This window comes from Pectinophora gossypiella, chromosome 17 (assembly GCF_024362695.1).
Source record: "Pectinophora gossypiella chromosome 17, ilPecGoss1.1, whole genome shotgun sequence".
In the NCBI taxonomy this organism is placed as follows: Eukaryota; Metazoa; Arthropoda; class Insecta; order Lepidoptera; family Gelechiidae; genus Pectinophora; species Pectinophora gossypiella.
The window spans coordinates 4,293,588-4,581,945 of NC_065420.1; the positions used below are offsets into that span (position 1 = coordinate 4,293,588).

Genomic DNA, 288,358 nt, shown 5'->3' on the forward strand with positions numbered 1-288,358 from the left:
TAATGGTCGTAGTTTTGCTTGTTTTATGCTGACGATTTATGGTAAATGTCCATTTATTGGCAACACAGCTGTTTAAGATGTCCAAATGCCCTAGGTATACAACTTAAGGCATAATAGGCAGCTGGATACATCCTGTTTTGTATTATATCTGTACTTTATAAGGCTGCTTTTTGTACGCTGGTTTAGTTTGTATTACATGTTCCTTTTGTGCGATAAAGAATTGTGTATTGTATTGAAAAGTCATGAGCAATATCATGTACCCACTTTAGAACCCTGTCGCATTATCATATTTGACATTTAATGAGCCTTAAGGTTTAATTTGTCAAATAAGTTAATGTGACATGGTTTCAAAGTGCATACATATTAGTACTCGTGACCATACAAAGATACGGTTTGATAAAGTGTCGGACTCGTATTAACAGTATTGTTTCAATAACTGGACATTACCCTACATTTTAGATATTAAGGTAAACTATTGATAACTTTTTTGAGCCTATGTTCACGACGATTTGTCAACACTGCGATTTGCGGTTGTACCAGAGTTCTGTCGCTCAGAACCATCCTTTCTTAGAGCGAAATAATGCGACCGCACGCGGAAACGACGAGGCGGTCGGAGTGCGGTCGCACTCCCGCTCTTTACCTCGCTCTAGCAAATGACGGTTCTGAATGACAGAAAAGGATAGAACCCTTAACGGAGACACTTTGAGAAACAGCTATGTAAAACTGTTCTGTTTAGACCGGTGAGTAAGTAATGCGTCAGTAGTCCGTGTAGTACTGCTGCCGACTTGACTACCATCAAGTAATCGATGGTATTGCAATAATCGATTATAAATCCATATAATTGTAGAATTTCCAATATCGATAGTATCGAATTAATCGATATTTAAATTATTTAGGGGGTTTGAAAAATAATCGATTATTAATCGATACACAGTCGATTATCGGGCGACACTACCATATAGTGAGTAGACAGAACGAAGGTTCAGCTTAGTGCTTATTTTAAGTAGGTATTAGCTGATCCGGCTGTAATCAGCCGTGTCGCATCAGATCATGTCAGAATCCCAGGCAAAAAAAGCACTAAGTATTTCTTGAATTAACTTTTGGTATATTCCTATAAAACCGTTTTCGGAAACGCCCTCGATTAAAGTATCATCGCGTATCGCAGCGTTGCTAAACTTGTGTATGGCCACTAAGTATTGACGTGTATTCATTGCGTTATAGTGTTTTAGTAACCGCGGTAGGTAAGTAATACGACGATAGATTTTAGTTTTAATAGGCTAGTTTCCAACTAGTCAAATCAGTTACTTTTTATTAAACGTCAAAACACGAAGTTACAATGGAATTTGTATGAAAAAGCACACTGTGACGGCAAAGAGAAACGTGATGAAATGTCGCACATATTATCACGTTTTTCTTGATTAAAATTCAAAAATAAATTAAAAAGAAAAAAGAAAACGTTTTTTGACAGTTTTAGATCTGTCTTTATTTAGTAATCAGCATTTCATAATTTATCTTTGACCCAGGAAACTACCAAATTCTAGTCATTATTATTGTTTTATAGATATTATAGATGTTCGTCTTGTCCTTCAGTTGTGATGGATTCGGTTGGTAACAGTAGCATAATCTTGATAACTAATAACCTTCTTGTTTGAAGTCGGTTAAAAACAAGTAAAAAGAACCATTTGTTTAATGTAGCAGTTTTTTTATGGTAATGTTTTATGCCAGTGTTTTATACATTTACTAGCCATGTGTCTTTCTTCTATAGGCTGCAACGCGCCATCTGGCGAGGCATTAGCTCCATACAATACCTAGTCTATTTCACCAACTCTAGTTTGTCAAACGAATTCTCTTTTGAATTACCTACGAACTAACAGTTGGCAGCGATTTTTGCCTCGAAGAGTGAGTTTTATAAACAGCCTACATTCACTACAGCTAGGCACAAGCCACATCGATAGGAAGAGAACATACTTCATTACGCTGCTCCACTAAAGGGTGTGTTTTGGTCACTGGTTCATATGTCCTTGCTTGTCTTACTAGCCGAAACATCACAACGTTATTGTACGTAGAATAGCGTTATTTGGAACCAATCCTCGTTATTTCTTAGTAATCAGTTGATATTTCCTCCCCAACTATATAAATTGTATACTCTATAAAAGTGTTTTCGCGAGTGGCGTACGATTATATTGCCACTTTTAAGCCTATGTCACATCGACGGCACGGATGCGAAGCGAATATTTGCTAACAAATATACGCGTTAGTGTGGTTTAAAAATACCGTATTGCTGCGCCTAAAGATATTTGGCAATGGGGAATGGATAAAAAATTAAAAGTACTTGAATGTTATTCTATGAGTAGGAATAACCCTGTCCATGAAAATAAAATGTTTCAGATTTTTCAGTTGCGTCAAATTGTTATAAAAAATAAAAACGTTTTTTTCCCGCCATTAGGTCTATACTACTTCTGTATGAAAGATTTCCATAGGCTGTCACTTAAAAAAAGGCCAACTGACAGTGACATATTATAAACATAACCATTTATAGGCCTAATGGCGGGAAAAAAACATTTTAATTGTTTATAAAGATTTGATGCAACCGAAAAATTGGAATCTTTTTTATGTTCATGAAAAAGGTTATTCCTACTCATAGAAAAATATTCAAGTACTTTTAATTTTTCATCTATTCCCCATTTGTCTGGTTAAGGCAGCGATTTGAGTGGCCTAAATGATTGACACAACCCAAATAAAAAATATTAAATGCATCCTTTTCTTTTTTCTAAATGATGCTAACATCGCATTGATTCTGTTCCGTGCGGTCGGTCTGAATAGGGCCTAAATATCCATGTCGATAATATAACTGGTCCCACCGCATGAAGACTACTGTCTTTATATACAATAATATATGTTTCGTCCTTTACAAAAGGCAATATATCAAGATACATATTACAGATGTGCCACTATTTTTATATAAGTAATGAGGGAATTTCCAATCGGCGTTCCCCAAAAACACGATAGATGGCGTTGTTATAATTTTTCTTTTTAAATTTCTAATTTCATGGATAACTGACATATGCATCTTTTATCTTTGTTCTTGGGTATAAATGATGACCCTTTTTATTACACCAAGGTACAGTCATGAGCAATATAATGTACCCACTTTAGGACTCTGTCGCACTAACATATTTGACATTTAGTGAGACTTACAGTTCAATTTGTCAAAAAAGTTAATGTGACATGGTACCAAAGTGTATACTTATTAATGCTCGTGACCGTACAATTACAACTTCCACCCATTATTATTCTGATCAAAATAAAGAGAAGCAATATATTGCTTCTCTTTATTTTAGCAACATCATTCTATACATAATAATGTGATCCAAATATCAAGCAACAATTAGTTTTATATATGCTTCTGCTATCATATTATATTTTTGAATAATTATGTACGCCAGCAATGAGAAAATAGGTAATTATCACGTTAAAAGTGAACAACGCCATCTATCGTGTGTTTGGGGAACGTGGATTGGAATGTCCCTCATTCATGTTTAATTATCAACTTGATGTGTACTTTGTAATACAAATGTGGTTGAAGTGGAATAATTGCGCGTTTTACAACAACTTACCTACCGACTTGATTGTGCCGTATAATATGTTAGTATACTATGACGTGTGATTTATCTATTCTCCAAAAGACCACAATTAGGCAACTATCTTCTATATTAATATAAACTTTATTCATCAGCAATAAAGTCCAACGCACACTAATATAGTCCAACCCTTAGCCAGAGTGTATTCAATAACGAACGCTTAAAACGTATTTAAATTTTAAACGTTTAATTCATGTATTCCATAGATTAGAGAGTTGTAAGAAATTATATTACCTTAGTAGGTGATTTGAACAATAATAAACAATATGTAATGTGTTTTTATGTACAAAATGTTATGTATGTTGAATAATTATTGTTGTAATTTTTCTTTTCGGTCAAGATGTTTATAAAATGTATCTATTTTGTTACGTATAATAATTTATAACACCAAATAGTACCTTTGCAGATTTGTAATATATAATTTTATGCAGTGTAAGCAGTGTGTAGAAGATTTTGTTGAATAAATGTCATGTTTCGAATGCGGTTGTTTTACTTATTTGGTAGCAATAATCCTGTTTTAAGTTTACGCGGTTATTATCATAATTAAAGCACATAATAACGGGTTCTTACCGCGTTTAAATGGGGATATGAGACTATGACCGATATTTCGACAATGTTGCAAGAACCCGTTATTATGTGCTTTAATTAGCAATAATCCTGGTTTGATTGGGAGTGCCAGTACAAGATACCTGGGGCGCATACACGACTTATGCACATAAAAAAATACCGTGGTCCTACGGTTCGCCGACTTGCCTCGCAAACGGGGAGCACCGGATCTAACCCCGGTACTGGACTTGCCCCAATGAGTTATAGATTTGTCTTAAGTGCAGTTTTAACTAACACAGATGGCTCGATCATTATAGTTACCGATACGGCTCACCATCAATCACATTGGTCTAATATAAAGTTCGATGAGGTGTGGGTATTTAGTTCATCTTGGGATGGATGTACGAGCATTAATATGTATACACTTTGGTACCATGTCACATTAACTTTTTTGACAAATTGAACTGTAAGTCTCACTAAATGTCAAATATGTTAGTGCGACAGAGTCCTAAAGTGGGTATATTATATTGCTCATGACTGTACCTCTATTCCAATTGACATATAGTCGTGAGCTTATGTTATGTTATATAAAGTCATCTTTTGCATGTTCCATCTCTCCCTGCAGTTATCAATATTATTCCTGACCCAATTTTCCACTTAAAAAAAGGAATACTAGGAATACATTACATACATACATTTTTAGTATCAAAACCTTGGCCGAATTCTGTAATAACAAACAAAGAGATTCGCAATTTAATTCCCTTTGCTTTATCAACTACGAATAAATATTATTATTTAAATAATAATAATATTCTCGTAATAATATTCGTAAATAATAATATTAATAATATTTATTCGTAGTTTATCAATATAACGAATTTAATATGCTACGATAGCGTTACGAACTGTAACAGGTTGCTACGCCGTAACGACTACGTAAAGGTCACGGGTCAAATCCGAATGAAAATGGGATATTTCGAATATTCATCTCTGGGGTCTTGTTAGTGGTGAGCGGATTTACAATACTGTGCATACATACTTACCTACATGTTACATATGGGTCAGATATCACGTCGATATTTATTTTATTGCAGATACGATTTGTATTAGGTATTTGTTTTTCTTCTGCCTATGATGTTACATTTACTCAGCATATCCGCGCTATGCCGTCTTTACGTAATACCATGTCTTCTGGCTTTGACGTGGTGGTGAAAGGATACACCAAAACATCATGCGTCTTCGCAGATCACTTTAAAAAACCAGTAGTAGCTCCAACTATATACAACAAACTACCGAAAGAGACAAGAATGTTGCAATACGAGAAATTAAAAAAAAATTAAAGCTATTATTATTGGATAAATGTATATGATGCAAGAGAATTCACGAATACCTAATTATTACTGAAGTTTGCTATGTAAGTATCTAATTTAATCTCAAATTACTATTTTTTTCTACAATTTTCATATGTGCTTTTACATTTTATTATGAACATTGAAATATTTGTATACCTATTTGTAGGTGGAACGTAGAGAACTAACTATAACCTAAACCTGTAACACCGATTTTATGTACCTATGTTCAATGCAAATAAAGAATCTGAATCTAGAAAAAGTCACCAGTTTCGTTCGCAGTCATCGACTTAGATAACATCTAACCAGTCCAGTGGTCGGGTCAGCGTGTCAACAGAACCGGCAGTAACAATCTCGTTCACAGACCATAAACTTGCATTTAACGACGTCTCTCGAACGCAACTATACTCTCCCATTGTACCGTGGGTTGTAACCATTTGCGACGATCAATGCCGTCTATCGTGAGGGCCGGGCCACACGAGGCTAGGGCCCCCACTTTTCGGGGGACTCGAAAACCTGTAAAAAATCGGTCCTGTCAAAATCTTCAGGTTAGGTAAGCGGACCCTGTGAAATACGGGTCAATGCTAGGGAGATGATGATGAATAGAGTCTTAGCCACTTGTTATAAACGTGAATAATTGTATATTTACTTCAGATTGAAGCATTGAAGACTCAGTAAGTATAAATGTTAAGACGACAGGCCTGAGGGTGCCCACGTGGGTAGAAGGGTGCCTTTCCACCAGAGATGTGCTATGCAGCTATGCTGCGAAGATGTATAACCTGCGCTACGAAACTATGTGACCCTTTCCACCAATACTAAGCTATGTAGCTGTGCGAGGAAGATGCGCTGCGGAGTTGCGCCTCCGCAAAATAGCTGTGCTACGAGTTATGCGGGCATACTGTAGGTACTCTGCTCGGAACATAGCTAAAGTACGCATCTATAGCACGCATCCACAGCACGCATCCATAGCACACATCTATAGCATCCTTCCATATAAAAAAAACATATATTAGTTGAATCCGTTTCCACCGGCGCTATGCTATGTGCACCAATGAATATGATTGGTGGATATCAAACGCATCCGTAGCATCATAGCATAGCACATCTCTGGTGGTTAGGCACCCATAGCCTCCGCTCAGGGCGTTGTCCGAGTGACTGCACCAATAGGCTGACAGCGATAAGCGCTGAAGTAGGAAAACGTCGACCACGCCAGCGGTGGTAATATAATGGAAATACCGTCGCTTTAAAATGAAGACCACGTAAGCGCCTTTTTGGAAAATCACATTCTGATGTGATTTTATTCAATAAAACCTCGATTTATTTGAATTAATTTCAATCCGAGTAAAAAGTGAGACCACAATTTTTTACCTGGATTGAAACCAGCTTGTCTATTGAGAAGTTTTGTTAACAATGATCATATCCGAATGTGATATTTCAAAAAAACCCTTACACTGGTTTTCATAAGGTGTGTATTATAAAATGCGGCATTACCAGGGTCCCATATTCTTGTGGCAAGTGCCCCAAAATGGCCTGAGACGGTCAAGGCTACGAGAAGCGACAAGTAACGACGCTTTGACGATGGTATATCGCGTGAAAGAGCGATTAAAATAAAATGGCGCAAGGCAATCTTGGTGTCGGAGAACGGTGTATTTTATTACCATTGCAAAAGTAACGAAATTGCGTCAATATGGCTCGTGTGTACTTAACGAATGTTCCAAGTGTGTTCACGGATGAGATACAGTCATGAGCAATATAATGTACCCACTTTAAGACTCTGTCGCACTAACATATTTGACATTTAGTGAGACTTACAGTTCAATTTGTCAAAAAAGTTAATGTGACATGGTACCAAAGTGTATACTTTTTTTTATTAATGCTCCTGACCGTACATAATAAAAAAAAAAAAAAAAAAAATAAAAAGAGTTTATTTCGGACATGTTCCATAGTGGTTAGTAACAAGCAATAAACAAGACAGAACCACAACTACTCCAACTAGTCAAATCAGTTTACTAAACGTCAAAGCACAAATTTACTATGGAATGTGTATGAAAAAGCACACTGTGACGTCATAGAAAAACGTGATAAAATGTCGGACTTATTACGTTTTTTTTTAAATTCATAAATAAGTTAAATAGAAAAAAGAAAATGATTTTCGTTAGTTCTACACGTGTCTTTGTTTAGTAATCAGAATTTCATAATTTATCTTGAACCTAGTTTACGACTCAATTACACGGGTTATCAATCCATAGCACATTAGAAAGGCCACAGTCCCTACTGAACATGTTTTATATTCGCTCCCAACCTCAAAAGACACGAAATATTTAGAGATGGGGATGACCAGTAGGGCTAACATACGCAACGAGATAAAATTTTGTCACGGTCATTTTATCGATTCTGATGAAATAATCATGTCATTTTGTCGATTGGTGCTAATATGTAAAAATCATGTGGCACGCATGTTTGGGAAAACATAAACTTATCGATGTCGACAACATTTATTGATTTGATCGATAATTTTATCACGTTGCGCATGTCACCCCTGCAGGGGTGGCAAAAAAGCCTTTTTAATTTGCATTATTGGCATTTGACATTTGTTGAAATTGCGCACTTAATTTAATAAGCGCAAATGTTAATATGCAATATTGCTTTTTAGATGAATTGTTTCAATTAGGCCTCTTTAATCCCCTTCTGTTACAGATTACAAATATGCTGTTGCCACGCGACTGTCGCGCTGCGTGATAAATTCATGCAAAATGAGCCGCGCGGCTTTTATGCGTGTCGTGTCGTAGAAATCATCTAAGGGATTGGTCCTGTTCAACTTTTTTTTTGACGTGACTTATTGTGGATTTGCCGCAGATGGCATTAACTATTGGCCGGACAGAGTCCTGTTCAACGTACCTAATAGACTAAACTAAATATAGACAAAATTGGTTCGTAACTGCTTATTATGCTTACTTTCCCTAAGAGGTAGTAGGTACCCATTCGTCGCCAGCTGTTTTAGTCCCATCGTCAGCGGATCCAGGATCCAGGGTATGGGGGGGGGGGAATGTCATGGGGTCATGACTCCCCTTCCCCCGGGCGACAGGTTGGGTCATGGGTGGCTACTGCAATTTTAACTAATTCTCTACGAAGATAGTTTGGGTGCGACCTGGTAACCCCCCCTAACGGCAAAGAAAGAGGGTAGACAGATATGTCTGCCCGTAGAATATTATGGATCTACCTACTCCACTCCAATCTCATCAGTCATCCCGTGATCATGGCACTTGCAACAGTGTCGAAATATCGGGAGTCTCATATCCCCATTTAAACGCGGTAAGAACCCGTTATTATGTGTTTTAATTATGATAATGGTGCTAATTCCTGTAAATACCATCTAATTTTATTTTAAGTTATATCTGTCATTTTCTTATCCGCCGAAAAGGAAAGGGACGGGTAATCGACAAGCATAAAATTAATGGAACACACGTCAATTTTAAGCACAAATCAAAACCAACCGTCTAAAAATTTTACATCCGTCAATAACCCGTCACAGTTAAGTAGACAGCACGTCAAACGGATTGCATACCAGCGAGGTACCTTTTGATTCGCCCGGGTTATTCATTCATTTACTCATTCTTCCTAAAATTAAGAGCTGTGAATCATCCGTCCCTTTCCTTTTCGACGGATATGAAAATGACGGATATAACTTAAAATAAAATTAGGCGGTGTCTGCAGGAATCGGGGCCAAATAACCGCGTAAACTTAAAACAATGTATAAAAGCTAGATTCGCTCCTAATTCTATTTCCACGTTGTATACCAGCGTTGTGAAGTAAATTCAATCTCTCAAGCTGTATGTCCAAACCCATTCATCTGCGGCCGCCCTGGAATGTAAGTAACGGCCTAACATCATTACGGGTTCTCGGGAGGGTCGTAAAATGAACGGATTTCAGCTCTACGCGCCTTGACGATATAATGAACGCTGTTATTGCCTGACGAGTAAAATAATCTACTTCTGGTAATAAACAACTGGTTTTAGATAGAACCACAACGGACACTTCATACAAAACACCTCGTTTTACACAGACACTAGACATGGACATTATCGTACACGCGCATCTGTGTGTGTGACGTCTGACGCCATACGATTCAAGTCTGAATTATGTTCGAGAGGGGCGAGGGGGGGGGATATTATCTTTTTCGTAGAATATTCATTTGTTTATAACTTTCGGGTGTTTGTGTGCATTGCGCAAATGTCAAATTGCAATTTTGCGTTTTTAAATGACTTGCTTCGATGTGACATTTTTAGCCCTGAAAGGCCTCTAATGTTCGATTTTGTTTTCTTAGAATTATAAAAATATATGTAAAAAGATGACCAGCAGTGGGCGTCGTACGGCTGATGATGATGATGTAAAAAGATATGTACATCTTTTTTTTACCGAAACATCTTTCTTTTGATTCATAAATAAGTAGGGTTTTTTTAGAGATAATATGTTACAGAACCATGAGAACAGAATAGAACGCGCAAGTTATTTTGTTACCTGACCGATCTATCGATGGTGGTAAGGATTAGTCGACGTCGACCAATAGTTTCGACATTAAAGCTACCAGACGATCAACGTCAACCGATGGAATCGATCGATTGGTAAGTCGAAAAATCCCTCGATCAATTAAAGCTACGATCGACGTTGATCGATGCCGCCGATCACCCTAAAGTTGACGTTACCCTAACTAAGTTAGTAAGAAGTTAGAAGTGATTCCTAGTTAGCGAAGTAAAGTCCTAACTCCGAGCAGATCAGATTGAGGATTAAGCTAGGTTTACTGTCAATTTAAACGACGACGTACTTGCTTGGGTTAGTTGGTTTGTTACTGGTGACGCTTTGTGAGTTGATGTGGAGTATAAACGGTAGAAGCGGTATGCACATACTTATGTAGTGGAGTCAATAAAGGCGGATCTTCCTAACTTTTTTTGCCAGGGACAGGTCCAGTCAAGTTAGAAGTGAAACCCTTCACTCCTAAATCCCTTGATTCCACTAATAATCCTTATCGCGACCTGAATAGGTAAGCTCACGATTACATCAAATACCAATTAATTTCGAATTTTTCATAAAATAAATTTAAAGCTCATGTGAAGCTAACTTTATGTAAAAAAGCATATTATAATAATTACCTAAATAACAGAAATATCAGGTATTAAATGTGTCCCTCTAGTTATTAAATAATTTGTAATGTATATCTACATTGATTTAAAAATGTGTTGCTGTTGCAGTTTCTTGTCATTTCTTGTCCTCAGCCACAACACCTGGCGAAATGACGTAGATTACATTGTATAAACAATTCTGATTTCATTCCAGTTGGGATAGTCAGAAGTACATCCATCGCAAAATGAACTAAGTGCGTACACCTCACCGAGCTTTCATATATGTATATGCTTTTCTTGTTTCCTCCACATTCATCAATTGCGTCATATTATAACCACGCCAGTTCAGAGTAGATCGTATAAACCTTTACTAAGGACATCCCCAATTTGAATAATATTCGTTCTTTTAGGTTTATTACTTTTACTATTCAGAAAAAATTCAAAGAAATATTCTTATTTTCTTGTTTTATACTTTTTAGACATAGAGCAACACGGATCTCCGCGAAACGTTTTCAGAGCGTGATTTTTATCATTTTTGCTAGCTCTTTTTTGCACGTGTAGCTCGACAAACGATTTCGTGTCCAATTTGTAGAAACTGTAGAAAGGAGGGAAGCATGCAATTTGCATTCACAGTTGCACGTTTTGGCTGGTAATGAACCATCTTGTTAGCTTTGTAGATCCGGACAAAAAGTAAATGCCTACTGGGCAAATCAAGCTACAATACGTCAAGTCAAGTACGAATGGTTTTGTGAAGTGATTACAATAAGGCTAACGAACGTACTCCTTCATCATGTTCATTGGTGATTGTTCTACTTGTCGTTATGTGCATTAAACAGTTTTAAGTTTTGAATTTTGATGTCATCATCATCAATTTAAGAGCCACGCTCTTGTCGGTGTAGCATTTTCCATTCCAGTCTGTCAAAGGCCAATTCGTTGACTTCCCTATAAGACACGACGTTAACCTTTTCTTTAATATGTTTCATGTTAGCTCTTCTTGGTCTTCCCCTTCCTCTCTTTCCTTCTAGCTTTCCTTCTATGATGTTTTTAATCAATTAGGTGTCCAATCATCTTGTCTCTTCTATCCTCAATAATTCTCAGTATTTGTCTCTTTTCCCTTACTATTACTAGCACTTCCTCATTTGTAACCCTTTATGTCCAATTGTAAAACTTATTCTTTCCATCCTCCTCCAACACCACATTTCAAAGGCCTCGAGCTACTAGGATCTTTGTTGTATTGTGCCAATTTTTATCTAAATAGGTCCAGTAGTTTAGGCGAGGTTTTGACGAGGTAGCAGAATGAACAGATTTACTTCCGCACTTATAATATTATTGCTGTGGGTGGACTATAGCAAGAACAATAACGGCCTCCGTGGTCCAGTGGTTGAGCGTTGTGCTCACGATCTCGAGTGGGTAGTTTTTGTGATATGTCCCCACCGGGATTCGAACCCGGGATCTCCGGATCGCGAGATCAACACTCAACCACTGGACCACGGAGGCGTGGTAATGGGACTTAAATATAGGCGTGGCTGATGCTATATTATGTCATGCGTATTTCTTCTATAGGTAATCTAGAACAAGTTACGGAATTCCATTTGCCAAGAACGAGTAATAACACCCGCTTTTCTTTAAAGTCGGTTACAAACAATTTGCTACAAACCATCAACGACCAAACTTGTTGTGAGTAGTGTTGGGTTCTTACCCGGAAAATTCCCGCGTTTTGGGAATTTTCCCAATTTTGAGGGAAAAAACCCGAAAAATTCCCATTTCAAGGGAAAATATTTTTTATCGCATATATTTGTATTAAAAGTAAGGATTTCCAACAACGACCATTTAAATATAATGTATGCCTACTTATGCCCAATTTATGTTCTGTCGTAGTGTCGTATGAACTCTTAAAACTTAAATTCGTAATATCTTTTGAATGGAATGTTCGATTTTAATAATTCCGTGCAAAGATACCTACATATTATAGGATATACTAAGTAAGATGATCCGTGCTTCGGAAGGCACGTTAAGCCGTTGGTCCCGGTTACTACTTACTGATGTAAGTAAGTAGTCGTTACATGAGCCATGTCAGGGGACTTTGGCGGCTCAATAGTAACCCTGACACCAGGGTTGATGAGGTGGGTAATTCACCTCACAAACCACACGATAGAAGAAGAAGAAGAATAGGATATACTGGGTGTTAGTGACATGGTAACGAAAACTTTGAGGGATGATTCAGACCATGATTCAGAGTTGATATCAAGTGTAATTTTCCGTCGCAAAAGCATGGAACTAAAAAAAATAAAAAAAATACAAAATATTACATGAATTTTCCGACAGGAAATTCCACTTGATATCAACTCAGAATCATAGCCTGAACCATCCTCCTCTGTATTCGTTATGTTGTCACTAATACCCATACCTAATTGTATGGCTACTTGTATGTACTTGTACGGGGTGTAAGTGACATCGTAACGAATACTGAGAGGCATGATTAAGCTTAGTTAATATGAATTGGAATTTTCCATCGCAAAAGTATATAATTGAAAATAATTACAAAACAAACTAAAAAGGGTGAATAGTCCATTTTCTGGGTAAGCTCGTTCCAACGTCGATCTCTTCTTTTTGTGGAAGAACGAAGTCAAGAGCAAACCCATCTTAATTAAAAGAAAAGACATGAATTTTGCGACGAAAAATTCCACTTGAAATTAACTCAGAATCATGGTCTGAATCATCTCCGTCAGTATTCGTTACAATGTCACTAACATTCTGTATAGGATGTTTTTGGCACGAGAGAATGTCATCATCGAGGAGCAACATGGTTTTGTGCCAAGGAGGTCAACAGTTACCAACTTATTCTGTTGCTTGGACACATGGACAAGAAATTGGGAGGCACGAATACCTACAGATATTATTTACTTGGACTATGAAAAAGCTTTTGATCGAGTTCCTGTCACACGATTGATTGCTAAATTAGAGCTCTTTGGAATCAAGAGGCAATCTCTTGAAGTGGATTGAAGACTTCCTTGTCAAAGCGCACCTTCTCTGTGCGCATCAGAGAATCATACTCTGTTCCCAGAAAATTCTCAGCTGTGTGCCGCAGGGATCGGTGTTAGGACCAATTTTATTGAGTATCCACCTTACAGATCTTAAACATGTTATCATGTCTGATATATCACTCTTTGCAGATGACACGAAAATAATGGGGAATCCACTCACATATGTATAAACTGTCTATATACGTCCCATTAACGAGCTTAACGCTCTAACCACTAGACTACGCAGGCTGTTGTGTTGGGAATCCACTTATTAGCCATAATATAATCCAAGTTGATCTGAATAGAGTAATTGCTTGGACCCGAGATTAGCTAATCACATTGAACGTGGACAAATTAAATGCACTGTGATGCGTGTTGACAGTAACAACCCCTCGTTGAGATTGACTCAAAACCTCTAGAGTGTGTTAAAAAACAAAAGGACCTTGGCATAACGATAACACATAATCTAAAGTGAGACGAACAATTATTGGAATCACTAAGAAGACTAACTCCCTCCTATACATAATTAGAAAGCTTTTTACTATATAGATAAGGAATTGTTTCTTAGGCTTTACAAAACTTACGTGAGACCGCTGTTAGAACATGGGTTTCAAATATGGAGACCTTACTATCGGAAGGACATTGCACTACTAGAGAGAGTCCAAAGAAGAGCAACAAAGATAGTGACAGTCCTGGCCGGCCGGAGTGGACCCCAGCGGGAGCTGCAGGACTGTCACCTCTGGCTTGCCTTCATTGGCCGGCCAGAGTGTGGAGTTAGCTATACGCTCGCAGGGTGGCAGTGAAAGATGCTTAAGTCGCAGAAAGCGGTGTACACCTCTTGCCACCCTGAGCTGCTCACAACCATGTTGCTGCCTTGCCGTCCAGTCGCGTCGGCTAGAAAGGTGGCCCATCCAGTGAGTGGCGAGTCACCTCCTGCCCAATGTATCTCTGTTAATAACATTGGTCGAGCAGGCCCCATAGTCCCCCATAGCCCCAGTATCCCGGTTCACTAACCCGCAACCCAATAGCCCAGTTCCTTTTGTTCCCATAATCTGCAATAGTCTGCAATAGTCAACACGAACCGGGGATTGTCTTCTCACTCCCATAGTGCATACAGGGATAGTCGCCGGTTGGTGTCACAACACATTTAGACTAAATTATCTTAAGGGGCCCCACACACGCGTTTCAAAAGTCCGGGACTCCATAGGCCCCAGACATGGAAACGACATACAAATAATAATAAGATTATAAATAATTAAATTAAAAAATATTTTCCCATAATTCGGGAATTTTTCGGGTGTTTATTTTATTTTCCCATATTTTCCCGATATTTTTTCTTTCCCACCCAATTTTTTCTTTCCCTGCCCATCACTAGTTGTGAGATACATTGACAATAAACCTCTAATCCGTTCTCCGAAGTACCTATTTACTCAAACTGTCATCACTTGCAACTTGCAATCTTATCTTGCAACTTGCAACTAAGCAAGTTATTCTCCAACTTGTCTCAGCAAGTTGGAAGGTCGTGACTTGCGAAGGCACTGCACTAACCTTTTGACTAGCACGTCTAGTATAACCCGTATAATTTAACTAGGCACCTCGTGTCAAGTGGTATGCTTGTTAACTAACTGTAAACCCTACTGGGGTGTTCAGAGCCACAAATTTAAGAACAAGCAGCTGCATTATGGCACTCCCCGGATACTTCATACAAAAAACCTCGTTTTACACAGACACTACACATTGACGTTATCGGACATGCGCATCTGTGTTTGACATGTGACGCCCGTACGATTGAAGTCTAAAGTAAGACCGAGGGGGTGAGGTAAACCTAGCTCAGTCACTGGTGGGGAACGAATAGTTGCCGTTCTGTACGGAGCCATCATCTCCCTAGCATTGTCCCGTTTTTCACAGGGTCCGCTCACCTAACCTGTAGATTTGACAGGTCCGGTTTTTTACAGAAGCGACTGCCTGTCTGACCTTCCACTCGCGAAGGGAATCCAGCCCATTACAGATGTACAGATAAGGTTGTTTAAAGCAACATAACATACAAATAAATCACACACACACACATATTATACATATTAATAAATCTTTTCTTTCTTTATTTATTATATAACATAACATTTATAAGGTCACGACTATTATGTGCTCTTTGTATTATGAGTATACAAACAGACAAACAAAGAATTATCGGTTAAGGAAATTCCAATATAAATACTTCGTTCTGTTGTAATTATTGTCTAGAAATAGGTCATTTCCACTAGAAACGGAAAAATAACTAAGTAAAGGAAATTACTAAAACAGAAACAAGAGCGCTGCGATCGGAAATGTAATCGTCTACACTGACAGTTCGTGCTAGAAGCGATCGGAGTCCGCTTCTCGGAATAAGTATTGCATTGAGGTAAAATTAATAGTCTTTAATGTGCTGGGTGGACACCCAGCACATTTCATTGGATAATGAAAGAGCTTAATTTGCAAATTTGAAATATGTACATGTTACTAGCTTTTATTGGCGGGTTTCGTTGATTTGATAACATGATAGTTTTTCCCTATCATCTTCGGACGCCAAACCCAAGTGTGGCTGCTCCTGTGGCTCCCTCCTAACGGGTGTGTGTTTTGTTTAGGTAATCATAATAACGCCTCATAATGAAAAACCACATAGACGCATTTTTAAAAAATCACATACCTAACTGAATTGAAATGAAATACAGGGTGTGAGTGACGTCGTAACGAAAACTTTGAGGGATGATTCAGACTTTGATTCTGAGTTGATATCAAGTGGAAGTTTCCGTCGCAAAAGTATGGAACTGAAAATATTAAAAAAACAACACTTACATTTCACAATAAATATCAAAATCACTGAAAAGAGTATTATAATTGGAAGACTTTTAAACTTCTTGCTTCTATGCTGTTCTGGGAGCATATAAAAAACATAGAACACGTTCAGCTGCTTCTCTTCCCGGGCATGTCGTAAAAACCGACAGAGGGATTGTGTCCTCTAACATGATGGACTAATGTTATGGGCGATAGGCTGATCCCTTATCACCATAAGGTTCATCATATCCATCTTTGGACTTCGTATCAACAGTGGCTGCAAGTTGTCTTTGATTACTTGTGGCTCTGCCCACCCCATTAGGGATTACGGGCGTGAGTTTATGTATGTATGTATGTACTTTTAAACTTTCCCTAGGCACTCGTGTCTTTAATATTGCGTAAGTAAGAAGGCTTAAGTTGAATTTCTTTTCAATATTAATGTCAGTCAAAGCAGATACCATTTTCCTAAGAAATCTGAGATCATTTAATCTTATAAGTACTTGATCTTACACAAACTTTGCTATTCCACATAATTTTAATCTTTTATTATAAGTACTTAATCACTTGAAATGAGTTCTAAATTGGTAAAGGGATTAATCCGTGCGCAAGGACTTTTCCTGTATTTATTGTAGTAAATAACATAACATAAACAGCCTATATACGTTGTTTTAAGTTTACGCGGTTATTATCATAATTAAAACACATAATAACGGGTTCTTACCGCGTTTAAATGGAGTCTCATAAATACCGGAAATATCGGGAGTCTCATATCCCCATTTAAACGCGGTAAGAACCCGTTATTATGTGTTTTAATTAGCCTATATACGTCCCACTGCTGGGCACAGACCTTCCCTCAATCAATCGGAGGGGGTATGGAGTCTACTCCACCACACTGCTCCACTGCGGGTTTGTTGAGGCATTTTTTACGGCTAATAGCCGGGCCCAACGGCATAACGTGCCCTCCGAATCACAGAATCCTCTTACTACTTTGGACGATCAAGTGATTTAAGCCTGAAATATTCTTACCAAACAAAGGACAGTCTCACAAACCGATTTCTACATTGTTCCCATCGGGAATGGAACCCGGATCTCCAGATCGTGAGCCTAACGCTCTAACCACTAGGCCACAGAGACTGTTGCTAAATGATTGATTATAATTAAGTGCTTATTATTAACAGAGTCATTTTGCGACGAGGTTATTTAACCCATTAACTCCCACGACAGTCTCTTTAGTTAAGTAAACAAGGAATCAACTCCACTAGGTTTTAAGCAGTCCGGGAGCATTAATTTGATGTTTCACCGAGAGTTGTTAGAGGGAGAGGGGGTAGGGAGGGACCTGTTGCGTAGCCGTGACCACTGTGTACCTCCCCGTCGGTGTTGCCAGGGCGGGTAGCGAAGGCTAAATCTGTAGGGGTTTGAGCGTTTATCCTATTTTTATTAAGAGTATTAGATTAGCACTTATGTGGTCTATTCCCTTGTGTTGTTATTGTTCATTTATTGTGTTGTTGTTTGTTGTTTTATTTCGAACTTTTTGACTCTGTTTCGACTTCTGTTTTATAGCGGCTGTAATTTTTTGAGAATTTGATTCCTTCAACAACCCGCAATGTGCTCGAGGGGAGACCTATGCCGACTGTCAGACGAATAAAGCCTATTTATGTTTTTAATATTACATAAGCTTACATCTTATCCATACATCCACCGTGTATATCTCAAGATGAACTAAGTACCCACGCCTCACCGAGCTTTCTGTTAGACCAACGTGATAGGTGAGATTATCACAAATATAAGCCACACTCTTGTCGGTGTAGCATTCTCCATGCTACTTTTTTTAAGGGAAAAATAGGGCAGTGGTTTCTCTCTTGCCTTCCGCCCAAATAGGTGAGATAGATAGATAAAATATTTTATTGACCACTATGGACACAAGATACAAAAAATAAGGACAACAGATACAGAAAGGCACAACAGGCGGCCTTATTGGTTATGCAGCAATTTCTTCCAGGCAACCCTGTATGACCGTTTATGTCTAAACTTTAGCGTTTATAAAATCTGATGAGCTTTTATTTCATGACCCTAGCCACCCGATCTCCCGGCGGTCAGTCGCATCCCGAGCTTTCAGCGGAGCGGTCGCTAGTTCGAAAGCTCGCTCCGGCGGATTCCGCGAATGTTGATGTTCTGAACTTTGTGTGTGTTGAAACGGGTGAAACATTATATTTATTTGGTTCTTGTGTTTATTTATCTCACGGTATTTTAATATCTGTAGTGTATTTTTACTCAATGCTGAGCGATTACTCAAACGTCAATACGTTTGACTAAAATATTTATTTTTAAAAATGCTGTTCATAAATTAAAACGTCAGGGTTAATAATTTATATTTAATGTGAATAAAAATCTAAATAGTGACAAGTATTCGTTGACCTTTGAAAACGAAGTGTAAAAAACCCATTGGGTATAAGCAAAACTTTTCTGAAAACATCATTACAGTTTGTTATACAACTTTAGTATGCGACGATGGCAAGAATTCTTAGAAAATTTTTCGCTTTTGCCACAACTTATCTATTTATTTCGCTGACTATAGAAGTAGAATACTTATAGCAGACATATTAGTCCAAGTTATAATAAATAGTTAAAGATAAATACTTACACTAAATTACTTGCATCATAATCTCTTGAAGATTCTAACAGAGTACCTAACTCTATGGTACACAGAAGACATTTTTGACTTAATTTATTGTAGATGTGTTTCAGGTGGTCATTTATTTGTTCGGTAACTACTTAGTCGTCATATGTAACAAAATAAAATATACAATTATGGAACAAAGTAACACAACGGTGGCTTATTGCCCGTTCAACTTTTGTGAAGATATTTGTTTTTTGACCTGACTTATTGTAGATTGCATTAACTACTTGGCCAGACAAATGGGGAGCGCCCGGACAGCACCCGGTGTGAAGAGAAAGCTGACATGTTTTAATATTAATAATAAGTTTATCTTTTCGAGAGTTCATTCCCTTGTGTCCCAAAGTGAATTTAGAGAAAATACATTCAGTTTTTAGGTATTATTTCGGCTGAACTCAGATATTAAACACTGTAAATTGAACTTATTTTCTTGGGAGCATAAAATCTGTGCATACCTTGACTTGGATTTATTTTAGATGTAAAAAAATCTCGTACTTTATTCTATTTTCTGTTGAATTTCGAAAGTCAGCATCGCTTTGAAGTTTGAAGTAAGCATTTTAGTTTTATTAGCGTGAAATTAATATGCCTAATTGCTTTATTTAATACTTAGATAGGCATTTTTATTACAAATTGCATTTGAAGGTCATTTTAACAACTTTTCAAAGTAAAAAATACTATATACCTACCTGTACCTAGACTTCAAACTCAAACCACTTCAATTCAAGCCACTTCAAACTCAAACCACTTCAAGTTACTTACTTCAATTCAAGCCACTTCCACTTCAAAAGATGCGTCCGACCAAAGTGGCTTGTCTCTTCCTTTTCATCCCGGTAATGGTGGCTCTGCATAAGATCCACACAGTGTATAAAGTGGGGGTCCTGATGGCTTCAAGACTGGACTCGCCGTTTGACTTGGAGCGTTGTGGACCTGCCGTGGACCTGGCCTTGGACAAGGTCAACAACATGTTCCTTGCCCACCACGGCGTCGAGCTACAGAAGGTTCAGGGCAGGTGCGTATGACTTTATTAATTTTACTGGTTGTAAGTACGTATGGTGTTTGAGTATTTTCGTAGACTATCAAGATAGATGCGTATTCCCGGTCGTCAATAAGGGACTTTCTAGTCTACGTTCCTCAAAAACATATAGATGGCGCTGTATATATTTCTTCGTTTAACCTTATAATTCCATAGATAACAGACATATTATGCATCTTTTATCTTTGTTATTGGGTATAAATAATGACCCTTATTACCCCCAGGATTACATCTTCCACTCATTATTATTCTGATCAAAATAAACAGAATAGATAGCAACATAATTCTATACATAATGTAATCCAAATAACAAGCAACAATTATTTTTATATATGCTTCTGCAATTACAATGTATGTTGGAGTAATGGTGTACCCGAGTAATGATAAAATAGGTAATTATCACGTTAAAGTCGTACAACGTAATCTATGTATATCGTTTTTGGTGAACGTAGCCTGGTAAGTCCCTCGTTGAGGAAAATAACTTTGTTTCTTCCTTTCTTCGTACCCTGTCCTATTGTGCGTGTAGGCTTGTGTCCAGCAATGGGACACATTATATGAAAGAAAGAAAGAAAGAAAATATGTATTTATTCGACATACTTATTGTTTTCTCTTTTTAATAAACAAAATAATACATTTGTGAATGTATGCCAAAACGTTTTCACCTCAGCATAATGCTATGACGCTGATTTTCAGTTGGAACCGGTAAGGTAATCAGGTAACACATTAAATAAAAAATGGACACGAAGTCTAAGCACATTTTGAATTTTCTAATTAAGCGGTTTCTTTTTTATTATTATATGCCTAACCTGTTTATGATAGGTATGCTATAGATATTAGTAAGTATGTAGGTAGAGTGCGACCTTATTATAACTGAATTAATTCCGCAATGTCTAGCAATAGGGTACTTTCCAACTAGTCAAATCAGTCACTTTTTACTAAACATCAAAACACGAAATTACTATGGAGTTTGTATGAAAAAGCAACCTGTCAAGTTATATAAAAACGTAACAAAATGTCGAACTTATTATTACATTTTCTTTATTAAAATTCACAAATAAATTAAATAGAAAAAGAAAACGTTTTTTGCACCTTTTGATCTGTCTTTATTTAGTAATCAGAATTTTATATAATTTATCTTTGACCTCGGAAACTACAAAATTCCGTATGTAATCAGTCTTCGTAGAATACGCCGATTATAACGTCGTTATATTTTGAAGTGTTTGCAAATAATAATATCTATAACAACACGTTACGTAGAACGGAATTGTTTGAAAATATATTTTCAACGTCTGCAGATAAAATCAATGACAGAAACTTTTCCAATTTAAAAATGGAATTGAACTCGATTCTGTTGTGACATGCGATCCCATTTGCGTCCGTGTTGCCTATCCAACAGGGAGATAAGTTGAATAGGGTAGTTTTCAACTAGTCAAATCAGTTACTTTTTACTAAACGTCAAAATTTAAATTACTATGGAGTTTGTATGAAAAAGCACAGATAAAATGTCGGATTTATTAAATTACGCTTTTCCTGATTAAAATTCATAAAAAAGTTAAATAGAAAAAATAAAATGTTTTCCGTTAATTTTACACATACATACATATACATAACTCACGCCGGTAATCCCTAATGGGGTGGGCAGAGCTACAAATAATCAAAGACAACTCCGTTAGTTTTAGTTTTAGATCTGTCTTTATCTAGAACCGACCCAATTATTGTGCAATGTCTATTCTATGTGAAATTATTGTAATTTCCGGTGAAGCTAGGTAAATCAGCGTACTGGTTGTAAGTACAATACAATACAAATATACTTTATTTCACCGAAATAACAGGAGATATTTACAAAAGACTCTTAATTAGGTACATGCAAATGGCAGTCTTATCGCTTAAAGCGATTTCTTCTAAACAACCATAAGGCGAGGAAATATGTAAAAAATAAAAGATTGCGGGTATAAACTATAAGTACGGTCATGAGTACTAATATGTATACACTTTGAAACCATGTCACATTAACTTTTTTGACAAATAGAACCGTAAGTCTCATTAAATGTCAAATATAATAGTGCGACAGGGTTCTAAAGGGGGTACATGATATTGCTCATGACTGTACAGCTTACCAATAAATACATGCACAATAATAAATAAATACATGACATACATACAAAAATAAATAATATAGCTATATAAATAGTACACACAAAATACCTAATAATAAAAAACTACATGCTCTGTTTTTTTTTTTATATTGGTACATACGTACTTGCTGGGGAGCGTAAATTACAGATTAGTTATTTACTAACATTACAGATTATTATTCCAAATCTAACCATTAACTATTTACAAGTAGAGTGTTCAGTTTTCTATCATCATCACTAATTTAAGAGCCACGCTCTTATCGGTGCAGCATCCTTCTTGCTACTTTTCAGGGAAAAATAGATCAGTGGTTTCCCTCTTGCCTTCTGCCCCGCAGTACTCTGTCTGACTCGAGTGGGATGGCGCCCAGAGAAGTCTATTTCAAAGCCGTACTAGGACTCCTGTCCTCCGCCTCTGAATAGTACTGACCGTTACTGCTGCCCTCCGTCAGGTTCCAGGTCCCTGTGACTCTCCTCTTCTGTCCTGCATTGCCGTACCGATGGCTCCCATCTCCGCCTCTGCAACCGTTGGGGTCTTCATCCGTATCCGTGGACAAGGGTTGAACATAATACCTCGTAGGTCTGGGTCCCTATCCAAACTCAGCCACCATCTTACAGTTCATCAATCAGTTTTCAATACTTACTAAATAAAAGTGTGTTTGTTTTAACCTGTGTACAGTCATAAGCAATATAATGTACCCACTTTAGGACTCTGTCGCACTAATATATTTGACATTTAGTGAGACTTACAGTTCAATTTGTCAAAAAAGTTAATGAGACATGGTACCAAAGTGTATACATATTAATGCTCGTGACCGTACACCATTCGCCAGAGCTAAGCGGTATGGCGGTACAGATTTGTTTCTTAGAAAAACTTAAACACAATTCTCTCATAAGAACTTCACCCATTTTAGCGCTGCAGGCTTCGCGTATTATGTCAGCACTAAACTCCTTTCAAACCTTTTGTCGGGGCCTCGCTTAAATAGAGCAAAACCACACAAAAGCCTCTACCGGCTCTATTTAAGCTCAAAGACAACTTCGTGGAACATTTTCTAAATGCCTATATAACTTAGTACCTAGTCTTTCTGGGAAGTGTACCAACGTTATGGTTAGTTTTGTAAACCAGAAAAATATTCACGGCTTTAATGCCGTATCTTTTGATATGATTTATTTATTTATGATTTTTGATTTAATTTTATGATTTTTTGATTTATTTAATTGAAATGGATGTAATGCACTTATTGTATAGTAACTGGTGATCAGAACATCGCTCACCACATGAGTTTATAAAGTGTGTTACTTTGCATTATATTTATTCTGTTCATTTCAACATTTTATGTAAAAGATCTCTTAGCTATAAGTTAACTGTGTTTTAATACATAATATTTTTATGCGATCTCCACTCCCACAAGCCGAGGATTTGGTTTTGTAGGGTATTTATTGGAACGATGCTTTTTGTGTCCTTCTGAAAAAATAAATACATTTTACTTAATTAGAAACATAAGATTATTCCCTAATCTGTGATATAAGCTTCGTCGCACTTTGGGCGCGCTTTTGTAAAAATTTTCCTCGTACGAGTACGCAGGAATAACACCAACATTCCAAGTACAATGAGAGCACGTACACAGCGTTCAGCAGATATTTCCACCCAAATACTTAGTTAAAAAATAGAAACAAGTTAGTGCGACTTGTTCGTCATGTACGAATCAAATCAAATCAAATCATTTATACGCATAGGATTCATGGTTTTGTAAACAGTTGGTAGGTTTTATGTTCTAGGTATCCGCTAGATATAAGCATGCGAAAATTTAGGAGGTAAGAGAAGTGTGTCAGGATCGAAGCAAATGGAATTATATAGTCTCTGCTTACCCCGGTGGGAAATAGGCGTGAGTTTATGTATCTATGTATGTAAGTAGGTAGGTACTTAATTAACTAATATGAATTTACTTACTAACTTAACTAACCTAATATAAATCTATTTAAAAAAAACAAACTTACAATAATTAACAAAAATGAATAAATAGTCTCAAAACTCTCTAAATATTATTAATATTCGACTTCTTAGCATGTAGATAAGTACATAAAAATACAATGTAAATTCGTACGAAAGCGGGTATAAAGTGCGACGAAATAATCAAAAGCTGTAACAGGCGAGTGAAGTCATCAAAACTTGTTACAGTAACACTTGTTACTCTGACTGAGTTTACAGGAAGTTCTCATAACTTACAAACATCAGGTTGTCAGCAGTCTTTAGCAGACAACTTTATATAATAAGTCAGTGACTTGCGTCAGAGAACGATGTAAAATTGCCGGCGCGTAGAGAAGTCTCTGAAGTCTCCAGTTTGATGTTTTAATGATGAGACTTATCTTCGCGACGTAAGATATGTAACTTATTTCACATCTCGGAAGATAAAGAGGAAAAAGTTATTAAGTAAAATAAATTGGGTAGTAAGATACGAAATTCTGTTTACAAAACACGAAAAACGTTTTTTTTAATGTAACTTATTTATGAATTTTATGAAAAACGTAATAATAAGTGCAATATTTTGTCACGTATATGACGTCACAATGTGCCTTTTCATACTTTCATAGTAATTTCGTGTTTTGACGTTTAGTAAAAATTAACCGATTTGATTAGTTGGAAAATAGCCTTGTCGACCTGTGTTGGACAGGAAGTAAATACAAATTTTAGACCGCATTGCTTGTCTACCCGGGCATGCCGTAAAACCGTAGACATATTTCCATATAATGGACCATCATCTAGCATTATCCCGTTTCTCACAGGGCTTGCCTAATCTGAAGATTTGACTGGTAAGAATTTTTACAGAAGCGACTGCCTATCTGACCTTCCAACCCGCGAAGGGAAAACCAGCCCAATACACGTTAGGTTTTCTCGGGAATGTGGGTTTCCTCACGATGTTTTCCTTCACCACACACGTGATAATCTATGTCTCCATCGGGAATCGAACCCGGATCTTCTTATTAGACCACGCTGTTCTGAATAACTTAATGATGATATATATAACATAATTTTATGTTTATATGTTAGAAATATTCTTCTTTCTTTCTCTAGCTACCCGTCCTGCTCGGGCGCGATCGCTCCTGGGTTGGCAGCGGACATGCACTTCAAGGATGACGTCATCGCGTTCATCGGGCCGGCGTGCGCCTTCGCCTTGGAGCCAGTAGCCCGCCTCGCGGCCTACTGGAACACGCCTATCATTACTGGCATGGGGGATCAGGTAATAAGGTTTAAGATACTTTATTTCTCAAAAGAATACATTTGATTCGCTTACTGAGAAACAATCAATTTCATAATATAGTAGTTAAACAACATTGGAACTGGACTAAGGTAGGTAGGTACTTAAATAACATTCCGAGACTTACTAAACTAATTAGTAGGTATCTGTGTTCTATATGCGTTGACACTTTAATTGTTCCATCCACCAGCAACACAAGATTCACACTACGATTAAAACCATTAATAATGTTTAAGAATGTGGGCTTTTAATGCCTTTTTAAAGATATTTGGAGTTTTAGTATTTTTAATTGGGTAATTTCCTAGGTCACATATGAATTATGAAATTTTGATAACTAAATAAAGACAAATCTAAAGGTGACAAAACCAAGACCAAAGTAGGTCATATATGAATTAATTTTCTGATTCAATCCTTACTTAAATTACTAATTTAGTTTGTAAGTCACTGTACTAACAAAATATTTCTTTTTTATTTATTTTTTTAAAACGTTTTCTTTTTTCTATTTAACTTAAGTATTTATGAATTTTAATAAAGAAGTGCGAATTTTTGTCACGTTTATCTATGACGTCACAGTGTGCTTTTTCATATAAATTCTGTAGTAATTTCGTGTTTTGACGTTTAGTAAAAAGTAACTGGTTTGACTAGTTGGAAACTACCCTATTTGATCATCTTCTCCCAACCTCATCAACCCTGGTCACTAATGAGCCGCCAACGTACTTACACCAGTGAGTAGTAACCGGGAGCAAAGGCTAAACGTGCCTTCTGAAACACGGATCATCTTACTTTCGGACAATCGGGTCATCAGCCTGTAATGTTCTAATCAAGCCAGAGCTCACAAAGTGATTTTTGTGATATGTCCCCATGGGGATTCAAACCCGGGACCTCCGAAGTTTCATTTTAATAAAAAAAATAATAATAAGGAAGCTGTGGTAGCCCAGTTGAAAGAACGCTTGACTCTTACGGTAAGGTCGCAGGTTTGAAATCCCCTTTTTTATTCGAATTCATGATTGGATCAAAAAAACCGTAACAGCGTTACGGTTTGGCTACGAACTTGCTACACGCGTAGTTTAGAACTTCGGATTTACCCAAAATTATAAATGTAGGTAATTAATGGTCGAAGATTATGAAAACGTAGTCATGCGGAATATCTTGTACACACTTTAGAACCCTGTCGCATTAACATATTTCACATTTACATATACATTTTCGGTCAATATAGTGAATGCAATATGGTACTAAAGTCAGGGTAAAATGTATACATATTGATGCGTAATATGATATACTTAGCTACATTAAAAAATATGATGACATTACTCAAACCCCATACACATCATACAAAATATCACGACTATTTCCCATAGTGGTAGGCAGACTTCATCAAAATCTTCCTACGTGCTCGTCGGTTTTGACCCATCTACCTGGCCTTTATTGTCTTTTTTTCTTATATCTCTTTCTATTGGCCTTTTTTAAATTACTAATTATTAAAAAAATAAAAGCAATGTCTTTATTTTTAGTTATTGACGAAGCCTATGGTGGATGCCTAGTCTTTTTGTATTTTTTGTTATTATAAATTAAAGAATTTACCATTTATGGTGTAAAAAATAAATAAAAAGTTATTATGGCAAAGAGTATCTTAATTTTACTAAAAAGTTTTTACATACTCACATAAACTCACGCTTATTTCCTACCGGGGTTAGCAGAGACTATATAATTCCATTTGCTTCGATTCTGACATGCTTCTCTTGCTTCCTCCACATAATCTAAAAAGTTTTATACTGACGGAAGTTAAATGCTAAAGCAAAGATGAGTCGATAATTGCTTTATAACTTTAACCTTTTAACTGCTGAAATGGAAATCCTTGTGGACATTAAAACTTTGCTTTAAAAGGGCTATTGGATGGCACTTTCGATAGGTAGGTAAATGAAATTTGCATAAAGGGCTAACCACATCAAACCCCGCGGCTTTGCTCGTAATGACGAGGGCTTTGTTCGTATAACTATTGGAGTGATGCTCTGTCGCGGGGCCACCAACTCCAATTCTGTTAAAGACGATATAGATTAATGTACGTACCATGTACATAGTGTACGTGAAAAGAATTTATGTGTACGTGCTATAATTAGAAAGAAAACGACAAATTAAAGTGGCTTCGCTGGAGAGCATACTCCCCAGCGGAGCCACTCAGTTTGCATACTTCGAGATGTTTTCTTCCTGTAAATTGAAGTATAGATCGATGTACGTACTACGTACATAGTGTACGTGAAAAGATTTTATGTGTACGTGCTGCCCCGCGACAGAGCATCACACAACTATTGCCAATCAAATAAACACTTTCCTGGTATGCAATTGGGTGGTTTCCTAGGTCAAAGATAAATTATGACATTCTGATTACTAAATAAAGATAGACAAAAAACGTTTTCTTTTTTATATTGAACTTATTTATGAATTTTAATAAAGAAAAATGTAATAATAAGTGCGACAATTTATCACGTTTTTCTTACAGGTTGCTTTTTCATATAAATTCCATAGTGATTTCGTGTTTTGACGTTTCATAAAAAGTGATTTGACTAGTTGGAAACTAATTAAAACACATAATAACGGGTTCTTACCGCGTTTAAATGGGGATATGAGACTCCCGATATAACCCGAACCCGTAAGAACCCGTTATTATGTGTTTTAATTATGATAATAACCGCGTAAACGTAAAACAATGTATAGTTGGAAACTACACTATTCTTTTGACACGAGATATAGAATAAACTCACATGACTGTATATTGAGTTCAAAGCAATGAGGGATTTTCAAGGCGACGATCCAAAAAAAAAAAACAGATGGCGCTGTACAGATGTGCCTCCGTTTAACCCTCTAACTTATTTATTTATTTATTTCACATATACATAGTCATTACAGATAAACCAAATCGACAATGTATGCAAACTATTTACTAAAAAACTTTAGACTGATATTAGTGAATTCCGCCAACGAACATGTATATAAATCTGTGTCCGGGTTTTCTTGAGCTATTTCGTTAATCGCGCGAGTAGCCCGGGCAAAGGTGTAACTTCATATGCATCTTTTATCTTTGTTTTTGGGTATAAATGTTGACCCTTGTTATTACACCCAGGCACAACACATCTTCCACCCATTATTATTCTGATCAAAATAAAGAGAAACAATATAAGTAAGTAGCTACATAATTCTATACGTTTCTGATCCACATATCAAGTACTTAACAATTATTTTTGTATATATGCCTCTGCCATTAGAATATATTTTTGAATAATTTTGTACCACAAGCGATGAGAAAATAGGTAATTATCACGTTAAATCTGAACAGTCTGAAACGCCCTCATTAGGGTGTTGTGACTTAAATTTTAAGCAATTTTTTTGGGCAAACCACACAGTAGAACTTTGGCTGTTTTCGGGTTTATGTAATAATGTATACATGTGGTTACTTTTTGACAGTTACATGCCTATGCTATATTTCTAGCAAGTATCTCTCTCTTCAATCGTGTGGGTTGTGAGGTGGATTACCAACCTCATCAACCCTGGTGTCAGGGTTATTATTGAGCCGCCAAAAGCCCCTGACATGGCTCATATACAAGTGAAGTCGTTACTTGCAAGTATCTATTATATCGGAAAATAATGGAACATAGTACTTTTTGGGGCAATCCACACCAAAGCCATGAAAGTCATCTCGGCTTTTCACAGCGCGGAAGACCGTCAGTTTCATAATTTGCTTACACCTAAATAGCCTTTATGTAAACAGAACCTTCAATACTAAAATGGAAAGTGTTTATTTAATGATTAATTTTGATAGGTTAGCGGAATTTTCCCCTAACTTGTTTTATGTCAGTATTTATGACGGTAAATTATGGAAATTCAAATCTGGCCCGTGTTGTAACCTAAAATTGTCATTAAAATTTAATTAATGCAACGGTTGGAAGTATTTTGTGGAAGTTTTAAAGAGATAACGGAATTCCACTTACTACGATCCTGACCCACCACCTTCCTCCGCTCCGCTCTCATTAAAGACTTCATGCGTGGGCGCCGGTTTAGAGTACCACTAGTACTTCTGACCCCCTGTCAGGGCTTATAAAGGCCACATCGAAGCAATTCAACTAAATAAACAATATTGCTATTTGACAATTACACGGCGCCATACGTTTTGAAATGAATTGCTTCTATGTGGTTTTTTTAACCCCCTGGGCTTTCTTTAAAACATCCTAGTTTCCATGGAACGTTTGGTTTGTAAATTATTTAAATCTTTTAAAGGAACAAACCGATGTTGGTTAACTTATTAAGTACTAGCTGGGGATACTAAATAAGCTGTTGTTTGATTGCTTAAGTTATATTACATTATATTTCAATGAAGGGAATTAAAATGATCATCATCATCAATTTAAGAGCCACGCCCTTGTCGGTGCAGCATTTTCCATTCCAGTCTATCAAAGGCCAATTCCTTGACTTCCCTATAAGACACGACGTTAACCTTTTCTTTAATCTGTTCCATGTAAGCTCTTCTTGGTTTTCCCCTTCCTCTCTTTCCTTCTATGAACGCATTAAATGAAAATGATAACATTTTAATATTGTCCTAAGCTTTAACAGGCTCTGTGGTCCCAGGTTAGAATCCCGATGGGGACATAATCACAAAAATCCACATTATTCCAGTCTGATCACCCGATTGTCTGAAAATAAGATGATTCGTTCTTCGGAGGGCACGTTAGGCAGTCGATCCCGACTACTATTTACTCAAGTAAATAGTCGTTATGTGAGCTATGCCCCTTAACATGGGTCAGGGGTCTCTGGCGGCTCAATAGTAACCCTGACACGTTGACGAGGTTGGTCATTGATCTTATAACCCACACGAAATAAGAAACTCTAGCTAGATGTGTAAAGAATATGTTGAACCGCACATTCGGTTCGTTAATCCTTAGTAAATTCTGACGAGACGAGAGGGGAGCGGTACAAAGTAATTCAGTGACCTGCAAAGTAATCGATTTTACTTCGCGTTATTCCTTTATATATAAAAGAATAAAATAAGTAATGAACCCATACATCTCTCTCAGTCAACCGTAGTAAACCGTAGTAGACCAAAAACACCTACAAAAACAAATGTTATAATTATGACAACTAATGGTTCAAAATTCCACCACTGTTTACAAATAATTCGCTGGGCTCAGTGACTGAACTTTTGCTCTTTGATTGACTAATATTATTATAAGGTGGTACTCCCCGAAGAGCCCGCAGGCTCTAGCCTGATTACCGTTGCTTTATAATTTACGTTACGTATGTACGTTACTGTATACTACTTTACTACATACTCTCTTCTTCACTCTAAATATGTAACATTATGTACGTAAACTCACGCTTATTTCCCAAAAGATTAAGCTGAGACTATGGAATTTATAAGGTGGTACTCCCCGAAGAGCCCGCAGGCTCTAGCCTGATTACCGTTGCTTTATAATTTACGTTACGTATGTACGTTACTGTATACTACTTTACTACATACTCTCTTCTTCACTCTAAATATGTATACATATGTACATAAACTCTCGCTTATTTCCCAAGAGATTAAGCTGAGACTATGGAATTCCTTTTGCTTCGATCCTAACATACTTCTCTTGCTTCCTCTACAGTCATCAATCGTTTCATCCACACACGTTGGCTCTGAGTAGATAGTACTAAACCTGTGAATATGGTAGATAGCGCTTAATTCAAATTACTTATTTGTTTTTACTTTGGACTCTTTTAGGACACCCAACATAAGTGTAGTTGTACGGTCACGAGCATTAATGTGTATACATACACATTAATGCACATTAACCACGTGGTACCATGTCACATTAACTTTTTTGACAAATTGAACTGTAAGTCTCACTAAATGTCAAATATGTTAGTGCGACAGAGTCCTTAAGTGGGTACATTATATTGCTCATGACTGTACACAGCACTGACTAGGCTACGCTGAGACTACGCTCTCCTGTCTCCTATTTGCTGTGCCCTACAGGGTCCATAATGATTCATATTTTGTAATGGTGCTGATTCCAGTACACACCATCTAATTTTATTTTAAGTTATATCTGTCATTTTCTTATCCGCCGAAAAGGAAAGGGACGGGAATTTATGGAACACACGTCCATTTTAGGCAGCAATTTTAAAAACCCTCCCAATTTTTTATATTGGCCAATTACTCGACAGATTTAAGTTGACAGCACACGTCAAATGGATTGCATATGACCGAGATGCCTGGTTTATTCGCCCGGGCTATTCATTCATTTTAAAATGAACAGTTGTTAATCATCCGTCCCTTTCCTTTTCGGCGGAAAAGAAAATGACAGGTATAATTTAAAATAAAATTAGGAGGTGTCTGTAGGAAAAGGGGCGAATGTCACCTGTATGTACATTGTGGAATGACAATAAAGTTTGAGTTTTGACTATAATATCTATATTCCAATTGGATTTGTCCGAGAGCACAAGATGAACTAAGTACCTGACCACGTCTCGCCGAGCTTTTTGTTAGACCAACGTGACAGGTGGTGAGCCGTATCGCGTCTATAAATGTCGAGACAACTATGTTAGTGAAAACTGCACTTAAGATGAAGTAATAACTCATTGGTGCAGGTCCGGTACCGCGGTTCGAACCGGTTCTCCCCGTTTGAGAAGCAAACCACGGACACTCACTGTAAAGCACATAATAACGGGTTCTTACCGCGTTTAAATGGGGATATGAGACTCCCGATATTTCGACACTGTTGCAAGTGCCATGATCACGGGATGACTGATGAGATTGGAGTGGAGTAGGTAGATCCATAATTTTCTACGGGCAGACATATCTGTCTACCCTCTTTCTCTGCCGCTTGTTTATGTTTTTGATACCGGAATGTTCGGAACCATCTGAACTCGCACGAAACTCACTACGACAAACCGCACTCACTGTGTCCTCACGTTTTTTCACCACATTAGGCCGTTTCAAGCTTTTTACAACACCTACTACTGGATTCCACATACTCGACAACTTGAACCCGTCTTCCCTGTTGAAATTTTTATGTTTTCTGATTTCAATAGCCTCTTTTACGAGTCTGGGGATGTAATGACGTTCTGTCGATAATATTTGTGGATTGTTAAACTCGATCCAGTGGTTAGGGCCCGACTCCAGTACGTGCTCAGCTATAGCAGATTTCTGAACGTTGTTTTTCTTCATGGCACTAATATGTTCTTTAATCCGGCAAGAAATAGACCGTTTTGTTTGTCCGATGTACGAACTACCACAACTACAGTCTATTTTGTATACGCCGGGGCTCTCAAACGGAAAACAGTCTTTCGGGGAACGTAGACTCTGTGCAATTTTCTTTGAAGGAGTAAATATAGTTTTTATTAAATATTTACTTAAAATATTTCCTATCTTATGGTAAGAACCCGTTATTATGTGCTTTAATTATGATAATAACCGCGTAAACTTAAAACAATGTACTCACTGTAAAGCTTTTAATCTCCTATTTTTAAAAGTAAACTTGGAACTTTTAAAGCTCCCTTGGACGTTGTTAAGCTTGTTGTACATGCAATTTTCTTTTAAATCTGACTTGTTACAAATTAGGTAATTAGCCACAAGTTGGAAGAGGTTTTATAAACCTTAATTAACTTGTTAAACATTTATAAAGATTACAACTTCTCTCTAGAAGACGGTCGTAAACACTTCTTGAATAATTTTCCACCGTTGTGTTTATTAATTTACCTTCTTAGGTATTATGTTAGTGAACTTTCGTTTTGTAAAAAAATTAGAAAGCAGACCAAAATTATTCTGCATCCTACGCGCTGCCAGATTTTTCAGTTTTTTAGAATTATAATCTTTAACACAGAACAGATAAGGTCGAATTTGTTTTATTAATTTAAAAAATAAAAATCTAGTGTCATTACGCGGCGAATTCTTCTGATGACGTCATCAGAATTTTTCCAGCGAAGAGTTGGTTTGTATACAGGGTGTTAGTGACATTGTAACGAAAACTCTGAGGAATGATTCAGAGTTGATATCAAGTGGAATTTTCCGTCCAAAAGTATGGAACTGAAAATAATTTTAATAAACACTAACATTTTCATGAATTTTGCGACGGAAGTTTCCATTTGATATCAACTCAGAATCATGGTCTGAATCATCCCCTTCAGTAGTCGTTACGAAGTCACTAACACACTGTATACTGATACACCTCTGCTCTCGGGGATACAGGCATGATGCTATGTTGTGTTATATATATATATATATGTGTGTCATGTTATGTTATGTTGAGAACAACTTGTGTCAATTTTATTTTAATGTATTTGTCGCCTCTTCTAAATAGTACTTGATACTTGAAGGTTGGCGCATGTGCCCAGTAATGGGACGTCATTATGTTTAGCTTATCTTTTTGTGTTTAAATTGTCTGCTATTAAGACGTTTGATTGCACCAACCAAGAGCCTCGAGGCGTTCAAAATATAATTGAGCACTGTGAACAAGAGATGCCATTAAATGTAAACGGTCTGCAATTTTTTTTTCGCTCGAGTGGATTTACTAGGCGGCATAATGGGAGCAGCTGGAACGTTCGGATATTTGTTTCAGAGATGTTTTATTATTTAAGTAACGTCTTTATTCGCTTGTTACTTTGTAGTTTTTTACGCATAACGATCTCCGTGGTCCAGAGGTTGAGCGTTGGGCTCACGATCCGGAGGTGCTTGGTTCGATTCCCGGTGGGGACATATTACAAAAATTACTCTGTGGTCCCTAGTTTGGTTCGGACATTATAGGCACTTGATTGTCCGAAAGTAAGATGATCCGTCGGAAGGCACGTTAAGCCGTTGGTCCCGGTTACTACATACTGATGTAAGTATGTAGTCGTTACAGGAGTTATGTCAGGGGCCTTTGGCGGCTCAATAGTAACCATGACACCAGGGTTGATGAGGTTGGTACTCCACCTAACAACCCACACGAAAGAAGAAGAAGAAGATGCATAGGCAAGCGTTTGACCACGATCTCACTTGATGGTAATAGTGATGATGTGGTCGAGGCTGGGATATACTAAGTTGGTATTAATAAACTAATCTCAGCTTTTAAACTGCCCTCAAGATCAATGTGACAGTTCTTATATAAAAACAGATACTTGAGCATGATCTTGAGGGCAGCTTGAAGTTGAGACTAGTTTATTAATACCCCCCTTCGTCTATCGTGTGGGTTGTGAGATGGATTACCAACCCCATCAACCCTGGTGTCAGGGTTACCAATGAGCCGCCAAAGGCCCCAGACATGACTCATGTAACGACTCTACTAACTTGCATCAGTAGGTAAGTAGTAACCAGGACCAACGGCTTAACGTGCCTCCCCAAGCACAAATCATCTTACTTTCGGACAATCTGGTGATCAGCCTGTAATATCTTAACCAAACTTAGGACCCCAAAGTATTTTTTGTAATATGTCCCCACCTGGAATCGAACCCGGGACCTCCGGATCTTGAGCCGAACGCTCAGAACATTGGACCACGGAGGCCGTTTAATACCATCCTTAGAAAGCTGAAAAATAATGCTTGTTATGTTTTTATTTGCTTAAAATAATGTGTATTTAAAAAATAATACTAGGAAAGCGAAAGTGGGCAGTGATTTTAAAAATGTACAATATATTACACACGAAACGGTTATATAATGTGTAAAATAGGTTACATTACAACGTAGGTACCTAAAAATTTTTAGAACAGCACTCTACATAGGCGGTTCTAGATGTTTTTAGGTGCTTCACACGCCTGTGAATAAGCGCGAAACAGGTCGCCCGCTGCACGTCACTTAACCGTAGCTTTATGTGTCAGTTATAATAAACAAAGAGCTTTGAGAGGCTTATTTCTAAGCCCAGCCAAACTATATTGCAGTACAGAAGTGACATTAAATAAACTATAGGTATCTATCTATACCTTCACTGCTTAACTTTAAAAGAAATCAATGTTGGCGTTTCACTTTCATTTCAGCTTCGTTTCACGCGTGTTTCACGCACTTTCAACAAATTCTGTCAAAGTGACCCCGTGATATGGAATTATTAAATTCAAATTCAAATTCGTTTATTGCAAAAAAATGTGGTACATATATGGTAGTAAAAGTAATAAAAATTATAGTTTCACACTTTCGCTTACAGTAGCATGCAAAATATGTTAACAATCGTGCTTCAGTTTTTTTCGTCGTAATTTTTAGTGTTCCGTAGCCAAATGGCAAAAACGGAACCCTTATGGATTCGTCATGTCTGTCTGTCCGTCCGTCTGTATGTCACAGCTACTTTTTTTTCAGCGTACAGACACGGTTCATTCTATTTTAGGACTTGTCAGACGTGGCTGAGAGATGTTTTCCGATTAAGTATCTACGGCTCAACTCACCCCATTACGGATTACATTCGTGTGTATAATATATGCACATAGTACTGTCTGTAGCCTCCTGTCGCTCGCTAGCTCATACATATTCAAACGTTATATTAAATCTAATGCGAGTTGCATAACGGCGCGGATTATACGCGCGCCGACATAAAACGCTGTGTAATACTGGAACACTAGTTTGTATTTTAATTAATTGTCCGTATTATCCGCACGTTTACACGCACGTCATTTGATTACTTATTTTATGAACTGAACTTATATGGAGCGTGGTACAATTAATACCGCGTTGTATGCGGGTTGGTTGTGAGTTCCAAAATATTGTGCGTCGCTGGTATTGAATATAAGTAAAAACACATGCTTGAATATTTAGAATGGACTGTATTTAATTAAAATTTACAAAAAGGTGGAAAATGCAACACCCATCGCCATGATGGTTAAAGGGGAGAAGAAAGAATAGAATGCGGTGTTGCCATATTATAAAATAAATTTTGGTGTGTACTACACAAATATACTTACTTTTTTATTAATTAAGATGGGTTTGCTTTTGACTTCGTTCTTCCACGAGGAGAAGAAGAGATCGACGTTGGAACGAGCTTACCTAGAAAATGCCTATTCACCCGTGATTTAAAGGACCCCAGGTTATAAAATTCAGGAAATACCGACGCCGGCAGCCCATTCCATTCCTTGGCTGTGCGCATTATGAAGGATGAAGCGAAGCGCTTGGTGCGGATTAGTGGTATGTCAACCAAGTAAGGATGGTAACTCGCCGTACGTCTGGATGTCCTCAAATGGAATGGACTTGGTGGAATGAGCTGACATGTGCAGTTATGAGCAATATAATGTACCCACCATAGGACTCTGTCGCACTAACATATTTGTCATTTAGTGAGTCTTACAGTTCAATTTGTCAAAAAAATTAATGTGACATGGTACCAAAGTGTATACATATTAATGCTCGTGACCGTGCACACTCCCCGAGTGTACACTCATACTTACTTACAAACGTTTGTACAATGGCCTCCGTGGTCCAGTGGTTGAGCGTTAGGCTCACGATCCGGAGCTCCCGGGTTCGAATCCCTGTAGGGAAATATCACAAAAATAACTTTGTGATTCCTAGTTTGGTTAGGACGCTACAGGCTGATCACCTGATTGTCCGAAAGTAAGATGATCCGTGCTTCGGAAGGCACGTTACTAAGCCGTTGGTCCCGGTTACTACTTGCTGATGTAAGTAAGTAGTCGTTTGGCGGCTTAATAATAACACTGTATTCGGTACGGTGTCCCTAACATCCTGTATATGTGATAAGCAATGACGCGGGACGCGACGAGCCTTGAAACTTCAATTAATTAAAAAAAAAAAAATGGCGGCCAAAGATCGCCGCGGTTTAATGACGACTGTTAGAGAAAATTGTATAGTTTGGTCTCTGAGGGAAAGGTCTAGATAATACGGCCTTACTGCGATTAAGTTCAAGGCGACTGCTAAGTAATTACTCGCTTGAGATACTCAGTGGAGGAATTCCAATTGAAAAGATGCTTTAGGTTTTATAAAGTCATCATCAGCCCATTAACGTCCCACTGCTGGGGCACAGGCCTTCCTTATGGATGGATAGGTAAATCGGGCCTTAAACCACCACGCGGGCCCAGTGCGGGTTGGTGGTTATTAACGACTGCTAATGCAGCCGGGGCCAACGGCTTAACGTGCCTTTCGAAGCACGGAGGAGCTCGAGATGAAAACTTTTTTTTGTGGTCACCCATCCTATGACCGGCCTTTGCGAAAATTGCTTAACTTCAACAATCGCAGACCGAGCGCGTTTACCGCTGCGCCACCGAGCTCCTCAAATAAAGTATTTAGTACTTATATCTCTCCCACATCTTTTCTTAGGTACCTAGCTACACATATGGCCTTAGAATTATATAGAACGGCAACTCTCCGCTCCCCACAAGCGGCTGAGCTAGGTTTACCTCCCCCCTCTGCCCCCTCGGTCTTACTTTAGTCTTCAATCGTATGGCGTCAGACGTCACATACACAGATGCGCGTGTAACGTCAAAGTGTCCAGAGTGTACATTGTTTTAGGTTTACGCGGTTATTATCATAACCATCATTCCGATATCAAATACATAAACAAGGGTAGACAGATATGTCTGCCTGTAGAAAATTATTTATCTACCTACTTCACTCCAATCTCATCAGTCATCCTGTGATCATGGCACTTGAAACAGTGTCGAAATATTGGGAGTCTCATATCCCTGATATATCATGACGCCCATCCCATCAGAATCAATGCCATATTCTTACGGCCTCTGTGGTCCAGTGGTTTGGCTCACGATCCGGTGGTCCTCAGTTCGAATCCCTGTGGGGATATATCGTAATAATGACTTTGTAAGTCACGGTTTCCTTAGGACATTGCAGGTGCTTACCCGATTCTACGAAAGTAAGGTGGTTGGCTTCGAAAGACACTTTAACCCATTGGTCCCCATTCCTACTTGCTGATATAAGTACGTAGTCGTTACATGAGGTATGTCAGGGGCCTTTGGCGGCTTAATAATGACTCTGACATTACCGGTTCAACCTGTAGGTTGCTGAGGTTGGTAATCCACCTCACAACCCACACGAGCGAAGGAGAAGAATACCATATTGTGTATCTCTTCTCTGAACCCTAAAATATGCGTATTGGCTTTGTCCTTGGGTGCTTTGTTTCATTATTTGCAAAGATCCTAAATAAGGTTTTTATAGGCTTTGATACAAGCGCAGCGAAGGGTCCATCGACTTAAATTGGTAGCTATTTGGAAGAAAATGCCTCGTATTTTCTTTGATCAAATTTTCCAAATATCACGCTCCATAGATGAAAAATTCGTGTATTTTTTTTGTCATTGTGTATTCATAATGATATTAGAAAAAAAGAAAAGTTGAAAAAATAACGTTAAAAGTAGAATGAAGAATGCTACACCGACAAGAGCGTGGCTCTTACGTATAAATTAGTTATTTCAAAAATTATTGGTCGCCAACCTTTTTTTTTTGTGGGCTTTCAAGCTATTCGCCGTAAAGAGACTCGCCGTAGCGGGAATCGCCGTTCACGCCATTTTTATTTATTCAAGTTAACAACAGCTCATTTACAATATTATGTTATAAGCTAGTGAAGCTAACTACAGTTAACCACGTATTAATTAAAGTAGGGGCAGACGAGTGTACGTAAGTATATCAGTGATACGCGTGTGCTTGTGTGTGTGCGTGTGTGTGTATGTGTGTGTATGTGTGTGTGTATGTGTGTGTGTGTGTGTGTGTTATGTGTTAGCCCTGCGAATTAGTAATTCTTGGGATCGGAGGCTGCTATGAAAGGAGCTTCCATAGCAGCCTCCACCAACTATACACGGGTGTGTGTGTGTGAGTATGTGTGTGTGTTTGTGAGTATGTCTATGTCAAAAGAAAGAATTCACATTTTTTCGGAGTTAGAGTTGACTCTAATTCTTTTAATCTATATTTTTCATACTGAAAAGCGTAGTATTTATAGAGTTTGCAGTGTTATTACAAAACGAAGACGAAGGTCAACGGACTTGGTCCCGGTTACTACTTACTGATGTAAGTAGTCGTTACATGGGCCATGTCAGGGCCCTTTGGCGGCTCAATAGTAACTTTGACATCAGGTTTGATGAGGTTGGTAATTGACCTCACAAACCCACACGAGAGAAGAAAAGTCTTCGCGCTTTGTAATAACACCTCCCTACCTTAGACCTAGATGGATACATTGACCAAATTGAAGACAGCATAACTTTTTCACTGAACACCCTGGCACTTTCACGTTAAGGCCGTGTTTCCACTGACGCGGAGATGGGCGGAGAAGAGCGGAGATGTGCGGATTTGACCAATGATAGCGTTCAAGAGAGTGAAACACGAAGCCGCTCTGTCACTCTCTCCCTCAGGGTGATTGGTCGATTCCTGCACATCTCCGCTCCTCTCCGTCCAGCTCCGCTTAAACGAAACGCAGACGGAAACGCAGCCTAAGACACACCTTTCTAGATCAGCAGTATGACAGGTTAGAACCTGTTATCCACGATGACATAAACTTCACATTTGCTGATCGTTGCTATCTGGAGAATTTGCTGAGAAAAGTTATCTTTTTATAAAATAAAGGTCTGCCATCTGTTGGCTCTTAGATTATAATATGATTTATAATTATAATAGAATTTCGCCGAGAAATAGACAAGACGAATATTTATAACAGAGGAGATATGGGTGGATATAACTTTATTTATACGTGAAAACAACGCATTATACTTTATTGTTCAGGACACAATGACACAATAGGTGGCATCAGGACAAGAATAAAAGGATACATCTAGACTTTAAAGCGAGTAGTACCACTTAGATAGATGTATTAGGTACAGTCATGAGCAATATCATCTACCCACTTTAGAACTCACTTGAGGTCCCCGATACCGACCCCGCCGGCGTGGTCGATGACTTCCCTCAATCAGCGCTTATCGCTATCGACCCACTAGGGTCGATTTATTCTTTCAAATATTTTTCCTCTCAGACGACGCCCTGAGCCGAGGTTCGCGCCCAACTGGGCACCCTCAGGCCTGTTGTCTTAAATGTTGTACCGGGTGAGAGCCTTCGGCGCTCCTCATTTGTCCGGCCAAGTAGTTAATGCCATCTGAGCAAATCTACAATAAGTCACGTCAAAAAAAAATCTTTAGAACCCTATCGCACTATGATATTTGACATTTAATGAGACTTACGGTTGAATTTCTCAAAAAAGTTAATTTGACATGGTTTCAAAGTGTATACATATTAGTACTCGTGACCGTACAACATTATTAGATTATTCTATGCTGAATAAATAAAACATAAGAAGAAGAAGATTCAGCTGCTTGTCTTCCCAAGCATGTCGTAAAATTCGACAAAGGTATTATTATGTCCTTTCCAATATGATGAATAAATTGTTAAGGGCGATAGACTGAACCCTTGTCACCGTAAGGTTGATTCTGTCTTTTTCTACATCCTTTTTGTTGTATTATAGAGTCGAAGATAAATATAAATTTAAATTTCTGATAAAATATAAATTTCTGATTACTAAATAAAGACAAATCTGAAACTGGCATTTTTTTTTCTTTTTTCTATTTAAGTAACTTATTTATGAAATAGAAATACTCTTTATTTGCTTTTGAAAAGGAATATATAATTATATATTTAAATTTTAATTTAAACATTTTATTACTCGTATTATTAATTTAATTATTATTATGTTTGTCATTTCCATATCTCGGGGCTATGGAGTCTCGGACTTTTGGAAGGCGTGCGTGGGGCCGAAGCCAACACGTAGAGGCCCCTTATTATTATTATTTTTATATAATAAGTATATGAATTTTAGTTAAGAAAAATGTAAAAATAAATAATAAGTGAGACATTTGTCATGTTTTTCTATGACCTCACAGGTTGCTTTTTCGTACAAATTCCATAGTGATTGCGTGTTTTGACGTTTAGTAAAAAGTAAATGATTTGACTAGTTGGAAACGAGCCTATTACAGTGCGTTGACTCCAGTTTACCGTACGAGCGTCCAAATACGTTCCAATCTACGGCTTCTGGCAAATTGGAGACGAGACGACGTAGCTATTCATCGGCAAATCCCATCGTTACCTTCGTATTGAGTAGGAGTAACAATTTTATAGCTTGTATTATTGAATTGACCATCAATTACCGTTTTCGGGTGCAAGAGACGTTTGTTGCTTTATTTTTGACGTGACTTATTATACATTTACCGCAAATGGCATCAACTACTTGGCCGGACAAATGGGGAGCGCTGGGGGCTCTCACTCGGTACAAAATTTATGACAACAGGCCAGAGGGTGCCCAGTTGGGCGGGAACCTCGGGTCAGGGCGTCGTCTGAGAGAATAATATTTGAAGGAATTAATCGACCCTTGTGGGTCGAGACACAGATCATAATTATAATACTAACGTAGATTAGTCTTAAACAAGAGAAGTGTGTCAGGATTGAAGCAAATGGAATTCCATAGTCTCTGCTTACCCCGGTGGGAAATAGGCGTGAGTTTATGTATGTAAGTCTTATTGTAACAGCTGTTCCCTCGTTTTGGCGCAACAAAGTACACTTTAATTAGTATTCTCCATAGTGTCCTGAAGGATTGACAGGTCCGGTTATTACAGAAGCGACTGCCTGTCTGACCTTCCAACCTGTCGAGGGAAAACCAGCCCAATACAGGTTAGGTCACATACATCCGAAACGCATTTCTCAGGTAAGTACGTGGGTTTCTCCACGATGTTTTCCTTCACCGCTGAGCGCGTGATATTAATTTACGATGCAAACATGAATCCGAAAACAAATTCAAATATCATTGGTTTAGGCCCGTACTCTACACAACTACTACACTACTCTACATATATACACGTTATACTTGTAGTATTAGTGTAGTTTTTTACACAAATAATAAAAGAAAGTACGTAAGTCAAAGCAGTTTCACATTTTGCTAGTCTTTTAGTTTCCAAAGATATAAAAGGTTAGTAATTTCTTTGATGGATCACATGTCGAACTCGTATATTGGTTTTTATACAAGTTCTTTTTCATCTTGTACGTTTGTTATAGTTAGGGCACATATTGGAAATACAATAACATATTACTTAGATTGTTAAGAAACGAAAAGAAAAACGTACGGTCACGAGAATTAATACACTTTTCGTCGAGTCACATTAACTTATTAGATTTAAGTATATTTTCGGAGCTATGTGACCTAACCTGTATTGGGCTGGTTTTCCCGTCGCGGGTTGGAAGGTCAGACAGGCATTCTCTTCTGTAAAAAACCGGACATGGTAAATCTTCAGATTAGGTAAGCGGACCCTGTGAAAAACGGGATAATGCTAGGGAGATGAAAGTAAGGTGGTTATCACACGGCGCAGTCGCGGTCGCGGTTTGTGGTGAAGCGGTCGGCAAATTAGTATTGACCGGTGCGCTCGCCATTTGTCCGGTCAAGTGATTAATACCATCTGAGACAAACCAGACAATAAAATTCAGGGGCACCGGTCCGATCCCAGGTACCAGACTTGCACCAATGAGATATTACAGTACAAAAACGCTTTATTGCACATATGAACACAACACTAAAAACAATTACAAATGTGACAAGTGAAGTACAATCGGCGGCCTTATTGCTAAATAGCAATTTCTTCCAGGCAACTAATTTATCACTAACTCAGTGGACTCGACGGCGATACGGCTCACCACCTAACACGTTGGTCTAACAGAAAGCTCGTTAAGGTGTAGGTACTAGTTCATCTTGCGATGGATGTACAGTCATGAGCAATATAATGTATCCACTTTAGGACTCTGTCGCACTAACATATTTGACATTTAGTGAGACTTACAGTTCAATTTGTCAAAAAAGTTAATGTGACATGGTACCAATGTCTAATATATATTAATGCTCGTGACCTTACCTCTGACTATCCCATTGGGATATTCATGATAGTCGTGTGCTTATGTGATGTTATGTAGTTAAAGTAAATAGAATAGAATAATTTTATTTGCTTGGATACATGGTTGCTACAAGATGGTCACAATAATTTTGTGTTTAAGTATCTCATGATCCACCAAGTGTATGGCATTCAAAAACTTACAAGAAATGAGATAATCATAAATTATTACAATGAAAGTCATAGTTAACTAAATAATTGGCCCCGATTCCTGCAGACACCGCCTAATTTTATTTTAAGTTATATCCGTCATTTTCATATCCGTCGAAAAGGAAAGGGACGGATGATTCACAGCTCTTAATTTTAGGAAGAATGAGTAAATGAATGAATAACCCGGGCGAATCAAAAGGTACCTCGCTGGTATGCAATCCGTTTGACGTGCTGTCTACTTAACTGTGACGGGTTATTGACGGATGTAAAATTTTTAGACGGTTGGTTTAGATTTGTGCTTAAAATTGACGTGTGTTCCATTAATTTTATGCTTGTCGATTAACCGTCCCTTTCCTTTTCGGCGGATAAGAAAATGACAGATATAACTTAAAATAAAATTATATGGTATTTACAGGAATTAGCACCATTGTCAAAGAAATGAATACACAATATTATATAATTTAAATTGATAACATTCAATGTCAATATTAAGGAATGTCAACGTGGTTATATAAATATCTCAATTATTTATTATATTAACATTTAAAGTCAAAATAATCTTTAAGGCTATAAAAATTCATTTCTACTACCCACTTAAGTACGCAGCGTTACGCTAAAACACTTTGCCGGAAGCTCTCTAATGTCACTGGGAATATGGTTATAAACCGTAATGCTCATAATGTGATTTTTTTTTCTGACTAAGTTTACTTTTGCTTAAGTAGTGGTTTCAGCAACACATGTTAGCAATAGTCGATTATATCTGCGTTCCTATATTCCTCAGACAATCAAAAGCAATCAAATCACATGTCCAGCGAGTGGGCCTATAATAAAGCACCTAGCAACACACAATCAGGCAAAACACTCACCTTTATGTCCACAACACTACCCTATCACTCCATCGGAGGACACATTCCGAGCGGTCGAACGGAACGCAACTCAAGGGTACACGCAAACAATCAGTTGAAGGCATGAACTTGGCATTGAGTGAATTGAAAGGTAATGAGCCGATGTCGGAGTATTTGAAAGCACGTGTCGACTGGTTATTCCATTTGTGTAGGGACGTGGTAGGTCCCTACTGTACAGTGGCGTAGCTAGGATGGGTGACACTCGATGGGCATTTAGGGGTGTCACCCCAAGAATTAATACACTTTACTATACATACACCTCGTGGGTGAAGACAGCAATGGGACGTATATAGGGTATTTATGTATGTTATGTTATGTACCATATTTATACATTGACTCGCGCTTGTAATCCCTAATGGGGTAGGCAGAGTCACAAGTATACAAAATAGAACTTGCAGATTTTCGTCTTTGACTACATTTGTATTTTTCTGACTCGTAGTATCTCGGTGGGCATACAGAGTTATGGGCACTTTTGGGTCGTTAGTTTGGTTAAAATGGCTTCAAGTCTCAGTGATTAACCGTGGGAAAAGGTTATAATGTTTATATGTGGGAGTGAGCGGGAATGTAAACGTTGAAGTCTTCATAATCCACTATGTTATTTTAAAATGATTTTACATAGCACAGAATACAAACACCTAATAACACTTAATAATGAACACCTTAATATTCGAATAAGTATTCGATATTTTTTCTATTTTTATCTTTGTGATTTTCCCTAAGCACGGATTAGTGCTATAAATACAAAAATCATTTTAAAAATAATGATTATTATTTTTCATGGGAGTCACTCCCAAACGGTTGGCATCTATCGCTCCTAGCTACACCCCTGGTACTATGTGTAGGTATCCTTAGCTCATAGCAACTCGTGTGTACTGATTTGATAACACATGCAAATGTACAACGAAGGGAATTGGGGTTTTGTACGTACTCGTAACACTTTTTCTTTATTCTCAACGTAACATTATTGAACATCAATGTTCTTAACTGTCAATCACTGAAGCTTTCTATTTTCAAAGCTGAAAGTGCTTAGCATACCTATGTTTGGAAGTAGAAATGTTTTTCTTTTTTGATGTGACTTATTGTAGATTTGGCGCAGATGGCATTAACTACGTCGTCTGAGAGGAAGAATATTGAAAGGATTAATCGACCCTAGGGGGTCGATAGCGATAAGCGCTGAATGAGGGAAATCGTCGACCACGCCGGCGGGGTCGGTATCGGGGTTCTGAAGTGTTTGGTGTCTCGAGCTGATTGGCCGCCTCTATGGCTAGAGGAAGTAGAGATGTATAGGTAGAGTAGGGGACAGAAAATGTGTTTTACTACACCTTTAGAGAATGGCAGCGCCTTCTTTTCCTAGTTTTCCGTATGTTACTTTAGACTAGATATTCTTCTGTCGTGTGGGTTGCCATATGACATGGGTCTTGTAACGAGTACACGCTCATTGAAGTATATAGGTTGTTAGTGACATCGTAACGAATAGAATAGAATTTAATAAAAAAAAAAAACATAAAGAAAACATGAATTGCGACGGAAAATTCCACTTGATTTTAACTCAGAATCACGAGCTGAAATTCCCCTCAATATTCGTTACGATGTCACTAACACCCTGTATAGTAATCCGAATCAACAGCATAGCGTGTCGGGAGCACGGGTCATCCTACCTTCGGACAATCGGATGATCAGCCTGCAATGATTCCTCGGCAGTAAAGGTTTTGAGAATCTGCAGTAGTGTAAGCCGTTTAAGTAGATGATACGTTCGAATAAATAATAAAAAACATATATTACTTACTTATGTCAAAATTGGTTAGCCATTGAATAAAAATATTTTTCTGTTTGAATGTCTATAACCAACCTCTTAAAGCCGAGATTTCCAGTTAAACCAAGTGGGTTGGATTTTAAAAAGACATTTATTATTCACTTGAGACTTTAAACAAACTGGCAGCACGGTGTCCTACCTATTGAGATAGAGCTTTATGTTACCAATTCCAAGTATCCGACCTTGATACTGAAGCCAGTAAATGCAGCCTGAATGGATGCCAAATGAAGCTAATTATCAAGTGGGACAACAGTCGAACACACTAAAGTTATAGTCATACTGTAGCTAGCTTTGTATTAAACTTGTGGCAGCTAGAAACGACACGTGTTTAGCACACACAAACATAAGCTTATACATTTTGTTACTTGTCGTAAAACTACTGTTTTTTTATAACACTTCAGAAATTACACATAGATTGTTTTACAAACATCGCTAAACCTAAACAGGTTTGTCTCGATGCCTTCTTCTTCGGCATACGCAACGCTTTCTCATTATTGAACTTTTATATATTTAGAACTGTTATGATACGATGTGACTGATAAACTGTTCGTACACCTCTCCGGGTTTTAGAAAGCGTGTCGTTTGTGAAAATACATTAGCAATGATACAAAACTACGCATTGCACAAAGATGAACATTTTTTATTATTAAAGTATATATAAAAAGTGAGCGAAAGAGCAAAATAACTAAATAAAAAGCGTTTACGCGAGGCAAACTTAATTAAAAAATTAAGTAAGTATTTATGTTTAATTGGCTCGTGTACTAGGTTCAAGATAAATTATGAAATTCTGATTACTAAATAAAGACAGATCTAAAACTAACGAAAAACATTTTCGTATTTCTATTAAACATTTTTATAAATTTTAATCAAGAGAAAAACGTAATAATAAGTCTCAAGTCAGTGTGCTTTTCATGCAAATTCCATAGTGATTTCATGTTTTGAAAACGTTATACCGGGTGGGTGAGAGCCTTCAGAGCTCCCCATTTGTCTGGCCAAGTAGTTAATACCATCTGCGGCAAATCTACAATAAGTCAAATGTTTTGACGTTTAGTAAAAAGTAACTGATTTCACTAGTTTAAACTAGCCTATTGGAATAACATAGCCTCTGCTTACCCCGGTGGGTCATAGGCCTTGAGTTTATGTGTATGTGTGTGTGTGTGAGATATGTGTATCTATACTATTTTCTCCTCTTTAGTAATGTAACACAGCGGTGTGAACTGTCATTTATTTCACCAGAAAATATTGTAGCGCTTACTTTTTTGAATAGCAGTTGATTGCGTTCAATAAGTGCTGAAATTGAGCTTAAAAAACCCGATCACATGAAACTTTTTTTATCTTTATCAAGTGACTATAACTAAATAGATACACTTCTCTTCTGTCGTGTGGGTTGTGAGCTGGATTATCGACCTCATCAAACCTGGTGTCAGGGTTACTATTGAGCCGCCAAAGGCCCCTGACATGACTCATGTAACGACTACGTACTTACATCAGTAAATAGTAACCGGGACCAACGGCTTAACGTGCCTTCCGAAGCACGGATCGTTTTTCGGACAATCAGGTGATCAGCCTGTAATGTTCTAACCAAACTAGTTTGGTATTCTGAAATTCAAATTCAAACACACACAATTTTTTTCCTTAAGACAAAGATAGGGAAACGGATTCATAGGAAAAAAGAAGGATTGGAATTTAGAGAAAGGATCAGAAAGGTGAAATCAAATGTAAGTACTTACTTTATTCCACCAAAAAAAAAAGAAAACAGTTACAAAATATACTTAACTAGGTAAGTACATGACAACATTCAATAATTCTCCTTGGTTAGGTGTGACGCACGAAACATATTAGAATGTGTAATTAGTAATATGAAACCGCTGTTAGGTATATTGAAGTCATAGCAACAATGTTCCCGGAAAATTGATTGAAGTGTCGAATTGAAATGTCGAAGGCTGATCGGAATGCATTTGAAGGCGGGTGTTTATTCGCGCGTCCCCGGGTTTGATGAATTCTCCTTTTTATGATTGCCTGGTACTCGCCGATGGGTGCTGAATTGTTTTTCATGAGATACACGTGCCGATTTGGATACAATACACGACCAAATATTGTGTTGTTTGCACAGGCCGTCCCTGAATAATCCACAAGCAGTTTAAAACAGACGTTCATTACGCTGTTTAATTACAAATCTTCTATCAAATATCAAATCTTAAATCTTTTATCATCGTTTCCTGTAAAATTGTTTTTTACAGATAATAATATAGGTTTCTGATTCCTTACCGCGAAGAACTGTTATAATTACAGTAACACTGCTTATATCTGATTTACGGTTTACCGCAAGCAGTTTTTTTAAAACATACGTTCGCTATGCTGTTTAATTACGAATTTATATACTGTCTTTGATTATCTATGTTTTCTGTAAAATTGTACTTTACAGATAATAATATAGGTATCTGATTCCTTACCGTGAAGAACTCTAACACTGCTTGTATCTAATTATATTTTTTATTTTATACTTCTTCTATCGTGTGGGTTCTGAGGTGGGTTTGCCAACCCCATCAACCCTGGTGTCAAGGTTATTATTGAGCCGCCAAAGGCCCCCTGACATGACTCATTTTTATTTTTTTAATTTATTATTATCTTTTGATTGCTGCCGTAATTATTCTGTTTTGTTTCTGTTGTTTTAATTAGGTTTATTGTATTGGTTTCTGTTTGTATTCTAAATCGGTGAGAATAACTCTTTGATCAGTGGAAGAAGCGAAAGATTGCTACTTAGCAATAAGGCCGCCTATTGTTCTGTTTCTCTTGTTTCTGTTTGTCTTTTGTTTTGTATTTTGTATTTCCTGTGTGTGCAATAAAGTATTCGTTACGTTATGTCATCTAACTAATGTTAGTCAATGGAGATACTTTTTACGAAAAGTGAAAACGAAAATATCGGGTCGATACGTGATTAAGTAATAAGTTAAAAGCAATAATTTACCTTAAAAATACAGTTTGCTTTGTACAAATCGAATCTTGAAAAGTTACTAAGTACTTAAGTATTTACATTTTCATTCAACGAAATGAAAGTAAAGCGCAGGCTTTTTAAAGAATTTATGCGTAAAAATATGTCCTTACGAAAAGTGAATTTCATTACACCGACTATAAATATCTTCTAAACATTTTTATTGCCGACATTATTCATGTTAAAGCAAACTTAAGGCTCCCAATTGTATTATTTGGAATGGCCTTTATTATGCCTCGTTAAGATTGAAGATTTTCGTGTGAAGCTCTGTCGCGGGGCCACCACCACTTCCAATTGAGTTGAAAACGATATAGTTAAATGTACGTACTACGTCATCATCATCAGCCCATTACCGTCCCCACTGCTGGGGCACGGGCCTTCCCTATGGATGGGTAGGGAGATCGGGCCTTAAACCATCACGCGGGCCCAGTGTGGATTGATGGTTATTAACGACTGCTAATGCAGCCGTGACCAACGGCTTAACGTGCCTTCCGAAGCACGGAGGAGCTCGAGATGAAAACTTTTTTTTGTGGTCACCCATCCTATGACCGGCCTTTGCGAAAGTTGCTTAACTTCAACAATCGCAGACCGAGCGCCATTACCGCTGCGCCACCGAGCTCCTATCTCAAAAGTACCTACTCAGAATAAATGTTGGCTATTAGGGTCGGTTCCGTTACAGGCTTGCTACAAAATATTGTATTATGTTAATTCGATGCGTTATGTGCATTTAGAGCACATATTTCGATATATATTTTTAAGCTCAGTTTACAAAGGCTAGCTCAGCATAACATGTGGCCTCTTTATTCAAACGTGACCTGGCGGAAATACGCTAAGGCAACGCCCGGGAAGGACATAACTCGCAGCAGTCCCGGAACCTCATTAGGAAAACAGGGCAAGCAGGTACTTCTGAGATATGGCGGTAAGTAAGATAACGAATATACCATTTTATATAAGACTAAATGCACATATAAGATAGAGTCGTTGGTCTAACAGAAAGCTCAGTGAAGCGTGGGCAGTTAATAATAATAATAAAACTAAGTCCGAACACACATATAAACACATATATAATTTATACAATTTAATAACAATAATTATTTACATGGCTGCCGCAGTCCACCGAAAAAAGGCCAGGGTTCAGCGATTATTTATCCAGAGTGCAACACTGACTTTTAACTCTCACCCACTTAATTCATCTTGTGATGGATCTACCTCTGACTACCTGTTAAGAATTGACTATGTAGAAAGATATACTTACCTGTACGCACCTGTATCAGCTACCGTAGGGCACCCCGCGCGCCCCTCGCGTCGCCGAAGTCACTTTACCATTCACTCACTCTCACCTACTCTCTCACTCACTCACTCTCTCTCTCTAACTCACTCTCTCACTCACTCTCTCACTCACTCGACCACGCCCACGCCGTCCATGCACAATTTTTATCATGTCAATTACCAGTGTGAAGGATAAAAAAGGTAATGATTACAGCAGCATTATAAAGAAAACATCGTTTTATTGAAGTTACTGAGCACTACCCCAATTGGGGTACAGTCGTCATGTTATTCATACACAAACTACGGTACGGTACGGTCTATAGCCGCACATTGCACTTTCAGCACTTTTGCCTCGTTTTTATTTTATTTATTCATTTATATCAGACAACACAATAGTCCATAGATGGTTAGTTAAGAGTGTGAGTAACAATTCAACTTATAGCTATGTTAGTATTTATTAGTAGCTGAAACAAATTGCGTTATTATGAATATTTATTTAACATTATTTATTATTTCCTATCCCCACCTGTATCCAGCGATGCTGGATGGGACAATCAAACCGAGCCGCTATCATTTTCAAAATGCCGTTGCAGCTGTTTCGTAAACGCTGCAGCAGAGAAGCTGCTTTTTTGCGAATAATCGCATGAAAACCATCCTTGTGGGCTTCGGCAAACATACCTGATGCGCTACAGCGGGGCGGAAGCCGCAACAGCATTCTGAAAGCGTTATTATATTGGATTCGCAAGACGTTGTAGGCGCGTTTGGTATATGCAACCCAGAGGCCCGCTGAGTAAAAAGACTGACAATAAGCTTTAAAAAGTGTTATTTTAACTTCACGTGTACATCGGGTGAACCTCCGGGCGAGCATGTTACCCCGAACCGCCAACGCCCTGCGCTCCCTCTCAATATCGACATCGTCCTTTAGGTCACTCGTCACGACGTGTCCAAGGTACTTAAATTTATTTACCAGTTTTAACTCCATTGTTTTGTAATAATTAGGTCATTACACGCCAGTCCGCGTTTAGCAAGCACTCCGCGTGTACTCTTACCACTCTATCATATAGCATTAATTACGTATCAATTATATTACTGTGTACTTACGAATAAACGGAACTATTTTAATATCAGTGAGTTATCATTCATGTCTACAATCAGCAAGAAGTAAAGGGTGTACGTGGCTAGTGGCCCATACAACAAGTAATCAAAGATAACTTTTCAGGCACTGTAAATAAGAAGTCCTAAGATGGATAATGATGGTAAGGGATCAGCCTATCCCTATCGCCCATAAAAAATCCATCATTAATAAAAAATACACTGTCCCTTTGTCGGATTTTACGACATGCCCGAGAAGACAAACAGCTGAACGTGCCCTGTTTTAAACGTGTTTTATTTGTATTATTTAGATAAACAAAACAAAATAAATTAAATATTACCTTATCTTACCTACTACCCATTCGACACGACTTCGTCTGGGTACGATTTTTGCTTTAAAGCTTCCTTAACCTAGTAAAATCCAGTTTTCCAGATAGAAAAACAATGGAGACTAGATGTTCCTTCAAGAATAGATCCAGTGCTTCTCGAGATTAGATCGAAAATATATAGGTCTGATTTCCTTTTACCACACTAATATTATAAAAAGTAAAGTTTATCTATGGCTCGCCTGCGGAAACCTAGTAACAGGGTGTTAGTGACATCGTAACGAAAACTTTTGATGTGTGATTTATACCATGATTTTACGGTAACAAAAGTGTGGAACTGAAAATAATTAAAAAAACACAAAAAAAACATGAATTTTCGACAGAAATCCCACTTATTATCAACTCGGAATCATGGTCTGAATCATCCCCCTCAGTACTCGTTACAGTGTCACTAACACCCACATAGTACTTACCTGTAAGTACTTGTATCGAGTGTAAGTGACATCGTAACGAATACTGAGGGAGGTGATACAGTTATTAAGTACATAATTGAAAATAATTTAGAAAGAAAGAAAGCAACGTTTATTATAAAGGGACACCACAGTAACAAATACAAAAAAATAACAAATAAAGAAACACAAAAAGAATCTTGTACTTCGCGACGGAAAATTTCATTTGATATTAACTCAGAATCGTGGTCTGAATCATCCCCCTCAGTATACGGTACAATATCTCTAACACCCTTCAATATCAAACAAACATGTCTTCATATGGCAACCATTCGTTTGCACCGCTGCAGGCTATTGCTATCATGTCCACCAACAATTTATTTCTCATGTTTTATTTAGCGGCTTCAAATCAAAGGATATTTTGTTACTAAGGTAACTCGAAAGTTTCTCGAAAAGATAAAGTTATATACTTTATACGTTTAAATATAATTAAAAAAGGAAAGAAACTGTAATGGATGAACAGAACTGAATGCCATTATACGAATTATAGAAATATACGAGCATTCAAAATAAAATAAAATGTTACATTTATAAAAATGTTTACTTACATTACATTTTACAGGGGATTTTAATTCTTAATGTTAATGTTCCAAATACTTTTTTTTAAACGCGTGTTTTTTTGAAGATAAATTTGGAAGTTTATCGACTTTTTGATCAGAAATATGATATAAATAATTATAAAAGCAATTATATTATGATAACCCTGACACTGGGGTTGTTGAGGTCGATAATCCACCTCACAACCCACACGATAGAAGAAGAATGAGAAATGATAGTACCATGTTTCGATACAGAATCACTGGCCTATAACTCTCAATATTCCCCGACGCGTCGGTTTGGATGCGCAATAATAACACGGTATCCATTGATGTGTACTTTATCGCCTCCTAAATAAATCCAGTTGAACTTATCAGTTACAAGACAATACCTAAATTGTTGCTGAAATAATAGATGGTTCAGGTTGTTAAAGGTCATTCAACTATTGCCTTTGGTTTTGGTTTCATACAAGACCATTACCCGGCCCCAGGGGGGGACAGAGTTATCTCTGCCCTACACTAAGGCAATTCTGCGCGTCCTTGCCGCGGGGTTAGGCGCCTCTTACTTCAGTAGGGACCCAGACCTACGGATACCTAGGGTACCGATCTTGTACACAGTTAGCTGCTTTATTCAGTTGAAGGGACTAGTCGCCTAGACTTGTGATGTTACATAGTTATAGCATTTTGTATAAGAGGTAATGTTAGGGGCTTCAGTAGACCGGAGTGAGGTGGTGGCTGAGTTCGGACAGGGACCTAGACTTACGGAGTATAACGTAGAACTCTTGCCCGGGGATACGGGAGAAGACCTCAATGGTTGCAGAGGCGGATGTGGGAGCCATCGGTACGGTAATGCATGACGGAACGGACTGTAACCTGAAATCTGACAGAGGGCAGCAGTAATTGTCAGTACCTATTTAGAGACGGAGGACACAGTGCGGCTTTGGAGTACTGCGATGCGGAAGGCAAGAGGGATGCCATATTTTTCCCTAAAAAAGTAGTATGGAGAATGCTACACCGACAAGAGCGTGGCTCTTAAATTAGTGATAAGGCTGTTCGATCATTTGGTTACAAAAATATAATTTTATTAGAAGCTAGAGTGAATAAGCATTTGCTAGGTAAGCATGATCTATCCTAGACCACACCGTCACTTACCATCAGGGGCATGTTTAATAAAACTTACAATTGTAAATTACAATGACAATTTGATGTACATTGCGGAGTTTGTGATCACAAATATTTTGCAGTTTCATATTAGCTACGTAATGAACACCAAATTGTCGTTGTAATTTACAATTGTAAGTTTTATTAAACAGGCACCAGGTGAGATTGTCAAACGCGAGCCTATATTATTAAAAAATACATATTATTATTAAGTATTCATATTTTTCATACTAATTTAAAATATTAATAATTCTTTGATAGCTCTGTTTGAAGAACGCGTGACTTGTTCGCGCGGTTCACGGGTCGATTCCCGGTTCGGGCTCCAAACCACGTAATTCGACTTTTATGTTTTATTTTATTTTTACAGTTTTACATTCAGCCATTACAGTAAAATCCAATTCGACTGAAACAAAATATTTCTTGCAATAAATTATTTCTGATTTCAAACATAATTATATTACATAAAATTGAATAAGTAAATTTAAATTACTTTAACAAGAACAATAGCGAAAAGCCACATGTGAGATAATTTATATTACGTGGTTTGCAGGATTTGTGCCCTGTTAATAGCTAAAGGCTCACCCGCTATTATCAGGAGGCTTAAACCTAGCTGGTGAAGGGTAGATGTAAAACAATCAAAATTATTATTGTTATTATTCTTCTAAGTATTATATGAGAATAATAAAGTATTTTATCGCTGTATATTTTTAGTCTGTATTTTACTACTTTGATATTTTAACCTAATCGAGTGTATTAACTCGTAACGAATATAAAATGAGGAGCTCGCTGTAAAAGTTACTTAGGTACAAGCCTTTAAAGATCCTTTTCCAATATACCTTTGTTTTAATTTGATTTAAAATTCCACGTCCGACTGACTACTTTTGTAGTCATGTGCTACGGGGCGTAGCCAGACCGTTACGGTGCTACGCTATTTATTACGACATCTTTCTCAATAAAATACTGTACAGCAATAGTACTCGTACATTATGATATAAGTGTGAGCTATCTGGGATATTATAGTGCGCGCGCAGTACGAAAGTCACGCCCGTAATCCCTTACAGGGTGAGCAGAGCCACAAGTAATCAAAGACAACTTGCAGCCATTCTTGATTCGAAGCCCTAAGATAGATACGATGAACTTTATGGTGAGAAGAGAACAGCCTATCGAAGATTAATGTAGACTGAAGTCAAGTCGTTACTTATAACATCCCGCGAAAGGAAAACCAGCCCAATACATGTCAGGTCACACACCTCCGAAAATGCATTTCTTAACTATGTTTTCGTTCACCGCTGAGCACGTGATAATTATTTATGATCCAAACATGAAATCGAAAACTAATTCGACAATAATTGGTTTAGGCCTGTGCTGGAGTCGAACATGCGACCTCAAATGAAAGGCAAGCTTTCTATTAACTGGGCTACCTCGGCTCACAGTTGGTATTTGTTCTATAAACGATATTAGTCGGTCTAGTTGTTTATTATCGAATATATACCATTTTTTTTCTTATTTCATTTATCCTATTTTCAAATAGGAAATTCAATCGAAAGGGATTTGTTTACCTACCTTATCTTATTTCTGTCAGGATGAATGTTATGAATATATGTAGGAAAGTGAGAAGAATGGAACGTAAGATTGATAAGAAAGTGAGAGAGAATACTATGGAAGGATAATGACTGGGGATTTGGATGTTTATAGTATGAATTTTGTATGTTTCTTTTTTACCACTGGTTGGCTGGAAGAAATTGCTGCTTAGCAATAAGGCCGCCAGATTGTACTGTATCTTTCGTGTAAAACTTCTTTTGTATGTTGTGTGCAATAAAGTACATTTGTATTGTATTGAATTTAGAATGGTTACTGAATGGGACGGAAGAAAATTTTTTTTAAATATAAGAGGTTGTCTATGATTATTGGGGTCGGAGGGTAGAGGTATATGCCTTAAAAATGAAAATAACTAGAAATGCTAAGAAATTAGAATCATTTACTTAAAGTAATTATCATACAACTTATTGAAGGTCAATGTAACATTTTTGAATCTACGTCATTTCGAATGGTGTTTTGGCTATGTAAGCTTTATGTAAGTAGTATTTTTACCTGTAAAGACCCTTTAAATTCCTAGACCTAGATTTCTACTAAATAAGCGGAGATTTTAACGCCATTGTGCGAAGCAAAAACTCGTTAAAACTGCTTTTCTATGTAAAACGAGATACCTTTAGCAAAACGTCCTTTTTTCCCTAGATTTACGGGGTTTCTCGCGATTTTTCTTTGATTTATGACTTTTTTAACGTGCCGTAATTCAAAAGGGAAACACGGATGTTGTTCTAGAGTTTTTGAAATCGGAAGAATGAAGTTATAGTAAAAAAAATGTGCAGTGGTACAAATAAAAACTTGTCTATTTATTAAAACTCGAGGTCGTTTGCAGCATTTTTGTGATTTTTTTTCGTGACTTGTTGTTGCCATTAACTGTCTGGCCAGACAAAGCGGTGAGGGCTCTCACTCAGTTTCATTTGTGGTGTAGGTAGAAATTTCAACATTATAAGTTTATTTAAATACTGGCGCGGTAAGCTTGGGGCAAGCTTCTTAGTCCTCCCATCTGACCACTGATTTGGTAAAACGTTCCGTGCAAATTTATATTATTATTGTATATTATAATTATGTTACAAGAGTCGGGTTTTTGTCCGATTTCTAATCTTATAACTATTATAGCACCCGTGTTGAGAAAGATCTCAAAAAAATACATATTTCCTTCTTTCTATTTCTGGGGGTTTAAATGGGGCCACATCGAAGCGATTCAACTAAAAAAGCAATATTGCTATTTGACATTTTGTTTGCATTGCACACGTACTTTTATATGCGTAAATGTCAAATTGCAATATTGTTTTTTCAGATGAATTGTTGATGAATTGTTGCTTCTATGTGGACCCATTTAAACCCCCAGAAATAGAAAGAAGGAAATATATTTTTTTTGAGATCTTTCTCAACACGGGTGCTATAATAGTTATAAGATTAGAAATCTGACAAAAAACCCGACTCTTGTAACATAATTATAGTATACAATAACAATATAAATATGCGTGGAACGTTTTACCAAATCAGTGGTCAGATGGGGGGACTAAGAAGCTTGCCCCAAGCTTACTGCGTCAGTATTTAAATAAACTAATAATGTTGAAATTTCTACCTACACCGCAAATGAAACTGAGTGAGAGCCCTCAACGCTTCGTGGCCTTTTTTAGTCCCCGTGGTCTGATTTAATAAATTGTTACATTTTTAAATTCTACTTATTCAAATGATTTTTCTGTTTGTCACAGCCACCGTCGCAAGGGGAACTGGAGACTCCAGCGAGTGTTGTCAGTCGAATCCATAAGCTGAACAACTTGCCTGAAGGAACTAAGGTACGGTTTACTTACTCGTACATTAAAGCTAAATAGGTAGAGAAAGGATAAAGGGCTTAGACCAAGAGGACGGCCAAAAACAAGATGGGCGGATGTGGTCAAAAAGGACCTGTGTATGTGCAATGTCTCCGAGAACGACACGTCCGATAGAGCGAAGTGGAAGAGAAGTACGAAGAAGGCAGACCCCACCATCAGATGGGAATAATAAATGCCAAGGAGAGAGAGAGAGAGGTAGATAAAGGTAGAGAAGGGTGTATGTCAGATACTCCTTACAACAACGGCCTCCGTGTTCCAGTGGTTGGGCGTTGGACTCACGATCCGGAGGCCCCGGTTCGAATTCCGGTGGGGACATATCACAAAAAATCACTTTGTGATCCCTAGTTAAATAAATAAAACCAATAAATTCTTTATTGTGCAAGACTTGTACAAGTTTAAATTAGTTAACACTTAGGAAACATCAGTGGGTAAAGATTGTACACGATTGTTAAACTCAACAAACTAAGCACCCTGTATCTTGGAAAGTCAGTGTTCGACCACACAAGTTGAGTTATATACGAGTAAACTAACGAGTGCTAGCATGAGTAATGAGAGCATGGTTAGGACATTACAGGCTGATCACCTGATTGTCCGAAAGTAAGACGATCCGTGTTTCGGAAGCCGTTAAGCCGTTGGTCCCGGGTACTAGTTACTGATGTAAGTAGTCGTTACATGATCCATGTCAGGGGCCTTTGGCGGCTCAATAGTAACCCTGAAACCGGGGTTGATGAGGTTGGTATTCCACCTCACAACCTACACAATAAGAAGTTTCCATACAACATGTCATTCTTACCGTGTGCTGTCTAACGTGTCAGTGCGAGCGAGATGTAGTTCACACGCTTTCCCCCTTACTCCTTAGCGGCTTACGGCCATTTAAGACTAAAGTAAGACTCAGAAGGGGTGAGGTCGACGCGGCGCCCGACACAAATTGGTGCGGAGTCGAGAGTTACTATTCTACACAGGGTTTTAGTGACATCGTAACGAATACTGAGGGGGATCGTTAAGTCGTTGGTACCGGTTACTACTTACTGCTGTAAGTAAGTAGCCGTTCAATGAGCTATGTCAGGGGTCTTTGGCGGCTCAATAGTAACCCTGACACCAGGGTTGATGAGGTTGGTACTCCACCTCACGACCCACACGAGAGAAGAGACTGAGGGGGATGATTCAGACTATTATTCTAGAGTTAATATCAAGTGGAATTTTACGTCGGAAGATTCATATTTTTTTTTGTGTTTTTTTAAATTACTTTGGCGACGGAAAATTCCACTTCATATCAAACCAAAAACATGGTCTGAATCATCCGTCAAAGTTTTCTTTACGATGTCACTGACACCCTGTATGAAGTGTTATTCTTTGTTCGATGCCTGAGTCACATACCTACTATGTTCTGTCCTGTGTATTATAATCTGTTAAATAAATTAAATAAGACACTAAGCTATACAGACAGAGTGACGTTTACTATGGTAATCTCACTTGCGTAGGGAGCATAACAATGAGGTAGCAGCTTTACTAGACCAGTGGGGATTACAGGAGTTGGTTTATGTATGCATGTATGTATGAATCTATGCATCTACGTCGTTGGGTTGGCAGCACTGCAACCTCAGTTACCTAATACGCTTCAAAGTTTCTACGTGTAATATCATTACAGGTTGTAAAATGAGTTTCCAAGGAACTTTTGAGACGTGATCTGTTGTTTAAGTTTGTATTACAGTCTGCAAGCTTGTTCTTGTCACAGCCTGAGGTTTATGAGCGGTGAGGTGGAGTAGAGCGCGATTGACTAAGATAATAATGTATTGTAAGATGTTAAAGTTAACATCTGCATATGTATTTTAAGATGTTATCAGCTGAAGCCGAGCCGAGTGGAGGAAGACTTACTCAACTCTTAGAAGAGTTGTTAAAGCTGTGCATTCTGGTATTTTAAGTTGACGTTTACGTGCTCGTCTTGAGGACTTTATTCACAAGAGTAGAGTACGAGTATATCATACTGCCAACAAAATTAAAGATATCATACGTTGTTTTAAGTTTACGCGGTTATTATCATAATTAAAACACATAATAACGGGTTCTTACCGCGTTTAAAGTAGGAACAAGCAACCAACAACAAACAAACAATAACCGGCAAAGAAAGAGGGTAGACCGATATGTCTGCCCGTAGAAAATTATGGATCTACCTACTCCACTCCAATCTAATCAGTTATCCCGTGATCATGGCACTTGCAACAGTGTCGAAATATCGGGAGTCTCATATTCCTACTTTAAACGCGGTATTATAAAACCTTCAAACCCGTTATTATGTGTTTTAATTAAAGATATCATGTCTGGAGAAAACTCGAATTAAGGTTGAGCCTTCGTATTTTAAGAATACCGATTGCGAGCTGAGTTCGAGGAAGTCCTTGAAGCATCAACTGAGGAGATTGGGAGTTGAGGAAGGTTGGAGTTAACATCTTAGAAAACGTGTGTAAATCTCAAGCTTACACAGCCCGCCAATCAGTCATACGCAAACATATCTGTATTCATTAGTAAACACAGTTACAATTTGAATCGTCATTTTTTTACATAAATATGTTTTTTGTCGAACGTCTCATTCGTCTAAAACTGCTGCAAGAAATACCTCGGAACAGGGCCCTAGACAAAAACAAGGCTTTTTGTATGAAGTTGTAGGGTGAATTTTTGTAGATGCCATCGAAATAACGTATTATCACGTGCTCAGCGGTGAAGGAAAACATCGTGAGGAAACCTACATTCCCGAGAAATGCATTTTCGGAGGTATGTGACCTAACCTGTATTGGGCTGGTTTTCCCTTCGCGGGTTGGAAGGTGAGACAGGCAGTCGCTGCTGTAAAAAACCGGAAAACGGGATAATGCTAGGGAGATTATGATGAAGATTTATAAATTTATGTATTTTTTAAAGATCTTTGTAAGTATGTAGATTGTTGATGGATTTCTGGACCCGATTAAAATGAAAGTGTTTGTTCCAGCCGCAGACGCTCTTCAACGACAAGGGCAAGTACCCGACCCTGACTCGGATGTCGTACTGCCAGTGTCGCCTGCCCAGGGTGTTCTCCAGCGTGTTCGAGCGGTTCGGCTGGGCCCACGTCGCATTGTTGCTCGACAAGTCTGACTTGTTCTCTCTTACTGTTGGTAAGTTACTTGCGAACTTTTATTAGGTAACTTGATATCGACCCCGCCAACTTGTTCAAGAGGTTCGGCTTAGAACACAGCCGCTCTTGTCTGTAGCAAGACAAGTTTGCCCTGTTCTCTCTTATTGTTGGTAAGTCATTTCGGTTCTTGTTCTATCCAATCCGGAACTGATCCCACGTTCCAGACGTTCGTCTGGGCATACGGTCGCTCTGCTACTAGATAAGTCTTAGCTGTTCCGTCTTACTGTTGGTAAGTCATTCGTGTTATTGTTCTACACCGCTACCGATACTGGCAGCGTGTTCGCAAATGACTTATCAACTTACCTGTTGGTAAGTAATTTGTGTTCTGACTGACTTGTAATCGCATCATCTATTAAACAGAACTTCTAATTCAGTACCATTAGTGTTTATATTTCAATATAGATAAAGTTTTACAAATACCTTCAATGCGTGGTACGAGTTAGATCGGCGGCAAATGCCACCTCGTCTATATGGACAGTCGGACGCTGCGTGTGCATGACGTCAACGTACATCATCTGAATTCATACACAAACAGATGCACATACAACTTTCCCACGTAATCCTTGTATTAGATATGGACAATTTTATGTACAACCAGGAATCTCCCTTCGTATTGAAGCGTGGTTTTAAATACTTACCTAGTGGTACTTAGAATACCAAGCACGCTATCTTTCTCCACCGCGGAGCTATTATACCATAACATAAGCTCACGATTATACCAATTATCAAATAGATTAATAACTCATTGGTCTTCTTCTTATCGTGTGGGTTGTGAGGTGGAATACTAGCCTCATCAACCCTGGTGTCAGGGTTACTATTGAGCCGCCAAAGGCCCCTGACATGGCTCATGTAACGACTACTTACTTACATCAGTAAGTAGTAACCGGGACCGGCTTAACGCGCCTTCCGAAGCACGGATCATCTTACTTTCGGTCAACTCATTGGTGCAAGTCCGGTACCGGAGAAACCAGCCAGTGAACCAGTAGACCACAGTGACTTAATAATCATAATAGTAACTCTTATATACAAATCCTTCTTATTTTCACATCACCTCTTATACGAATCACAACTCTATAGTCAACCACGGAATGGAAGACAGAAGGAAGTGCCAAGTGAGCGCAAAACGCCCGCCATACAAGTATGAGCAAATATTTCTTATTTCAACTTTGCACTCCACTCGTCCGCAAACTTTACGATATACGTAGCTCCGCTATGGTATATTAAAAGGTCGTTTTGTGTATTATAAAACTGTTAAAATACATTATTAAGCAGCTAACTTACGTCTACCATATGTGTACAAGATAACCAAAGCAACCTCAGGTGTTTCATCAAGTTGATGGACAATATACATAACTCTAAGGACATACTTACGTGATAAACCAGAACTTATGAGCCAGTTTATTAACCCCAATATATCCACATCAAGAGGGAAAGCTGTCACGAGTTTAGGCTGGGAACAGACAGTGTAAATTCCGCTTTTTTAAGATGGCGTAAGTGTATCCACACCATTCGGTGATCTTTTTTTTGTCATAGATAAACTAAACTAAACGAGCTCTACACCTTTTTGCCACCACTTGAAGGTCTAGAGAACCTACAAACAATAAAAAATATTATAAACGCTTCCTATTTTCTTCAAGTTTACTCTGGGTCTGAAGCTATTCAAAATTTCCTATTTCAAATAAAAAAGTTTTAATATTATAAACCCTTCCTATTTTCCTCAGGTTTACTCAGGGTTCAGACCCCGAGTTATTGACAACTTCCTATTTAAATGTTATTTTACTACTTATTACTAGAAACAACCTTAAACATATAAAAAAAATTGTGAAGGACTATTTACGTGTATTTGTAACATAAATTACAGAAACTTAGTTAAATACTTTTGTATGGGAATGTATATTTAATCAATAATTTAAACGAAATAAATTACTATTTTACCTCTTGTCGCACAAATAAAATGAAGCCTAAAAATAATTATAAAAAAGAAAAAGACTAAATTATTCACGTTTTACACTGAATCCGCTATACGTACGCCATCTAGGTAACGGATAGGAACTAGACTAGGGTCCCTGCACCCTTAAGGCGATTCTCACACGTACCGCGCGCCGATGCGGTTAACGGTAAAGCAGTCGGCAAGGTCGCATTGACTTGTATGAAATACGCTGATGCCTAGTTAGTTAGTGGGCTCTGTTTTCCGCATTTAGATTCTAAGATGGCCCATTATGCGTGCTATTGTTAACTACGTAAGCCAACCTAACTCCTTCCAGAAGCTCGGAAGCCTCCTGGGGTTTTCACAGGCTTCGCGGAGCGACCCCATTCCTTTGAGGATTTTTACCCGTTAACACTCCCTTGCATTCTCTACAAAGTGGGCTGTCCGTTATCCCTAAATTAAATAGATATTTGTTAAGTGGGCAGTGACCCGTAATGCTGCCCACTACTATTCGGAGGTCGTTGCGGTTTAAGCGAAGCCCGCTGATGCCTAACAGACCAACACCCTGTGTTTCTGGGTGCACCGCGTCGTGTAAGAATCTAAGGGAATAGTTAAAAAACCTTACAAAAGACTTATTCCTTTTTAACACGAACATCGTAGGACTAGAACAGCCTGCTTGCAGCTCGCATGAATAGTCTGTTTTCAAAACATTATTATAAACTTGGAGACTTCAAGGCTAGAGTGAGTAGGCAATTTGGTATTTGCTATCAACACAAATAATTAGATTACATTATGGTCGAACGCAAACTTATAGTAAGACTTATAATAATATATTATCGGTGAGGTGTGAGTAGGAGCTCGGTGGCGCAGCGGTAAACGCGCTCGGTCTGCGATTGTTGAAGTTAAGCAACTTTCGCAAAGGCCGGTCATAGGATGGGTGACCACAAAAAAAAAGTTTTCATCTCGAGCTCCTCCGTGTTTCGGAAGGCACGTTAAGCCGTTAGTCCCGGCTGCATTAGCAGTCGTTAATAACCACCAATCCGCACTGGGCCCGCGTGGTGGTTTAAGGCCCGATCTCCCTATCCATCCATAGGGAAGGCCCGTGCCCCAACAGTGGGGACGTTAATGGGTTGGTGATGATGAGGTGTGAGTACTTAGTAGGACTTACATTGACCAAATTGGAGATGTCCTTAGAAAAGGTAAGGTAGGTGCAAATAAAGAATATATTGAATATTGAAGGTTTAATGCGATCTACTCTGAACCGGCGTGCGTGTATGAAGCGATCGATGAATGTGAAGGAAGCAAGATAAGTGTGTCAGGATCGAAGCAAATTCTACAGACTCTGCTTATCCTGGTGGGAAATGGGCGTGAGTTTATGTATGTACCTATCAATCCTCAATTGGGATATAACCTTGAGCTTATATTCGTCGATAGCTTGCCTTCAATAAAGAAATGAAAGGGGCAAGGAGTATACTACGCCAGGCTCCTTTATCACAGTTTGATGGAAGAACAATGAGAAAAACAATATGGAACATACCATCTCACATTGATTGATATGCCTGGGGACGTCACAAAAATGAAAGGAATTCAAGTAAATGAAAATACAAGGAATTCACATAGGCTAACGAAATTTCATGTGGCTCACATAATTATTATGTCAATCGCATATGCTTATTAGGTAAACCTTGTCCGGGTACTACTTACTGATGTAAGTAAGTAGTTGTTACATGAGTCGTGTGTTACATGGGGTGTTTTGCGGCTAAATAATAACTCTGATATCAGGGTCGATGAGGTTGGTACTCCACCTCGCAACCCATATGATAGAAAAAGAAGTGTTGACGAAAGCAGAAATATTTTGGATGGGGTCACGTGATATGCATGGAAAAAAAAAATCTTTCTAGATAAAACAATAAAGCCGCGTGTTGTGCCTTTCTGTATCTGTTGTCCCTATTTCTGTATCTGGTGATCAATAAAGTATTTTATTTATCTATCTATAAACACGGCACAACACGCACGGCACGGCGGTGTTAGTACGGCTTTGAAATAAACTATTCCGGGCGCCATCCCACTCGCGTCAGACAGAGTACTGCGGGGCGGCAAGAAGGAAACCACTGCCGTATTGTTCCCTAAAAAAGTAGCATGGAGAATACTACACCCACAAGAGCGTGGCTCTTAAATTGGTGGTGACCTATAAACACAAAAAATTTAGATAAGTATACTATAAAAATATATGCGTCGAATTGTGAACCTCCTCATTTTTTCAAGTTATTTAAAATTGTCTGTTCCATACTCTATTTGAAATTTTAAAATTTATTTTTATAAGTTGTTAATGCATTAATCCTACAGCTATGCGTCTCCGTAAAGCCACAGTTGGACCACAGTTGGACCGCGTGTCGCGGGGTCAAAGAGAAAGAAATAAAGTAAAATTTATTGCGACATTTTCTTTAACAAAGTTTTCATTATTGTGACTTCATAAAGTTGGTTTGAGGCGACAACCGTGAGAGCAAGCTGAGAATGAAAAATAAAAGCTTGTAATTTTATATTATATATATTTTTTTTTAGCTTGTATTTTTTTAGAAGTAGTACTACGTGTTTTGCCGACAAATAACATTTTATATAATATTGTTTAGAGTCAGTACTATGGTCATGCACTGGGGGACAGCTTTCAGCGCTCTCCATTTGTCCGGCCAAGTAGTTAAAGCCATCTGCGGCAAATCTACAATAAGTCACGTCAAAAAAAAAATATGGTCATAAAGTTAATTCGACCAACTCCCAGCTGAACAGTTGATAAGAACGAGCTTCTGATTTATTGTTTGTTACTGACATATTACGAACTATTTCTGACTGTTCTGTCAATATTATGATATACCTCTACTAGCGGCCGCCCGCGACTTCGTCCGCGCGGATTTCAGTTTATGCGGTAAGAATTTCCGATTTTTTAAATGATTAAATTGAGGGTATAGACTTTAAATTTATTAATTGCAAAAAATCGTATATATACCACTAAACAGCTCTAATCATAGGTGTAACATATGTGTAACGGTTTTGTCAGAACACGCCGGCAATTCTGGCAGATGGTAGATTTTTTCCTACTTACTTGACACTTATCGTCATATTTTTGACAATTCACACAATTACTTTATAAATTGTAGCCTATGTGTTAGTCTCATGTACTTATAAGCTACATTATTGAAAAGTTTCATTAAAATCCATTCAGTAGTTTCATCCAAACATTCATACTCACAAACTTTCACATTTATAATATTAGTAAGAGTTAAGCTTTACGTGAGAGTTCGTTTTACGTGAGAGTTCTTACCACAGATCGAATTATACGTAGGTGGGTAAATACGTACATTAGGGTTATTGTTAGGGTGAAAGACAGAAGGCAATCTGCTGCTATTTTGATATGAAATAAAAAAAATACAAATCGTATGGTGGTATTTAATTAACGACCTCCGTGGTCCAGTGGTTTGAGCGCTGAGCTCACGACCCGGAGATCCCGGATTCAAATCCCGGTGGGGATATATCACTAAAATCACTTTGTGATCCCGAGTTTGGACATTACAGGCTGATCACATGATTACGAAAGTAAGAAGGCACGTTAAGCCTCTGGTCCCGGTTACTATTTACCGATGTTACTAAATAGTCGTTACATAAGCCATGTCAGGGGCCTTTGGCGGCTCAGTTATAATCCTAAATTCAAATTCAGATTCAAAAATATCTTTATTCAGTAGGTAACATAGTTACACTTTGAATCGTCAATTTTTACATAACGAAAGTCTCATCCGCCTAAAACTACTGCAGCTTCTCACAACCTATATAGCCGGGGAAAAGAAACTGCAAGAAAAACCTCGGCACAGGGCCCTAGACGTTCTTTTAAAAAAAAAAACAAAATATTGGTATACAATTGAGTAATTTAGCTGCCTAATATCAGTTCTCAGACAGTTAATCCCATTCATTCATATCTTTTAAATAATCACTAATTTTATAATAACCTTTTTTGTAAAGAATAATCCTAACACCAGCACGATAGAACCACGATAGAAGAAGATTAGGTGGTTTACAAAGGCCACATTGAATCAATCGTTACTTACCATCAGGGGCCTGTTTAATAAAACTTACAATTGTAAATTACAATGGCAATTTGATGTACATTGCGGAGTGTGTGATCACGAATATTTTGCAGTTTCATATTAGCTACGCAATGAACATCAAATTGTCGTTGTAATTTACAATTGTAAGTTTTATTAAACAGGCCCCAGGTGAGATGGTGGTCAAACGCGAGCTATTACCGTAACTGGATTAATAAATGTAATATAATAGTTGCTAGAACAGCCTTCGTGATCTAGTAGTTAGAGCGTTAGGCTCACGATCTGGAGGTCCGGGTTCTATTCCCGATGGGGACATTTTCGAAATCACTTTGTGAGATTGTCCTTTGTTTGGTAAGGACCTTTCAGGCTTGAATCACCTGTTTGTCCGAAAAAGTAAGACGATTCCGCGCTTCGGAGGGCACGTTAAGCCGTTGGTCCCGGCTATTAGCCGTAAAAACACCTCCACCAACCCGCATTGGAGCAGCGTGGTGGAGTATGCTCCATACTCCCTCCGGTTGATTGAGGGGAGGCCTGTGCCCAGCAGTGGGACGTATATAGGCTGTTTATGTATGTAGGTATGTATGTATGTATTGAACGTTGCAATACTGGCAGACTAATTCAGTTAGTATTTGTTGGCTGTCGATGTGTCGTCCGACGAATGATGGAGTGTCTGATATTGGCAAATTCCGCAGCAGGCTCTTCATGAGCAACACATCACTGTTTTGTGTTTGTTTTCACTTTTATTTCACCACTCGGTTTTGGTTATTTGTGAGGTTTTTATTTGGGATAGTTTTATTACTTATGTACTTACTTACCTATAAGGTCAGTAGTATCAGTAGCCCTGGCGTTTATTCCGTTTCCACTCAATTAGAGGCGGTAGGTACCGCGAATTATTATATTCAAAGCGACTCTCCGAACGGTGATTCCCGCTATTATAACACTCGCTCGCCGTAAAGATACTCGCCGTAGCGGGAGTCGCAGTTTAGCTCAGTCGGTGTGTCATTCTACGTACAGGCAGGGCTCACTGTATATTTACTCGTGACCCACCAGTGGGCCATACATGGGTCACCGGTGGGTCGCGAGCCATAGTTTGGAAAACCCTAGTATCATGTTGGCTTTCCTTGAATAAATAAATTTACTAATTTTTTTTATTTAATAGGTCAATTAAATAAGAAATTGTTACACCAGTTCCTTGTCTTTCGCAGGTAAGAGCTTAGAATGGGGCCTACGCAGAGCTGGTATGCTGAAGGCGGTGAGAGAACTGGACGGTAATGAGCGAGAGTCCCGGCAGAACAGGGAAGCCTTGCTGTTGGATGTCAGCATGTATGCTCGAGGTATGACATATTATTTTATGAGGAAAAGAAAATTGTTTTACTTGTGGGACAGCGCGAAGAATACTAGATAGGTACTATGTATAGATCGGTAACTCTCAGTCCCGCTTCAATTCGTATCGGGCGTTGACCTCACCTCCTTTGGGTCCATCTTAATCACTTTGGGATCCCTAGTTTGGTTAGGACATTGCAGGCTGATTACCTGTATGTCCGAAAGTAAGATGATCTCTGCTTCGGAAGGCACGTTAAGCCGTTGGTCCCGGTTACTACTCACTAATGTAAGTAAGTAGACGTTACATAACCATGTTAGGGGCCTTTGGCGGCTCAGTAATAACCCTGACACCAGGGTTGATGAGGTTGATAATCCACCTCACAACCCACACGATAAGAAGTTTCGATCAGGAATATCTCGTTAATAAATCTGCTAAACATTTTGGGATCACGTCGACGGGAAATATACGGGGCTAAATAAATACCACAGTGATGTTTGGTATAATCCGGATATTTGGTTTAATCCGGGATAAACCACAACTCTACAAGCACTTCCGCTCCGTCTCCACTTAGTTACCTAGTGTATTTAACTTTTAGGCCCTGCGCAGACGACAGACTATCCGTGACGCACTTTTTAGTCTGTGAAAATATAACCTATGCAATTATATGCAGTAACGCGCCGGACTTTTTGCGCGTCGTGTGCGTTACTGCATATAATTGCATAGGTTATATTTTCACAGACTAAAAAGTGCGTCACGGATAGTCTGTCGTCTGCGCAGGGCCTTAAACTGTTATGTAAGTGCATTGTACTCATGTCTGCGTGCGCCGCTAGCCACACACATACCTTGTTATAATAAACCAGTGGTGCTAATTCCTGCAGATGCAGTCTAATTTTATTTTAAGTTATACCTTTCATTTTCTTATCCGCTCAAAAAGAAAGGGACGGGTAGAAAGAAATGATATTTGTATACAAATATACTTTATTGCACTAAAATAAAAATAAATAATTACAAAAAGAAAATGGATGACATGGATTCTGGTAGGGCTCTAGCTAGAACATCACCGATTGAGAAATTGGTCGGTGTACTGCGGAACGGAAGGCGATTGGGGCAACCACCGTTCTACACGCCCTAGACAAGAGCGCAGGTCTTAAATAAAGAGAGAGAATTACAAAAAGATTCTTATCTAAGTACATGGCAAATGGCGGCCTTATCGCTTAAAGCGATTGTATTTGTATTGTAAAGACATAATTATATTTTTCTTTCGCATTTTGATATAATAATAGGTAGGTATCTAAGTCGGTATTGTAGGAGTACGTAGTTATATATTGGAATGGTTCCAACAGTGACCTTTCAAACGGACCTGGTTACCTCGATTGGTTCAAAGCGACTCAGTGAGCCAGTTACGAAGGCACACAATTGTACACTGCCTTTACAATTCATTTCCTTTGTACGTATATGTTGACTTGGACACACTGGTCCCTCGTAGTTTTAATAAAAGATAAATAATGGAACGTCATCCTTTGCTTGAATTTTAACCGGGCCATTACCAAAGGACGGTCTCACAAAGTATTTTTGACATTCATTTAGCGGGTCGTGATATTGTCTATGTTAAAAAAAGGTAAAAGTACTTTTTTAACCTTTTCACGGACAGAGACCATGGGTCATTGATGGTTCACAATAGGTAGTATGAGAGTATGACAACTTGGAATCGGAACGTCATTAGACGTTCTGTCCTTGAAAGTGTTAATAAGGTAACACGACATAAGATAACGTAATCTAATGACTATATCCCAACTCACACCTCACCGAGCTTTCTGTTGAACCAACGTATATATATTATAACTAGATGTCGCGTGGTTCGCTCGCAGCAAGCTGCTCGCGTGTCTTGTTTTCCCGCCATTTTTTTACCGCGATAGAATTTGACCAAGACTTAAATAGGTCTCGTGAAATCAAAAAAGTTCTAGGTGCTATAGTTTTGCCAGGCCGTAGGGTGTCTCCCTGATGCGGAGCAATTTTCCAAGATGACGTTCCGATCACACCCCTATACATCATTTTACCTCTGAGACATTTTCTGGAAAAACAAAAATTTATATGGCGGCCATCTTGTTTTTCGGCCATTTTGTTTTTTTTCACCGGCGATAAAATTTGACCAAGATTTAAATAGCTTTCGTGAAAACAAAAAAGTTTCAGGTGCGATAATTTCGCCAGGCCGTAGGGTGTCTCCCTGATGCGGAGCAGCTTTCGAAGATCGAAAAGTATTTCCATACTCAACATGATGTTTCGATCACTCTCCTCATACATCATTTTTACCCCCGAGGCATTTTCGGGAAAAACGAAAATTTTGTATGGCGGCCATCTTGTTTTTCCGCCATTTTGTTTTTTTTTCAGCGGGGATTGGATTTGACCAAGATTTGAATAGGTTTCGTGAAAAAAATATTGCTCTAGGTTGTATAGTTTTTCCAGGCCGTAGGGTGTCTCCCTGATGCGGAGCAGTTTTTCAAGATCGAGCAGTATTGAAATACTCAACATGACGATCCGATCACATCCCTATACATCATTTTTACCCTCGAGGCATTTTCGGGAAAAACGAAAATTTTGTATGGCGGCCATCTTGTTTTTCCGCCATTTTGTTTTTTTTTCACCGGGGATTGGATTTGACCAAGATTTAAATAGGTCTTGTGGAAAAAGAATCGTTCCAGGTGTGATAGTTTCGCCAGGCCGTAGGGTGTCTCCCTGATGCGGAGCAGTTTTTGAAGATCGAGAAGTATTTCCATACTCAACAAGACGTTCCGATCACACCCCCATACATAATTTTTAGCCCCGAGACATTTTCTGGAAAAACAAAATTTTGTATGGCGGCCATCTTGTTTTTCCGCCATTTTGATTTTTTTTCACCGGCGATAAAATTGGACCAAGTTTTAAAAACGTTGTGCGGAAAAAAAATTGATCCAGATGTGATAGTTTGGCCAGGCCGTAGGGTGTCTCCCTGATGAGGAGCAGTTTCTGAAGATCAAGAAGCATTTACATACTCAACATGACCTTCCGATTACGCCCCTATACATTGTTTTTGCCCCCGAGACATTTTCTGGAAAAACAAAATTTTGTATGGCGGCCATCTTGTTTTTCCGCCATTTTGATTTTTTTTCACCCACAATAGAATTTGACCAAGATTTAAATAGGTTTTGCGAAAAAAAATTTGATCCAGCTATAATAGTTGCGCCAGACCGTAGGGTGTCTCCCTGATGCGGAGCAGTTTTCCAAGATCTGGAAGTTTTCCCATACTCACCGGAAGGTCCCGATCACACCCCCCATACATCATTTTCACCCCCCGACACTCCTTCTGGGAGAACAACCCTGTCAGTGAGTCAGTGAGTCAGTCAGTCAGTCAGTCAGTCAGTCAGTGGGTTTGTAGCTTTATATAATATAATATACTAGATGTCGCGTGGTTCGCTCGCAGCAAGCTGCTCGCGTGTCTTGTTTTCCCGCCATTTTTTTACCGCGATAGAATTTGACCAAGATTTAAATAGGTTCTGTGAAAAAATAATCGTTCCAGGTGCGATAGTTTTGCCAGGCCGTAGGGTGTCTCCCTGATGCGGAGCAGATTTGAAGAAAGAGAAGTGTCTCCATACTCAACAAGACACTCCGATTACACTCCCATACACAATTTTTACCCCTGAGACATTTTCCGGAAAAACTAAATTTTGTATGGCGGCCATCTTGTTTTTCCGCCATTTTGTTTTTTTTTCACCCACGATGGAATTTGACCAAGATTTAAATAGGTTTTGCGAAAAAAAAATTGATCCAGGTCTAATAGTTGCGCCAGACTGTAGGGTGTCTCCCTGATGCGGAGCAGTTTTCCAAGATCTGGAAGTTTTCCCATACTCACCGGGAGACCCAGATCACTTTTCTCATACATTATTTTTACCCCCCGACGCTCCTTCTGGGAGAACAACCCTGTCAGTGAGTCAGTGAGTCAGTCAGTCAGTACATGGGTTTGTAGCTATATATAATATAATAACTAGATGTCGCGTGGTTCGCTCGCAGCAAGCTGCTCGCGTGTCTTGTTTTCCCGCCATTTTTTTTACCGAGATAGAATTTGACCCAGACTTAAATAGGTCTCGTGAAATCAAAAAAGTTCTAGGTGCGATAGTTTCGCCAGACCGTAGGGTGTCTCCCTGATGCGGAGCAGATTTCAAAGATCGAGAAGTACTTCCATACTCAACATGACATTCCGATTACAACCCCATACACAATTTTTAACCCCGAGGCATTTTCAGGAAAAACGAAAATTTTGTATGGCGGCCATCTTGTTTTTCCGCCATTTTGTTTTTTTTTTCACCGACAATAGAATTTGATCAAGATTTGAATAGGTTTCGTAAAAACAAAAAAGTTCCAGATGCGATAGTTTCGCCAGGCCGTAGGGTGCCGCCCTGATGCGGAGCAGTTTTCAAAGATCGAGACGTATTTCCATACTCAACATGATGTTTCGATCACATTCCTCATACATCATATTTACCCCCAAGGCATTTTCGGGAAAAACGAAAATTTTGTATGGCGGCCATCTTGTTTTTCCGCCATTTTGGTTTTTTTTCAGCGGGGATTGAATTTGACCAAGATTTAAATATGTTTTGCGAAAGAAAAATTGCTCCAGGTTTTATAGTTTTGCCAGGCCGTAGGGTGTCTCCCTGATGCGGAGCAGATTTGAAGAAAGAGAAATGTCTCCATACTCAACAAGACGTTCTGATTACATACTTATACATAATTTTTACCACCGAGACATTTTCTGAAAAAACAAAATTTTGTATGGCGGCCATCTTGTTTTTCCGCCATTTTGATTTTTTTTCACCCACGATAGAATTTGACCAAGATTTAAATAGGTTTTGCGAAAAAATAATTGATCTAGGTATAATAGTTGCGCCAGACTGAAGGGTGTCTCCCTGATGCGGAGCAGTTTTCCAAGATCTGGAAGTTTTCCCATACTCACCGGAAGATTTGGATCACATCCCCCATACATCATTTTGACCCCCCGACGCTCCTTCTGGGAGAACAACCCTGTCAGTGAGTCAGTCAGTCAGTCAGTCAGTACATGGGTTTGTAGCTATATATAATATAATATATACGTATATATACGAATATACGTCCCACTGCTGGGCACAGGCCTCCCCACAATCAACCGGAGGGGATATATTGGTCCAACAGAAAGCTCGGTGAGGTGTGAGTACTTAGTTCATCTTGTGATGGAAGTACCTGTAACTACCTTGGGGTAGTCCCAATTGGTTGGGACCGGGTTACCTATATATATATAGGTAACCCGTATCGCCATTTAATACGGTACAAAAAGAATTACTTTATTCTTTTTTTCCCGACGCGGCGACGTTGCGGCTGCGTTGCGTTTGTTTTCGAAATGTCAAATTCAAATTCATTGTCCTCTTTGGGATTCGAATCCGGAACCTCTAGATCGACAGTCGATCATTTTATCCGATTCAATGAGAGATAATGAGAGACAAGATGTCGTTCCGTTAACTTGAAAATAATTAATATTATCATTTGTATCGTGTTCATTGAGCTGTTCAGCCTCTTTTACAAACGAATAAACAGTTATTTTAGGTATTCATAAAAAGGGATTGTTATCTTTGCTTATACACCCGTATCTTAATTGGGATCGGAAAAAAAACCATGGCCGTTATAAATTTTATTCTTGTCTGTTTATATGGGGAAGCAAAATACTGTGGAGGCTGATATGATATCCGCTCACGAAAATGCCGGTGGATTGGTTTTTGACGAGCTCAGACTTTGGTATGCGCAAGAGAGCAGGCTCCGTTGGTTTTGGCACGTAAAAAGAAAACCTCCAGATTATGTGGGAATGTTACAGCCAATCTAAACATACCAGGGCTTAGACCAAGAGGACGACAAAAAACAAGATGGGCGGATGTGATCAAAAAGGACCTGTGCATGTGCAATGTCTCCAAGAACGACACGTCTGATAGAGCGAAGTGGAAGAGAAGTACTTACGAAGAAGGCATAGATCCCACCATCAGATGGGAATAATAAATGCCAAGGAGAGAGAGACTTTGGTATGCGCGTGGAAAACGCAAAAGGGGGCTTCCAGCGAGACCTAGCGTCTTTAGTTTGACCGGGAATTAAAATCTCTCGTCATGTCATGAGAGCAAGCTACAGACGCTGTAAAAGATCGTGAGGAGTGGAAATTTATTATTCGAGCCTTACAACCCAACAGGGGAAAAGTGAAAGGAAAGAAACAGTGGAAGTGAAGTCTAGTGCAGTTAAGTGAAGTGTTTCGTGTAGTGTTCAAGTGACGCGTAAAGTGCGAAATAAGTGAAGTGACGGTGACGTAAATTCGTTTTCTCTTGGACTTAGTGAGTTTCCTTCTAATCCCGAAACCCTAACATTTGGTGTCAGAAGTAGGATTGGGATTAAACGACGACGAGGGAATGGATAGGGAGGGTTGACTTTAACATTGTTAAGTTACACCTTTGTGGCACATTGAGCATTGCTTTAACATTTAGGCAATTTTCACAGGACACCGCGCACTGACAGGGTTAGCGGTGAAGTGGTTCTAAAGTAGCGTGTTCGTGAGTAGCACACCTCACTCATCGTATCCCTAGCATTATCCCGTTTTTCACACGGTCCGTTTACCTAATCTGATGATTTTAAAGGTCCTGTTTTTTACTGAAGCGACTGCCTGCTGGTCTTCCCGCAAAGGGACAACCAGCCCAATACAGGTTAGGCCACATACCTCCGAAATGCATTTCTCGAGAATGTAGGTTTCCTTACGATGTTTTCGTTCACCGCTGAGCACGTGATAATAATTTATGATCCAAACATGAATTCGACAATCATTGGTTTAGGCCTGTGCTGAGTTCGAACCTGCGACCTTAAATTGAGAGGCAAGCACACCTCGGACACTCTATACAAAAATTCTCTCGTGTGCCGTCTGTAGTGAGATAAGTTATACCTACTATGTATAAGGTACAAACTGTAATCTTTTATAATAAGAAATATATGATCAGTCTAAAACTAGCATTCACTGGTTTCACTCATCTCCTCGATCAGTCCGATAGTACATGGCGACCCTGCCTTTGGAGATACGCCTCGCGCGAATCCCGAATATGAAACCGGCGGCGGCGTGTTCCCTATTTGGTGTGGATGTTTTATAGATTAAATCATCTAGACTTCAATTGATTTAAACAATGTATCGAATGCAATTCAAAGATTACGACAGGTTAATTTAAAATTAAATCCTTTAAAATGTGATTTTCTAAAAAAACAAATATTATATTTAGGTCACATCATATCTGAGGAAGGTATATTACCCGATCCCGAAAAAATTTAAATAGTAAAAAATTACCCATGTCCAAAAAATACAGATGAAGTAAAAAGATTTGTAGCTTTTACCAATTATTACAGAAAATTCATTCCAAAATTAGCAGAAATCGCACATCCATTAAATACACTCTGTAGGAAAAATGTAAATTATAATTGGAACGAAAGTTGCCAAAATTCATTTGAAAGGCTTAAAGCGTGCATAGTACAACCCCCAATATTAGATTACCCTGATTTTTCTGAAATCAATAAATTCATACTTCAAACTGACGCATCTAATTATGCTATCGGCGCAATATTGACAAATAATAATAATAAACCCGTAGCATTCGCTAGTAGGACATTAAATAAAACTGAATGTAATTATCCAGTAATAGAGAAGGAACTATTAGCTATTGTATGGGCGGTTAAACATTTTCATGTATATTTGTATGGGAGAAGTTTTACAATTAAAACCGATCATAAACCTTTGGTTTATCTGTTTAACATGAGAGACCCTTCTAGCCGTCTTATGAAATTTAGACTTGCGTTAGAAGAATATAATTTTGAAGTCGAGTACGTGCAAGGATCGAACAATGCAGCTGCAGATGCCTTGTCTCGAATCCGCATGACATCAGATGAATTAAAGGAAATGCACGAGAGTGTAGTATGTGTGACAACGCGAGCACAAGCTACAAAATTAAACATGAAAGATTATTCGTCGGATGATATGGTGCAAACTGACTTGAGGCCTGATCAACCAAAAGTCGTAAGTACACATATCAAATCACCGGAATCAATTGAATTAACATTCATTGAACAAAAACGATATAAGTTGTTACAAAAACAAGGTTTCATTAGTAAAGAAACTAAATCATTATGTTATGTACCAAAGAACAAAATAATGTACATAAAATATTTCGACTCTGAATCGCAAGTGACGCGATGCGAATTTATGACAGAGCTGAACAAAATATGTAAAAGCGAAAACATAAACGAAATATATATAATAAAAAATAATGAGAATAAACTCTTTATAAATAAATTGACAAATGAGATAAAAAACTTAAAGAATGAATTCAAACCAAGAGTCAATATTTTGAATAATATTGAAAGAGTAGAAAATAAAGATGACAGACGTGTCATATTGAATGACTTCCATCTCTTACCTAGTAGTGGCCATGCTGGTATGAGAAGGATGTCAAATAACATTAAAAAATATTATTATTGGCCAGGGTTAGACGATGATGTGGAAAAATTCGTTCAACGATGTGAAAAATGCCAAAAGCAAAAATATTCAAAACCTATAAAGGAACCTATGGTTATTACTACGACGGCCAATACAGCATTCGAAAAAATATATTTAGACCTTGTAGGACCTTTAGATACTGACGAAAACAATTATTCATACATACTCACAATACAGTGTGAACTAACAAAGTACATTGAAGCCTATCTTTTAATATCTAAAAAGGCAGAAGAAGTAGCAAAAACATTAGTTAATAACTTTATTCTCAGATATGGCGTGCCATCGGAGATAGCTACTGACAGGGGAAAGGAGTTTACATCAACAATTTTCCAAGAGGTATGTAAATTACTAAAAATTAAACAACTTAACTCAGCTGCATACCATCACCAGTCCATAGGCGCACTAGAGGTAACCCATAAACATTTAAAGTCATTCCTTCGAATCCAAACAGATAACCATTCCGAAACTTGGAGCACTTGGCTACCCTTTTGGTGTTTTGCCTATAATACGACCGTTCATTCTGAAATGAAATTTACTCCTTTCGAGTTAGTTTTTGGGAAATCTGTAATTAAAGCTAAACTTAATTTTATAGACAGGTACATTTAGACTAATTTAGATTAGTATGTAGTAGAAAAAAAAATAAAAACCTATGTAACCGCATTATATTATAATATTGTTAAAAAAAAATCTATTATTATTATTATTATTTTTTTAAAAAAGGATGGAAGATGTAGTGAGATAAGTTATACCTACTATGTATAAGGTACAAACTGTAATCTTTTATAATAAGAAATATATGATCAGTCTAAAACTAGCATTCACTGGTTTCACTCATCTCCTCGATCAGTCCGATAGTACACGTCTATCGCGTTAGTGCGAGCGAGACGCAATCCGCGCGCTCTCTCCTTACTCTTTAACGGCGCCCGATACTAATTAGTCCGAGCCGGTAGTATTATAACATATGCGAGGAATAAGTAATACACCTCAGTTAACACGTTCACTGTTAATGATCCACTGTGTATGAACCACACATGAACCAATAAATTTGAAACTCATACGTGCATGTCCCATATATGAGGCACATTTTTTACTGCCATAGTGTCTATGTACAAAAAATCCAATGTGTTTATCGAAAAATAACATTGCACGTGTGGGGTTGATATTTAATTTTCAGTTACACAATGAACGTGTTAATAATAAATAATTCTTATTCTATGTAGAGCGGAGTGGTTGGTGGATCCTGTGTAGAGTGTGTGGGTGCTCTGCCTACCCCTTTGGGGATACAGGCGTGAAGATGAGTATTATTAACTTGTTTTCACCGTGTTCAGTGTACCAAATGAAGGGAGAGACAGTTATCTTAATTACTGAGAAACTAATGTAATTAAGTACTACTTTTAGGAAGCTCTTTTTCGGTACTGGAATAGAATAGTGTCCTTGTAGGAAAACCACGTAAGCGTTCTTTTTGAAAAATCACATTCCGATGTATTTTTTTAACAAAACCACGCAATGGACACCCAAATTTCAATCCAGGTTAAAATATGTGGTCTCAATTGTACTCAGATTGAAATTAATTTAATGGAATCGAGGTTTTGTTGAAGATAAAAACATCAGAATGTGAGTTTTTAAAACGTCGGTTCGTGGTTTTCACCATAAGGCGCCGCTATATGGTTGCTGTGGAAACCAAGGCTGAATGTCTTGAACATGAATAAAACTTAGCGAGCCACCCCACGGTACGATGAAATTCGTAGGACAAAACAAATGACAATTTCAGGCCAAGATTCCGTTTACCTAACTTGAAGATTTGACAGATCCAGTTTTAAAACTATTTACATTTTATATTTACAATTTACTATAGGCGACATCCTTCAGACGACTCAAACTCAATTTCATAGCAGTACTTGATAAGAAATTGAATAAAACGGACACGAACGTGATACGAGTCTGTAAAGGTGTAGCGAAATTACATTTTAGACAAGGGTTTTATACAATCAACATATCTGAAGGAGGTAGCTCACAGCTAGAAAGTCAATATCACATTGATCTGGGATATTAGGGTAAATTTGCCATTATACTCGCTCCTTGTTCGAGACGGTTAACAGTGTAGTCTACGTCTTATGCTCCAGCATCGTCACTATTTTCAAAGCTCTTGTCTAAAGATTAAAAAAGATTCGTTTTCTGCTTCCTGAACGTACCTGTTAGCTAATGTCATTATATTTAAAGCAAGTTTCATGGACAACTCCATCACCTGTAGAGACATTAGAGCGGGATATTTTTAAAGGGAGGGAGTCCCGTCTCGAACAAGGAGCTTCGTATAATTGTGATAGAACTTCAATTACAGGTAACTTCGTTTAATCTCTTAAGTATGTGGTGGACCACGTATGTTATATGTATGTATGTGCAAAGCGTTTGATAAGAATGCGACGTGACGCCCCGCCGCGCCGCCTTCAAATGGAATAGGAAGTAGCAAACAGTACGACCATTTCCAAAAGAACGCCGTATCGCGCTGATTGGAGTCAGTTAATAGGCTACTTCACAACCTAGTCAAATGAGATACTTTTTACGAAACGTCAAAACGAAAGTTTTCTTCGGAATTTGTATCGAGATACTGTCGTGTGACGTCATCAACAAAAGCGGTCAAACGTCGTACTCATTTTTAATTAATTCATAAATAAAATTCGAAAATAAGTCGAAAAGTAAAATGAGATTGATTTTTTGATCATCTTAGACTGGCTTCTATTTGTAGATTAGCATTTTATAATTTATTTTTGAGGTTAAATACTCTATTGGCCCAATTTGTCCATTTGGTGCACTCCTTCTAACTGTTACATTCTAAACTACTATGTCAAGTTCGTAGTTCGTTTTAAAACGTTAAACCTTTTATAAACGATGTCCGATGTGGTCTGTCCATCGGTAAAAGTATACTAGGGTGTTTAAACTCTCGGAGAGCGGGGGTGGAGGTTCGGGTACGTTGTCTTTAAGTAAAGGTATTGAAGCAATGTATTTTTCGCTCACAACATCACCTTTTTATATTATTTATTAATATTATGTAATGAACAGGGAAAAATAATCGTGCATCCATTTTGGATGCTAAGAAGGAAGCCACATCGTCTATACTAATACTTTTTATGTATTTATAACAATAAAGATCATAGATTTTTATACCTTATTTTTATATACCTAGTGCTTTTGTTGACAGTGGTGATCCTGAGTGTTCGTGTGCCGCTGGTGCGGGAGTTCCTTCTGGCCGCTCACTCGCTCGGCATGACACGCGGCGACTGGGCCTTTCTCGACGTCGAGATATTCCAGGTAACATACTTTTATCTCTGTATCCTGATTTGCACTAAGGATATAATCCGAGCGAGAAAAATGGTTTCGGAGAAACACTTACGCGCGGGGCTTACAAAATAGGCTAGGCGACGACGACTCTAAGACGATTCTAAGTCATAATAAAAAAATAAGTGATAATAAATTGAATAAAACAGGAATGTGATACGTGCAAAATAGGCTAGAAGGTCCAACTAGTCAAATACTTTCGTCAAAACACGATATGGAATTAGTATGAAAAAGCACATTGTGACGTCATAGATAAACGTGATAAAATGTCAGACTTATTATTACGTTTTATTAATAAAGAAATTAAAAAATAAGTAATAAGAAAATGTTTATCGTCAGTTTTAGATCTGACTTTATTTAGTACTTAATCAGTTTTTCATTCACCTGTTTGAAATCTCAACTAGAACCACCTTAGCTAACCAATACGAAGCATTGTATTTTTGTTGGTATTCCAAACTCAAATAGATCTCGTGTGTTTATGACATTAAGTATACAAAGGTTGTATCGTAAAGCGACGATTGCCCGACCGTGTTTTCTTTCCGGATATGTCGGAAATCACCATTTTCAATCACTATTACTCTTCCATCCGGTTTCCAAACCTGATAAGACACCTAACAACACAGCTAGCTAAGTTTTAGCACACCCCGGACACTTCATACAAACAACCTCGTTTTACACTGACACTACACATTGACATTATCGTATACGCGCTTCTGTGTGTGTGACGTCTGACACCATACGATTCAATTCTAAACTATGTTCGAGGGGGAATGAGGTAAACCTAGCTCAGCTGCTGGTGGGGAGCGGAGACTTGCCGTTCTGTACGTAGTATTGTTACTTACTCTATGGTTTTAGATAAGTTGTAAGTGGATTGGTTTGTGTACTTGTTTTAAGATGATACTTAAGTACATTATTGGTTGCCGTTCGAAGAAGAAGACGACGCTCTTCTTATCGTAAATAAGACGAGATCTAAGGCTACTTATATAATATTTTTGTATATGAGGAAAAATGTAAAAGTATATATTTTTTATTATTTTTTCATACCTTTTTTCTGAGGTCCATTTATAGAGGACGTCCCCCACCGCCATATCATTATTCCCACTAACATCGTTTTTGTTTCTTTTATGTACTTAATTTTGTAATATTTTTGATGTTCTTTTATTATTGCTTTGGTTATATCTGGTAACATGGACCCTTCTAATAAAAAAAATACAATTATAGTAAGTAATTTAAAATTTATGAATACTTACTCCTTAAACTACTCTCCCTAACTAAAATACATAATTAGTGCATAATTAGTGCTCATGTTTAAGCAAATAAATTATCTTTATCTTTATCTTTAGTAAAAGATGCTCATTAGTACCCCAATACACACGCACACACACACCAACCCTAAAAAATTATAATATAAGTAATAACCGCCGCCGCCGCCGCACCGCTCTTCCAAAGTGGGTACTTTGTAAGAGCGGTTCCATCTGTCTGACACAATCCCTATAAGCTTACTAGAAGGCATCAGCCTCTAGCTGATTGTATTATGTTTGTTTACTTTATTTTTACTAAGTATTATACTTCACTAACTATACTTATTACTAATTATACTGCTCTAATTGCTTGTATTGTTACTGTGTGTGTCTAATTACAACATGTTCGTTGTTTTATTATTGAAACATACAATGTCCCTTTAGCATAATATGGAAACCCTCTTTTGTTTCGAACAAACACTTTTCATAAAACGGAAATGGGATATACGTGAACAACATGGGGTGATTTGTGTACGAAATAAAGTTCAAAATAGAAGTTTATTTACATTAAAATTAATAAACATAATCGGATGTTTACAGGAAATAAAACTAAATTCGAAACACGAGGACACTGTTTTTTAACGGAATTTTAGTAAGTAGTAGGTATTGGGCGTCGTACGACTGATGATGATGATGAGTAGGTATTTAATTGTTGGTAAGAGTAGCAAATGATTATTGCGTGCTCAGTGGTGAAGGAAAACATCGTGAGGAAACATTTCTGAGAAATGCATTTTCGGAGGTATGTGACCTAATCTGTATTGGGCTGATTTTTCCTTCGCGGGTTGGAAAGTCAGACAGGCGGACGCTGAAATGTCGGACCTGTCAAATCTTCAGGTAAGGTAAGCGGACCCTGTGAAAAACGGGATAATGCTAGGGGGATGATGATGTTAAGTAGGTACTTAAGTACTGTAAGTAAAATAATAATTCACTGGTGCTGATTCCCGTACACACTATCTAAGTTTATTTTAAGTTATACCTGTCATTTTCTTATTCGCCGAAAAGGAAAGGAACGAGTAATCGATAGGCATAAGATTTATGGAACACACGTATTTAAAAATTTTATATTAGGCAATAACCCGACAGAATTACGTTGACAGCACGCGTCAAACAGGTTGTATATCAGCGAGATGCCTACATATTTTATTCGCCCATTTTAAAATTAATAGTTGTCAATCATCCGACCCTTTCGTTTTCGGCGAATAAGAAAATAAAGGGTATATATAAACTTAAAATAAAATTAGGAGGCGTCTGCAAGAATCGGGGCCATTGTGAATGTATTTTTGTAGATACGCCATTAGCGACAATCATTTATCTGTAGGTTCATATTTAATACAATAATGTCGAAAATTCAATTCAAATCAAAAATATTACACGATAACGAATATTTCTATGAGATGCACATTATATAAATCACATTAAGTACAATATAGACAAGATAAAGTTTAACAATTTTGATAGAAATCAGTCGTCCGCCAAAGTAGATACAATTGCAATATAATTATCTACTCAGTTGTTAAAAAAATCATCATAATCTCAGTCGCTCTCAATTAGTGCTTTTTTAAAATCATTTTCGAATGAATGGTGCCGTGGTTAGTATTGCGGGATAATGCTACATGTACGGTCACGAGTACTAATATGTATTATACATTTTGATACCATGTCACATTAACTTTTTTGATTAATTAAAACGTAAGTCTGATTAAATGTCAAATATGATAGTGCGACAGGGTTCTAAACTGGGTATATCTCTTTCTTCTTCTATCGTGTGGGTTGTGAAGTGAATTACCAACCTCATCAACCCTGGTGTCAAGGTTATAATTGAGCCGCCAAAGGCCCCTGACATGGCTCATGTAACGATTACTTACTTACATCAGTAAGTAGTAACCGGGACCAACGGCTTAACGTGCCTTCCGAAGCACGGATCATCTTACTTTTTGGACAACCAGGTGATCAGCCTGTAATATCTTAACCAAACTAGGGATCACAAAGTGATTTTTGTGATTTGTCTCCACCGGGATTCGCACCCGGGACCTCAGGATCGTGAGCCCAACGCTCAACCACTGGACTCTTTCTTACTTATGAACATTTTGTAAATAAGAATGAAACCCTTGACAATGTATGTGTGTAATCCGTCATAACCTTTTATATAAGTAGAATTCTAAGTATCCATATAAAGGGTTGTAGACAGCAAAATTACCCCCGAATTGCCCTCTGAGCGCAATATATCACAAGACTCATATGATCTTCACTCTTTCCATTAATCATTCACGTTTTAATATTAGCTACAAGGCAACGAACTCAGTATATTTTATTTATTAACTGTGAAATGTTAGTTTTACTTGTTTATACCAGCTGTTACCTGCGACTTTCGTTTGCGCAAAATCCTGTTAGTAAAACTATAAAAGTTTCATACAAACTTTGCCACCCGTTTTTACCTCCTTAGTAGTTGAATTTCGCAAAATCCCGTCTTAGTGAGCACCGACGTCCTAAAAGGAGCCCCATGCAAAATTTGAGACCTTTACCACTCTTCTTCTTCTATGTTGGTGGTGTTTATTTAGCTCCGTATAATGCCCGCAGATGTGATTCCGAAATGTTTAGTAGGTTTATTAACAAGATATTACTGATCGAAACTTCTTCTTATCGTGTGGATTGTGAGGTGGATTACCAACCCCATCAACCCTGGTGTCAGGGATACTATTGAGCCGCCAAAAGCCCCTGAAATGGCCACCACTTGTAGTTTCTGAGATTTCGTGATGAATGACTCAGTCAATCAGTGACATTTCTCTTTTATATAAATATAAAAGAAAAATAAAAAGCGAAAGAGAAATATAAAGCTTTATTTATTATACACTGAGTTTAAATATTGTCTGAAAATGTATTCGCTACTTGGTGCAGAATTTATAATTAATAACATTAATGAATTCAGGGTTGTGCTTGATTCCTAGTTATACGTAATTATAATATTATCTGGTTACCGTAATTAAAATTTAATACGCCAGTTGCGGTCAGAAACTTACGTAAGTTGGTAATTAATCGACATTTTAATCAATAAAGGTTATATTACGCCATTGTAGACAATGATTTTATACACGCCTATGTGTGAGTGAGCTACGAAGATTTGCGCCAAATGTATATCTACATAACATAACATAAATTAGACTATATACGTCCCACTGCACCTGTAATGTAGGCGTCCCCTCAATCAACCGGAGGGGGTAATGTATATCTATTTAAGTATGTATAATGTTAAAGAAGGAAACAATATTAAGAAATACGTCAATATTCTTCTATTGTAGGGGTTGTGCGTTGGATGACCAACCTCAGCAATCCTGGGGTCAGCGTTATTACTGAGCCGCTAAAGGTCAACGCTTAGCCTTTATAATTTTCATATTTAGACACCATACTACTTATCAGTTGTACCAGGTTTACACTGTCAAACTGCTTAAACAAAATAACTATTAAACTTGCTGCTACTTAAACGTCATAAGTACTTTATAATTTAATGTATCGATTAATAATACAATAAGGGACTTCCCAGGCAACATTCCTCAAGAAAAAAATATAGATGTTCTTTTACAGATTTTCCTTCGATTAACCTTCTAATTTCATGGATAACAGACTTATACATTTTTTATCAAATCAAATCAAATCAAATCAAATATACTTTATTGCACACAACATACAAAACAGATTCACACAGATGAAGATAGATACAGTACAATCTGGCGGCCTTATTGCTAAGCAGCAATTTCTTCCAGGCAACCAGAATCTTATCTTTGTTTTTGATGACCCTTTTTATTACACCCGGCCAATTACATCTTCCACCAATTATTATGCTGATCAAAATAAACAGAAGTCATTCTATACATAATTTGATCCAAATATCAAGCAGCGATTATTTTTATATTTTATTTATTTATATATATTATTTATTTATTTAACGATTATTTTATTTTCACTTCTACTGTTATACTAATACTTATATCTAAAATAAATGATTTCTATTATATTCTATTATATATGTTTCTGCCATTACATTGTGTTCTGGCATAATTATATACCCATGTAATGAGAAAGTAGGTAATAGGCTAGTTTCCAACTAGTCAAATCAGTTACTTTTTACTAAACGTCAAAACACGAAATTACTATGGAATTTGTATGAAAAAGCACTCTGTGACGTCATAGAAAAACGTGACAAAATGTCGGACTTATTATTACGTTTTTCTTGATTAAAATTCATAAATAAGTTTTTTCTACTCCTCTACTTTAATCTGGCATTTAAATAACCAAAAAGTCTAATATTAGTACATACATAATTAAACTTTTTTGAAAAAGTGTACGCTCTATGGCCTATAAAAGCATTGTTTACAAAGTGTAACTGTACTATAATGTCGCCAAAAAAGCATTGTTGTTGTTTTTTTTTTGACCTGGAAACTGGCACCTTTACTTTGTTTGGTGCCATAGATATACTATAAAAAAAAGTATACATTTGCCGCCATTTTCCCGCGCGTTGGAAAATAATTTTTATAAATAAAATTTTTCTTTGTATAATTTTTGTTTCATTTAAAATTACGTCGTCGTAGAAAAAGTATTGTATGCAACGTTGTATAACTAGGTCAAAAAATGCTCGTGGCGTCTCTTATTGCGATGTTCGCCAAGGCTCACATCGCAACTCACGCCACTCGCATTTTTTGACCCTTCTTATACAACTGTTGCATAATAGTATTTTTTCTACTCCTCTACTTTAATCTGGCATTTAAATAACCAAAAAGTCTAATATAAGTACATACATAATTAAACTCTTTGAAAAAGTGTACGCTCTATGGCCTATAAAAGCATTGTTTACAAAGTGTAACTGTACTATAATGTCGCCAAAAAAGCATTGTTGTTGTTTTTTTTTTGACCTGGAAACTGGCACCTTTACTTTGTTTGGTGCCATAGATATACTATAAAAAAAAAGTATACATTTGCCGCCATTTTCCCGCGCGTTGGAAAATAAATTGGACAAAATACCGATCTACATATCAACACTGGAGTAAAACCTACCAATGTACCCAATATTACCATATCACACAATACCATTCAAAATTTACATCTTCTTAAAATACTATTATGTATTATTACTCTTTTCATAAAATACTATTTTCTACTCCTCTACTTTAATCTGGCATTTAAATAACCAAAAAGTCTAATATAAGTACATACATAATTAAACTCTTTGAAAAAGTGTACGCTCTATGGCCTGGCTTTTTAGCGGGAAACGGGAACGGGACAGTTGCTTTCTTCATTGAATAATCTAAATAATTAATACGAAGTGGTGTTTTGTGGTTAATGATCGCATTAAGTTAGTCGGAAGACATTCGCGAGTGTTATTACATTGGAGTATTCAATAAACAAAGTGTATCTGCCTATTTTCGCTTCGTGCTAGGAAGCCGCTTCATAGCTCAAAAGTTTATGCGGACTTTTGAGTTAATTCGTTTGGGGTTCGGAGTAGGAGTCTACTCCGAGGGTGGGGGCTTAGGTTTCATCATCATCATTCATCACCTTTCATCATCAAGAAAAAAAAAATACGTAAGACATGGCTGTATGGGCATAGTTCCCTTTGCCTTACCCTTCGGGGAAAACCAAACAAAAAAAAAAAGCTCTATGGCCTATAAAAGCATTGTTTACAAAGTGTAACTGTACTATAATGTCGCCAAAAAAGCATTGTTGTTGTTTTTTTTTTTGACCTGGAAACTGGCACCTTTACTTTGTTTGGTGCCATAGATATACTATAAAAAAAGTATACATTTGCCGCCATTTTCCCGCGCGTTGGAAAATAATTTTTATAAATAAAATTTTTCTTTGTATAATTTTTGTTTCATTTAAAATTACGTCGTCGTAGAAAAAGTATTGTATGCAACGTTGTATAACTAGGTCAAAAAATGCTCGTGGCGTCTCTTATTGCGATGTTCGCCAAGGCTCACATCGCAACTCACGCCACTCGCATTTTTTGACCCTTCTTATACAACTGTTGCATAAAATACTATAATAGAAAAAAGAAAATGTTTTTCGTTAGTTTTAGATGTGTCTTTATTTAGTAATCAGAATTTCATAATTTATCTTGAACCTAGTACACGACCCTACCATCTATATTGTTTTTGGTGAACATAGCCTGGGAAGTTCCTCATTAATTTGCATGATATTCTTAAGGCTTAAGAGCCCATAGCCGTACCGCGTGCGGGGACTAAACGGTATCATAATTCGGCGCGGGGAGGGGAGTGTCCATTTTGTGCGTAATACTATAATTTCTGTGCTCTTTGACTACCAAACACTAATTATACTTTGTTTTAGTCAAATCAAAGTCTCTAAAGAGATAACGGGAATAGAATTTCAATGTGTAAGCGATAAGAAATAGATTGGAATCCCGAAGTTTGTGCAAGTTAAATCAATATGCGAATAGTTTAGCCACTTCTACTTGTTTAGCCAATTCTACTTGTATACTTCGACCGCAAATTCCTTAAAGTTTGTTACACTAGAGGTATTATTGTATAATTGAACTTCAAGTGGACTTTGTGTAAAACGAAGTTGAAAATTATTTGAATCATTATACAACACAAATTTATTTTAGACTTGTTAATTTTGATGCAATAGAAGTGTGTCAGTATCGAAGCAAATGGAATTCCATAGTCTCTGCTTACCCCGGTGGGAAATAGGCATAAGTTATTATGCCTATGTATATATGTTATTATATTATTTTACTGTGGAGTTCTTTACAACATCTACAGGTATATATTTAGTAACAAGAAAAAAATCAAACGTTCTAAGTTAATTTTTCTTTTTTCACTTTTATCCCGATTCAACTTATCATACTACTATGAATTCGATGTGGATGACCCTGTCTTTATACCTTATTTTTGTTTTGGTTTTCCTCGATGGGTAAAGCAAAGGGAACTATACCCATACAGCCATGTCTTACGTATTTTTTTTCCTGATTATTAATGAAATCATGAAAGGTGATGACCCTCCTCCTGTCGTGTGGGTTATGAGGTCGATTACCAACCCCATCAACCCTGGCGTCAGGGTTATTATTGAGCCGCCATAGGCCCCAAAGGTGATGACGATCTATGATGAAACCTTAGCCCCCACTCTCGGAGCAGACTCCTACTCCGAATCCCAAACGAATTAACTCAAAAGATCGCATAAACTTTTGAGTTATGAAGCGGTTTGTTGGCACGAAGCGAAAATAGATAGACACACTTGGTTTATTTAATATTCCGATATACTTAATAACACTGTCGCGAATGTTTTCCGACTAACTTAATGCGATCATTAACCACAAAACATCACTTCGTATTAATTATTTAGATTATTTAATGATGAAAGCAACTGTCCCGTTCCTGTTCCCGCCAAAAAGTCTTATATTTGTTGTTAATTGGATTCATATTTTTTTTATTTACTTATAATTATTTGTATTTATATTTGTTTAGTAGTATTTATATATTTTTTTAATTACAATTATTTATATTTTTTGGCAGGGTGGCTACTGGGGCGAGACCGGATGGGCAGCGGGCGACTCTCTGGACACGGCTGCGCGTGCTGCGTACGAGGCGCTACTGCGGGTGTCCCTCAAGCTGCCCACCGGAGACAAGTTCGACGACTTCGCTGATGCCGTCAAGATGCGAGCTAAACAACATTATAACTACAGCTTTTCTGACGGGGAAGAGGTAAGTGTGTAGGTGTGGATGGTCATTGACCTATAACCTATAGTTGATTATATTCTTCTTCTATCATGTGGGTTTATAACCAACCTCATCAACCCTGGTGTCAGGGTTATTATTGAGTCTCCAAAGACCCCTGACATGAGTCAAGTAACGACTACTTACATCAGTAACGAGTAACCGGAACCAACGGCTTAACGTGCCTCCCGAAGCACGGATCATCTTAACATAACATCATCAGTGACCAACCTGTAATGTCCTAACCAAACTAGAAACCACCAAAATATAAATGTGAAATGTGAAGTTGTTTATTTGACAATCTTATTTAAAACCATTGATACTCTGATCCTTGAAAATGCCTACAAGCGGGGTTTAAAAATAACCTTGTTATTTTCTTTTTTCAATTTGAAGCGAAAACGGATTTCTTTTATTTTTTCCTTATTTTATACTGATATCATATTTATGAGGCGGAGCTGAGGGAAACCAGGAAACTCTTTGCCTATTGATGAGAAATACGAAATTACTTACTTTCTATTCAATGAAATGACAATTATCCATCAGTAAGGCGTATGTATATATATATATATATATATATATATATATATATATATATATATATATATATATATATATATATATATATATATATATATATATACGCCTTACTGATGGGCTCAGACTTCCCTTCATTCAGGTGTAAATATATAAAATTCGAAAATAATTCGAAAAGTAAAATGAAATTGATTTTTGTTCACGTTAGATTGGCTTTTATTTATAGATTAGCAGACTATAATTTTCTTTTTGACGCAGTTAATCACCAGGAAGTTTATGATTATTTTTCTTGTAAAAGCTTTGTAAAAACATAAAAAAGAAACTACCAATTTCATACGGTCTACGTATATAACTTTAATACAAACAAACATCCAAGACAGGCAAGGGTAAAACCGGTAAAACGTGGTCAAATGATATACTTTTTACGAAACGTCAATATAATCAATTTATATGGAATTGACGTCAAAAATACACGCGGTCTAACGTCTTTTTCTCTGTTAATATATAATTCTTAATTTAAATTCGTAAATTAGTCATAATAAATGGGATTGAGTTTTGACTATGTTAGACTGGCTCCTATTTCTATTTGGGCATTTTACTTATAATTTGTCTTTGCCCTAATTCAGTTATAATGGCAACCGGCGATTACCCTTTATGTACTATGAGAGTACACCCAAAGACAATTCCCGGTTCGTGTAGGACTATTGGAGATTATGGGACCACTTGTTATATTAATAAGTAAGTAAATAAATTGTCATTTCTCCTCAAAGCGTGGGAAAATACGGGGATACAAATTAGATCCAACACAGCCCCGACGCAAGAGCCTTGCCTTCTAGCTACGCTATATTGTCGAGGACGGGACCTGTGTTACCTGATACTTGCAGCATCTGAGCTTACACGAGTTGCAAGTTATAATAATGTTTCTCGTCTATCGTCTAGTGCTTTACTAAGACAGTTGGTTCGATCATTATAAACGGTGACTCGGCTCCTCAATCACATTGATCTAACAAAAAGCTCGGTGAGATGTGGGCACTTAGTTCATCCTGCGATTGACGTACTGGGGTACTTACATAATTATTCAAAAATGTAAGTAATGTAATGGCAGATGCATATATAAAACTAATTGTTGATTGATATTTGGATCACATTATGTATATAATTATGTTGCTACCTATATTCTCTTTATTTGATCAGAATAATAATGTGTGGAAGTTGTTATTGTACTTTGGTGAAAAATAAAGATGAAAGATGCATAAAAATAATATAATAATAATAATAAAGTTTATTTAGGATATGTCTGTTATCTATGAAATTAGAAGTTTAAACGAAGAAAAAACTGAACATAAGATAGATAAGATAAGATTCTTTATTTGCCATAAATACAGTGTGACAGATGTTACAAAAAATATAGTTTAAAGTGCATTTAAATTACATTACATGCATACATAAACAGCCTATATATGTCCCACTGCTGGGCACAGGCCTCTCCTCAATCAACCGGAGGAGGTATGGAGCATACTCCACCACGCTGCTCCAATGCGGGTTGGTGGAGGTGTTTTTACGGCTAATAGTCGGGACCGACGGCTTAACGTGCCCTCCGAAGCACGGAATCATCTTATTTTTTCGGACAATCAGGTGATTCAAGCCTGAAAAGTCCTTGCCAAACAAAGGACAGTCTCACAAAGTGATTTCGACAATGTCCCCATCGGGAATCGAACCCGGACCTCCAGATCGTGAGCCTAACGCTCTAACCACTAGACAGTGGCTGTTAGACCACAGAGGCTGTTTTTAAATTACATAAATCATGCAAAATTTATACAATCATGCAATATTTAACAACGCCATCTATCGTGTTTTTGGGGAACGCCGTTTGGAAAGTCGCTCATTATACCATTAGTATTATATAATTCAGTTCATGCCAGAGATTACCTGAAGCTCACTCGGGAGGTACTTCCTCACACGTGTTACAAGATGGGTATAATATAATATTTACGTGAATGTATTACACTGAGTATTGTACGGGGAATAAAGGTGTTGTTTCCGAATTCACGCTCGTAGCGACGTGCCTACATGTCGTGTTATGACGAGACAATAAGGAAAACATATTTTTACTCTACCATACCTATACTGGGTGTTAATGACATCGTAACGAATACTGAGGGGGGTGATCCAGCTCAGAATTCCAAGTTAATATCAGGTGGAATTTTCCATCGCAAAAGTATAGAATTGAAAATACACTTAAAGACACAGAACAATTTTTGTTTTCATATCACTTTTTGTTTTTCTTTACACTTTATTTTATTTTTAACTATTTATATAATTGTTTTGTAACTCTCGGAAGCAGCGTGGTCACTCCCAACACGAGCATATAAAATTGCTTACTGGGAGGTCCACAATTTCGATATTGTAAAATACTGGAGAAAAATAAAATTAGCTTTATTTTATTTTAATTTAGAAGTTACGTATGTTTTTTGATTATTTGACAAATTGTATTCTTTTATAATTATTATTGCAAGGAATTATTATTGTACTATACACACTGTATCTTTAAATGATTACAATTTGAAATAAAGTATCGAAAATAATTAAAAAACAAAACTATAACTAAATGAATGTTGAATGACGGAAATTCCACTCGATATTAACTTAGAATCGTGGTCTGAATCATCCCCCTCAGCATAAGGTACAATGTCACTAACACCCTGTATACCTTTTAGGTAGCCCCGTTGAAAGTATGCCTGACTCTTATTGAGAAGTTGCAGGATCGAATCCCAGCACTGGCCCAAACAATTTTTTTTTAGAATCATATATGTTTATCACGTGCTCAGCGGTGAAAGAAAACATTGTAAGGAAACCCACGTTCTCGAGATATTCTTCTCTGAGGTATGACTTCTGTAACAAACTGGACCTGTCATGAAGATTTGATAGGTCCGGGTTAGGTAATCGGACCCCGTGAGAAACGTGATAACGCTAGGAAGATGATGATCTCTCTTTATTCAAGAGCTGCGCTCTTGTCGGTGGAGTAATCGCCATTAGGTACTCCATAGACAGGACGTGTAGAACGGTGGTTGCCCCAATCGCCTTCCGTTCCGCAGCACACCGACCAATTTCTCAATCGGTGATGTTCTAGCTAGGGCCCTACCAGAATCCATTTCCTCGGCCTCCAACCAGTATTGGTACCGCTGCTGCCCGGCATCAGGGGTTCGCTTTTGAAGTAGCGGCGCCTACTTGCTACGTCACAAGATCGTCATAGAACCATATATCTATATATTTTTTACAAAACCTCAAATCGTGGGGTAATGAGTTAGTTGTGTATGACTTAAAAATATCAAACGAACTAAACTCTTTGTTACATGTAGTTCGATACTGGCAACCTTACCCAAATAACACAGATGCGATATTATATATTGAGATACGCAAAAAGAAAGGAGTTTTTTCTAATTCTGTAACTCTCTTCTTACTTTTCTTTTTCTTTTTATATATTGGCTATAATTATTATTTAACACGCACTTTACAACCGCCTTCGAACTTGTTATGGTTTGATGGAATAAATAACACACAAGAAACTGTACAAATACCACACAATACAATATATAATAGAAATATAACACAAAACAATACTTACACGGTTTCCCTCTAGAGTATTATGTTGTTCCGTACAAAAATAAAACAAGTTAAAAATTTGGCTTTTCCTGCGAAAATGTATTCCTGCCAATAGGGGACTGTTGGGGATCGACGCCTTTTCATATTTATTAATCCCGACAGGAAGAAGACGGATTGCTATTTTTATTTAATAGGCGCTAAGTTGACATTGTTCCTCCCCCGCAACCCCTTTCACTTGTACTTTCACATTGCACTGAATTAGACGTTGATTTCATACTCCGATTTTACATTTTATTACCAATACTACCTGAAGGCGTAATTCCTCAAGAACAGGGACCAATAGGGGAGTTGGCATCATCTCAGGCCTTTACATCTTTATCAGATGATTCAAACAGCGTTTCTGTGGCAGTTTTTAAAATGGCTGTAAAGTCCAATGCGAGAGCGACAGTAGCGGCCGCACGACTGGCATTGGAGTTGGCATACATACATAATAATCATGCGTGTTTTCCCGTAGCGGTAGGCAGAGACAGGTATAAAAAAAATATAAGTGTTTCGGTATAGTTACAAATGAGATATATAAATTCATAGCCAAACGGGAAAACAGAATCGAAATTCGTTGAAATTAAATAGTTACAGCCATCAGAAATCAGGGAGTAAGAAACAGATGGCAAAAGGAACTAGTGACATCCTGCGTTCCTAGTGCCATACAACTTCATACAACCTACATACAAATGGTGTTTTGCAAGGAAGGACATTTTTTGTCATGATTTACTATATTCATGTGTACAATAATGTGAGCTTTTGTGTGTGTGTGTGTGTGTGTGTGTGTGTGTGTGTGTGTGTGTGTGTGTGTGTGTGTGTGTTTTGTATGTGTGTGTATGTGTTAGAAGTGTATCAAGATCGAAGCAAATCGAATTCTACAGTCTCTGCTTACCCCGGTGGAAAATAGACGTGAGTTTATATATGTATGTGTATGTGTACAATAAAGAGTTTAACAGGTACGCAGCCCTTCGCGTGCGAGTCCGACTCGCACTTGGCTTTTTTTGATGTGACTTATTTGCCGCATAAGCTTATAAACTTAGCTGGCCAGGAGTGTATGTATTGTGCTATACCGCTCTGCCTACCCCTTCGGGGATACATGCGTGATACTATATTATATTATAGTATGTCGTATAGGCTATCAACTACTTGTCCGGAACATGTTCGTATGGCTGAAAATGTCACAATTCGTGTTGAGGCGTGATCTATGCAAGCAAGCTACTTGTGCTTCTGCTTACCCTATTAAAGATTACAGGAGTGAGTTTAGGTACCTTTACGTATGAGGTTAGACTTACTTCCAACATTAAATGCTTAGTTCTACTATCGTCATTCCAGTGCATACATTTCGTGCTCTATAATTCATTACCAAAGGTTAAGTATACATTAGTTCAAACATAATGTAGCGTTTGCTACGCTGCTACGATTGTGCTACGCTGCACGAGTTATTGCTACGACTACGTCACTGTTCAAAATTCACATTGTGCGCAAATTCAGTTCATATAATTTACCGACATTTCATACATTTACATACGAATTGAAGTCGATATTTCACCAGAACGCACTGGATTTCTATGTACGAGTAATATTTATTCGGCAGTCTTATACGTATATGTAGCAATAGAAGTTAGTATAGTAACTTCATTGGACCCGAAGTTCTAAGAAAATTCAATTCAGATAAAAAGTCGACTTCAAGCTCACGTATATAAAATAAGATAGATTGGGAGCTTAACCTTACAACCAGGTGAATTTTTGATCATATTTCGTACACATTTTTTTTACATAATTTTGGAGGCTCATTTTTACAAAATATTTTCTAAAGTGTAACAGTTTAATTGGATCCCGACGACCCGATTACTCTAACCATAGAGGCGGCCAATCAGCTCGCGACACCAAACACTTCAGAACCCGGATACCGACCCCGCCGGCGTGGTCGACGATTTCCCTCATTCAGCGCTTATTGCTATCGACCCACTAGGGTAGATTAATCCTTTCAAATATTCTTCCGCTCAGACGACGCCTGAGCCGAGGTTCGCGCCCAACTGGGCACCCTCAGGCCTGTTGTCTTAAACGTTGTACCGGGTGAGAGCCTTCAGCGCTCCCCATTTGTCCGGCCAAGTAGTTAATGTCATCTGCGGCAAATCTACAATAAGTCACGTCAAAAAAAAAAAACATTTTTTTTTGGATGTGTAAAGCTTTGTCTTCACTAGGCGATATTTGTCGCGTGACATGTGTCCCTGTGGACATCGCGCGATGTCTGATGACGTCGCCCTACATCCAATGGTAGAGAAAAGTTAGTGACATGACGTGTTTTCGGAGACATCGGGCGATGACGCCCCACATCACACGACATCGTATCTCAAGAGTTTGCCATATTGTTGAAATAACGTAAGGAAGTATCATCAGGCGAACGTCCTCCGCGGCCTAGTGGTTGAGCGTTGGGCTCACGTTAAACCGTTGGTCCCGGTTACTACTTACTGATTGTAAGTAAGTATTCGTTACATGAGCCATATCAGGGGCCTTTGACGGCTCAATAGTAACCCTGACACCAGGGTTGATGAGGTTGGTACTCCACCTCACAATCCACACGATAGAAGATTCAGGCGAAATTTGGCGACATGGTCCGACATCGCCCGATGTCTCCGGGGACTCATATCGTTTGACAATGTTGAATGTCCTCAATTTTCTTTAAAGTGTTAGCGTCAGCAGACCTTTTATATTGATGCTGATACTTGGGAAATGTTCGTCGTTTAGATTTACGTATAAGGTGCAGGTCAAGGCAGAAATATGAGAACGGGTTATTTTATATCAGACTTTAAAGAGGGTTTTACTGAGTCTCTGTGGCCCTGTGGTACACTGGCTTGCTTCTCAAACAGAGAGTGCCGGTTCGAAGCCCGGTAACGGACTTGCACTAATGAGTTATTTTTTACACTAATCCAGTTAGCTCGACCATTATAGACGGCGATACGGCTCACCACCACGTTGGTCTAACAGAAAGCTTTGTGAGGTGTAGGTACTTGGTCCGTCTTACGTTGGATGTACCTCTGATGACGCTTATGCTGAGCGAGGTGGTTTTATTCCGGACGCCACCGCAGATGGTCGGGCTGTCAGTGCGCTGCATTAAAGGGCTTATGACACCTGCCAGTCCGACAGTTTAGATGCGTCAAGGTCACGATGGTTGCCATGGTTACTCCCCACCAACTCCCGTTTCCTGATCAGATCGTGTAGTCTAATAGCAAATCAGCTTGTCGTAACCATAGAAACCACGATCTCGAGCGAGTTGACCTTGACGCATCTAGCCTGTCGGACAGGTAGGTGTAATAAACCCTTTATGAATACTGTTATTTTTATTATTTTTTGTTTTCTTTTTCTAATATATTTATTGGTTTTTTTTACATTATTGTCCGTGTGTCTTTCCGTCCTGTGTGAAATATAATGTACCTAGCTGTCTGTCTGCGTCTGTGTGGTCCGAAAATAATAAATGTTTCTTTCCTTATTTCTTTCTTTCTAAGTGTCTGAGATTTCGTGATGAACGAGTAAGTCAGTCAATGACCTCGCTTTTAATAATAGATACACAGTGAGAAATTATAAACATTTGGTCACAGGTAAATTTCTTCATCGGAGCGTTCTACGACGGTGTGTACTTGCTGGGCATGGCTCTGAACGAGACTCTGACTGAGGGTGGAGACATCAGGGATGGGAGGAGGATTACCAGCAGAATGTGGGGCCGCGACTTTCATGGTAAGTGTAACAAACGTAACAAATACTTTATTGCACACATAGAAAATAAAAAAAATAAATTAAAAATTAAAAAAAGCCGACAAAAAGTACTCAATTATTAGGACAAAAGGTTAAAAATGCTAAACCCTATAAAAAGCAAAAAATAACTTATCCCACATATGCATGCAAGCAAACTGAGCTTGTAACATTCCTATCACACTTAACAAACGACCTTGAAGACCTGAACCGATTTCCACCAAACATAGCTAAGAACACTCACGACTGATATACAGGGTGGCCCAGAAGTTCAGGTTCAAAATGAAAAATTAGATAGAGGGGCTCATTAGCTACCAGAAACACCCCCATGTATGTTCAGCAATTATTTACGGTTTAGGAGATATGACCCATTTTGTACCTTTTTCTAGATTTTCTACCTTACTTCAGAAATAATCATTTTGTCGCTATCCCTTTCTTAATAATTATTTTATTTTACTTCAGAACTATGCCTAAGGATGTGTACCGCTCAATCAAAGATAAATCAAAGTCAAATCAAGTATAAAAAAAAAGTTATCGGAAGCCAAAGTGAGAATTCGACCAAAATTGTTACAGTGGTTAATACTTCGCCGAAGAATAATAAACACATGAGATTGTCATGGACCATGAAAGTATTTCTAAAAACTGCTCCATTTAATAGGCTTTTAGAAACATCAAAAAAAAGTACCCTTAATAAGGGCATAAAACTTGTTCCCAAACACTGTTGGTGATTCATACTATTGGATACTAAAATAAAATCTGTCTTTGAGCACTTTTAACAACGTTAGAAAGTAGCAGCTAAATTGTATGAGAATGTCAAATTTTCCTTCAAATCTGTCTGTCTTGCAATCTTTGAGGGCTAATTACTTAGTTTTTTGCCCGTATTAAGGGTCCTTATTTTGAATGTTTCTAAAAGCTTATTAAATGGAGCAGTTTTTAGAAATACTTTCAGTGTCCATGACAATCTCATGTGTTTATTATTCTTCGGCGAAGTTTTAACAACTGTAACAATTTTGGTCGAATTCTCACTTTGACTTCCGATATATTTTTTTTATCTTTGATTTCACTTTGGATTATCTTTGATTGAGCGATACACAGACTTAGGCATAGTTATGAAGTAAAATAAAATAATTATTAAGAAAGGGATAGCGACAAAATGATTATTTATGAAGTAAGGTAGAAAATCTAGAAAAAGGTACAAAATGGGTCATATCTCCTAAACCGTAAATAATTGCTGAACATACATGGGGGTGTTTCTGGTAGCTAATGAGCCCCTCTATCTAATTTTTCATTTTGAACCTGAACTTCTGGGCCACCCTGTATATACCTTTCAAACAAAAAAAAACGCATTAAAATCGGATCATCCGTTTGGGAGCTGCGATGCCACAGACAGACACATACACATTTACACAGACTTGTCAAATTCCGTCGTTTTTGCGTCGGGGGTTAAAAATTAAAAACAAAGAGAAATAGGAGAGCACAACAGACGGCCTTATTGGTAAGTAGCAATCTCTTCAAGGGAACCTTCGTGTGCATTGAAGTGGATTGTTAGGTGGACTGACTGGCATTGCGATTCTGTGTTTGTTTGTTTTCAGTCAAGGTTATTTATTTATATCATTAAAGTATTACATTGTTAGGTAAATCACTGATTTGATTCTTCTTTTGATTTTTAGTTTCTAATTTGATTTTGTTATTTGGTACAGTTTGCCACAGTCTGTGGTTCCTAAACATTACAATCTGTTTGGAGTATGTACTATGTCCCTCTGTATACAATTTCGAGGATACAGGCGTAATGCCCCCTTGATTTGTCCACTCCTCTCGACTTTGCGCGATCTCCGGAAAATCCTTCCGATAAGCATCGAGGTCGTCACACCATCTTGTACGCGGTCTGCCTTGATTTCTATGCCTGCCTTGAGGTGTCCAGTGGGTAACGACTCGTGCCCATCGCTCCAGATGCATCCAACAGACGTTTTCGGCCAGTCCCGCTTCAGAGACTGCATAAGCAATAAAATAAACGTAAGTATATATTGTTAACGATTACATAAATAAATATAAATAAATAATAAGTCGTTTTTTCGTACAAGGGTGAATTTCAACAAGTCTCATTTTTTTATCATTTCGGTGAGATTTTTTATTTTAATACTTTTCTTCACATTTAGGATTTGACGACAAATAAAACTTTAACCCATCTTGAATTATGTGCGTGAGTGGGCATCAAATACGATCGAAACTTACTGAGATATTTAAAATTGAATTTTTATGAGTCCACTGAAATGATAAGTACCCACTGAAATGATATAAATGTACACCGAAATGATATAAATGTACACTGAAATGATAATGAGTCCACTGAAATGAAATTAACCCACCGAAATGATACAGTCAAGAAAAATTGTGCTGCTTAGCTAGGGTTCCGTACAAAGTGAAGTTCGATTTATACATAAATAGCCTATATACGTCCCACTGCTGGGCACAGGCCTACTCTCACAATTAACCGGGGGGGGGGGGGGGGTATGGAGCATACTCCATCACGCTGCTCCACTGCGGGTTGGTGGAGATCGATTTATACATTCTTAGATAAATAGTTCAATACTTGCTAAATAAAAAAATAGTTTAATACTATTTACTAATAGTAATAGATTGTTGTACGTTTCTTTCATCGTGCAATAAAAAATGCATTTAGTTGTTGTCAATATGTGGAGCCGTGGTAGCTTAGTTGGTAGAACGCTTGCCTCTCACTTTGAGGTCGCAGGTTCGAATCCAGCACAGGCCTAAACCAGTGATTGTCGAATTTATTTTCAAATTCATGTTTAGATCAGAAATGATTGTCACATGCTCAGCGGTGAAGAAAAACATCGTCATAAAACCCACATTCCCAAAAATTCCATTTTCGGAGGTATGTGACCTAATGTGCATTGGGCTGGTTTCCCCTTCGTGGGTTGGAAGGTGAGACAGGCAGTCGCTTCTGTAAAATACTGGACCTGTCAAATCTTCAAGTTAGGTAAGCGGACCCTGTGAAAAATCGGGATAATGCTAGGGGGATGATGCTTATTGTCAATGTCTTTTTTGTGGCTATTGTCATTGCTTCTTTATTACTTACCTACATTTTTTTTAAATAATATAGGTTCACGTAGGACCACAATCTCACCTGATGGTAAATGACGATGTGGTCTAGGGTGGATCACACTTACCTAGCAAATGCCTATTCACCCTAGTCTTGAAGTCTCCTAGATTATAACGAGTTGGAAGTTATATCCATACCCAAGAGCTCGAGATGGTTGGTAATTCACTCCGGAAAGTCCCAGTCAGGAGGAAAGGACTCCGTTTTGCGGTGAACAGACACGCCTGGGTCTTGGAAGCGTTGAGTCCAACCTACTTGTTGTCACCCCAGTCTGAGACGGACTTAAGGGGCAGTTTCACACGATTCACAAGATCCTCTCTGAGGGCACTATCATATCTGGTGCTTACGCGTGCATTGGACATGTATCTCTCCGTCATTGTGCTATCATCTGCATGCCTAAAGATACCGGGCATAATCAGCAGATCATTGATAGAAAAAACGTGGCGGAGAGAACAGATCCCTGAGGGACTGCGGCATTAATAGCATGTAGATCAGACAAGCACCCATCAACTACTACCCGAATCAATCTATCCCTATCTATCCAATTACATAGGCTAGAAGGGATCCTGAATATATCAAGGGACACAACAAGATCCTCGCCTTGATTCTAGATTGCCTCACTCCATAAGCGTGTAGCATACACAAGAAGAACATCAGTTGACCTATCTCTGAGTAAATTGTTGGCTTCAAGGTACGCCAGGAGGTGGTTGTTCAGGATTCGCTCCATTGTTTTACAAACAATGGAGGTTACCGAGATGGGGCGGTAGTTAGCAGGGTTGGTACGAGTGCCTTTTTTGGGCATGCACTGTACATTGGCAAGGTTCCATGGTTTCGGGAATTGTCCTGAACCCAGAGAGAGCAGGTAGAGGCGTGTCAGTAGGAGACTATTCAGGTGCACAGTTCCGCAGTACTATTGCTGGGATGTCATCAGGACTACTGACCTTATTCACGTCTAGAGTGCGAAGCATTTTTATACGGCAGAAGTTTGCTTCGACCGATTTGACTAGCGGCTAAAAGGTTTTACTACCAGCTCAGTCAGTTTGGCATCAATTTGGCCAATATTATCGAAACGTGCCCTGCGCATTGTCTTCTTGCAAGACTTTGCAGCGGTATTCAGGGAATTTTTCAGAGCCCGCATGTTAGGAGCTAACTTCAGCCCACATCCGGTATTCGGATTGATTAGAGCTTCTGCACTAGCATACTCCGCGATGTACCATGAGCGAGCCTTATCGTCAGATGATATGTCAGAAAATGGGATAGAGTATTCCATTGCCTGACAACTAATATGGCATCTCCGCAGCTCGTCGAGTCTTCTGAAGAAAAGCAAACCTCACGCCAAGGATAGGATGCGAAGAAGTGCCGCATCTCATCCCAATCTGCTAGCGTGTGTCACCATATTTGCCTCGATCCTCTGGGGCTAGAATCAGGTGGGGAATAGACAGACACATATCTCACCAGACAATGGTCGGATGTTCCCAAGGGGGAAGTCACTGATAGAGATTGATATTGGTCCGGATCAGTTATCAGCAAAAGGTCCAAGCAGTTGGCGCTATAGTTAGCAACGTCAGGTATCTTTGTAACGCAATTCACCAGATGTGAGAGATTTTGCCACACATGGCAAAAGCCTGCGCCTCTTTGCCAGCATGGTTGGTCTTCTGGAATGGGAACAACCACTCTTGCTGGTGGGCGTTGGAGTCCCGGAGAAGAACAAGTTGCGCTGAGAGATACCTCCGCCGTGCCAACTCCACTGTCCTACTGAGGTAGGTGAATAACCTGGTTGTCTCAGAGTTACCGCTGTGCGATCGGTAGACACTGGTGTAAACTATTTTATCCAGGCCAGTGTCCACCAGGATCTAAAGAATGGATAAGTCTGGGTATTCAAGGTTACCGAGAAAAGCAGAAAGAGGAGTTTGATAGGTTATATGACGTTTTCCAATCACCCAAAATGGTTTTGGAAAACCATGAGATCAGCTCGAGAAAAAATAAAATAGCTCCACAGAACTGTTAAAAAGACCCTTAAAACAATACCTAATTCGAAACTAAAATTTAACACACGGATCTCTAAAACTTAACGGTTTTATCATTTCAGTGTTACTTATCATTCCCATGGACTGTTATTGGCATTTCAGTCCACCGAATCCACCGGAATGATAACACCGAGATGATAAAAAACAGGTTATTTTTGTATAAACTGTGAATTTAAATAACTATCGAAAAATCGACACTTCTCAAACAAAACAGTACTTGCAGCCGATTTAACACATCAATATGAAATAAATTGAACTAATCTAACACGAGTTATAATGGCTACCGAAATGATTTTTTACTGATTTTTTTTGTCCCCCTATCACCGAAATGATAAATTTCTTTTTTTGGCGGGAAACCACTACACGCTGTGACGGGTATGTTCACGTCTAGCGGTCGAGCCGAACCAATGCGAGGTGTTGGCAGGTAAGGAGGTGTCATAGACGCAATGTTGACGGAGTTATTCTACCAAAACTTACTGTCCTCTGAAATGATAACTTTTTTTCGGACAAAATTTAAGTGCCTGTCAAATGTATGAGAAGGAAGGTAAACAGGCAGAAATAGTTTTTGTTGTTAGATTATTTAATAATTTAACGAAATTCTATCAATTTAAATCCCAATAATAGAAAATAATTGTAGAGCAAGACATTTTATAAGCGATAATGGGTTACGGACAAGCTACCGAAATGATAAAATGACACTTTAAAAAATTTTTTCAGCGTGTTACAGTTGCTGAAACTGAATGATTTTTTTTGCCAAGGTAGAGGACTACTTACTTTACCCAGAAAAAATATTCAAAATCATTTAGCAGAACTTTGCACTACCGTTCTCAGCCAAGACAACTTTTTTTTTCGCTTTTGCAATTCACCCACAACTAGGTTATGACCTCTCTGACGATAATGAGATGTAAATAATGAGAATTACACAAAATTACAGCGTTTTATTCCAAAATTTGGGACAGAGGAATTCAATATGTCAAATCTCGACATCAAATTATGAAAACACATGAATTATGATAATAAGTCATCGGTGAAAGAAATTCAAACAAAATTCTTATTTCCGCGTTTTTTATAATGTAGGAAGATTTGTTTCATCATATCTGTGAAAAGCCCACTATTTACCAAATAATTTATATTATATAAGAAAGCGCTTGTTTCTCAATCGGGGAGAACCGGTTCACCGGTTACCGGACTTGCACCAATGAGTTATTTATCTTAAGTGCAGTTCTCACTAACGCACTGGACGACCTCCGTGGTCCAGTGGTTGAGTGGTTGAGTGAGTGGTTCCTGAAGAGACCACACCATCACCACCAGTCCAGTGGTTGAGCGGTGGGCTCACGATCCGGAGGTCCCGGGTTCGAATCCCAGTGGGGACATATCACAAAGAAAAACACTTTGTGATCCCTAGTTTGGTTATGACATTACAGGCTGATCACCTGATTGTCCAAAAAGTAAGATGATCCGTGCTAAGGAAGACACGTTACGACGTTGGTCCCGGTTACTACTTCCTGACAAAGGCCCCTGGGCCTTTCACGGCTCAATAATAACGGTGACACCAGGGTTGATGAAGTTGGTAATTCATCTCACAACCCACACGATAGAAGAAGACTGTTGGCTCGACCATTATAGACCGATACAGTTCACTTTCTATCACGTTGGTCTACCAGAAAGCTATAAAACATGATTCCTATGGTATGGTAGTGGGCTCTATTCGCCGCATTGAGACATATGGATGGTCCATTATGCGTCACATGATTACTAGATGATGATAGTGATGTGATCCAGCCGATTTCGGCTACGGCAACTGCTTCAACTCCGACGTTCAAAATTACTAGAATAGTCGATAAGTAAGAGACTAGTTTGGGCTAAAACTTAGTGATTTATATTCTCTTTGAAGGGGAATATGGGTTTCCACTTGGGTGTTGTATATAGTGTTCTGATACCCATTTTGTGAAGTTATTTGCGTCGGCGGTGGAGGCGGTGGTGCTTTAGCGTTACACATTTTATAAAGTTTTTGATGTGAAGAGTCCATAGTCGATTTATTTTAATTTATGTTTGTATTATTTGTAATATTTTTTGTAATATGATACGCGTCGCGAGCGGCTGATGCCAGACATGGTAGGGTCGCCATATAAGGTCAGGTTCGGGACGAGTGAAACAGCCGAGTATCATCTCAAGACTCGTTTATTAATGGAACAATCTTGGCCATCATACATAACTTATAAATACATAAATTACTTTCCTTATGTGGCTCTAATCCAGCAACTACTCGTAATGGTAAGCATCAAGGAACATTCCATATCTTATTCCATTCCAAACCGTTCATGTAAATATGTTTTCCTATATGATATTTCCGGTAACTCTAAAAGTGGGTCAGGCGTCGTAAATGGGTTATAGCCATTGATATTCTGTACTGTACCAACTGACGGTGTAACCGCGAACATTGACATATTTTATTTATATTGAAACTGGATTGGCTATTTTATCGTTGCAGCGTTGTGTATTGAGGAGCTCAGTGGCGCAGCGGTTAACGCGCTCGGTCTGCGATTGTTGAAGTTAAGCAACTTTCGCAAAGGCCGCTAATAGGATGGGTGACCACAAAAATAAAAAAGTTTTCATCTCGAGCTCCTTCGTGCTTCGGAAGGCACGTTAAGCCGTTGGTCCGGGCTGCATTAGCAGTCTTTAATAACCACCAATCCGCACTGGGCCCACGTGGTGGTTTAAGGCCGATCACCTTTTTCCAATTTATTTATTAGTCTTTTTCTATCGTGTGGATTGTGGGGTCAATCGACTTGATCATCCTTCAAAGCTAAAAAAGGCACATTGGAGCAATTAATATATAAAAAAACAATATTGCTATTCGATTTGATATTTCGGACTTACTTTTGTATACTTACACAAATGTCAAATTGTAATATTTCTCTGACTCTGGTGTCACTAGTGGTAGATGCATACGTGCGTGTATAGCGAGATGTATAGCGATTTAATGAATTCCAGTTTGCATGTCCAGTGTTGTAGCTCATTGACCACAAGGATGTAACGTTGCCGCTTATTACGTATGTATATTGTAACTATTGAACTATGACGTATCTTTTGCCAGTGACGTATTTATATTGAGCACAGTATTTTATCTGTAATTTCTATCTATCTTCTTCTTATCGTATGGGCTGTGAGGTGGAATACCAGTCTCATCAATCCTGGTGTCAGGGTTATGATTGAGCCGCCAAAGGCCCCTGACGTTGCTCAAGTAACGATTTCTCACTTACATCAGTAAGTAGCCGGGACCAACGGCTTAACGTGCCTTCCGAAGCACGGATCACCTTACTTTCGGACAATCAGGTGATCAGCCTGTAATGTTCTAACCAAACTAGGGAACACACCAAACAAGTGATTGAAGACTGAAGTGACTGAAGTGTTTGTATAGTTTTGTATGGAACCTATCGTATGGAATCATATTCTATGGAATCATACCTCATATTGTATGGAATCTATCGTAACGTGTCATCGCACGTCCCGCAAAGGACCCCTTCCCCTGTTCAGACGCAGCGTATGCTATCAAACGAACCAATAGACACATGCCATTTATCTATGGAAATTGTTTGAGACTAAAGCCCTCGGTATTTGTCGCGTGTGCCATGTTTCTGGTTCCACAGTGCATTGATACCAGGCTTATAAAAGAGATGGTTTGGAGCGAAACAATTTTGGACTTCTGAATTTTTAATTTAAGCTTATAGTGAAAACCGCCTTACGCTAAACTCTTTTCCTGACCTTTCATTAAATACCCTGGATCTGATCCTGGCGCCTAGGCCTTCCTCTTCCAAACTTACCACCTACGACTTACTACTTACCGGTATTATAAATCTTTTTCGTAAGTCATTAATAGTCTAGTTTCCAACTAGTCAAATCCGTCACTTTTTACTAAACGTCAAAACACGGAATGGAATTTGTATGAAAAGCAATCTATGACGTCATAGAAAAATGTGACAAAATGTCGCACTTATTACATTTTCTTAAATAGAAAAAAGAAAACTTTTTTGTCACCTTTATTTAGGTCTGTCATTATTTAGTAACCAGTATTTCATACTTTATCTTTGACCTAGGAAACTAAACTAGCCGATTCTCTCTACATATCAGAACCTTTCTCAATCATCTTCACCCAAAATTAAATACTTCACTTTGGTCCTGCACAACACGCATCTATTGTTGAAGTCTGGTCTTCTAATTAAACGCCCAATTTGAGATTTATAGATTTATTGGTAATGCATAGGTGCTTGTTACACAGAGCGAGAGAAAGTGACAGAGTAAAAAATGTTTCACAATAAAAAAAAATTGTGTTGCCAACATCTATATTATTTCATGCACTATTTAACATAATATCCCTTTACACAGGTATAACGGGTCACGTTCGTATCGACGCCGTGGGCGACAGGGACGCAGACTACGCCATTTTGGATTTGGATCCCGTTACCGGGAAATTCGAGGTAAGCCTCCATCAGTTCCAGTTAAATGCTTGCACTGTATTGTATTGCGTTTGAAGGCGATGTTGTATGGCCTATGGATCTATTCATCGATGAACCGAGCTGGGAATTTGACTACTTTTCATGTGATATGCTTATATAGGTGATTTATTTATTTATTAATTTATTACATTTGCAACATAACAGAAATCGATTTCAGATTTCCAGTTACAATTAATTACGGTCTGTCTAACCAAGATAGCCGTCCTGTCTGTCTCCTCGACTATTAATATGACACTTTCTGAGAATGTTCGAGCAAAAACACCGTTATCTTCTGAGCTGATACTGATTAATTGATAGATTGATTGATCGATAAAGTTAAAGCTGTACTTATAAGTAACTTACTTACAAATAATAAAGAACTTCCTAAATTATAAAAGTAGGAAAGGACCTTTATAAAAAAACTTTTTAACTTGACTTTATTGGGTACGGTGTACACAGAACCGGCGTGTGTATGAAACGGTTGAGGTATGTAGAGGCAGCCAGAGAAGTGTTAGGATCAAATTGAAGTGAATGAAGTCTCTGTTTGCTCTGGTGGGAAAAGTTATGTATTTTCGATTATTTATATTTTATTGCAGATAGTATAAAAAACTTAATCAAATACCTATTGGAGAAGACCTTTCTGGGTGGTGATACATACCGCTATAGAGATAACGTAATAAATATAGCGGACGCGTGTGTGTATGTGCGTGCGTGCGTGTGTGCGTGGGTGCATGCGTGCGTGCGTGCGTGCGTGGGTGCATGCGTGCGTGCGTGCGTGGGTGCATGCGTGCGTGCGTGCGTGCGAGCGTGCGTGTGTGCGTGTGTACGTGTGTGCGTGTGTACGTGTGTGCGTGGGTGCGTGCGTGCGTGCCTATGTATCTGATGTGCTATACTTCTGTTTGTTGTTTAGGTGGTGGCATTCTACCATGGGCTGAACAGCAGCTACAAGCCAGTGGCAGGCAAAGCCATCCACTGGCCGGGCGGACGACGCGGCCCACCCCCCGACACCCCGCGCTGCGGATTCCTTGGCAATGACCCTATGTGCCAGGGAGGTGAGTACACTACATACCACCGGGGTAAACAGAGACTATATAATTTTATTAGCTTCGATCCTGACATACTTCTCTTTCTTCCTTCACATTCATCAATCGTTTCATACATGCATGCCGGTTCAGTAATGATGTTCCCAATACTACATCCTTTCTAGGTGAAAGAAAGATATGTTCAAATTTTGCTGCTGTATTTAAAGCACAGTGCCGGTGTTCTATAAATATGCTTGTCGATTACCCGTCCCTTTCCTTTTCGGCGGATATGAAAATGAAATCGTGTGTAACTGACATCTCTCTCTTTCGACGTGACTTATTTTAGATTTGCTGCTAATGCCAATAACTTGGCCGGACAAATGGGGAGCGGCGAGGGTTTTAACATTTTCCGCGCCACGCATTTTCATTAAAAACACATGCCATGCATTACGACCTACTATTAAACCCGCCTGGAGAGACTAACCACAGATCGTAGGTATGGAGAGAAAAAAATAACTAAACTTTTTTTACTTCTTCTTCTATCGTGTGGGTTGTGAAATGGAGTACCAACCTCATCAACCCTGGTGTCAGGGTTACTATCGAGCCACCAAAGGCCTCTGATATAGCTCATGTCACGACTACTTACGACAGTAAGTAGTAACCGGGGCCAACGGCTTAAGGGTAGTCGTTACAGTCGTTACATGACTCATGTGCCATCCTTCACTTACAGTAAGTGCAAGAAAGAGATAGAGCTAATTTCAGTCTTGTTAAATAACCTGTGGTTGAACAAATCGGCACCTATTTATAAAGCTATGTAGTTTAGCTGTATTAAAACAACCTCCACAATGTCTTAGGGTCAAGTATTAACTCCGAACTATTGGGTTTCATAGTAATATTTCTTTTGCACGCTGCTAGAGGCCCAGACAGTAATAATTTACTGTTTTATCGGGCTGGCTATATTCCTAACTTTTGCTGTAACTGCGGCGTGTGTCGCGTACAAGTAAGTATACATTGATTTATTTTTAAACATAAAAAATGGCACTTAAACAGAGTCCTGAGTGTGTTAGCAGACCGGTGGGACTCCCCGCTGCTGAGGCGCTGGATGCAGCTGCACGCTGCTGTGCCAAGGGTCGTGCGTGTGAATTAGCTTAAGTTGTATAAGTTGTTACTAACATTAGCATATAAGTTGTTTGTTACTAACATATATGGATACAGTCCGAAATAAATAATTTGATTTTGAATTTGAATAAAAAGGTAAGTTCAATATTCAATGATTTACTTATTTCGATGAAATATTGCCTGACAACATGTTTCAACGGAGAAGATTCGTGAAAACGAGTATTAATTGATGTAAGAAATTACGACGTAGCTCACTGTATATTGAAAGCAAAAACCTGCTAATTGAAAGCAAAACATTTATTCACATATGGGACAATCTATTTATTCCTTATTCGAATACATAAGTACCGTATAACTCGAAGAGTGAACGAACGCTACAATACGTATTTTCATATTCAAATTCCGAACGGAGGAAGTTTATCATTGAACGATATAAATATATATTTTGTACTTCAACCAAGATTAAAAGCGATTCATCACGGTATTTATTAAAAATTAAAAGAGATTGATAGGAAATTAAATAAGATTCTTGGCAAAAAAATGTTGACTAAAAATGTTTACTTATTTAAAAATAATGATGCCGACCCCGCAGCGATTTACTTTTATTGAATGTTTAAATTGGTCAAAAATTTTTCACTTAATTCTGGACATGGGTCTTTGTTTCCCGGTTACTCAAATATTATAAATAGTAAATATTGCTTTTTAAATAACTGTTTTTAGATCATGTTATCTCTTTAATGTTTTTTTTTTATTTAAGCTCATGTAGGTTGCATAATCTATACGAAAATAGGGGATGGAGTATTTATGTCTATATATGTCGTCTATATTACTAATTGCATAAATGATTTTCCACACAGACAAGCTCGTATAGACGCAGAGCTTAACAACACAGCGTGGCGTGTGCGTCCTGAGGAGGTGTTGGTGGAGGTGGGCACCGGGCTGGGCGCCAGTCCAGCACTGCACAGCATCAACGAGGTGCTCAAGGTACGAGGAACATTCACTTTTCCTAAACCTGTATGAAAAAGAGCTTAGTTTAGAGCTCGATGGCGCAGAGGAGCTTGATGGCGCAGCGGTAAACGCACTCGGTCTGCGATTGTTGAAGTTAAGCAACTTTCGCAAAGGCCGGTCATAGGATGGGTGACCACAAAAAAAAGTTTTCATCTCGAGCTCCTCCGTGCTTCGGAAGACACGTTAAGCCGTTGGTCCCGGCTGCATTAGCAGTCGTTAATAACTGTCAATCAGCACTGGGCCCGCATGGTGGTTTAAGGCCCGATCTCCCTAGCCATCCATAGGGAAAGCCCGTGCCCCAGCAGTGGGGACGTTAATAGGCTGGTGATGATGATTTTTTGAGTGAATTACTTCTGTGGTCTCTTTAACCCCCCAGTCTTCGCGGCACGGCAACGGCACCGCGCCCGGCGCGAAATATATCGCGGGCTTTGACCAATAACCGCACGATGTCTATCCGTGTAGATAGCTTTCGATGCGTATATTGGTTGAATGAAACCCTCAATATAATTCGCGAATGGTAATAACTAGTACTACTGTGTGAGGTAGATCTTTTAACCTCAAACCCATCTTAGGTCGTATCGTTTGCCGTTGTTGTTTACAAAGAAATCATTATAAACCCTCGAAGATTATACACCCTAAGGCATGTTGTCCTAAAACCACTGGGAGAGACCCTTTAGAACCTTTTGTTCGATCAAGTGAATGCTGGCGGATAATGTCCAAATAGCCTGCGGCCCATATTTTCAAACAATATTTGAATAATGGGGTTTGGATTTGAAAAGGACTTTACGTTATAGCTGAAAGTCAATTCACAACCATACACTCCATAAAAAATAAAATTGTTACCGTGTGCTACCTAATGCGTATGTGCGAGCGAGACGCAGTCTGCGCGCTTTCTTTACTCCTTAGCGGCTTACGGTCATTTAGGTTTTCCCTCAATTAAGCGCTTATCGCTATCGACCCACTAGGGTTGATTAATTCTTTCAAATATTTTTCCTCTCAGACGACGCTCTGAACCGAGGTTCGCGCCCAACTGGCAACCAGAATGAGAATCAGAATCATTTATTCAACGTAAATATCATAGATAAGCTTGTTGAAGGTCAATGCAACATTTTTTACATAAAGTAAGCTTCACATGAGCTTTAAATTTATTTTCTGACAAATTTAATAATATATTATCTGGTACTTTATTGTAAAAACGTATTATACATAACCCCAAAAAAGATGAATTTAATTTACTTAATCTAGAATTTTGAATAGCAATTTTATTTTTATTTCTTGTATTGTAAGTATGCCTTTCACAGTTTCTCGAAGGAGAGATACATTTTTACGTACATACATTATGTTTTCATAAATATATTGACTTGCGACCAGTATATTTATTTCTTTAAACTCTTTAAGCTCCCTTAAAGAGTCCCGACGACGCAGTTTTACCCTCGGTCCTGTCGTCTTAAACGTTGTACCGGGTTTGCCGCAGATGGCATTAACTACTTGGCCGGACAAATGGGGAGCGCTGAAGGCTCTCATCCGGTACAAAGTTTAAGATAGCAGGCCTGAGGGTGCCCAGTTGGGCGCGAACCTGGGCTCAGGGCGTCGTCTGAGAGGAAGAATATTTGAAAGAATTAATCGACCCTAGTGAGTGGATAGCGATAAGCGCTGTTTGAGGGAAATCGTTGATCACGCCGGCGGGGTCGGTATCGGGGTCTTGAAGTGTTTGGTGTCGCGAGCTGAAGTACGAAAAAGTACGGGCGGAGAGTTACCATTCTGTAAGTACGCAGTGTTATGCATGCTATAACAGTGTGTAAGTTTGTACACATGGAACACAGAGATTTGTTGGCAGTAGTGCGGCGACATACTCTCCAACCCATTTCAGACATGAAGGTCTTAACCGCTAAAGTAAACATCATCATCATAAGCCCATTAACTTCCCCACTGCTGGGGCACGGGCCTTCCCTATGGATGCATAGGGAGATCGGGCCTTAAACCATCACGCGGGCCCAGTGCGGATTGATGGTTATTAACGACTGCTAATGCACCCTGGACCAACGGCTTAACGTGTCTTCCGAAGCACGGAGGAGCTCGAGATGAAAACTTTTTTTTGTGGTCATCCATCCTATGACCGGCCTTTGCGAAAGTTGCTTAACTTCAACAATCGCAGACCGAGCGCGTTTACCGCTGCGCCACCGAGCTCCTCAGCAATATAGCTATTTCAGGTGAATTGCTTCAAATGTGGCCTTTTTAACCGCTCAGGTGAGTGTAGTTTGTTCACGGTGTCACTAACACCTATACCTACTTGTATGGCTACCTGTGTTTACTTGTACGGAGTCTATGTGACATCGTAACAAATACTGAGAGGGATGATTCAGCTCATTATTCTGAATTAATGTCAAGTGGAATTTTCCATCGCAAAAGTATAGAAGTGGAAATAATTAAAAACAACTAAAAAAAAACATCATGAATTTTGTGACGGAAAATTCCATTCGATATTTACTTAGAATCATGGTCTGAATCTTAATCTTGATACTTAGAATCATTTTTTTTATTTGTGGTAGCTTGTAATTGGCCTTTATTTACTACTAAGTGTAACATTGTGTGAATTAAGCTGTAAGCTCCCCAAACAAAATAAAATAAAAAATAAAAATCATCCCCCTTAGTATTAGTCACGATGTCACTAACACTCTGGATACATATATACGTATATAACTTTTGTCATGCTTTAAAATGCTATTGCGTAATATTCCCAATTCAATCAACTGAATACAGGTACATACCTACATCATAATAATGTTGATAAAATTGTCAAAGGCATTGCAGTACATTTACTAATTAACTGCAAAGTTCATAGGGACGTTATAATTGATTATAATTATAGATAAGAGCTTTATAATTGCGAAGTACATTTGCAGGTGGAAGGTTGTTTCAACGTTAATATAGGTAAGTATGTGTTTATCTGAAAGTTAGTGTGAATTTAGAATAGAATAAACTTTATTCCCAAAACAGTGAAGTTTACAAAAGTACTTACTTATATAAATAAAGAATAACAATACTTTAAAAATGTTTTGTGAACGCCATCATAGAAGTAAAATCTGGGATTATGGTATTCCTAACATGATCGGATAGGCTGATCCCTTCTCTTCTCATAAGGTTTATCACATCCATCTTAGGACTACGTATAAACTTGTGAATCTCCCGTTGCATTAGGAATTACAGGCGTAATTTTATTAAACAAGAAATTAAAAAGTGACTATTTGAACAACGGCTAGATGTACTTAGTAAAAATAAAATAAGCATAAAAATTGCTTAAATCTATCAACAGTTATAAAACATTTATCCATTAGGCGGCCACCAGGAATCAGGCATAAAAAAACTTGTGTGCGAGACGGTGCCACAACTTGTTTTGTATAAGTGTTAATATAATAACCACAGGTAATATTTATACAGATACACTTTACATAGTAATAGGTACTCAATCTGTTGTCTCTCCCTTAGTTGTCCCTGGGTTGGAGTGCGCGCAGCAGCTCAGGTGCCGTCTCCGGGGTGGGCAGCACTCCGTCTCTGAACCTGTCCTCGTTCACCGTCGGCCTGTATAAGGGCAACCGCGTCGCCGTCAAGAAGATACACAGGAAGAAACTGGACCTTAATAAGAAGCTTCTTTGGGAGATTAAACAGGTATGCTGAAGAACTATTCATTTAACTTCCCCTTTAGTGAAAACCACTTAAGCGCCTTTTTTGAGAAATCACATTCGAATGTGACTTTTGTTAAAACCTCACAATAGACACGATAGTTTCATCCAGAATCCAGGTAAGAGAATGTTGTTTTTACTGGGAGTGAAATTAATTGAAAGAACTCAAGGTTTTATGAAGAAAATTGAAGAAAATTACAAGTGATTTTTCTAAACGGCTCTTACGTGGCTTTCACTATGTTAGTGACGCGTTTCGATTTACACGTTTTAAATATAGTGAAAACCACTTTAACTCTCATCTGCCGAGATACCAGACACTATAGACTTTACATTGTCTCTGGTTGAGATCTGCGCTCCGGCGTTCGAAAAGTTAAGCGCCTTTTTGAAAAATCACATTCGGATTTCAGTTTTCTTATGAAAACCCCACAATAGACACGAAATTTCATCCAGAATCCAGGGAAAAGAATGTTGTTTTTTCTCTCTCTCTCTCTCTCTCTCTCTCCCTCTCTCTTATTATAGAAGAGCTGCGCTCTTGTCGGTAGAGTAATCGCCGTTTCTCTCTTCTCTCCGCCAAATCCTTCAACTCCTGATGAAACGATTGATGAATGTGGGGGAAGCAAGAAAAGTATGTCAGGATTGAACCAAATGGAATTCCATAGTCTCTGCTTACCCCGGTGGAAAATAGGCGTGAGTTTATCTATGTATGTTTATGTCGATCGAATCGAATGGTATGTGAAGCCTTTATTTCTGGCCAATATTTTTGAAATACTTACTTACTTGCAAAAACACGCCACTGAAATAGTGTATATAACCTTTTCAAAAACCCTTAAAAAACCCTCAAAAATCACCCTTTTAATTATGTTTTTCCCCACTAGGCCCGTAACGTGTCGCACGAGAACACAGCGCGGTTCATCGGCGCGTGTGTCGACTGCCCGCTGGTGTTCGTGCTGACAGAGTACTGTCCCAAAGGCTCATTGAAAGATGTCCTTGCCAATGAAGAGCTGCAGCTGGATTGGAACTTCAGGACCTCGCTCGTCCACGATATTGTGCAGGTGAAGAGAGTTTAACACATCAATCATAAAGCTAATTCGACTGAAAACTTTACGAAACTAAGCAGAAATTCTGCATCACGTTTTGACCAAATTCCTTAAAAAAGGTTTTTTAGGATTTCTCTGAACCGGCGCCGGTTGCGACCGGTTATTATGAGACTTAAATATGGCTGGCGAGGAGTGAGTGTGTACCTATACCACATATCATATACTATATAATATACCTCTACCTACCCCTTCGGGGATACAGGCGTGATGCTGTTAAGTTATAATCAAATGTTGTACGTACAGAACGGTCGTGTGAAACGATTGATGAGTGTGGCGAAAGCTAATGAAGTAAGTATGTCAAAATCGAAACAATTGGAAATTCTTAAACTGTACTTACTCCCGTGTCTACACACGGGAGTAAGTAGGGTAGTAGGGTAATGTAGGGTTTATGTAGGGTAATTGAAATAAGAGGTTCTTACCAAACCTTAAACCTGAATTAAATTCCGATATGAACCAAACTTTTCATTAAAGTCTAACTTTGAGAATTGGGTACTTATTGTGTTCGATTTTTCGACGATACAGGATGTTTTATGTTTCGTTGTCAGGGCATGTGTTATCTGCACGGTGGTTTAGGAGCTCATGGCAAGCTGCGGTCTTCGAACTGCCTCATCGATGGTCGCTTCGTGCTCAAGATATCCGATTACGGACTCAACACGCTCTTCACTCCTACTGACTTGATCAAAGATGACACTTATTATTACAGTAAGTACTACTAATATCGTCTCCTTATAACGGCCTCCGTGGTCGAGTGGTTGAGCGTTAGGCTCACGATCCAGAGGTCCCGGATTCGAATCCCGGTGGGGAAATATCACAAAAATTACTTTGTGATCCCTAGTTTGTTTAGTACATTACCGGCTGATCCCTTGATTGTCCGAAAGTAAGAGGATCCGTGCTTCGGAAGGCACGTTAAGAAGTTGGTGCCGGGTACTACTTATCGATGTCAGTAAGTAGTCGTTACATGAGCCATGTCAGGGGCCTTGGGCGGCTCAAAAGTAACCCTGACACCAGGTTTGATGAGGTTGGTAATTCACCACACAACCCACACGATAGAAGAAGAACAAACCTTCAATTTCTTTCAATTATTTTCATTCTAGGTAATTTAGTGCATATAATAAAAATAGAGAGGAGCTCGGTGGCGCAGCGGTTAACGCGCTCGGTCTGCGATTGTTGAAGTAAAACAACTTTCGCAAAGGCCGGTCATTGGATGGGTGACCACAAAAAAAAAGTTTTCATCTCGAGCTCCTCCGTGCTTCGGAAGGCACGTTAAGCCGTTGGTCCCGGCTGCATTAGCAGTCGTTAATAACCATCAATCCGTACTGGGCCCGCGTGATGGTTTAAGGCCCGATCTCCCTATCCATCCATAGGGAAGGCCCGTGCCCCAGCAGTGGGGACGTTCATGGGCTGATGATGATAATAAAAATAAAATAAAAATATTTTTATCTGGATTGAAACTAGCGTGTCTATTACGAGGTGTTGGTAACAAAGCACATCCATCATCATTATCACCCTAACATTATCCCGTTTTTCACGGAGTCCGCTTACCTAACTTAAAGATCGGACAGATCCAGTTTTTTACAGAAGCGACTCCCTGTCTGACCTTACTTCGAAACGCCATAATTGACTGATCAAATATAAAGGTCTCAACATGGAAAAACCACGAGAAAGTGTCGAAAAAACCCATAAATATCGATTTTGTAACATGGCCAGCTATTGGCTCGTTAAAAGAGGATTTGAACGGCAATTTATGTTTTCTATTTTTGACGTGGCTTATTGTAGAGTTTCCGCAAATGGCATTAACTACTTGGCCGGACAAAAGTACAAAATAACATTGGCGAGAAAATATTTAAAAAAAAGTTATTGTCTAGAAATGCGACATTTACTAATTTTCACGAAATAATTTTGGCCAATTTTTCAATATATCGTAATAAATAGTAAAACCCGGGTATGAAACTTATATTTAATTAGAACCACGTTTGATTAAAATATTTTCACTTTATTTATTTACAAAATGTTGGCTTGTTAACATAAACTCAAAACAAAACTAATAATAATTTCAGTCCTAGGGTTTCCCGTGCGTTTATTTTAAGACTAATATGTTTAAGAACATATATAGACTCATTTTAGATATTTTTGAAGAACAGACGCTGTAATTTGGACTTACTTAAAAAATAAAAACTTGTATGGGCGCTCGCCATTGTTCTTTAAGAAGTAGTTTATGAAATGTTGATTTATAATAAGTAATAATCAAATATTTAAAGTTGTGACAGGTAAAATCCGACACTTGATAATGGCTAGATGGCAGACGCCTTCACCCCAACCACCAAACCCGAGGTCACGGATTTGACTCCCTGTCTAACTTTACAAAACGAACTATTTTTCACAAGTATATATGTATATATGTAGTGGATATGTTGTAGAGTTGCTGTGGACAGCTCCAGAGCTGGTGACAGGCAGTATGTACCCTGGCGCGGCTGCCTCTCTGAAGGGAGACGTCTACAGCTTCGGTATCATCCTGGAGGAAATCATACTCAGAGCTGGACCCTTCCATCACTACTGCGGGACACTGTCCAATGAAGGTAAAACATCATATCCCCATTTTAAACGCGGTAAGAACCCGTTATTATGTGTTTTAATTAAGGTAAAACATATATCAACTTTGTCAGGGTTAGGGCAGACCAGCGCACGGGGTTTAACGTTGAGGTTGCAGATAAATAATAAATCACCACATCACAAATACAATAGTTATAATATAGAAGAGAAAATTAGTATACACGTTAGTCATCAATATTCAATATCTCCTATAATTAAAGGCTGCCTGGAAGAGATTGCTACCTAGCAATAAGGCCGCCTATTGTACTCATTCTATTTCTCTTTGTGCAATAAAGTATTTGTTATGTTATGTTATGTCAATGGAAAAATAGTTAGTGAAAATAGACCATGCCACTGTCATACATAGCAATTTAAATAAATAAAACAGCCAGCAAGAAACCTTGCTCCTGATATAAACCTCAATAAACTTAATAAGATGCTTCGAAGGAGATTATCTTTGAAATATTTTGTTTAATAAAATATAATATAAGGAGCATGTTTGCATGTTTGTGCCCGTGGCTTTTGAGACTGCAGGTCCTTGGGGTAGCGAGGCGAGGGAATTGATCAGGGAGATCGGCCGGAGACTCAAAGTCAGAGGGGGTGACCCTAGGTCTGCGTCTTACCTGGTCCAACGCCTGTCAGTGGCTGTGCAATGGGGCAATGCCGCTAGTGTAATGGGTTCGTTTGGACCAGGTCAGAATCAGAACACTTAAACGCGTAGTTGAACGTGACGAAGTTACGTATGTTTTTTGATTATGTGACAGATTGTATTTAACTTATTTATGAATTTTAATAAAGAAAAAGTTACATTATATAAGGAGCTATACAGGGTGTTAGTGACATTGTAACGAAAATTTTGATGATTCAGACCATAATTCTGTAGTTATCAAAGTGGAAATTAGTTCATCTTGCGATGGGTGTACCGCTGACTATCCCAATTGGGATATAGTCGTGAGCTTGTAGCAGACAAACTCTGCTTTTTTTTTGACGTGACTTATTGTAGATTTGCCGCAGATGGCATTAACTACTTGGCCGGACAAATGGGGAGCGCTGAAGGCTCTCACCCGGTACAACGTTTAAGACAACAAGCCTGAGGGTGCCCAGTTGGGCGCGAACCTCGGCTCAGGGCGTCATCTGAGAGGAAAAATATTTGAAAGAATTAATCGACCCTAGTGGGTCGATAGCAATAAGCGCTGAATGAGGGAAATCGTCGACCACGCCGGCGAGGTCGGTATCGGGGCCCTGAAGTGTTTGGTGTCGCGAGCTGATTGGCTGCCTCTATGGCTAGAGACAAACTCTGCACATACTGGCCTTTCCTTCTTACCATCAATCATTTCAAATTTCAAAATTCTCATTCCATTCCATACTAATTCATTTTATTCGACGCTGACGCATTGCATCCCCGACCTTAATAACAGCGACACATATACTGCTTAGCTCTGGCCGTGCCCACTAATTTTAATTGTGATCATAAATTCTTCATTGTATTTTATATAGCATCGTTATAATTTCGTTGAGTTCTTGTTTGTGAAGTGCTAATTATTAACTGTGTATTTCTGTTGGTGTTTGCTGTTTCCTTCGCTATTACTACTCATCCTACTCTCCTGCCGGCCCGTCGGGACTCCATCACCACCCATCGTGCCGCAAGCTTATGCCGCATATGAATACTTTTCTATCGTGTGGATTGTGAGATGAATTACCAACCTCATCAACCTTGGTGTCTGGGTTATTACAGAGCCGCCATATGCCCCTGACATAACTCATGTAACGACTACCTACTTACATCAGTAAGTAATAACCGGGACCAACGGCTTAACGTGCCTTCCGAAGTACGGATATTTTTACTTTTTGGACGATTAGGTGATCAGCCTGTAATGTAAAGTATATTTGATTTGATTTGATTTTAATGTCCTAACCAAACTAGGGATCACAAAGTAATTTTTGTGATTTGTCCCCACCGGGATTCGAACCCGGGACCTCCGGATTGTGAGCACAACGCTCAACCACTGGACCACGAAGGCCCTTAAAATGAATATGATTACTTAAGAGATGGTAAATTCTAGAGAAAAGGGGTAAAACCCCGGATTTATTAAGTGCTGGTAAAGGGAAATCGCGTTCAGAGAAGTGAAGCGAGCACGGAATTTCAAACACGAATTACGGACGAGAACCCCATTTAAAAATAGGCGTGCAAAGCCTTTACATATTTACACATAGTGGATAATAAAAAAATACGTATAAACTGCCTATATACGTCCCACTGCTGGGCACAGGCCTCCCCTCAATCAACCGGAGGGGGTATGGAGCATACTCCACCACGCTGCTCCACTGCATTGGTGGAGGTGTTTTTACGGCTAATAGCCAAGGCCAACGGCTTAACGTGCCCTCCGAAGCACGGAATCATCTTACTTTTTCGGACAATCAGGTGATTCAAGCCTGAAAAGTCCTTACCAAACAAATCACAGTCTCACAAAGTGATTTCGACGATATCCCCATCGGGAATCGAACCCGGACCTCCACATCGTGAGCCTTACGCTCTAATCACTAGACCACGGAAGCTGTTAAAAAAATGTAATAAAAAATAAATGCATGGTCTGCTTTTTTAAATATTGTTACCTAATTATTCATTTAGTCTCATGTAAAAAATAAAATTAAAAAATAACCTGTCTTTATGAGCAATGCAACTAATTCTGTTGTCTGAAAAAGATCGATTTTGAGTTTTGCTTCATTAATATCCAACCTATACAACTATGCATGAGATTCACTGCCAGGTTTTAAAACCAAAATTTCGAATTTTCTTGAGTTGACCTCTAGTCGTGTTGTGCATTTGATTTGGGAAAATGGGTACTTTCTTACCATAATTAGATGTTTGATCATCATTTTAGACTGGCTTTTGATTTCTGGTTTGGCATTTTTGTAAACTCTTCTTTATTTGAATGTTTTTTCTTTCTCTTTTTGCATGCGGTGCTCTCCTATAATTAGTTACGCAATGGTGCTAATTCCTGTAAATACCATCTAATTTTATTTTAGGTTATATCTGTCATTTTCTTATCCGCCGAAAAGGAAAGGGACGGGTAATCGACAAGCATAAAATTTATGGAACACACGTCAATTTTAAGCACAAATCTAAAACAACCGTCTAAAAATTCGCCCGGGTTATTCATTTATTTACTCATTCTTCCTAAAATTAAGAGCTGTCAATCATCCGTCCCTTTCCTTTTCGGCGGATAAGAAAATGACAGGTATAACTTAAAGTAAAATTAAGAGATGTCTGCAGGAATCGGGGCCAATGAAGGACTTTCTAATCAGCGTTCCCAAAAAACACGAAAGATGGCGTTGTAATTTTTTTCATGGATAACAGACATACTTATGCAACTTTTGTCTTTGTTTGTGGGTATAAATGATGACCCTTTTTATTACGCCAAGGTACAATTACAACTACCACCCATTATTATTCTGATCAAAATAAAGAGAAGCAATATAGGTAGCCACATCATTCTATACATAATGTGATCCAAATATCAAGCAACAATTAGTTTTATAAATGTTTCTGCCATTAAAGAAAGAAAGAAAGAAAGAAAATATTTATTTCCATATTGGACGCCACATTTACAAACTTACATTACAGAAATAAAAAAAAATAGAAAGAAAAAACAAAGACAAAAAGACAAATAATACAGACATTAAATACACAATTACATTACATTACATTTTTGAATAATTATGTATCACAGCAATGAGAAGTCACATTAAAAGTGATCAACGCCATCTATCGTGTGTTTGGGGAACGCCGATTGGAAAATTCCTCATTAGACTAAATGAGTTAAATTATGTGATGCATGAATAACTTGCTAATAACCCTCAACTACAATGCCAGTCGTGCGGCCGCTACTGTCGCTCTCGCATCGGACTTTACAGCCATTTTAAAAGCTGCCACAGAAACGCTGTTTGAATCATCTGATAAAGATGTAAAGGCTTGAGATGATGATGATGATGATGAATAACTTGTAGTAACTGTTGGTGTGCCAAATAAATAAATAATATTTACAGTTCGTTATATGCCGACCACAAAGGTTATTTTTTAAAATCTGTGTCGTCGGCTGTTGGTTGCAATGTGCGTTTAACTTTGACAGCATTTACGCCGTGACTGGAATTCGAAATATAAGATTCAGCACAAAATTGCAATGTAATTAAACCCAAGTCGGAGGAAGTAGGATGAACTTAATATATTCCGTAAATATTTTCAGTAAGAGGGGAGGAAAATTAAATTATATTTCGCGTTGCTCTGCGCTGCCAAGTATTAGGATATATTATATATTATGTCACTGACAACGACGTTTATTTAACATGTTATATTAAAACTCTTTGCTTTAAAACGGGTTTGGTCACCTCGATGCAACAGGGTTTGCTTTTTGATATGAGACTCTTCCTTAATACATTTTAAGTATGTTTTCCACAATCTGTGTTGTTTGTCGTTTCCTTTGATTTTCTCCCACTATCGACCCACTAGGGTCGATTAATTCTTTCAAATATTTTCCTCTCAGACGACGCCCTGAGCTGAGGTTCGCGCCCAACTGGGTACCCTCAGGCCTGTTTTCTTAAACGTTGTACCGGGTGAGAGCCTTCAGCGCTCCACATTTGTCCGGCCAAGTAGTTAATGCCATTTGCGGCAAATCTACAATAAGTCACCTCAAAAAAAGTTTCCTTTGACCAGTTTGTTTGTTTCTCTGAATTCTCGATTGCCAAATACCTTTAGGAATACTAAGTACTTAAAACTACAATTAGTCATAGTAAAATCGATATCAACCTGATAAAACTATAGACTACTTTGCTATCTTTCTGCAAAGCTTGGTGCCAAGACTCGTATTTCTCTCCTCCTCGTGTCGTGTGAACTTTGAAATAAAACAATAATTGTGTTCTATTGGACAAGGTCTATTTTTGACCGACCGGTACGGCCCTCAGTTTGTCACCTAAGTGATCTTGCATAGAATAATATACTACGTATAGAACGGCAACTCTCCGCTCCCCACCAGCGTCTGAGCTAGTTTTACCTCACCCCCCCCCCCTCGCCCCTCTCGAACGTAGTTTAGACTTGAATCGTATGGTGTCAGACGTCACACACACAGGTGCGCGTGTACGATAATGTCAATGTGTAGTGTCTGTGTAAAACGAGGTTATTAGTATGAAGTCAAGTGTGTCTGTTAGTGTGTCCGGCCAAGGGCCAAGAGCAAACCCATCAAAGGTAAAAAAAAGTGTCCGGGGTATGCTATAGCGGTTAGTAGACTACCCAATTCATCCAGCCACGTCAAGGTCACAAGCTCGCGCATAGAGATCGGGAAAATCGTCGATATTAGACTCGAGGTCGTGGTTACCATGGTTACACCCACCAATTTGCTGTAAGACTACATGATCCCAATCGCCAAGCCCGTGACTTTGACGCATCGGGTAGATTATGAGTCTAATAACAGCTTAAATTTGTCCAACAGTGATAGTTTCGAGGGTGTGTGCGCGCGAGTCGCCGCCGTTCAGACCAGTGGTGTGCCTGACAGACGTAGCCGCAGGTGCGGGGGGCCCAGGGGCTGCGGCGGAGCTACTCGAGCTGGCATCCCGCTGCTGGGCTGAGGGTCCTGACGACAGGCCCACGTTTGACTTCATCAACGCTAACTATATCAAGTAAGTTCGATTGGGTGATCATCTAAGCGACGAGCAGCGACAAGTGGAAGCGTGCCGAATAGACCAATCAGCGTCGGAGGTCGAATCCTCCATAATTATATCCGCGCGTCTCCTCTCTTCTCTCCTTTGGTGGCGATGCGCGAAGGCGTTACCGAAACGCGGTTTTTAAACTGATGGAGAATTTAAGAGGTTCCTACTTTTGTAAGTATTGAAAAATATTAGGAAGTATATAAGTAATTTATATGAGTCTATAGACAGCCTATCATTCAAAAATACTTACCCATTGACTGAATCTAAACTGAATAACGTTTGAATGTATGAACATCAATTTTAGTTTAGGGAATCTGACCACTACTTACTTCCTTCCACATTTTTTAGGGGATATTGTGATAATCTGATGGACGACCTGCTTCGCCGAATGGAACAGTACGCCAACAACTTGGAGACGCTGGTTGAGGAGAAGACAGAGCAGCTATCGATGGAGAAGCGAAGGTCTGAGGAGTTGCTTTACCAGGTTCTTCCAAGGTAAGGATTCTTTGAAGTTCTGACGTTTCAAAAGAATTTATAAGATTTCGAGGAAATCAATCAAAAACCTTATATATATTTTTCCTGTACAAATTCAATTGATTTATTGCTCTAGTGGGGGTACAAAACTTCTTAAAGGTTCTAAAAAATATATTTAGTACACGTAGACCCAGCAAGGGCAATGCAATACTTCCATTCTAACTTACATTTCAGTTATTTAAGTATACTACTTATTATATTATATTCGATCCTACTGCAGGGCAAAGGCCTCCCCTTGACTTTTCCACTCCTCTCGACTCCTATCGGCGCGATCACAGGCTAATCCCTCCGCATTAAGCATTAAGGTCGTCACACTATACGCGGTCTTCCTCGCCTTCTATGCCCGCCTTGGGGTGTCCAGTGGGTAACGACTCGTGGCAATTGCTCCAGATGCATCCGACAAAAGTACTATTAGACAGAAGTGCACTACTTAGTTATAAATAGTTGTCGACAATTTGTATAATTCGTAGCAGTGCGTCATTGTAATATAAGCTCTTGTAAAAACGCTCGTCATTTTGTAAAATGCCGAGCGCAAATTGTTCATGTATTCAATTTTGGAAATGATTATTCAATTGAAGGTATTTGTTGCCAGAAGCAAGCGGACTGGAGCGCGGGTTTTTCTGCTTACATGTATCCCGTTTTCCTAATTATGTGTGCAGCAAGTATCAAATGTGCTCATGTTTCAGGCCGGTAGCCCAACAGCTGATGGCAGGGGAGATGGTCCAACCAGAAAGCTTTGAATGCGTGACCGTATACTTCAGCGATATCGTAGGGTTCACTGAACTCTGCGCTGCGTCCACGCCGATACAGGTCGTTGACCTCCTCAACGACTTGTACAGCACCTTCGACAGGATTATCGGATTCTACGATGTTTACAAGGTAAGGACACTCAAACCAGTTTCCAGTAAAACTGACTCTGTTTAGAGCTTATTGCACTAATTTCTATACGAGCAACCTGTGGTTGTGTTATACGCAAAAACAGTACAGCGCCCCGTACTGGTGGGGCTGTCCCGTTTCTGTAGCACATCAGTGATGTTGGCGGACGCGCGGATGGATGTTTTCTACACCATCATGCGCAAAAGTTGTGCATCCCTGGTACGCAGGGTCCGGGTCAGCTCCAACAGCATCTTGAGTACATACGCCATTGTTGTATGGTGCATATGTGCTGGCTAACACAAAATATTAAATTGTAAAATTTGTATTAAATTTATATAGTGTAATATGGACGTTGTCTGAAATAAATAATTTTTTTTTTTTTTAAACGACAAATTATTTAAAAAAAAAACAAACCTATCTAAGCATTTTTTGTTACCAACTCTCATCGAAGACTTCATGCATGCTCGCCAGTTTAAAGTACTTACTCTTGAACTGACCTTTCTATATACGCCTAGGCCAAAATAGGTGTATAAAAAATACAGGTGTTATAATAATGTTGATTGGTTTGTATATGCACAGGTGGAAACAATAGGAGATGCGTATATGGTGGTGTCTGGACTACCAGAGAGGAACGGTGACATGCACGCTCGGGAGATATGTCTGATGGCGTTGGCAGTGGTTGAAGCTGTCCGCGGGTTCGTCGTCAGGCATCGACCAGCTCATCGACTGGAGGTAGGTTCCTAGTTAAACTTGAACATAACTTTAAAAGGAACTGTATACTTTGGATGAAACAGTAGGACTAGGGCCCTGTGCTGGGAGGTTTTCTGGCCACGCCTTTCCCTCAGCGTTACAGATTCCGATGTGGTAGTAGTTTTACAGCTAGTTACATAATATGTAATTTAGTTTTTGACGTTCAAAAAGCGCTAACTTGTAAGCCAATTAAGAAAAATACATATTTTTGAATTTTACTCTTTAAAAAGTATTTACAGCCTGCTCAAACGCAATCTCTATTTATCTTAAGTACAGTTTTGACTAACAGAGTTGGCTCCTATTACGTTGGTCTACCAGAAAGCTCGTTGAGGTGCGGGTACTTCATCTTGCGATGGATGTACCCCTGACTACACCTATTGGGATGTTATAATATGTTATGTCAAACTCTCTGAAAGTTTATTTGTTGTGATGATTTTGTTGGCATTCATTTTCTATTAACATAAAGAAAAAGTTAAGGAAGTGTTGAATGATGCTGACAAGTGAGTCACCTTTCATTCAATTAAGTTAATAATTTTATTTGCTGACAAAAGCGAAATGACAGAAACCAGAAAAAAAAAAAACAAAATAAGTAAACAATACAATACAATACAAATACACTTTATTGCACCAAAATAAAAAGAAATAATTACAAAAAGTAAGTAAGAAAAAAAGTAAGTAAGTAAGTGTGTAAAAGTAAGTTAGTATGTAAGTTAGGTACTTTCTACCGTGAGGAAACCGTTTCTTGGGCGTGTTTCGACACTGTAATTTTTATTGCTTCTTACTTTAGTTTGATTTTTGACCAGAGGATTAAAGCGTACATTGAAGTAATTCATCTAAAAAGCAATATTGCTATTAGGCATTTGCGCATATAAAAGTAAGTGCGAAGTGACAAATAACAATCTTCTTCTATCGTGTGGGTTGTGAGGCGAATTACCAACCTCATCAACCCTGGTGTCAGGGTTACAAATAACAATATTGCTTTTAGATGAATTACTTAATGTGGACTTTTTAAACCCCAGGTCCGCGTTGGAGTTCACTCAGGGCCCGTCTGCGCCGGAGTAGTGGGGGTCAAGATGCCACACTACTGCCTCTTTGGAGACACTGTCAACACAGCCAGCAGAATGGAGTCTACTGGCCAACGTAAGATACATACATGCATAAACTCATGCCTATTTCCCATCGGGGTAAGCAGAGACTATGGAATTTCATTTGCTTCGATCCTGACACACTTCTCTTGCTTCCTCCACATTCATCAATCGTTTCTTTTAATGTCTTCCTTAAGGTCGCCTCAACTGAGGTTCGAGTCAAGGAAGGTTTGAGTAAACATTTTAGAATAAGGGTTTAAATCTGACCGTGCAATTTCTTCTCAGCTCTACGCATCCACCTGAGCGAGAGCACACGCGCGCTCCTCGACCAATGGGGCACGTTTGTGGTTGAGCGTCGAGGCGAGGTGGAGCTCAAGGGCCGAGGCCGGATGCTCACCCACTGGCTCCTGGAGTGCTCTGAGCCGGAAGCCAGGCTCATGTCTCAAGGGTCCCAACCGCCGCCGCAATACCCGATACTCTTCCCAGCATTGCCGCAACCAGCTATCCTACATACCCCGTACCTTGTCGTAGAACCACCCACCCTGGCTGCTTGATCCGAAGAGAACAGTGACACTGAAGTGAGGATAGAGGAGACCACTGATTAGTGACCTCCGAAAACAGGGAAAGTGATTGTTTGTGCTCGTTTCATTCTTGAGGTTATATGGTGATACAAAGGTGACCTAAAGTGTTATCCGGTTCTAAGATAAAGTGGAATATGTTTCATATTTTGTGTAAAATAATTAATAACAAGTACTTAGTATGTAATTATTTCAATTAGGTAATTCCATTTGATGTCGTGCCAAATTAGACCAAGTCGAAACGAAATTATGATACTTAGAAAATGTAACCTAAGAGAGGGCAGCAGTAACTATTAGTACTATTCAGACGCGAAGGACAGGGGTCCTAGTACGGTTTTGAAATAGACTACTCTGGGCGCCATCCTAGTCGCGTCAGACAGAGTACTGCGGGGCGGAAGGCAAGAGGGACACCACTGCCCTATTTTTCCCTAAAAAGTATGGAGAATGCTACACCGACAAGAGTGTGGCTTTTAAACTAGTGATGGTGAGAAAATGTAAAGAAAATATGTAAATGTTTTACTATATTTATAACTATCTTCAGTAATACTGTTCCTATTTCTACAATTTTATATTGTTGTCAAAATAATGTATATTTTTATATGAATGTTGACCATTTGAAGATTGTAAGTATGCATTTAGATGTTAGAAGAAATGTAGAGTTTTATCATAAAGTACGAGAAAATATATATTATTATATAACGTTAAATTAAATAAATAGATGTAAAGTAGAAGCTTTCATTTATGTTTCGTCAATTATTTTACATAACACTCTTTCTAGCAAAATTGAACACATTTTACACGTAAGATTAAAAGAAATAAAGTTTTCTAACTGTGAACAAATCTTTTTTGTACCTTTACTTTTAATATTCAATGTACTTACTCGATTAAACAACCTACATATTGAACGTTGAGAATATCATCGTCTTCCTAGCATTATCCCGTTTTTCACAGGGTCCGCTTACCTAACCTGAAGACAGGTCCAGTTTTTTACAAAAGCGACAGCTTGTCTGCCCTTCCAACCCGCGAAGGGAAAACCAGCCCAATACAGGTTAGATCACATACCTCCGAAAATGCATTTCTCGGGAATGTAGGTTGCCTCACGATGTTTTCATTTATGATACAAACATGAATTCGAAAACAAATTAAAAAAATAATTGGTTTAGACCTGTGTTGGATTTGAACCTGCGACCTCAAAGTGAGAGGCGTTCTACCACTGGGCTACTACGGCTCTCATTGAACGTTTAGATAACTAGATCTAATATTTAAGTAAGTGTTTGGAGACGAAAAGAAAGCAAATAAAGAGTATTTCTATTTCTAAGATTTCGAGATTACATACTTACATAAAACGCCTAATCGTACATTACGATACGTTCAATATCTAATCACACAAGTTACCTAATAAATAGAGAATTCCAGGCCGCTTTAAAATACACATTTAACATGTTTGTCTAGTCTATAGATATTCAATTTCGAAATGGATATCTATTTCGATAAACTAATTGGCGTTTCAAATGCAGTTTCTTCAATTTATGCTTCAAAATCTCTAATAGTAACACTACTGCCGATAATGAATAGCCTAAAAATAGACATAATATACAACTCAAGACTTGGTGAAACGTTAGAGGAGTTGGATCTGAAGACTTCATCAAAGGGCCAGTTGCTTTCACCATGAAATCACGTTCCAATAATCCAGTTTCTAGCAATCTTGGGATCCACACTCGCAATATCCTCTTAAACGGAGAATGTATCTTCATCCATATTACCAAAGGCACTGTCATTATTGAATCAGGCAGAATATGACCGCACTCTATCTCTTTCTTCCCTTGAGATAAACAATACGCCCACGCGTACTCCAAAGATGTCGCCAACACAAATTTCTGTCTTCGTTCCACAACGTCGTGGAATGTCGCTTCGAAGTTTTCTTCTGTTATAATTTTGAAACGATTGCTTATATGTGGATCACGTTCAAAAAAAGCATAAATTCCAGCTCGACCGCCGATTTCGTACCCTTCATCCATAGCCTCCTCTAAATCGACGAAGGCACCAATCAAAGAGTCTGTCTTCAAAGCCCCTATAAGAACGCTTTGGTAAGCACTTCTGATTACAAAAGTGAACCAAATCCATAGGCTCAGGATGTAGAAATCTCTGAACCGCCTCGGAGCTACGTTAATAGGTTGCCCCAATAGAACTCCCCAAATCCTGATCGCAACGCTTTGTAACTTATCAATGTTTTTAAAATTTCGAACACAGAATTTATTTACAGGTTTAAGTTTCAAAGCAAATGGAAGAGATGTTATGAAAAATAGTACAACTAGTAATACTAACCAAAGATACCCGTTTAAAGGAGACAGTAGTCGCCACCATACTGGCCCTATTGTTATGGGCGGAGCTAACCAAGCCAGACGCACTCTGAAATACGGCATAGAGTAATCTAAAAGGCCTTGCCTATCAATCCCTAAAGGAATGCTGCAAGTTGAAATGTTCGCAAGTCCACTTATGACGTCATTCAGAGAATCTGACCAGTTTTTCGCTCTATTAGAATCGATGCTGACGTAGTCCCTTGTAGAAATTATTGGTGTGAAATTCATGATGTCTTGTAGCAACCTTAGCATTGATTTCTTCACTATTTGCAGCGGTATCGACTGTTCTGTGGACGGGTGATACAGCTTGTTAGTTGACACATATAAAGGACATCCCCTCATATTTTTCATTTTATCCGTATAAAGTTCCTTGCTTTTCTTTAACGTTTCCGTCCAGTATCCAATGAGTTTTGGGTCAGTGTTTTGGCAATCCCGATGGCTTTTAAAAGGATAATAAGTATATAAAGCAGTTTTGTTGTTTTTGTTGGTGAGTACTACAGCTCTTACAGCTCGGTAGCTCCAAAGAATTTTGGTGATAAACTCTATTTTCTGTGAGTTATGTTGAAGGACAATCAGGAACATGGCTCCGCTTCCCAGGAGAGATTTTCCTTGAAGATCTGGCTTTAGGATACTCAGAATATCCATAAATGAATGAAAAGTCTGTATCATAACGACCACATGGGCCGGATAAGGACCATCTTTCTTCGTCTGTACCACAATCGTTCCTTCATATTGCTTCAGGAATTCGTCAACAAGATTTCCTTCAACACCATTTGACAAGAAAACCGTAAGTCTCCTTAAATTGAAGTAGCTGTTTGCAATGTCTACTGCGCTGCGTACAACTCTTTCATCACTCAAACTTCCTCCTGAAGGCACTGTTATTTTAGCAAGAGAAATACTAAAACAAAAGAGAAAGGCAAACAAGTAAGTTACTGCCATTATGCTCAAGGGACGCTGTGGCTTTAACGACTCGTGAATTGCTTAAATAGCACATTTACCGTAATGTCTCGTGAAGGCTTGAAAAGCTTTCAGCAAACATTATAAATCAAGCATTGTTCCGAAATGCACTCACTTGTTTTAATGCAGTTTTATTTGCGCTTAATAGACTATTTTTCATTTTAATAGCTTTTAGTTTTGGCTTGAGTTTTTTCAGTTTTGATGGTCGTAACGTTACTAAATAAGTTCTTGTTTTCTTAAATAAATATATCAAATTCAATAAGATTTCTACAATGATAGAATAAACGATTTTATTTTTATTTAATGCACTTCGGACCTTTATGAGGAGCTCGGTGGCGCAACGATAAACGCGCTCTGTCTGCGATTATTGAAGTTAAGCAACTTTCGCAAAGGCCGGTAATAGGATAGGTGACCACAAAAAAAAAGTTTTTATCTCGAGCTCCTCCGTGCTTCGGAAAGCACGTTAAGCCGTTGGTCCCGGCTGCATTAGCAGTCGTTAATAACCACCAATCCGCTATGTTCAATCCGTTATTACCTTTGTATAAATTTATATTCTAAGTATACCATAATAGGCTACTGCGATAAAGGGGGCGAGCTGAGCTGCTGGTTGATGACACAGAAGTTAAAAGACAAATGCCTGAACTATGAACCTTGTATAAGTGTGAGTAAATGCTGTTACACCTAGCGAAATGACGTAGATTCAAAAATGTTAGATTGACCTTCAACAAGTTATCCTTTAATAAATGATTCTGATTTCTAAAGGTATATTTAACAAGTATTATTTTATTTTTTGCGTAAGGCTCACGATCTGGAGGTCCGGGTTCGATTCCCGATGGGGACATTGTCGAAATCACTTTGTGAGACTGTCCTTTGTTTGGTAAGGACTTTTCAGGCTTGAATCACCTGATTGTCCGAAAAAGTAAATTGATTCCGTGCTTCGGAGGGCACGTTAAGCCGTTGGTCCCGGCTATTAGGCGTAAAAATACCTCCATACCCTCTCCGGTTGATTGAGGGGAGGCCTGTGCCCAGCAGTGGGACGTAATAGGCTATTTTTGTTTGTTTTGTTATTGTATTATTTTATTTCACAATTTCTTCACAAGAATGTTCAATACTGAACTCAAATGGATCCTTTTATTTGAATGTGTTCATCTAGTTATTAAATAACTTGTAATATATACCCTCATTGATTTAAAAGATGTGTTGCTGTTGCAATTTCTTGTCATTTCTTCTCCTCAGCCATAACACCTTGCGACATGACGTAAATTCAAAAATGTTACATTGACCTTTAACAAGTTATGTTCTTATTTGGTTTGATAGTAAGTACCTACCGGCAGGATTATAAGTAATGGAACAGTTTTTTTCCCAGAATTCTTCAATTAGATTCGATCTGTATCCCCATAGGATTTCAGAACGTGGTAAGTACATTTTCATTTGGTTTTTCCATTATCGGATTACGTAATGTGTTATTTATAGCCTTTGTAATACCGAAGAAACTTTTAAGTAAGTATATTTATATCTCATTGGAAGAGGTCTCTCGCTAATAAAAAAAATAATATATAATCGTCATCACTAATTTAAGAGCCGCGCTCTTGTTAGTGTAGGGAAAATTAGGGCAGTGGTTTCCCTCTTGCCTTCCGCCCCGCAGTACTCTATCTGACGCGACTAGGATGGCGCCCAGAGTAGTCTATTTCAAAGTCGTACTAGGACTCCTGTCCTCCGTCTCTGAATAGTACTGACAGTTACTGCTGCCCTCTGGCAGGTCCAGGTTACAGTCCCTGTGACTTTCTCCTTCGTCCTGCATTGCCGTACCGATGGCTCCTATATCTGCCTCTGCAACCGTTGAGGGTTCTACTTTATACCCCGTTGGTCTGGCTTCTTATCCGAACTTAGCCACCTTCTCATTCCGGCCTACTGAAGTAAGAGGCGCCCACCCCGCAAGGACGCGCCAAACGCGAATTTGTTACTTGTCAGTTTTCGGATAAGTATTTAAAAAAATACAAACACTTATTTTATACCTCTTAAAATATCTTATTTTCTCGAAAAAGCTTTTTATAATAGAAAAAAAAACACATTTTTTTTTCATTAATTTCAAATTTCGCGCGAAAACAGTTGGTCACGTGACTTTTGTCCTTCAATAAACAAAGAAACTGTCAAATAGTATAACTTGAAACTTGACAGATCGTATTTTTTGTGATATGTGACGCCATATGAAGCTCAATCATGGCCGCCCGTGTTTCGGGTCTTGTAATAAGTATACAGATAAAAAAACGCATTTGATATTAACTCAGAATAATGAGCTGAATCAGCTCCCTTATTATTCGTTACGATGTCACTTACACCCCATACAAGTAGGTATGGGTGTTAGTGACACCGTAACAAATACTGAGGGGGATGGTTCAGACCATGATTCTGAGTTGATATCAAGTGAAATTTCCTGTCGGAGAATTCTTGAAATTTTCTTTTTCCAGTTCCATACTTTTGCGACGGAAAATTCCACTTGATATCAACTGAGAATCATGGTTTGAATCATCCCTCAAAGTTTCGTTACGATGTCACTAACACCCTGTAGGTAATATTATAAGTAAATATTTTTTTAATTAATAAATATTATAAGTTAATTAGGAATTTGAACAGGGCCACTAATAAAGTAAAGGCACTAATATACATTTCTACCCGAACTCGATACGATTCGATAGTAAATTCGTACTTTCCCCTTCTCAAAACACACATGGTCTAACCCCGGCCAAACATATCGGTTGCCTAGCAACGATCAAATAACAAACTTAAACAGGCAATGCTCCTCTTTTGTTGGCAAATTCGTAGTGTCCTATTACGATAGACGTAACGTATTCCCTTGACGTAAACAGGGTGATTAAGGAACTATAAACGTAAACATTTTACGTCAAAATTTGGCACACAAGAGGGTGAAACCTAAACGCTGTTTTGTTTGCAAGTGATTAATCATTGCAGGGCATAAAACATGTTTAAATTAGGAATAAAGACTGTGTATATTGCAGGATTGTACTAGAAAAAAAAATTAAAACGTTTTTTTTTTCATGTTTCTAGTAAGGTTAAGTAAGGATCTTTTTTATATAAACTGCCAAAATGTGGAACTATGTATTCGCACTGATTCTTGTTAGATGACTTCTAAGTCGAATTTAATTTAAGTATGTTCTACTTTTTTTCTTTATAGAAGCGAGTTATATGCCGTATTATATATTAATAATGGAATAATATTTAATCATTTTGTCAACTAAAATTAAATTTCTATAATAGGGAAACAAATTAAAAAAAGTTTTACCGTCGAAAATGAAACCGAGGAGTCTAAAGAAGTCGTTATTATTACTGTTTATTTTATTTTTTATTGGAGTAAAAGGCCTGGAATTGCCAGGTAGTTGTAAAACTAGCCAGTATTATGATTCTGGTGTTATGATGTGCCAATCATGTCCTGCTAACGTCTCCATGGTGGTTTCTCAAGATGGTGAGTTTTTTTTATAATATTTCCTTTCTTTCTTGTTGGGCTCATACTTAGGTATATAACAGCGTCTGCTTAACGTGCCCTCCAAAGCACGGATCATCTTGCTTTTGGACACTGCAATGACCTAACTAAACAAAGGGCAGTTTCACAAAGTCGGAATCCACTTACATAACCTGATGATATGCCAGGTTTTTTACAGTAGCGACTGCCTGTCTGGCTTTCCGACCCGCGAAGGAAAAAGCAGCCCAATACAGCTTTATTCATTGCAAATACTATCCTCAAAAGACACTCGCAAATAACCTATGATCCTACCTTCACTCAAAATATGAGAAGACATGACCTGGTCTGTCCTACTAGATTATTTAAAACAGCTTTTTCAAAAAGATTCTATGACTTTCTAGGATCTTACCTTTATAACAAATGTAACAAAGATAATAATATTTACCCATTAAACATTTACCAATGTAAAAAATCAGTAGCTGTATGGTTACAGAATTTTAATTATGACGAAACAGAGAATCTATTAGACATAATTAAATAGAAATGAGACGCACACACGCACGCATACACGCACACACACACACACACACACACACACACACACACACACACACACACACACACACACACACACACACACACACACACACACACACACACACACACACACACACACACACACACGCACGCACACACACACATACACATACAAGCATTTATAGATTTGAAATATTTTATGATTTAGTCTAACAATTTAAAAAAAAAAACTTTATTTTTTTATACATATTTTGTTATTTTTTCTTGACCATGACTTTTTGGGGGTGGAGGCCTGGAGTCCTAAAACACAGGGTATCCTAGTTTAGGCTCCAGCCTCTACAAATATTGTATTTTTGTATGTATTTATGTATCCATGTGTTTTATTATTTGTAGAGGAAATAAAGATTTTACTTACTTACTTACTTTACTTACTTAGGTCACATACCTCCGATATGCATTTCCCGGGAATGTGGGTTTCCTCACGATGTTTTCCTTCAACGCACGTGATAATCATTTATAATCCAAATATGTCCAAACACGATAATCATTGGTTTAAGCCCGTGCTGGGATTCAAACCTGCGTCCTCACAATGAAAGTCAAGCGTTTTGTCAACTGTGCTACCACGGTTCTCAAAAAAACAATATCCAATAGGCCAGCTAAATTAGACAAAAACAGGAATTCTAAATAAAGAAGTCTTAGCGTAGTTACCTACTTTTATATTTCTTTTGTCTTTCATACATTCCAGGTTTCTCATGCACATGTGAAGAGCATAGCGTACCAGTTAGTATTGGGCGGTGTCGACCATGCAATGCCACCGAAGTGGTTTCGGTGGACGGGCGTAGTTGCGTGCCGCGGCGCTGCCAGGCCTCTTCGGGGAAATTGGTGTGTAGGAAATGTCCTGTTGATTATATCACTGGTGAGAATAATTCGCATTTCTAAGATGTTCACTCGTCTCTTCCTCCACTCGACTCGGCCCGAGCTGAGAATTTTGGATTCCTGCAGACACCTCCTAATTTTACTTTAAGTTATACCTGTCATTTTCTTATCCGCCGAAAAGAAAGGGGACAGATGATTGACATCTCTTAATTTTAGAAAGAATAAGTAAATGAATGAATAACCCGGGCGAATCAAAAAGGTATCTCGCTGGTATGCAAGCCGTTTCACGTGTGCTGTCAACATAATTCTTTCGGGTTAGTGGCCAATGTAAAATTTTTAGATAGTTGTTTTAGATTTGTGCTTAAAATTGACGTGTGTTCCATAAAAAATATGCTTATCGATTACCCGTCCCTTTCCTTTTCGGCCGTGTAAGGGTGGTATTACATACATACACAAACTCACGCCCGTAATCCCTAATGGGGTGGGCAGAGCCACAAGCAATCAAAGACAACTTGCAGCCACTGTTGATACGTTGTCTTAAGCTGGATATGATGAACGTTATGGTGATAAGGGATCAGCCTATCGCCCATAACATTAGTCAATGTGACAGTTCTTATATAAAAACAGAGACTTGGCCTTGAGGGCTGTCTCAGCTGAGATTCGTTTATTAATACCACCCTAAGAATACCGATTTTGAGCTGAATTCGAGGAAGTCCTTGAGGTCGCCTCAACTTAGGACGCAGTCAAAGAACGTAACGAACTTCGTAACGATTACATTTTTTTCATAGCACGATTACTACTTATTAATTTATCTTAAGAACAGTTTTCATTAACATAGTTGGCTTGACCATTATAGACGGCAACACGGCTCACTACCTGTCACGTTGGTCTAACAGAAACCTCGGTGAAGTGTGGGTACTGAATTCATCTTGCGACTGATGTACTTCTGACTACCCCAATGGGATATAAATGTGAGTTTATGTTATGCTCTAAACCCCCTCCGGTTGATTGAGGGGAGGCCTGTGCCCAACAGTGGGACATATAATATAGGCTATTTATGTTATGTATGTATGTTATTTTTTTTTCCTAGTAACACACGGCCTAGACGGCTCTCCATTGAAAGAGATGCAATGCGTAAAGTGCGCGCGTGGTTATCGACCCTACAACAACGTGTGCGTGCGCTGCGAGTCCTGCGTATGCGCACAACAAGAGATCGTCGTACGAGGGAGGTGTTTGCCGAAGCGATACGTCAACGACAGACCGAAGTATGACGAAACGAAGATGCATCCCAACGAGCTGCTTGACATCGTGAAGCATGAGTATTTTTGTACTGTAAGCATAATCATTTTAGGTTGTTTTTGGGTTAATTTTGGCCACAATTTCTTATTCATTCATAAACAAATAATTTAAAAAAACTAAAAAAAAATCATGAATTTTGCGACGGAAAATTCCACTTAATATCAACTCAGTTTCATGGTCTGAATCATCCCTCAAAGTTTTCGTTACGATGTCACTAACACCTGTATATCAACCCTGATGCTGATGAGCCTCAGATATGAGGGACCGAACGGTATGGGGGTCGGTGTAGGGTTGCATCTGGAGCGGATGATCTGCCTCCACCGGTTCCTGTCCAGCGCTTCCCTTACGACTGTGTAGAGCTTGGATGACGACGAGTCTTTCACTTGATCGGTCCATCTAATTCGACCACGCGATCTTTTGCCTTTAGTGTTCCCAACCACAATCAGTTTTTCTAAACTGTCGTCACCTCTGCGCATCGTGTGGCCGAAATAAGAAAGGCTGCGTGGTTGGGATATAGTGGTAAACATTATGTAAAAGGTATTAAAAATATAAGCAGGGTATTTAAAAAGTATTTAGAGTAAGTACTTACTTACCTATAAGGTACTATCCTTTTACATTGTTGATATAGGGTATTGAGAAAAGGTTAAACAGAATTCAAAGACTTAATTATGTTTTTCTTTCATTTCAAGTAAATAAATAACATATTCCCTTATCGAACATTCGATACCTTTGCAAAGAACAATATCGATCAAGTATGTACAGTCATGAGCAATATTATATACCCACTTTAGGACTCTGTCGCACTAACGTATTTGACATTTAGTGAGACTTACAGTTCAATTTGTCAAAAAAGTTAATGTGACATGGTACCAAAGTGTATACATATTAATGCTCGTGACCGGACGTTACAGGCTGATTACCTGATTGTCCGTGCTTCGGAAGGCACGTTAAGCCGTTGGTCCCGGTTATTACTTACTGATGTAAGTACGTAGTCGTTACATGAGTCATGTCAGGGGCCTATGGCGGCGCAGTAATAACCCTGACACCAGGGTTGATGGGGTTGGTAATTCACCTCACAATCCACACGATAGAAGAAGAAGATATAAAAACTGAACAACGCCAATTTTTGGGGAACGTAGCCTGGAAAGTCAATCGTTGCATTTTCATAACATGTTTCAGAAAAATGACCTGTTGGCTTGTCGACATCTGGCGAGCGAGTGTGTGAGAAGGTTCTACTCTTTGGACCTGGCTGGTCCGTGCAGACTATGGATACAGCCTAAAATACCACAGCCTAAAGGTAATAAGACATTGCTTATAGTACAAAATATTGTAGAAAAGTATGCAGTAAGTACTTTATTAAATAAATAAAAACATTCCAATTTTAATCTTAAAATAAATAATGTCAAAATAAGAGTATAGAATTATGTTGCTTCTCTTTATTTTGATTAGAATAATAATGGGTGGAAGATGTAATTGTACCTGGGTGTAATAAAAGGATCATAATTTATACCCAAAAACAATTTTTTTTTTTGACGTGACTTATTGTAGGTTTGCCGCAGATGGCATTAACTACTTGGCCGGACAAATGGGGAGCGCTGAAGGCTCTCACCCGGTACAACGTTTAAGACAACAGGCCTGAGGGTGCCCAGTTGGGCGCGAACCTCGGCTCAGGGCGTCGTCTGAGAGGAAAAATATTTGAAAGAATTAATCGACCCTAGTGGGTCGATAGCGATAAGCGCTGAATGAGGGAAATCGTCGACCACGCCGGCGGGGTCGGTATCGGGGTCCCAAAAACAAAGATAAAAAGATGCATTATGTCTGTTATCCATGAAATTAGATGGTTAAACGAAGAAAAATCTGTGCAGCGCCATTTATATTGTTGTTGAAAGAAAGCCTGGAAAATCTGTCATTATATTTTGCTCTGAAAATTATTACTTACCAGTAAGAGACCCCCACACTAGCGTCTTTCGAGCGTCGTAGTCGTGCCAGCGTCATGGTCAGTGCAATGACCACGCGCGTTGATTATGTTGTGCATTATGTTCGGCTGCCGGCCATTGTGTTTTCATAATCATAATCATTTATTGCAAGTCACAGCAGTCAGTTTTTTGTTAAAGCTGTACAAAATGTATATTGTTTTTGGGGAACGTAAAGTGGAAAGTCGCTCATTATCTATTTCAGGTCTGGCAAAATTGTCTATAGAAACTACGCTCAACGAAAAGGATCCTACGGAAATTGACCTAGCCCGTGGAATGGTAAAGTTTTCTTGATATTATTAAGTAAAAAAATAATAACATTTATTTCTTCTTCTACGAACAGTATTAATAGCTAGGTACCAAATATACGCATCTACAACAATTTCATACTTTGGGACTATGCTAAGATGTTTAATACCATAAAGCATTGAACCTTTCAATTAAAAACAGAAATATGTTTCACCACTTGCTAGATAAAGCGTCTGAAATCGTCCCCCAAACTTATTTAGTACTTAGAGACCCCTCACACTAGCGCCTCTCGAGAGTAATCGTCGTGCCAGCGTCCGCGCAACGTCCACGCGCCGAACAACGGATTGTGTTCGGTTGCTGGCCAGCGCAGGCGTCGCGTCACCGCCGCTTTGACGTCGCGTGGACGTTGCGCTGACGCTGTCCGAGGTCGTGCCAACGTCCGCGCAACGTCCACGCGCGTTGATTGTGTTGTGCATTGTGTTCGGCTGCTGCCAGCGCGTCGCCGCCGCGTTGACGTCGCGTGGACGTTGCGCTGACACTAGCACGACGACGACGCTCGAAAGACGCTAGTGTGGGGGGTCTCTTACTGTTGCTGTCAGGTACGTATCCGACGGATCTATCGGGCACTTTATTAGCAAGAGGTGAAAGCGTCCTAAATATAAGTTTAATTTTCAGAACAAATTAAATCTAGCACTTGGAGTGTTTACGTCTGAAGGTCGACTAGAGATTCTACGTGACCCCGATCTAACTCCGCCCTGTTTCCTTCCCCTCAGTATAAACATCGGGAAAGATTATTCGTAAGTGATTCGCTTTGCAACAGTAAAAGTTACATTAGCGTCAAAATGGCGGGACCAGTGTTTAACGTTTATATCCTTTGAATGAGAAAGGTATTAGATTTTTGAGTTTAGGTATTAAATAGTAGTGAATAAGTAGTATATCTCGTCATCATCACCAGCCCATTAAAGTCCCCACTGCTGGGGTACGGGTCTTCCCTATGGATGGATAGGGAGATCGGGCCTTAAACCACCACGCGGGCCCAGTGCGGATTGGTGGTTATTAACGACTGCCAGTGCAGCCGGGACCAACGGCTTAACGTGCCTTCCGAAGCACGGAGGAGCTCGAAATTTTTTTTTGTGGTCACCCATCCTATTACCGGCCTTTGCGAAAGTTGCTTAACTTCAACAATCGCAGACCGAGCGCGTTAACCGCTGCGCCACCGAGCTCCTCAACAAGTAGGTAGTAAGTATATCTAAAAATATGCATTTCAACTTTAAACAATTGGTCCCGCCATTTTGATGCTAATAACGGCACGCTATATTGTATAGCCGTCTTGACATAATAAAATACAGTAATTCACTCCGTCAATACGGCTATAATAATATTAAAATATTAATACGGAACTTTATGAACATAATAAAGTATAGCAATTCGCACCTTTGACGTAGTTATTAACCCTTTCACGGGCAGAGACCGTGGGTCATTGATGGTTCATAATAGATAGTATGAGTTAGAATCGGAACGTCATTAGACGTTCTGTCCTTGAAAGTGGAAGTTAATTAACACGTAACTTGATGGACGGCATAAATGTCAATACGACCATCATAGCGTGCCGCAATTTTTTAAAGTCGAAAGACCGAGTGTTCATCAAATTCCAAACACCATTGTTTAGCTATTGTGTCTGGAAATCTCGGCCTTAAGAGGTTAAAGTGCTTCTCAAGTTGCTACGATATGAAAAGTGTATTAAAATAAAATGAGGTTACAAAGAGAAAATTAAGTATACGCACGTTAATCCGTTGGTCCCGGTTACTTTTACTAATGTAAGTGAGTAATCGTTACATGAGCCATGTCAGGGGCTTTGGCGGCTCAATCATAACCCACCAGGGTTGAGGAGGCTGGAAACCTCACAACCCATACGATAAGAAGAAGAAGAAGATTAAGTAAATCGAGAAAAAAAACTGACTCGGACGGGACTTGAACCCGCAGCTCTTGTTAAGCCGAGACTAGCGTGTTAACCATTACACCACACAGGTTCCTCCCGCTGTCCATGAAAGTCTTTTGATGCATGTATCGTCATTAAGCCGACGCATAAGCAAAAAAAATAAAAATCTTTTTAAAATGAAGTTGTATCATAATTAATATCTAAAAAGAAGAGTGACAAGATGTTTGTATATTTAATAAGATACGACAATTTTATTAAAAATATCGTAGAAGGGAAGCTGTAAGGAAAGAAAGGAAGGGGAAGACCAAGAAGAGCTTACATGGAACAGATTAAAGAGAAGGCGAACCTTCCTTATACAAGAATGGAGAATGCTACACCGACAACAGTGTGGCTCTTAAAGTAGTGATGATCATAATTAACTATTGTAATTTACAATTTATATTGATTAGTATCGAGTTTGACTCGTAATTTTTGCTCGTTAGAATAATTTGAAATGAGTAATACTTACCTACCAATTAATCTACGTACGAAGTCAGAGTGTCCGAGCCAGAACTTAGAAAGGAAGTGATTCCACAGCGTACGACCATTTCAGAGACATAAAGGGATTAGTCGAAATCACTTTGTGAAGCTGTCCTTTGTTTGGTAAGGACTTTACTGGCTCAAATCCCCTGATTATCCGAAAAAGTAAAATGATTCCGTGTTTCAGAGGGCACGTTAAGCTGTTAGTCCCGGTTATTAGCCGTAAAAACAGGTCTACCAATCCGCAGTGAAGCAGCGTGGTGGAGTACGCTCCATACCCCTTCTGGTTGATTAAGGGGAGGCCTATGCCCAGCAGTGGGACATATATAGGATGTTTATGTTATGCTTAAGGGATTGGTAGCTAATATGACGGTTGGCTTGGTTGCATTTGAGAGAAAGAGAGAAAATTATATTTACCACAGATATACTGTTCTGCCTGTTCTCTGTACTATTTTTAAAGTGTGCAAACGGTGTCTATCCTATACTAACAACTAGAAACTTACATACATAAACTCACGTCTATTTCCCACAGCAGAGGCTATGAAATTCCATTTACTTCGATCCTTACGCACTTCTCTCGCTTCCTTCACATTCATCAATCGTTTCATACACGCGCACCGTTTCAGAGTAGATCGTATTGAACCTTTATTAAGGAAAATGTACGTCAATGTATGTCCTTCTAGGTCTTCCACTGCCATCCCTACCACCAACATTTGCCTTATATTATTATACCTTTGTCGTAATCATATTATCCTTCATCCGCTCTATGTGTCCAAACCAATTTAACATTCCCTTCTCAATCTTAATCACTAGAAACTTGTTGGTCACTATTTCGTTAGGTAGTAATTCTAGAGATTGTTCAAAGGTGGATAATATTCCAACTACTCTAAGGAACAAATGTTCCTATTAGACACTATACAGGGTGTTTTCTGAGTTGATATCAAGTGGAATTTTCCTTCGCAAAAATAAGGAACAAAAAGAAATAAAAAAACAAAAGATTTCATGATTTTTTCGACAGGAAAATCCACATGATATCAACTCAGAATCATGGTCTTAATCATCCCCCTCAGTATTCATTACGATGTCACTAACACCCTGTATAATCACATACCTTCGAGGCGGCTTGAATCTTGGGCCACATGGGTTATAACGTTAACATAGAATAAAGAAACGACCGAGCGATAAAGGACCGTTTCTTTGTCTTGTGTTAGTCAATTTTTTTTTTATATTTTGTTCTGTGTAAGTACAATATACTGTTAAATAAATAAAGAAAGGTAACGAAGTTCCACGTAACGTTAGTGTAAAAATAGATAGATTTTGTAGCTTGGCTAGACCCTCTGACACGTGTACAGTCATGAGCAATATAATGTACCCACTTTAGGACTCTGTCGCACTAATATATTAAACATTTAGTGAGACTTACAGTTCAATAGGTCAAAAAAATTAATTTGACATGGTACCAAAGTGTATAAATATTAATGCTCGTGACCGTACGTAACAGTTTTGTGACGAAACAAAACAGTGAGTAAGATCAACCATAGAAACTTCAATTACTTAAATTCAACGAGGGACTTTCTAGGCTATATTCTCCAAAACTAATCTAAAAGACGCTGTTGAGATTTAACGTGATAATGGTGCTAATTCCTGCAGACGCCACCTAAGTTTATTTTAAGTTATACCTGTCATTTTCTTATCAGTTGAAAAAGAAAGGGACGGGTAATCGACAGGCATAAAATTTATGGAGTACACGTCAATTTTAAGCAAAAATCTAAAACAAGCGTCTAAAAATTTTACATTGGCCAATAACCAGCCAGAATTATGTTGACAGCCCACGTCAAATAGTTTGTATACCGGTTATTCATTCATTTACTCATTCTTTTTAAAATTAAGAGCTGTCAATCATCCGTCCCTTTCCTTTTCAGCGGATAAGAAAATGACAGGTATAACTTAAAGTAAAATTAGGAGGTGGCTGCAAGAATAGGGGCCACTATCCTATTTTCTCATTACTCGGGTACATAATTATTCGAAAACACAATGTAGGCAGAAACATATATGAAAATACTTGTTGCTTGATATTTGGATCACATTATGTATTTATAGAATGATGTTGCTACCTACAATGCTTCTCTTTATTTTGATCGGAATATTTATTTATTTATTTTATATAACCAAAAAAAAAATGTACAAATAAATGGAATAATGCAGACATACCAATAAACCGTCTTGGGTTTGTCCTGGCATGCCATCGCTTCATTATTATCTTGTTTTTGAAATTGGTTTACTTACTATTTTTAAACAGTGATGTGTTTTATTTAATAATAATCTATACTTATAATAAATCTGTAGAGAGGTCAATTCTGTACATTAAATATTTTTTCAAAATAACTATCAGGGGGTGATAAGTGGTCGATACTGATGCCAAAAATGCAATCAGTAAAATTTTTGTCTGTCTGTCTGTCTGTCTGTCTGTCTGTCTGTATGTTCCTTATAGAAACAAAAACTACTGGACGGATTTTAATGAAACTTGGTACAATTATTCTTCACACTCCTGGACAGGTTATAGTATACTTTTCATCACGCTACAATCAATAGGAGCAGAGTAGTGAAGGGAAATCCTTTTGTATGAAAAATCTAAACCGCTCAAGTTAGACGTTTGAAATTTGGCATGCAGGTACCTTAGATACCGTAGAGGTGCACTAAGAAAGGAATTCCCGAAATTCCTACGGGAACGGGAATTAGCGGGAAAATCCTTTTGTATGAAAAATCTAAACCACTCAAGTTAGACGTTTGAAATTTGGCATGCAGGTACCTTAGATACCGTAGAGGTACACTAAGAAAGGAATTCCCGAAATTCCCACGGGAACGGGAATTAGCGGGAAAATCCTTTTGTATGAAAAATCTAAACCACTCAAGTTAGACGTTTGAAATTTGGCATGCAGATACCTTAGATACCGTAGAGGTGCACTAAGAAAGGAATTCCCGAAATTCCCACGAGAACGGGAATTAGCGGGAAAATCCTTTTGTATGAAAAATCTAAACCACTCAAGTTAGACGTTTGAAATTTGTCATGCAGGTACCTTAGATACCGTAGAGGTGTACTAAGAAAGGAATTCCCGAAATTCCCACGGGAACGGCAATTAGCGGGAAAATCCTTTTGTATGAAAAATCTAAACCACTCAAGTTAGACGTTTGAAATTTGGCATGCAGGTACCATAGGTACCGTAGAGGTGCACTAAGAAAGGAATTCCCAAAATTCTCACGGGAACGGGAATTAACGGGAAAATCCTTTTGTATGAAAAATCTAAACCATTCAAGTTAGATGTTTGAAATTTGGCTCGCAGGTACCTTAGATACCGTAGAGGTGCACTAAGAAAGGAATTCCCGAAATTCCCACGGGAACGGGAATTAGCGGGAAAATCCTTTTGTATGAAAAATCTAAACCATTCAAGTTAGACGTTTGAAATTTGTCATGCAGGTACCTTAAATACCGTAGAGGTACACTAAGAAAGGAATTCCCGAAATTCCCACGGGAACGGGAATTAGCGGGAAAATCCTTTTGTATGAAAAATCTAAACCACTCAAGTTAGACGTTTGAAATTTGGCATGCAGGTACCATAGGTACCGTAGAGGTGCACTAAGAAAGGAATTCCCGAAATTCCCACGAGAACGGGAATTAGCGGGAAAATCCTTTTGTATGAAAAATCTAAACCACTCAAGTTAGACGTTTGAAATTTGTCATGCAGGTACCTTAGATGCCGTAGAGGTGTACTAAGAAAGGAATTCCCGAAATTCCCACGGAAACGGGAATTAGCGGGAAAATCCTTTTGTATGAAAAATCTAAACCACTCAAGTTAGACGTTTGAAATTTGGCATGCAGGTACCATAGGTACCGTAGAGGTGCACTAAGAAAGGAATTCCCGAAATTCCCACGGGAACGGGAATTAGCGGGAAAATCCTTTTGTATGAAAAATCTAAACCACTCAAGTTAGACGTTTGAAATTTGGCATGCAGGTACTTTAGTAAACTTAAAGCTTAGTTGCAACAGGATATTACAAAATTCCCACGGGAACGGTAGTTAGCGGGAAAAACATTTGTATGAAAAAAATCAAATCTAAATAAAAGGAGAAACTGACTGACTCAGTGACTGACATATCAACGCATAGCCTGAACGGCTAAACGTAGGCATTTGAAATTTGGAAGGGATATAGCTTAGGTACCGTAGAGGTGCACTAAGAAAGGAATTCCCGGAATTCCCACGGGAACGGAAATTTGCGGGAAAATCCTTTTGTATGAAAAATCTAAACCGCTTAAGTTAGACGCTTGAAATTTGGCATGCAGGTACCTTAGTTAACTTAAAGCTTAGTTGCAACAGGATATTGCAAAATTCCCACGGAAACGGGAGTAAGCGGGAAAAAAACATTTGTATGAAAAAATCGAAACCGCGTAAGATAGATGTTTTCAATTCAATTCAATTAAATTATTTATTGCATTCCATGTAGTACAATGGGGTGTTACATAGGCATAGGAACTAAAAAATGGACCCTGTAGGGCACAGCAACGTTGAAGGGAAGAGAGGAAGTGTGTATTAAAATTAAAACTCAATGAACAATCAATTAAAAAAAAAATCAATTCAATCAATTGATTCAATCTAGCATGCATGCATACCTTAGTAAATATAAAGTTTATTTTTGGCTGTATTTTGAAAAATGGGAGTTATTGGGAAAAAAAAATTATGAAAAAATCTAAACTGCATAAGTATGCACTCCCACACACACAAAGATCTCTCTCTTATATAACACGCCACGCGGACGAAGTCGCGGGCAAAAGCTAGTGATTTAATAATAATGGTGGAAGATGTAATTGTGCCTGGGTGTAAAAACGGGTCATCATTTATACCCAAAACAAAGATAAAAGATGCATATGTCTGTTATCCATGAAATTAGAAGGTTAAACGAAGGAAAATCTTTACAGCGCTTTCTATATTGTTTTTTTTATCTATATTGTTTTTGAAAAACGTAGCCTGGAAAATCTCTCATTAATTAGTTATGTATCTGATCTCATCATAAAATCATAAACAGCCTATATACTTCCCACTGCTAGGCACAGGCCTCCCCTCAATCAACCGGAGGGGGTATGGAGCATAGTCCACAGCGGTGCTCCACTGTAAGTTGGTGGAGATGATTTTACGGCTAATAGCCGAGACCAACGGCTTAAAGTGCCCTCCGAAGCACGGAATCATATTACTTTGTTATGTTAATGTTAATGTGGTGGCGGACAGAATTGACTGTCCCATTGTGATGCTTTGGATTGACATCCATGTTTCACACTAGGTTTCTCATGTTAATTTAATACGTGCTAACATAGTATAAGTCTCTTACTAACCATTATGGATGTACAAAAGTCCGAAATAAAGTTTTATTTATTTAATGTTCTTTGTGAATTTATCACATTACAGGATTGACTGTCGCATGAACATTTCCCAACTGCAGCCTTCTTTCAACGAGACACTATCTCCATTTTTGTATACCGAAAATGATTTGAAAGTACTGCCCGTATTACTACGCCAAACCAACGGTCAATATGTACAGGTATCTGTTTGTTTAGTCATAACGAAATTGAAGGGAAAATAGGAAAATAACGTCATTTAACCCCATTATGTGGATTGATGTATAATTCTCTTAGACTACGCCCCGAGGTTCGCCAACATAAATAGTGTCCGTGAGAATCGCCTGTCACTTGTATTTTGTCCGCGTATTTTAAGTTGCTGAATAATTGCTGCCCACTTAGTGCCGCGTAGTGCCTATCACTAGAGAATTGCTTCCAACGTATTATAGCAAAATAACATTTAAAGGTGACCGGCGGTTCTTTCGGACACTATTTATGGCACCCTCAGGCATGTTGTCTTAAATTTGAAATTCTTAAAATATAATTGGAAAAAGAGATGATATCTACATAATGACAATAGGGTACTTTCCAACTAGTAAAAATCAGTTACTTTTTACTAAACGTCAAAACACGAAATTACTGTGGAATTTGTATGAAAAAGCAATCTGTGACGTCTTAGAAAAACGTGACAAAATGTCGCACTTATTATTACATTTTTCTTTATTAAAGTTCATGAATAAGTTAAATAGAAAATAGAATACATTTTTTGACACCTTTACATCTGTCTTTATTTTTTAATTTATGATTGACCTAGGAAACTACCCAATTGATATTAACGATAGATTGATGCCTTGTTACTAGTTGTCCCCATAAAGTTTATCATCCGAGTAGGTATCAACAGTGGCTGGAAGTTGTCTTTGATTGCTCTGCCCATTAGCGACTACTGGTGTCAGTATATGTATGTTTGTGTCTGTATGTATGCAATAAAACGTACAACTACATCTTCTATTTCAGAGAGGAACATGGCCTGGTAAATTCCGACGGTATTTTATAATACACAATTCGCTTTCATTCACGTCCAACATGACGAACACGATATATTTACGGACCCTTCTAATACGTTTACGGTATGTGTGTTTAAACTTACTTTTTTTTTGACGTGACTTATTGTAGATTTGCCGTAGATGGCATTAACTACTCGGCCGGGCATTAACTGTTTAAACTTACGTCACACAAACAATAATATATAAAACACAGTACAATAAAACACACAGTGATGGTAATGGGAGGACAGGAGTCCTAGTATGGCTTTGTAATAGAATACTCTGGGCGCCATCACACTTGCGTCAGACAGAGTACTGCGGGGCGGAAGGCAAGAGGGAAACCACTGCTCTATTTTTTCCTAAAAAAGTAGCATGGAAAATTCTGCACCGACAAGAGCGTGGCTCTTAAATTGATGATGATGAACATAAGCTCACGACATTATCCCAATTAAGATAGCCAGAGGTACATCCATCGCAAGATGAACTAAGAACCCACACCTCACCGAGCTTTCTGTTAGACCAACTTGACAGATGGTGAACCGTACCGCCATCTATACATTAATGGTCGAGCCAACTGTGAAAACTGCTCTTAAGATAAATTAATAATATAACTCATTGGTGCAAGTCCGGTACCCGTTTGAGAAGCAAGTCATTTACTAACAGGTGACAATAATTAAAAAGAAACTTTTAGAAATTTACCTCGATTACAAAATCGAAATGTTCCGAGTTTAAATTCCGATCGTGTCCGTTAGCGATACGAACTTTTCCAATTTCCATCGAGTGTAGATGTTTCTCATTGGTTTCTCACGAAACGAAATTGACCAATTGCAGAAACTGACCAGTTAACGAAAATGACAATTAACGAGACTGTCGAGTAGATAGGTGATTCAATTAGTATACGTTCCTGACCATCTGAGGGGTTAAAACATCATTAAAATGCATTATTGGTATTTTAAAAAAAATCGTTTATATGCGCAGATGTGGAAATGCATCAATGTGGCCTTTTTAACCCCCCTGATTTACTCTAGCCATAAAGGCGGCCAATCAGCTCGCGACAACAAACACTTCAAACGCCGGCGTGGTCAATAATTTCACTCAATCAGCGCTTATCGCTAGCCACAGCGCTCCCCATTTGTTCGCCCCCAAAAAAAAAATTTTTGTTACTCTTCTAAGCCGCAGTGGCACGTGGAGAGATAGAACCCTTTCCACAAGCACGCCAGATTTTATCTGAATTTTCATCATACTTACACTAATTAAATATTACTTCACATTAACACCATGTAAAAAAAGAAAACGCGTATTCTAAGATGTTCACTCAAACCTTCCTAGACTCAGTTGAGGCGACCTCAAGGAAGACCTCGAAAGCTCAAGATCGGCATTCTTAGAAGTCGCCTCAACCTTACCTCGAGTTTACTCCAGTAAAGTATGACGTCGTTGTTTTCGTTTGATTTTATTGGCAGTATGATATGGTCGACTTCATTCCAGTCGGACTCTAGAAATGAAAGAGAAGATGAAATGAAATGAGACGAAATGAGATGAAATGAAGTGAAATGAGGTGAACTGAGGTGAAATGAGGTGAAATGAGATGAAATGAGATGAAATAAAGTGAAATGAGGTGAAATGAGATGAAATGAGGTGAAATGAGATGAAATAAGATTGAATGCGATGAAATGTGATGAAATACTCAAGTCAAGGACGTAAATGTTAACTTAAAATACCAAAATGCTCAGCTGAGCCCGAGTCGAGTTAACATCTAGAATAATAGAGGTGTTGTCTCACTGAATAGTCAAATACTTACCGTTTTATATCTTTCAGCATTGAACGGAATAAATTGAAGTCGACATCGTTGCAATTACACATCTCTATTGAAGCCCAATATGCTGGTAAATCTCCCTTGTCACAGTCCATCACTACCACATTGAGAGTGGAACATGATATGCCCAGCGCTGGGGTATTACGTGGTTTGGAGGTAAGTAACTTAATCTAGACGCTAAATATCCCCTTTGGAGTCATACAGTATACAGATAGACACGACGAACGGCCTTACGTAACTTTCGTCGCTAGGCCTGATAACTATCTAATTATAAGGCACGTTACAGATTTGGGGCGGAGTCCTAGGCGCTCTGCTGTCGCTGTATGCGGTGGCGCAGTGGCGGGGCAACCTGCGCCGAGGGGGCCTTCACTTCACCATCGTCCCCTACATGGCGGGAGCTATTGCTGATGCACTTTACTTCGTTAGTAATATTTTTACATTCTTTTTTTTTCATTTTTTTTTGGGGTTATGAGGTTGGTACTCCCCCTCACAACCCACACGATAGAAGAAAACATTCTTTTAAAGTTCACGCACTTTACAGATAACTATTCATCAGCATTGTCCCGTTTTTCACAAGGTCCGTTTACCTAATCTCATTTGACTAGGTTGTCAAGCCATTATTATCGTTTCATGGGGTGGGGTGTCCAGCAAGCAGTATTACTAAGGATCTTCCCTGGGGATCTAAAAAGACCACATCAAAGCAATATTGCAATTTGACATTTGCGCATATAAAAGTGAGTGCGCCATGTTAACAGATGTCATCATCATCTCCCTAGCATTATCCCGTTTCCACAGGGTTCGCTTACCTAACCTGAAGATTTGACAGGACCGGTTTTAAACAGAAGCGACTACCTGTCTGACCTTCCAACCCGTGGAGGAAAAGCCAGCCCAATACAGGTTAGGTCACATACCTCCGAAAAAGCATCTCCCGGGAATGTGGGTTTCCTCACTAGTCTAGTTTATGCTTACCCTGGGAATAGGCATGAGACTATGGACCTATGTGAAAATAAACAAAAATACATAAAAGTAGGTTTCTATGTTTAATAACGTTATTCCCGCATTGTTGTACTGAGTCTTAGAAGTTTTCAAGAGCTGAGGCTCTATTGAATCGGTACTTAGACACTAATTGCTCGTCAGACGATAGACACTTAAAGCTGCGTTTCCACTTGGCAACAACATGTTGCCCAGTATGTTGAAAGTTAGCGCGAACGTTGTCTGTCTATGTATCTACTACACGTCTGTCGTCGATAACAAATTCAAATTCAAAAATATCTTTATTCAGTAGGTAACATAGTTACACTTTGAATCGTCAATTTTTACATAACGAACGTCTCATCCGCCTAAAACTACTGCAGCTTCTCACAACCTGTATAGCCGGGGAAAAGAAGCTGCAAGAAAAACCTCGGCACAGGGCCCTAGACGTTCTTTAAAAAAAAAATAATAAAAATAAACATAAAATATTGATATACAATTGAGTAATTTAGCTGCCTAATATCATGTCGCTAGAGGAACTAGTGTTGTTGCGCATCACGTCTCCACTCGACAACATTTGATATTCAACTAACGATGCTCTTTAAACTAGCAACATCCGCGCGAGGCGCTATTACGCTTCAGCTGGCAACGTTGCGCGCTATTGTGCAACGTTGTCATACATGTTGATCGTTACGTGTTGCGCGTTAATTGGCTACTTGACAGTTTTCGGATAAAGATTTTAAAAAATACAGACGTTTATTTTATACCTCTTAAAATATTATATTTTCTCTAAAAAGCTTTATATAATAGAAAAAATACATATTTTTCTTAAATTATTTTAAATTTCGCGCGTAAACGGTTGGTCACGTGACATTTCGCCCAGTGATGTCACATTTCAACAAACAAAGAAACTTTCAAATAGTATGACTATTGAAACCTGACAGATAGTTTTTGTTTATTTTGTCACAGCATGGCCGTTCGGGTCTTGTAGGTAATACAACGATAAAAAACGCATTCTTATTTTGTATAAATAAAATATGTACTTATTTAAAAATGTTCTTAATAAAAACAAAACTATCCGACATGTTTCATAATTATTTTATTGTTTGAACTGTCGAGTAGGCAATCAATTGTTGCCTAGTGTATATGAGGCTTAAGTAAGTAGGTAGGTACTAAACTACAAGTATAGAAACTTTGCTCCATTTAATAGACTAGACTAACTCTCTTCTAATGAATATTTATGGTACTTACATAAAATATGATAATCCTAAAAATATAATTCTCATAACCAGGGGGTGAGGTAAATCTAGCACGGCGCCCGGTACAAATTGGTGCGGGGCGAGGATTTATGGTTCTTTACGGAGTATTATTCTTTATTCCATGCTACTGGTTATACTATGATACTTTAAAGTAAACTATCGTTTACATTGCAGGCGGCTTGGTTCTCTACCCTTCATGCCCTAGCGGCTGAAGCGGGTGCGCTGGGCCTGACGCTGCCGCTTTCCAGGTCGGAGGAATACATGATCAGGGCGTTCGTCTACTCTGCTGTAGGGTTGAAGGTAATATTTTGATAAATATTAACCTTGCACTGTGGGACGCCGGAGTTGTGGAGTTAAATAAGAGACGTGTATTATCTTCTAAGACGGTCGTTTATTGTCTGTCTCTGGATATGACATATAACATAGATATGTATATAACATAGGTGTGGAGGTACACACGAAAATGCTGCACCGACAAGAGCGTGGCTCTTAAATTGATGATGATGATGGAGGTACACACTACAACCTAACCCGTGCGAGATGTCGTGTGAAAATCATCTTAAATAAGTTTAATGGAGCTGCATGTTCTTCCATTCGTTCTATAACGTGACAATTATTTTAATTTTCAGGCCCTCAAGGTGGCGTGGATAAACTGGAACCAGTGTAGATGTGACATCTTCTTCATGGATTGGTCAGAATATAATCCGCCCATGAAAGGTAAAAGTATTGACCTATTAAATAGAATCTCGTAACGTTCAGTTCGTAGTAAGTGGAATTTCGTGTTCTCTGCCAATACATACATAATATCACGCCTATTTCCCGTTGGGGTAGGCAGAGACCGATCGGAATTCCACTTACTATGATCCTGATACTTCTTTCGCTTCTTCCACTCTCTTCATCGACTTCTTCTCTGCCAATGTCAAAGGAAAATAGGCGTGTTCTTATGTATGTAATGTTCACCCCTGCAGATACACCAGTGATTGACAAGAGTGACAACTGGCGGACGTCGACCCTGGCGCGGGAGTGGAGTCGGCTGCAGACCAAAAGGAGAACTTCCCCAGCCTATACCGTCCCACTGACGCTTATCATCGTATACGTATGATATAAACTGATTTGTGAATCACTTTGTGATCCCTAGTTTGTTTAGAACATTACATGCTGATCACCTGATTCTCCGAAAGTAAGATGATCCGTGCTAAGGAAGGCACGTTAAGTCCCGGTTACTACATAAGCGATTCTCACACTGCCCCGCATCATGCTGCATGTTGCGTATCGACGCACCTACGCGCGTACCTGCGGGGGTGCAGATCTGCATCATTGTGCGGGTTTTTTACGCACTCACGCGCGTTGGGGCGTTTTGTAGATTAGAGGTTTGTCGTTTACCTCACATGACAAGACAACCCACGCGATAAGAAGAAGACTAACTTAGTAGTTTAAGAGTAAACCAGCGAGCATTATAAAAATTTTGATGAGAGTCCGTAGTCTCTGTCTATCCCAGTGGGAAATAGGCGTGTTCTTAAGTATGTTTAGACATTTTCTAGCTCAGTGGATCCCAATTAGGTAGTATGTATACTCAGAAGCACCTGACCTTGTACGTGACGGAGTTTGAAGGGGTACGCAGAATATCAAACGCCTAACCTTTAAGTCATGTTTGGTCCGTAACAAAATGATCACGTGCTCAGCGCTAAAGAGAAACGTCGTCGCGAGGAAACCCACATTCCCGAGAAATGCGATCAAAGGATATTGCTAATTTTCCCGTCACACTAATACAGAGAGTGACATCATAACACATAAGTACTGAGGGGCTCATTATTCTGTGTTAATATCAAGTGGAATTTTCCTACGAAAAAGTATAGAATTGAAAATAATTAAAAAAGAACACAAAACATACATACATACATACATAAACTCACGCCCGTAATCCCTAATGGGGTGGGCAGAGCCACAAGTAATCAAAGACAACTTGCAGCCACTGTTGATACGATATCGTTAGCTGGATATGATGAACCTTATGGTGATAAGGGATCAGCCTATCGCCCATAACATTAGTCCATCATGTTAGAGGACACAATCCCTCTGTCGGTTTTTACGACATGCCCGGGAAGACAAGCAGCTGAACGTTTTCTATGTTTTTTATTTGCTCCCAGAACAGCATAGAAGGAAGAACACAAAAATTTACATGAATTTTGCGACGGAAAATTCCACTTGATATTAACTAAGGATCACGGGATAAATCATACCCTTCAGTATTCGTTACGATGTCACTAACACAAGGTGATGATGTCAGTACCAGTTTTAATTATATTTTTTTGATATGACTTATTGTAGATTTGCCGCAAATGGCATTAACTACTTGGCCTTTCGCGCCACCAGAAAAATGTATTGAGTTCACCTGCTAATGCAACCAATTCGTTGCAGGCAACAGTATTCCGAATAACTTTCTAAAGACGCAACTATGGTGATAAAGCCCTGCTTACTCTACTCGTCTGAATTCTATTAACAATATCTTTCTCCACTAAACTCATTCTATTTCCCACCAGCTCATGCGCCCATGGCACGGGTACCTCCCTCAAAACCAAGGATACAAGTGGGCCGTGGGTACCCTGGCGTGGTGGAGCGCCTACGTTATCGTCACGGCTCTCCGTTGGCTGATGGACAGGGTTCTTGGGGCCCCCACTGCGGCCCTGGCTCGACTGTGCACTGGCTTGGGACTTTCTCTGCTGGTGTTTCAAGAAGAGTACTATGCTCATTATGTGCATGGACGGTAAGATATAATATAGAATTAGCTTTCAATGATGAAGACGCTGTGCTTTGCGGTGGCTGAGGCGATGGAGTAGCACGGTAAAAAATGTAGACCACTGAATTTATACTACGATCCTGATACACCACTTTCGCTTGTTCCACTTTCACCTCTTAAAGCATGCTCGTCGGTTTAGAGTACTCTTTACCTGGCCTTTCTCATCATTCTAGCCTTTTTTAACACTTTAACAATACAAAATCACTATTTCTAGTAACGATGACTCGGACGCGAGGTCCCTAGCAGGACCTTTAGCCGCGTGTCGCGTCGTCTGTGCTCCTCAACTGAGGTAAGTTTTTTAAACCAACAAAGATGATAATTGTAAAAAATTAGAGAAAATTCTTAATCAAGAATATGTATTTTACAGAGTCGTTTATAAGCAGCTGTCTACGCCTGGTCTGGGTATGATAACGTTTTGCTGATAATTTTAAAAAGTACCTACTTAACTATCTTTTAAATACTTACCTAAGTAACAGCCTCCGTGGTCTAGTGGTTAGAGCGTTAGGCTCACGATCTGGAGGTCCGGGTTCGATTCCCGATGGGGACATTGTCGAAATCACTTTGTGAGACAGTCCTTTGTTTGGTAAGAACTTTTCAGGCTTGAATCACCTGATTGTCCGAAAAAGTAAGATGATTCCGTGCTTCGGAGGGCACGTCAAGCCGTTGCTTCCGGCTATTAGCCGTAAACACACCTCCACCAACCCGCATTGGAGCAGCGTAGTGGAGTATGCTCCATACCCCCTCCGGTTGATTGAGGGGAGGCCTGTGCCCAGCAGTGGGTAGGCTGTTTATGTACTTAGCTAAGTATTTATGTTTTTGTTTTTTCAGGAGGTTTGGTAGAAAAAGGACCGAGAAAAGTGCTTCTATCAAAATTTTTGGCGGCATTTTTTGAAAGGGTGAGTATTAGGGTAGGAGGGACCTGCATTATATTTCGTTACGTGCGTATTTTTGAATTTCACAAGAGAGAAGAAGATTCACTTTTTTCTGTTCGATGTTCATTAATTTGAGAGCCACGCTCTTGTCGATGTAGCATTCTCCATGCTACTTTTGTATTGAAAAATAAGGCAGTGGTTTCCCTTTTGCTTTCCGCAGTACTCTGTCTGACGCGAGTGCGATGGCTCACAGAGTAGTTTATCTCAAAGCTCAAAGCCGTACTAGGACTCCTGTCCTCCGCCTCTGTTCGATGTTAGTGCCCAGTAAAGAGCAGTTACAGCCATTGCGTTTAAGTGTAGTTATCATGTCTTTCACTGTCCAGGCCTTGGATGGTCTCAGCTGGGTGGCGAGCGAGCGCACAGTCCTGGAGAGGCTGTTGGACGTGGAGCTGGTGGCTCGCGAGCCTGGCAACACCAGCGCCTTGCTGTACGACCCTGGTGATGGAGCGCCGTCCTGCTTCAATGTCACTTGGTACCTAAACATTTTCATCATCATCAGCCCATTAACGTCCCCCCTGCTGGGGCACGGGCCTTCCCTATGGATGGATAGGGAGATCGGGCCTTAAACCATCACGCGGGCCCAGTGCGGATTGATGGTTATTAACGACTACTAATGCAGCCGGGACCAACGGCTTAACGTGCCTTCCGAAGCACGGAGGAGCTCGAGATGAAAACTTTTTTTTTGTGGTCACCCATCCTTTGCGAAAGTTGCTTAACTTCAACAATCGCAGACCGAGCGCGTTAACCGCTGCGCCACCGAGCTCCTCCTCAACATTTTACACCATACGTACCTAATGATAAAAAGCATCCTCACAAAGAGAAAGTCAAATCGAAAAAAGTCTGACGCGGACGGGACTTGAACCCACAGCTCTTGTCATGCCGGGGCGAGAGTGTTAACCATTACACCACCGGCGGTTCATCCATGTAATTTTCTCTTTGTGAGTTTCCCTAAACACGGTGAGCGCTAAAAAAACATTTAAAAAATATACTTACTTACTGACAAAAAGTAGGTACAGGAAAACGGCGACTTCGTTGAGAAACAGCATATATGCTAAGTAACAATACATTTTATTTTATTTATTTATTTGGGAAACAAACAGCTATAACATTACAACTACACATTACATCTAAACATTAGCATAAGCCCACACCACCACCGAATAGTACAAATGTCAAGAGGTACGCTATCTATATTATTTTTGGGGAACCTAGTGTTATGTCTCAATAAAACATCGGAATTAATTAATCCGTTTATTATCAGGAAAACACAGTCTGGAGCCTTTTTAGCGGCAAAACGAGAGAGCGAGACAGACAACCTGAGTGACCGAAAGGGAAAGCAATTCGGATACACAACACCTAGCCTGGAAAGTCCTTATATATTCGTCATGTCTGTCTGTCCGTCCGTCCGTATGTCACAGCCACTTTTCTCCGAAACTATAATAGCTATACTGTTGAAACTTGATAAATATGTGTATTCTGTGAACCGCATTAATATTTTTACGCAATGATAGAAAAAAAAACAATAAATTTTGGGGGTCCCCATACATAGAACTGAAACTCAAATTTTTTTTTCATCAAACCCATACGTGTGGGGTATTTATGGATAGGTCTTCCAAAATGGTATTGAGGTTTCTAATATCATTTTTTGTAAACTGAATAGTTTGTACGAGAGAGTGGTAAAATGTCCCCCCCCCCTGTAACTTCTAAAATAAGAGGAGGATAAAACTAAAAAAAATATATGATGTAGATTAGCATGCAAACTACCAACGAAAATTGGTTTGAACCAGATCTAGTAAGTAGTTTTTTTTTAATAAGTACATCATAAATCGTAAACCGTAATTTACTTACTTATTTTATTATGTTACTTGCTGTTGTCCAGGTGGGGAGAAGAGTGGAGCTTAGGATCGTTCGACGCCATGATATACGGATACGTTTTCATGACTACTGGTGACACGCTTGTTGCAGGGCTGGTCACACTGGTAGCGTGGCAGGTAATTATCAAGTGTTGTTACCTACGGTCACGAGTACTAATATATATATATATATATATATATATATATATATATACATACACTTTGAAACCATGTCACATTAACTTTTTTGACAAATTAAACCGTAAGTCTCATTAAATGTCAAATATGATAGTGCGACAGGGTTCTAAAGTGGGTACATGCTATTGCTCAATGACGCGCAACGCGACAATAACTTATGTATAACCTCAAAATAATGGCCTCAAATTAATGGTTGAGCTCAATGCACGATCCGGACGCCCCGGGTTCGAATCCTGGTGGGGACATGTCACAAAAATCACTTGATTGTGATCCCTAGTTTGGTGAGGACATTGCAGACTCTTCTATCGTGTGGGTTGTGAGGTGGATTACCAACCCCATCAACCCTGATCTCAGGGTTATTATTGAGCCGCCAAAGGCTCCTGACATGGCTCATGTAACGACTACGTACTTACATCAGTAAGTAGTAATCGGGACCAACAGCTTAACGTGCCATCCGAAGCACGGTTCATCTTACTTTCGGACAATCAGGTGATCAGCCTGTAATGTCCTAACCAAACTAGGGATCACAAAGAAGAGGTTAACATGATTGTACATCAACGTTATGAAAGCTAATGATACGCTTTTGTTTCTCAGATTATGAAATTATTAAGATCCTCGTTCGGTAACAAGAATCAAAGGGAGAAGACAGATGTTGATCTTAAATTATAGGAAAACCAGCAGATAACAAAGTCTAGAAGTTCTATAAAAGTATGTGCGACGCCAGATATGGGGATACACCTTTAATTAAGAAAGTCAAATGATAATAAAAATCATAGTAAATTACAGATTGGATATTCTTAAATTTTGTATCGAGTGCTTGAGAGCCCTCAGCCATATGCATGCATATCTATTGGTATATCTACAAAAATCACGTGATTTTTGACGTGATTACAAAAACACAAAACATACAAAAATAATCTAATCCGATTGAATGATTGAAACCCAAGCGGATGAAGGCTATAACAGATTCTATTTGATGAACGGCCGGTTATTTTACATTATAGATGACTATCGACTGAACCTACAGTTTGATTGATTTTCCTTGTATGCAAACCGTGAAATTATGCGTATAATTTTACGAACTAAACTAAGTAAGTATCTACAGAAAATCCTGTTTATAAACATGCATTGTTGGAAATATGTGTTAATTGTAAGTGCTGTAAGCTTAGTCGAATTCGCAAGTGCTGATCTTGATTACGATGAGGATTACAGAAGGAAAGAAGATTACGACTTCTACAAAGACAAGACACCACCGATGGGCATTTTCGAAAGATTCATATATGACTTTCTAACGGTTCTAACTTCTGACTTCAAAGGACGGAATCTGAAAAGATTCTGTCGGACTATGGCTCACTATTTGAGAGATATGGATTACAAATACGCGAAAAAATTGGGGAAGACTTTCGAAAAGATTGGGAAACTCGGGCATTATGAAATAAAGGATGAGTTTGAGCACTATTTGAATCAGTTTAATAAAAGAGAAACGCATCTTCTTGACTTTCTGCACGCTATGAATGACGTGTTCACGGCACAACAAGCACAGCAGTTCGACGATTATATATACGAACTTAAGAACTATGCCACGGATGACAAGTTGGATATGGAAGACGAAACTCGCAAACTGCTGAACGACGTAATTGTGAACAATATCCTTAAAAGAAGCAAGAGAGATCAGGATGATATACATAGGAAAATGAGAAAACTTGCGAGAGAACATTAAAGTCCCGATAAAGGGCCCTCTTAGTTTGCAAGTGATACGATTAAGTATAATGAGAAAAGAAAAAAATGAAAACTTGTAACTTTACAGTAGTACATTTAGAGACCCGATAAAGTGCCCTCTTAGTTTGTAAGTGAAACGATTAAGTATAATGAGAAAAGTAAAAAATGAAAACTTGTAATTTTAGAGTATAATTTCAAATAAGTAGTTTAATAAAATTAACTTTAAATTACGTCTTAAAATGCTTGAGTACACTCGATCACGTCTTAAAATGCTTGAGTACACTCGATCACGGCTACACCGTGTTGCTCTATGTTAGCCGTAGGTTGGAAAAAGTTCAATAAAGATAAATATTTTGTGACGATTTTTTTTTTTACAGAACCTATTGCAACAATGAAATGGCTGAGCTGATATATTTTGTTTTTATGGAACACCTGTGCTTAGGGAAACTCACAAAGAGAAAGATTAAATCGAAAGAAAACAAGTGCAGGTATCTTCGTTTCGGAAGTGATGGTCTGTAGGTAGCAAATAATAGGTACTTACCTAAGCATTGCTTTAAAAGCAGTCTCAACTTTTGTCCGGCCAAGTAGTTAATGCCATCTGCGGCAAATCTGCAATAAGTCACGTCAAAAAAAGTCTCAGCTGTTGTATAGTAAGATCACCGCTCGGTAAGAAAAATCAAATTCAATTTCATAACTAGTTCCCTATTTATTATTCACATGTTAAGACTTCAGTCGTTAAATTTATCGCGTGTAATACAAACATGTGGATATTTATTATTATTCTGATTTCACATTCAGTAAACTGTAGACACAGACATCAGCACAGGGAAGGGGTTAAAAGTGAGGGTCTTGTCATACCCTTCGTGCCTGACTCTATAACGACCATCCAACCACAAGACTATGAAGACGAAATAGAAGAAAGCGATGAAGTACTAGGCATACCAATAGAACCCGAATCGGACTACGAGTTTTTGAAGAAAATATCCAGGAACCGAACTGATGATTACCATGACTGGATAAGGGGACTGTACAGCACCGCCCCCCCGACACACCCCGCACCCACCGGCGGCTTCTACGACCTGGTCGTCAACATTTGCAACACGTCCATCACCAGAATATCTTCACATAAACTCCCAAATTACATTAAAATACTAAGGACTCATTTGAAAGGCACAGGATCTGGATACGTCATGAAAATGAAAATTAAGAGACTCGCAGAATTTATGAGGAGAATGGGCGAATTCCGTGGAACTTGGATGAGGCCGGCGCTGCAGAAGTTTATGGGCTACGTCACGCGGAGGTTGCCGCATAAAGACAAATTCTTCGAAGCTATGAATTCGATATATACGAGTTCTGACGAAAATCAATTTGATGACTACATTTACGAAATGAAAAAGTACGGTGACGGCCGGTCTTGTGATATCAATAAAGAAACAAAGAAGCTAATAAAAAACATAGTAAACTACAGATTGTCTAAGCAGAAAGACTCTGTGAAAGCGCTTATACGCTATCGATTCAATATAATCTTATATTGGAATTTATCGATCTACGAGCCGCGGATCGCTTATTTTATATTTAGTTGACGATCGACTCAATCTGCAGGATTTGATTGATTCTGTGCTTGTAAGCAAACCGTAAAATTAAGCGCATGATTTTACGTCTTTTGTTTAAGTATCTGTAGAAAAATCGTTGTAAAGACATGTATCCATGGAAATGTGTCTTCGTTGTAAGTGTTATTGGGCTAGTTGAATATATGAGTGCTCAATTCGTTTACGATGCTCACTACCAACAAATTATAGACATTTCAGACAAAACGGTATACGGTATATTCGAAAAATTCGTTAAAGACTTTTTCACTATTATAACTGGTAGATTTAGCGAGAGAAAGCTTTTGAGATTTTGTCGCGCTCTGGGTCGGACGTTGAAAGAATTTAATTATGAATATACAAGACAATTAGGGAATATTTTTGCAAGGTTAGCAGGATCAGATCATGCAGATGCAAAGGCAGAATTGAGAAAATATCACGAAGAGTATAAAAAACGACACTATCGTCTAGTGGACTTTATGAAAGCCATGGATGAGCTGTTCTCTCAGCGGGAAGCGAAGCAGTTTGAACACTTCCTGAACGAGCTTAGGTCTTACGGCGACGACGGCAAATTGGACATGGGAAAAGATGTTGAAAACCTCCTTTATGAAGTAATAATGCTGAAAATCCTCACATCAAGCAAGGCAATGCAGAACGATATATTGAAGAAACTGGGGAAGCTTGTGAGAGTGCTTATACTGAAGTTAGGTCCTCCAAGACCAGGGAAGAGTGTACCAGAGCTTTTACGTAGGGCTGATTATTCTGAAAGTGAGACTTACGAGTCAGACTTTGATCGATGGTAAATGACTAGATTTATAAAACAAAAACTCTGAAAAATGTCTGCTAAAAAAAGTCTAAACTCGATTGCACAGCATATTGACGTTTAGCATTGTTCATTGACGGAACTCTTGAAATAGACAATCAATTATGGAAATGGAATGACAATATTATAGCATTTTTAATTAATATAGTGTCTATATTAATACGTTAATACTCTTATTTTAATTTCGCATGTTTAATTTAAATAAGCTTGGTGAGGTGTGCGTGAGTCCATCAAATTCAAATTCAAAAATATCTTTATTCAGTAGGTAACATAGTTACACTTTGAATCGTCAATTTTTACATAACGAACGTCTCATCCGCCTAAAACTACTGCAGCTTCTCACAACCTGTTTAGCCGGGGAAAAGAAGCTGCAAGAAAAACCTCGGCACAGGGCCCTAGACGATGACGATCATCTTGCGATGGATGTACCTCTGACTACTGCAATCGGGATATTATAGTCGTGACCTTATGCTATGTTAATTTCCATAAAGACGCATACAGTTAAATGTCATATAGGTAATATACATATATAACAATTGAATGCAAACATTTAATAAAACAACATTACCCAAACATACATTGACCAAATTGGAGATGACCATAATGGTTTAGTACGATCTATTATCGAAGCAAATGGAATTCCATAGTAGAGACTATCCACCAGAAAGTAAGCAGAGGCTTACCCCGGTGCGAAATAGGCGTGAGTTTATGTATGTATGTTAATAAAACGAATAACGGCCTCCGTGGTCCAGTGGTTAAGCGTTGGGCTCACGATCCGGAGGTCCTGGGTTCGAATCCCTATGGGGACATATCACAAAAATCACTTTGTGATCCCTAGTTTGGTTAGGACATTACAGGCTGATCAGCTGATAGTCCGAAAGTGAGACGATCCGTGCTTCGGAAGGCACGTTAAGCCGTTGGTCCCGGTTACTGCTTACTGATGTATGTACGTAGTCGTTACATGAGTCATGTCAGGGGCCTTTGACGGCTCAATAGTAACCCTGACGCCAGGGTTGATGAGGTTAGTAATCCACCTCACAACCCCACGATAGAAGAAGAATAAAACTAATGTAAAAATCATAACACAAAACAGAATCAGGCACGCCTATCCCCGAAGGAGGTGTACAATCCCAAAGTCCCATGTAATTTTGTGTAGGGCAGTTTTCACTAAACAGTTGGCTTGACCAGTACAGACGGCGATACGGCTCACCACCATTACGTAGGTCTAACAGAAAGCTCGGTGAGGCGTTTGTACCTACTTAGTTCATCATGCGAGGGATGTACCTCTGACTACGCCATTCGGATATAGTCTTGAGCTTATAAATGTGCATACTTGTGTGTGTAATGAGGTACCTACCTAACTAGGTATGTTGTATATATAATTATTATAAAAATTAAAGTTAAGCAAGTATATTAAATAATGTTATGAAAATCTTCGTAGGTCCGGAGAAGACGTTCGTGTTTTAATACATATGCAATGCAAATATAGCGTCCACTGGCCTTATTCGCGTGGAAATTCTGCAGAGTACAAAGTTACTTAGTAGTTTTAAGCCTGCGTAAGTTCACTTTCTCTGGTGCAATGGCATAGAATAAGGAATAATACGAGCAATGGGCCATGGTATTAGGTTTAGGGGTGGCAGTGTGGAAATTCAACGTGAAGATTCAACCGCTTTTGACAGGGACCAAAGGGCTATGAACCTTTCTGGCATATCTCAGTGGCGCCACCTAGCGGATTTTTTAAAACTGCGGCGCACGATGAAACCTGTGCAAATCGATAGGGGACACTTGTCTGAACAAAAAAGCTTTAATGGACCTATGCTCTAAAGTGTCACGTTTTCAAGATATCTAGCTTGAAAGTTACGAAAAGTGTCGTATGGATAAATCGATTTTACTCTTTATCTAAGTATATACAATCGTAATATAGTGACAAAGTGATTGATTATACATGAAACATTATTTAATATACAACATATTTATCTTATTGAAAAAATGAAATTAATAAATACTTGCAACAACATTAATGGTTTTTGTCTTTGCTACATTATATAGGAAGTACATAGGTACTTAACTGTGCACACCTTATCTAAGGTTACTAATGGCAAACTGAGTTTATCAGTTTGTGTTATGTATGATATAGGCGTCATTTACTCCTTAACTTGATTTTACTTGACACAACGACAGGATCTAATGAAATATAAAATAATGTTTACATTTTTATATACGTATACGCAATGCGTTTAGTGCGGCATCATAGTACTCGTTAAAAGCAGAATTCTCGAAGTTTAAGAAATCTGTGTAAGAGAAACAAAATGGTGTACTTATTAACTGCCATTTTGCTTTCTCGTTTAATTCCAGGAACTACGAAAATGGAGGTCCTTTGTTTAAAGTTGCACGAATTTCTATTATTTCGGCGGAATCAACAAGGATAGCGAATAGACATACAATAAGTGTGAGTGAGACAACATCATACAATAAATACAATAGGACGATTGGCAGCCGGGTGAACTTTCAGTCAATTTGCCACTTTCATCTTCAACGTGCGCACGCGCTTTTCTCTGTTCTGAGACTCTATCCTGTTCATTCTGTTGTATTTGTTACCACTGTTGAGTTTGTTAATATTCCTCTTGAGTTTGTTAGTATTTTTGTTGACTTTGTTAGTGTTATTGTTGAATTTGTTGTTGTTGTCTTGGCAAGATCTTGGTGCCAGGCAATGTTTTTTGTTGTGGTGTAAGCACTGTTCGTGCCCCGCGCCGAAGATCTCGGCGTCCTATACAGTCTTACTTGACAACTGAAGATTATATTGCTAGGCACCCCAACATCCTGAATTATGCTCGCCACTTATTTGACGATCGAGAGCTAAGTAATCTTATTTGAACATTGCAAAAATAAAAAATCTCAGTATGCAGTGTATCTGGTATCTATATTATAGTCCTTGGTCAGTATAATACATAAAATGACAATGTATAATTCGGCTCGTTTCTCAATCGTGCTTTTCATAATCGAAATGTCATATGAAAAAAATTCGTGTATGGAAATAATATATCCTACTTTATCGAAGCTCTCATTATGTAGCGTCTTAGACGAAGTGTAATCAACGTAAAACATTTTTTACAGAAAGTCGTCAACTTATCTCTATTATAATTAGCCAGAGATAGCTCTTACGCCAAGCGTATCACTTTTGTACCAGACTTACGCTTTCAATAGATTTTATAGCCAACTATTACCACTTAATTATGTATAATAAATGATATTTGCATTTTTTTGTAACAGTAGAGAGTAATCAGTTCATATTAATGCAAGCACAACGGTAAGGCTGTTTTTTCATCTGACATGTGCTACGTTGCTAGGATTAATATCCACCAATCAGATAATTGGGTCTGATTCTGATCGGCACAATGAACCCGATTGTAGGGTATGCAACGTATCATCTAGCATGTTACTGGTGGAAACGCAGTCTAAATGTGACGTACTTACTTCATTATTGATGGAACAGTATTCTTATCGTTTCCAGCTAACTACGCAATACCGAATATGCCACATTTAAAAGAGGAAGTGAGGATTGCTTGCGCCCTAATAAATGCCTTCGGAAAACGGGTGACAGATCACCCACTCGTAAATGAAATAATCAACGATATATACCTTAAGCACGACACCCCAAACTATCTGTGCGAGTTTGTAATACAAAACAATTTAAATCAACGCAGAGCCGCTTTCCAAGCTATAAACTCAAGTGAAGGCTTTCAACAGTTTCCCATCTTATCATATGAGGATCTGTTGATAATGTATCTGGGGCCGTATCAAGTGACGCAGGCAAGAAGCTACTATGGCGAACACCTAAAAGAAAACGGAACGTTTTTCATTGAAGTGTATGAAGATTTTGAAGTTGACTATAATTTAAATCAATACAACATAGTAGTTTGTGATCCTTGGCTGACAAGAGCTAAAATACTCTCGAGGCACCAGAGCAACAGAATTTATTTTGTATATATCTTGCTAAATAATAGTTTGAAAAACAGAAATAAACTTGTCGGTCACTATTGCAGCTGTATAGTTGGAAAACGGACACTCGGGTGCTGTGCTCATGTCATGTGCATAGTTTGGTATATGGGATGGGCTCGGCACCAAGAAATTCAACCCCCTGCTGCCTTTTTAGATCAAGTTATTATTTCTGATGAAGAAGAAGATTGATTATTCAAGAAGACTGATATTCATTATCCTAATAGGTACGAATTTGTATAAAAAAAGCCTATTTGTTATAAGTATATACACTGTATGTATTCAATAACAATTAGTATTGATTTCATTTTTAAGCAAAATATAAATAACTATATGACTACTTTTACGATGTTTTATTTCATACTTATAAAAACACAACTAAGAAAATCGATGAATAATTGAACAATGTGTTCATGTAATATGATTGTTATGAACTAAACAGCTTAAGGTCCCGTTGCATTGAAGGCACACACACCATTGGTGTGTCTATACGAACTAGGTATGTTCCATACACTGCTGTAAAGTAAAGTAGTCCTAAAAGCGAATTTTCACACCCCACCTGCTTTCACTGTGATTAGACATTTAAGCTGCCTTTCATTGAATAAACATAAAAACTCAAAAAGTGTGAAATTGTTAGACAATCATAGCAAATAACTTTGAGCGTGATTACCACGAGAATAAGTCATGAGCTGTACATCTCACGACTCGTTTCTGGATTTCTTTTAAGTTACACATAAAAGTAAGTTATAGATATTTATTTTATCTATTTTCTATTTATTTATTTTTCAATAAAGTAAATATGTGGTATATTAAACACTAATATTCCATGCATAATCACTTAGTCACTATATTCCAATTGCATATAAAAGTAAAATCGATTTGTTCATACAACACTTTTCGGAGCTTTCAAGCTAAATATCTTGAAAACGTGACGCTTTAGAGCATAGGTTCATTAAAGCTTTTTTGTGCAGAAAAGTGCCCCCAATCGATATGCACAGGTTTCATCGTGCGCCGCAGTTTTAAAAAATCCGCTAGGTGGCGCCACCAGGCTATGCCAGCCTCCATAGTGAAATGTTCAATGCCCTTTGCCACCTACCAGCCTACCTAGCATGCGTGTTAAAAGTAGGTACCACGCGTGCTTTTTTCCTTTGCGTTCAGTCTACCATAAAACCAAGAAAAATGAGGGTTTTGCTTTATTTATCCCGCGGTGTAGCCGCCTAGCTGTTAATCGCGCTGAACAAGATAAAGAGTTTTTTTAATAAGAAATATATTAAATTAGTGAATTGTTATATCTCTTATCAATAACAAGAGCCGTATTGATTTGCTCAGAGAGAGAAAGTATAAAATTACTGAAAGAAAACTGAAATGTCTGGTAAATAGAAAATGTAAATTAGTACCACAATAATGTGCTAGGTGTCACTTTACAAACCTTTTCACAACATACCTAATGGTTATGTTCAAAATACTTAATTCAATAATTGAAATATAATGTAATCTTACGGTTAACAGAAATCATTTTAATTATTTTATTAATTGATATTAGAAAAACCGATTATTTTCGACAGTAATAGAGAACAAACTGATTTTCTAAAATAATTAATTTACGTTTGGCAACACTGGTGTAGTATGTTTTTTTCCGCAAAGTTATTCTGTAGATTTCCACGAAAGAAAGAGATAGTACTATAATTTTATATATAGCTCTATCTCAGTGGCCAATGGTAACTCGGGTTAAAAATGTGATAACGAAATCGATGGCGAACAAATGAAATACGGCAACGTCACGCACGGATGAAGTGGTGAAGTGAATTGTTCATTCGGCATTTCAAAAATTAGTAAATTTACGAATTGTATTTATAATATTTGAATATAATGGCAGACAATAAAAGGTGAGTGTCCAATAATGCATAATAATCGTTCGTTTTCGATGTTTTTTCAGAAATATCTTTCATGTTATACGGTAAATGATTTCTATGGAAAATTGGCTTGTCATCATGTCTGAGTTGCGAATAAAATGTTAGAGAATTATGTTAGTTCGTTGTAAATGTGATGTCTTTTGGTATTTTTCGTAATAAATGCTAGTTTTGATGGGTTTTTGGGCGTTGGTTTCGATCAATTTCTTTTGTTGGGGGGTGACGCGTTCGACATTATGCTGATGGTGTTGTGTGTTGCAGCCCTGATGACCTGTCGACCGCGATCCTGCGTCGCAAGGACAGGCCCAACCGCCTCATCGTCGAGGAGGCCGTCAGCGACGACAACTCCGTCGTGGCGTTATCACAGGTCAGTCAACTTCCCCTTTGTTCCTAATTGATATCCTCCATACACGCCAAAACTAACCTTCGTTATCTCACTGATCTTCCATTTCCTTCAAGAAACTTCCATTAAGTATAATTTTGAAGGATGTGTTATGAAATTTTCATATTTTGTCCAATCATTCTAACCTCCTATTATAGCATAGTAACAGCCTACCATAAACTAAACAATTCTATTGTATGACCATAAATCAATAGGAGTTTTGTGAGGTTTTTGAGACAAACATTACATTTTCAATGATAAAATATAGATTAATAAGGAAATTGATTGCACAGTATTTTTATCCTAAGCCTGGATAACCAAATTGCCTTTAAAAATACTAATAAGAAAAAATCTCAACAGTTGTCAATAATGAACAACTATCTCAAATGTACCTATCTATCACCGTTTTTAGAGAACTTTGACTTAGCGGTCAGGCCTGATGTCCTTTTAAAAATACAATCTCCATTGTTGAATGATGGTGTCTGTTAATTCAGGTCTGGGTCTTATAAGGTTTAAAGTGCATATGGGTCAATCTTCTTTTTTATAGATAAAATAAAATTCTACACAACACATATCTTGTCACAACGAAGGACAGATCATTGTCAATAAAAAAGAAAAACGACCCACATGTAATGGTAAAATGACTATGCAAATTGGAACAAATTATCAAAATTTAGGTACTTATACCATACATACACAATAAACATAAATACCTACTACACTTTAATATTTGTTTATGCTACACTGTCAAAAGCTTCTACCATGCAGACATTGAGGTAATTCCCCCTATGTATGGAGTAATACACTGGTGCCAATTCCAGCAAATACAAACTTAGTTTTAATTTAGTCGACAGTTCCTAAACTAGCTCTGTCTCATTCATGCACTTATCATTAATAAAGGATGGCGCTATTTTTAAAAATGACAAACTAAATTACCAGAATCAGCATCATTAACGGAAGTGCCTAACTAGTGAGGTAACGGGAATGTTCCTAATGTGGAAATGCTCCTAATGATAAAAACTCTTTAATAGTAAGGACATTGGCTGCTTTTCTTTTTCAAACTGTTCTTTCTTGTACTCTGGTCTAGGATTTGCGCCTTTTTACTCTTGGGGGTGTTCCCAACATGGGCTTACTGCTTCTAATTGCCCTGTACCTTCAAACTCCCTACAATAAGATGAAAGTTGTTATTGTAACAATCCGGAGCAAAATCTTTTGTAAAAAATTAACATTATCATAACCTAACAACCATGACTTGCAAAATTAATGATGAAATATATTTTTGATGTGAGTATAGATAGTCAACAGAAGACAACAGTTTAGTTCTTATTTTATTCTTCTTATTCTTATATTGTACAATAGAATATTGAGGAGATACTTCAGGCTAAATCAAGATAAGATAAATAATAATATTTAATCTCCTATGGCTTTGTCTGATCTCAGTAATTTGTAATATGTAAATCTGCAATAGATAGAAAAATAAATATTTAAATTTCCTTTCGATGCAAGCGAAATAGAATTAGCTGCTTTGCTAAAATGTTTACTGATGACATAGATTAGATATAGTTACCATGGTTTGACCAGTCTCTCATTTATAACTTTTAAAGTAAGTTTCTGTCTTCTGATCCGCTTAGTTTCAGTATTTATATCACTGTATTTATGTATCAATGATTGAAACAATTTATTTTATTTTGTAGTGTTAAACACTTTGTTACAAGTATTCAATGTAATTGAACTGATGTGACTATAATGTTGCAAAATAAAAAGATGGGAGTCCATTGTTTAGAGAAGGCACTGTCCTCTTGAATTTCGTATTCAAATCAAAACACTGAAAGAGTTACATTCATTTCTTGTAGCATTATTCTAACAAAATATTATCTTTTGTGTGGGCTGTGAGGCCAACCAACCAACCTCAGCAATGACAACTAATGATTACAAGCTTGCGAATGCCCCAGGAAACTTCAGAGCTTCTGCAAGGATCTAGGCTAGCTAGTATACGCAAGAATTATATGGACTATCCATGAGTCTAGATGTGGAAAATAGAGCCCACTACCACACCCTGGACACTTCATACATAACACACCTCATTTACACAGACACTACACATTGACGTTATCGTACACGCGAACCTGTGTGTCACGTCTGACGCCCATACGATTGAAGACTAAAGTAAAACCGAGGGGGGTGAGGTAAACCTAGCTCAGCCTCTAGGGAGCGGAGATTTAAGTTGATATGTAGTGTTATTCCTTATTCTATGCCACTACCTTACATTAGCTTACTAATCATTCCTTCCAATAGGCGAAAATGGAGCAGCTGCAGCTGTTCCGCGGAGACACGGTCCTCCTGAAGGGTAAGCGTCGCAAGGAGACCGTCTGCATCGTGCTCTCCGACGACAACTGCCCCGACGAGAAGATCCGCATGAATCGCGTCGTGCGTAACAACTTGCGCGTGCGGCTGTCGGACGTCGTGTCCATCGCTCCGTGCCCCTCCGTCAAGTACGGCAAGCGTGTGCACATACTGCCCATCGATGACTCTGTCGAGGGATTGACTGGGTAAGTTAGTACTAAATTAACGGCACGCTATAAAATTTGACATCTATGTTAGCTATGATAGCCGTCTTGACATAATAAAGTACAGCAATAAGGGACTTTACAGGCTGTTAATCAAAAACAACAAGTGGCTCTATACGGATTTTTCTTCATTTAACCTTCTAATTTCATGAATAACAGACATCTGCATCTTTTATCTTTGTTTTGGGTATAAATGATGACCCTTTTTGTTACACCCTCATTATTATATTCTGATCAAAATTTATTTACTTACGAGTTGGCTATTTGAAAGATTTTTCAATCCAATTGAATAAATTAAATATATCCTTATATCTCCTGAGAAACTTTATTACATCTTTGAGAAATATTATGAATGTAACTCGTATTAGTTTAAAACATTATTTGACATAGGTAAGTCTGTAAAAAATATTGGAATGTGAAAAATTTAAGTGTCTTATCTTCTAATAGGTAAGTGTAGGTAAACTAACTATTGCATCATCATATCGTCCATCCAATCACAACATCGCACGCCACTGACTTTAAAACCATGGTATAAGAAAACCAGGTATGCTCAAAAGTGACAGCTAACATTTCAAGGTTAGCCCAGCTGACGTCATACCGCCCTGCGTTGCCATTTTGAAAAAAAAATATACGGTCGAATTGAGAACCTCCTCCGTTTTGTAGTCGGCAACCTCCGGGTTGTAACTCATGACCAATGTTTTTATATTTACTTTGCAAGGAAATTTTGAACTTTTAGTAAAATATTTACTTACATGACAAGTAATAGTAATTAAAGACATTAGTCAGTAATTTACTTAATTTTCAATAATAAAATTTTCGTCCTTGGAATGTTGGAGATACCAATTTAATGGAAACCCAGTGGTAACTGGTAACGAAATTGGTTTCACCAGTCAAAACAAAACCTGAAAAATATAATGAGTTGTTTATCATTCCAGGAATGTAGATCTGACTACTTATTGGGTATAAGTTCTTTGTGACCAATGAATTGGGGTATATCGGATAGTTTTCTCCTCTCGTGTGGGTTGTGAAACCAATGACCGCCTTTATACTGCTATCCCATTCGGCATACCCGACATCATCATCTTCGACATTCGCGGGAAGGGCACATCATTGCTTAGTAGTAATATAGGTAGTAATCTGTTACAAATACATATTAGGACCTGCTTACTCTTCTTCTATCGTGTGGGTTGTGAGGTGAATTACCAGCCTCATCAACCCTGGTGTCAGGGTTACTATTGAGCCGCCAAAGGCCCCTGACATGGCTCATGCTGCCCCGCAGGCACAGACATGACTTGTGTCTATTTCTCTTGACTAAATCCTCTTTTACAGCAACCTGTTCGAAGTATACCTGAAGCCGTACTTCATGGAAGCGTACCGGCCGATCCACCGCGACGACACGTTCATGGTGCGCGGGGGCATGCGCGCTGTCGAGTTCAAGGTGGTGGAGACCGACCCTTCGCCGTACTGCATCGTCGCGCCCGACACCGTTATACATTGCGAGGGAGAGCCTATCAAGCGTGAGGTGTGTATTCATTTATTACATAGGCTAGTAGAATCATGAAAATGAAAAAGAAAATGTAAAATGCTTTATTTACCAAAATAATTAACACATAGCGGTTGAAGTTTCTTTTAAATTATTAAAATACTTGTGATCATGGAACCTGACTGCTGCCCGTAACTGTCAATGCTATTCCGAGGCGGAGGACAGGATTCTTAGCACGGCTTTGAAATAGCTACCACTCGCGTCCGACAGAGTACTGCGGGGCGGAAGGAAAGAGCGAAACTACTGCCCGATTTTTCCCTAAAAAAGTAGCATGGACAATGCTACACCGACTAGAGCGTGGCTCTTTAATTAGTGATGATGAGTAGGATAGGGTAAAAGTGTATTGTCAGAAGAAGTGTGTTTCCTTACTATATTGTTGTTATCACTTATTGTATTGTAAGTGTGAAACATCATAAGCATAATATAAGCTCACGACTGTATCCCAATTGGGGTAGTCAGAGGTACGTTTATCGCAAGATGAACTAAGTACCCACTGAGCTTTCTGTTAGACCAATGTGATATGTAGTGAAAGATAACAAGAATGCCTCTAAAATACTAGTTTCAGGCGGATGAGCCGTTCGACAAATAAAATTTGCATAAAAATTGACGATTCAAAGTGTTACTTCTTCTATCGTGTGGATTGAGAGGTACATTACCAACCTCATCAACCTTGGTGTCAGGGTTATTATTGAGCCGCCAAAGGCCCCTGACATGGCTCATGTAACGACTACTTACTTACATCATTAAGTAGTAACCGGGACCAACGGCTTAACGTGCCTTCCGAAGCACGGATCATCTTACTTTTTGGACAATCAGGTGATCAGCCTGTAATGTCCTAACCAAACTAGGGATCACAAAGTGATTTTTGTGATATGTCCCCACCGGGATTCGAACCCGGGACCTCCGTATCGTGAGCCCAACGCTCAACCACTGGACCACAGAGGTCGTCTACTAAAGTGTTACTGATAAACTATGTTACCTGATAAAGATATTTTTGATTTTAGTTTGTAAACGCCTCTTTCATCCTAACAGGAGGAAGAAGAAGCCCTGAACGCAGTCGGGTACGACGACATCGGCGGCTGCCGCAAGCAGCTGGCTCAGATCAAGGAGATGGTGGAGCTGCCACTGAGGCACCCCTCCCTGTTCAAGGCCATCGGCGTGAAGCCCCCGCGCGGCATCCTCATGTACGGCCCGCCTGGTACAGGCAAGACGCTCATCGCGCGCGCCGTCGCTAACGAGACTGGTAAGTGGAAAATTGTTGCAAATTACCAAAACACCATGTTGACGAATAATGTATAAAAGCACCACATTCCACCTTAGCATAGCTTCCTTTAGATTTGACTCTAAAAGAAAGAGTGGTTACCTAATTTACTAGGTAAATGAATTCCGTTTTGAATAGTGGTGGTGAACGCGCATTTAGACGCGCCAAAGACATGATCGCATGATGTGGCAAAATGCCGGTCGTGGAGCGCGGGTAGGTGCGCGATACCACCCGCATCACATACGATTTCGTACAAAGATTTAATTTAAAAAAAAACTCAATTTTCATTAACTACCTAGTTCAATAAATATTGCCCTTACAGGCACATCATGGATTCAGTTATTGTTTGTCCAAACAACTAATTTCTTTTGTTCTTTATGGTCTTTGACAATTAGATTTTTTTTTGTTTTTGCTCGTACTGGACAGGCAAACGGAACGTATGCCATACAGGGAAGTCAAATATAAAACAGGGCAGTCAAATATCAACATCAGTTAAACTAGCTAAAAAAAGATAATAAATTCACCAAACAAATGTATTTATAAAAGATACAAAAAAATCTCAATAATTTTCAATGATCCACCAGGCGCATTCTTCTTCCTGATTAACGGCCCGGAGATCATGTCTAAGCTCGCGGGCGAGTCTGAATCCAACCTTCGCAAGGCGTTCGAGGAGGCGGACAAGAACTCGCCCGCCATCATCTTCATCGACGAGCTGGACGCCATCGCGCCCAAGAGAGAGAAGACACACGGCGAGGTCGAGCGCCGCATTGTGTCGCAGCTGCTTACTCTTATGGACGGTGAGTGGACACCTAAAATTCTAAAATAGGGTATTTGACTGGGTCAAACATAGATTTACTATCATCATCGCTGATGAACATCAGCGCTCAGAATGTGGAACGCGCAGTAACACAGGCGCCAAATTGGCAACACGGAAAGCGCATGGTAAAAACTTACAAAAATAGAAGCTCAAAGCGAAAAAAGAAGGATGGAACATCATATTTGTAATAAGTAATGACATTGTGCATGTTATCATAGTATAAACATTTTAATTTTCGCAGTAAAACCAACTAAAATTATTATTTTAGTTTAAAATACACTTACACAAGTACTCCAGGTCAAACCGAGTCGCAGTATAACCCGACCGCGTTACGAAGCACCACGCGCTAATATACGTAATTGTTTCTTTTTAAGTGTGTGTGTATCGTGTGTGATAAGTTTATCTAAAACTTAAAAAAAACATATAAACAAAAAATATTATTAGAGGACGCCACAGCTACAATACAATACCATCAAAAATACATATATGTAAGATGTAAATTTAACTCAATATCAAAAACAAATTCTAACTCAATATCAAAAACAAATTTTAATTGCTTCGGCTTAAAATTATAATTGTTTCAAAACAGGTATGAAGAAGTCCTCGCACGTGATCGTAATGGCGGCGACCAACCGCCCGAACTCGATCGACCCGGCGCTGCGGCGGTTCGGGCGCTTCGACCGCGAGATCGACATCGGAATCCCCGACGCCACCGGCCGCCTCGAGATCCTGCGCATTCATACCAAGAACATGAAGCTAGGCGATGACGTCGATCTAGAGCAGGTGAGTGTTATATTGCGTCCTTTCCTTTTTTTTCGACAGGAAATGCCTACCTTAACATTCCAACCGTCGCTGAAGAAATCAAGAATTACCAAAAGGAACATCCAAAGCGACTAGCCGATCGTCCGAATCCCCTCGCATCAGAACTTATGGCTCAAAACCACGAAGGTGGCGAATTTCAGGTTTGCAATTTGAGCATACAATGTTAAAAGCAATAGCCAAATAAAGAAGTAGAAATGGTTTATTAGTTATTAAACTTAACATATTTAAAAGGGGCGCGCACAGATTTCAGAATTTTTCAAATTGAAGCGATTTTAAGGTAACTCGGCAGTAAAAATCGTCATTTCGGGAACGTAACTAAATATTTATTTTTAAATATAATATTTACAGAAAGCAGTAAAATATTGTCATTTTTAATTGCATTTTACTATATTTTTTTAAATGTAAATAGAAATTCGCTGAATAAACATGGATATTTATAAAAATTATCAAATTGAAAATTAAAAAGTAGCTAATTTTTTAATTTCAAGCACCAAATTCAAAATATAGCAAAATTTAGATGACTTGAGAAGTAAAATTAGATATTACTATAATAATAACTTTATTATGTTTGTAAGTGCATATTTAAATGTTCAATAATATTTGAAATTAGTATTATAAAGGCAAATAAAAGTAGAGTTCCCGAAAATGCTGTCGTGTTCCCGGAATGACTAAGGTGTTCACTGAATGATGCTGTTGGGATTTTCTTACAGGTAAAGGTATTTTTGAGTAATAAATACGAAAATTTAGTTTTGTGATTTCTTTAATCTTGTTTAGAAATATTATTTGGTATATTATTATAACCAAAAAATATAGAATTCGGAAATTATAAAAAGGAAACTGGTAACAAAACTCTTCTTAATACTTTACTAACTGTTACAATCACAAACTCAACTTTGAATTAGTTTAAACTATGCCTAGCGTATTAATTTTGATCAGTCTTTAATTATAGTCTCATGGAAAATAATCGAATTAAATGTTGCACTTTAAACTACAAAACAACAACAGTACTACAATAAACTTTTTTTTCAATAATAGAATAGCCTCAAGAAAATAAGACAATTAACATTCTCAAATTAGACGTAAAATGGTAATACTCGCGATTTTTTTCAACTTTCAGTGACGGTGTAGGTGTTATCTCTATAATTAATTTGTTCAAATGTCACATAAGATACTAATAACTTGCGATTTCATGCATTGGCGTTTTCCCTTTGTTTTATAGGTATAAGATGAACTATTTTCTTTAAGTTATTTTTTAAGTTTTCTTCTTTTTCTCGTCTTCGTTTCGTTTCATTTTTACTGAAAACAAAATAAATTCTTTGAGTTTTAACAAAATATTTTTTCAAAATTAATTCACCTATGAAAAGTCATATCATCAGAACCCACTACGTCAATCCGGGAACGCGTCATCATCTCCGGGAACGTTCCCTAAATGACTGTTCCCGAAATGACGTTTTCGAAATTTCGCGCTTGTAATTCTGATGGTCGCCGTCTTAGACATATTATTTCAAGGTAATTGTGAAGTAAACAGTTATAATTTTACATAATATTAATTAAGTAACAGTTATTTTAATATGATTTCCTATTTTACCCATTCCCGGAATGACGTATAATTAAGGTACGGTAAAAAATACAAGAACATAATAGTACTTACCACTTAAACTGTTATTTATTTACATACAAAACAAATGTCGCCGGCCTCACAACATTATTGCTCGCTACTAAAGCACACTAGCGCCGCAACTGGCATTCAAGAATAAAAGTTTTCACTACCTAATGCTGTGTTCACGGATATAACGTTTGATTTCTTGGACAAACTATTGACAAGTGCCGTATTTAAAATTATTTTATTTTCTTTATTTTGGCTTTAAGATAATAATTGTTTAGGAAATAAACAAACTCAATTGAACATTGAGAATTTAAAATAAACGATTTTACTATTTGTTAACGTAAGTTGAAGTTGGAATTTTTTGTTTTGGACGCGTTCCCGAAATGACTTTTTACACATATTTATTTTTAAATTATTTAAAATAACTTATTTTTCAAATTATAAATTTTAGGTATACATACATCTAACTGATCTCGATAGTATTCAATTCTTATTTAACGTTATTCATTTGTATATTTTATTTTACGAGCTTCCAAACCAAATTCGCCACCTTCGTGGTTTTGAGCCTTATAGAGTGATTATAGACTGAAGAGAAGCCATGTTGTATAAAGTGGGAGGCTGTGACACTGATTGTAGCTCCTGACATACTTATCCATTCAACGAAACTGCTTATAGTCTAGAGGATTGATTGTAGTTTAAATCAAGAAAAAAAAAAGGAAATGCCTACCGCATAGGCTCCCACCGCGGGGGCAGGGAGACGGTTATGTCGGGCTCACACCGACTAAAACCCCCCGGTGTCCGTATCACCGCCGTTATGCCAAGCTACGGGGAAGCTTTCTCCCGCGGGTAAATTTTACGTCCTCTCCTAATTAGGAGAGCTTCCTCGGGTTTTCACAGGCTTTTAGGATTTGTACCCGTTATGCTGTCACTCCCATGCGTTACATGAGAGGTTTTCAGAAACCTATTTATACTGATAAACACTTATCACATTGGTCTAACAGAAAGCTGGGTGTGGTGTGGGTAATACAAATACAAAAAATACAAATACAAAAAATATTTATTCAAAAAAAGACACGGTATAACAATGCTTATTACACTGCGATATCCACACTAGGCATGCCTGTGTCGTGGGTATCACTTCAGAAAAACTGTTTACTAGGACTATACCTGTCACAGAACTACATACAAATAAATAAACGAAAAGAATAAACAAGAGAGAACAAAAAAAAAAAAAAAAAACTAAATAAATCGTAGACACAAAACTAGAACAAAAAATTGTGTGTGTGTGTGTGTGTGTGTGTGTTTGAGTGTGCGTGTGTGTGCCTAATTACTAATTAGTTCATGCAATTATTATATATTTAATTTTATTTGTGTACCCAGATCGCGGCAGAGTCGCACGGCCACGTGGGCGCGGACTTGGCGTCCTTGTGCTCCGAGGCAGCTCTGCAGCAGATCCGCGAAAAGATGGACCTCATCGACCTTGAGGACGATCAGATCGACGCTGAGGTGCTTAACTCGCTCGCCGTCTCTATGGACAACTTCCGGGTAAGTGGTCAATTTTGTTTACAAATTTTCAGATAAGTACTCATTCAGATATGTATACGCAAAGTTAAGCCATGATAACTGACCGCTATCGACGGAACTTAACTTTTGATGTCAATCAACAAGTATAATTACTGCGTTCTCTAAAGCCTCCTCCAACCAGCAGCGTGGAGTAGTATGCTCCATACCCCCTCCGGTTGATTGAGGGGAGCCCTGTGCCCAGCAGTGGGACGTATATAGGCTCGGGTTGCGTTATATGGTGCGGCGTGATAATTACCGCAAGTTTCGACTTATGAGCACAGCAAATGCTGTCTCCATAGATAAACGTCGTACGGTCAAGTTTACTAAACTTTGACGAGCTTTGACCAATGCTCGCGATAGTGTATCCATGCAGACTCTGATGGAGGCACATTAAAACATTACGCACGATATTTTTATTTTTAGGGACTTTTTGTATGAAGCCAGCCACATCGTAACCTAATGTACTTTATCTAATCTACTTTTTCTGTCCCCCAGTACGCGATGACCAAGTCGTCACCGTCGGCGCTGCGCGAGACGGTGGTGGAGGTCCCGAACGTGACGTGGGGCGACATCGGCGGGCTGCAGAGCGTGAAGCGCGAGCTGCAGGAGTTGGTGCAGTACCCTGTGGAGCACCCGGACAAGTTCCTCAAGTTCGGCATGCAGCCCTCGCGGGGCGTGCTCTTCTACGGACCGCCGGGTTGCGGTGAGTGCATAGATAGTACATTTGGGGGGGGTTGTAGATAGTTTTTTTTTTACTTTATTTGGATCATCAAACAATTGCATTGATTATTATGCAACCACTGGCAAAATAACATAACTGCTTATGGTCGAGGGACCGATCGTATGTTAGCAGAATAAAAGAAAAAAAATGCAGTCAGTACCCGACAACCACAGACTACTAAATGTTTTGAAAGTATATAGAGGGGGAGGGGGTCTTGCCAGTGGGTTCTATTTTCCGCATATTTCTTTTATTATAAACAATTGAAAAGGTTTACTATTTAAGTACGTTTTTACATTGAATACAACACAAACTAAAAAAGTTTTGAACTTTAAATTTAGACACATGGGTGGCCATTAGGCGGCATTTTTGTGGGGGATACTCTCCTAGTACGATCGTTCCTACGAGCGTTCAGGCAGCAACGGGGTTTCTTCGACAGCGCAGTGCGAAGCTATAAAAACGTACCATGATCAGAGTGAAAGCAAGACAGAGATAGCACATCGCTTAGCGCGAAAGAGACGAGAGATATGTCACTTATACTATATTTTAAGGGGTATACAAAAAGCTTTAATCTTTCCAAAAAAGGTACTTAAATGTGACCCTTCCCTCGTAGGTAAGACCTTGCTGGCCAAGGCCATCGCCAACGAGTGCCAGGCCAACTTCATCTCGGTGAAGGGCCCCGAGCTGCTCACCATGTGGTTCGGAGAGTCCGAGGCCAACGTGCGAGACATCTTCGACAAGGTAAGACTACTTTTGTTAATTATATATTGACCCCGATTCCATACGCAATCCGATTGACGTGTGCTGTCAACTTAATTCTGTCGGGTTATTGACAATATAACATTCTGGGAGAGGTTTTTAAATTTCTGCCTAAAATGTGTGTTCCATTAATTTTATGCCTGTCGATTACCTGTCCCTTTTCAGCGTATAAGAAAATGACATGTATAGCTTAAAATAAGCTTAGATGGTGTGTACTGGACTCAGCACCATTAGGCAGCCAAATAAAGTTCCTAATAAGTTTTTCAATATAATGTATAAATAACCACTAGTGTATTCAGTCTCTAAAAACCAGTGCCTTATTTGCCATAACTTCATAATCAAATAGGAAAGCAACTTCTTAAAAAATAAGTTATCGGTTCTTGACAATGACGATATCGCGGTTTTTTTTTTCAATACAAAAATGCCATATCCGTATATCGAAATTTAGGCAAATAGGCGCCCGAATTTCCAATTACTGCAAACAACATATGTAACATAAACCGCGTATATACGTCCCGCTGCTAACAACACAACTTGTTTGTACAGGCTCGGTCTGCGTCCCCGTGCGTGTTGTTCTTCGACGAGTTGGATTCGATCGCGAAGTCGCGCGGCGGGTCCGTGTCGGACGCGGGCGGCGCCGCCGACAGGGTCATCAACCAGATACTGACAGAGATGGACGGCATGGGCGCCAAGAAGAACGTCTTCATCATCGGTAAGATTTTACCAAGTTATACATAGAAGTCTACGACCGTCGTTCCTTACGATCGTTTGCTCGTGGAAGCGATTATGGGAGTGTGTAAACTGTTTCTCAAATGGCGAAGAATGTGACTAAAAATTTGACATTGACAGAAAATATGTCACATATTTTTCCATCGCTTGTTTTTACATCGTTTGAACCACATTCCCGGTAAATGCGTTTAGGATGTATGTGACTTAACCTGTATAGGGCTGGTTTTCCCTTCGCGGGTTGGAAGGTCAGACAGGCAGTCGCTTAAGAAAAAACCAGACCTGTCTAAACTTGAAGTTACGAAAGCGGACCATGTAAAGAACGGAATAACGCTAGGGGAGATAATGATGATACAGAAGTCTACAACCCAAAATTTTGCTCGACAATATAACGGTTATTTCGGAGCATATGCCTAGATAATTTGGGTCGTAGGCGCGTGGGAAGGCCGAGGAACTTATCGACACGAAAGAAGAAGACATCTCAGCCTACCTCTTCGGGGATAAAGTGGTGCAATGTTGTTTTTCCGAGTTTCCGTCAACTTTTAATACCCATTTTCGGTTCCTTTGCGAATAGAAAAGTCACATGTGAAGGAACCTTTATGAGATCACCATCTCAATTCTACATTGTATGTGTAGGCGCCACGAACAGGCCGGACATAATCGACCCTGCCATCCTGCGGCCCGGCCGTCTCGACCAGCTCATCTACATCCCGCTACCGGACGAGAAGTCGCGCGAGGCCATCCTGCGCGCCAACCTGCGCAAGTCACCCATCGCTAAGGACGTCGACCTTACTTACATCGCTAAGGTGAGACTATCATTTTATACATTGGTATAACCCGTTTAGATTAAATACACACTTTCTTCATTGGTTGGAAACCAGTGAGGTGTTTACTTGATTCGCAGCGTGTGATTTATGTCTGGGGAGGGACGCGTATTAGATATTGAAAAATAGTTTGACGACTTACGCTCACGGGACTTGTCGATTCAGTACAAGTGGTATCCTTAATATCTTAAATCCATTTCCTCTTGGCTACATTTTACAGATCATAAATATAAAACGATCTTCTATCCTCAGGTGATCTTAATAAGGGTCTTACGGGACATTTTAGACTCAACAAGCACCTACATAATAGAATGGAGCTGACCGAGTCCCCTTTATGCAGATTCTGTTTAAAGGAGGATGGGACGCCGTTACTCCTGCTGTGCAGCTGTGAGGCTGTCATACACAGTAGAGCTTCCTGCTAAAAAGACGGTCGATCAAATCGAACAGATTGGTCTAGAGGAGGAGTTTTAAATATATGTAGGGATTTGGTCACAATAGATCTAACTAGGTCGCAGTGGCCATTCGGGCTACATCGGTTCGAGCCCTCTCTAATGCAAATAATAATAATAAAATCCTCAGGTGACGCAAGGCTTCAGTGGCGCCGACCTGACGGAGATCTGCCAGCGCGCCTGCAAGCTGGCCATCCGCCAGGCCATCGAGGCGGAGATCCAGCGCGAGCGCACACGGCAGCAGCAGCCGCCCGCCGCTGTCATGGACGTAAGTTTACATTACATTCTATTTTGCACAAGTATTTAGAACAACATAGATTTTTCCATCCGTTAGTGCATCATGGAACGGCGACATCATTAAATTGCTACTTTTTAAGTAGAGATCTCGGAGGTTGAGATGTCGATCTCTTTTTTTGACGTGACTTCTTGTAGATTTGTCACAAATGCCGCTAACTACTCGGCCGAACAAATGGGGAGTGCTTAGGGCTATCAGCCGGTAGAATTAGATATCCTCAATTCAAAGGAAATTATTTTGTGTATGTTATGTTCGGAATTTTAGATTCTAAGTCAAACTTTACTTTTTGCTAAACCTTCTGGGGAGTTAAGAAGGCCACATCAAAGCAATTCGTCTCAAATAGCAATTTGAAATTTGCGCATATAAAAGTAAGTGCGCAATGCAAATAAACGTCAAATAGCGTTATTGCTTTGATATGGCGTTTTTAACCCTCCTGGTAGGCTCTTGTGTGTTAGTTTAAGCCAACGCACACGAAGACAATACTTTCCGTCGCCTTCCACAGATGGACGAGGAGGACCCGGTGCCGGAGATCAGCCGCGCGCACTTCGAGGAGGCCATGAAGTTCGCGCGCCGCTCGGTGTCCGACAACGACATCCGCAAGTACGAGATGTTCGCGCAGACGCTGCAGCAGAGCCGCGGCTTCGGCACCAACTTCAGGTTAGTACACTATATAAGCAACCCTTATCTTATTGAAATTCAAAATATATATTTCGGAAGTTAGTCCATATTATGTTAGTAACAGAAAGCTTAACCTAGTATTAGTACATAATAATAAGCTACATGAGAGCGACCCGAGTCACCGAAGCCGCGGGCAGCTATTTAACTGCGTGCAATTGCACCCAGCGGTTCAGCAGCGGCGAGTCGTACCGGTCCACCAATTGTAGATTTGCCGCATATAGCTTTCACGCGGTACAAAATTTAAGGCAATAGGCCTGAGGGTGCCTTGTTGGGCGCGAACCTCGGCTCAGGACGTCGCCTGAGAGGATTATATCTGAAAGAATTAATCGACCCTAATGGGCCGATACCGATAATCGCTGAATGAGGGAAATCGTCAATCGCGTCTGTATCGGCGTTATGAAGTGTTGTTGCCTCTATGGGTAGAGTAATCGGGTCGTTATGGTCGTATGTTACGTCCCACTAACAGCAGTGAGACATGCGTCCCTTCACTCCACCGTAGTCATACCCTCGCCACGCTGCTCCAGTCCCGTGTTATTGAAGGTGTTTAGATTAGTAGGTCATACAGAAACTTGCGGACAAAAGAACCTACCTCAAGTCTAATGCCAAAGTTCCGCAAAGAACATCAATCGGAGACAGTAATCAATGATTGTACACGTTTGCAGATTCCCGACGTCCGGCGGCGGTACGGGCGGCACGGGCACCTCTGGAGGCGACCAGCCCACGTTCCAGGAGGAGGGCGGCGACGACGACCTCTACAGCTAAGCGCGCTACCACGCTCCACCGGGACTCGCAACACCGCGCACTGTACACTACAACACACACTATACCCCAGCGTCCGACATATATACCAGTTACGCCGGCGTAACGCGGAACACGGTGCACCCAAACGATGAAGCGTATGTGCCCGGTGGCCAGTTCTAGGACTGACATTATTACTTAAGATTTATCGGTACAGTTATCCGAACGGGTGTAAAGGACTCGGGACGTATCAAGATGTAGATCCGGGCAGCGAGACGGTTACAAAATTATAAAATATTGTATTTATTGGAGCGCGAGACTGCGTATACTGAAAATTCACTGATCTATTGTAATGTAAATGTATTTATTTTGTATTTTCAATCATCTGCATTTGTTTTTGTTCCGATGTGCTTATGTTTAGTTGTAATAAAGTTTGAATGTATCGCCCGCGCGGCGGGCTTGTAAGATCATACGGTATAGATTAAATATTAACTGTATTTGGCAGATCCTGTGCGTAGCGGCCGGTCGGCGGGGTTGTCCTCGCCGACGTTACACAATATCGCAGTGATTTTTTAATAAAAAGATTTTTATAGACCTATGTTGTTTTTTATTTCTTTAATATAGGAACCCGACATATAAACATTGCGAAATTTACGTCATTCGTGTGATAAATGTTCTCACTATGAGTTGATGCTTCTAAAGCACGGAATGTTACCAAAAACAATATAGATGTCGTAGAGCTTAATGTGATAATTATATATTTTCTCATTACTCGGGTACATGATTATTCCAACATACAATGTGATGGCAGAAGCATATATAAAAATAATTGTTTGATATTTGGATCATACTATGTACACAATTACGTTGCTACATTGCTTCTCTTTATTTTGATCAGAATAATAATGGGTGAAGATGTAATTGTGCCTGAGTGTAATAAAAAGGGTTATCATTTATACCCAAAAACAAAGATAAAAGATGCATTATGTTTGTTATCCATGAAATTAGAAAGTAAAACGAAGAAAAAATATGTACAGCGCCATATATACAGGGTGGCCCAGAAGTTCAGGTTCAAAATGAAAAATTAGAAAGAGGAGCTCATTAGCTACCAGAAACACCCCCATGTATGTTCAGCAATTATTTACGGTTTAGGAGATATGACCCATTTTGTACCTTTTTCTAGATTTTCTACCTTACTTCAGAAATAATCATTTTGTCGCTATCCCTTTCTTAATAATTATTTTATTTTACTTCACAACTATGCCTAAGTCTGTGTACCGCTCAAGCAAAGACAAATTAAAGTGAAATCAAAGATAAAAAAAAAGTTATCGGAAGTCAAAGTGAGAATTCGACCAAAATTGTTACAGTTGTTAAAACTTCGCCGAAGAATAATAAACACATGAGATTGTCATGGACACTGAAAGTATTTCTAAAAACTGCTCCATTTAATAGGCTTTTAGAAACATTAATAAAAATTACCCTTAATACGGGCAAAAAACTAAGTAATTAGCCCTCAAAGATTGCAAGACAGACAGATTTGAAGGAAAATTTAACATTCTCATACAATGTAGCTGCTACTTTCTAACGTTGTTAAAGGTGCTCAAAGACACATTTTCAATTAAAAGTAAATAAAAATCACGCTTATACGAGTAATCGCTAACAGGGTAGACATAGCAACAATCCGAAGACAAAACTTGCAGTCACTTTTGGTATTCGTATTTTAATGAAGGTACATAGATTTCAAGGAAAAAGTTATCCCCAAACACTGATGGTGATTCATACTATTGGATACTAAAATAAAATCTGTCTTTTAGCACCTTTAACAACGTTAGAAAGAAGCAGCTACATTGTATGAGAATGTTAAATTTTCCTTCAAATATGTCTGTCTTGCAATCTTTGAGGGCTAATTACTTAGTTTTTTGCCCGTATTAAGGGTACTTTTTATTAATGTTTCTAAAAGCCTATTAAATGGAGCAGTTTTTAGAAATACTTTCAGTGTCCATGACAATCTCATGTGTTTATTATTCTTCGGCGAAGTTTTAACAACTGTAACAATTTTGGTCGAATTCTCACTTTGACTTCCGATAACTTTTTTTTTATCTTTGATTTCACTTTAATTTGTCTTTGCTTGAGCGGTACACAGACTTAGGCATAGTTGTGAAGTAAAATAAAATAATTATTAAGAAAGGGATAGCGACAAAATGATTATTTCTGAAGTAAGGTAGAAAATCTAGAAAAAGGTACAAAATGGGTCATATCTCCTAAACCGTAAATAATTGCTGAACATACATGGGGGTGTTTCTGGTAGCTAATGAGCTCCTCTTTCTAATTTTTCATTTTGAACCTGAACTTCTGGGCCACCCTGTATATTGTTTTATTGGCAAGTAGCCTGGAAAGTACCCAATGAAAGAATCAATTGAATGCTGACGTTTAATGACATTACTACACGGATTACTTAAATGGAATCGCAATTGGACTTGGCCTTGACAAAAATCTCTTCAAGATTAGAATCACAATCTAACAAGTTTCTCAGGGAGTAAGCTCTGTCCGTGGCGAAAGACCTCGGGCTTTTCATCAAATATGAAGAACTTACGTCGTTGTCGACCGGTCTGATCGGGATCGAAGGACGCACACTTACAAAATCCTTCACCAACACGTCAAGTAAATTTATTGCATCGTCACTGTAGCGCGATATATATTTTTTATTACGCACTGTATTAATTTGCTTTACCATCAGTTCAAAGTTTTTGGGAATCTCATCATCAGAGAAACAAGTACACAAGAAATCAAATTCATTGTCAGAATACTGCGTGGATGCATCTTTTTTCAAAACTCTCCTTTTTACGACAATAATGCTAGGCGGTGTTGTGCGCCCTGACTTCGCATATTTCACCAACTGTTTTAAAGTTGGCAATGTGCATGGTTCATAGTTCGGTAGGTCTAGAGGCTCGTATTTTGATGTCATCCTCATGTATGGGGGCAAATGGTCCCGTATTTGTTTCTTTGCCATTTTGGCACATTGGCAACTCTTCGTTGTAATGTAATCGATGTAGTTCTCGAAAGTAGGCGCACGGCGCATCTGTGGCTCAAGCTTGCTTTTAACCATAAACCTAGACTCGGTTTGAACTGACCTCTCTTTCCTCGTCTTGTTGATACACCTTTGTGAAGACGCGGACCTTAGTAGACCCTGAGCCATTTTAGGATTGTGCTGAGCAGAGCTACAATAGCAGTAAGGTAATTTACAGATAGGACATTCTATTTGAACATCATTCACGTTTGGTAATTCTTGTTGAAGGATTTGCTGCAAAGAACTTTCCAGCTTCAACTCTTGCAGTCGCTGAGCAGAGGTAGACTTTACGGGAACACAAAAATTGTAATCTTCACTATCTTCAATGTCAACATCGTCTCCGCGATTGCCGCAAACGTATTGACACATTTTATCTGTAAACAATTCATAATTGTCGCAAGCAGCATAGAAATATCTTTTATTGATGACTACCAGGGGTAAATGGGAAGCGCTGGAAGTGCAATGTTTCGGGCAGAGGTTGGCGTCGATGTAACCAGGTTTGGCTCCTTTGTCACAAAATAGGTAAAAAGGATGCGGCCTTGCCACTGGAGGATTATATTCCGTAACTTCAGATTCAATAATACTTTCAGCATCGGGTATTTCAAGGGCCTCACTCAACTGAAGCAAAAGAAGCTTTTCCATGTTTACGAAAAACTCCGCGTACTGCGGCATCGTCCTCAAACAGTACTCAACAAACAATTGAAACTTTTTCACAACGTGACATATTTTTCTTTTCCAAATGTTATCGAGTGCTTTACGACGTTCTTGGTGCTCTTGGTATAAACGAAAATCAATATTTTGCATATTAATTTCTTCTTGTAAAGCTTTAACTCTTTTCTTATGCGCGTGCTTAGTCTGCTTAATTTCTTTTTCACATGCTTCCTTTTCCTTTAGAGCCACATAGACCTGACAAGCCAAATTTTCGCTGTTGAGTAATTGCCGCAATTTCTCTATAGTTATATGTTTATCGTAATTGATATCGTGTATTTTATTTGCTGTATCCCTCCGAAGCTGTTCGACTGCTTTGATAAAATTCTCCTTTTTTCTTGCTTTTTCTTTTAGCAAGTTTTGTTCATACTCTTCGCACAACTTAGTCGCTTGAGACTTCACAAGAGATACATAGCGTTGTTGCATATGTATAAAGGCCTCTTCGCGAATTCGTTCTACTTCTTTCGAGGCTGCCTGGTATACCAACGCCTCCAGTTTACTCACGGAAGTTGTGTATAACAGCTCAAATTGATGGAAACTATCCATAATTTGTTGAGTGTTCTTTTTGGCCTCCTCTTGGCAATTTTTTTCATATTCAGTTCTATTGCTTACTGTAATAGCATTTTTCCATTTTTTGTCACTTTCGATTATAAGTTGTCGTTTTTCTTCTATCAATTCTTTATATCGGCTATATTTTAGCTTTTCTCCGATGTGGTTTATGGCATAGAAGCCTACATCAGTTAAGCCTTTGTCCATGGGTTTGAGGACTACCCGGCCCGCGAGCACTTCTTCTGGAGGCACGTACCAACTGGAGCCTCCGCCTTTCTTCTCTTCAAAACCTGCAAGAACTTTCTGCCTCGGGGTCAAGTAATTGATACAAATTTTAGTCAATGGAGCGTGCATCTTCTCAATCATCATATTTTGTGACGGAATTTCATTCCTTTCTAAATAACATTTCCGAAGGTAGTAGTTGTCGCTTAAACGGTTCATTGAAAAATAACAGTAATAAATATATCAAAATTATAATAATTAGCAAAAATAAAAATGAGTATAAATAAATTGTATTTCTAAAAAAATTGCTTCATTTTTGACACTGTCAATTTTTCCATAAACTGGTTTAAAAGTTTAACAAAGGCAAAGGTTAATTAATGTTGTTGCACCATAAAGTTCAATAAGGAAGTTAAACTGGGTGTGAATTTTAATTGTCGTATTGTGATATATTGTCAAGACTTCGTGTGTGACTTATTAACCAGCGTGGCGCCTAAAGAAGCCATTTTTCGCTATGATTGATATGATAAAGATTTGGGCAACTATTCCATTTACCTGATAAGAAGCCACATCGTCAGATATTGTATGTTCAATCGACGTCGTACATTTCAGAGATTGGTCGTTCTAAATATAAAGAAATATGCTAATCATAAGGTAAAAGTTTTGTATAATTAAAAGTATATTAATATAATAAGAATACTAATATAAGACAAAGTGCCTAGTAGTCGCAGCGTTCCTTTTTGAATATCTCTTCTAACTTAGGAGCGTCGTCCAGCAAGTATCTCAGAGAATACGCACGATCGGTAGCAAAAGAAGTCGCGCTTTTACCCATAAATGAACCGGCAACCGAACTGCCCACTACACGTGTCTCAGTAGTCTTTGTATAAATCTTCGAACCGTATACGATCGACTCAAAAAGCTTTATAATTTCTTGATCTGAGAAACAAGTACACGCTATGTCAAATTCGTGATCTGAACACTGGAGGCCCACGTCTCTCGTTTTCGATTCCGCTTTCGGCGGTGGTGGTGGAGGCGTCCGTACTCCTCTAGCTTTCTTCACCAATCTTCTCATAGTCTCCAGTCTGCACGGTTCATAATTAGGCAATTCTGGTGGCTCAAATCTCGACGTCTTTCTCATGTACAACGGTAAATGTTCTTCCAAATGTTTTTTTGCCATTTTTGAACATTTGCAACTCTTTGGTGCAATAAAGTCCATGTAACTCTCCCATTTTGGTTCGCGTGCTAAACGTAGCTCGTCCTTCCTGGTTTTTAATCTGTTTCCCATATCAACCTCTACTTCAGGACGTTGTGAGTCGGGGTGTTGCCGAGAATGATATAATGACATCTTGGATGTATGTAGCGGGCTACAAAAGCAGTAAGGTATCTTACAAACACAACATTCAATTGGAAGTTCTTTGATATTCGGTAGCTCTTGTTGAAGAATTTGCATCAACGAACTCTCTAGCTTGAGATCTTCAACTTGCAGTGACTTGGTTACTTTTACAGGAACATCGATGGCATAGTCATGGTCATCTTGGACGTCAATGTCATCTCCACGATTACCACCGATGTATTGAGTCACTTTATCCGTAAAAACGTCATAGTTGTTGCAAGCAGCGTATATGCATCTTTTATTGAGGACTACAACGGGTATTTGCGAAGCGCTTGAAGTACAATGTTTGGGGCATAGATCCTGTTCAAGTTGTGGCTTATAACCCTTATCGCAGAAAAGGTACCAGGGGTGGGGTCTTGGTGTTGGGCCCATATACTCCGGTTCAGTTTCAATAATACTCTCAGCACTTGGATTTTCTGCCGCTGCGTTTATCTGCAGCATCATTAGCTTCTCCATGTTCAGAAAGAACTCCGCATGTTCTGGTAATGTTTTCAGGCAGTATTCCACGAAAATTTGGAACTTTTTTACGATGTGACATATTTTTTTCTTCCAAATCCGATCAAATTCTTGACGTTTCAACTGTTGCTCTATTTCCAAACGAATTTCGAAATTTTTCATAGCTATTTCGTCATCTAATACCTTCACCTTTTTATGGTGGTCATGTTTGACTATATCAATTTCTTTCTGGCATTCCTCTTTTTCTTTTAAAGCCACATAAACTTGACATGCCAAGCTCTGGCATTCGAGTAGGTGCCGTAATTTCTCTATGGCCAAATGTTTGTCATAGTTTATATCATGTACTACATTTGCCATATTTGTTCTTATACTTTGTACATCTTCAATGAATTTCGCCTTTATCTTTGCCTTTTCGTTTCTAAGCTTTTCATCATACGCACCGTACATTGATCGAGCTTGATAGTCTACAAGATCAGCATAATGTGCCTCCATATATTTGAAGGTTTCTTTTCGATTTCGCTTTATCTCTTCAATGGCTGCATTATAGACCATATCCTCTAATCTCGTTACAGAAGTTCTGTATAAAGCTTCAAATTCTTTGAAAGCTTTCATTATCTTTGCTGTATTTTTTTCAGCTTCTTCTATGGAACTTTCTTCATATTGTTTTTTATTGCTGGCAATGATTTTTGCTTTCCACATGTTGTCATTGTCGAGTAAAGCCTGTCGTTTCTCTTCCAGCATCTGCATAAAGTATTCCATTCTCAGTTTTTCTCCGATGGAGTTGATGCCGTTAAAGCCGAGGTTGTTGAGGTACAGTTTTTTCACGGGTTTGAGGACTGCGCGGCCGTCGAGCAAGTCCTTCGGGGGCATGAACCACTCGGAGCCTCCGCCCTTCATCGGGGGCTCCAGGCCCGCCAGCACTTTCAGCTTGGGCGTCATGGACTTGAAGTAGACGAGGGCAAGAGACTCGCACATCTTGTCCTTCATAACGGTCTGTGTCGGCACTTGCTCCCGCTCGAAGTAACATTTTCTATGATAAAAATTGTCACTTAATCGGTACATGTTAAAATATTTAATTAATTATATATTACTAAAGTATCAATCAAAAATCACTTAAAAAAAGCTAAGAAAAAAATCTTTAGCAAAATCATACGCCATGAAATATGAATGCCAAGATGATTGACAAGTACCTTTTTTATTAAAAAAAAAAACAAAATGCCGTAAAGAAACGTAGTGTTATAAATTCTCTTTGCAACACATCATAGAGCAACACGGACCTCCGCGGACCCTGGAGACTCTATGGGCTCCGGTGCCATGGCCATGACGCTTGTAGTTTGTTTTTAAATCTTTAAAGAAGGTTTTAACATTCTAGTAAGTACTTTGGATCATACTGGGTCCGAATGACATCACGTTTCACTCTCTGGAACTATGAAATAACATTTATGTTATGTTAAAATCAGTAAAAGAAAATTAAAAATTCAAATATTTTATTTTAAAAAATTATAAATACCAGTTTCGCTTACATTTAAAATTCAGTCCAACTTACACTATGTAACTTCACCTACTGCCATTTGCTGTAGAAGATTCATGACGTGACAGAATCTCTCTTTGATTTCCGTCACCGACCTGTGTGGGAGCAACTCACTGATCCTTCCAAACACTTGTTCTGAGCCCGCCTCTCCTTTCAGCACTTGCAACATCGTCTTATCTTCATCCCTCGTCCAGTTCCCTTTGACTTCAGGCTTGTTTATCTCTATATTGGAAGCTTCAACTTTCGCCTGTTTTAACTTCACATCTTCTTTCTTGATAATACTAATACTTTTAGCGTCAGTTCTCTCTTTCTTTTCCTTTTTCTGTATCTCTAATTTTAAATCTTCCTTTTTATCCTTACAAATCTTAGTTTTGATATTTTGCTTTTTCACTGTTTTTGGGCTGTTTGTTACGCATTCCTTATTCGTATTGTCGTTTACGTCTTTTGCGTTTTTGGTTGGGGATTTGAGTTGCTTTTTGGGTTTTTTCGGTGGGATTTTGGGGGTATTTTTGTGACGTTTGGGCGAGGCTCGCTCGTCGTCGGACTCGGGGGGTGAGAGGTCCCAGGGGGTGGGGGCTAGTCGGCGAGCGTGCACCCGATAGGGCTCCTTGCTGTACGGGTATGTGACACGCGCAGTTCGCAGTAACCTGCCGTGCTGGAGGAAGACTCGCCCGTGAATATACTGGAAACACCGAGTTGACTTTGTAAAAGACCAAAAATTACTTAAAGCAAATAACATACCATACGCTCACTATATCCCAATTGGAATAATCAGAAGTACATCGCAAGATGAACTAAGTACCTCACTGAGCTTTCTTTAACACGTTGACAGTCCAGTGATCCATATACGGGTCATGACGGATTAGCTCCATACGCGCGTGACCCATGGGTCACTAACAAATAACCAGGTACGCACTAAGGGCGGGTGCTCGACTTGGATCCCAGGTAACTTAGCAAAGTAGTGAAGTAATGTGCGAGGGTTACAAGGAAGTCAAAACATTTTGTATGGGGACTGTCAACATTTTAAAGCAAATAGCTTCTTTCAACCTAGGCAAGCAGACACCGGAATAAACTGGACAAAAAGGTAAAAATATAAGAAGACCAAAACCCAGGACCAGACGAAACGTACCTACCATAAAGTAGGTACTTTCTACGGTTCTCTATTTTTACGCATACATTTTAATGTAATAATTTACCATGGCATAATGTTACTTGTCCTATTATTAGTTACGCATAGTATTAGTTTGTCATAACTTTTTAAGCATAATTTTGAAACTCATAACTACTTTAAGCATAATAATTAATGACAATAATGATATATAAGCATAATTATTATAAGCATAAAAACTATACTCCGAAAAAGAAGTTTTGGCACAACTTTGAACATTTCCGAAACTTACTTTTTCCTTGGCTGCATTTGGTTCATGATTGTGACTTTTTATATTTTTTGACTCTACTTCATGCTGTTGGTCATCATTCAGCATACTTTTCGTGTGTAAGATAAACATGCTGGCGGCGTAGGGGTGGCCCAAGGGCCACCCCCGCCGCACCCTAACCTACTGTTATGCCTTGAAAAAATTATGACAAAACACTATTATTCTAAAAAAGAATTATGGATACCTATTTATATGCGAATCAAATTTATACCAACAAATATTAGTCCAAAAATAAGTTATACCTAACAAACCAGTATTCTTAGATGTTATTATGGGAAAGTACTATTATGCTTAAAAACGTTGTGCGAAAAGGATTATGATAATTAAAATTATGACAAAACCATTTATGCATTTTAAGAGAATCCCACTTTCTACATATGGATTTAAGCCTAAAGTTCTTAAAAATTTCGTATCTAGAAAGTACTTAAGAGTACTCATAAGTACTTTCTAGATACGAACTTTGAGTACTTTTCGCGATAACTCAGGCCTATGCCTATGAAATCGCGGGTTGGAATTACTCCTTTAACTAAGAATGATTATTTTTTAAAGACTGCTGATGGTGTCTAAAGTCATATGGGTAGAACTTACCATAGTATCTGTGCCCTGTTTGACCTCCAAGTTCCGCTTACTGTCAGCCTCCTCAAACTCCCACACATCGTATCCTTTGTCATTCGTCAAACAACTTTCGTTCAACATGTCCACTCCCTTCTCATATAAACTGGAAGAAAGTTATGTATTTTCCTTTATTTACTTGAAACTAGTCATAGTATTAAACAATAAAACGTATTTTGTAAAAATATCGTACATAATATTATTTACTCGTAAAATTTAGTGTCAGTATAATACATCTGTTGACCAATTAACAGAGAATGTTATGGAAACTGGTAAGACATTGAAATAATACGATTTTGTATGATAAGCCAAATGGCGGCAGGTTACCCACAAGCCCATTGCCCTGATTTCCTGGTTGATTTCTACTAGTTAAGTCTGATGTCGCAGGATAATAATCCATCTTTTTCTCTTACTATCTTTCATGATCAGCTGAACGGATTCTTTGGTTTTGCCTACTCCCAGTCCAACAGAGAAGTCGACACAATACATTAAACTGCATATCAGTTTGCGGGATCTGCATGGCACTCGCGTCTCGAATTATATCGAGGGCATAGACGTCGTACGGCCATTGGTACGGTTGCCGAGCTGCGAGGGATGGTTTCTGTTCCTATTAGCTACAAGCTTACCTATCTGGTGGCCTTTCGTCTGGGAAGAGTGACTTAAACATCTGACTGAGCCGCGGGTTAGAACGCAAATGCGGTAAAACTCGGTTCTTCATCTCTTGACAGCTGCCAGTATTGATTCCCGTCGTCAGTGCTCTTAAAACTTTCCTTAGAACTGTAGGCTTCCGAGCGAATGTCGTCTAAAACGCAGAGGATTATGAGTTATTCTTCATTAGTTGACGTATTTGTTAGCTAGGGTCGCAGAGTACTAATAAATAATAACCGACAAAAACCAGGTCAATAGTGCTCCATTGACCTATTTAATGCAGGTCAACAATGATGATAGGTCAATAATAAGAATTCAATACACAAGGCACAGCAAGAGATATAAGGGTGTTAGTGACATGGTAACGAATACTCTGGGATGATTTAGACCTGGTTTTTTTTTTGAGAATCATGGTCTGAATCATCCCCCTTCGTATTTGTTACAATGTCACTAACACGTATTTAAGTAAATAAAATTGTAATATTACCTGAAGTAATTCTATGAAACTGGTCATTTGAACCAACATGAAATGATCCATAAACCTCCCGACTTCAGCTGCCTGACCAGGCTTCAAGAACAGCAGAAACTCTTCAGCAATATCCTTATGCTCTTCTCCAAATAATTTCTCAATCTTTCTATATAAATCTACAGGTGACTCTTTAGAGGGGTCAAAAGTTTTCAAAATGCCTTGAAATTGTGCAAATTTGTTTGTAGGCACTGTCGGATGTGAGGAAAACCTAGATTGTACTTTTGTGTAATAGGATCTGACTAAAGCTGGAAAAAAAAGTAGTGTAAATATTGTTTTAAACAGTTATTAATCCAAAATAAACACACAAATAAGCCATGTAATTTTTGAGAACAAATTTAACCTCCACCTAAGAAATATTGAGCATTGAACATTGTGAAATGAAATATGGAACCTTCGAGCATTGCATTTATGAAAGTTGCCAGTGCAACTTTATTATTTATTTATTTTTATTAGGTATATTTTCTGTTTATTATTTATTATGTTGCTGAGATAATTCTAAAGTACTCCTGAACATTATATGATAATGAATCATTAGTAATCTATATCTGTAAATGATTGAGTGCAATGTTTACCTGTCTCTAGGGCATTCTCATTAGGTTTAGGCTTTTCATCACTACCTTGGTCCTTTTTCTTGTCATTTGATTTCTCTTTTATCTCTCTCTCACAGAGTTTTGTTGACTCTTCTGCAACTGCGACCTTGGAAGGAAACGGCTGAAACAGTTGCAAAACAAAATAAATTATGTAAATCCGTTCCTGACACACTCGTCACACGCCATTTTCTAATGATAAATTCGACATATAACATAAAAAATCCGTTATTTTGCACCTAAAACGTGAAGCAAAACGTACAAATATTACAATACTACTCTGAAATAGTTAATATAACTTTCTTTTCAAGGTAATACTGATAAAGAATCAAGTTACATAAAAATCCTTGCGCCAATTTCTCTGACTCACCTCTGTGTTAATTACTGGTTTTTCAAGCGGATTTTGGTTGAAGAAGCTTGTACTTGGCTCAATCTTGTTACCGAAAGCATCCTGACTGTCCCTGGTGAACAAAATTGGCATAGAAGGCAGCATCTGGAAGATGTGGGTTTTCTCCGCGCAAAGTAATCCACTCGACGATCCGAAGTTTCGACACGATTTTCACATGATATTTTACACAAAACACAATCACCACAAAAACAAATGACAACGGAAACTAAAAATAAGTCAACATTACGGATTTATAACCGGATTAAACATTTTTGTTTGTATTTATCCAAACAATACATGCATTAGAAAAATGGAAACAATTTTGACAGATGAGATCGTCGTTGCTCGACGCGAAATCAGGAGAAAGAGCGCGCGCTCGTTTCAAAATTATACAAGATTTTTCAAATAAATTTAACAACAACCGGCCATAAAAATACAAAAAAAGTAATTCTATAACTAATTACTATATTTATTTAGTTTGTGTACAGAATTTTACTGTCAGTTATTTCGCAGTTCTGAGGAAAATGAAGACGTTAACAAAGCCGTTCTCGTGAGCGCGTTATTTGAAATATTGCTCCCTAGACTTCCGAATTAGTTTGAAAAGTTTATTCAATTTAGTAATATATTTTTTATGAGTTGATTTTGGTATTTATTAATTGTTAATTATACTAATTTACCACTTTCATGCTGTTTACGATACGTTTTATTGTTTTATTAGTCATCAAAAAAACCACGTAGGGTTTCGTGATTAAAAAGTTTTGTAAGTAAATGTTTTAGTTGAATAAAATTGTACTTGTCTTTATTTCCGCTTTGAAGTCTTGTAATCAATTAATTGCAAGTAAGTATATTATTGATAAACTACCTATAGCTTTTAATTAATTACCCATGTGTATAAAGTTCCGATTATAGGTACATATTTAAAGAAAAAAATATGCATAACTAACGATTAATGAGAAAGATAATTAATAAAAAGACCGCGATTAAGTAAACAACGTAAAGTGTGCGCAGAGCCACAACCTAAAAAAAACAACTTTTAGAGTAATTAAATGTTTTCACACGAAGTATAAAAAAAATAGTAAGGAATGATTTTACTACCGACTTAATTAGGACTCCGACCAAATTAGGATAATAAAAAGAGGTATCTCTCGGAAAGGTTTATTTCACTATTGACAGAGTTCTTCCTATTCATTTCCATTTGCAAATAAGTATACCTAAGTAAGTTTTACATATGCGAAACAAACTGACGATCGAACCTACATTATTAGCATAGCATAAATACAATACAGCATGCAATATGTAAATAATTTAATAATTGTACTCTTGAAATAAAATTGTTTGCCGTCCATGTCACATTAAAAAAAAGATGAGAGATTTCCTTTCACCCACTGTACCTGCCCGGGCGTCAAACGCGTGACCTCCGAGTCAACAACAAAGAATACCTGTAGAGCCATTTGACCCTACCCACCATTATTTATGGCCACTATGAATATCTATAGAAATATTGAAAAGTTTGTTGCGTTCGGTTGTCTGGTAACCATCGATTTTCGTGTTCAACACGCGACATAAATGGAATCATTGTGAATCCATTCTTTAACCGTTACAGTCCGCTATCGTGTCGCCAAATTACAATAATAAGCTATTATTACAATGATTCATGAAATATTAATGTTGAGAAAGAAAAGAATCGCCTGGTTGTGACTTTTGAATGTAACTGACAAGACCAAAGTTTTGGCTAGGAAGTTTAGCAACAATGGCTTCGATTTTGCCTGCGGGACTCAGAAATGGGGTAAAGTATTTTTGTCCATATAATATCGTTGTTATACAGTGAATACCGCATGACATCCGCATGACATACCGCATTTTGGAAAATCGTATTCGTGATGTTCGTGACAAGTTAAGTAGTTTCAATGGAGTCGGTTAAAAAGTGTCTCAACTTTGTTGTAAAAAGTCACATCAGAATGCATTTAGAATGTGATCTTTTAACATAAAGGCGCTTGCGTAGTTTTCACTAAATCTGAGGCTTAGGGTATTAGAGTAATATTTTCCATCTTTGTATATTTTTTTAGTTTTCCATTTTTGTATTATATCACTTCCTGGATCTAACAAAGGAAATCATTATGCGTGCGTGTGCACGTGAATTATTCTACGTAATAAGTTGAATTATTTTTTAATCTACTTATACAGAATTAATTACTCACATCACTAATTTAAAAAGAGCCACGCTCTTGTCGGTGTAGTATTCGCCATGCTACTTTTTTAGGTAAAAATAGGGCAGTGGTTTCCGTCTTGCCTTCCGTTTCGAAGTACCTACTCTGTCTGACGCGATTGGGATGGCGCCCAGAGTAGGTAGTCTATTTTAAAGCCGTACTAGGACTTCTGTCCTCCACCTCTGAATAGTACTACACAGTAACTGCTGCCCTCTGTCAGGTTCCAGGCAGTCCCTGTGACTTGCCCCTTCCGTCCTGCGTTGCCGTACCGATGGCTCCCATCTTCGCCTCTGCAACCGTTGAGAATTACTAGGTCTCTAATAAATAGTTCGCAATCTATAATTAATTACCTACCATCAGTCGCATCTACACCTAACATCATGTTTTTTTTTTATGAGACGTCTAGACCGATATGTCATCCTATGCAAAGACTAGAACTTGTAACTTGTGGAAATATATGCACACACACTACACACACACACCCACACACCATAAACTTATTATCAAATTTAAGAATAAGAATAAAGAATATTTGTGTACAACTTGCTTTTATGGAAGAGCGGAGTCTCCTGACACAGGCACTACGCTTAAAAGGAGACTCTAATCACCTTTTTTACTGTAAGTAAATAGTTGCTAACAAATAAATAATTTTGAATTTTTGAATTGAATTTTGTAACGGCCACACAGCCACGTCTGAGCAACCCCATCCAATAGTCTCCAATCTCCATCCAATGATCAGACTTAAAATGGCAACATAACATAAGTTCGTAACTAAATTATATCCCAATTGGGGTCGTCAGAGGCACATCCATCACAAGATAAACTACCTAACCACACGTACAATTTAAAATATACTATTTATTTTGTCGTTTATTGCAAACCTTACAGCTGACATAATTCTTAAATAATTGCTTAGCTTAAATTCTTGTGGTATTAACAAATCAAATATTATATTATATTGTTATGTTTTTGATTTTATTATTATCATACTTACCTATTATCTAAACACAATAACAACTTATGCATAGGAGGTAATTTAACTGTAATAAACAGCATAAACTCATTCACTTTGACTATTATAATTAGCGTTTTAGCCTTGTACATAAAGGATGCACATCTATAAGTACTATTCAAGTACGTTTTCCAATGAAATCATTAGATACAACTGTATTTCCACTAAGAAATGTAAGTATGTACGGTCACGAGCGTTAATATGTATACACTTTGGTACCATGCCACATTAACTTTTTTGACAAATTGAACTGTAAGTCTCACTAAATGTCAAATATGTTAGTGCGACAGAGTCCTAAAGTGGGTATATTATATTGCTCATGACTGTACATAGTAAATAGTTGGCGTGGAGTGCAGTGTGGAGAATAGAGGGTGTAAATTGGTTCGACCATTCATAAATGGGTTATCTACGTACCTAAGAGATTTACGTTATCTTCAACTTTCCTCATGTGGGATGTGATATCAATAACCGCCATTATTCCTGGTGACAGGGTAACTTTTGAGCCGTCAAAATCCCCTGACACTTACTTACTTAAGTAACTTTAAGCCAGGACGGATTGCTTAACATATCCTCCGAACTCCAAAGCAAGGAATCATGTTATCTTTCAATCAGGTGATTCCCTCATTCGGCTCTTACCGCTATCGGCTCACTACGGTCGATTATTTCTTTCAAATAATTATAATCCCTTCAAACGACCCTCCCATGGGAATCGAAACCAGGAACTCACGCTCAACCACTAGACCACGGAGGCCGTTACATACAATATTTCAATATTTATTACACACACATTTGTTTGTGAAACAGATAACAACATGGTTATTCTTTCCCACGCCTACATTTAGGCTAAATACCACCAACTTTATCAATTTCTAAGTAACATACTACCTAATGTGGTTGTAAGTATTGATTGACCTTACAGTTAATTTTATCATACTTATAGACCTGTATTTACTTACTTATTCTACCGCTTCCTTCTGGAAACCATGGTCACATGGGTCTCAGTGCAACTGGACACTGGGGCAACCTCAGGAATGATCTTATTTTAAGCGTAAGGGATTTATGAATGAGTAGATGAAAGATGATTATCGGGAATCGGGAATGTTGCTTAACACAACCATGCTCATTCATTTAAGTACTTACAAATTTTGTGATTATGTACCTACGCTCGGCCTTGTATAAAAGGAAACGTCGAATAATGTACGGTTTCTCGATTATACTTACCTCTTTTCCCAGACAGTAGGCAAACGCACGCGATATTAAAAACACGACGAATCTGTTAAGAAAAATAAAACACTAAAAAAAAATACGCGGAAAGTTTTTGGCGGGAAGTGTAGGCAATTGACATTTATTTTAAAGTTAAAAATGGCTGACGATAAAGATGGACGCAGTAACAGTGGCAGTGAAACAGAAACGCGACAAGTGAACATCGATGAAATTATCAGCAAAATTCAAGAAGCGCCCACCGAAATTGTTTGTGATATTGTAAATAATTGTTATAAAATATTTTGTTTAACAAAATAAGTTTTGTACTCACAAAAAAATCTTCACCCATTTGTTGTCCTTGTCGTTTTAGTCACAAGTTTTGGTACAAAACGGTTACGATGTACATTAGGGTAGTTTCCAACTAGTCAAATCAGTTACTTTTTACTGAAAGTCAAAACACGAAATTAGTATGGAATTTGTATGAAAAAGCAACCTGTGACGTCATAGAAAAGTGACAAAATGTCGCATCTTTTTTTTTAATTAAAATTCATAAATAAGTTTAATAGAAAAAAAGAAAACGTTTTTTGTCACCCTTAAATCTGTCTTTTTCATAAATAGGAATCTACCCAGCACTTTTGGGACTCTTTTTCTCAGTTTGTCCAAAAGAACATATCTACATAATATGATTCGACTTCTACGACAAATATCCTTCTTCTTCTTATCATGTGGGTTGTGAGGTGGAATACCAACCTCATCAACCCTGGTGTCAGGGTTATTACTGAGCCGTCAAAAGTCCCTGACATGGCTCATGTAACGACTACATACTTACATCAGTAAGTAGTAACCGGGAACAACGAAGCACGGATTATCTTACTTTCGGACAATCAGGTGATCAGCCTGTAGGTAATGTCCTAACCAAACTAGGAATACTTAATTAACTAACAAATACCTAATTATTACATATTACTTACCTAAATAATATTCAGTCAAATAAATGTTATATGAAGTTTGGTTGCATAACAGTACATACTTACCTAATTATTTTGTCTAACTTATTTCAGGTCAAGGGCCTCGACGCGAATCGCTATGCAACCAAGAAAACTGTCGCCCAGGGCATGTTGGACATAGCCCTGCTGACTTCCAACGCATCTCAGTTGAAATACGTGCTCCAAGTGGGTCCCAAACATGAGTTCTACATGTTACTCGTGGTACTCATCTCAATATCCATTGTTTTACAGGTAAGCATATTTTCATTATCTAGGGGGTTTAAAAAGGCCACATCAAAGCAATTCACCTAAAAAAGCAACATTGCAATTTGACATTTGCTCATATAAATGTAAGTGCGCAATGCACACAAAATGTCAAATAGCAATATTGCTTTTTTAAATGAATTGCTTCGATGTGGCGGTTTTAACCCTTCAGATCTACCTACTTAAAATCCCTCATAAGTAGGGCAAGTCTATGAATGTCAGAGAAACTTGTAAGCCACCAGGGAGAACAAGAAACTAACTCGAATAGTACTTAGTTGTAATTAATTTTACAGTTATAACCGCTGTATAACAAATGATTGTTGTTCCGTGAAGTTATGACTTTATAATTATAATTTTCGCGCAGAGAAACTACCTTAGCACTTAAGTATTTATGAGTCAACCTAACCTAACTTCTAAAGTTTAAGGGAGTAAGTAAAGGCTTTATCCTGTCATACCTACTGAGAACGCCATTTAAGTAATGTCAGCCAACACATAAGTTATTGTCCTTCATAAACGAATAGATAAAGTTTATTAAGTCTAAGGCGCACGGAAAGCCAAACAGAAGCGCTGTAGCTCGCGCGTCTGCTGTGCCTGTAGCACATTACAGGTGCACCTAGATCTTTTTAGATGCTCTTTAGTGTCACTGCAGTGTGTTGACTCAACGCCAGTGCGCTCGTAGTGTGCCGTCTCTACACCTTTTCAATGCATACAAAAAGTATGAAAGGGATGCGACAAAAAACAGTCATTTCTGTCTGGCAGATGCAACAGGAGTTAGGTTTTTCTGTCTGGCATCTAAACACGCGGAGTTGTTAGGTGGCGATGGGCATGGTGCTCCTATCGTTGAACCTGCTCCGTGACTGCCGGTTCCAGCACCCGCGGCACAAGACCTCAGCGCTGCATATAAACTACGCCACCACTGCATCTGCGTTCATCGTCACCGTGCTCAACGTACTTGTCTCCGCCTTCGACTCCTCGCTCGCTAGATACATGGAGCTCGATTATGATTATACTAGAACTGCGCAGTAGGAACGGCTTTCAGTTGCGGATAATCTTAATAACGGTATCTGTTATTAGTATAAGAAGTGTAAAGGCCTGTTTGAGCTGCATAAGTTTGCTGATAAAGTATCTGATAGCCTTTCCAAAAATGGTTACAAAAATACTGCTTTAGAACTATTTGATCTTAAATTTTTGATCAAAAAGCTAGATAAGGTTTGAAATAAGTTAGCAGCGTACGGCGGGGGTGACCCAGGCCGCAGCTCATTCGCTGCGTTTATTGGTAAGAGTAGAAGCCTTCCATATATCTAGGTACTTCGTGCCGCGCGTGGCCTGGTTGTCATGCTGAAGGCGCTGGTATACAAATATAGTGCTAGATCTAATTAATATAACGTTTAACTTACCTAATATTAGTCATTATAAATTATGAATCTATACTCACTCATAAAACGCATATAAAAAAGTAGGTACTTAGTTCGAAAATTAAGTAAAACAAAATTATTGTTTTAGCTGCTAGTCGGGTTGCTATTCGTGGTAATCGGAGGCATGGACCTGAACGACGATGATGACGCGCCGTCAGCAGTCGTCCTTAATGACGTCATCGTCATTTTCATATTCGTCATTTCCGTCATCAATATCGTCATATCCGCTTTTGGGATCGAATACTCTAACAACCCATTGATATTAGAAAGATTAAAATACATTAATGAGGAGTATTTGAGGAAAGGGAATGTTACTGGTGCTTAATTTTAAGAGTTATTTATTTCTAGAATATAAATTGATGTGACAAAAATTGTAACCAAAAGTGGTAGTAAAATTATTGTGAGTTTTATAAAGATAATGAAATGGCAACATCTTAGTGAACCAATCACTGTGCGCTATCTTAATCTGTGTTACCAATTTAGATCAAATAAATTATAATTGGTAGCTTTCTTTATTAGATAGAATTCACTTCAAAATAATGTTGTATGGCATAGAATAGATGTACTTAACATAATTATAACCAAATGCTTCATAAAAGTTATATGGTGTAAGTGATATCAATGTTTAAACAAAACTTTGGTTGATGCAGGCGAGTGCGGGCGTGTTAGCCCTTATCATTTCGTCTCTCGATGATGAGCATAACCAGAAACAAAAGAAGATATCTGACTGGCTGTACCACACCTCTGTTGGTCTTATGACTGGCGTGGTCTTCTGTGACGTCATCAAAATGACATTCGGTCTTGACCCTGCGCTCTCGGAACAAGACTACCATGGAAACGCAAGTTCCAGTTTCTATGAACATTTCTTTGTTAATAAGCAATAAAATACCTCATGTGCCATGTCGTCGTAGACCAGCGTAATGTAAGTGTAAATGGCAATGAAAAATTGTGGTAGGTACCTATCTAATTTTTATAAAAATGAATTCCAGATATAGGTATCTCCAAAAACTGAAAGATGTGGTGACGTTTTCAGTTAAATAGCATCTCCTCTGAAGATTTGAATCCTGAGGTGGGACCTACTTAAATCACTGAACAAGTTCAGCTATGAATCGTCAATTGATATGACGTGAGTAACGCTGAAGGAGAAACCAAAAAATAAAACGAAAAGTACGACACATACTAAAACAATTTGATTGAGGGAAGGTCTGCATTCAGATTCGAATCGCAATCTAAATTAAGTTCTAAATTTGAAGTTATTTAACAGTGCTTTATCCCACTAAAGATTAAGATGTTCAATATAGGTACCTGCCTACATTTTCGTTGCCATGTAAGTAGTTAAATAAATAATTAATCAGTACTATTTAGTAGGACGTATCTGTTCAATTACAACATAATTAACTTATTTTTAAGTCGAATAGACTAGTTATTGAATGATTATTGTATCGATTAATCGATTGGTGTGATTACTTGAATCTTTTATCGTAATAACAGGTTGTATTCGCTGAATATGAAGATGTAGTTGGATGCTTAATAATAAATGAAAATAGGGCTTAATAAGAACTGAAAGAAGTATTACTTTCACAGTAAGTTTTTCGTAATTATTTACTTTGTTATGTGTGACTTGTATCTGTGTAGTGCCTGCATGTTATCGAAAAATGTTACCGTCTTTTACTTAGGATATTTCATCAGGTGCCATCGAGAATCAGAATGTGTTTGCCATCAACCTCTAAGGCCATCAAGAATCGACTATCGAAATGCGTTACCGCCATTTTTTTTGGATACGCGCCAACGAGTGTCTAATCGAATCATCGAACACCGGAAGTCAATATCATTACCGTGAACACAATATCCTATCCTTTGTCGCCAACTTACGTTATTCCCATGCTTTATTCGTAAAAAGACAAAAGATTGTATGTGGAATAGTAACTAAATCGCTTAATGATGATCTAAAGCTCGGGTGAGAGCCTTCAGCGCTCCCCATTTTCCGGCCAAGTAGTTAATGCCATCTGCGGCAAATCTACAATAAGTCACGTCAAAAAAGAAATGCTCTAAAGAATTTTGCATGGACAGGAGAAGGACCTGGTGGTGTAATGGTTAACACGCTCGTCCTGACATGAGAAGAGTAGCGGGTTCAAATCCCGTTCGAGTCAGAGTTTAGTTCGATTTCATTTTCTCTTTGTGTGTTACCCTAAGCATGGGAGTGGTATAGAAACAAAAGTAAACTATAATTTTAGCGTTCACGATAATGATTTTGACTCATCGTGTTCGAAGATCCACCTAACCTGATGAAAAACCCTAAAGTGTATTGCCGCCATAAAGGACAGATTCGGCTGTGCGTATGCATGTAGGTAGACGTAGTAACTAGGCGTAATATAGGCGTGCGTGAGCGTACGCTTACCTACTACTAGTTCCGAGTGTTCCGTCCGACACACTTCCACATACGTCTACGCCAACGCACCCCGTGTAGCCTAGCCTTTATTTTCTTTTTATGTCATGATTTTTATTTATTATGGAATGGATGTTCCTTCGTCTATATTTTTTGGTACTGTGGTTTTAATTTATTTATTTTATCTTTTTTTTCATAGATCGTATCGGCAATAGTAGCAGTCGTTCTCAGCTTCATTTTCAACATCAATCGTCAGCCCGATCAACGTAAGGCGGAGATTTTGAACAATGTTAGTTTGATGTTCAAAATTATAAGTATAACGCTCAACACCATAATCAGCATATTTTACTCCATTCAAATCGATCACTTCGAAAATCTTGTTCAACCCATGCAAGTATCATGAATTTGAAATATGGATTAAATATTAATTTTTAAGTTAACTTACTAAACGCAGGGTGGTTTACCTTCTTTTATTTGAATTTATCAGTCACCCTTTATACATACCTATAAGTAAGTAAGAACGAAAGAAGAAAATTATAATATTCAATTATGTTTATGATATTATTTATGATTATTATAAATGTAAGTACGTAGAAGTAAGTATAAGTTATAAAAAGCAAGTGCACTTTTTGTATCACGTTATCGGCTTATTATAATTGTAAATAATGGTACTTATTCTAAATTTAATCATTAAATAAATTAGTTATAGATGAGTCGTTTTATTTACCAGATTTCAAACAATACTTTCAACTGCTCACACTATTATGGATTGTAGGTGCGAGTTGAACTAAATATATTATTATATCGTATATTTGCAAATCATTATGTGCGTGGTAATATACTGCACGTACCTACGTATAATCGTATACGGTGACTATAATGTAAATATAATTAACCAACACTATTTGCTGTGCGGTTAATAAATCAATTCTAAAGCTCAATTATTGCAACAACTACGTACTGCAGTATAAAAATATTAAAATCCATCTACTGCGAATTCTTACCAAAATCCCTCATGCATACGTAACAAATTGGTAACAAACTGTAACAAAACAGGGCTTTTTGGCGGGAGACGGGAACGGGACAGTTGCTTTCTTCATTGAATAATCTAAATAATTAATACGAAGTGGTGTTTTGTGGTTAATGATCGCATTAAGTTAGTCGGAAGACATTCGCGAGTGTTATTATATTGGAGTATTCAATAAACAAAGTGTATCTGCCTATTTTCGCTTCGTGTCAGGAAGCCGCTTCATAACTCAAAAGTTTATGCGGACTTTTGAGTTAATTCGTTTGGGGTTCGGAGTAGGAGTCTACTCCGAGGGTGGGGGCTTAGGTTTCATCATCATCACCTTTCATCATTTCATTAATCATCAAGAAAAAAAATACGTCAGACATGGCTGTATGGGCATAGTTCCCTTTGCCTTACCCTTCGGGGAAAACAAAAACAAAAAAAAAAATGTAACAAAACAGAACGAAACGACTTTATCCAAGAAAAATTGCGATGAAACGAATGTCCATCCAACTGCCAATGTCAAATGTGATTTTTGTACATGATTTTAGAGCTATACATTAACATGAAAGGTGTAATGTCTATGTTTGATATTGACTATTGCTTTATTCATTCGTTGATAGCATTAAAATCTCGCAACGTGCGATTTAAACATTTTCAACTTTACCGACCTATTTTACGAGTTCCATAAAAGTTGTGAAAAATCAATAAAACTTGTTGATTACTGTTTATGTATTGTAAGAAATCGTAACAATACAATACAGTTACTATAACTAGTGCTTTGTACGCGTTTGAGACGTAAATTTATTTCAGAATTTATTATTGTCTGTCCGTGAATAATTCGTTTAGCTAACAGGGTCGATAAAAAAGTGAGAGTCGAATCGAGGTTATTTGACAGCGCATAACCGCGCCGCCACAGAGATAACGAGTTTGCGTTCTAAATTGCCCTCGTACACAGTTTTAGTTGGTTCCAAACCGCGGCGGTGACTAGACGTCATAATGGCTTCTGGAAGAATTGTTGTTTACGGCGGACGCGGCGCTTTGGGAGCGGCATGCGTCAACCACTTCAAATCGGCGAATTGGTGGGTCGCGAACATCGACCTTAACCCTAACGACAAGGCCGACGTCAATATCACAGTGCCGAAAGACGGAACCTGGGTACAGCAAGAGGAACATGTAGTGAACGAACTCGGTGCGGCGCTGCAAGGTCAGAAAGTGAATGCGGTGATATGCGTCGCCGGCGGCTGGGCCGGCGGAAACGCCGCTAAGGAGCTGAGTAAGCAAGCAGAACTTATGTGCAGGCAGTCAGTGTGGAGCTCAACCATTGCTGCCACTCTTGCCGCCAAATACCTCTCACCAGGAGGCTTACTAGCACTCACTGGTGCTAAAGCCGCTCTAGAAGGAACTCCGGGCATGATCGGCTATGGAATGGCGAAGGCTGCTGTCCACCAACTTACCAAGTCCCTCGGTGCCAAAGATTCTGGACTCCCCGAAAACTCATTAGCTGTTGCCATCATGCCTATCACCTTGGATACAGAAATGAACAGAAAATGGATGCCTAAAGCTGACTTCAGCACATGGACTCCGCTGACCTTCGTGGCTGAACTGTTTGACAAGTGGATCAAGGGAGACAACAGACCAACCAATGGCAGCTTGGTTGCTCTTGTTACCAAGAACAATGTCACTGAATTAATTGTCCAATAATTGCCAAGCATTGATCATAGATCATCATAAATATTCGTAATATTTCAATGCATTGTTGAAGCCTAGATGTCTATTTATAAAAAAAAAGACTTAATATATTTGTAATGTTGGTGGCCAATTTGTATATTTGTTGCTCAATGATTTTGTTAATGCTTTTTGCATTTAAAGAACAAAGTAATAATGTACTTTTAATTATTTAAAATGTTTACGAACATCAGACAATAAGGGAACAATCTCATTTAAGTGTAAATGTATGTGGTGCATAATATGAAATGTATGTTTGATGTGATATATCTACTTATGAAACATTAAAGGTAGTTGAATAAAAGAGTAACTATTATTTTCTTTTTGTTACATCATTATGTGTGCCTTTAGATAAGGAGGTTCAAAATGATAAGGAATTGAACTTACTAGGTAGGTATATTGAATTAATATCACCATATTAAATATAAAGGAGAGTTAATAATTCAACTAGTTAGGTATTACGACAGGCATAACTTTTAATCCTTTAGGGAAATCCCAAACTTTAAGGAAAACCCACAGGTTGCTAATAACAAATTTATTTGGAATTCTATATGACGCCCAGTTGCCCGTACAGTCATGAGCAATATAATGTGCCAATTTAGGACTCTGTCGCACTAACATAATGTGACATTTAGTGAGTCTTACAGTTCAATTTGTCAAAAAAGTTAATGTGACATGGTACCAAAGTGTATACATATTAATGCTCGTGACCGTACCATACAATTTGTTAGGTGTAGATTTTTTCTCGTTTTCCTGTTAAATGCTTATTGTTGGAAATCTTCACGATTTTACGATGATGTTTTAATTAACTTGTTTGTATCACGTAACGTCAATAGCGTGGTCGATAAAGAAGAGTACGAGAAAGGATAAAATATATATTTATTCGGCAAAAAATACATAATTAAACATTGTTTACTGGTAATCAACAATTGAAGTACAAACAACGCCAAAACGGCTGCAACTTAGTAAATGCCATAGCCTAGCTGTAGCTAGACTATGGCGCTGATTTTCAGCTGCAGTTGAGAATGCTTCATGCTTTTCTTTGAGTGGTTTTTCTTTACGTTACACGAAGTTTTTCTACTAGCGCAACCCGCAGTAGAGTGCGTGGTGGAGCATGCTCGTCCATTCGAAAGATAAAGGAAACCCTGTATTCAGCAGTGGGCTGGGTAACATATTTAAGCTGTCTTTAGGTATATTGATTGAAGATAGCACGGAAAAAATCGTAATAGCGAGATATAAACAAGTACTTAGGTAGATATTTCTATTTATAACTGAGTGGCTTGGTTCTGTAGGGAGTCTGCCAATTTAAAAAAAAAATAACAGTTGTATGCAGCCGACTATGATTGCTGGGGTATTTTTCCGTGAATGTGTCCGGTAGTAAAACATGTAGGTACACTTTACCGGGAGAACCCTCAGCGCTCCCCATTTTTCCGGCCAAGTAGGTACCTAGTTCCTAGGTCCTTAGAAAAGGTTCAATACGATCTACTCTGAACCGGCGTGCGTGTATGAAGCGATTGATGAATGTGGAGGAAGCAAGAGAAGTGTGTCAGGATCGAAGCAAATGGAATTCTATAGTCTCTGCTTACCCCGGTGGGAAATAGGCGTGAGTTTATGTATGTATGTAAGTAGGTACCTAGTTAAAGATAAAAAAAGAACATCTAGGTAGTGTAACGTAGTAGGTGCCTTTAAAGGATTAACAAAAGAATAAATATTTTTTGTATTAGTGTGTGTGTGTGTGTGTTTGTTATGTTGTATCACGATATCATCGATGCGAAGCCGCGCCACACCTATATATACCACGTAAAAGTTTACCGGGTACTTCAATTTGATCCTTAGGTATCCTTTCATCCTTGTAACAAATACCTCCAATATGCACTCCACAATCCCCCATGTTACTAGACCGTGATGGCGCCTATAACCCTCAAAGCGTTTGTAGGCTTCGTTTGATACGTAAGGCGTATCCATTACTAAAGTCGACGTCAACTCAAATAGAAGTCATCTAGGGCCGGATCAAGACCTCTAAGGGACTGGGTAGTTCTTTAAAAATCGGTGGTCTAAGTATATCATTATAATAATTTAAGATTAGGTACTTTCGGTAAGTATCCACATTTCCATCACAAACCCTTGTTCGTGTAAATTTTAATACATACATACATACATAAACTCACGCCCGTAATCCCAAATGGGGTGGGCAGAGCCACAAGTAATCAAAGACAACTTGCAGCCACTGTTGATACGAAGTCCTAAGATGGATATGATGAACCTTATGGTGATAAGGGATCAGCCTATCGCCCATTTAACATTAGTCCATCATGTTAGAGGACGCAATCCCTCTGTCGGTTTTTACGACATGCCCGGGAAGACAAGCAGCTGAACGTGTTCTATGTTTTTTATTTGCTCCCAGAACAGCAGATTTTAATAACTATTTTATAAACATTATTATATTTGATTTACTAGATTTTAAAAACTATATAATCAGTACGTAGTTATTATTCCTTATTCTATGCTATCAGATTATCGTGATGAACGCTCAACTTAGTGATTTCCTATTGTTATTGTTGTTAAAAACTACACGAACAAGGGTTTGTGATGGAAATATGGATACTTACCGAAAGTACCTAATCGAAAATTCAGACAAAATTTATTTCCATTGCGTTAATTCCTGTGTGAAACCTCCCTAGTTAGTTCAGTAGTTATTTAACGCATTTCACACTGGACCACCTATCACGTTGGTCTATCCAAAAAGGTCGGTGAGGTGCGGGTACTTAATTATTTATTTTATTATTAGGTCCATCAACAGTATAACAAATTCCTATAGAGTGCTAATGCTTGAAACAAATTATGATAATCTTGCGATGTATGTAAGTACATCTGACTACCCCAATTGGGATATAGTCGTGAACTTATGTTACTGTACTGTACTGGGGTCACTTTCAAAGTGAAGAAAAGGACTTTCTAGTGCTCGTGTGAATACCTACAGCGCACTTTTCCTTTCGTTGTTTGTACCCGAGGTGAATGTACTGTGAAATTGTATTTTTATTGTATAGGCAACTGGAGTAACGCGACCACTTTCACTTAGGCCTGATTATTCGAAAGTGGTCTGATCTGATGTCAACTACATAATCACTAGATTGGTTTTGGTTGACACTATGCGTAATAGGGACCTACTAACGTTAAGCGCGCATTACGATAAAAAATCGTTGCGAGTTTTTTAGTGCGAAATAAAATCGCAAACTACAATTATAGGGTTCATAGCGTTCGCTTCATAGGGTACAAAATACACATACGAATTCGCATCTGCAATTTTAAATCGCAAACGATTTATTTTCGCAGTGCGCGGATCGTAGTGTATTTCTGTGGTTGACAGATTTGCGATAATTTTTCGTAACGAATTTTTATCGTAATGCGCGCTTAGCCTTAGTCGGATAATCTGAATTACATTCTAATCTATTCTAAATACAATTTTAACAAGATTCCTTTCAAATATGCATACATACATACATAAACTCACGCCCGTAATCCCTAATGGGGTGGGCAGAGCCACAAGTAATCAAAGACAACTTGCAGCCACTGTTGATGCGATGTCGTAAAGCTGGATATGATGTACCTTATGGTAATAAGGGATCAGCCTATCGCCCATAACATTAGTCCATCATGTTAGATGACACAATCCCTCTGTCGGTTTTTACGACATGCCCGGGACGACAAGCAGCTGAACGTTTTCTATGTTTTTTATTTGCTCCCAGAACAGCATAGAAGCAAATATGATGTTTCATAATTTAACTACATTACAATACATTTCATTATTAAGAATTCGATGCGATAATAGCCGGCGAGAGAGAAAAATCTATTACATTTTCAGACCCATTAACAACGCTATTTGTTTAGTAATAATAATGCCAAGACATGATACTCTCTCCGGCCAAGTAGTTAATGCCATTTGCGGCAAATCTATAAGTCACGTCAAAAAAGGTACTCCCTGAATAAAGAAATACAAAAAAGAACATTTCATTGCGCCTGCTACAATTATTTCTTTGTTTTGATAATAATACATTGCATTTAATATTTTATCAGGCGTATTTTTAAGCTGTGTTCGTATGTAATATTTTAAGAGTAGATTAAGTTTATTTTTTTATTATGTAGTAAAATGAAACAGTAATAGGAATTTGTATTATACATCATTGTGACACATCCCGCCGTGGTGCCTTGAAGAAAGGTGAAGGGTGAAGCGATTCGAAGATTTATTCGAATAAGTACTTACATGACTTTTGATCCTGAAGAAATGCTTGCTTTCTTTGTTTTCTCCCTTATTTTCAACTAAGAATCTGACGAATAGACAGACATCTGTCTAACTTACGCTTCAGGGAATTTATTTATATTCAAGTATTCTGTTTTTCTCGACCCTTTAATGTCTGTCAGGCAGGGTTGAATGAAAAATTTACCATTATTCGTATAAAATATTTATTGTCGTGACTATAAAAAAATATTATACTTAATAAGTAGTTTCTTATTCTACAAATATCTGTTTTCCATTCGATAGGAAATTATTTACAACATTGTAATTAATAATTTTCTTAAATTCTTATTTAGGCACAGTATGGATAAATGTTCCTAGGCATATAAATAATTTAACACTTAAAAAATAAATTCGTAGATAAAAATAATCTTACTCTAAGAGATTCCGATATAAGAAGTCGATAAAAATACCTTCAAAAATTTTGAACATTTTCGCTTTACGCAAATGTAGAGATACAACAGATATGTTTATTGTCAATCAATACTTACGACACAATAACCACAGATAATGCATAAAAAACCGTAATCCCCGCCCATAATCTCTATTGAGGTAGGCATTTTAGTAAGTAGGTACTTTCTGTGGGTATTATCACGTATTAATTTCTCTTGAATAAAGAAAAAGACATTTCCCAAGGGATTATAATCCAACATCTTAAAAATTAAGGTTGAATTTATCAAAATCTTTTGAATTCCCGAGTCGGTGGTATTTTCCCGCTAAATAAAATTAATTAATTACGTACGTATGTTAAAATCTCACGAGTTCTCAATCCATTGTCTACATCTACAATATCTTGATTGAGCAAGCCTTAAGTGTACATTAGAGTGGGAGGCAAGTTTTTACTCAGTCCTTAGTACAGATTAGGCATAGAACAGAGTAATACTACGTATAGAATGGTAACTTTCCGCCCCGCACCAAATGTATCGGGCGCCGACCTCACCCCCTCTGGTTCTTACTTTAGTCTTACCTAAATGGTCGTAAGCTGCTAAGGAATAAGGTAGTAAGAATGTAAAAATGTGATTTTTGTATGGAGTGACTTGGTGAGCGTTAGTATGAAATGAAGAACATTCTCCTATGTCGTGTAAATTACGTATCCTTTGTAATTTCACTTTTCATGTGAATGGATTCTCCAATAAGCAAGCTAAGACCACGGCCACCCATATTTCCCGAAGCCTCCGGGACACATTACGCTCCACAAAAATGGGTGAGCCATTTGTCCGATCAAGTAGTTAATGCTACAATAAGTCATGTCAAAATGTAATCTAGAAGGAACGAGGCTCTATGCCCCGTTTACTGCAGCTTGAGTAACAATCTTCTTTATTAGAATTACAAGATCAATATGATTTATGGCAAATAAATCGATTTGATTGCGGATTTACGAGAATTTTAGTACGAACTGCAACAGGTTATTTTAATGTCAAAAGTAGGCAAATAGGTAGACAAGTCACGATTATGTCTAAACGTGGGTAAATTTGTAATGTGCAACTAATAAAATGTTGATGTATCCTATATGTTGTATATGTGCTATATGTTGTATCCTGTATGTTGTTGTAGGTACCTATATTATTGTCTAAGTATATAAAATAATAACACAAGTAAAGGGTAAACTGAAAGCCAGAGGCTATAGGCAGAGGTGACATATCCAGCTATGTTTAAGCCTCTTGTAACAGGGCGTGCTTATCATCAAACCCTGGAAACCACGTGATATCAAATATCTACGATCCACACAAGAATTCAAATTCTTTACAGCCCGAGCTGTGATTCGAACCACGGAATAGAAGAGGGAGATTGGAAGGCCCAAGTGAGCGCGAACCGCCAGCAAATAATTCATACTTCAACTTTGCACTCCACTCGTCCGCAAACTTTATGACCCACGGAGCTCCGCGATAGTATATTAAAAGGTCGTCTTGTGTATTATAATCTGTAGAGCAACAAATTAAATATCGACGATCATGCAAGGAGATCCCTCCTTATCACAGGAAAGTTGAAAACTTTAGTATACGACCGGCTATTTATCAAAAAATACTTTTGTATGCAGTATCTTACGAAAAATAATGATACATATTTCCCATAAAGTGACTATGGAATTTCAGAAGCAATAGAGCTATCGTAGAGTTATCTGTTTGCAGTACCTCCATCCACGCGCGTTCATGCGGATGCATTTTCTGTGTGTTAGACCGTGCGTGTTTTCTATACAAACGGAGATACTTACAAGCAACGGAAGAACACGCGTCCACGCGCTACGTGGCATCATGCGGGGCTGTGTGAGAATCGCCTAAGAGAGAGCGGGGTTGAACCTTTTTTTGACATTACTTATTGTAGATTTGCCGCAGATGGCATTAACTACTTGGCCGGACAAATGGGGAGCGCCGGGTAGATTGCCCGTTTATACACTCGTCTCTTACGCACTAACAGGTAAACATATTAGTACGAAAGAGACGACAGATGTGTCACTGATCATGTTACGTTTAGGTGTAAGTGGAACGGAAGAAAAATGTAACCTTTTGTATGGAATTAAATTAAGGTATTAAACCTCGGTTTTTATAAAGCCCACTTCGATTTCGCAGGTCGATTTTCTACGGTGTTCGTACCAACTAAAAACTTTACGGTTTGGGTTATCGACGGTTTAGATAAAGTGTTAAGTATTTTTCTGGTCTAATATCGGTCGCTGCGTCTAAATGAAGGTAACATTGCCTAGTGGCTAGCATGTACATACTTGAGGCAGAATTAAATAGAAAAGCTCTCACCCAGAGGATTGAACTGGCGACAGCGGTTCTCATACAAAATGCGCGTTAGGGCTTTTCCAACCTCTTTCTACTAAGATGCAAATCACGCGTTCTCCGCATAGGGCTACGCAATTCGGATGTCCCGTGACTTACAGGACGGAGTGTCCCTTCTATACTTGTAGTATTGTTTATTCTATGCTTTGGGAGGTTTAAAAACCAGCAATACCACTCTAAGATCCACTCCTTAAAACTACAGACTACACGACTCAGTCTACCGTCCGACTACAGCCCTCACAGTATTCCTCAGTATATCGGTGACCAGCTCGGTGGTCCTCATGATCTTGTATCCGATCTGGTCGATGAGGGTGATGGCGGTGGTGTAAGCAGGGTTCATGTTGGGTCGCAGCGGGAACCGCGTCGGCATCGCGTCTGATGCTGCTCCGTCCCACGTCATTGGTGTCGGTCTGGAAGAATAGGTGGTGTAAGTATATGGTAATATTGTAGATAATAATAAAGCCAAGCTGTTGTAGTTAAGCCGTTGGTCCCGGTTACTAGGTTTTTTTTTGTCCGCAGGGGAGTAGCGTGGTGGAGTATGCTCCATACCCCCTCCGGTTGATTGATGGGAGGACTGTGCCCAGCAGTGGGACATATATAGGCTATTTATGTATGTATGATCAGTCTTATTGACTATAAGCAGATGAGTTGGGTTTACGGTTGGGTTTATACTTGATGGGATAAATGGGGAGCGCTGAGAGCTGTCATCCGGTACCAAATTTAAGACAACAGCGTGGCCTTCGGTTCCTTTTTATCCCATTAGAAGGTGATTTGCGGGATAAAATGTATCCTACGTTCTTCCCTAGGTCTTAATCTATCTCCATACTAAATTTCATATAAATTGGTTTAGCAGTTTAAGCGTAAAAAGGGTTACCTTAAGGGTAGGGTAGGGGTTAATTTTTTTAATACCTGAGTACCTATTTAAGTGAGGGATCTAAACTAATGACTAAGTTTATGAATATATACCTACGTTCTCGTATCGGTAATATAATAAAATAATATAATTGTTCAATTTAAAGTGGGAATCTTCGCAGAAAAACATAGAATCACCCGCTAGGTATAAAAACTACCAGCCCGAAGCTACGATCGTTTAAACTGTAGAATTATCTAACTAAATAATTGGTAATTTATACAAAATTGCTGTCAAAAGGTGTGTGGGTAATACGCTGGTATTTCTGTTCAAACATTACCTTAAGCACATCCATACTAATAGCGTGATTCGATAAATGAAATAATATAATCGGTTTATTTATCACGTAACTATGACCGTGCGTTAATTTGTCGTGTCGCGTACTAATATGCGGGCTGCATGCTACGGGGCAGTTCATGTTATGTTTTTGCCGAGGCGGAAAATATTGTTTAAGTAAGTAGACATATTAATAAGTAGTTTATAATGTTGAAGAGGACATAATCCGTTTGCATAGGGCTCATTTATTCATCATCATCAGCCCATTAACGTCTCCGCTGGGGCACGGGCCTTCCCTATGGATGGATAGGGAGAACGGGCCTTAAACTATAACGCGGGCCCAGTGCGGATTGATGGTTATTAACGACTCCTAATGCAGCCGGGACCAACGGCTTAACGTGCCTTCCGAAGCACGGAGGAGCTCGAGATGAAAACATTTTTTTGTGGTCACCCATCCAATGAGCGGCCTTTGCGAAAGTTGCTTTACTTCAACAATCGCAGACCGAGCGCGTTAACCGCTGCGCCACCGAGCTCCTTAGCTATAATTATAACGTAACGTGTAATTACATATGTTTACATTTTGTAAATCAAGTTGACCTTTTATCATAATTAAGCAAGTAGATATTGAAACTATTTATTATTGCTCGCGCTATCATAGCTTGTGGCTATGAGTAGATCTTTTACTCGATTAGTCTAATGTAATATAGTCGTCAATTACTACGAAATATCTTCGATATTAATTGGGACGATATTTAACTGACATGTGAGGTAATATTATGTCCTGAATTATATAAGTTTCTTTGCCTTAAGGCAAGACTTTACCTATTGGCAAAAGATAATAGGTAACCTTTCCATTATTGCCTATTGTAAGTTAAGACAGTTTGGAAATAATATTGGAGGAGTCAAATCGATATAATAATTTTATCCATATTATACATATTTTAAATTTATATTATATCGGTTCGATCAAGCCTTCAAAATGAGGTAGAAATAACATAAATATTTATTTATCTGGATAACCCGACTCTAAAGAAGCATGAGAAGTGTGTCAGGATCGAAGCAAATGGAATTCCATAGTCTCTGCTTACCCCGTTATTAAATAGGCGTGAGTTTATGTTTGTATGTATATACATACACCAATTCTTAACAGCATGATTGCCTAAGTTTTTGCAATGCTTATGTGTTGAACATTTTACAATTGTCTGTTTAAATAAACAATAAAAACAGCTTGAATACTGATTCGTGGGAGAGTAATGTATGGTGGTGCAAAAAATATTTACAGGTACTTATTTAAGTAAGTATGGAAGACACGTACTTAATTACTTTAATAAAAGTCTAATCCTGCTTCTCGAGAGCTCGTTAAAGTTCGTTCACATTAAACATAGATGATGAGATGTACAAAAAATATCAATAAGTATTCGAGTGTACTTATACTTTTTTAAGAATGTCTATTTGAAATTATTGACAAGTTGCCAGTACCCAACCAGTGCCGTGATTAAATTATATTAAAAATAAAATAAAAAAATAATTGACAGGCCTTGTTTTTTTATAGAAGCGATTGCGACCTTTAAACCTGTAGGGAAATTGAGCCTGTCACACGCATTTCTCGGATATAGGAGTACTTAATGTTCGCATAATACCTCTTTGCTGAGAAGCAACTACACTTAAGTACCTACTCAGTAGGTATCCCTAGCCAGTAGGTACGTTTTAAATAGTTATTGCATAAACAGTTACCAAGTAATTATGGAATTAAAGCGGTAGATTACAGACAATGGTGCTAATTCCTGTAAATACCATCTAATTTTATTTTAAGTTATATCTGTCATTTTCTTATCCGCCGAAAAGGAAAGGGACGGGTAATCGACAAGCATAAAATTTATGGAACACACGTCAATTTTAAGCACAAATCTAAACCAACCGTCTAAACATTTTACATCAGTCAATAACCCGACACAGTTAAGTAGACAGCACGTCAAACGGATTGCATACCAGCGACGTGCCTTTTGATTCGCCCGGGTTATTCATTCATTTACTCATTCTTCCTAAAATTAAGAGCTGTGAATCATCCGTCCCTTTCCTTTTCGACGGATACGAAAATGACGGATATAACCTAAAATAAAATTAGGCGGTGTCTGCAGGAATCGGGGCCACTATTAAAGTTCAGAGGACACGTGACGTCATACTATTACGGGTTCGAATTACAGCTCAGATTCTACCCACTGAATTCGACTTTATGAATGAGGTACTTTACAAGCAACTTTCCTCAAAAACAATATAGATGGCGCTGTACAGATTTTCCTTCGTTTAACCTTCTAATTTCATGGATAACAGACATATGCATCTTTGTTTTTTTTTTTAAGATAAAGATGACCTTTTTTATTTACTTACACCCAGGCACAATTACATTTTCCACCCATTATTATTCTGATCAAAATAAAGAAAAGCAATATAGATAGCAACGTAATTCTATACATAATGTGATCCAAATATCAAAGCAATAATTATGTTTACATAATATATGTTTCTGCCATTACATTGTATTTTTAAATAATTATGTACCTACTCGAGTAATAAGAAAACACGTAATTATCACGGTAAATCTCGACAACGCCATATATATTATATTTGGGGAACACAGCTGGGAAAGTACCTCATTCATGTCTGTCAATTGATGTTTGTGCCTCACCCAACAGGGTCCACATAATATCACCGTCATGGTTCACGCCGTGACTTGTGCTGAGGGAGGCCCTTTTATCTCAGGACGTCCAACACCTTATGATCATTTCGACAACCATCCGTCTTGCTTTTTTTATAAGTAACTGTTTAGTGGGATTGTGTCCTCTAACATGATGGACTAATGTTATGGGCGATAGGCTGATCCCTTATCAGTATAAGGTTTATCATAATTATCCAGCTTACGACAGTGGCTGCAAGTTGTCTTTGATTACTTGTGGCTCTGCCCACCTCGTTAGGGATTACGGGCGTGAGTTTATGTATGTATGTATGTTTAGTGGAAATTTTATATGATGTAATTGTCTTTTTTGTGTGTGTGGCGAACTTTTATAATAAAGTATTTCTATTCTATATCAAATGTTTTCTAGGATTTCTCGCTTGTGGTGTAATACTATACACCTCGGCCTACCCCTTCGGGGATACAGGCGTGAAGCTATTTTATGTTATGTTAATTAAAATACCTATTACACGGACATTACCTATGTTTATGGTATGTTCCTATGCTTGATTTTATTAGAAACGATTAACATTAATAGTTGTTACAGGAAAAATATTTTTATATTGACGTAGGAAGGTAACTAACTACATGTCGACCAAGATTACGGTATGTATAGACGTATTACTTAATAGACGATGAATTGGTAGCCTAAAGTGATTTGCCGCAGATGGCATTAACTACTTAGTCGGACAATTTAGGAGCGCTAAGGGCTCTAATCCGGTAAGTATACAGAGGGGTTAAAATGGCCACATCGAAGCAATTAATCTTAGAAAGCAATATACAATATAGCTACTTGGTCGGAGAAAACTATAGAACGGCACATAACTGGTAATATGTAATTCTACTTCTTAGTCATGGCCGGATCGTGAATTTGTGAGGCCCTGGGCTGAAACTGCTTGGGGGCCTATCTTAATACTCAACTAATAGCAAAAAATATTTTAACAGACATTTTTTTTTTTTTCAAATTATGGTCTACTTTTTAGCGGGATCTGGAGGCCCCTTGTAACCCCGGTGCCCTGGGCTGCAGCCCAATCAGCCCATAGGTAGATCCGGTCATGTTCTTAGTAGACGTTAATCACGCTTGTTTCTTGACGATTCTTCTACGATTACCTACTTGGGATGTAGAGTCTGAGGAACCAATAAACCTATTTCAATATAATCCAACATAAAGCTACATAATGTTATGTAAATAGCGCACATTTAGTTAAAAACAATTGCCAAAATTAGATCTATATTTGCATTTTACTCGTATACTTTTTGTAGCGCTCATAAACTTAAAAAACTGGTGTTATTATTTCAAACAACAGTTTCTAAAATTAGATCTTTAATTTTGAAGTCTGAACGACCTAGAAATATGACTTTTTGTGTCTGACTGCATTAGGAAGCAGTGGTATTTTCCATTTTAGAAATCTGATAAATTAAGTAATTATCTAATTTAGACTTCAGATTTTAATGATAAATGTGATATTTAAGGCTCTAGGTCGTCTTATGTTATAAACATGTTTACTGTTAATTATTATAATAGTACATATAATGCAATTATAGGTAACTAGTTTAATAAAAATCACTCGTAGCTACATTTGAAAATATTCGTCCGGTCAAGTAGTTAATGCCATCTGCGGCAAATTTATCTACAATAAGTCACGTCAAAAAAAGAAAAATAAAAAATATATTTGAAAATAGAATTAACAATGATGTTTGATAAAATTCAAATATTAGACGAATTTGTATTGTGGAAATTTATATTATTTTTTTGCTACGAATTATAAAAGTCCACGATACGGTATAATAAAATATATATCCTGCCCATCAGTTATCTAGTGGAATAAAAATTAAATGAAAGCTCACATATTTTATTCCCAAGCTAACCGTATTAGGTTACCTACATTTTATAAAAAGTTTCTAGAATGCATGGTTGCCTAGATTTAAGATATACTTAGTATAAGTAGTTAGAAATTGGAATAACTCCATTATTCGTCGTTGATGTCGCTAACTGACATATCGGAATTATGCTATTATCAGTAAGACACAAATTATTTTAGCAAAAAATTGCAAAGTCAGCCACGAATTGCACAAAGGGGAATTTCGGCAAGCTTTATTTTTGTCGGTTCCTTGCCTCATCATCAGCCCATTAACGTCCCCACTGCTGGGGCACGGCCCTTCCCTATGGATGGGTAGGGAGATCGGGCCTTAAACCATCACGCGGGCCCAGTGCGGATAGATGGTTATTAACGACTGCTAATGCAGCCGGGACCAACGGCTTAACGTGCCTTCCGAAGCACGGAGGAGCTCGAGATGAAAACTTTTATTTTTTTTGTGGTCACCCATCCAATGACCGGCCTTTGCGAAAGTTGCTTTACTTCAACAATCGCAGACCGAGCGCGTTAACCGCTGCGCCACCGAGTTCCTTGCCTAATACTATTTAAATTCGACAGGTAGTATTTGATATAGTGATGTTCAGAAGATAGCCACGGTGGTACCTATGTTAGCAAACTTTTAGAAAACATTGTATTTCTCCTATTTACCTAAGTAACTTTACTTTTTTCTTTTCACTTAATTTTCCTATTTTATTGATATTTACCTGGAAGTCATGACCGGCGGTAGATAGGGCCTCATGGTAGGCATGGCGGGGCGCGGGGTGGGCGGCTGCATTGCCGGGCTGCCCGTCACCAGCTCGTCTTCATCACCGAACCTGGAATATGGAGAAACAGCATATGTAGTCAACATAACCATAGAATAAGGAATAATACTATGTATAGAACGGCAACTTTCCGCTCCCCGCCAGCGGCTGAGCTAGATTTACCTCACCCCCCATCGGTTTTACTTTAATCCTCAATCGTATGGGCGTCAAACATCACACACACAGCTGCGCGTGTACGATAACATCAATGTGTAGTGTATGTGTAAAACGAGAATTTTTGTATGAAGTGTCCGCGGTGTGACATAACAAGCTCATGACCATATCCCGATGAGGGACTTTCCAAGCCAGGGTCCCCAAAAACAATACAATATATAAGTTGTCTCCACCAACCCGCAGTGGAGCAGCGTGGTGGAGTATGCTCCATACCCCCTCCGGTTGATTGAGGGGAGGCCTGTGCCCAGCAGTAGGACGTATATAGGCTGTTTATGTTGTATGTCTGTTATATAGGTTGTAGATATATAGGTTAGGTATATACTTATATTTATATGTTATATATTTATTTGCATGTATTTATTGGTAAGATGTATGTAAATCGCTTTAAGCGATAAGGCCGCCATTTGCCATGTACTTAGTTAAGAGTCTTTTTGTAATTATTTCTTTTTATTTTGGTGCAATAAAGTGTATTTGTATTGTATTGTAACACAGATGGCGCTGTACATTGTTGACTTCTTATTTCATGAGGTTTCATGTAAGTAATTATCACTTTAAAAATACAGCGCCATCTATATTTTTTTAGAGAAACGCGGCCTGGACTTTCCCTTATTGTTTGTGATGTTTATTTATTTGCAATAAAGAGTATTTGTATTGTATTCAACTATCATTCAGTAGCCGCACACATTCATACAACAGAATGGCTAATTATTCCAAAAACCTTCAAATAACACAATCCTTTCGCCAATATGCGCATGATAAGTAATTTGCCAGTTAGAATAATCTTAGCATATTGTAAAACCATTCAAGCCTAACCAGTTTTACACTATAGAACTAATCTAGTAACATAATACCTATTAAATTACTATCGTATACGTATTGCTTCAATACAGATGTCTTTAGGGTTACCGCTTTTCTGTCTGATTATTGTCTATCGAGGGGCTCGGGTCGATTCTTCGCCTGTGCCGAGGTTCGCGTCCAACTGGGCACCTATATAATAATAATAAATGTTTCTATCTTTCTTTCCCCTCAGGCCTGTTGTCTTAATTTTTGTACCGGGTGAGACACCTCAGCGCTCCTTATTTATACTGGGTGTTAGTGACATCGTAACGAATACTGAGAGGGATGATTCAGACCATGATTTTGAGTTAATATCTAGTGGAATTTTCCGTCGCAAAATTCATGAAATTTTGAGTTTTGTTTTTAATTATTTTCAATTCCATATTGTGCTTTTAGCTACATAGAACCCAAATTTCAATAAAAAAAACAATAATGACAAATTATCGAAAATTTTCGATGTAATGGAGACAACAGCTGCTCGAACGGGTCAACGGCCACACGCACCGCGCGCCGCGCGCCCCGCTCCGCACGCCCCGCTCCGCGCGCCCCGCGCCGCACGCCCCGCTCCGCGCGCCCCGCGCCGCACGCCGGCGGCGGCGCGGCGGCGGCGCGGCGGCGGCGCGGCCTACAAAGTAGGCACTACGAACCGATCCTATTTCTTTCTCTGTCTATCGTAAATAATAAATTTATTTTATTCTTATTCTTAAATGGACGGATAATCAACAGGCATAAAATTTATGGAATACACGTCAATTTTAAGCAGAAATCTAAAACAACCGACAGAATTAAGTTGACAGCACACGTCAAACGGTTTGCATACCAGCGAGATACCTTTTTGATTCGATTCACATAGGAATCGGGGCCATTATCTACCTAAAACAGTTGAAACAGTAAATAATTGTATTCTTTGTTGTCATTAGAATAACTAACAACCAACTAACACAACCACCACAGATTAGGTAATTAGTTACCTACTATGTCAACCATCCACCAACTTAGTATGTAAGTACCTACGCAAAACTTCGCTACACAAAAATCGAGCGAGATCGCGTCTAGAATTGGGCGGACACTCCGCCAGAGTGTTGCCTATCGATATTCTATCGATACCTAGTTAAAAAAAAACCAATAGTAGGTACCTATCGATAGATCTTTTAGATCAATACCCATTATTGTTACAAAGCAAGACCTATCGGTACTATCGCTAGTATCGATCTAAATGTACTATCACTACTTTCGATAGTTTAGACAATTTTCAAGTTCAACAATTGATAATCTACCTATCGATAGTTCGGCAACTCCGCCGCGTAGGCATTGTCGGCATGTTCAAAGAAAAAAATTGTCCGAGAGGAGTGATCTTATTATTCTTGTTACATGTTGGTACCGAGGTACTAAGTACATACTAAGTTATTCGTGTTTTAAATCTCATTGTTAAATCATCAGTAAAGAACTAATTAAACCTATCCTGTTCTGTGTACAATATTCATGTAACGGCTACGTGCTTACATAAGTACCTAGTAGACGGGAGCAACGACTTAACGTACCTTCCGAAGCACGGATCATTTTACTTTCGGACAATCAGGTGATCAGCCTGTAACGTCCCAACCAAAGACCTTATAAACAGATTTTTGTGATATGTCCCCACCGGAATACGAACCCGGACCCTCCGCATCCCATCGCTCAACCACTGGACCACATAGGCCAAGAAGGTTCTAAGACATAATTAAAGGATCCTGGGACGCAAGACCTCCGAGTTAGGACTTGTTTGATCTGTCTTGATGGATACTCGGACGTGAATAGCCTCACGGATCAAGGGCAACGCGCGCCAATAAAGTAGGCATTACGAACAGATACTAGGTATTTCTTTGAGTTGATAGGTATCAAGTGAAGTTTCCTGTCGCAAAATTCATAAAAAAAATAGATTTTTTTCAGTCCCATATTGTGTTTTAAGCTGCATAGAACGCACATTTAAAATAAACAAATAAAAATTACTAATTATTAAATTTGATCAATGTCATCAATAATAATAATAACGTATCTACAATTCAGCTATGCGCAGGTGAATAGCCGGCGCACGGGTCAAGGGCAACGCTCGCCAATAAAGTAGGCATACGAACAGATACTATTTCTTTCTCTGTCACTTGCACCATAAACATACTTCTCTCTCTCTGTCTAGTCGTCGGCTCGACTCGGCCGCGGCCGGCGCGTCGTCGGCGCGCCTTTGATGCTTTGCGCTAACGCCGCCGCGCGCTTCCGCTCAGTCGAATACTAAGCTTGACCCGAATCGCGTGATGTTTTTCGAGGATATTTTTTTCGTGTTTGTGAGTGTTTTGTGTTTGTTTTATTCTGTAAATGAGTAGTGTCGACTATGATGATAGATCATAGACCATTTACTGCACAAAAGTATGGAAGATTGTTGATGTTTATTAAAGAGCAAGGTGTTGTGTTTGTGAGTGCGTGTGATACCTACCTACCGCGGAGGAAACGCGATGTTGCATACCTACGTGACGTCACATGTTCTAGGGTACCTACCTAGGTACTTCATCCGAAGGAATAACAATTAAGGTAAGGCAAGAGTAGGGTTTTTATTGTTAATAAGTTAGGAACGTTTTAATAACTGGTAGGTAGGTACCGTGCGTGAAAAATCGTGGCAGTAGGTGTTCTACTTCAACAAACTCAACATTTTTAAACGTTGCACCACTAAGCATCTAAATACAAGAGAATGAAAACTCCTACCTAGATACAACATCGTATCACGCACGCACGCGTAACGTAGCCGTGCGTAGGTTTAACGTCTGTGTGCCGCGTTGTTCGACTTACATTGCGGCACAGTAAAAATTCAAAATCTTAATTAAACATTTGCGACAAGAAAAACACCCACCATCGTTTTTAGTACAATCAAATAGGCGTTCCATTTTTTTTTTTCGTTACGATGTTCCTAACACCCTGTATATGCAGCCAGTTAGTTAATGCCATCTGCAGCAAATCACGTCAAAAAAGGTTATTTACTTTTCAGGCAGGACTTTTGAAATGATGAGCAAACGGAAGCGGTCAGGTACGTAGGATATATTAACCCTTTCGCGGACAGAGACCATATGGGTCATTGATGGTTCATAATAGGTAGTATGAGAGTATGACAACTTTGAATCGAAACGTCATTAGACGTTCTGACCTTGATAGTGTTAAGGTGCGCAGACGTTCGCGCAAAACGCAGGCGCACACACTCGTCTTACCCCTCCTTGCTTCAGTGGAATGGAAAACCGATACGACTGAAGGAGAGGTCAGATGATGTGTCTGGCCGACGATAACTATTTGCCCTCTACCGTCGCCCTAGGCCATCCACCTTAAATCGAATCGGCAACCCTAGTAGTGTTCTAAAATCTAGTAGTATACGATCGCTTTGCCACGCTTCGAAGGTGCCGAGGCCATTCCCATATAAGCTGAGATGCGAGGTATGCCCTAGCTAAAAACATATAAGTTGCTTCATTGCTTTAAGCGACAATAAGTTTACTATGTGAACTAAAATTATGAAACCCATATGTATACACATGGGTTGTGCAGTTATTAGGGCTTCTAAAATAAATGAATTGAATCACTAAATTGTACTTAAGTAATAATATTTTGTTTTTTAAGTGTCGTGGCTTTTCTTATAGTTTATTTTCCTATAAGTACAGTCACAGTCTGCAACTGCAGTGGTTTTAGGCGGATGAGACGATTGAAAGTGTAAAATATTACCTACTGATATTTTTCGTTCACGTTCATCCCTGGTTTATTTTTTATTTGTAAGGTGGTATGGCAAGAAACAAGTGACGTTTGTCAAAGTAACAAAACAAATATGATCACTACACAATATTAGGTAATTAATACCAGGCTTTTTGCTTCCAAGAAATGGATAAAATAAAAATAATCGTTATTTACAGACCTACAGTCGTTATTAATTGCCGATAATATTATAAAAATTGCTGTAATTAAAATTTTGAATGTTTTTTTAGGTATTTTTGATAAAATCATCTTAGTTTTTATGGACCGGAGAAAATTACCACGTATCCGGGTCTTTATAGCCATAAAATGATAAGTCACAATGCGAAATATATTAATCGTAGTTGCTGTGATCCTGTAGTAGGATAGAACGGGTACAATAGTACAATTTTTCGAAAATGGTTCAATATTGACAAATCTTATGAAATACTTATTATGTTAAGATGCTGTAAAGGCCGGCTCTTAATAAGCACCATGAGCAAAAACTCATACTTCTCATTTTAAAAAATGAATAAAATTTCCCTCGCAATGTTCTAAACCACCCATAGCCAAAATGCAGTCGCGGTATTTTGGTTGAGCACCGCAATTTGAGAGTAGCTTTGGGTTTGTGTTAAGCAGCTGATTGAAAGACCGTTCTAGAAAATTGACGCGCCTTCTTTTGTTTATTTTGGTGAATATACCTGCGCTTTGTAAATAGTTTTAATAATAAAACAAACAAATGTCGTTAAAAAGTTCTGCTAAGAAATTATTTTGTTTTAGTAACAATTTTTGCTACAATATGTAATTTTCTGCCCAAACATAGGAATTCTAATAAGGTGGTCCTTATTCAGTATAAGTACCTTAGATCCATAAGCTACAAATTTAAGAATGTAGAGTTGAACTATTTTCTAAAAAGTTTAAGTTTCGAATAAGTACTTACTTAATGAAAAACTAATTTGAACTATATGATGCCTCATGTTACAATGACGGTCTTTCCAATCGACGTTTCCCAAACACACGATAGATGGCCTTGTTCAATTTTAACGTGATAGTTATCTATTTTCTCAACGTTGATGGTGTATACATAATTATTTAAAAATGTAATGTAATGGCAGAAGCATATATGCAACTAATTGTTGTTTGATATTTGGATCACATTATGTACAGAATGATGTCGCAACCTATATTGCTTCTCTTATTTTGATCAGAATAATAATGGGTGGAAGTTGTAATTGTACTTTGGTGTAATAAAAATGGTCATTTATACCCCAAAAACAAAGATAAAACATGCAAATGTCTGTTATCCATAAACTTAACAACGCCATCTATCGTGTTTTTGGGGAACGCGATTGGAAAGTCCTTCATAAATGTTACTACAGCCCCCCCCCCCCCCCCCCTAACAGCCTCCGTGGTCTAGTGGTTAGAGCATTAGGCTCACGATCTGGAGGTCCGGGTTCGATTCCCGATGGGGACATGGTCGAAATCACTTTGTGAACTGTCCTTTGTTTGGTAAGGACTTTTCAGGCTTGAATCACCTAAATGTCTGAAAAAGTAAGATGATTCCGTGTTTCCGAGGGCACGTTAAGCTGTTGGTCCCGGCTATTAGCCATAAAAACACCTTCACCAACCCGCAGTGGAGCAGCGTGGTGGAGTATGTTCCATATCCCCTCCGGTTGATTGAAGGGAGGCCTGTGCCCAGCAGTGGGACGTATATAGGCAGTTTATGTACTACAGCCCTTAATGATACTAATGTTACTTAAAAGCTTCCTTCTCTCTTTTTAACTTCTATTTTGTTGTGTCCGAAAGGGTCTATGATGTGAAACTCATATGTAACTTACAAACTTGTACACCATCATAGTATGCAAATAAAGAATATTGAATATTGATATATAATGCAATAAAACTCGTTATGGTATCTAATTATCACCTTTAGACGCTTGCAGATGGACATACCTACATGACAAGCATTTCAGTATGTATAGATAAAAACACAAGCATACCCAGGCTGGTACATTCTAGCAATTATCTTGTCAGCTTCATTGTCTATCAGTCAATGGCAATTATATAGGCATGTTGCTGTTACACTTGATTTTAATGCTGCTGGCCTCCGTGGTTCAGGACCCCGATAACGACCCCGCCGGCGTGGTCGACGATTTCCCTCAATCAGCGCTTATCACTATCGATAGGGTCGATTAGTTCAAATATTTTTCCTCTCAGACGACGCCCTGAGCCGAAGTTCGCGCCCAACTGGGCACTTTCAGGCCTGTTGTCTTAAACGTTGTACCGGGTGAGACCCTTCAGCGCTCTCCATTTGTCCGGCCAAGTAAATCTACAATACATCACGTAAAAAAAGACCTCCGTGGCCCAGTGCTTAAGCGTTACGCTCTCTATTACATGGGACATACACATAGGGGCGAGCATGTGTTCATACAAAATGTGGTGTTATAAAAATACAGAAGTACTTAGTATTATAGTATCAACATGGACCCGGTAAGGGCACTGCAACAGGTGGAGAGGACGACAAGGGCTGGATGTATATACAGGGTGTTAGTGACATCGTAACAAATACTATGGTTACCTTGTGAGGTTACCGTGTCACTAAAACCCATACCTACTTGTATGGCTACCTGTATGTACGGGGTGTAAGTGACATCTGAATCACCCCCCATATTCGTTACGATGTCACTAACACCCTGTATTATATGGGATACAGGCGTGTTGTTGTCTATGTTACAAACATTACTCTCCTGAAGCAGTCGGGTAAAACAGAAAATGAATGGAGCCTTTCGTTCTGAACAGGTTTTCCTTGAAAGACAATGCAGTTTTTACATGCAATCAGAAATAGTGAAGAACGCGTACTGTTGCCAGCTATTAGCTAATTAGCCATCTTGATTGACTGGACATAATTAAAACTTCAGACTGACCACGTATCCGTAATGGAAACGGATTTATTTTATTACAAGATTGACCGTTAAAACATTTCATTATTTATCACTACATAGTATAAAACAAAGTCGCTTTTTCTGTCCCTATATTCCTATGTACGCTTAAATCTTTAAAACTACGCAACGGATTTTGCTGCGGTTTTTTTTAATAGATAGAGTGATTCAAGAGGAAGGTTTCTATGTATAAAAACATCCATTAAATAGTGGAGAAATACTGTTATTTTTGAGGATTTTAATGTGATGTCGTAAATAATTTCATTTTTTACTCTATAATTATAATTCTCTATAATTAATATGACTATACTTGGTATACATGGTACTTGATACTTGGCTTTTATTATAATTTATGCTTGGTGATATTTTCTCAGGGTTTATTTGATTTGAAATGGATATGGTAAAGATTTATTAAGCTTATATAAGACGCCTATACAGCCCACTTTATTATTATTATTTTTAGCTTAAGAAACATCATTTACCGGTTTTACACACGATCCGCTTACCTAACTTGAAAATTTGTCATGTTCCCGCTTTTTACAGAAGCTACAGCCTGATCTTCCAATCTAACCCGAAAAGAAAACCAGCCGAATTACAGGTAGGTAGGTCATGTTTATATAGGTACATCAGAAAACGCATTTCTCGGTTAACATGGGTTAAAATTTTATTAAATTCTTCCGCCAGTAAATATTCTTTGTTTATAACAAATGGTATTTTTTAATCAATCGTTAACCGCAAATTGGTGATTACCGTAATGACATACACAGTGGAAAAAAAACAACATTGTCGAAATCACTTTGTGAGACTCCCTTTGTTTGATAAGGACGTTTTAAAGGCTTGAATCGCCTTTAAAACACGCCAAGGCACGTTAAGCCGTTGGTCCCGGCTATTAGCTGTAAAAACACCTCCACTAACTCGCGATGTGGTGGAGTATTCTCCATACCCCCTCCGGTTGATTGTGGGGAGGCCTGTGCCTGGTAGTGGGACGTATATAGGCTGTTTATTTGTGTTTTGAGAGATATATAATGAAAAAATAAACTAGAAAGAATAACTTAAAACCTCGTAAAACACCTACCTATTAACAATGCGTACCTAAGCAAATTGTAAACCGTTACATCATAGTTATTTCAACTTGACAATTATAAGCTAATTCAATTCGCATGTTGGAAATCGTTTGTGGGTATCGAAGTGGACTGGTTTGGTTACTAGGCGATGTTAGAATAATTACTGAGGCAATCATAGTACACGACACGATTACGCATGGTAAGTATAATTCGCAGCGTATAAGTTGAAAATAAAAATGGCGGTCGTCTGCGCAGGTTCGTCCTCGCGTCGTCATGGTTACGCGCAGTGATGTCCGTTCCCGTGACAGTAAAAAGGCGCAATAGTTATATAAAAAGAGGTTTATTACCTAGTCTTGGTCGTGGTCGTGGTCTAACAGCCCCCGTGGTCTAGTGGTTAGAGCGTTAGGCTCACGATCTGGAGGTCCAGGTTCGATTCCCGATCGGGACATTGTCGAAATCACTTTGTGAGACTGTCCTATTGATTAGGACTTTTCAGGCTTGAATCACCTGATTGTCCGAAAAAGTAACATGATTCCGTGCTTCGGAGGGCACATTAAGCCGTTGGTCCCGGCTATTAGCCGTAAAAACACGTCCACCAATTGGAGCATTGGAGCAGCGTGGTGGAGTATGCTCCATACCCCGGTGTGCTCCATATTCCGGTTGATTGAGGGAAGGCCTGTGCCCAGCAGTGGGACGTGTATAGGCTGTTTATGTATGTATCTAGCCTTGAGGTAGATAGGACCTGAGTACAAGAAAACCAATTTGAAAACGAAAAGTAGCCAGTGTTCTTACCATTAAAGACAGGAAATTTTCAATTTGGGATTATTCTCGGGAATCGAATCCAGGACCTCCGGATCGTGAGCCCAACGTTCAACCACTGGACCACGGGTGTCGTATACTATCAATGAAATTCTTCAACAGAGGTAGCTAATTAAAATTGTACCGTGTAATAAATCTGGCAGCGGGAAACACGTTCTTGTAATTATAAGCAGTAATCCTAACATTGAACATGTGTTAGAAACCTAATTTGTCAGCTTGAATTGGATTATTGAGATTTATTAAAAGGTAGTGTGCTTACAGACCTGGTTTGGGGGTTTAAAATGCCACATCAACGCTTTTAACACAACAAAACATAAGCTAAGGTTTTTTAAAGAACGTCTCCTGAGCTGAGGTTTTTCTTCAAGCTTGTTTTCCCCGGCTATACAGGTGAAGGTTGAAGTTACCGTAGTTTTAGGCGGATGAGACGATCGTTATGTAAAAAAATAAATTTCAAAATGTAACTATGTTACCTACAGAATAAATATACTTAGATTTGAATTTGCATTTGAATTTTTTGGCAATCCTAATTGAGGTGCTTAGAGATATACCGAGCTTTCTGTTAAATCAAAGAGATAGGTGGTGAGCCGTATCAGTGTCAATTTTTGTTTGCCCAGTTGGACGCGAACCTTGGCTCAGTCTGTCGTTTGAGAGGATCAAATCTAACCTACAAGATCCCACTGCTAGGCAAAGGCCTCCCCTTCCTCTTTCCATTTTTCACGGTCTTGTGCGTACTCCGGCCAGTCCCTCCAGCAAGTCTGAGAGAATAATATTTGAAAAACATAATCAACCCTCGTGGGCCAATAATGATTTATGCTGAATGAGGGAAATTGTCGCGCACGCCGCCAGGGTCCACATCGGGGTTGAAGAGTTTATTGTCGCGAAGTCATTGGCCTTCTCTATGGATAGTCTGAAGGTAAGTATATGTGAATTGCAACCCAGTTTAAGCATGGGCAATAATGGATGAAATAAAAGTTTAAGTGTAACATGGCTTTTACGTGTTAATTACTCGGCTCTGGCGAAATGGAAAGGAGGGTAATGTTTTTCTCGTAACTGAAGGTACATTGTATGTGAATTTGTAGGTTTTTGCATTCCCATGTACAACTAAAATTGTTAGGTTAATTATAATTATGGTGTTAATTCGTAGCAATTTCAACTGCAAGTGACGAAGTAATATTTAGCTGTTTATGTTTTGTGTTGTATGTTTTATATCGCGTGGGTTGTGAGGTGGATTATCAACCCCATCAACCCTGGTGTCAGGGCTACTATTGAGCCGCCAAAGGTCCTGACATGGCTCATGTAACAACTACTTACTTACATCAGTAAGTAGTAACTGGGACCAACGGATTAACGTGCCTTCCGAAGCATGGATCATCTTACTTTCGGGCAATCAGGTGATCAGCCTGTAATGTCCTAACCAAACTAGGGGGATAACAAAGTGATTTTTGTGATATTTCCCCTCCGGAATTTGAACCCGGGACCTCTGGATAGTGAGCCCAACGCTCAAACCACGGAGGCCGTTAATGTGGCCTTTTGAACCCCCAGTCAAAATATTATTAAATTAGCGGCAGCCCGCGACTTCGTCCGCGTGGATTTCGGTTTCTGCGGTAAGAACATCTGATTTTGTTTTTATTGTTAAAGCCTGTGTGTTATTCTGATGTATAAGCTACATTATTGTAAAGTTTTATTAAAATCCATTCAGTATTTTTTGCGTGAAAGAGTAACAAACATTCATACTTACAAACTTTCACATTTATAATATTAGTAGGTATATTAGTAGGAATTAGTAAGATATGTACATATTTCCGCGTATGTATTTCCCGCGTTAACTACTCCTATTGGTTTTTTGTGTGACGTAACTTATTGAAGATGTACCTCGACCTTAACTATTTGGCTGGAAAATCTTGAAAATCACATATATATTCCCAATATACTATTAATTTGCTGCTTCGTATCATCGCGGGGTATTGCCCAACATTGATACATCTCATTTGATATGCATAAGACGCATCATAACCTCCGCATGCAAATTGATTTGTTTTATGGAGGTCGTGTTATCCTTATTATATTGTTTGCGTCGTAAATGTTTTAGAGTCAGCAAGTATATTATCATGATAATAACATACTTAAGTATAACATAAAAAATTGCACTGGAAAAACTCATACTTTCTATTTTATTGAATTCCTATTTTGTATGCGTCGAATCACTCGTGTAGAACTTCTATATTTTTTTTAAATTACTAATATCTCACTTTTAAATATTCACTCATTATACACAGTGTTAGTGACATCGTAACGAATACTGAGGGGGATGATTCAGACCATGATTCTGAGTCGATATCAAGTGGAATTTTCCGACCCAATTCATGATTTTTAAATTGTAGCTATATCTATATCAATACCAAGATGGCAATCAATCTTGATTTTTGATTGTTACTGCTACTTTTGTTTTAATAATCATAATGATACCTATTAAGTATAACTGGGCGAGCCGAAGTAGAGCCGTCAGCTGGAGGTAACCCTGAGCTGGCCGGCAGGGTTGGCGGCGAGGGTTCCGGGGTCGGCGCGGTCGGCGCCGGCGTTGGCGGGGTCGGCGGAACGGTCGGCACGGTTGGTACTGGCTGCGGGAATGCGCTGGACGCTGTGTCTGGAAGAGAGGTGATGGAATAATATAGATAACATAAAATAGCATCACACCTATATAGGTGTATATAACACAACATGTACTCACTCCTCACCGGTCATGTCTTAGTCCCATGAAATAGTCTCTTTCCATTAACCGGACACAAAAAGCCACGTTAAGCCGTTGGTCCCGGTTACTACTTACTGATGTAAGTAAGTAGTCGTTACATGAGCCATGTCAGGGGCCTTTGGCGGCTCAATAGTAACCCTGACACCAGGGTTGATGAGGTTGGTACTCCACCTCACAACCCACACGATAGAAGAAGACCGGCCACAAATCGTGGAAACCTCGTGATATCAATTATCTACGAACCAAACGTGAATTGAAAAACAATGGGTTTAAATTCATGTTTGGATCTTAAACGATTGATATCACCTGGTTTCTAGGGTTTGTTGCATAACCAGATGAGGCACCCTTTATCCAACAGCATACCTTTTGCTCCAATGTGGCGCCAAGATGGTGTCCTAGTGAGACAGGGTCCTAACCTGAATCACTACTGTGGAAAAATACTATTTGGACATTCCTTAAACATTACGATTACACAATGCCTCTTTGTATCATATCTGAAAAGAATTCGTATTGAGTGAATAGCATACAACTAAAAGCGTTCTTTCAAAGGTTTTGTGTCATTAATCTTTAAAAGACTTTTGTTTTGGGTTATGTGGTGTATTGATTGTGAAGTTTCAAGGTTATTTGAAGTGCAAAGTACTTAGGTATATTATAACTCTTTACCGGTAACGACCGTAGAAAAGACTTCAACGCGTTCGTTTGCGTTTTTAGTGTATTCCAAAAATATTTTTTAAATTATTCGATGTTCTAAATTTGTCAGAAAATAAATTTAAAGCTCATGTGAAGCTTACTTTATGTAAAAAAGCTTATTATAAGATTAATGACTACCTAAATGATAAAAATGTCTGGTATTTAATGTGTTCCTCTAGTTATTAAATAACTTGTAATGTATATCCTCATTGGTTTTTAAAAGATGTGTTGCTGTTGCAGTTTCTTATCATTTCTTCTCCTCAGCCATAACAGCTTGCGAAATGACGTAAATTCAAAAATGTTACATTGACCTTCAACAAGTTTATCCATGATAATTACGTTGAATAAATGATTCTGATTTCTGATTAACATGCTAGATCTACCATCTCACCTGTTCCTAAAACGCCGTTAAAGTTGTCCTTAGCCAACACCACCTCGAAGTATCTGGTGAAGTCCCCGGTGGGGTCCCACTTGGCCGACAGCTTTCCCCACTCCTCCGGGTACTCGTACTTCAACCTCTTGATGACCTTCACGGCCGTCTTCTTCTGTCGATCCGTGCAGCGCACGCACTTCGTTCTCAGAGCTTCTGGGAGTATTCCTGGCAAGAAAAACAAAACAAAATTAGCATGTATCTTCAGCGTAGCTTCGAATCCCGGTGGGGACAAATCAGAAAAATCACTTTGTGATCCCTGACCAAACTAGGGAGTTTGGTTAGGACATTACAGGCTGATCACCTGATTGTCCAAAAAGTACGTTACGTTAAGCCGTTGGTCCCGGTCATTACTTACTGATGTAAGTACGTAGTCGTTACATGAGTCATGTCAGGGGCCTATGGTGGCTCAGTAATAACCCTGACACCAGGGTTGATGGGGTTGGTAGTCCACCTTACAATCCACACGATAGAAGAGAAGAATGCAAGATCATCAGAGAGTTCGTATTGAAAGTCACGTTTACTTATATTTTTAATTTTAATTAAGTACATGATTATCATCTGTGTAGATTGAAACAAATTTATAAACGAATAACCAACATTCCTAATCATTATCTACATTCTGTAGAGTTTTAGAGTAAAGCGGCAGGAGAGGAAAGGCGGTATGGGTTCCGCGCCGAGGGTTCTAGCCAATAGACGCAACGAATGCTATCTACGTGGATAAATGTTGTACTAGCATTGGTTGAAGCCGTCTTTTGTTGGTGGTTATTGACCCAGATAATTTTCCCCAGAATGGATTCAGCAGGTTCTGCACAGCAACCGCGCGGCGCACGGCGCGTATCATATCGAGGATTTCGACCAATAGGAGCAGCGCATGCTATCTACGGTAGATAATGGTCGTAGGGCTAAGGCGGCGCAGTTGCTGTGCCGCTAAGTAATTACTAAGTATTTATCTATAAGGAACTTCTAAATAAATAACGAAGTAACCACGATTAGTATAATAGATAAACTCAAATGGCTATATTAAAAACATAAAGCCATAAAGAAATCAGGCTCATGTTTATGACCATTTTCATAACAATACATTTTATTGTTATTTTCCTCGTTGAAATGTATTATGTTATTATAATATAGGTATTATTGTAATTGTTTCCATAACATACCATTATCTCAAAGTACCAACCAACTTAGAATTAAATCAATTGACATAACACGCGTGGATTGTCATAATATTGTATTCTCTTCTTATAACTCATCTCAATATTCATTGTGCTGAAAAGAATAAAAGAATGATGTCCTCTCTTCTTTTAAATAGGAATCCAAACTCGTATTCCGTAATGGGTTAGACAGAGCAAGTAATCAGAAGACTAAACGCGCCCGTTTCTTAATTATCATCATATTTAAGATCCCCTTTTTTATTTCTTTTTTGCTTGACTTTTTGTAGATTTCCCTCAGATTGGATTACTTAAATATAATCATTATACCATCTTGAATTTAATTGGACAGTAAACTACAAGACAATTACCCAAAACCGGCTTAAACGTGTCTTGAACGAGATTTCATTTAAAAAAAAAACTAGTACCTACTTATGATCGAGTATGATTATTACTACTTATACAGAGCTCACCAGATAAGAAATCGGCAACGGTCTTTTCGTTAGTATAATTAGTATTTACATACTTATTTTTGGCGAAAGATGGAGAGTATACCTAGAAGGGCTTACATTGACCAAATTGGGGATGTCCTTAGAAAAGGTTTAGTACGATCTACTCTGAACCGGCGGGCGTGTATGAAGCGATTGATGAATGTGGAGGAAGCAAGAGAAGTGTCAGGATCGAAGCAAATGGAATTCTATAGTCTCTACTTACCCCGGTGGGAAATAGGCATGAGTTTATGTATGTATGAAGAGTATAAGCTGGACTGAAATGGTGTCAAATGAAAAAGTGATGGAAAGAGTAGAAGAAAAAAGAACCATAATAAAGACTATAGAGAACCGGGGAGGAAATATGGTTGGCCACCTGATACGACACCATTCGTTTATAAAAAACATCACAGAAGGAAAAGTTTAAGGAACGAGAGGATGGGGTAGACCTAGGAGAACATTTATGAAACAAATAAAAGAGAAAGTGCAGGTCGTATTGTATCAGGAGGTGAAGGATTTGGCGGGAAGAAGAGAGGAATGGCGATTACTCCACCGACAAGAGCGCAGCTCTTAAATAAATAGAGATTTTTGGTAATACTTACAAATGATAATGATGACAATGTAAAACAAAGCACAAAATGTCTTATAATTAGACAAGGCACTAAGTACCTCTCTTTATTAACCGCAAAAATACACGTATAATGGTAAAAATGAATTTAAAAAATCTAGGATAATAATATCATTCTAGGATATCGTTATAGCAGGCTTTTGTGGGCGTATACTTGGCTGTTCGATGTTATTTATACATTTTATTTTGGTAAAAAACAAGAAACATGCATAAAGTTAAGGTCCCGTTGCATTGAACTTTTGATGTTATAAGGTTAAGTCACACAGGCGACAGGAGCGTTCTGGAGATGGGATTTTTTTTGAAGTTGAAATGTGTTTGTATGGACTCTTAAAGAAATCCGGACGCGAAACGCGGCATAGTTTCTACAAAATTCCCATCTATGCCACTATTTTTGTCGTGACTTTTTGTAGGTTTGCCTCAGATGGCATTAACTACTTGGTCGGACGAGTGGGGAGCGCTGAGGGTTGTCACTAATTAAAAAAAATAAGAGGATTATGTTTGAAATCTATGTCACTATGTGTCTTAAATCTTAACGTTGCTCTTGGTCGATGTAGTGTATCTGCAGCGATCAGAGGGTCTAAAAAGGCCACTTCGAAGCTAATCATTTAAAGTCCAATATTGGTGCTAATTCCTGTAAATACCATCTAATTTTATTTTAAGTTATATCTGTCATTTTCTTATCCGCCGAAAAGGAAAAGGACGGGTAATCGACAAGCATAAAATTTATGGAACACACGTCAATTTTAAGGACAAATCTAAAACAACCGTCTAAAAATTTTAATTCATCAGTCAATAACCCGACACAGGTAAGTAGACAGCACGTCAAACGGATTGCATACCAACGACATACATTTTTAATTCGCCCGGGTTATTCATTCATTTATTCATTCTTCCTAAAATTAAGAGCTGTGAATCACCCGTCCCTTTCCTTTTCGACGGATATGAACATTATGGATATAACTTAAAATAAAATTAGGCTGTGTCTGCAGGAATCGGGGCCATTGCATATATAAATAAGTGCGGAAAAATAGGAATATTGTTGCTTTTTTAGATGAATTGCTTCAATGTGGCCCTTTCAATTCCCCTATCTGTTTATCCACTCCATATGTTCAAAATAAACGTGAAGTGCGCAAGGTCTTATGTGAAACTAGAACTATTTTACGATTATAAGGTCCTCGCCCTCTCGCGAACGACCCTGACCTGCGAGTATTCATAACAAGCAACGGAGATGGTAATTTATTAAAATTGAGCAATAAAGTGAAATACATTCTCTTTTTTACTATTGGCATAACAGGACTTTTCGTAAAAGTATTTATAAGTAGTTTGAAGATTCGATGACCTTGCCTTGTGGTTTTCCATGTATCATTTCGTTTTCGGATTAAATTTCGCTATGCAATGTAATGTGATGCTAACTTAACTACTTATAGGTAAAAACCTAATCTATTTAATAAAACTGGGTCAAAGATAAATGATGAAATGCGAATCTAGAAATAGCCAGTCTACCATAATAAAAAATCAATCCCATTTTTCTTTTTGGCTTATTTTCGTAATTATGAAATAAGTTACAATACTTTTGACTACTTTTACTGATGACGTAACAGGCCAGTATTTTCATAATGTAGGTACTTAATAGAAAAGTTTTCGTTTTGACATTTCAAACAAGTATTTGATTTGATTATGTTGTCAAATAGCAACATACTTATATTCTTTTCCGAAGTATCAAAGTTTTGGTTCTTTGCTTCACTATGTAGTTGTAAGAAATGTTTCACACAAATAAAATAGAACTCCTTGGTATTTAAACATCGAAAACTGTGTTGATTGGTCTTCACTGTTCCATTTTCAATTTGTTAAAAATCTTGTTTTTTTTTAATAAGTAACTTGATATTAGGCCAAAATATAAATCGAATATTATATCTCTTCGGTATGCTAATCTAATATTGAAATAGAGGGAGCCTCTTTAACACGCACCTATTTATTTCGAGAGCATTTTTTGCTTATTTATGTAAATTAAAAGTGAAGTGTAGGTAAAACCCGCTGACATTGATCACGCGAATAGAACGCCGATTAAAATGTTGTTTTATGTTCTGTTTTTGAAATCGGGAAGAGGAAGCTTGTCATTTTAAGTCATAACCTTTCTAGTTTAATATGCTTTTAATTATCTTATTTGAATACAGAAGAAAAGTTTGTTTGAGGCATTTCTTTCGTAGGTACATACTTAGGAAAGTTCGAAATTTGTAACTTTTTTAGAAAAAATGAACTTAGTTATAGACAAATTCCACAGATAATAATATTTCATGCTTTATAGTTGCGATGAGATACATTTTGGATAATAAGTAGGTATGTAAGTACTTCTGTCCTAATAGAGGCAGGTTTATCGCCTGTTAACTTGATTGTCGCATTAATGACTCTAAAAATAAGACCCATATGTTTATTTTTTTATAAAATACTAGTAAAGTACATATCTGTGAATCATGCAGAATGTAATAACATAATATATGCGCTGGTATTTCCAAAGTTAACCTAAACATACGTAGTCACAAATATAACAAAATAGGTACCTATTCTCAAAGTTTATGTGATTTTATCTTAAGTAGGTAATGAGTATTGGTGTATATTTTGTCATTATTTATACTTAACCTCTCATATGCCGAGATACCAGACACAATAGATTTTACATTGTGTCTGGTCGAGATCCGCGTTCCGGCGTTCGAAAGATTAAAAGGTATTGAATGAAACTACTCTACTATGATGTTTGTATTCAACCGTTGTACGGCCATACAGCTAATGTGACGTAGGCGAGATACTAAATGAGTTCCGTGTTTTATAGAACAATCCATTGAGGTAATACGTTACCATAGTGACGAACAATCCTATCTATACGGACTCGGACAAAGGAGCACTAAACTAGTATTGTGCTTATACACTAGAAAACAACCTAATAGTCAAATGAGATACTTTTATTTGTTCATCAACAGTTTATTTGTATGGCGTTTGAATGAGAATATGAAACGGTGCTCATCAATAAAGAAAGAAATATAAGTTTAAAAACTAAAACGCGGAAAAAACGCACTCTACACGTACGGCAACGAGCATTAATATGTATACACTTTGGTACCATGTCACACTAACTTTTTTGACAAATTGAACTGTAAGTCTCACTAAATGTCAAATATGTTAGTTCAAAAGAGTCCTAAAGTGGGTACATTATATTGCTCATGACTGTACATACATAAACTTACGCCTATTTCTCACCGGGATAAACAGAGACTATGGATGTTCCATGTTCCATTTGTGTCCATTCGGTCATTTGCCAGTCCATTTGCGTCGATCCTGACATACTTCTCTTGCTTCCTCTACATTCATCAATCGTTTCATACATGAGTCAAAATAACTGAAGCTTTACTGACTTTTTAAAAAAAATATTTATTTGAATTTTTTAACACAAGTACTTATGTTAAAGAATTACAAAGAGTGACCTAAACTACTCTAAAACTACCGGTGGTGTGAATCCCCTCTTCAGAGCGCAGGTGGCTTATATAGTGGTCAGACCATTACTTCTCTATTGTTCCGGACGAAGACAAAACAGATAATTCCATTGGAGACTTATTGACCATTAAGGTGTTTGGTTTTCAAAAATACACCTCTCATTCTTGGTGGTCCAAGGTGTCAACAAGATCGTTTGAGTTTTGGGTTGAACTGTCTGCTGAAAAGCTGTCTGGTGCAAAGTCATTATATTTTTAGATGCTTCTCTGTGTTGGGTCGGTTGACTGTCCCCCTCCAAATTTGAAGTCCATGGTTTCAAACTAACCTTGGATCGGCAAAATTTGAAATATAATAGAACAGCAATTATAATTATAGTGATAACAGCGATCCAACTGTACTGAATTATTTCATGAGTTTCTTGTAACGTCAAAGTCTGGATTTCCCTTATTTGCTTAATTTTTGCTGTTATTTTTGATTTATCGTAACTTAGTTCAACCTCTGGTATTGTTTCCATTCTTGGTAACTCAATGTCAGCTATAATAATATTTTCTTCTGATTCACTTGTCTTGAAAAGCTGTGTTCCCGAAACATTCAATTCACAATTTTCTCCACTCAATATGTATGATCCTCTTGCCCACACAGTATTTTCTTCTTTATTACACCGAAACCTTATTTCAGTTGTTTTATTAAAAAAACATGTAGATCGCTTTCGATGTTATCTGTTGAATGTCTTCATCGGGGCATATAACTGGAACAGTTTGACAGTTAATACCTTCCTTCTTGAATAGAATTTCGGTTTCACATGTTTCCATCCTTATAGGGCTTCCCTTGCATATTAATATGTCAAGCTCCTTGCAGTCCACAACCTCATAGACATCTTCTTTGTTGTAAGCTATGGTAACCTTTTGTAATAAAGGATAGGAGCAGGCAGGGGTACTAAGGATGATTGGAACAATTTTTCTAGTTTGATAGATGTTCTGCTTAACTAATGGCACTTCCAAAATGAAATACGCGCTACCAGATACAATTTTACTACTTACTTTTATGAATGGTTCAATATCATTTAAATTATCGGAAATCATAATATTTTTAGGAATAGATTTTACAGTATTTTCCAAGACATGAGATTGAATTATACTATAGTGATACATACCATGTTCAGAAAAAGTAATTGCAGTACTTAGTCTTTCAGCTACTTCTTGTAAAGTTTGAGCTTGTAATAACAAACCTATAGCTACTCTCTGTTGATTTCTATTATTCGTCATTAATACATATTTCTTTTCAATTTCATTTTGTAATTGAGTTATCTTAGCTATTTGATTATTATATTCTTCTAATGAATCATTGGTTACAGAAATTTGTTTATTATAAGCAACTCTAAGCGTTTCTAAATCTTTTTGAATGCTATTCAAATCATCTTGATCCAAGTTACCAGTGATAGATTTAATTACTGAACCTAGCCCATTAATAAGACCTCTCTTAACTCTGGTTTTACTTTGAATATCTAAATGATTACATATTTCTCTTACATGATCTAATATTATTTCAGTTCTTTGATAAATAGGTTTGATATCATCTAATTGATATTTTAACATAACATCTTTCAAGAAATTATCTATCATATCTAACTTTTCCATTATTGGTTCTATATTTAACTTATGTATAATAGTCCACTTTCCTTCTATAATACGAGTAGGCTTAAGCCCTACCAGAATAACGTGCTCATTTCGACTCAACTGCTTGAACTCGAAACTGAGGGCAGTGATGGCTCTGTAACAATGAGTTCCTCAATATGATAAGTTCTTCCATTGCTAAGTTTATACTTATTATTAGGTTCTATAGAAACTATTTTATATGGACCCAAAAATCTTGATTTTGTTTTGTGCCTGTCTGCCATACTATTCTTTAAATAAGCTAAGTCCCCTATATCAAAGGTTTTCGGGGGCCTAACGCGTTTATTTGTATAATTGTTACGCTGTTCTTTCTGCCTTTTTATTAAGTCGTGAACGTTTTTATTTAATTTATTTACAAAATCCTTTTGTTGTGCTGTATATTGTTGAATGACTACACGTAAATTATCAAAGCTTTTAAGCTTAGGTTTCCTACCAAAATGAACTTCAAAGGGCGTCATATTGATAGTACTATGTGTGGTATTATTATAGGCGTGAGTGATATAATGAATTTTTTGAGTTCGATCCAAATCGGAGTCGCGTTGCAATCTATAAAGTTCTTGAATTGTATTATGTAGCCTCTCTACATCAGAATTGGATTTATGATGTTGAGGACTTGTTGTGTGATCAACTATGCTATATATTTGAAATAGCTCCTTTACTATTTCGCTACAAAATGACTGTTCTCCATCATGTACTATTTTCCTAGGCGCTCCTATCATAGCGAATATTTCAATTAAGGTATCGTAAACTCTACTTTTTTCTGTCGGCTTAACTATCGCATATTTAGAGAATTTATCTATAATTGTCAAATACCACTGTCGTTCCAAGGACATAAAATCTATGTGCCATACTTCCATAGGTTCATAGGGAGTTTCAGTCTCATAGGCCAAGGTTGTATAAGGTTGCCTATTGTATTTTTCCTTTTTACAGGTTTCACAATGTAGAGCAAAGTTTTTAATTTGTTTCTTCATATTCTCCCAATAATATTTTTCCCTAAGTTGCCTATACAAGCTCTCTATGCCTGCATGTCTGTTTTCTTGTAAATGATAATCTTTAATTAACCTTAACTGTTCTTCTTTGTCAGTTATCTCTACAAGTGATTTAGTAAATCTAGTGGGTTTGAATTTACTGTGGTCAAAATATTTCCGATAAACTTCCGATACTCTACAATAAAGATCATCATTAGGTATAATAAAAGCATATTTTTCGTGGGGGAGATACTCTAACATGAATTCTTTAATTGTTTGTTCTTCATCTTCAGGTGGAATATAAAAATACCAAATTCCATTTCGTAATAACGCCTTTTTGTAAGGTGCATATTCAAAAATAGCTCTATGCAACCTTTTAGGTGGATAGGCATCTATTATTGGGATACCTGAGTCACTATCACGCTGATTAGAATGAACAGTTCTCCTTGGAGTACCACTTTCGGAACTGTCAGATAAAGAAAGGTCGTCCTCCACATTGACGCGCATCGAGTCTGTTCTCTGATTTCGTGGCGTAGGTGGCATATTTGAAGGACCTGGCTGGGGTGACGACGAACTATCATCCGTGTGAAATATTTCAACTCTACTTAAAGCATCCACCACATAATTATCTTTTCCTTTCACATGTTCAATAGCAAAATCGTAATCCTGTAATTTTAATTTCCATCTAGTTAATCGTTGATTGGGTTCCTTAAGTTTTGACAACCAAATAAGCGCTTTATGATCTGTTCTCAGAATAAACTTTCTACCATAGATATAAGGTCTAAATTGTGTGACTGCCCACAATATTCCTAATAACTCACGTTCAGTTGTATTGTATTTCCGTTCAGTATCGGACAGCGTTCGCGATGCATAAACAATAGGGTGACCATCTTGACTCAGGACTGCTCCTAAGGCAACATCTGAGGCATCAGTGGTTATAACAAAGGATTTATTAAAATCGGGAAATGCTAAAATAGGCGCATTTATAAGTAGGTGTTTACAAGTATTTATTGCATCTATATATTTTTTATCCGAAATATTTATAATTGCGTTCTTTTTAGTGGCTTCCGTTAAGGGTTTAATTATTTTGCTTAAGTTAGGTACAAATTTTCTGTAATAACCTATCAATCCTAAAAATGCTCGAATTTCTCTCAAAGTTTTAGGAATGGGGAACTTTTGAATTGCTTCGATTTTCTTTTGATTAGGTTTTAGACCGTCTTTATTTAAAACATGACCTAGAAATTCTATTTCCTCCTTCATAAAAACGCATTTATTTTTATTCAATTTTAAATTAGCTTTCCTTAACGCTTCGAATACCTGTTGTAATCTATTTATGTGTTCTTGCTTCGTTTTTGAATAAATAATGATGTCATCCAAATAAACTAAACAAATGTTACGCATTATCTCGTTCTTAAAAACACTGTTCATCATTCTCTGGAACGTAGCCGGCGCGTTTTTCAAACCAAAGGGCATTCTCAAAAATTCATAATGACCATTCGGAGTACTAAATGCAGTTTTCTCTATTGAATCTTCATCCATTTTTATTTGATGATATCCTGACGTTAAATCCAAAGTAGTAAAATAATTGTTACCCTGTAATTTTGAAAACAATTCCTCTATATTCGGCAATGGGTATTTATCAGATTTAGTGACTTCATTTAGACGTCGGTAATCAATGACCATTCGCCATTTTGGTTTTCCTGATTGATCCAACTTCTTGGGGATTATATGTACCGGTGATGCCCACGGAGATTCGGATGGTCGAATTATATTCTCTTATAATAACTTATCGACTTGACTATTCACCTCCTCTTGCTGTATCTGTGGCAGCCGAAAAGGACGTTGATAAATAGGTTCTTCTGCCGTTAAGATAATTTTATGCTTGACAGTGGTGGTCGAGCTATTTGTGACGTCCTCCGTAAATAAGTCGGCATACGTCTTACATAAGTCATCGATATTCAATGAATCATCATCCGTCATATGGAAAATCAAGATTTCCTTGCCAGGTAAACTTAATTTTCTTTCCTTCAAGTCGATTTTTGCTTCTATTTGCTCTATCATTTCGGTTCCCATTAATATGTCGTACTTTGGACTGAAGTCGTAAACATAGAATGTATGCGGCCCTTTATCTTCTCCAAAATATTTACGCCAATACGGAGTTTCAATCAGTCCGTCATGGGATGTTATTCCATGTGATGTCCTAACAGTGAATTTACTCGGCCTCCAATATTCCGAAAAATACTGCGCGGCTTTATTAGTTATAAATGAGCGTTGGCTTCCTGTGTCGATCAGAACTTTCAAATTAGGACTATCCGTCTCAAAATAAGGTAGGTAAGATTTTACATGATTAAATTCTATAACTTTTCGTCGTTCTGAGGCTCGTTGTAAAAATTTAAATTTTGGTGATTTGGTGGCGGATTAGAATAACTATAATTTTCTTTCTCACCTGGAAACTCTTCGTACTCTTCATATTCCTCGTACGGTTCTGGGTCGTACTCATTTTCTTCCGGATGATAAAACACTTCCTTTGCGACATAACCACGTCCCAAGTTCACTTCACCAGGACGTAATCGCGGCGCAGTTCTCATGGAAACATCTTCCGTCTCCGGTTTATTAGCACTTACTGGTTGTGGCTTGTATTGTTCAAAATAAGTATGTCGAGGTTGGTTGAATACGTTATTAGCGTTCGGTTTCCATGGGTATCGTTGATGATACGGGATACTCTGTTTATTCTGTCCGACTTGTCGTTGTGTCACAAACGGTGTCGATTGATAATTATTATAGCTTTGTTTGGGTGCGGCATTACTCGGTCCTGGTTGTTGATACTTGAACATATTGTTATTATGTTGAGACGATTGTTGATTTATGATTCGCGGGGGTGGCAAAATTTGCGAGAATTTTTGCTTAATGTTATCAAATCGACCTTCGGCTTCTAGTTGTAGTATTTTTTGTGCAGTGTCATTAAAGTTGCAATTTGAAACATATATTTGATCGTGATAAGGAAGACTGTTTCGTAGGGTGTTTTGAGCGGTATTTATATAAGGGTCCATCACTTCTTCGATGATTACTTTATTATTATATTTATCCGCAAGCTTACTTTTAATAAAAAACAGTTTTTGTTTAAGCTCAAATATAAGATCTTTATAACTTCCCTTTTTCTTGACGTTTGACAGCTCTATGAGCAACGTATTAAAATCACGATTATCTCCACACTCTGCTTTCAGGACGGCCACTATGTTCGCCCATTCAAACCCATGATCTACCATAGACACACTAAGGGCAGCTTTCCCTTCTAACTTGCTCAATAGCAACATAACTGTTTCTTTCGATTCATTAACTATTTCTAACCATTGTTTGGCAGAATTAACATAATTATATAAAGTAAATGGTTCTCCATCATATGTGGGAACAAAATTTATCAACGTTTTTGGGTCCATTGTAGTTAACGATGTCTCTTTAGCTATGGGACTAAACTCACCACAAGGGACACTTAATGAGCTGCGCGATTCAGCGGAGCTTAAACCACCCACAATACTATGACTTGGGTCGGATTCACTACCGATATTCTTAGATCTAAATACAAAAGTTGGAGGTTTGAGGAAGAAGGGCTTGGATCGAGAAGGATTCATACAAAAGGGCACTCACAGCAGCAGCAGCACGGTGGCGCGGGTCAGCAACATAGCTTCTTTCTTGACAAATTTATTTGTTGGGCTTCCCAGTTAGAAGACTTGAGAGTCACACGAAGCTTTGCTAGTTACGACGTACGGGACTTTCTGGATCACGTTGCTCGATTTTCCAGCTGATTTTCGCGAAACTGGGCCCCACGTTGGGCGCCAGTCAAAATAACTGAAGCTTTACTGACTTTTTAAAAAAAAATATTTATTTGAATTTTTTAACACAAGTACTTATGTTAAAGAATTACAAAGAGTGACCTAAACTACTCTAAAACTACCGGTGGTGTGAATCCCCTCTTCAGAGCGCAGGTGGCTTATATAGTGGTCAGACCATTACTTCTCTATTGTTCCGGACGAAGACAAAACAGATAATTCCATTGGAGACTTATTGACCATTAAGGTGTTTGGTTTTCAAAAATACACCTCTCATTCTTGGTGGTCCAAGGTGTCAACAAGATCGTTTGAGTTTTGGGTTGAACTGTCTGCTGAAAAGCTGTCTGGTGCAAAGTCATTATATTTTTAGATGCTTCTCTGTGTTGGGTCGGTTGACTCATGCACGCCGGTTCAAAGTAGATCTTACTGAATATGTTCTGGAGACATTTCCAATTTGGTCAAAAAAGCATTGCTTCATGAAACAAGAAAATATGTCTCCGAAATTCTTCCGAAGGGTAATGTTTGGGAAGTCGTGGTCGTGCACCGTGTTAAGCGAAATCTTAGGACAGAATCGGGATTCGAACCCGTGACACTTCGATGTAGGTCCCCTATATTAATACAAGGTTATCTGGAAGAAATCCCAACTGGGGATAAGCTCGCCTATGGTTTATGTTAGGATATGTAAATTTCCTTCGTATTTTGAAGCAATAAAGAGTTTACAAACAAAAAAACTAATGTGCGAATTCTCCCATCATAACATACGACTGCATTGATTAGAAAGCATTGACTTTTAATTAACATAGGCCACATTACATTAGGCATATATGAGTTGGTAGGTGTAAAGATTTGCATTGAAGGAGTGTCAAATTATACCTACATACATAACACTATGCAGAAGCATTATATTTAAGCGTCAGATGTAGTATCACTATCGACAGTCTAACAAGCTCAATCCGCCTGCAAAGGTTAACCGGTCTCGATTTTACTTAAGTATAAGGATCTCGACACACAAACACTGTAATGTATTACGAGAAACACACATTTTTCATCGTGCATTTAACTATTACTTACGAGGGTAGAAGGGCTACAATACTGAAATCATATTTATGTCATACTTAAATTTGCTCAAAAACAAGAAACCAAACGAAGCATCAAGGTTAAAAAGTGCCCAAACAAATCTATCATATTATAGAACTAATTAAAATAAAAAGCCATTATTCCATTGAATTAGAATAGAATAGAAATGTTTTATTGCGACCATGTGTGTTCGTACAATTTATAGCAATTATAGCAACTTAAGGTACCATTGTCAATTTGTGATCATAATATCTAAGACTCCGATTTTTTTTGCATTTAACGGGGTGGACTGAACGCAACACAGCGATCGTTAGTATTTGAAAAGACCCTAATAATAAATATATTTTGCATACGAATTATATGCAGCCTGCAACGGGTATTATTATTAAACCCGTTCTAATGTCAGGTCTCCTTCGAACTCCACGTACCATAATCATAAAGCTAAATTTAGACCCCAAAATAACACTAAAGACATTTCGAGACTTTGATAATTTAAAAGTTTTTCTGATAAGATTTTGTTTCTTTTTTTTTAAAGATTTTTAAGATCGAAGGACCCCGTGCCGAATGCCTTTAGTGTTTTCATAATGAACGATAATTTTAACACATTTGTTTCTTTTTTCTTTTTAAAATATTTTGTATTCGGTCATAGTTTTTATCTTGTTTTGATGAACGTCCAAAAATAGAATAGCACAGAATAGATACATTTAAAGATTAATGACTTAAAGGTCCTTCAAAATTAGATTTTTGAGAAATGTCAAAAGTGACAGGTATTTATTGCAGATAGAGAGTTGATAACAACGAACTTACTTTTATCTATTAAGTATTAAACAGAACGATTAGTTCAGTACATACATACACAAACTCACGCCTATTTCCCACCGGGGTAAGCAGACGTTATAGAATTCCATTTGCTTCGATCCTGACACACTTCTGTTGCTTCCTCCACATTCATCAATTGCTTCATGCGCGCATGCCGGTTCCGATTGTTCCGGTTGTAGTTCAGTACATCTTTTTCAATAAAGATGTCATTTTTACAATAGCCTCAATGCGCGGTAAGAATAAGATCTGTCAAAATAGAATAAGCTAGTGTTGTGACATTCATTAGCATAGTTGATCGATTCTCTTCTATCTAACACTATGTTAGTAATTAAATAATATACTTACTCGTTTGTTTAGTTCCATTTTATAAAGCATAAAAAAGACTACGGAGATTAAGTTACTCGTCCATGACCTACAGATAAAACTAGATATCTGGGGGGTTAAAATGGCCACATCGAAGCAATTCATCTAAGAAGACAATATTGCAATTTGACATTTGCGCATATAAAAGTAAGTGCGCAATGCAAACAAAATGTTAAATAGCAATATTGCTGTCTTTGAGGAATTGCTTCGATGTGGTCATTTTAACCCCCCTGTTGTCTACAGACTGCGATTATTCATATAACTATATGTATAGATAGTAAAACGATCTTGCGGTTAACTTATTTCCGCAGATTCACAAATCACTTCCTGGGACAACCGAGTGAGAAAACTTTTTTTTTTATAAAATACTGAGCGCATACGGATCGTGTGATGGTACGCATTACCTACGCTTTTATATTTATGGGGGTATAGAACTACTTGATATTAACTTAGAATAACGTACGAATCATCCCCCTCAGTATTCGATACCGTAAAACCCTATATATATGTCACCGTAAAATTGTAAATAACGTTAGAATCTGACGAATAATAATACGTTAAATTGTAAGCAGTATATTACGTTTCACAATTTTTCGACAGTTCACAATCTCGCGAGATAGATTATAATCTAACGTTATTTACAATTTTACGGTGACATATATAATATTCAGATGTTATTCGAAGTTAAAATCAAATGGTAATATAAAAGCGTAGATAAATGCGTACCATCAGACGATCCGTATGCTCAATTGCTCAACGAAATATCCGAAATATATACATATTTATACATATTTCGGATATTTCGTTCGACAACTAAATCACATTTCAACATAAATAGAAAGTTGGCACTTTAATGGATGAAACGTAAAAACTTGTGCAATTTTGACAGTGTTATGAAATACTTACGTGTAATGCGAGTAAGTATAATGACTTTTATTAAATTCCAGCCAAGTAGTTAATTAAGCAGTTAAATCTTCAAAAAGTCACGTCAAGAAAACTTTTAATAAAAGTGTTTGTAATGTAATATTTTAAAGAAAAAAAAACTTCGTTTAGGTTGTTACTTTTTGTTTATTTTAGATACAAACTTGTAATTACGATCGGTTTAGGTAAAGCCACAAGTACACAACATGCACGAACACTTTGTATTTAGGCCCTACGTCTGAAAACAGATTAAAAATTCATTCGAAACGTACGCACTGTCCAAATTTTTAGTTTTATGTGCCATTATAATTTCTATCACTTACAGAACAAATACCTAAAAAAAACTGATGACGTCATCAGAAAATTTCGACACGTAATATCACTGGATGGTACCCGATTTTTTCTATTTCTATTTTGAAGTTTTCTTAGTCCAGTGGAGAAGTTATTTAGATACTTAAGTATATGTCTAGAAATAAGTCCTAATGAATATTATTACTAGACATTACAACCGTTACTCACCTTTAATAGTGTATTTTTCATACAAAATGGCGTGTGATTTATACTATGACTAACGCGTTATTTTGAGATCAGTGTGTAACAATGGAATACCTATAATTTAAAAGTTGTCTAGAGATTACGGTAATAGAGGAAGCTGTTACTGTGGTTGTTAGTCGTGTTATTATTTTTTACTTTATTACTCATATGTAAATTGTTGACATTTTGTCTGGTAAAGGTGGATTTAGACCAAACGAGCGAATGATCACTCAAAAGAGAGACAGAAACAAAACGTTTTTTTGAAGCGAGAAAAAATAAATTACTTACATATTTTATACTCTAGCCATAGAGACAGCCAATCTGTCAAGACTGTTGGCAACCCCAACAATAAATTAATATTTTGATTGCAATGGCAATATTTATAGCTTCACTTCCGTTTTTTCTTCTGCTCCATTGAACTACTGTTTGTAAACGTGACAAGAATTGAAATTAAATTCAGTGATTGTTACGGTATTCTGGACGTTTTCTTCTGACTGCCAATCCTCAAACAACCAGCCCTCTATAACTATTGGGAACATCACACCAAACTCTAACACCTACCCCGCCGGCGTGGTCGATTATGTCCCTCATTCAGCGCTTATTGCTATCAGACCATTATAGGGTCGTTTACTTCTTTGACGCCTTGAGTTGAGGTTCACGGCCATCTGAGCACCCTCAGGCTTGGCAAATCTACAATAAATATTTTTAACTCTTATATTTGTTAAGAAGGTATATGGCTGTTTTCATTTAGAAGATAATTAATGTTTAAGTTTTATACATATTTATTTATATATAATTATATACACCAAGATATATACATTTTGTTGTTGTAATTGTGAATGCATTGTGTACCACAATTGGAGCACATATCATCATCATCATCATAATCATCAGCCGTACGAGGCACATATACAAAAACTATTTTCAGACTTGAATTTTATAACTTTACAATATGTGTACTGTTGGTATACCTATCTAAATAAATAAATCACGTCAAAAAATAACAAAATAATTATATATTCTGTATGTTCCTTTGGTCAAAAAACATTTTGGTCTCTTTGGTCAAACGTTCCGAAGAACATAAGATATTAAGCAAAAATAAATACAATTTCTGTGTACAGATGAACATTTTCGTTGCATGTGCAGTCATAAAGTATCGAAGATAATAATAATGACAAATAAATTATAAGTTGTTGCGTGTTCATAAATGTACTTACGTCAATTTATTAGCCTTGTTCGACGTGACTACATGTGGTGCGCATTTTGAATGTTTGATTATAATTTATGAAACCAGACCCGACAAATCTTCAAGCTAACGCTAATTTAATTGATTATTTTTCAGATAAGAATTTCCTACGTTTATTTGTAGGTACTTACACACACAGTATAAGAAGACCAGGTATGCTCAATCCTATGACAAGCCGCCATTGCTAGCCCATTGATGACGTAAGTGTTACCATTCAATTGGTATCTCCTAGGAAGTAAATTCTGTACTTAAATGAAAATAATGTGAATAACTGTCTAATGTATTTAATTAATATTATTTGTCACATGTATAAAAATCATTAAAACTGTACGTAAATCTTTTATTAAAATTATAAAATTTCCTTGCAAAGTGAATTAAAAACTTTGGACGTAGGTAATTTATTTTTTACGAAATGGCATCGTAACCTAACCTAACCTAACCTTGAAATGCTAGCTGTCAGTTTTGAGCATACCTGGTTTTCTTATACCATGGGTACACACACCCATATTTCTCGTTGGGGTAGACATACATGTAGGTAGATTTATGAAGGAAGGTAATACTTTTGATTACCACTTACGACTTGTGATAATTTCATTCGACACTTCAGTATTTATAAGACTATCACTAAAACTGTACCTTCATCGAGGTATTAGGTAGTATAACGGTAGTAAGTATTTGATTGATTATTTCGACATGCCTAACTAACCAGCTTACTAATATGTTAATTGATCTGCTGATACCTACATTAATACACCTTACACATGTGTTTACCGTTGTTACCTATGCAAATTTACATTTAAGTAAGTACCTATACAGGGTGTTAGTGAATTGGCAACACTGACGCGTAAATGTCAAGACGCGTATCTTAGTTTTAATTTCTTATTTTTATTAATATCATAGTTTTTAGCCGATTAATTTACTTGTATTTGTATTAATTTTAGTATATAAAGTGTGTAAAATATAGATTTGTGTATTTGAAGTGGAAAAAATTGTGTAAATTCAAATCAGCTGATTGTCGTACGGAGACCAACGGACACCGACGTTACGAATTCGAAAATACGGACTAAAACCTGGGGAGTATTGCTTTTGTTCTATATTATTACATTAGCTAGCAATAAATATTATTGCTATAACATAATAGTACACAGATCACACCAGAGATTAAAGTCCAACCTCACACCCGGCACCGTTGTAGTCTCGCTTTGTTTTTGACGTTAAGTAAAAACAAAGTTGACGACAAAAGCAACGGAAACACACAATATTTTCTGCTTATTTGCACACTTGCAATAACATTATATTGTTAGCAATATATTGTTTATTGTAGCAGTGTAAAACATTACTTTTTACTCCACAAATTAGACATAAATAACATAATACAGACATACACATAGCATTCCGTTATGTAGGTACTTATTGTTGTTTACTAAGTAAAATAATTATTATAGGTATTTTCTATTTTTCTTGGAATAGTTACTGCTGCCTTTCCTTTATTATTTCAGATTCTGTCTAGTATGGCTCCCTGCAGCAAAAAGGAATTAGAACAAAAACTGAAGCAAGCCCTTCTTGAACTACAGGCATCTCAAGAGGAATGCAAGAAGCTTCTAGAAGAACATGAAGAGAGTGAGGCAGAAGTAATAAATATAAATAATAGAATACTGTTTTTAAAGAACGAGCTCACTGAGTTAGATGGTCGGTATAAGGACTTACAGGAGCAACGGGACCACTTACAATCCGTGATCAACTCACAGGAGGAATGTCAAAACAACCATGAGGCTGCTCTAAATCGTATCAGAGAACTAGAGCAACAGGTTGCTGTAGCCTATAATACAATAAAAGCTCATGAGGACCAACATTCTACCAATGAGTCACAACAAACTTTGGCATTATACAATGAGTTAGTCCATGAAGAAAATTGCCAAAATAATGAGTCCATGACCATAGATCTCACTTCAATGAGCGATAAATATAGTGATGATGATGAAGGTTATGAAGAAAAATATAAATTACGACAAGAAAATTGTGAGCTCCAACGCCAATTAGCCCGAATACAGCAACTATATGACAATGCACAGAAGGAAATTGCCGAACACATCAAGGCAACAGAGTCCCTGGTAATTAACACGGAACGGCTTGAGTCTCTGGTGCACGACCGAAACCTGGAGCTGGAAACACTACGCGCCAAAACAAGCAGCGAGTCTAGAGAGGATTTGCAGCGCGGGGGGCTGGTCGTAGATTCTGGAGCCTCACCGTCCACCAGCGCCGCGTGTACCACGCGCCGCGAGACCGCGCCGCGAGGTACCACGCCCCGTAGGGCTGTGAGACGCAACGCCGCGCCGCCCAGTGCCGCGTCGCCTAGTGCTGCGCCGGCCAGGGCCAAATCACGCAGGGTTACAACACGCAGAGCCGCGCCGCCCATCGCCGCGTCGCCTATTGCTACGCCGGCCAGGGCTGCATCGCGTAGGGCTGCGACACGCAGAGCCGCGCCGCCCAGTGCCGCGTCGCCTAGTGCTGCGCCGGCCAGGGCCGCATCGCGTAGGGTTGCGACACGCAGAGCCGCGCCGCCCAGTGTCGCGTCGCCTAGTGCCGCGTCGGCAAGGGCCACGCCGCGTAGGGCTGCGTCACGCAGAGCAGCGAAATGCAGTGCCGTGCTCCCCGCCGGTGCGCCGCTGGCCGCAGTGATGTGCGACACCGCACCGCCCAACAACGAGCCGCCGTGTGCCGCGCTGCCAAGTGTCGCGCCGGCCGGCGATGTGCCGGGAGCCGAGCCGCGGAGGGTCGGAGCTCGCGGAGCCTCGAGGCGCGGGGCGTCAGCGACAGTGCCACCGCCCGCGGCGCCCGCGCCCGCTGCGCCGACAGGTGGGGCGCTGCGAGGGCCCGAAAAGGTCGCGACCGCATTGCCAAACATCGTCGCGCCCCAGAAAGACTGTGTCCCACGTCTAGCGAAAAAGACTGTTGTGTTCTCGGACGATATAGGCATAGGTTTAGGACTACTTCTAAAAAACTCTTTTGATCATGACATTATTAATGTGTGCATGCCTGGCGCGTCATATTCGCAAATCATCACAAAATTATTCCAGTGTAAATATGATGCAAACACTACCGTTATTCTTTTAGTAGGCAATAGTACAGGGCTCACAAAAGAGCAATTGACTAGGTATCATAGGTCACTAATGACTGTTGAGTGTGGAAACTTAATTATTTGTTCTTTTCCATACTCAAATACATTAGCTAGTGAGGAAAATAATTATATATTTTCTCTCAACCAACACCTTTATAACAGAACCTGTCATCATAGTAATATTATTTATTTAGATTTGAATAAGTTTATTCGAAATTGTATAATAACGACAGATAGAATATATCTATCTAAGTACTTTAAAAAAATTATATGTTCAGTACTAGTTTTTTATATTACAGACACTTCTGCCAGACCAGGCAGTAAACTTATTGACTGTACTGTCTTTTACAGTACAAAACATTTTATTGACGGTAGTCAGCCATGTACCACGAATGGTACTTCATCTTTAAACTAGACAATAAGACAAAAGAGAAGCTTGGAATATTAAAACTAGTTCACCAAAATATTCAAGGCTTCTCTGGCAAAGAATTAGACGTAGAATTATTTTTAGAGACATTTTTTATTGACATTTTATGTATTACAGAGCATTGGTTGAAGGATTATGAATTGTTATTCGGTTTTAAAAATTATCATTTCGCTAGCGCTTTCTGTCGAAAGATCAAATTACGTGGTGGCTCCCTTATTTTTATCAGAAATAGTTTAAAATATAAAGAACGCAAAGATATTACTGGACTTTCGATAGAGGGCACTATGGAGATTTCATGTATAGAAACAGAGAAACATATTGTTGTAGCCGTATACAGACCCCCATACAGTGTTAACTTCACAGTTTTTGAATCAGTGATGGAAAATGTACTGAAGGTCATATCTAAAAGTAATAAAGCCATTATAGTGTGTGGAGATTTTAACGTTGATTTATATGAAGTAGATTCAATTACAACTAGATTTCTAAGTTTGTTTACATCTTTTAACCTTGTTAATATATTTATGGAGCCAACTAGAATTACAGAAACAACTGCCTCATGTTTAGATAACGTTTTTTGCAATTGTGACTTTCAAGACAACAGTATCCTTAACTGTTTTAAGTCAGATCACAGTGGGCAGCTGGTCAGTTTTCCAGTACTTAAAAATGTTCAGAAAATTAAATTTCGTACACGACCCATCACTGATACTCGGATAGAGAAATATCGAAATAGTCTTATAAGTAACTTACCTTGTCCAAACTTTGATACAGACAATCCTGACGATTTTTACAGGGATTTCTTTACTATTATCCATAAAGAATTTGAAAATAATTTTCCTCAAAAGGTAGTTACCAACAGTCAATCATTCAAGTTCAGTGACTGGGCTACCGTAGGCATTCGCAAAAGTAGAAATACTCTTTATTCTTTATATGAGGAAAAAACGTATACACACACTGATAGTTTTAAAAGCTACGTCAAAAAATATTCTAAAATATTTCGAAAAGTGTGTTATACAGCCAAACAGATGCATATTAGTAGTAAAATAAAGACCGCGGATAATAAAATAAAGGCAGTTTGGCAAGTAATAAATAGCGAAACAAAGGCTTCGAAACCGCGTGAATTAGAATATAATATAGAATCGAGCACTGGGTTAGTTAAACAAGATAAAGATGTAGCTGAAGTTTTTGATAAATTCTTTACGAACATCCCTGTAAAAACTACAGAATCTCTCAGGTCCTCTCCTGTTCAAGCTGATATATTGTTGAAAAGTAATGTTACTGCTTGCACTGAATTATTTGATTTTAAACGCGTTGATCCGAGTAGTATTGTTAAAGTATTCAAACAGCTGAAACTTAAAACCTCGAAAGATTTATGGGGATTGTCTGTAAAATTGATGAGCTCTGTTATTGATATCTTAGCACCATATCTAGCTTACATTTTTAATATGAGTGTTGAAAATAGCACTTTTCCAAATTTAATGAAAATCAGTAAAGTTATACCTCTTTTTAAATCGGGCACAAAATCAGACCCCACGAATTATAGACCGGTTTCTATTCTACCAGTACTTAGTAAAATTTTCGAGAAAATTATTCTCGACCAACTGCTATGTCATTTTAATTTAAATAACTTACTTCACAGCCAGCAGTTTGGTTTTACTAAGGGTCGGTCTACAACAGACGCGAGTGTCACATTTGTTCGACACATTTTCGATGCTTGGGAGAAGTCGCAGAATGCCATAGGAGTATTCTGTGACTTGTCTAAGGCATTCGACTGCGTGGATCACGAGACCTTGCTTTTGAAATTGAGGCACTATGGATTAAATAATGGAGCTCTCAGTTTGTTAAATTCATATCTAGGTGATAGGATACAAAAGGTACAAATCAATAGTACGACTTCTTCGGGCTCTCATGTTCAAATGGGAGTTCCTCAAGGATCCATTTTGGGGCCGTTCCTTTTTTTAGTGTACATAAATGATTTACCTTATGTAGTACAGAACCAAGCTGACATTGTACTGTTCGCGGATGATACTTCTCTTATATTTAAAATCGATAGAAAGTTAGAGGAACTTGACGAAGCAAACAGCGCTGTGTCGCAGGTTCTAAGCTGGTTTACAGTAAATAACCTAGTTCTAAATGCTAAGAAAACGAAGTGTATTAAATTTGTTCTACCAAACGTAAAGAAAGTAAATAATAACATTAAAATTAACGACGAGAAACTAGATTTTGTTGAACACACCGTTTTCTTAGGAATTACTGTAGATTCAAAACTTCAATGGGGCCCACATATTGTATCACTAGCGGGCAAGCTAAGTTCAGCAGCATATGCCGTCAGAAGAATCCGACAACTCACAGATGTACCCACTGCTAGACTTGTCTACTTCAGCTACTTCCACAGCATAATGTCTTACGGTATTTTATTGTGGGGTCGAGCCGCTGATGTAGAAACTATTTTCATTATTCAAAAAAGGGCAGTTCGAGCTATTTATAATCTGCGTTGTCGGGACTCTTTAAGGGAGCTGTTTAAAGAAATAAATATACTGACGGTCGCAAGTCAATATATTTATGAAAACATTATGTATGTGCGTAAAAATGTATCTCTCCTTCCGAGAAACTGTGAAAGGCATACTTACAATACAAGGAATAAAAATAAAATTGTTGTTCAAAATTCTAGATTAAGTAAATTAAATTCATCTTTTTTGGGGTTATGTATACGTTTTTACAATAAAATACCAGATAATATTTTAAATTTGTCAGAAAATAAATTTAAAGCTCACGTGAAGCTTACTTTATGTAAAAAAGCTTATTATAAGATTAATGACTACCTAAATGATAAAAATGTCTGGTATTGAATGTGTTCCTCTAGTTATTAAATAACTTGTAATGTATATCCTCATTGGTTTTTAAAAGATGTGTTGCTGTTGCAGTTTCTTGTCATTTCTTCTCCTCAGCCATAACACCTTGCGAAATGACGTAAATTCAAAAATGTTACATTGACCTTCAACAAGTTTATCCATGATAATTACGTTGAATAAATGATTCTGATTCTGATTCTGATTCATCGTAACGAAAACTGAGGGATGATTCAGCTCATTATTCTGAGATAATATCAAGTGGAATTTTCCGTCACCAACCTGACCTAACTTGATGTAACCTGTATTAAGCTGTTTTTCCCTTTTTAGGTTGGAAGGTCAGACAGGCAGTCGCTTCTGTAAAAAACCGGACATGTCAAATCTTCAGGTTAGGTAAACGGACCCTGTGAAAAAACGAGATAATGCTAGGGTAATGATGATATCCTACACTTTATATATAACACAATCTAGACTCGTTTGCATAATAAATAATAAGTCTAGCCATAAACACGTCTTAAGGAAAACAGAAACAAAGTAGCGGTTTTATATACGCACAGAATGAACGACCGCGTTCATCAATTATTTCATCTATAAGTAATCGACTAATTCATTGTTACATCAGTCGATACTCTTTAAGTTTTTGCCGAAGTCAATGTACCGTCTGACGACTTCAACAAGCGTTAACAGTTTATTTTTTAATTAATCTTCACTGTATTACTATTAAATAACAGCTATATTATTATTATTCACAAAACCAGTAAAAAATAAGCACGTTTATTGAAATATTTCTTTTTATACCTATCCGAATAATTCGTTTACATAATAGTGTGTCAATTAAAGTTAATACTCAAATTAATCGATTGGATTTTTTGTGTATTTTTTTGTATTTTACTTGATAAAAGTCGAGTATTCGGTTATATCATGTAAAGAATTATAATTCGTAAGTCACACAAATACACAAACACACACACACACACTCACTCACACACACACACACACACACACACACACACACACACACACACACACGCATGTGGCGATGTGGCATAATATTTAGCACGTTCATATGCCTAATTTCCTAAATTTATTCCTTTCTAAAATTAATAAGCAAAGAAAAGGCATCGGGGAAATTAGGTACTAATCAGGGAATTTCGTGACTCGGTTCCCAAAAAAAAAATATTACATACATTACATACATGTTCAGATTTGCCTTCGTTTAACGTTCTAATTTCATGGATAACAGATATATGCATCTTTTATCTTTGTTTTTGGGTATAAATGATGACCTTTGTTATTACACCCAGGCGCAACACGTCTTCCACACATTATTTTTCTGATTAACATAAAGGAAGCAATATAGGTAACCAACATAATTAATCCAAACATAAAACAACATATCTGATCCAACAAGCAACAATTATTTTATATATTACCTAGTGTTATACTCGGCACACCCAGTAGTCTATGCCTGTTATGTCCTAGTAATATGTGCTGATCCCAAGATTTATACATCGTAGGGCTGGGTGTGCTGATATATATTCTATCTGCATGCCGTAGTACTTGTCTTCTTTTTAAACCTACCACACTGCTTTATTTACATACAATTTATTTGTAATAATGGAAGAGCGGGGCTTCCAAACACAGGCTATGTCGCTTAAATGGAGACCCCAATCCACCAGTAGTTAAGGCTTTATTGTAAAAGAAAATAAACATTTTTCATTTTTCATATATGCTTCTGCCATTACAGTATATTTTTTAATAACTATGTATCCGAACAATGAGAAAATAGGTAGGTAATTATCACGTTAAATCTGAACAGCGCCATCTATTTTATTTTCGGGGAATATATCCTACGATTGCCTGGACACACTACCAAAACGTGTCACTGGTTAGTTACCAAAAGAATAAACATTAACACTACGTATAGAAGGAACACTCCGCCCCGCACCGATACGAGCTTGATTTACCTCATCCCCCGACAAGAACAACTTTAGTCTATTTAAGCCGTTAGCCGTAGAGTAAGGGAGCGCGCATGCACTCTCAGTCCCGCTCGCACGCATTGCATAGGGCGGCATACGGTGCGACCGACCAATCAGCTCGTGACAACAAACGCTTCAAAACCCCGATACCGACCCCGCCGGCGTTCCGTTCCGTTCGACGATTTCCCCTCATTCAGCGCTTATCGCTATCGATCCACTAGGACCGATTATTTCTTTCAAATATTTTCCTCTCAGACGACGCCATAAACCGAGGTTCGCGCCCAATTGAGCACCATCAAGCTTGTTGTCTTAAATTTAGTATCGGGTGAGAGCCCTCAGCGCTCCCCATTTGTCCGGCCAAGTAGTTAATGCCATTTGCGGCAAACCTACAATAATATACGTCAAGAATAAACAGTGTGTACGTATGTCTTGATTTATTTATCTCACCACATCATAAAATAATACAACCCAAAATTCATCTATCAATCAATAAAATACTAACACTTTATTGCACTAAAGGAATATACACAATAAATAAACATACTTAATAAATTAATTGGTACAACAGGCGGCCTTATTGATAAGGTATCAATTTCTTCCAGGCAACTCAATGATTATTTCTCTGAACAAAGCATTATCCTGTTAAAGAGACACTTGTTATTGTTGTCATACGACCAGCCGTGCGCGGGCGATGAGGCGATGATCGACCGGCGTGACGCGCATGTGTAATGCGACCTCAGTAACTGTGCCGTGCAACGGTAGCGCAAGCAACGCGCCCGCGCCGGTCAAATGTAAACAAAGGATATTGTTACGGAAGTGTACCGTTCTTTCAAATAATCCTCTCAGCGGATGCCCTGAGCCGACGTTCGCGCCTAAACGGGCACTCTCAGGCCTGTTGTCTAAGTAAATAAAGTAAATTTTGGACCGGGTGAGAGTCTTCAGTGCTCCATATCTGTCCGACCAAGTAGTTAATGCCATATGCGACAAAACAACAATAAATCACGTAAAAAAAGAGGAAGTGTTGAAGGCGAACGATAACAATATGATGAGAACCATGAAAGAAGAGCTTGTCGATGTCATATCACATAATAACATACTATTCGACTTATTTTCGAATTTTATTTATGAATTAAGTAAGTAACAATTAGTACGTCGTTCGACCGCTTTTAAATTAGCGTGACGTCACAGTATGCAATTTTTTTTCGTGCAAATTCCAAAGAAAACTTTTGTTTTGACGTTTCGTAAAAACTAAAAAGTCAGTTTCTCATTTGACTAGGTTGTCAAGGTATTATTATTTTTTCGTGGGGTTGGGTGTCCAGCAAGCAGTATTACTACAGGTCTTAAAAGACCACATCAAAGCAATTTATCTAAGAAGCAATATTGCAATTTGACATTTGCGCATATAAAAGTGAGTGCGCCATGTAAACAGATGTCATCATCACCTAGCATTATCCCGTTTTTACGGTGTCCGCTTACCTAGCCTGAAGATTTTGATAGATCCGGTTTTTTACAGAAGTGACTGCCTGTCTGACCTTCCAACCCGCGAAGGGAAAATCAGCCCAATACAGGTTATGTCACATACCTCCGAAAATGCATTTCTCGGGAATGTGGGTTTACTCACGATGTTTTCCATCACCGCAGAGCACGTGATAATCATTTATGATCCAAACATGAATTCGAAAACAAATTCGACGATCATTGGTTTAGGTCTGAGCTGGATTCGAACCTGCGACCTCAAAGTGAGAGGCAAGCGTTTTACCCACTGGCCTAACTCGGCTTGTTAACAAATGTCAATTAAAATAAGAATTTCTCCAATGTGGCGATTTTAACCCCACAGGATATAATATCTAATCACTAACTAGACGTGACACAAGTGGTATTTATAGCAATGAATACTCTTCAACGTCCAATCCTGCTAACAATGTAATTATATGAAAATACATTAATGGGGCCACATAATGAAATGGCGCGAGAAAATGGTTTTAATTATAAGTTTCTATTGAAGTACGTAATTAATTTCTTTTCTTAGGATTTTTCTGCGTAATGGTCCAGTGATAATACTGCGACAAATAGCGTAATTGGAATGTGGAACAATGGAGTCGGCCTCGTAACTGTATGACTGTCATACACGGATGGATATCGGAGTTGACGGGGGATTGTTGGCTTTAACGTCGCTGTATTCATGGTATAACAAAACCAACCGGGTCTGCAAAGCAACTGCGCCGCGCGTGGCGCGAATTATATTGAGCGCTTCGACCAATAAACGATACGAATGCTATCTACGTAGATGGACGTCAAACGGCTATTGGTCGAAGGCCTCGATATAATTCACGCCGCGCGCGACGCGGGTATCGTGCAGAGCCTACAGGTATGCTCAATCCTATGACAAGCCGCCATTGCTAGCCCTTTGATGACATAAGTGTTACCACTGTGTTACCATTCCATTGGTATCTCCAACATTATTTTTCTTTTCATTGCCTTTTTTTGTGAAGTCGCACGTAGAGTCACACAGGTTATCATCGCATTTACTACAATAACGTCCTATTACTTTTACTAATAAGATGTCTATTTGCCTATATGAATAAAAAAACAATAATTTATATGAATCATTAATATTTAAGTATTTTATCATTTATATAAAGAAGATTATTGACTAGTTACTCAGCTAATAGGTATATCTAAATAACACTTTGTAAAAAGAACTTTTTTTAAGAGTATTCGTAAAGTTTAAAGTCGTAGTCATGTACCCACTTTAGAACCCTGTCGCACTATCATATTTGACATTTAATGAGCCTTACGGTTTAATTTGTCAAAAAAGTTAATGTGACATGGTTTCAAAGTGTATACATATTAGTAGTCGTGACTGTACACCGATCGAATATGTAAGCTAAAATCTCACAGTGTGAACACCGCCTAAGATGCAAATTAAGGTTGTACTTCCTTATCGAATTAAGTACATATCTACTTACTTATAATTTGATTAAAAATGTTCCCATTGTTTTTGTGAGACAAACGCCTAGTTTAAAAAATTGGTAGTCTTGCGTCTTCCGACCTTAATTGGATATTTTGTAACCTACCTATGTTCTTACATAATTGATTCATATCTTTTCGTGAACGGAATCCAAATGATTATTTTCCCTCGTGTCGGAACTTGGAACGTTAAATGGAAGTTGCTTCTGTAATAATCAGGGGGGTTTAAAGGCCGCATTGAATCAATTCGTTTAAAAAAGCAATAATGCAATTTATTTATTATTAACTCAAAACTGAATCATCCCCCTCAGTAATCGTTACGGTGTCAATTATCCTGTATGTATATGTAGGTACTGATAAATAGAAAAGAATCGATCTTCTTCTTCTATCGTGTAATCCACCCACACGATCCTGCTTCTTGAGAAACCGTAAAAAAAGGGTACATGTGATATTGGCGCATAGTTTGCCAAAACAAACTGTATATATAGGCTGTATTCTTCTTCTATCGTGTGGGTTGTGAGGTCAATTGCCAACCTCATCAACCCCGGTGTCAGAGTTATTACTGAGCCGGACAAGACCCCTGATATGGCTGATGTAACGACTACTTACATCAGTAAGTAAGAATCGATCGATTTAATATCGATTGAAACATCGCTATGCTAATGAACGTCACAACACTAGCTTACGTACTTTGACAGATCTAATTCTTACTGCGCATTGAGGCTATAGTAAAATGTTATCTATATTGAAATATAATCAGTAATTGTACTGAACTGGTAATTTTGTTTTATAATACCTACGTAACATTTCAAGATAATCACGCATCCATGATTGAATCGCACTTGCTTAAATTTTGATCGGATAATAGCTTTGATAATTCTTTTGAACTTTACCCGATTAACGTTTGGAATATACGTACGTAATATAAACAAATTTTAAAATTAACCTTTAAATCAAAACTTAATTGATTATAATAACCCTTTTATTTTGGTTTCAGGGTTTTAGTAACATTGACAGATAAAGTTTTAATTTTAATGATACTGTAATTAAAATATAATTACTTAATTATTTACTATTACAGAATGTAATACGCTAATATAATGTAATGTATACAGGGTGTTAGTGACATCGTAACGAATACTCAGAGGGATGATTCAGACCATGATTCTGAGTTAATATCAAGTGGAATTTTCCGTCACAAAATTCATGTTATTTTTTTTAGTTTTTTTTAAATTATTTTCAATTCTATACTTTTGCGATAAAAAATCCACTGGATATTAACTCAGAATAATCAGCTGAATCATCCCTCTCAGTATTCGTTACGATGTCACTTACACCCCATACAAGCACATACAGTAGCCATATAAGTAGGTATGGGTGTTAGTGACACTGTAACGAATACTGAAGGGGATGATTCAGACCATGATTCTGAGTCGATATCAAGTGGAATTTCCTGTCGGAGAAGTCATGAAAATTTTAGAGCTTATTTAAATTATTTTCCGTTCCATACTTTTGCGACGGAAAATTCCACTTGATATCAACTCAGAATTATGGCCTGAATCATCCCTCAAAGTTTTCGTTACGATGTCACTAACACCCTGTATGTAATGTATATACGCTTAGTCTTCTCTATCTATCAACCCGCAATGGAGCAACGTGGCGGAGTGGACTATGTCTTAATTCCACACCGGTTGATTGTGGGAAAGTCTGCCTCCGACAGTGGGATCTATATAGGCTGTATTCTTCTTTCATCGTGTGGGTTGTGAGGTGAGTAACCAGCCCTATTAACCCCGGCGTAAGGGTTACTATTGAGCCGCTAAAGACCCCTGACATGGCTCATGTAACGACTACTAACTTACATCAGTAAGTAGTAACCGGAACCAACGGCTTAACGATCGGAAACCGGAACTTGCTTTCCGAATCACGGATCATCTTACTTACTTTCGGACAATCAGGTGATTAGCCTGTAATGATGCTTCACAAACCTAACCAAATGTCCTTACCAAACTAGGGAACACAAAGTGATTTTCGTGATATGTCCCCACCGGGTATAGGCTGTATTAGGAATTTACCTCCTTCTGACTTTCTTATTACTTTTTTAATAAGTAAGTAGTTTGTCCGGTTATTAATGTCATAATAAATGTGACAGATCTACAATAAGTCTAGTCACGTCAAAAAAGTACTGGGGGATCAAAAAGGCCACATCTAAAAAAGCAATATTGCAATTTGTCCCGCGCATATAAAAGTAAGTGCGCAATGCAAACAACTGTCAAATAGCAAATTTGCTTTTTAGATGAATTGCTTTGATGTGGTCTTTTTATCCCGTCTGCTCAGTATTCATAAGATCGTAAATTTTCGTATGGAATATTTTGGCATACATTCAAAAGTGTATATAAATAAGTGAGTATGCTATAGGAAGTGGAATCCAGTACAAACTCGAATAACTTGTCTTTCCCGTCACGTACAATATGTTTACTTACTTTCCTGGAATATATATCGTCGGTTTATACAAAATTTTGTTATTTGTCGCATTTATTTTGTAAGCTCTATTTTAAACGTGTCGTTATTTAATAATTGGCTGTGTTATGTCATTTATTTTTAGAACATAATGTTTTGTTTCCTTTTTGTTTCGTATCTAATTTTGGTATTAGTACCGATTTTGGTGGATTCAAACTTTATTTTATTTTATTGACAGTTTTAAAACTGATAGTAGGTACCTAGGTATAGTAAGTTTAGACTTGTCATCTTGTTGTCTATAAATAAAATAAAATAAAGTAAGTGTTTATAAAAGTTTAGAGCTATTTTAAACTTAGAATTAATAACTTGCTAAATATTCATTTATATTAGTCACAACATTAAATAATTATGTGTCTACAGTTCCCAAACTTTAATTATAGTTTGACTATATATCAGAGCAAAGAAAAATGTTCACTAGTTATCAGTTATATGTTATTTAGTTTTATACATTACGTGCTTAATTGCTTGTATATTAAGTAATCGATTACAACTTCCCAACAACAAACAAAGCACGTGTTTTCATATCTACTTTTATCGCCACTTTATTGACGTAGACACGTCAAATATTATTTTAATTGTGGTTTAATGTTATTTCCCAAAATAACATTAAATGAACATTAATCTAACTAGGCTATGTAATAATTCCATTAGGAATACCAGCTGCAAAGTTATTGAGAAACAATTTGGAACGTAGATATTTCAATTACCGATGAGAATTTATTTATGTCAACTTTCGGCAGGAAATTCCTGTTCGATAATTGAAAAAATATTCGCCAGAGAAAGAAAAAAAATCTTATATAAGTACTCCTTTTTATTCAAAACTTTTAAGAAAGGCCACTTATCGTTAAAAAAGTCTTGCTTAATGCCATTTATTAGGAAAAAAGAAATTATTACTTATACTTTTTTATTTGCATATGGCTTTCACCTCAGAACAATAACTAAAGCTTTCACATTAATATTTTTTTTCAAATAATTCACCAGTTTTTACAGATATTTTTTAATAACAAAAAATACTATAAAAAGTATGTATATAATTTACAAATATCAAAATTAAAAGAAAACGATTCGAAGAGGTTTTTTTTTTTGAAGCTTGTAAGTAGTGTTGTCATGTTTCTGATAAGGATAAAAAATGGCAAAGGGCAAGGGAATATTATTTAGAGTCAATTTGTTGTAACAAATTATATGTATTCATACTTGTAGGTATACCAATTAATAACAATTCCAAATACTGATTAATGATACGACTTTGTTTACTAATTACGAGTCATATTTTTAAGGATGTTCTTTGAACTGTAATACCTACTTATGAGGACAAAATTATTTGACTGAATAGAATAATTTATTTGGTAGAAAACAATAACTTCTAGATTTTACACTTGTTTAGTTTAAAAGTTGCCTAAGGTGCCTAAGGCATCAGCTTACAGGAATCCATTATTGTTGTCAGGAGCCTTTGGGGGTCAAAAATAACTCTAAGAGTTGCTGAGGTTGGTCATCCACCTCACAAGGCACATAGCAGAAAAAAAACCTTTTTTAAACATTTGCCAAGTCTCCTCCATTTGCGTGGCCCTCTTCCTCATCAGAAAGCACGCATTCACACGCTCTGCAGTTCTAAGAATTTCATCATGCAATATCTATCTTCTTACTGACCTAGCTCTAAACACACGTATTCCATCTTCATATTAAATGTTACGCATCTTTTGCGGAACATTTCCTAGGCCATTGGCTAACCCAGTTACCAACCAAGTTCACGCGAACAATGCGAAAAATTAAATATTGACTAACGGAATCAAAACACAGCGCGCGTGGAAACCTTGCGAAACCAAACTGCAACTGCAATTATGTTACCGTCAGTTGCATAAACCACTTCAAGATCAACCGCGCTTCTATTCTAGACCTATTCCTTTTATTGATTTAACCTCACTTGTTATCATTGATTTACATCTAGATAGGAATCAAGTTCATTGAAGATTTGCTATCCGAGTGAATATAATAATGAGGAATTTTCTTTTTATTTTTTTAATTTTTATCCTAGCTGCTGAATAGATACTGAACTTAGTAGGTTACTGCATGGAACGGAACGTTATATTGTGTTTTTCTTTTTGAAATCATAAAACATTGATTATGTTTTGGAAATAAACAAATAATGAAGAAATAAAACAAAATCTTATCAGAATGTCCAGAGAGAATGAAAATAAGTAGAGTATTCTTTATTTCGTTTATTTACTTCCTAAATTAAATAAAAGTTTTTTTTCTATCATTGGCATCTTGACCCAGTAACGTATGATAAGCGCCATCTAACGAGGTCTTGAGAACTTTTTTTTTATCCTAAAAATGAAAACCTTCCATTGCGGCGAAACAACTCACCACCTATCACTCTGGTCTAACAGAATGCTAGGTGAGGTATAGGTACTTAGTTCATCTTACTATAGATGTACCTCTGACTGCTCCATTGGGATAATCGTCAACTTATGTTATGTTGAATATAATAGTTTTTTTTTGCATGTTATTTGCTTTGTAAGTCTTCAGTGTTTCCTATTTTGAATGCTCAAATTTACATCACGTTGAAAAATCTTTATATTTTTAATATTGAGTTCACACATCGCATCTTGACCACTCTAATTTGGCCTTCAACGGTTACAAAATACACAGATTAAATTATTATTTTAAAGTCTAACTTAGAATGCTGCCTTTCAAATAAATGTTTATACCTATCTAGAGTTTTAACTTCAAGCAATCAGCCTGTTAGGTCAAATTTATCAGTCACGGTCATATATTATAGCTCGAGATGTGCGGGTATCAAAAAACTTATCTGTAACATCTATGTCTGTACGTGGGAAGGAGTATTTGAAGACAATCGTAAAACTACTTATACAGTAGGATTTTTTTAAAGGAAAATTTACGGAAACGAGAGATGTCCTTCGATAGGGGTCATGAAGACAACAGTAGGAAGAAGGAACTAATATAGGGTAGTTTCCAACTAGTCAAATCAGTTACTTTTTAATAAATGACAAAACACGAAATTACAATGGAATTTGTATGAAAAAGCAACCTGTATATAGAAAAACGTGACAAAATGTCGCACTTATTATTACATTTTTCGTTATTAAAATTCATAATAACATAACATAAACTGCCTATATACGTCCCACTGCTGGGCACAGGCCTACCCTCAATCAACCGGAGGGGGTATGGAGCATACTCCACTACGCTGCTCCACTGCGGGTTGGTGGAGGTGTTTTTACGGCTAATAGCCGGGACCAACGGCTTAACGTGCCCTCCGAAGCACGGAATCATCTTACTTTTTCGGACAATCAGGTGATTCAAGCCTGAAAAGTCCTTACCAAACAAAGCTAGACAGTCTCACAAAGTGATTTCGACAATGTCCCCATCGGGAATCGAACCCGGACCTCCAGATCGTGAGCCTAACGCTCTAACCACTAGACCACGGAGGCTGTTATATTCATAAATAAGTTAAATAGAAAAAAAATGATTTTGTCAGCTTTACTTTGAAAACTACGAAAAGATCCATGTAAAATTTCACCCCCTCTTTCAAGGGGTTGGGGGCAGATTTCCACAAAACAATGATGCACGATTTTTTTGTTAGTCACAAATAGTCCGGTTACCATTTTATAGCTTTCTACCTTGAAAATTGCGGACTGCTCCATACAAACTTCCACCTCCAATTTAAGGGAAGTGGAGGGTTAGAAAGAGACAAAATATAGCCTACGTCACTCTCCATCCCTTGTACTATCTCCACTTAAAAAATCACGTCAATTCGTCGCTCGGTTTTGTCGTGAAAGACAGACAAACATATATAAGACACATACACACTTTCTCATTTATTAGTATGGATAAACAACAAATTAGTAGGTCAGTAAAAAGTTTGCTTATGACTATTATGTTATTAGAAGAACAGCTCATGATATTATAAGTATTAAAAACTCTTTTGAAACACCAAGTTTCAATTATTTGCCTTAATACATAGAGTTTAATTTGAAAATTCGTTTCGTTTACAAACTGTAGCTGAAATAGCTTTTCAAACAATTAGGTATGTTCCACGTTTTAGCCTTATTACTGAGCATAGTTTCGTGTTTAAATCAATTTCGTCATACTCTACTCAATTTGAATTAAAAATAAGTAGTTGATAAACATTTTCATCATCATCATTTTATTCTAGTACCTAATAAACTGAGGAGCTCGGTGGCGCAGCGGTAAACGCGCTCGGTCTGCGATTGTTGAAGTTAAGCACATTTCGCAAAGGCCGGTCATAGGATGGGTGACTACAAAAAAAAAAAACATCTCGAGCTCCTCCCTGCTTCGAAAGGCACGTTAAGCCGTTGGTCCCGGCTGCATTAGCAGTCGTTAATAACCATCAATCCGCACTGGGCCCGCGTGATGGTTTAAGGCCCGATCTCCCTATCCATCCATAGGGAAAGCCCGTGCCCCAGCAGTGGGGACGTTAATGGGCTGATGATGATGATGATTACTTAGTAAACAAAAAACACTTATTATAAAGAAATATGTTGTGGTGATTGTATTAATTTATTGTATTAATGTGCGTAAAATTACATCATCTAAGTGAAGTCTTTGGTTGATAGTTCAGCATTCTCCATAGGTACATGCTTAAAAACAAGTACTTGCTTCTATGTTGCTTTGATATACAGGGTGTTAGTGACATCGTAACAAATATTGAGGGGGATGATGCAGACCATGATTCTGAGTTAATATCAAGTGGAATTTTCCGTCGATTAATGTTTTCTTTGTGTTTTTTTTTTATTATTTTCAATTCTATAGTTATAGGTGTTAGTGACACCGTCACAAATACTAACAGGGATGATTCAGATCGTGATTCCGAGTCTGTCAGAAAATTAATGAAATTTTATTTTTTAATTGTTTTCAGTTTCAAACTTTTGCGCCCGAAAAGTCCACTTGAAATCAATTCAGAATCATGGTCTGAAGCATCCCTCAAAGTTTTCGTTACGATGTCATACACCCTGTATTTACATTGTACATTCGCTGGTTTTGGATTAAGATTTACCTTATAATGCACTTTAATCTAGATGATATATTTTTTACGGTATTTTTCCGTAACCGCCTTGATTCCTTGATTTGCAGTTCCGTAAAAATGCAATGTCTGTTTCCGCCTTAAAAACTATATTGAGTATAATGCTTTTATTTTATTTCAGTTGGAGGACATTATTGAGTTCAACTTGTCTTTAATATATACTTTGCACGTAGAAACAAGCATTTCCGAGTGACACACTTTTTACTTACTTATAGGTACTTAAGCTGTATGTAGTATGTTCGTTACGTCTTTTATTTTATGAAATCTCAATGACGTACATAATATATTATAAGTATATATACACGTATATACTTACATTTGTATTGCCATACAAAGACTTTAATCGATAATTAGGTAATAATATTTAAAAAAAAACAAAAAGACTAATAGGCATCCACCACAGGTTTCGTCAAAAATGTAATAATAAATAAACAGTTGAAGAAACTCACACAAGTTGCGTCAAAAATCTAAATTATTTATTGTTGTCAATAGATTTCATTATACTTACGAGTATTACCAGTTAACAACTGTATAATTTAAAAAATCTCAATTCTATACGCATGTAAAGAGGTATTAAAATATTTTGATTAAACGGTATGTTATGTAATCAGTTAATAATACATAAAATATAAATAAAAAAGATTAATAGGTAATATCTTACGTAAAAGATGTCACTTCCTGTAAAGACGTCAAATATTGTATAACACTATCGCGGTAAATATGAGTAAAGTGTTTTATAAACTTGTTCAGCATTAAGGCCGCCTGTTGTGCTTATTTCATTCGTCTGTAAATGTCCAGAGTTTATGTTTTTGTGCAATAAAGAATTATTAGCCCCAATTCCTGCAGACACCTCCTAATTTTATTTTAAGTTTTACCTATCCTTTTCTTATCCGACAAAAAGGAAAGGGACGGATGATCCCTTGATCTTATGGCTGTACAAAGGGTGATAAAAAATACTGGTGTGACCTGCCTATCTTTTTGTCTTTAATATAACTAAGTAGTGTTTTTTTGTACTTAGAATCAGTAATTAGATATGAGGAATTAATTATTTTGTTTTAGACGCCTTTTTCACGGGAAATACTCCTACATACATACACCAAGGTTATATATAGCTATTATAACGGAAAATATTCTCATTTACTTAATATATATTTGAGGTAATGTTTTATTATTATTGGCCTTGACTTTGCCGCTTTAAGATTTTTTTTTTATAATTGGTACCGAGGTTCTTGTTAACTTTTTAAAGGTTAAGGTAGATAAGTACTCGCGGACATCGAACCCACGACCTCTGCAGTCAATTTACAAGTGCAATTTCAATTTTGCTACATATTAATATACGATAACCAGTACTTATCGTGAATCCTACCATTGCCCAATGGCTCAAATTAGCTTCTAAACGTTTCTTCAATTCCGTTCCACCAAAATCTTCATTCAGCGCCTAATGCTACAAGTGCTAATGCAAAAGGTCGATTAATTCTTTCAAATATAATTCTCTCATACGACACCCTGAGCCGAAGTTTGGGCACCTTCAGGCCTGTTGTCTTATAATTTTTGTACCAGAGCCCTCTGCGCTCCCCATTTGTCCGGCTAAGTAGTTAATACTATTTAAGGCAACCCTTACAATGAGTCAAGGCAAAAACAATGTCGTGATTCCCCGTTTGTTTAGCCAAGTATTTAATCCCTTGAAAATAATGTATTTTTCACGTGTCTTATGGCATTAACTACTTGGCCGGACAAATGGTGAGCGCTGAGGGTCCTAACCAAGCGTGAAAAGAATGAACAGTGATAATCAGTCATGTAAAACCAAGAGAGAGCAAGAAATGGTAATGCATTGCCACTAACACGTTACTGCCCTAGATGTTCGTCTCGTGTCCATAAGACATACATACTTCTATACATTTGCATACTTTCGATAATTTACATATCTCTATAGGCTATCAATCCCTGATTGAGTAATCTGGTAATCACTGACGGAAATGTCATATAAATCGGATTAAGACAGAAATCAGGCATCAAAAATAGTATATAAGTAAGCACCTACCTAGGTACCTAAATAAAAAAATGGTTGAAATATTTTAATATTTTTCCAACTTGTTGTTCTGCGTAGGCCGAACGAAATATTGTTCCCAAATTTATGTTTCTTTCCTGGTTTCGGATGAAGGTGTAATAATGCTTAATGTAATCAAGTTTGTCAACGTTGTAAATTACCTAGTTGCAAGCAAAGAATGCATAACATTCAACAAGTTGAGCACGTATAAAAACTTATGCTTATTAAACTTCTAAAAAACTGGTATCAAAAATACCAATTCCGCCTTCGTCTTTTTCAGCTATATTTAAATATTAATTTACATAAAAATTGTACAACCGGATGATGGTTGGCGTTCCTTTATTTATTCTTGAAGGACATACCAAGGGCTCTAACCACATACAGTCTTATTTTAAAAAAACCTTTTTTAAGTAATATTATATAGAATATTGTACCTTACTTAATCCTTAATAAGTTCATTTTTTACTTACTTTTGAGTTGTTTTCCCTCAGGCGAGCACCGCGTAGAGTTAACCAAGCATTCCACATAGTTCTTCACCAGTCTTTTACTGTCCAATATCGCATCTACATCCAAATAGTCATATCTAGTGTCATATTTTGGCATATTTTTCATTGCATTTATATCCTGTCCTACTACTGCGGCACACGCACACACACAGATCAAAAACACAGCACGCATTTTGGAAAAAATAAGTCTCAGCTTGAAAAATAAACTAGGTTTTTATAATTTAAAAATAATAAATGTTTGAAATTAAAAGAAATAATTTAAAAATTAGAACGCGAAATCACATTTCACATATCGCGGTCAATCGCACATGCGCACAACGTCCGCGCGCGGCGAGATTACCTTGTGTTTTGGCGCGCGCGGCAATCACGCAACGTTTATAAATGAAGCTAACAAACGCAAACCAAGCAAGTAGGCAACACACTTTCTTTAAGTGCATTTGCTGGGGCTATGTTCGCTTTCAAGGGCGCGAGAAAAGTTGTTTCGGAAGTTACCTATATTACGGTTGCGTGTGGTATACGTATAGAAACACGCTAATTTCAACCTAAAATGTGCTAAGTGGATGTATGAAGGGGAACCTGTGCTCAGAATGGAGGGGTTTCATCATTATTGGCTGCATTTTTAACTCCTTTTACAAGAAACAAGGTTTTTTTTAAAGCCAGAGATTATCTTTTTATTTATTATAATGCATTTTGTCCAACTCCAACATCATGTAAGTGTCTACCTAAATCAATGATAAATCCCTTGCAATAAATAATTCTGATGGTCCTTAATAAATCACCTTTATTTTATGACCATTACTTAGTATTCAAATGTTATTTTTATTTTGCCTTTAAGTGCTAATTGCTGTAAAAACTGTCAATCAAACAAACGCTTTGGTATTTTTTATTTAAGTATACTTATTTTAAAAAATAAAATTTACCAAAACGTCTAAATCTATTAAAAACGTACACATTAATGATTTTTGCAATTATGGCTAATTGCAGTTTTGGGCGGTTGTCGAATCAAATTTTTCAATAATGTAATATTATTGAAAAGTTTTTTGGCCCTGGCCGCTTTTTTATTGTAATACTTACTGACAGGGCACCCTGTTTTGTACTTTTCAATGCTAACTCCTGTCTCCTTGTCACATTGTTTTTGTGTTTCGTAACATTCTTGTAATTAAAATAAGGCATAAAATATTTATAGTTTTACCAAATCCGATCAGTTGTAGGCAAATACTTATCCCTTTTAATATAAGTAGTTATTTAAAACCGGTATAGGGTGACAGCCTTCAGCGTTCTCCATTTGTGCAATTAACATACTTGGCATAATACATAAACTCACGCCCGTAATCCTTAATGGATTGGGCAGAGCCACAAGTAATCAAAGACAACGTGCAGCCACTGTTGATATGATGGCCTAGGATGGTGACAGAGAAACAATTGTCCAGCATGTTAGAAATTACACGACCCCTCTGACGGATTTTACGACATCTTCTTGTAGACAAGCAGCTGGACGTGTTTTATGCTTTTATTCGCTCCCAGAACAACATAGAAGCTGATGAAGAGTGCTGAGGTGACAATGTACGGTCGTTGTCTTTGTACCGTACAGTACAGCTAAGTAGTTTACTGATGTAAGTAAGTAGTCGTTACATGAGCCATGTCAGGGGCCTTTGGCGGCTCAATAATAACTCTGACACCAGTGTTGATGGGGTTGGTAATTAACCTCACAACCCACACGATAGAAGAAGCTAAGTAGTGAAGCAAATATATATACTTATATACTTATACTAAAATAACCACACCAGCATAAGGCTAGCGTGTATGACGGTGACACGGCTTGCTTAGTAGCTCCATAAAAGATTTAGAAAAAAGATTGATTTTTCTGTGTAAGTAATATTTAGGCGACTTACATACGACACCGCGCACCGACGCGGTTGGCGGTTTTACGGTCACATTGGCTTGCGTGTAATTGAATACCGCCTCGTCGCGCAAAATCCGCAGATGTGAGAAACGTCATTCTCTAATTCTTATAATTATACAGATATTTCAGGAGGTAAATATTTTAGAGGTAGACTAACAGCTAGCAGATATGCTACCATCTCTCGCTGCTCGACATAGAGCATGACATGAGTTTTTTGGTCAGTTGACGAAATGTTAAGCTAGAAGCCATCATTTAACATGAATCTGGGGAGTTAAAAAGGCCAACTTAAAACCAATTCATCTAAAAAGCAATATTGCTATTTGTCATTTCTTGTAATGTGGACTTTTTAGACTCATTAAAATTGGACAATACGGTCGACTTTTACCTTAATTGACATCAAGTACAAATTAACGATGTAGATCAACCCGATTTAAAAGTGACGTCACTTTTGAAAACATATTAACAAAATTAGTAGGTCAATAGGACATATTAATACGGCATCAATCTTAAAAACGAATTCAGAATCATTTGGATTAAGACCTAAAATTGGCTTTTAGGTCGAAATACTTAGCTAACTTTGAATAGAAGCAAGAAGTTTGCTTAAGGCTTAAGGACGACTTTTAGTGTATGTAGATATTATTGGAATGATATTGTGTGTGGTAGGTATTTAAGCTGAGGACGTTTTATTCCCAGCCGACATGACATCACATTTAATTTAGGTATAAGTTTCAGTGTTCGTTTTCCATGTTCCTTTAAAGAAAATATTTCATGTGTGCGTTATTTGTCTTTTGATGTGATGTCATTGTAATGTTATAAATGTAATCCGTGTCTATGGTGTCCTAAATAATATTTATTTTATTTATCGTTGTTACATTTTAAATTTTCTCTTTCTTAGAAATAAACTTTATAATTAAAGTCGTAAGGCCGAAAGTCCTTTTAAAATCCAAACCCCATTGTTTAACTATTGTGTCTGGAAATCTCTGCCTTATGAGGTTAAAGCAGTCATCAGCGGGTGACAGCTCCCCATTTGTCCGGCAAAGTAGGTAATAGGCGGAAATTTTACAATAAATCACGACAAAAAAATATCAAAGCAGTGGAATTTCCGCTAAGTAGGTTTCGGTATTCATATAACTCGTCCAAATTAACTAAATTACTCGTATAACGGCAGTAAACTGTATTACACTAGCTATTGGGAATGTTACTGACAAATGCATTGTAAGTACCTAATATTTTTATTTTAATCTAATTTCTTTAATAATGTTTGTGGTGTCCCTTCGCGAGTTGGAAGGTCAGACAGGCAGTCGCTTCTGTAAAAAAACCGGAACTGTCAAATCTTTAGGTAAGCGGACCCTGTAAAAAACAGGACAATGCTAGGGAGATGATGATACTAATAATCTTTGTTATTTTAGACCTGACGATCATATTTATGTTACCTTTTTGTATAACTTGGTACTTAAAATGTGTCAGCTAAATCACTACATAGTATAAAACAAAGTAGCTTTTTCTGTCCCTATATCTCTATGTAACCGCCATTCCTCTCTTCTTCCCGCCAAAACCTTCACCTCCCGATACGACACGACCTGCACCTTCTCTTTTATTTGTTTCATAAATGTTATCCTAGGTCTACCCCTTCCTCTCTTCCCTTCAATTCAAGAGAGGAATGGCGGTTACTCCACCGACAAGAGCGCAGCTCTTAAATAGAGAGAGAGAGATCTCTATGTACGCTTAAATCTTTAAAACACCGCAACGGATCTTGATGCGGTTTTATTTTAATAGATAGAGTGATTCAAGAGGAAGGTTTATATGTATAATAACATCCATTCAATAGTGGAGAAATATTGTTTAATTTTGAGGTTTTTAATATGATGTCGTAAATAATTTCATTTTTTCCTCAGCATTGCACCCTAGCAAAACCGCGAGCGTGGCTCTTAAATTAGATAATATGAAATATCTCTATCATCATCCCTCTAGCACTATCCCATTTTTCACAGGTCCAGCTTACCTCCTGAAGATCTGACAGGTCCGGTTTTTTATAAAAGCGACTGCCTGTTTGACCTTCCAACCCGCGAAGGGAAAAACAGCCCAATACAGGTTAGATCACATACCTCCGAAAATGCATTTCTCGAGAATGTGGGTTTCCTCATTATTGATGTCTTCCTTCACCGATGAGCACGTGATGATCATTATGATCCAAACATAAAATTGAAAACAAATTCGACAATCAAAGTGAGAGGTAAGCGTTCTACCAACTGGGCTACCATAGCTCCCAATATGGAATATCTCTATATGAATTAAATAATATTTTTCCTTCATGCGTAGAACCATACGTGATGAGTGTCACATTATAATTTAAATTAGCATTCTATGTAGGTACCTCTATAAGTACCTTTGCCATCATCACTAGGTATGATTCACAATTTAGCACTCGTCAAATGTTACTGTGGTACCAACAATCAAGTACCTAACTGCTTTAAGTACTAGTACTTTAAGTACTAGCTTTCTTTTCTTTTTGACGTCACTTCTCTCGAGCAGGTTGTAATATCAATGACCAACCTCATCAACCCTGGTGTCAGGGTTACTATTGAGCCGCCAAAGGCTCCTGACTCTCTGCGCCGAGGTCAACTTCTTAACGTGCCCTCCTAAGCACGGAATCATTTTACTTTTTCGGACAACCATGTGATTCACGACTGCAATGTCCTTACCAAACAAAGGACAGTCTCACAAAGTGATTTGGAAAAAATCCCCATAGGGATCGACCTCCAGTAACCAGGCGCAACGTGATAAAATTTTGCCACGGTCATTTTATCGATTCTGACGATATAATTATGTTGTTTTGTCGATTAGTGCTAATATGTGAACCGGAATAAGTCATGTCGCTCTGTCAAAATACGAATAAAATCACGTGACACGCATTTTAGGGAAAAAACAAACTTATCGATTTCGACAAAATTTATTGAATCGATCGATAATTTTACGTTGCGCATGTTAGACCTGCTGGTCCTGAACCCAACGGTCTAACCACTAGACCACGGAGACTGTCAACATACAATCCATTAGTCACAATAATAAGTTGTTTGAATCACCATCACCAGCCCATTAACGTCCCCACTGCTGGGGCACGAGCCTTCCCTATGGATGGATAGGGAGATCGGGCCTTAAACCATCATGCGGGCCCAGTGCGGATTGATGGTTATTAACGACTGCTAATGCAGCCGGGACCAACGGCTTAACGTGCCTTCCGAAGCACGGAGGAGCTCGAGATGAAAACTTTTTTTTTTGTGGTCACCCATCCTATGACCGGCCTTTGCGGAAGTTGCTTAACTTCAACAATCGCAGACCGAGCGCGTTTACCGCTGCGCCACCAAGCTCCTCAAGTTGTTTGAATAACGTAACATATTAATCTACATTTTTTATTTATTGATGTGTCTTCCATATTCGGTCCGGAACTCTTTGTACTATTATGTATTCTGTGGCGGAACTCCAAAACAGTAAATAACATTTAAACAGCAATATATTATACTCGTAACAACAATAGACCTTAGGAAATATAATGTTTATTGCTATGCGGCAGTGTACCACTGTCCACGATGCGACCAACCAATGTCCTACTTCCTATACCTACTACATAGTTTATAGGAAATACATCCATAGCGTCTACTTATACGAGATTACTAGGAAAACTACTTTTATTCGTGCTGTCCTCAGGATTATAAGGAATTTATAATAATAATAATAATAATAAAACACTTTATTGCACACAAATTCACAAAACATTTACAGGATAAACTTATTCTAATTCTTATTCTAATTTATGTTTATGAAGTTGTTACGTATTTTTTTTAGCGTAACTTTATGTAGATTTGCCGCATTTAATAATTGTTTGGACAAAAGGCTGAGCGCTCTCACCCGGTACAAAATTTAAAAGAACAGAGGCGTTAAAATGGCCACATCGAAGCAATTCATCTAAGAAAGCAATATATTGCAATTTGACATTTGCGCATATAAAAGTAAGTGCGCAATGCAAACAAATTTTAACCCCCCAGGCGCGTCGTCTGAATGTTAACCTACAAAAATTAAATAAGCATGTAAAGGTTTGTTTCACTTATAAAATGATATTTAAAGGTAACAAGTTTTCGAGTCCTCTTTTAAGCGGGAGGTCCTTCTGATTATCTCTTCCATAGCCAAAGCTAAATATACCATGATAGCTTTCAGCATAAAAAAGAATAATACTACAAATAGAGCGGTGATTCTCCGCCCCGCACCAATTCGTATCGGGAGCTGACCTCACCCCCCCTGGGTCTTACTTTAGTTTTAATTGGCCGTAAGCCGCTAAGGAGTAAGTAGGATAGCACACGCTGGCTCGCTCGCTCTTACGCGGCAGGTGATATACGTTTATTTTTTATTTTTTGACGTGACTTATTGTAGACTTGCCGCAGATGGCAGTAACTACTTGGCCGGACAAATGGGGAGCGTGAAGGCTCTCACCCGGTAAAACGTTTAAAACAACAGGCCTGAGGGAGCCCAGTTGGTCGCGAACCTCGGCTCAGGGCGTCGTCTGAGAGGAAAAATATTTGAAAGAATTAATCGACCCTAGTGGGTCGATAGCGATAAGCGCTGATTGAGGGGAAATCGTCGACCACGCCGGTGGGGATCGGTATCGGGGTCCTGAAGTGTTTGGTGTCGCGAGCTCATTGGCTAGGTGGCATACGGTAAGTATGGGATTTTTGTGTGGAGTATGCTCTCAGGCCAGCAGAGAAGAACACAGACATTTTCATATGCAACAATATTTTGTATACTTACCAAGCGTCTTACGTCACTTCGTTTGAACACACCTAAAGTGGTAAGGAAGTCGCATTGTCTAGACGCGGCCAATCGGAACCGTATGAAGACTACTCTATTGCTCTATACACTTACGACAGGTTACTAAGTATTTGGTTCGCGTATCGTATAATTTCCGTACAAATTGTTACCAATGCACCGGCTAGCATATTTTGTCAGTGTTGTACGCATCAATGATCACAATTTGGTAACGTTAGAAAGGATAACATAAGCTGGAGTCGCGTCACAACACAAACTTCAGTGCTCTCGTGGTGAACTTGCCGACGAGCAAGCTTTACGCCTTCATGCGGGGGGGGACTTCCAGTTTCCGTGGTAGACTGCCACCGTACGGTCACGAGCATTAATATGTATACACTTCGGTACCATGTCACATTAACTGTTTTGACAAATTGTACTGTAAGTCTCACTAAATGTCAAATAATTTTGTTAGTGCGACAGAGTCCTAAAGCGGGTAAATTATATTGCTCATGACTGTACACCACTCCGATACAACACAAAAAGTGTCGACTTTGTGTGATTGTTATTTTTTATAATGTTAAATATGTATTTTAGTTTAAGGTAGTGGTTGAATAGTGGGAGATATCACAAAAAACACCTTGTGATCCCCAGTTTAGTTAGGTCATTACAGGCTGATCACCTGATTGTCCGAAAGTAAGATGATCCGTGCTTCACAAGCCACATTAAGCCGTTGGTTCCGGTTACTATTTACTGATATAAGTGAGTAATCCATGTCAGGGGCCTTTGGCGGCTCAATCATAACCCTGTCACCAGGGTTGATGAGGTTGGTATTCCACCTCACAACCAATACAATAAGAAGAAGGTTAAGGTATATATTTCTATGGGTCTTTGTTACCTGATTATCATCACAAATTTAAGAGCCACGCTCTTGTCGGTGTAGCATTCTCCATGCCACTTTTTAGGGAAAATAGAGCAGTGGTTTCCTTCTTACCTTCCGCCCCGCAGTACTCTGTCTGACGCGAGTGGGATGGCGCCCAGAGTAGTCTATTTCCAAGCCGTACTAGTACTGACAGTTAGTTGTTACCTGATATAAGTAAATAAATAAATTACAGTAGAACGTCTAGTCTCTGGATTGTAGGAAATATAGACTCATAGATTCTAGACCTAGAAAATGCGCATGCGTAAGTGTTATGTTTCTTCACTTAGCTCTAGTATTAGGTATGAATTTGGTCAAACGCAAACCTTTCAACGGTACCTCTTTCGTGATAATTCAAACTATGTTTGAACCGGGCAAACAGCTATCATCATCATCATCAGCCGTACGACGCCCACTGCTGGGCATAGGCCTCCCCAAGGATCTCCACTTATTATTGCATTTTTTCAACCAGCAACCTCATTTTCAACGCATTTTTTTTAATGCAAACTTTTTCATTAAGTACCTTTTTAGAAGAATATTTATTTTAGGTTATGAATTGAAAAAACGAAAGGCTACAGACACGATGTACATCTGGCCTCATTACGTCAACTGAATGTAGGACGCGATTGTATGAGAGAAAATCATGCAAATGATCCGCTTTTGCCATTGTGTATGACAAGGATCGCAATCACAATGTCATTATTCGCGGAGTTGGGTAGTTTCTTAGGTCAAAGATAAATTATGAAATTCTGATTACTAAATAAAGACAGTCTAAAACTGTCAACATTATAAGCCTATAGTATACGTCCCACTGCTGCACGAAGGCAACAAGTTAACAGATGGGGATATGGAGCATACTACGTATACACCACGCCACGCTCCACTGCGGGTTGGTGGAGGTGTTTTACGGCTAATAGCCGGGGCCAAGCGAAGCGTCTATTTGGAGTCGATTTCTTTCAATTTAAACCACAATTTTTACCTGGATTGAAACTGGCGTGTCTATGGGGAGGTTTTGTTGACACAAATCACATTCGAATGTGATTTTTCAAAAACGGTCTTACGAATAGTTTTCACTTTAAGGCAACGCTATTGGTCGGTGACGAAAAATATCGTTAGAATATTTCAAATATCTTTAAAAGTAAGTGTATTTATTACCTATTCCGCTTGACTCGTTATTTGAGAGATCACCTAACATTAAAAGTTCTATTTGATTCTTGACCACAGGGTTACGTTCCTCAAAAAACAAAGAAGAAAAATCTGAGGGGTTAAAATGGCCACATCGAAGCAATTCATCTAAGAAAGCAATATTTTGCGCATATAAAAGTAAGTGCGCAATGCAAACAACTGTCAAATAGCAATATTGCTTTCAATGAATTGCTTCGATGTGGCCACTTTAACCCCCCTGTACAACGCCATCTATATTGTTTTTGGCGAACGTAGCCTGGAAACTCCCTCACTGACATTTGCAATGCAGATAAGTGCGCAAAGTCAGCAAACGTCAAATAACATAAGTGTTTTTTTACATAAATTGCTTCAATGTGCTAACTCCCTCCCACACAAGTATTTGTGTAAAGTGTTTGTTAAGTGTATACTTTAGGCAAAAGCCACTTGGACCCTTTTCGCTTTACATACTTTCTCCCCTCTTTTACTAATATTTTTTTATTCACATTATTCACATTCACGTTTCGAACATGTAAACAAGTCCTGGCTTTCTCTTGCTTTTGTTTCCTGTGTAAGGCTGTTTGCCGACCAAATTATGACATTTAACACTAAGCCGATAACTTTAACGTTTTAGAAAGTCCTCGGTAGACTATAGAAATGTGGCTTTGACAGGATAATGACATAGTAATCTTATTATAAACATAAAATATTATCGCGCCTGTATCCCCAACGGGTAGGCAGATGTGGGTATAATACGCCCACTCCTGGCCAGCTATGTTTTAAGTCCCATGTAACACGGGGCGAGTCTTTTACCACTATCCGGCATTAATCTTATTATAAAGTGGTAAATATAAATTAATATAAGAATAAAAAAGTTTATTTAGGTAAAACACACATACATTTACAACATTAAAATATACACACATTAATCACACACCAAACATAATATCTCGGTTTTGTAAGTCAGAAATTAGATCCTTGGTAATATTAGCACCCAGTAATCATAATAATTGATACATAGTGTGTTATTTTTTCATTTACAGTTTATTTTATTTTTAAAGTTAGAGGTTATACAGCAAAAGAAGTAGTTATACAATTAAGTTATTTTATAATGTATGTTATCCAGATTTATTAAATGAATTAATTATTTTATTAATTAAAAAGATCGCGAATAGTGGAAATCTGTTATTCGACCCTACATCCCAACAGGAGATAATGGGATTAGAAGAAGAGAGAAGAGAGAATATTTTATTAATTTATTATTAATAATTTAAACCTAAAAACATTTTATCTTTCTTTATAATGTCCATCGTTTTGTTCAGGTATTCATTTATTCCGGCATGGCGTGCTAATTACATGTTTGAGTTCGAAGTATTTATATAAAACTCAAAAGGTCACAGGAAAGGCATGGATGGGTCTCCAATAACAAAATAAAACAAGACGAAGGGAAGATATCACGAGGCACGACCCAAAAAAACACTTTAAAAGAGGTACTTATTTAAATAGTTTCTGGAATAATCTTCGATTTTAAGTTGCAAACATCCTTAAACAGGATTTCTTTAGTTATTACTACGTAAAAGGATGGATTTTCTGCATTGCTAAGTTACAAACAAACCACACAAAACTGACAGAGATAGTCTACAAACTGTATTGTAGTTCAAACTGTATTTCGTTTTTGATAAGACTGTTTTATTCTAAAGCACGAAATTACAAGGGTCTAAACTTGCGTCACATCTACGTAATACCACTTTTTATGACGAAACCTTATCATTTTGATATAAGTATTTCTTAAGTCTAGCCAGAGGGAGTGGTGTCCCGTCGCTTCAGGGAGGTGACTTCGAAGAAAACTCCTCTAAATACCTAGCTTAAACTCTAAGTACATATTCAACTACAACAACACAACTTAATTTGACAGGACTACAGCTCTTTCTTACACGAATTGTAATTGAAATTCAAATTAAAAAACATCTTTATTTAGTAGGTAACACACTTTGAACGTCTCATCCGCCTAAAACTACTGCAGCTTCACAACCTGTATAGCCGAGGAAGAAGCTGCACAGGGCCCTAGACATACTTTTAAAAGAGATTGGTAATTCACCTCACAGCCCACACGATATAAGAATGAAAAGGATGATAAATCTAAAGTAGATATGTGCATGATCTGATTCGTAGTAAAAAGGTAGTTGAGACGAGGTGCGAGGAATGTTCGGAGATTTTTTATTTTTTTTGACGTGACTTATTGTAGATTTGCCGCAGATAGCATTAACTACTTGGCCGGACAAATGGGGAGCGCTGAAGGCTCTCACCCGGTACAACGTTTAAGACAACAGGCCTGAGGTGGAATCTCGGCTGAGGGCGTCGTCTGAGAGGAAAAATATTTGAAAGAATTAATGGACCTAAGGGGGTCGATAGCGATAAGAGCTGATTCAAGGAAATCGTCGACCACGCCGGTGGGATTGGTATCGGGGTCCTGAAGTGTTTGGTGTCGCGAGCTGAATGGCCGCCTCTATGGCTAGAGTAAATTTCGGAGAAAAGTCACAGGAAAGGTAAGCATTTACTCCCAAGAACAAGATAAAAGCGAGAATGATACTATAATCCAAAAAATGCTAAGTGGTATTAAATCTTTATATAATAATTACTTACTTACATAATTAAAGTTTCACGGAAGTACACGTATTTGGGAAAACTCGGAATTTAAAGCGACATTTAATTTTTTAAACCTTTATGATCCGATTTCCTAATGATTTAAGACATCATTATTCGGTACAGACTATTAACACCTATTAGTAGAAGTAGGTACCTACCTACCTATTAAAATGCATTATCTTTGTCGTTTCTGCATAACCCGTAGTGATTTTCGATAAAACAAAATAGCTTTTCTTAGAAAACTTTGTATAAAATGCCTAATTTAAACGGAATGTGGGAAATCCATAAAGACGAATTTCTGTAATTTCCTGATTAAACGTAGAACATGAAACTCACTCATAAAATAAAGAGTAAGTAACTACTAATATTAAAGAGTTACTACTAATACTTACTGCATTTTCCGCCACTAACCAATGACTGTACTGTAATAATATCATAACTGGGGGGTTAAAATGGCCACATTGAAGCAATTCATCCAAAAAAGCAATATTGCTATTTGAAATTTATGTGCATTGCGCACTTACTTTTATATGCGCAAATGTCAAATTGCAATATATTGCTTTCTTAGATGAATTGCTGCGATGTGGCCATTTCAACCCCCCTGTACCCATAGTTGTTAATATGACTGGTCCACTAAATACATTTTTACTTTACTTTTATTTTTACTTACAATAATTATGGAAATTACAGCAAAGTCTAACTTCTACAGAAACACATTAGTAAGTAGTAACTCATGCAAAGTGGTAAGTAATTAGAGCACAGTTCGTAATAACTAATAAAGAGAACAAATGAAGTATTTCCGTGGTAACTAACGGCTACTGTACGAGGTATTAACCTACCAGGGCCGTCGCAAGATGCGTGCGCATTCGAGCTGAATCACCCCCCTCAGTATTCGGTACTGTGTCACTGACACCCTGTATACATAAGTACCGAAGCGCTGAGCCACTATGTCATTTGTACGTACAATAAACATATAAGTAAGTAAGTAGTCGTTACATGAGTCATGTCAGGAGCCTATGGCGGCTCAATATTAACCCTGACACCAGGGTTGATGAGGTTGGTAATCCACCCACATACAAACAATATTTAGCTCCACTGCCATTTCATTTGGGTGGTTTGCCAGCCTGTTTTTGTACATATATTACTTTTGATTTCTTCCTTGACCGTTTTTATTTGGAGATCGTGATGTATCATATCATTTCATTATCACACATCTGCAACACAGACAGTGGCTGCAAGTTCTTTGATTACTTGTGGCTTTGCCCACCCCATTAGGGATTACGGGCGTGAGTTTATGTATGTATGTATGTATCACACATCTATTGACTGCTTCGCGTCTGTATCAATGCTACGCGCGACAGCATCGCGATTGCATCGCTACAAAATGTCGCCTTGAGCGAGGGGCCTTAATGCGAGCAAGCTAGCAACAGCCCTGTCCTCCACCATTGTGCGTCAGTAGTTGATTGTCACCGGTTAATGACAGGGTATCTTCACAAATCACTAGTTGTCACGTCTGCGGCGGGCAATTTGTCACAACTCGCAAGTATCACCGATAATTGTAGGAAACTGAAGCTTTGGTCAAACGTTGGCATTTGTAAATAGGTGACGTTTTTACGCTGCATCCCTTACCTATCGAGTAGAAACGGTTTGACTATTTTCCAATTTCAAATTTCGCTATCGAGGAATCCAGTACAAAAAAAGATTACAAATGCACCCAAATCAGCTTGTGAGGCAACTAACTACTCGTATTCCAGAAAGCTAACGTCGTCTAAAAAAGAAACGAGACATTTTCGATAAGGACAGTCAGGCCGAATGCTACTTCAAAGAAAGGACTGACTTCGCTGGGAGTAGCGTCCTCCATGCTTTAAAACCCAACTCATCTGTTTATAGTCAATGAGACTGATCGCAAGATAAAACCACAAAAAAAAAAAAACAAAATTCAAATTCATGAGTATTTTACAGAATTACTCCGGTGTTAGTGACACCGTACCGAATACTGAGGGGTTGATGCAGCTCACAATTTTCAGTCGCAAAACACATGAAAATGTTAGAAAATGCCCTCTCTCATGATGGGTAGAAGTTTGTATGGAGCATTACGAAATTTTCAAGGCAGAAAGCTAAAAAATTGTATGCAAACTATTTGTGAGTAACAACAATCGTGGATCATTGTTTTTTTGGAAATCTGATCTCAACCTTTTCAAAGAACGGGTAAAATTTTATATGGGACCCTTCGCAGTTGTCAAGATAACCAGCTAAACATTGATATATTAGGAACGGTGAACCGTGTTACCTCGAATTTAACGCGGGAAAAGCTAGTAAATTATAAAAGTGTGAAGTGAATATTTATTTGATGACTATGATGATTGATGACACACATTATACTAGGAATGATAGCTTCGAAAGATGTGGTTAAACATCTTTACACATAAATAACTCTGCGGCTTGTTTGTGGTTGCATCGACTTTTATCTTATATCTACCATATTGTATGAGGTAACATTTCATGCATACGTAATAGAGAATTAAAATTCGATAAATGTAATCATTAGTAAACAACCACAATAATACATAATTAATAATAATTATACTCGTAACTGTTATACACAGGGTGTTAGTGACATCGCTACGAAAACTAAGGGATGATTCAGACCATGATTCTGAGTTGATATCAAGAGAAATTTTCCGGCGCAAAAGTGTGCAACAGAAATTAATTTAAAAATAACACTAAAATTTTCATGAATTTTCTGACAGGAAATACCCCTTGATATCAACTCAGAATCAGTCTGAATCATCCCCCTCAATATGTGTTCATCATCAGCCCATTAACGTCCCCACTGCTGGGGCACGGGCCTTCCCTATGGATGGATAGGGAGATCGGGCCTTAAACCATCACGCGGGCCCAGTGCGGATTGACGGTTATTAACGACTGCTAATGCAGCCGGGACCAACGACTTAACGTGCCTTCCGAAGCACGGAGGAGCTCGAGATAAAAACTTTTTTTTATGGTCACCCATCCTATGACCGGCCTTTGCGAAAGTTGCTTAACTTCAACAATCGCAGACCGAGCGCGTTTACCGCTGCGCCACCGAGCTCCTAATATTTGTTACGGTGTCACTAACACCCATACCTACTTGTATGGCTACCTGTATGTACTTGTACGGGGTGTAAATGTTATTATTAATAATTTATAATAATAATAATATTTTTATTAATAATAACGAAGTATTAACGATGGAAAATTCCACTTGATATTAACTCAAAATCATGGTCTGAACCATCCCCCTCAGTCGTTACGATGTCATTAACACCCTGTATAATCAGACGAGTTACTGAATGACATATTTCTGACCAAGTACTAAATACTTATCATATGCGAAAAATCTACAATTGGGTATTTACTGGGTCAAAGATAAATTATAAAATGCTTATGAAAATAATAGCCAGTCTAAGACGATTAAAACTCCATCTCATTTTACTCTTCACCTTATTTTCGAATTATATTTTAAGAATTAAGTAACAATGAGTACGACGTTTGACCGCTTTTATTGATGACGTCACAGGACAGTATTTACATACAAACTTCAACGTTTCATAAAAAGTGTCTCATTTGACTAGGTTGTTAAGTCACGTCTTTCCGTTTCCCTATCTTTGTGTGTGGCAAAGGCGTAAGCCGCGCGAAGCCAAACCTAAAAGAAAAAAAGTCACGTCAAAAAAAGAATGACATATCGGCTACTACTTACAAATACGGTAAGAAAGAAATACTTGAACTGAAACTACTAGAGAGGTTTTGTTAACAGAAATTACATTCGAATGTGAATATTCAAAAACGCTCTTAACATAACAGGACAAATACTTTATTACATAAACAGGTAAAAACAAAATACAAAACAAAAGCGAAATAGAATGAGTACAATAGGCGGCCTTATTGCTAGGTAGCAATCTCTTACGTCGTTTTCACTCGAAATTTTCC

General features: G+C 38.0%; 8 protein-coding genes across 10 annotated transcripts; 5 read left to right on the forward strand and 3 right to left on the reverse strand.

The window, feature by feature from the left end:
• Positions 1-19,994: 19,994 nt before the first annotated feature.
• Positions 19,995-127,307, forward strand: LOC126374614 (atrial natriuretic peptide receptor 1). Its single transcript, XM_050021304.1, has 22 exons — positions 19,995-20,170; positions 25,400-25,565; positions 57,498-57,581; positions 60,601-60,757; positions 68,001-68,129; positions 79,885-79,994; positions 88,840-89,028; positions 96,819-96,954; positions 106,501-106,592; positions 107,521-107,662; positions 108,548-108,632; positions 109,609-109,735; positions 113,246-113,425; positions 114,315-114,491; positions 115,082-115,238; positions 116,954-117,112; positions 122,609-122,795; positions 123,174-123,320; positions 124,046-124,238; positions 124,815-124,967; positions 126,005-126,125; positions 126,356-127,307. The coding sequence occupies exons 1-22, from the start codon at positions 19,995-19,997 to the stop codon at positions 126,622-126,624; spliced, it is 3,336 nt and encodes a 1,111-aa protein (XP_049877261.1). The 3' UTR covers positions 126,625-127,307.
• Positions 127,308-133,274: 5,967 nt separating this feature from the next.
• On the forward strand, positions 133,275-158,204 carry LOC126374615 (uncharacterized). The gene is made up of 20 exons (XM_050021305.1): positions 133,275-133,446; positions 134,726-134,896; positions 135,947-136,188; positions 137,335-137,452; positions 138,334-138,407; positions 139,053-139,174; positions 146,291-146,423; positions 147,235-147,347; positions 149,079-149,232; positions 149,363-149,497; positions 151,482-151,607; positions 151,937-152,024; positions 152,276-152,403; positions 153,848-154,071; positions 154,319-154,393; positions 154,472-154,506; positions 154,933-155,000; positions 155,360-155,508; positions 156,916-157,027; positions 157,682-158,204. The coding sequence occupies exons 1-20, from the start codon at positions 133,275-133,277 to the stop codon at positions 157,754-157,756; spliced, it is 2,514 nt and encodes an 837-aa protein (XP_049877262.1). The 3' UTR covers positions 157,757-158,204.
• An 8,746-nt stretch (positions 158,205-166,950) lies between these two features.
• On the forward strand, positions 166,951-183,467 carry LOC126374314 (transitional endoplasmic reticulum ATPase TER94). Of its 2 annotated transcripts, none has more exons than XM_050020870.1 (15): positions 166,951-167,097; positions 167,383-167,488; positions 169,799-170,052; positions 171,400-171,592; positions 172,646-172,856; positions 173,459-173,671; positions 174,281-174,474; positions 177,500-177,664; positions 178,178-178,385; positions 179,014-179,141; positions 179,706-179,871; positions 180,522-180,691; positions 181,289-181,426; positions 181,956-182,110; positions 182,794-183,467. In XM_050020870.1, the coding sequence occupies exons 1-15, from the start codon at positions 167,081-167,083 to the stop codon at positions 182,891-182,893; spliced, it is 2,418 nt and encodes an 805-aa protein (XP_049876827.1). In that variant the 5' UTR covers positions 166,951-167,080; the 3' UTR covers positions 182,894-183,467. The 2 variants fall into 2 exon arrangements, with proteins under 2 accessions (XP_049876827.1, XP_049876828.1); XM_050020871.1 differs by having other exon boundaries at positions 181,959-182,110.
• A 4,663-nt stretch (positions 183,468-188,130) lies between these two features.
• LOC126374318 (uncharacterized) lies at positions 188,131-190,323 on the reverse strand. The gene has a single exon (XM_050020878.1). It carries the CDS (start codon positions 190,321-190,323, stop codon positions 188,131-188,133), a length of 2,193 nt encoding a protein of 730 aa, XP_049876835.1.
• A 408-nt stretch (positions 190,324-190,731) lies between these two features.
• Positions 190,732-195,334, reverse strand: LOC126374366 (uncharacterized). Its single transcript, XM_050020980.1, has 6 exons — positions 194,975-195,334; positions 194,590-194,728; positions 193,976-194,262; positions 193,467-193,642; positions 192,817-192,946; positions 190,732-191,474 (listed from the first exon to the last, which is right to left on the reverse strand). Exons 1-6 carry the CDS (start codon positions 195,095-195,097, stop codon positions 190,809-190,811), a joined length of 1,521 nt encoding a protein of 506 aa, XP_049876937.1. The 5' UTR covers positions 195,098-195,334; the 3' UTR covers positions 190,732-190,808.
• A 1,260-nt stretch (positions 195,335-196,594) lies between these two features.
• Positions 196,595-205,100, forward strand: LOC126374474 (ninjurin-2). 2 transcript variants are annotated; one of them, XM_050021134.1, is made up of 3 exons: positions 196,595-196,778; positions 200,476-200,652; positions 204,665-205,100. In XM_050021134.1, the coding sequence occupies exons 1-3, from the start codon at positions 196,743-196,745 to the stop codon at positions 204,866-204,868; spliced, it is 417 nt and encodes a 138-aa protein (XP_049877091.1). In that variant the 5' UTR covers positions 196,595-196,742; the 3' UTR covers positions 204,869-205,100. The 2 variants fall into 2 exon arrangements, with proteins under 2 accessions (XP_049877091.1, XP_049877090.1); XM_050021133.1 differs by lacking the exon at positions 204,665-205,100 and adding an exon at positions 202,730-203,018.
• Positions 205,101-206,135: 1,035 nt separating this feature from the next.
• Positions 206,136-207,512, forward strand: LOC126374447 (dihydropteridine reductase). Its single transcript, XM_050021099.1, has one exon. The coding sequence runs from the start codon at positions 206,474-206,476 to the stop codon at positions 207,176-207,178; it is 705 nt and encodes a 234-aa protein (XP_049877056.1). The 5' UTR covers positions 206,136-206,473; the 3' UTR covers positions 207,179-207,512.
• A 4,133-nt stretch (positions 207,513-211,645) lies between these two features.
• On the reverse strand, positions 211,646-273,305 carry LOC126374415 (YLP motif-containing protein 1-like). The gene is made up of 5 exons (XM_050021059.1): positions 272,931-273,305; positions 234,272-234,478; positions 232,908-233,085; positions 220,775-220,885; positions 211,646-214,686 (listed from the first exon to the last, which is right to left on the reverse strand). The coding sequence occupies exons 1-5, from the start codon at positions 273,136-273,138 to the stop codon at positions 214,494-214,496; spliced, it is 897 nt and encodes a 298-aa protein (XP_049877016.1). The 5' UTR covers positions 273,139-273,305; the 3' UTR covers positions 211,646-214,493.
• Between the last annotated feature and the right edge of the window lie 15,053 nt (positions 273,306-288,358).

Bases quoted from the DNA above. Each gene is read 5' to 3' on its own strand.
- LOC126374314 (XM_050020870.1), top strand. The intron at 172,857-173,458 runs GTAAGTGGAAAA...ATGATCCACCAG, and splicing joins CGCCGTCGCTAACGAGACTG to GCGCATTCTTCTTCCTGATT. The intron at 174,475-177,499 runs GTGAGTGTTATA...TTGTGTACCCAG, and splicing joins ATGACGTCGATCTAGAGCAG to ATCGCGGCAGAGTCGCACGG.
- LOC126374366 (XM_050020980.1), bottom strand. From the start codon at position 195,097: ATGCTGCCTTCTATGCCAATTTTGTTCACCAGGGACAGTCAGGATGCT. The intron at 194,729-194,974 runs GTGAGTCAGAGA...CAACTGTTTCAG, and splicing joins AACCAGTAATTAACACAGAG to CCGTTTCCTTCCAAGGTCGC. The intron at 194,263-194,589 runs GTAAACATTGCA...TTTTTTTTCCAG, and splicing joins TGAGAATGCCCTAGAGACAG to CTTTAGTCAGATCCTATTAC.
- LOC126374415 (XM_050021059.1), bottom strand. From the start codon at position 273,138: ATGCGTGCTGTGTTTTTGATCTGTGTGTGTGCGTGTGCCGCAGTAGTA. The intron at 220,886-232,907 runs GTATCATTATGA...TCCATATTCCAG, and splicing joins CGCCCAGTTATACTTAATAG to GTTCGGTGATGAAGACGAGC. The intron at 214,687-220,774 runs GTAAATATCAAT...CTATTCTTCCAG, and splicing joins CCGCCGGTCATGACTTCCAG to ACCGACACCAATGACGTGGG.
- LOC126374614 (XM_050021304.1), top strand. From the start codon at position 19,995: ATGGTGGCTCTGCATAAGATCCACACAGTGTATAAAGTGGGGGTCCTG. The intron at 89,029-96,818 runs GTAAGTGTGTAG...ATTTGGTCACAG, and splicing joins GCTTTTCTGACGGGGAAGAG to GTAAATTTCTTCATCGGAGC. The intron at 109,736-113,245 runs GTACGAGGAACA...TCTCTCCCTTAG, and splicing joins GCATCAACGAGGTGCTCAAG to TTGTCCCTGGGTTGGAGTGC.
- LOC126374474 (XM_050021133.1), top strand. From the start codon at position 196,743: ATGGCTTCGATTTTGCCTGCGGGACTCAGAAATGGG. The intron at 196,779-200,475 runs GTAAAGTATTTT...AACTTATTTCAG, and splicing joins CTGCGGGACTCAGAAATGGG to GTCAAGGGCCTCGACGCGAA. The intron at 200,653-202,729 runs GTAAGCATATTT...TGGTTGATGCAG, and splicing joins CAATATCCATTGTTTTACAG to GCGAGTGCGGGCGTGTTAGC.
- LOC126374318 (XM_050020878.1), bottom strand. From the start codon at position 190,323: ATGTACCGATTAAGTGACAATTTTTATCATAGAAAATGTTACTTCGAG.
- LOC126374447 (XM_050021099.1), top strand. From the start codon at position 206,474: ATGGCTTCTGGAAGAATTGTTGTTTACGGCGGACGCGGCGCTTTGGGA.
- LOC126374615 (XM_050021305.1), top strand. From the start codon at position 133,275: ATGAAACCGAGGAGTCTAAAGAAGTCGTTATTATTACTGTTTATTTTA. The intron at 134,897-135,946 runs GTGAGAATAATT...TTTTTTTCCTAG, and splicing joins TCCTGTTGATTATATCACTG to TAACACACGGCCTAGACGGC. The intron at 146,424-147,234 runs GTATCTGTTTGT...CTTCTATTTCAG, and splicing joins CCAACGGTCAATATGTACAG to AGAGGAACATGGCCTGGTAA.